The following is a 288,358-nucleotide window of genomic DNA, read 5'->3' as shown; positions in this document are numbered from 1 at the left end:
AAAATTGTGTTTATTTCCAATTATGTTCTGTTCAGTCTATAAAAGGATATTGATGTCTAAGCATTCTGCTACCTTTTCTCTTTAGTCTATTGCCTATATGACCAATTGGAAATTGAACTAAAGAACTTCTCAAGTTACTCATGGATATCCCTTGAACCATTTTCTAAGCCATAAAGATTGGCCATAGCATGAGCCACTAATTAAATAATTAGTTCTCTTAACATATGGGATGTATGATATCTTGTATTTCTAAAATGATTTTCCCATGATCCTTCATAAAAGATGAAGACATTCAGTGAGATCTTCTCCCTTTTGGAATAATGGCGCCAAAATGTGATCCTATGAGTAATAATGCTCAGGGAGAGCTGGGTTGCTGTGATGGCTTCTGTGTTGGAACATAATAGTTTTCTGTCATGGACACCTAATTGCTTCTCCAAATGGCTATCCTATTATTTTTCATACTCTAGCAGTGCTGGTGAGTTGCATTTTGACCAATAATTTGCTTTTATAAAGAATCCCACTTATCTGACCTTAGAAGCTGGTCTCCATTGTAGTGGTTTGCAAAATTTGTGGGATAGATTTTTTAAAATGTGTTTTTCTCATATTCTCAGAAATGCCAATCCGGTTTCATTAATATAAATACTTGACTTCCCAGAGCTGTATCTTCTCTGATTGCCAGGCCTTGTCTATGCAGAAGAAATGGATGCAGCCTAATTTGCTAGTCAGGCAACACTGCTCTTGAGGGATAAGGACAGCCATTTACAGCTCTTGCAGAGTTTCTTTAGGCAACACCATGAGCTGGGCCTCAGACTCTGTTACCCATGTTGCTCTGCTAGTTGAGAAATGCACATTATTGTCACAGTGGAACTCTTTTTCAGAATTGTGAGAAGTATTTCTTAACGTGACAACCAACTGCATTGTTTGATTTTTACCTTTGTTTCAAAATACCAATGTCTGGAATTTTAAGAGATAAATGGATTAATTTTTAAGGATTTTAGATGCCTATCTCACGCAAACCCTGGTGGATTACTCTCACTTCAATGAATAGCAACAACATTCAAAAATAATTGGTGGCTGTAAATTGGAGATCAGTAAGGAGAATATTGTAATGGTGGAGGAGTGAGTTATAAGGACCTGAAGTAGGATATAGGAGTAAGAAAGAATTATCAGAACTTGATGACAGATTGAATGGGAAGGACAAGGGATAGGAGGTGTGCAAACTGATTTTGGAGTTTTGACTGGGAAAAAGTTACTAATACCAAAAAGGATGTCTGGAGGAGGAACTGATTTACTAAAAGAAATTTAATGATTTCAATTTGGAATATTTTGGTATGAAGAACTGAAACATCTAGGGAAAGCTATCTGACTGGCAACTCAAGACACGGGCTGTGGAGTTCGGGTTAAAATTGTTGTAAAATTTGGGATTATATTCATAGAATTGATCATTGAAACCACAGGTACCGATGAGGTTACTAAGAGATAGGATGTAGGCAGTGTGCCAGAAAGAACATACACACAGCCTTCGTGGATTTCCTCATTTAATGCAGGCAAAGAAAAAGAATAAGAAAAGAGGCCTAGAATTGGGGAAAGGGAAGGGTATTTAAAATGGCCACAAGTAGGCTCATTTGTAAGGAAAATATCACCCGGGTACCGGGGGAGTCTTAACTTTGAAAAAAGGACAGGTCTTCCTTTAAAACAAGAGTGAATATAGACCATAAAGAAAAAAAATGTTTCGAGCTAGAGAGTGGAGGCATTAGGAAGCTAGAATTGAAGGTAACTTCTCAATTAAAGTAGGTGAAGTTATCAGCTGACTCTGAAGTAAGAGCAAGTTGATCAGAGTTGAAAAGTTTGCAGTACCTGTGGGGAACTCCAAAGGCAGCTGTAGAAGCATAAAAGGATTATCTAAGACTGGAAGGGTCTAGGATGAATTTGTATTGGAATAAGATAGCATTGTCTTATGGATTTCCTTCCATTAGTATTGGAATAATCCTTTCTATGCACCAAATTTCCACTTTATCTAATATTTATTGGACAGTAAGGAGAAAAAGTTAATTTGGACCTCAATATTATGCAAGTTCAGAAATATTCTACCTAAGTGGCCAGAAAATGTGTTCTTAACATGACTGTTTGTTGATCAACCATATTTCCTTTAGACTAGTGAAGATTTCACATCATATTACCGACTTGGGCTAGAATCTTTTTTCAATAGATGTATTTCTGGGATCTGACAACTGAAACTTGCTTCCCATTTATTTAGTATTTTATCATCCCTGAGAGATATGTAAGTATCAAAGTTTGTCTCAACCTGGGTAAAATCTGAACTCATTGTGTAGCTCACATCTGTCTGCAAGTGAATCTTACCGTGTGGCTACAGACAAAAACAGTATTTGTAAAGGGAAGAATTTTTTTTATTTTGTTTAATGGGAAAGAATCCCAGCCAGTGGATAAATATGTGTTTGGCTCCCCCTTCTGTACAGAGTGAAAATGAACATCATAGGAAGTAACTGGTAAACCATTTAATCCTTTCACTTTAAAAACTTGCACCTTCTTTATTAAGCTTGGCTAATTTTTAGATCATTTGTGAATGTTTACATTCGTTCACTCAGGAGATGTTTATTATGTCTCAGGAACTGTGCTAGTGAGGATTTTTAAGTTATGTGGTAAAGACAGAAACAGTATCAGGTTGAACTTCATTCAGCTTTAGGCTTTGAGTTTCCTTTAACTGAATTTTGAAAAAGCAAGCAAATAATGGTGGGAAAAGTAATATTAGTTTACTTTTTTTTTTTAAAGGAACATGTTCTTTTTCGCTATGATTCCAGAGAGGGTTGCTATTTTTAAGTGTTCTATTAATGGTGTGCCCACTTAAAAATAAATTACTGGAATCAAAGCTAGAGGTTTTGGATCTGACACTCTTGATTTTGCACGTGTATTAGTTTTGATTATGTCAAGAGAGACAATAAGGCATTTGTGTGGATTGGCAATTGGCTGTTTGCTCTAACAAGTCAGCTGAATATCATGTAACAAATGAGAGAATATGATAATATTTTAGAACAAATAAAAGGAATATTATTTAATTAATTAAAAATCATTCAGCAAAGTACTTATCTCGTCAGCATAATCATTTGCCGTCATTTATGTTTGGTATTGTACTAGATGCAGTGGAAATTTGGAGAACATTTTTTTTTTTTGACAAGGAAGATTCACCCTGAGCTAACCTCTTTTGCCAATCTTCCTCTTTTTGCTTAAGGAAGATTTGCCCAGAACTAACATCTGTGCCAATCTTCCTCTATTTTGTATGTGGGTCATCACCCCAGCATGGCTGCTGACGAGTGGTATAGGTGGGCCCCCAGGAACCCGGGCCACTGAAGCAGAGTGTGCCTAACTTAACCAGTAGGTCACGGGGCCGGGCCCCTGGAGAATATTTTTTAAGTGGAGGTGATTCTTTTATGTGAAAAATGTTTGCAAACAATCAAGAACATGAACAAACATATAGTTCTAATAACAAATGTATGAACAAAGTTATTTACATACTTGTTGAATGATGCCAAAGAAAAAGAAAAGACTAAGCATTGCTTCAGAAGTCAGCTGGGATAAAAATTCCCAAATGAAATATTTATATGCTTGGTTATAGCACCACTTACCAAAGTCGTTAAAATGCCTTTCTGTTGTATGTCTAAGTCTGCTTTGGTGCACAGGGAAAGGTACCTATGGACAGCTTGATACAGTACATGTGCTTTATGGACACCACCAAATTTAATAGCATTTTCACTTAGGATAGCATGAAACAACACAATTATCTCTAAAAAATCATGCATCATAGTAACAATAAATTCTGTATGTATTAAAAATATTACAGTCCACATAGCTCTAAGAATGACAAAATTTAAAAACCCCAGTAGACCTTTAAGAGAGCCTCCAGTTGTCTTACTAATTAATTATTTGCTACTGGAAACAAGTGGAACTTTAGTGTCAGGTGGTTACTGATATAAAAACAAGATCCAAACTGTTGTAGCAGACTTAATATGTTTGGAAGGTGTAGGTGATTTTTTAAAGCCTTGGAGATTTATGTGGTCATCTACACAACAGGCTAGAGGCCAGGGTCAGCCTGATATAAAGTCAGAATATTATCACCCAATGAAGTATAGTTTAAGGACATCCAAAACTCTTTCAGACCAAAACCATCCTCCCCACTCATTCCCTCTGCAAGCTAGATTTTCCACCATTAAAGTTCCACCTTTGGATTAAGACATTGGAGTCTTTAAGAAAGCAAAAATGGAAATGAAAGTATATTCTTGGAAAGGGTAAAAAAAAAAAATAACAAAACTTAGTTTAGCATTGTGACTTACAGAGAGCTTTAAAAGACTGGGGATATAAATTCTTACGGGAATAAGCAGAAATAAACAAGAGGTCGGTGAACTGACCTAAGCCAATTTGGTTGTGCACAACTTTTATGTTCTTTTTGGTATATATTAATGGCCATCACAAAAGGAAGAGTTGTGTTAAGGCTACTCCCCCATGACGTTAGTACCAGCTTAAAATAAAACAAGCCTCAGGCCGAGTTTGGCTTCACATTTAGATAGTTATTTAATAAACACTTATTGGTAAGCAGGCACTAAACATTTCATATGACTTGTCTTATTCTCTATGAAGTCTCAACTCTGTTCTTTTTAGATGCTGAGACCACCTCCTTGCATGAAAAGTTATTTTAAGGCAGAAGTGATAATATTCCAGAAACAGCACTCCTATTGTAATAGAAAGACTCAACTACCAGATATCCTCCAAACCAATGACCGGACACAGGACCATTTTGAGGTCAAATCAACAGTTTCGTAAATCCTGTTCTTGCAAAAGTCTCTAAATTATAGCCAATCTATATATGTTGAATACCACTAATTTCACCAAGGAGAGCCTGTTTTTAACGTTCATTATACTGATTAACAAACCACTGATTTCACCGGTGAAAATCCATATTTGGCATTCAGGATGTTAATTAGCAAATGTCTGGTGTGTTTCAAAGACATAGATATGGAAGCACTTGTAGTCCTCTCTGAGGTGGCCTTTCTGATGTATGTTTGCCACCCACCCCTAGACCATGAATTGTTGATTAAGTATGCAGCCTCTACATGTAACTTCAACCAACAAACACACACATTTATAGTAATGTATCTTTGCTGAGGTTTTTAAAAGCAAATTACAGACATCATAAAACAGGGAAACTATATACCGCTTATATAGTGCCGTTTAGTACACTAGAAAATGGAAGAAGCTCCTGGATTGCTGGTGGTAAGAGGAGGAAGTGAAAGCCATGACTCGAAAGGAGATACCAGAAGAGTTGGCGAATATTAAGGACACATAGTGATATTTTAACAATTTTCCATTTGAATGGCCCCATCACCAGAAGTTATGATTTTACCCCTAATAAGGGCATGGATATTTTAAATGCTTTTCAAGTTAATATATGTTCTTAATACTTCATAATACTTTATATTTACTTCATAACTTGAATCCTACACCATGTGAAGTTCACATTTATTCATGTTCAGTGGGTTTTCCCTCATGTTTCACACTGACCCTCTCCAGCCCACCCTCCACCCCCACGCTCCTGCCGTTTACCTGGCCCTGGATCACTCATGTTGAAATACTGGTAGGCAGGTTGTTATCACTCGACTTCTGATCTTGTAAGCAGCAGAGACAGCTGGTATTCAACATTCTCCTGACAATCCTGTTTTATAAAATTCCCAGTCAAGATAGCAGACTTGACACGTTTGGAAAGTTCAGGTGACTTTTTAATCTACTGGAGATTCATGTGGCTTTGGGTGGGATTCAGTCCAGTAACCGATTTCCCTTCAATAATTTTAGTAGTTTTTTTGTTTTCATTCTTGAATAAAATGCTAGTGGATTTTAAATATTAAAATTCAAATATTAAAATATGGAAAGTGAAAGAAACCAAGTTATGACTATTATAAGTAATAGAGGTTTTTATTTATTTTTTAATCTAACACGTTAATAGAGGCAATGGATAAAGCTCTTGTTGCGTGGATTTTCATGGTAAGAGTTTTAGTAAGTTTCTTGGCTTTTTTTGAAACAGTTTATTCAGTGAGGAAAAGACGACAGAGTTGTGAATCAGACCTTTTGATTACATCCATCCATAAAAAGACAGCATATTGTGTGTTTACACTAAATTCTAAAGTATAGCCAGCTTTAACAGACGTTTTTAATGAATTGACCACTAACCCAGACAGGACATGAAATCAATCTTTATTTTAGACCTTAATTAGGCACTGAAAACTGCAATTTTGGGTTCAGATTTAAGAAACAGTTATGGCAAGCCTATTACTTCTTTAGTATTTCTGTGGTTTTATATACAAGCAATCTTGATAAGTCAGATTCATTTGGAGGGGTTCCTAATATCCTTAAAAATAAAGACATGCTAAAGTCAGATTATAAAATCCTTGGTATACTTTAACATAAATTAACTATTTAACAGTTTTAATACAAAATCCCACAAAGCTATATAATTTTGTGTCTTGTAATAAATTACCGGATTTATTAAAAACAGTATAAAATTGCCTAATAGTTCATTATGAGGCAGAATGAGCCCATAATTTTTAAAGGTTTTCAATGAACATATTCTCCTTTTCAAATTGTCAGTTTATCTCCTAACTATATGTATACTCTTATTTGGAAATTATATCAAAACTCCACATTTGAGGCCTTTCTTGAATAGGAGGCTCAGACCAAATGGCCCTTCTGTTGATGGCCTTTCTGTGCAATCCCCACTTTGTCCCCTGGCCTCTGAGTGGAAGGATCTGGATTCTGGGCTATAAGTTAGAGCTCCTCCTTTGTCATTGACTTGTTAGTCACTTTTGCTCTGGATGATTCCCTCTCTGTCTCTTCTCTTTTGTACCAGCTTTTTGATGTGTAAACATACTGACAGACAAGGGAACATATCCTAAAAGTGTAGTTTAAAGGAGTTTTGCAAATCAAATACACCTGTTTAACCAATGATCGTATCAAGAAATGGAAAATTACATCAACAGCATCCCCATAGCTTTCTGTGAAGCCCCTTCCTTTCATTATTTCTCCCACGAGGGTAATCACTATCTACTCTTTCCTGTTTTTCCCCTCTTTAATTAAATTGAATCTTAAAGAATGTACTTTTTTTGTGTCTGGCTTCTTTGCTTCCATCTGTATTGCTGCAAGCAGTCATAGATCATTCCTTATTCTTGATGTGTAATATACCCTTGTATGAATATACCACAATTTATTTATCTTCTCTACTGTTAATGGGCTTTTGGGTAATTTCTATTTTTCGGATTTTACAAATAAAAATCCTCTGAACGTCCTAGCATAGGTCTTTTGAGTTGTCTGTCATTTTTTTCATGATTGGTAGGAGTTCTTTATTTATTCTTTCTGTGAGTGCTTTGTCAGATAAGTGTATTGTGAATACCTTTTTTTCCTCTGGGTTACCTTTTTACCCTCTTAATGGTTTCTTTCGATAAAGAGAAATTTGTAGATTTAATATAATCTAAATTATCGTTTTTTCCTTTTATAAGAAGTTTTAACCTTTTATAATATTTTAAAGAAATCTTTGCCTACCTCAACCAAAATCAAGAAGATATTCTCCCATGTTTCCTTCTAAAAGTTTTATTGTTTTACCTTTCACGTTTAGAGCTGCAATACTTGTGAAATTGATTTTGTGTATGGTATAAAGTAGGGGTCAAAATACATTTTTGTTGATATAGAGATTCAGTTGACTCAGCATCATTTGTTAAAAAGACCATCCTTTTCTCATTGTACTGTAGTGTTATCTTGGTTATAAATCAGGTGAATATATTTGTCTGGGTCTATTTCTGAACTCTGTATTCTGTTCCATTGGTCAGTTTGTGTATCTTTGTGCTGATAACATGTTCTCTTAATTACTGTACTTTTATGATAGATCTTGATATATGATAGTATAGGTACTCCAGCTTAGTTCTACTTTTTCAGATTGTCTTGGCTGTACTGGACCCTGCATTTCCATGTAATTTTAAAAAATCATCTGAATTTTCACATACACACAAAATAAAAGATAAATAAGAAAAAAAAACTGTTGGGATTTTGATTCGGATGGCATGAGGATGATTCTATACATTTTTATTCTTTATTTTGCCTTCATTTTCAAGGATATTTTCACTGGATATAAAATTTAGAGCTGATAGTTTTTTTTTTTTCTGATAGTTTTTTTTAAAAGAACCTTAATGTTCCACTCTTTTATGGCCTCCTAATTTCTGACTAGTGAGTTGTTAATCAGATTGTTATTCTCTTATATGCAAAGTGTCATTTTTTCTCTCGTTGCTCTCAAGATTTACTCTTTATCTTTGGTTTTCAATGGTGCAACTATTGTAACAGAAACCTTCATTCATCAAATTTGAGAATTTTGGGCCATGATATCTTCAATTAAAAGAATTTTTTTTTCTGTTACATTCTCATTCTCATGTTCATTTTGTACTATTATGTACATAGAACCATTTGCTGTCATCTAACAGGTCCCTGAGGCTCTGTTCATTTTTTTTCTCTCTATTCTTCATATTGAATAATTTCTTTTGATCTATATCTTCAAATTCATTTGCTTTTTCTTCTGTCATCTCCATTCCGCTAAGTCTATTCATTTTTTTTTAACATATTATATTTTTTCTTCTAGAATTTCCATTTGGTTTTTCTTTTATCATTTTTATTTCTCTATCTGAGACTTCCTATCTTTTTATTCAATCGTGAGCATACTTTGTTTTACTTAATTGAAGTCAGTTAAAATAGCCACTTTAACCCCTTAACTTCTCATACCAATACTTGAATCATCTCAGGGTTGCTCTTAGTTGATTTTCTTTTCTATTGACATTGTGTTCCATTTATCTGGTTTTTCATACGTCAGGCAATTTTTAATTATACCCTAGAAATTATGAAGGTTAAGTTGCTGAGATTCTGGATTCTGTTATTTTTCCCTGATGTGTGTTATTTCTTTTGTTTTAGCAGGCAATTATCGTACTGAAATTTGTGTAGGATAAAATTATTTCAGAGCTGAACAACGATATTTATCTCCAGGGACGTCTGGAAGTCTGGCACCTTACCTTGGCCAAGAAAAGGTCAGTCAGCTAACTAATGATTTATAATATGCTGCTTTAAGTTCAAAACCCCCCTGGAGGCACCCAACACTGGCTTGTTTATTGATGAATTACACCTGGCATGGTCAGTTAAACTTTAAGGCTTGGCTTTTATACGCAGAAGAACATAAAAAAGTCTGCTGGAAACTTTTGGGCAGCTTTCCAGAAACCAAGACTTATCAGAAAAATCTTGGCAATTCAATCCTGAGATGAAACTCATATTCATTTTGCAAGTATGACAGACCCTGAAGAGCTGTGCCTGGAGGTTTCACACACCCTCCTTCCTTGTTTTTTGTTTTTTACCCTCTTTCTCTTGCTGTACCATATCTTTTGCCTTTAATAAAAATCTTGCATGAGTACGCTCCGTGGAGCCTTGTAAATCCTTTCGATTATTTAACCTGTTGTACTCCATGCAAAATTGAACTGCAAACTCTGTTTCTTGGGTGGCAGCTTTAGTCTCCTTTCAGTTTGATTACTGTTGGCCAATATGCTTTCTATCTGTTCCACATGTGTAGGTAAAGTGTGAGCCAAAGATATAGGCAGGAAGAATTTGCACACCCCCTTTCTGATTCTTTTCCTTCTCAAATTTGCCTACTCTCTTCAGTGGCCATAGTTTTCTGAGCTTCAGTTTTCTGGTTCACCAGGCCATTTTCCCTCACAGCCCCACCGCCTGGATCAAGCACCATCTGCACTTGGCCTCGGCTGGAAGTTGCAAAAAATGGGAACTTTATGGAACTCCACTTTTCTAGACAAATACACTCCACTAGAGTCCATCTTCTTCTGTTTGCTCTTCAGTGCTTCAGGTAGCTGCTATTTATATTAGATCTAGATTTCATGTTTGTTTTCTGTGGAGGATTCAGTCTGGTTTGCTCTTACTCTATCATTATTGGAAGTGGAACTGCTCTCATGAGATTTTAAATACTGCCATTTTCCATAAAAGTTGTTTTAAAATGAAAAAAAAAGCTACATTTTAGTTTGTTTGGCATGCAAAATCTGTTACCAACCATGAGCTAATAGAATGTTTAGAATGAGAGCATTTCAAGGAGAGCTGACTCATTCTAAGAATAATCATAAATTCATTTTTTAAAGACCAGAATTTATCAGAAAAATTATTTTTACCAAAAAACATATTTTTTTTACCAAAAACCCACAAAAACTTCATCAGTTGTCTACTAATTGTAAATATGTGGTCTAATGATATATTTGACTCTCTCACTACAGTTGTGGCATTATTGGATAATGACAAGTAGATGCCAAGAACATCTAGAAGGAAAGAATGCTATATATAATATATGAACGTAATCTCTTCTTCCTTTTCACCATGTTAATATGCTATCTCATTTAATCCTCATACTAACCCAATGAGGTAAGTATTATATATCTATTTAACAGCTGATCAAACAGATGTTCTAGGAAGTTAAGTAATTTGCCCAAAGTCACAGTACTGAAAGACAAAGCCTGGTCTACTTGATTCCTAAGCCTGAGCTCTTAATTATCCATATGATATGATTAACCACTGTGAGTTAGTTGGTATTTACAAGGGTGTGTGTGTTTAAGTATGCTTTTAACATATTTTTCGTAAGTGATATTCCTGGCAGAGGGAAAGAGAGCATTACTGAAGGAAAATGCATTGGCAAATGTTAACACTATAAAGTTTCTTGTGCAGGCTAATACTAAATATATCAGGAAATGAATACGTTTTGTATGAAAAATACTGACAAGTTTATTTTAAACCATAATTATTCAATTTTCTTTAGTATACTTAAAATAATTATGGCCTATAGTTAGTACTCTGGAAGCCTAAATATCATATTTCATAGTATTGTAGGAAAGACTGCAAAGCAGGGATTGGCAAACTACCATCCACAGCCAACTCCTGCTCACCAGCCATTTTTGTAAATAAAGCTTTTTTTAATTTTATTGGAATGCCATCACGATCGTTTGTGCACGTATTGTCTATGACTGCTTTTGTGCCGTAATGGCAGAGGCGAGTAGTTGTAGCCAATACAGTATGGCCCCCAAACCTAAAATGTTCATTCTCTGACTCTTAGCAGAGTACATTTGCCAACGCCTATTTTAAAGGATCCTCGAGATTCTCTAATTTCTCTTTCTCTTCCATCCTCCACCTCCCCATTTTATTAAAGTACTTGAGATCCACAGAGGCCTAGTAAATAAATTAATTGTGTATCTAGGACTGGAATCCAGGTCTCTTATTTCTCCATTTAGCACTTTGAATTGTCCTGTTTTTTTTTTTTTTTCCTTTTAAGGCTCATGTTTATAGAAAGTCATGGGCCTCTGAGTGGGTTATGTTGCAGTCTTTCTCTAAATCCTTTCCCACGTGATGAATTAGGTTTAAAAGCTAGGAGAGTATTTCCTTCAGGTTTACAAACACAAATGAAATCACAGAAAAACCTGTTGTAAAAAGCTACATTTTTACCCAAATAACACACAATTCGGCAGGCTATCATTTAGAAAACCAGTGTCAGTGGGTAGAAACAATTTGTTCGCTTTATACCTGCTTATCTTAATTTACCTAACCTTCATATTTACTGAAATTTTCCGGTGTGTAATTGACCTGTCTAAAGGTCGTTGCTGGTTATCGTGCTAATTTCCAAAGCTGTCAGATTGATAGTAAAACATTTTGGAAAGTAGAAAGTCATGTATTTGAGAAGAAAAATACTGCTACAGCAGGTGTCTGTCATTCTAATGTAGTATGTGCATGAATTTGTCCTTTATGTTTCCGAGGTGTAAGATTTTATTCTTAATGTTGATTCCTTCTGAAAACCAAATCGGGATACGGACAGAAGATTTCAAGCCTACATTTTTATTTGTGTATATATTCTAAACCTTCCATCTATAGGCACAGATCATGATGATGGGATAGCAGACTCTGCTGCACAATGAAAAGCATTTTTACCGTTAAAATATTGTCTAAACATTATTCATTTTTACTTACGTATTGGAATCCTGCTAGCTTTTTAGTAGGCTCTGGAATAGTGATACTAAATTTTCAGAATATGATATTTAATTGGTGAACTTATTTTAAATGTAGATGACTGGGATCCTCCAGAGGTATACTGAATCTGAATCTTGGGGTGGGAGCAGTTAGGGATCTATATTTTTAAAAAGATCTGCAGGTGATTCTGAAGCACGTCAAAGTCCCTCTGGTAATGAGGAAACTGTTTTCATCTGACTGTCTGGAAAACTGTTCTAATCCTGACTGTCTTGTTAAATTGCAACGTGGTCTTGGACAAGTCACTTAAGTAGCAAAAACTAAAAAACAGGGAGGAAGAGCTCCTATTGAAAGTTCCTGCTTTTCTCCATAGTTGTTGGATTTCTTTAGTTTTCTCATCTGTAAAATGGGATGATAATAGTATCCACCTCAGAATTGTAAAAATTAGGATCATGCAGATGAAGTGTTTAACCTAGTGCCTGGCACATGATGGGAACTCAGAAAAAGTTAGTTTATTAGATTTTATTATTATTATAATCCTTATTAGTACCGATACCAAAATGACGTAGAGCTATAATTCAGTATAACAGACATACTATTTTTTCCTATAAAATGAAGAAAGAGCTGGCCTAGTTCACTTGCTCATTCATTCATCCATTTATTACAATAAGTAATCATTGCAGCCTGCCAGGATCCAGGCACTGAACAGCACTGAGAATACAACGTTGAATACTATGGGGTCTCTGACCTCAAGAGACTTACATCCCAGTGGAATATAGAGACCAAAAAACCAACTCAATATTCCTGTAGTTTTCCCTTTGAAGTATGATCACCTCACTAAGAAAATAAACTGACAACGCCATGGGGCACTTCTGGGATCTTGATCTTCCCTAACGAAACACACGTATTTCTCACACTCAAATACTCAGCAAGGGAGAGAAATAATGGCTCTCTTCAACAACTTGCAGTGTCTTATTGGCATCATCATAGAATTTATGTTCGCCTTGTCAAAAGACATAATAGTCAAGCGTCAAGCTGCTGCTTTCATAAGGAAGGCCACAAGTGTTTGGTGAAAAGCCATTTCACCCACTTCCCCAAAGAGGATAATCATTTCCATTAGATAGTTTTATCTCTCTTCTTGAGTAATGTGGTATATACGTATTAGACAAGTTTGCATTTTTGGAGAACTTGTTGCTGTAGGAGTAGTTTAGATAAAATGAGCTAAGAGAATTCAGTTAAGCTCCCCTCAGTCTGATGGCACTCACTGTCTTTGACTTTTAGAAGAGGTTTTATAATCCTTGTTGATATAATTTTAAAGACTTAATAAAATTGGTGTAAATAGCCGTTTCGTCATTTAAACTGTCTTCTCTTGAGAATTCCGTTGTTGCTTCTGATAAATTCCCTATAAAAGAGTATGGAGAAGTGGGAAGGAAGAAGGGAAATGTTTAAATGATCACAAATGTACATGATATCAAAGTTTACTTTATTAGAAATAACACTAAGAGCCGGCCTGATGGCATGGCAGTTAAGTTCACACGCTCTGCTTCGGTGGCCCGGGGTTTGCAGGTTCAGATCCCGGGCACAGACCGACGCATCTCTTGTCAAGCTATGCTGCGGTGGCGTCCCATATAAAGTAGAGGAAGATGGGCATGGATGTTAGCCCAGGGCCAATCTTCCTCAGCAAAAAAGAAGAGGATTGGCAATGGATGTTAGCTCAGGGCTAATCTTCCTCAAACACACACACACACACACACATAGACACACAAAGAAAGAACGCTAAAAATATTAAAAAAGAGCCAGTCAAGAGATGCTATGCATATTGTTCTAGAAACTGAAACTTATGTTTTCTACAAAGTAAATTAAATAAGAATATAGACTGAACATGCTTGCTCTTCTTATCAGATCGTTCCTCCTCAAGTTTGAATTGGAGCTATTTCTAGGGGAAAAAATAGATGTTACACACATAAAAGTCAAACAATAGATTAAAAAAATATTTCTAATGCATATGGGAAATAAAAGTTAGAAAAACCCGGTGTAAAACTAATTCAGATTGCATAACATCAGTAACAATAATAGATAAATGGGCAAAGAATATTAACAAAGAAATCAAAATGATCAGCACATTAAAAAAAAATATCACCATTAGTTATTTGAGAAATATAGATTAAAATAAAATAGCATAGGAGGCCAACTGGGTAGCAAAGCATTTAAGGTCATGTACTCCCCTTTGGTGGCCCGCGGTTCGCTGGTTCAGATCCTGGGTGCAGACCTAAGCATTGCTCATCGAGCCATGCTGAGGCAGCCTCCTACATAGAGCAACTAGAAGAATGTACAACTATGTCATACAACTATCTACTGGGGCTTTGGGGAGAAAAAAGGAAAAAAGGAGGAAGATTGGCAACAGATGTTAACTCAGGGCCTATCTTCCTCAAAAAAAAAAAAAGAGTCTTACTATCTACCATCTCATATCTATATACCTATCATTCCTTCACTTCACCTTTAAAAAAATAGCATTTTCTGTATAAAATTAGTAAAGATTTTAAAATAGCAATGTGAAACACTGATAAGGGTGTGATGATACCCTTATTCGATGCTGCTTTGTGTATAAATTACAATTTTTTAAAAATAATTTAGCAGTAAAGCATCAGTCTTAAACATGCTACACTCTTTCAATTAGTCTGGTCTCTGAGGGTTGCAAGTATAGAACACCCTTCCTTATACCCACTTAGGTCAAAAAGAAAATTATTACATCCTAGTTTCAGGATGGAAACTGCCACTGAAATTATGTTATTGGGAATCTGCCTTTTTTCATCTCTAGCTTCTGAGTTTCCTCCGTGTTAGCTTTATACCAAGGCAGGTTCTCTCCAGTGGTCAATAGAAAATTGGGCTTATATCAATCCGGGTTAGCAATCCCTAGTGAAAGGGAATGACTTTTCCACAGTAGTTCCTGGAAAATCCCAGCACTGAGTCTTGTTGCCTGAGCTGGGTCTCACATTCAGTCCTGACCAGTCAGTGCCAGCAGCCAGGAGGGCAGAATGCCCTAGCTGCCCTCGCATTGGTCCTGCGCACACCTTGGAGCCAGGGATGGAGTCGGCTCTACCCAAATCTCTTGGGATACAGGGGGGATTCTCCAAAGTGAGGTGCTGTCACCACAAGAAGTGGAAATGGAGGCCAGTCAGGAAAATCAACAGACATTTACTACACAATTTCACCCTTTAATAACGCTCCTGTGAATCAGTGTGAAGAAATAACAGGTGCAGATTTACATCAGTGTTTATTACAGCTTTAGTTATAAAGCTAAAACAGAAAACAAAAGAAAACCTTGAACAATCCTATTACTCAACAATATGGGAAATGTAAATTAAGGAATATAAAATGTATTAGCCATTAAAATTATATTTTCAAATGGTTTTTAGTGTTTATGGGGAAAGGACATTTTATAATATAAAGCCATAAAGGCAGAATATAAGATGATATATACAGTACAATCTCACCTCTGTAAAAAAATGCACGGGAATAAACTTAGGAAAATCTATTAAAATAATAATTGGATCTAAGAACTATTGGAATCCACTTATTCATAAAACAAATATTTTTAGAATCCTTATTTATGCCACGAATTTTTATTCTGAGTAATTATTGTTTCTATAATTTCCATATTTTTACATGTGTTACAATAAGCAACTGAGAGGTACACTGCATTTAGATTGAAATTCTAAAAACCTTACTTAAATCCTTATGATGTTCCAAACATCATTCTAAGGTTCTTTCAGGTACATTGTCTCATTCAGTGTGTCTCTTATGAAATCAGTTGTCAGTTCTATTTGCTTCATGAGAGTCTTGTTCTTCTATAGGAGCCATAAATGAAATCTGTTGATTGACAGAGGGACTCATTTGTTCATTCATCCAACCACCTATGAATTGTTGGAGGGATTAAAAAATAACCCCTAAAGGAATTTCTTAAAATTGGGAAGGTAAGAAAGCTTCTAAATTATCACGGGTCAGTGAACAGGTTTTTGCAGTGATTAGAATATGTTAATTATTCTTTGCTTTAAGTAAATGAAGAGCTAAACGAGTGTCTGCAATTCTGTCAAAGCCATTGTGTGTGAAGAGGTTGTGCTCATGTATAGCAGCATTGAATTACAGTCATAAAAGTCATTTACATAAGTGGTCTTTCTGCAAAATTGGAATTATTCTGTCCTATTGCTAATGTTTAAATATATTATTAATGTTAAATATACTATATATACATTAAATATATTCAGAGTTAATTTATTTTCTACATATTCATTTATGAATAATTTTCATTCCATCTGCTGGCTCAGGTGAAGTCAAAGGTTACAAAATTTCCTGGCCAAAGGATCTTCTGGCAAGAATTTGTGGCTGTCACCCCCTGAAACTTCAGCTCACGAGAGGCCCTTATTTGGGGAGGTAGTGCCTCCAAGCTTCAGAGGAGACTGCTGCAGCCAACTCCCACAGGAAAGAGATGTAGGCAGAGGTTTCCAGGTCAAATTCTGCTAGGAGAGAGCGAAGAATGACGTTCAAGACCAGTTGTAGGCAGTAATCTTGACTATATAAGGCTGACTGGGCCAGTATACACGGGTATTGGGTGATATTAAAGGGCATCAACAGACTCATGAGAAATTTTCTCTCCTTTTTATTATAACTATCTGCTTTTTTATTATGACTTAGAATTTTTGTTTTATATTTCTTGAAATAATTATTTTGGATTTAAATACATATTTTCAATGTATATCACTCCTGGGCATGCACAGAAAGGAAAATATAAGCAAAATACATTGATTAACATATTATTAAAACCTCCTTCCATTCACTGTCCAACTCTTTTGAGAGATTTGGAGTCACTGATACCTGGTTTTTCCGTACAATATCATCCTTTGTGCCATAATAGTATTAGTGATATTAGTATATGTAATTTTTAATTGTGAAATATAATACACACATACAGAAAAGAATATGTAACATACCAGTACAGTTCAACAAATAATTAAAAAAGTGACACCCTATGTCAAGAGAATATTATGAGCACCCCATAAACCCATCATGCACTCTCTTTTCCCCCTTACAGCAGCTATAATATTTTTATGATAATCATTTCCTCTCTTTTCTTTACCGTTTTACCAACTACATTTGCATCTACAAACACAAAGCTTTCTCTCTCTCCTTTCTGTATCACAGTGGTCTCTGAATTAGACCACAAGTACCTGGGGCTCATCTCCTTGAGTGATAAAGGGAGAGGAGGGGCAGTAACAAGTGGGTGGTGTTGAATATGGTTGCTATGAAGCCAAGCCCACCCAGAGTTGCTGGGGTGTTTATAATTACTTCCAGGTCACTTATTTATGTAATAGGCTCTTCCTAGACTTGAGATCAAGAGCTAGTCAGTCCATTCAATCTCCTGGTTAGGAGTTAGAGCTGCAGAGTGGAATAGGCCACAAATCTGGTCATTGATGGGGTTGTCAATGGTAACCATGGAAGACTGTGTCTATAGAGGGTCACAAAGCAGGCAACTTTGTGCTACAGAGGCCTGGGGTAGATTTTGAGCAGGCCAGAGGAGAGGCACTGCACACTTCTAACTTTCCCTACCTAATGCAAAGCAAGAAGGTGACAGATGCTGCCCGTCTGAATCCAGAGCTTAGTGTGTCCAGATAACTTAATACTCATTATAATAGCTGCCACTTATTGAATGCCAAACACCGTTCTTAGTGATTCACACACAACAGTTCACTTACTCCTCACTAAACCCTATAGGATAGGTACCATTATACAGATGAAGGAACTTCTTTTTTTTTAACAAAGAAGGAACCGAGGCTTTGAAAATTTACTTACCGTGCCGGCCCCATAGCTTAGCGGTTAAGTGCGCGTGCTCCGCTACTGGCGGCCCGGGGTTCAGATCCCGGGCGCGCACAGACGCACGGCTTCTCTGGCCATGCTGAGGCCGCATCCCACATACAGCAACTAGAAGGCTGTGCAACTGTGACATACAACTATCTACTGGGGCTTTGGGGAAAAAATAAATAAATAAAAATTAAAAAGAAAATCATTAAAAAAAAAAAGTTACTTACCAAAAATCACACAATTAGTAAATGTCTGAACTCAGATTCATGCTATGAATCCTAGGGGTGGTTTCAAAAATGCTGAAGGGACATAAATGGGTTACACTTAACAGCAGTAGGTTTTTATTTCTATCTTCATGAAAAATGAATGATTATTACACTGTAACCGAATAAATAAAATTTCCTTCAAGCTGACCTCATGCACTTTTTTTTAAGTTCTATCATGTTTCCAATATGTTTTTGTTCTTGGAAGTTGGGTTGGGGAATAGTCTGTTGAATACAGTACTCCAATTCCCACCACAACCCTCCTTATGTTGATGCCAGGGAATGGGGAATTCTGTCCTTCCAGCTGCATTTGCAATGCTTACCACTAGAGGGAGGGATGAGACCACGGAGAGCAGCAGCAAGTCAGCTACAGAACTCCTTGGCCACTTCAACCTCTTCACTGGCAGCTGCAAGTAGACTGAGCATGAAACTGGGGAGCCCTTTGTTCATAAGCGCATATGTCTTGTTATCCGAAAGGGATGATTTTGCAACCCGAGTAAAGAGAAGAGCCAAGTTGTGCAGTCTTGATGTGAAAAAGGCTAATGTGCTTAGTATCTTAGATTTGAACTTCAGCACTATTGGCATTTTAGACCAGATAATTCTTTGTTCCTGGGGGCTGTCCTGTGCATTGTAAGATGTAAGTAGCATCCCTGGCCTCTATCTACCAGACACCAGTAGCACTCTCCCTCCAACTGTGACAGTCAAAAGTGTCTCCGGACATTGCCAAATGTCCCCATGGGCAAAATTGCCCCTAACTGAGAACCACTGCCCTAGAGACCCAAAACCTCCTGAACACTTGAGGACTCAAGGATAAATAAAAGATCTCCTCTTCCTGGTGACTGGGGAATCCGGGGCTCTTCTGGGTCTGGGGTTCCATAATTCAAGGCTACGCATGGAAAGGATGAGGTTAGTCCCAGTCCCTAAATGAAGAATGGGTAAATGACAACACATATACACCAGGCAAAGTGGCTAAGGAAGCAAAAGACAGCTTGAAACTTTACAATGAAACTTATAAGAGTAAGAACTGAATCCAAACGGATGTACTAGAGACGGCGATAGGCCAGAAGGAGTTCTTAGGCTCAAGAAGCAAAGCCTCCCATGAGAGGAGACCTTTTAAGAGGTATCTGCATGGATGGGAAAGAGCTGTTACATTCTTTGAGCCAATTCACGTGCTTGTCTCCCAAACCTCCTCTTCCAGTATTTTCTGTCTCATTGCTGGTACTGTTATCCCTTATTTAGTCAGGCTGGAAACCTTGGAGTCATTCTTCCAGTCATTCTTTTCAGGAAGGAAGTGATTTAAATATGAATTTCCCTATCTATTAGAGACATCCGTGACTCATAGGACCTAGGTGACATTGAGGGTTGTAGTGAATACTCTCTGCACATTCCAGCAAGCTGGCAACAACTTCCTTACTTGCAAGCATGCTGCCCACTAACAACCCAAAAGAAGTTTAATCAAGAGGAAAGAACCAAACAAATATTATACAAGGGGAAAAAATAAACTGTTAACATACAACTTGTAGACACACAAATTCAAAGCCCCACATGTTCTGTAACACCTTATAGAGGCCCTTATGCTGCGAAGAGCTCTGTTTTTGGCAAAGGTAATATCCAGGGGTCCTCGGTCTTGACACATACAGGTCACTGGTTAGTGCTCCTGGTGGACTCAGGTCTACCGTCTGGTACATATAGCTTAGCCTAAGCTATCTGTTCAATTCTCCAGAGGCCCTTGGCAGAAAGAATAGTGCAAGGATCCATCTCACCCAGTGATGAACTCTTGTTAAAAAATATGATTTCCTATACTAAATCACTAGAAATCATTAGACTGCCACTTTCAAGGGCATCTGACTTGAACACAGTTGCACTGTTTACTGGAGTGGGTATTGTGGGAGATCAAAATTGGCCACCTCAAAATATATCTCTTTGCCTTGATTATTTTCTCTGAGAGACATTTGACCTCCCCCACTAACTGCCTAAATGAATTTAACTCTGGGTATGGCTAGACTGGGAGGGTCCTTGCTAAACCCATTCTTATCAAAGTTCTGTTTGCCAAACATTTACATTTAAAAGGGAAATCTCCACTTGTAAAGGTATCTCCCTCTCTGTACCAGGAAGAAGGGAGAGATGACCTTATCTCCAGAAACTCTTAAATCTGCGTACTCTTGTTTACTGTGATTTCTGGTAATCTCCCATAGCTGTCTTCTCCCCCTCCCCCAACATCCTCCTTTGTCTTTACCTAAATCTATTTAAGAAGAGAACATCTGCCATTTTGTTGAGAAAACTCTGTTTCCCTGGTTTCTCCCATGTATACATGTTATAAAGCTTTGTTTGATTTTCTTCTGCTATTCGGTCTCATGTCAATTTAATTTGTAGCCCAGTCAGAAAGGACCCAGAGTGGGTAGAGGAAAGTCTTCCTCCTCTTCAGTATCATAGTAAGCAGGACTCAATAAACGTTTCTTAATTGACTATATGAAGAAATGAATGAGTAAATGCATGGCTACACCCAGAACATAGAATATTCTAGTATTAACATTTTTCCTCAAACATGGAAACACTTCTACTTTTTTGAGTACTTGCTTTTGCACTGGGAAGCAAAGGAATTTTAATCAGAGGATGGTGTTGGTACCTGCCTAGATTCCTTTTATCAGCTGAAGCACCCATCCTATAGGGGCTGTTAGTGTTAACCACTAACAACTCAAAGCTTCCCCTTTCTCTTTACATGGAATTGCCCTAGGTCAAGTGGCAGCCAGGAGCCAACTCACCTACCTTGGAGGCTGTACTTTCTCAGCCTTGGCCAATGACTAACTGACATAGAAATCCAAAGGTCAGCCCCCTTGCCTCAAAGTGAGTCAAATCTGTGGTGTAATTCACGTTCCAGAGCTTCTCCATGGGATCAGACTAAAGCTATTGCTCAGCTGAGACTACATCCCTGTTGAGCTTTATTTTTCCTGCCTTATTCCTCTTCCTTCACTCTCCTTCTGAGAACACTCCCTCAATATATCATTTGAACAAGAATCGTCATCTCTGGTTCTTCTTCTAGGGAACCTGACCTAAGGCAATCATTGATTGGGTACTCAGAGCAACCAGCACCACATGTCAACATTGATACCTTTGCCAAACTTTTAACAAAAAAAGAGATGGCACTGCATCCCAGTCACAATAACTCTTCTCCAGTTGTATTGAAGTCACCACCCTCATCTTAATTTAAACTTTCATTTAAACTGAGTGTTATCAGTATAAGTCCTTGGAGGAAAACAACACAATGTTAAGATTTTAGGATTGGGATTTGTAGAATGGTAGAATGTTGTAGCCTGAAAAGATCTTAGAAATCATATTGCTTAACTTCTTAATTTACGGATGAGTTGACTGTGGCCCAAAGACATGATTTGCTTAAGGTGATACAGTTAATGAGCGGCAAAGCTAGGACAGAATCACATTTCCAATCTTCCATTCTTATGCTTTCTCCAAATCTCTCTGCTTCTTGTTAGTAACTGTGCTTACATGAGGGAATCTTATAAGTTGAGTGCTACGCAGGTATAGGGGAGGAAAAACTATTCCTCTATCCTCTAGGTCTTTCTGGGTGGCCTAATTAAATTGACATGAGACAGAATAACAGGAGAAAATAAAATAAAGTTTAATAACATGTATACATGGGAGAAACCCAGGAAAACTGAGTAACTCGCCAAAATGGCTGAAGCTACCACCTTAAATACCATCTTCAGCTAAAGACAAAGGAGGATGTTGGGGGTAGTGGTTTGAAACTTCAAAAGGGAGGAAGGCAATTTACATGGAGATGGAAAAGCAAATGTTTGGTAAACAAGAATGTGCTGGGACATCTATAGACAATGGGACCAGAAAGAGATCTTTTGATAAAATGGCCCTTGCTAGATGCCTTCTTGTCTACCACACCTAGAATTATCTGTGGTGATACCTCCTTCCTAGGACAGGCCCTTCTATCTTAAATTCTTTTAGGCAATTAGGGGGAAGGTCAAAGTTTCTTTCAGAGTCTTTTGTTCTTAAAAATAATCAAGCCAAATAGACACATTTTGGGGTACCCAATTTTGATCCCCCACACAAGGAAGTTGGAAGAAATGCCTTAAGCTCTCAACATCCATGAAATATTATTTTAAATAAATTTTAAGAACAATGTGACTGTAGAATGATTACTACATAGATCTTGATATATTTAATCTTCTATAAAAATATACTGAATTTTCTTGCTAGAGATAAATAAATTAGTAAGACAAGATCCTATCTTCAAGCAGTTTTGTAGAGGAGACTATCAAGTAAACACTGGGACTACACTAATGTTATAAGCGAGCTGTGGAGCCAGAGAGAGAGGCAGTGATTAATGTCATCTGACAGAACCAGGGAAAGCTTCCCAGAGGAGATAACATGCGAGATGGTTCTTGAAGAGTAAGTAAAATTTTGATGAGAGAAGAGAGAAGGATATTATAGTTAAAAACAATAGAATGCGCAACAGCACACAGATAGGAAAGTTTGGGGCATGGAAAGCCCTCCCATGTGGCTGAAGAAGGGACTTCTCTGGAGGAGGGGCTAGGAGCTTGACTGGGTGGGATTACTGTGAAGGGTCTGGTTTTGTTTTGTCTCCTAATAATAGTGTTTTGTCTCCTAATTATAATGCCTTTCCACTCCTTTCTCCAATTTTCACCTCCCTATATGTTGTTTTATTCATCTTTAGTTCTTATGGGGTATGGCACCATGCTGAACGCTTCGTAATACGCACTTAAATCAAATTAGAGAAGAGAGAGAGGAGAAGAAACCTGTAGCTTTCATCTTCATCCCCTTTCTTGGGCATTAAAGAAGAGAAATAAGATACAAAATTGGGAGATAAAACTACAGCTTCAACAAAAAGATTCAACTGTCAATCCCTTAAGTAATGAAGAAAAGAAACTAATATAGTGAGCATCTACTACTGCTACTAAATATGTTAAGCACTTTAGAATTGTCTCTTTTAATTCCCACAAATTACTCCATGAGATATATAGCTGTAATTGTCTCAAGTATAAAGATAAGAAACCTCAGGCTCAGGAATTCAGTCATGTGGCCAAGTTTAGACACCACCTTGACGTGGAAGCTCTGTCTGGAGAATTCTGTCTGTACTTCCCAGGAAACACAAACTGTGCACACGAGGGGCTAGAAGCACAGCATCTGAGAGTCAGGCTCTGGAATCTTGGGGATTCTCTTTGTAAAAGAAATCCTTGAGAAAAAAAAGAGAAGGAGAGGAAGGCAAGATAGAGAGAGTAATAGAGATAGGAAAGAGAGAATGTTAAAAAGTGACAATAAAGATATGCTTTAAAAGCCTTGGATTGATTATCAAGTATTATTCTCTCCTCCAAGATACTTAAATATATGAATGTTACGTCTCTCAAGAATGGGAAAAAACTCTCAGGAAAATAGGAGTTAGTTTAAAATATATGTATTTTAAAAATATATTTATATATTTTGATCTTTGTTTCACATAGGCTTGAATTATGAAGTGAAACTCAACAAAAACAAGACCTTGAAAGGAATGGTCACAACTTTTGGTAACAATGTAAATGCCTTTTAAGAATTCACCATCTAAAATGCTTTAAAAATATTCCCAATAAAATATTTACATTTCAAATCTGTTGAAATCTTTTATTTCTCTTAAATATATTGAATTATTTTGAAATGCTCTCATCCATATGTATAATAATGATAAACAATTTATTTCCTAAAACATTATTTTTTCCCCTGTGGATTAGCATTGCTAAGTTAGACTTGGCTCTGGAATGCAATGGGAAATGTTAGATTTCAGACATTCAGAGGAAATTTTCTTCCCACACATGGTGGATAAACATATATTATACTATTTACATATATTGTATTTCCTCTCTTTCCCACTTGAGAAAATGAATCCTGTAAATTGTGTTTATACTGTTAGCAATGGAGACTTTGTTTAGTGAACCTTATAGAGCATCAGGTGTTTTTCTCCTTGGGTCCTTAAACTGAAACTTAGTTGTCCCATGTCACATCTGTTCACATCAATCACGTTACATTATTTTATTTACAATGTATTCTTCAAGGTGATATGATTGATGTGACTAAATGTGATGGATCAAAAAGGTCTGTCAGGCACTACAGAAAATTTCAGAATCTCAGGCCTTCAGGCGAAGGAATCTCTGTTTATGCATAATTTGGTTTAGAGTTAAATTTAGGAGGGCAACACAGTTCACCAGATTAAGAATTCTTGACAGTAATTCTTGACAAACTACTTTCTGATGATAAGGAAAAAGTATGAGTAATATGCTAGGGCAGAGTTAAGGGTAGGGAGTCAATGCCCTGTTGTAAATAAGATAAATCCAGGAAGGAATCCATGTGGAAAGAGGTTTGCAATTGGAAGACTCAGTTTTGAATCCTCGCTTCTCATGTTCCAGTTACACGACCTTGGAAAAATCACTTTAATTTTCTGAACCACAGTTTCTCATCTGTATCGTCTATCACACAGAATGCTGTGAGAATGACCGGAGAGAATATATCCAACAGAAGGTTATAAATGACAAAGTATTATAACAAGAACCCACAGTTTTGTTGAGGGCTTGCACTGAGTAGGAATCAAATTATTTTAGGGGCCGGCCCGGTGGCGCAAGCGGTTGGGTGCGCGCGCTCCGCTGCGGCGGCCCGGGGTTCGCTGGTTCGGATCCCGGGCGCGCACCGACGCACTGCTTGGCAGGCCATGCTGTGGCGGCGTCCCATATAAAGTGGAGGAAGATGGGCACAGATGTTAGCCCAGGGCCGTCTTCCTCAGCAAAAAAAGAGGAGGATTGGCGGATGTTAGCACAGGGCTGATCTCCTCACAAAAAAAAAAAAAAATTATTTTAAAACACACAGAGACAGAATAACAGTTAAAATAATTAGTTCCTTGATGCCCAGGAGCACGTCAAATTGTAGAAGGAAGTGAAGTGGTGGGTGGGGTAAAATGCCCCATGTCCAGAATCCTCGTACATCTACTAGCTACTTTTCTGTTTTGATCATCCATACACTCAAGTAGTTGTCAAAAGTCTGAGTGGTCATTCTTGTTGAAAATATTCTCTTGTCAGCTGATATATTCTCCACTTGTATTTTCACCAGAGTTTTACTGTCATTATAAACCTTAAACTTGGAAAGCTGTATCAATGTTATTAGAACTCTTGGAGTGGGATTATGGTTTGGAATTTTGTCCTTCCTACGTTCCATTCTCGCCAAAGACATCTGTTCAGAGTCTATCAGTGACTTTGGGTTCTTCCCTGATTTGTTTTCATAGGTGACCTGCTGTAAAATAACTTTTAAGTTTTCTAGCTATCTGTAACTGTAATTTTTTACAGCTAATTGTGTCTGTCAGAAACATCAGACACATAGTCCTGAGCAGAATCAAGAGCTGCCTCATTAACCAGAAGTTGGGGCGGGAAAAGAGAGGTAGGGACTCAAGAGTCAATTATAGGGATAAGAACCCTCACCATGGAATCAAAATCCCTGGACTTGGCAAAGAGGGGTAGCTTTCTACTAAGGTCAAGTGTAGTTAAAATTGCCCTTCTTTTTTTCAGCTTTAACCTTGGCAATGACATTTAAGCTCTCTGTGCTTCAGTCTTCTCACAGATAAAATCTTCACATCTGCAGCTAGATTTCTGTATTTTGAGCCGGCAAACTGACTCCACTACAACTCAAATGTGTAAAGAAAAAGTAGCTTTAAGTCTCCTAGCTCATGAGAACAAAATACATAAACCAATTTTAGCCCAAATCAGCTTGAAACAGTAGAGTCCAATAATTTAATTTTTCTTGTTAGGTGACTCAGTTTACCTTGCATTACTCAGGTTCTTTGGGATTCTGCTCCCCTTCTGGGTTCCTTCCAAGATGGCAGCTTTTGGGTGGGGATGGGGTTATTGGACCTCAGGACATTGAGAGAACAGAGGGAAACAGGCTCTCCTTGGTTTCAGTCTGGTCCTTAGGAGTGCACTGGCTGGTTTGTTTCATTTCTGGGCTGTGTCCATTGCTGAACTCCATGGTTGTCAATTATGGCAATGAGCTTGTTCTCTCTTGATCTTCAGCTCCATGAGGATCTGGCGTTCTCTCCACATTGACTCAGTCCCACCTTGGCAATCCTTAGTGCTGTCTAAACTTCTAAACCCCAGCCCAAGTGTTCTGTTCTTCCGCCTCCAGCTCTGAGAACCCTCATCCTTACCACAGCAGTCCCCTGACAAGCTCCCAGCTAGAATCCAGAGATGCTGTCACGTTTACCTGGTGTGGTTCTGCCTCTGGTTCTGAGAAGTCAGTCTCCTTTTAAAGCTCCCTGCTTTTGGAGTTTACCCAAGTTACTTGCCTTCTCTGGAAGGAAGATTGGAAAAGGTAGATCAGGGTCCACATGTTTCACATCCCGCACTTCCTTTCTCCTTCTCTCTTCTCTACTTTCTTCTCCCCTTCACCTACACCAGAGGGAAGGGCTTTCCTTTTCCTGCCTCTATATCTTATTCTCCTTCTACAATGGGACTGCAAGACATCCTAGCCATTATAAGTAGAAGGAATATTTATCTACTTTATGAGAGAAATCTTATGATCTGGTCTATCAGATTGAAAGGTTTGAGTTACTAAGTGTACACCTAATGTTTGTTAGATCAGTATTCACTACTTGCATTATGTTGACCATTTAAACAAAAATGAGCTGAGTCATACAGTAAAATATGAGCACCTTCTCTTTCCCACACAAACTTTGTTCCCTTCTATTAATTATTTTGCTGTATTGTTTTTCTTAGATTTCTAGGTACTTCTTTGTAATTCAACTATGCATTGGTCTGAGTCTCATCAAGAAAAAAGAAACCACTTCCAGTATTTATAACAAAGGGAATTTAATGCGTGGAATTGAAATGTAGGCAGAAGTTGAGAAGCTGAAAGAGGGCAGTGAAATAAATAAAAAATTTAGCAACAGCAGAAAGCTACCAGCACCTCTAGGCTAAAGAGAAAAAAAAGGAAGGTGATATTGCTGTACCCTAGGGTCTGAAACTGTGGCTTTCATGTCCAGGGAGAGCTGGAATCAAAAAGGAAACACCAATATTGCTTAAAAAGTCATCCAAGATAAAGAAGGAAGGGAATAAATAATCTGATTTTCCTTCCCTTTCTCTCCTCTAAACTTTCACCAGTGGCTTCAGTCATAAGCTTGCTGCTGTGGTCTGAATGTTTGTGTCTCCCCAACACTCAGATGTGAAATCCTAATGCGCTATGTGATGGTATTAGGAAGTCGGGCCTTTGGGAGGTGATTAGGTCATGAGAGAGGAGCCCTCATGAGTGCGATTAATCCTTTTATAAAAGGGGTCCGAGAGAGTTCCCTTGTCTCTTTTGTCATGTGATGATAGTGCGAGGAGTCTGTGACCCAAAGAGGGCCCTCACTCAACCATGCTGGCACCCTGATCTCGGACTTCCAGCCTCCAAAACTGTGAGAAATAAATGTTTGTTGTTTGTAAGCCACCCAGTCTGTGGTATCTCACTATAGCAGCCCAAACAGACTATGACACAAGCTACCACGGAAGCCTGAGAAAGTAAGTCTCCAAGGGCCGTCCGTCCTGAAACACAGAGTAGAGCAGGGGAATGGCAAAGAATGCATCTGAGGGCAAGCAGGGCCAGGAATGGCACAAACCACTGTTCTGAAATTCCTCTCAGGATTCTCAGAGGCACTAGGGGCTCTAGCCATTTCATCTTTTGGAAGCAGTCTCTCCTGGAGGTTTCTGAGGTCTCTGACCAGCTCTAACTGGATTGGAAATCTTCTAGGCTTGGCTCACAGCAGTGATCCTGGGATCGCCCTTCACCTGAGGATTCCATTTGTCTCTCACTTTGTAACCACAGGCCCATTTAGAGCCAGTTTGAACAGACCCCATCTCTTATCAACAGAGTGATTAAGAAGTTGTCTTTCAGAAAATTTGCAAAAGTCACATAGCCAGATCATGTGCAGAACAAGAAATATTGACCTGAGTTAATCACGAAACCAAGGATTCTCCTCCCCACAAAACCAAAGTACCGGGACATGACTGGAACTTAAAAGTCAGACTCTTATCAGAAGCGAGGGGTCCGTCATTCAGGAAGATCCAGTGTTAAAATTCCTTTCCCCCTTACCATAAATGTTTAGATCCTTACCATAAATGCTTGAAGCCCACCAATCAAAACTTGCCCTGCCACCATTTCTGTGTGCCAGCCTAAACTCTTAAACTCTCCCTAACTCTTAAATTTTGCCCCAAATCCTGAATCAAGGAGACAGATCTGAGGACACACACCTCCTGTCTCCCTGCAGATCGATCTCACAGAATAAAGCTGATTTCTTTACCCAAAAGCTGATGCTGTAATTAATTGGCTTTTTTATGCTCATTGGGCAAGAGAACCCCAATTTTGTGCAGTAACAACTTGAGCTGAATTTTCTATTTCCCATAACCTATATCTTTGTCTTTCTATGTTTATCTCATTTCAACTGTGGAAATATATTTTCCAGTAGCTTCCTGAGAAATGGTACCCAGGAAGTGTATTTCGAGGCATTTGATACTGGAAAATATCTAAATATCTTTATTCTATCCTCATGCCCGATTGATAGTTTGGCTATGTATGGAATTCTAGGTAATAATTCCATACATACTATGTTATATTCTAAGTCATAATTTTTCCTTAGAAATATGAAGGCATTATTCCATTGCCTTCTATCTCTCACTGGCTATTGAGAATTCTAAAGCCATTCTTTTTCTTGTGTTTTATTTTGATTTTTGAAATAGGTAATATATGCATAGTACAAAATTCAGAGGCAACAAAATGCAAACTCAGAAAAGAAAAGTAAATCTTCCTCACATTCTTTTCTCTCCAGTTAACTGGTTTTCCACCCTCAGAGTTGCAAGCACTATTAACAGCTTCTTATAATATCCAACTTCTGAAGATATTCTATGTACATGTATATCTATATCTACATATCAATTATATCAAAATAAATCCTCTTGCACAGATTGTGTGTGTTATGTGTTTTAGGCATTGCACTCAGCAAGAAGCAGAAGTCTTTTGCTAAGATATTGGTTAAAAGAGAAACACTAGGCTTTAATATAACCATTCATGTTAACCTAGGTCATGTATTCATTGATACGTCATTCAGTCTATTCCATACATCATCAGCATTATAGATCATATCAACAGAAGCAATTGTTCCATTTTTTTCAAAATGTTATTTTTTTACTATACAGAGAAGAGTTATCTATGGATACATAGCCCTTTACACATTCTTGGTTTCATACTTTTGAACCTGCCTTCTCTTCCTGGTATGTCTTCACTCCCTTCAGCATCAAGTAAGAAATCTCTACCTCTCATATTTGTTCTATCCCATGTATTCTTCTCGGTTTAACTTCTCTCATGGTTTGAAATATATATTCAATATTCCTCCCTTTTTCTGGCACAGAGCTCCTAAAATTCTTGGGATTTCTTGAGAAGACAGCCATCAAGATGTCTTTTATTATATTAATGAGGTGGCTTTTGGAATGCACCTAACCATGGGAGCTGGTTGCCAGTGGAGTCAACCATGTGATTAGAGGATTGGAACTTTCAGTCATACCCCTCTGATCTCTGGGGAGGGGAGAGAGGCTGGAGGTTGAATCAGTTACTGAAAACCAATGATTTAATCAATCATGCCTAGGTAATAAAGACTCTATAAAAACCCAAAGGGACAGAGTTCGAAGAGCTTCACGTTTGGTGAACACATGGAAATTTGGAGAGAGTAAAGAGTGGCACGGTTGGAGAGGGCATGGAAGCTCCACTCTCTCTTCCCATACCTCGCCCTATGCATCTGTTCCATCTGGCTGTTCTTGAGTTATATCCTTTCACAATAAATCACTGATCTAGTTAGAAAAATGTTTCTCTGAGTTCTGTGAGCTGTTCCAGCAAATTAATTGAACCCAAGGAGGGGGTTGTTGAAACCTCAATCTATAGCTGGCTGGTCAGAAGCACAGGTGATAGATAAGGTGATAAGCAAGGTAACTTGCAATTGGTGTCTGAAGTGAGGGTGAGGAAGACAGTCTTGTAGGACTGAGCCCTTAACCTGTGGAATCTGATGCTTTCTCCAGGTAGATAGTGCCAGAATTGAGTTGAATTATAGGACACCCGGCTGGTGTCGGAGAATTGTTGGTGGTCTGGGGAAAAAACCCACAGGATGGAATTGTCAGAACTTTTACTTGGGTTGACTATCTCTCTAGCAGCTTCCTGAAAGGGTGGGTGAAGCTACTCACCCTTAAATTCTTACTTGACCAGGCAAAAAGTTTACCTTCCTACTTGAATAGGTGTAGGATTTTCCTTCAAAATTTAAAGACATTGCTCCATTATTGATATTTAGAATTCTAAACTCATTCTTACTTTTAGTGTTTTGTATGTGATCAGATTTTATTCTTGAGAAGCTGTTACGATCTTTTTCTCCAGTGTTGTGAAATTTCAAGTGATGTACCTTGATGGGGGCCTATTTTCCTCCATTCTGTTGGACAGTGTACGAAAACTTTTAATCTAGAAACTCTTCCTTCAGCTCTGGGGACTTTTCTTGAATTATTTCATTGTTAATTTCTTCCTATCTGCTTCCTCTTTTCTCACTTAAATGCCAGTGTTTTCAGATTTTGGACCCTCTGGGTTAGTCTTCTATTTTTTAAAAAATCTTTTCTTCATCTATTTATTTTTTTGTTCCACTTTCTGGGGATGGCTTCAATATTACATTTCAGTTCTTTTGATGAGTTTTCCATTTTTACTATTATATTTCTCATTCTCAGGGCTCTTTTTGTTGTCTGAATATTTGTTTATAATAGAATCCTGTCTTGTTTTTGTGTCTGCAATATTGTCTCTTTTCTCTCAAAGGAGATTTATGATAGTAAAGTATTTTGGGGAAGGAAGTTTTTTTTCTCTCTGTTTGCTATAAGCTGTTTTATGCTTTTTAACTATTTTAGGTCTTTCCTATTAGAGGCGTTTCCTATTAGAGGTTTTCCCCTGATGCTTAGTCAAGACAAATAAAGAGTGATAAGTTAAAAAGCTGATTGGAAACTCTGAGCACATGAATGGGGTTTGTAGACTCTCTAAGTCTATAAATGTTAAGAGATTATTCCAAGGGATTAGACCTAAAGAATTGTGGGAGGAGCTACAGAAGTGGGCTGGAAGGGAGTCTTGGAAGTGAAGGACTGGTGGATCAGAGGAGAAGTCACTAGCAAGGTCTTCTTCAGGCACTGAGGGGGGTGGAGAAGTTGGGATTTCTAGGGGAGTCTAAGAAACCATGCGTGTCCAGCCACCAGAGTGAGAATACAAACAGGAGCTCAAGGAGAGGCCTGTAGGAAACTATTACCTCAGTGCTGTCTCTGCAGGTTTGCCACCAGGTGTTTGGTGATGGGCCTGGAAATGCTGTTTGTCACCAGGGCCTATAGTTAGGAAGAGGTGCTAGACATGGAATTGAGGAGAAGGAGAGATGAGCAGGAAACTACCAGGAACTCTGTACTTTTCAGCATGATGTTTAACTGTGGGGTTCTCTAGAGTAATGACCACTTCTTCACTTTCATCCCCAAATTTCATGCAAATTTTTCTCTTGGTCAGTTCTAACTCAGAACCACACAGAAAAGGGTAAACGTAGTTCCCAGCTTAGCCAAGTTGGCAATAGAACAATATGGCATAAGGACTGTGTGTAATTGTAGGACGATCTGTCTGAGAAGTTTGTTCTCTCTTTTTGGGCTGGTCCAGACTCTACCCATTTCTGGCACAAAGGGTGACTATCTAACTGTCTGTGTGTGGTTACTAAGGGAGGAGGAAGCTAAAGGGGTGGCTTCAGCCTTGAGTATGCAAATATCCATGTAATGTCTTTGTTTTGAGTATACATTTCCTGCCACAACACTGATTTCCAAGTCTAGAGTCTTCTGTTTGTTTCTTCAGAGAATATATCCCCAGATGTCTCCAAGTTGTAGATAGGGATTATCTCCATTACTAGTGGTATCTGTGATTGCCAATTCCTTAGCATTTGGGCAATACTGTGACTTAAACCTCTCTTGGCTTTTAGCTTCCCCTTCTGCTAGTTTAAGATTAATTTTTCTCAAGTCTGCTGAATCGTTTCCTGCTTATCTATTCACTTTCTAGTTTATAAAATTTTATAGCTGTTATCTTTGCATCTATTCTCCCTTTTGTAAGTTTATGCTCTTAAAAATCCTTTATTACCATTTTAGTGTGGTTTAAAGAAGAAATAGAAATAGATGCATATGTTCCATGTGCCATCTTTGACTGGGAGTTCACACAAATTTATTTTATCATTTTGGAAATAAAAGTGATTACATTAAAAATTCACATGGCCCATGGTGGGAGTATTCAGACAGGAGGTGGCTTGAGCACAGATCCTGGATTTTTTCTCACCCCCTATTCTGCGTATGGATTAAGAAAACAACTGTATCTGCAAGCTGACCAAGTCAAGAAGATGCATCTGAGGCCACAGTTTGTACTAGAATCTCATTTATTTCTTCATTCAAAAAGTACACTTTGAGCAACTATAACATTTTAGGCACTGTTTTAGGTGATAAGGATATAGCAATAACAAACAGAAAAATCCCTGCTCTTATAGAATTTCTAGTAGAAGGAGACAGATAATAAGAAAAATAAGATGATTACTACAAAGAAAAATAAAGCAGGTAAGAGGACAAAGGAATGGGTTTGTGCTATTTTACGTAGAATGAACAGGAAAGGCCTCTCTGGGAGGTCACATTTGATCAGAAATCTGAAAGAATTAAGACAAGTGGGGAAAGGGAGTTCCAAGCAGGTGGATCGGGGTTGTGGGACATGAGGAGGTTAGATTGCTTCAAAGAGTCTCTCAGGTAAATTATGTTGGTGAGGCTGTGACTGTTGGTGGGTTTGAGGGCGGAGGTTTCTTAACAGGATCACTGACAGTCTTGTCAGTTCCTTCTTTAGTCACACATGTGCCCTCAGAGGAAGAGGGTTGTCCAGAGCATGAGAATTCAGGTAAAAGAATTCATTCTCCTCGGTGCCGGGAAAGAGCTGAGGAAGCAACAGCAGAAAAGATGGTCTATGTCTCTTCAAGTCTTATTGTGCAGTCCAGTATTTCACGAGGCAGTTCAAGCAAGTCTGTGAATTCTCTTGAGGAGGGCTGTGCTTTCCAATGGCCTATGGACCTAGAAGGAAACAAGCTGAACTCAGCAATCTTGGAAATGAACCACTGGGCTGATTTGTTTACTGTCCTGTGGTTGGAAGAGGGCTGTTGTTGCATCTGGTGAAACCAAAGAGCAAATATGCCCTTTTCTCTGCCTAAGAGGAAAGGTGAAGAGCTAATACAAAAAAAAGAAACCTGGCTCATCAGAAAAGATGAACAAACCAATCAACTGCTAAACCTTCTATCACTTGCTAGTTTGTTGCTATTGGAAGGAGCCTAACAGACTGAACAGCCAAAGGAGCTCAAATATGAGTGAAGGGAAAGTGCTAACTACTTAAGCAGATTCACTAACCAGAAAGGTGAAGATCAAGGTAAAACTTAATGGCTGTCGTTGGACTAAAAGTGATGGAAGAGGCGGAATTAACCTTTAAAAAGAAAGCGATGAAGACTTCAGGGGCAAAATGATAGCACAAAAAAAGACTTTCCAGAATTAAGAATCATGATTAAAAAAAAAAAATCTCATTGGATTAACTGAAAAAAAGAATGGTCCCAGCTGAGACATACATTATTAGTTTGGACATTAAGTGAAAAAATAAGCCATAAAAAAAAAAAAAAAGAAAAATACAGAACGAGATAGAAATCATGAGGCAAAGAGAAGAGACTTGAAGGACAGTTTCAGTAGTCAGAACACAATAAAATTGGAGTTCAAGAAAGAGAAAAAAGAATAAACAGAGAAGTAACAAAGAGAAAATAAAATAAAATTTCCTCTGCTGATGAAAGTCTACAGATTTACAAGGTTCACTGTATCTCAGACAGAATTCATTGAAAAGGGCATGACTTGATCATATTTCTGCATTACAAGAATAAAGGAAGCTCTTTCCAGAAAGAAAAAAAACAGATTAACAACTAGTATCAGACTTCTCATCTGTAGTATGAGAAACTATCACCCAGCACATAATGACAACAGTCTATTGAGAGGAGAGAAATGCCATAGAAGAAGTCATTCTCCAGTTTAGCCATTAACCTGTGGCAGCAAACGAAGAGCATTTTGAACTTACAAGGATTCAGAAAGATAACAGTTATATACCCAGTCTAATAACAAAAATACTTTAGGAAATATTCTAGCAAATGACAAACGAATTATAAGAGAACTTTCAAATTTGAAAGAGAAAAGAGGTGAGAAAGGAATGGGAAGCAGTGAATCTCATGTAGAAAGTTACAAATCTTAAGGAATGAGTATTATTGCTTAGGAATTTGTAATACAATCATGAAGTAAAGATTTTTGAAACAGAAGAGGCAAATTGTAAGAGGAATTCCAATAATAGCCTGGAATCCAAAAGTTTAAAGTGCGTTAGAAAAAAACAAAGTTGTGGATAGAGTGGGATACCGAGTAGGTGAGTAAAATATGCTAAAAGTTTTACTCAGAGGGCTGGTTGAACCGTGTGAATATAAAATAATTCTAAAATTTTCATCTTGTTATGGAGGAAGTAGCCAAGTAAGGAAACTTTGTGGAAGAGATAACTGATATTTTATTTTAAACTAATAATAGAGAAATATAGTTTAATTATGTTTGTTAGGAATAGGAAGGTAAAAAGTAGTAGAACTGGTAAATATAATAGACCTTATCAGTTAAGAAAGAAGAAAAAAGGGAATGAAAAGATAAATGCCTATGTCAGTCAAAGGAAAGGAAAGGAAATTAGGGAAAAAATAGTTCAATATGAACATAAAATAAGGCAAAGTTATAAAAAATGATCAGTTAAAATTTATATCAGTTCTCACAAAAGACACAGAATTGTCAGCTTGGGTGAAAAAAAAATCTAGCTAATCATATTTAAAACAAAGTAGAAGGGAAAAATTAAAAATAAAGAACCAGACAAAATTATACCAGGCAAATGAAAAAGCAAAAGAAAGCAGATGTGTAGGCCAGCCCCGTGGCTTAGCGGTTAAGTGCGTGCGCTCTGCTGCTGGCAGCCCCGGGTTCGGATCCCGGGCGCGCACTGCCGCACTGCTTCTCCGGCCATACTGAGGCCACGTCCCACATACAGCAACTAGAAGGATGTGCAGCTATGACATACAACTATCTACTGGGCAAAAGATAGTTGGGGGAAAAAAATAAATAAATAAAATTAAAAAAAAAAAAAGAAAGCAGATGTGGCAAAATTAAGACAAGACCAGTGAAAATTCTAGGCCAAAGCATTAAATTATGTAATGATAAAGCAAAAAAAAATGTGTGCACTGAATATTATCAATGAAATGTACAAAGAAAAAACCAGAAATAACATGAATATAATTTTAAAAATGAAGTGTTACTTGACAGAACAAGATGGACACAGACTATTTAAATAATATAAGAAAGAAGCTCTCTTTGACAGATTTATTCATAGAACCTTTTACTCAACAGGGACTACACATTCTCTCATGTCCATGGGACATTTGTAAAGATTGATCATATACTTCATCAAAAAAGAAGACAAAATATATTTTCAAAATAGAGATTTTTATAGACCACATTCTCTAATTACAACTGTAAAATGCTTAGCTACTTTTAAATCAATGAAACTCTCCAAAATATCCATTTGATAAAAAAGGAACTCAAAATACCAATCACCAATCATATAAAAATTACTGGAAGAGAGTACACTTCATACCAACCCCATGGGGATCAACTAAAGCTGATAAAGTTATAAAATATTTTTAAATATATAAATATGAAATATCAGCTAAAGTTATAAAATATTTTTATTCTTATTAAAAAAAAAAAAGTGTCTTAGTTTGTGTTCCCCCAAAGTAGAGCCTAAGACAAGGTCTTGGTGGCAAAGAGTTTACTTGACAGAAAATAAGAGAGTGGCAGTGTGGAGAGCAAGATGAGGAAAGAGGAAGAGAGGTAGATATAAGTAAGACATGTGATCGTGGTTGCTGTCATGGATGGGCCTCAAGTCCACGGTGATCTCCTGAAAGGCATGCAGACAGCACCCTTCTCTTCCCTGCAATTGTCCACAGGAAAAGAATAGTTTTATTTAAAACTCAAGTGGAAGAATAAATAACCAGGAGTAAACAAAAAAAAAATATGAAAAAGAACAATGATGGAGACATTGCTTTACTAGATATTACACATTTCTATAAAGCCACTGTAACCAAATCAGTAAGGTATTGGCACGAGAAGAAATATCTAGTAAGTGTAACAGATAAAGCATTCAGAAATAGATACAAGGATATACAGAAAATTAATATATTACAATAGTGGTATATCAATTAATTAGGTAAAGGATTATTTATTTAATAAATGATGTTAACATAACCGGTTAATCATCTGGAAAAAACAAAAACAAAAACAAAACAGGATCTCCCTCTCATCCTGTATATAAAACTGAATCCAGGGTTGGCCCCATGGCTTGGTGGTTAAGTGTGCGCGCTCCGCTACCGGCGGCCTGGGTTCGGATCCCAGGCATGCACCGACGCAACACTTCTCCGGCCATGCTGAGGCCGCGTCCCACACACAGCAACTAGAAGGATGTGCAACTATAACATACAACTATCTACTGGGGCTTTGGGGAAAAAAAAGGAGGAAGATGGGCACAGATGTTAGCTCACGGCCGGTCTTCCTCAGCAAAAAGAGGAGGATTGTCATGGATGTTAGCTCAGAGCTGATCTTCTTCACACACACACACAAAAAAAGTATTGTTACTCTATACCACTGTGGAAAAAAATTTTATCAACTAGAGTATAGTGTTTATGTACAATTTCTTTTGCCTTTAGTCTTACAGACTCCACATACTTCCAAAGTTATTAGGTCAGCAAATTTTTCCCTCATCATCTACGCTTATTTTTTAATTTGTGTTTGTTTGTTTATCATATTATTTCAGATCTGCACTTACATGGGATCGATGTTTGGAGAATTTCAGTCAAAAGTTGGGTGATTTCTGTACAGTTCTACGACTTGTAAAAAATAGAGATACTTTCCATTTGGGGTTAGTCTGCTTGCTGAAACTGTTATATCACAAAGAGAAAAATAGTGTAAGTCCTCAAGCTGTAGACATCAGCCAAAAAAGTTTCATTGTCCCTTTATTCTATCTCAACCACAGCTACAAGCAATATCCAGATATTACCTGCACTGCTCCTGCCCTCTGCTTGAAGGTGGGATTCTTTAATATTCCAAGTGGTTTGGAGTTCCAGAGGTAGGAGTGAATGACAAAGGGCTTGCTCAACACCTACAGCAGAGCCGCCACCAGCAGGACTGGGTTAATGTCAGAAAGGGTGAAGGTGTTCCAACCCCTTTTATTACTTTCCTCAGGGAAGAAATTGTGGGCCCATGGTGAGACCCACTCATAATCCTCATACCTCATCTGGAGCACAGAGGGCAAGTTTCTCCCTATCCTTCATAGAAACAGAAAAACAAGACTGATACTTAAACAAAGGTGCTGTGAGCTGAGGATTTACATGCAGGAAACTCTCTTCTCCAGCAGAGATAGCAGCCTATATTCTAGGAAAGGGCTGTGGATCCTATCAGTTCTTTGAGTAAGAGCAACAGACAAAAATCATAGTTCGTTAATCTCACCTATTTTCCATGCAGAGGAAAAAAGTCATTACATGATGGTGGCAGATATTTCAAGTTCCCCAAATGAGATTTTTCTGAAGGTCTCCCATAAGGCATTCATCTCTCTTCACTAAAAATGTCACTCATAAAAAACCTACAAAATATTTTCGGAGTTAACTAAATAGCTTTGTGGATGAACTCATCCACACGTTGAAAAGTTTTTGGGTTTTGAATTCCACATTTAGGGAGTCCTGTGGAACAACGCAGTAGGATAGTTGGGAAATCAACCTAATCTAGGTGGTTGTGGGAACATCTTCTTAGAATGTTACGAATGCTCTCACCATTCTCAAAATTGTCCCTTAAGTATAGTATTTGGAAGTGACTTAGGTTGTTCCATGAGAAAGTCGTTTTCTAGGCAATTCCCTATGGAAGCGGCAATTTTATTTCAACAGCTACAGAGATGATTCTGGTAAATCCTCAGTACAGATCATCCCCAGGAGAATTGTCTTTTGAGATGATGAAGGAGAGGTTGCTCCATAGCTATCCCATCAGGATTGTTACCACCGGTGACCATTGGATATATTTGTCCACAGATTGACCCTTTTAGTGCCTTGCCGAGACCAATCCACATTTCTGTTACATGCATTGCTCTGGAAAGTGACCATGAATTTTAACTGATATCTGTGTCCCCAGGGTTCACAGCCCTCAGCCCTTTTATGCCCCTAGAGCAACAATGAAGAAATCTGATACAACTTCCTCGGGAGCAACCTAGATTCAACGATAAGATTTATATCTATTAGTGTTGCCAAATATATACAGTACATATTAAATACATTACAATATGTAATATATAATTATCTATCTATCAATCTATTTATCACCACTCTCTGCAGACAGCTTCCATCCTTCTGTATCATACATGGGCAGAAACTAAGTGTTCCTAAAAGCCTTTAGTCAAATTTTCTCTTTATAAGTCTGAAACACCCTGACACACTATATTTTTCTCTCACTTAAGAAAAAATGCAGAAAAAAAGTGACTTTGCTATTTTTTTCTCAAATAAGTCACACTAAGATTTATGTGTGCATTACTCAGTAGTGGGAACAATGGCAGCTCTAGCCAGCAAGCAAGTGAGTAGATGGATTGGGGTAGAACATAAACGAAATACAGTACAAAGTATATTATTTGTATTATTGAGAATAGGATTATTTTGAAATTCATGTTGTGAAAATTGATTTCCTTATATATGCTTTGTTATTAATTATGAAATAATTTTTTCTATTTGGGCAAGTACCAGTAATATAATGTTCTATAGTTTATAGATTAAATATAAGCTTTAAGTAAAGAGATAGCATAATAGAGAGGTTGAGAAGGCGGGATCTGGAACTGGACTGTCTGGTTTTGAATACAGCACCACTATCTACCAGCTGGTGTTGTGTGACCTTAAGCATATTATTTACATTTTTCCTGTCTCAGTTTCCTCTTTGGAAAAAATAAGGAAAAACCTAGTTCTACATCATAGAGTTGTAGTGAGCATATAAAATTAATTAACACAATCGGCTGTTTAGAACAAAGCCTGGCACAGAGTCAGCCTTCAATAAATGTTAGTTATGTATTATTAGGGTCTTATCGTGTCACAATCTGTTTTAATTTGTGTAGTTATATACTTTGGTTTTAAATATCTTCTCATAAACTATTCGATACTTGTAACCAAATGGAAGCTGCAGAATATATTAGCTTCCTAATCATCTGGTTTATTATGTTATAGCTCACACCAAAACTTGGAAGAAATTGAAAAATAAGACTAATTTTTTAGAAATTACAGATTAAATATCTACCACTTAGTGAAGCAAAAATCCGTAATCTATGTTATAATCCATATGAAGCTGGACCTCATTGCTCTCACTTGGAAATCAACCTGAATGTGGTGTGTAATTGGAAAACAAACACACATACAAAAAACATAATACAACATTCCTAAAAATTTGGAAAACAACTTAATTTACCAATGTCTCCCAAAAAAACACTAAAGAGGTGTTTCAGTCAGAACATACAATAAATTTCTTTAAATCCTCTTTTTCACCTGTCTTCCTAGGGTCCTGTGCCACATCGTAGAGCAGATCACCCTAAACTCTCATCCTCAGAACATCCCCTCAAGCCAGCTTGCATTGATTCTTACCTTTCTTGCTCTCTTTTCCTTTATTTTTTTCTTTTCTGTAATTTTCTTCTGCAAACAACTCTTTGTCATTTCCAATTTAAAGCAATCTAATTAGCTCAAACTCCTTTCAATTCTTCCCTCACTTGGTACCTTGATCTGCACAAGACCCAGGAATTTAAGAGGCAAAAGAGAATTATTCATAGTGAGCAGGTAAAGAAAAAGACTATGAAAATATTTAAATATTTTTTCTGCAACAAATGGAGTTGTTAATCAGGAAAAAAATCAGAATATATGGTAATTAATACAGATATATACTTATATAAATATTTAGTATTTATTTTTCAACCCTTGCTATGCTTACTATTCAATTGGAAAAATAAATATAGAAAAATAGCTATAATTACAAATCATGGCCTCTTTAGACATATGGTAAGCTTTGTAAGACAAGTCTACCTTTAGAAAGAAAATGAAGATCAATTGATTCTAGTCAAAAGTAATGACATATTACACCTTAAAGGAGTTACACATTAGAGGTAGGTATATTAAATACGTGTTTTGGGTAGTGTCCTTTGTTTCTAAAAGTTGACAAAAATAATATTAAAATTCTGTTTTATCAGTATATTTAGTTGAACTATGCGTTTTGAATCTCTGAATTATTTTTGAATCTCTGATCATTTTATTCCTTATTTTATTTAAACAAAAACGAGAGAATGGAGAACTTAATGCCTTATTTGTCAAGTGATTTTTTAAATTCAGTGAGGAAGAATTTCTGCTAATTTGAAACATTCTCTTGGAACATGAAAGAGAAGTGGAGGGTCAGAATAGCAATACCGAATAGCACCCAGTTCAGTAAATCTCACTTACTTTCCAGATTCTCTGATATGGCTTATTGCTGATCCGTCCTTTCATCATGAGAAAGTAGAATCAGGAGTGGATAAGGTGATACACCATTTAGTTATTACCAAGGGATAAAATGTTTGATTGCTTTATATTACTGTCTAATCACACCCCAAAATGAGTTTTTAGAGTAGGAATAATTTTTGAAATATGCTACAGATGGTGTAATCATTTGAAAAACGTCTGAAATTTAAAAGAAGATAAATCAATAGTTGAAAATATTCTTCAAATAAAATATTCTTCAACTAGTGTAAAAAATCTAAGGATTTCATCTTTAGGATGAAACTGATACTTCTTTTGGCTCATGTTTACAAACAGCTTATTGAAGGGCCAAGTAAAGGTCTCTCTGAGCATTCACTTGAATATTTAGAAGAAAGTTATGAGCTATGTTGTTATTCTCTACCACAGGGAGGCATTTTTCTGAAATACACTGATCCTCTGAAATAAAAATGTACACAATCAATAGCAACAGTCTTTGAACCTGAGCCTAGCATCTGACTGCTGCAGATTATTACATTTTTCTCTTATTCAAAGCCTTAACAGCTACATATCACAAAAAATCTGTCTTGACTTTTCGCCTTAGAAAATAGTTTAAAGTAGATCTAAGTATTAGACCTTTGGGAAAAAATGAATCACTCAGTTTTTCCCTGCATAACTTATTGTTTCTACCACAAATGCATATTAACAGTTTCTCATAGTGAGTATAAGTAGTGCTTTATGTTTAACTGTGAGAGAAGTTGGCCCAGAAAAAAACTAATGTTGTTGCATGAGAGGGTAAGTTCTCATTCAAATACTATTGTAAAATCCCAGCGACTTAGAGAAAAGGGGTGACAATACGCAGGATACAGGTAAATGCAATCATATTTATGCTTCTCTTCTTCTATTGGCTGCTTTTTGCACTCATACCGAATTATTCTTTTGTAATATTTAATGGAAAGGGAAGCAAAGAGTTCAACATTAGGTGGAGAGAGGCAATTGTAAGTTCTCAACTGCCAAGATTAATTATATGTAGAAAGTAAACATCAGAAAGCCAAACAGCAAGACACTGAATTAACAGGGGGCAGAATCCTGGTTGTCATCTACTCTTTACCCACAGGCCCTTGAGACTGTCTGCTCTGTTCCGAAAATGTGTGGTGAAGTAGCTGATGACACGTAGTTTCTTCACTGGGATTCTAATCCTTCCTTTAGGTCCAGCTATTGCTGCTGAAAATGAGATCGTTAGCCTTAAAAAAAATTTATCCTGAGGAAGCTCTGTCTTGATATCAAAACTTAGGACCAGACTTTTGGTTGATGTAGGTTAAACAACAAGCAACAGAAGAACGTGTAAAATACACTTTTTTCATTGGTTTACTAACCTGGAAAGTAATATATTTCCAGATCACTGGCTATTGGACAAGACAGAGAATTTTAAAGATATTATCATAGATACTATGAATTATTAACATCCTTCCCCAACCTAAGCTAAGAAAAAATAATGAAGTATTGATAGAATAAATTAATTATGTGACATTAGGTAGAACAGTGTATGTTTGCACTTACTGTGACTGAATTTGAAGGAACACATTTTCTTTTACCTTATGCTTTTTTTTCTTTTCTTTCTTTCATTTCTTCTTCTTTTTTTTTAACATTCGAATCCAGTGAGTTCAGCTATTTTTTCACAACTGGGTTTTTCTGGGCGTCTTGACTCTTCAGTTAGAAAGTGGATAACACTGTACTTTGTCTGTCTTAAAAGCACGTTTTTCTATCCACGTGCCCTGCCTTGTGGCTGCTTTAATGCAGGCACTTACAATACCATTCTTATCGTTTTTTCCCTTATGTCTACTGCGGGCAGTAGAAGGTGTGATGAGTATTAACGACAATCATTGCCATGTTCTACGTCTTGACATTTGAAGGAAGGCCTAGACAGGATTCAGAGAGAACTACACAGGAAGCCAGCCTGACACCTAGGACACATATTAAAGGTATTGAGATATTGGATTCTATCACTATCTTTGTTATCTGCAAAATGTAAAAGTGCTAGGTTTATCATAATTTTATTCATACCCTTCCGTGCCCTTTAAAAAAAAAAAACAAATTGGTTGAGGAAGCAAAACTCAGTGACAACATTTCATATTTTACTGCTAATTAAAATTATCAGGGCTTATTTAGTTTTCTTTGTACAAGTAAAAATATTACTGTAGACTTTTTATTAGAGATATTTTGTTTGAGTAAGCAAATCCATAAATATTATTGAGTCAAGGATGATTAGCTAAAGTTGGCTGGCTGCCAAGAAAACTCATAGGCCAGCACAGAATTTACTACAGTCTGGCAGTAGGATCTGACACAGTGTTTCAAGCTTTTAAAATTTTTAATATTTTTGTCAATGTGCCCCAGTTGAAAAACCAGAAATTCACTCAAAGTAGATCAAGTAAAAATGTTATATATCTGCAGGCTACAGGGGAATATCATGGAAAGTTCAGGATGTGAGGCCAAACCTCAAGAACTGAAAAGTCAAGTAATTTTTTAGTTCTCTCTCTTTGTCTTTATTTCCCTTTGCGTATTTTTTCTATTTTCCTCTTTGTAGATTGATCCTCTCTGTTTATCTTCTCTCTTTTTGCTTATATTGTTGAAGCCACTTTATTCATTTAGAAAGAGAAATATAACTCCCAAAGGCCAGTGCCCTTTTCCCCAGTAGGCAAGCTTCAAGGGAAACCAAATTGTTAAAGGGTAGTTTGGTGAGCATGGAATTAGAGCAGGTGAATGAGGTCTGTCTATGTAGCTTTCCAACAGCAGCCATTTCTTTGAAATGGTACCCCTCTCAGAGCCCTTGTTGAAATGATGGGCTTTCGTGGTCATGTTTGTGCTGTGTGATCCCATGAAGGGTAGACAATATGTACGTAGACCTAATCATTCAGAGTCTCAGTGTTTAGAATTTGATTTTTTTAATTTTATTTATTTAATTTTTTAATTTTTTGTTTATTGCAGTAACATTGGTTTATAACATTGTATAAATTTCAGGTGTACATCGTTATACTTCTATTTCTGCATAGATTACATCATGTTCACCACCCAAATACTAATTACAACCCATCACCACACACATGTGCCACATTATCCCTTTTGCCTTCCTCCTGCCCCCCTTCCCCTCTGGTAACCACCAATCCAATCTCTGTCTCTATGTCTTTGTTTGTTGTTGTTATTATCTACTACTTAATGAGGGAAATCATACGGTATTTGACCTTCTCCCTCTGACTTATTTCACTTTGCATAATACCCTCAATGTCCATCCATGTTGTCACAAATGGCTGGATTTCATCGTTTCTTATGGCTAAGCAGTATTCCATTGTGTATATATACCACATCTTCTTTATCCATTCGTCCCTTGATGGGCACTTAGGTTGCTTCCAAGTCTTGACTATTGTGAATGACACTGCAATGAACACAGGGGTGCATATATCTTTACATATTGGTGTTTTCAAGTTCTTTGGATAAATACCCAGCAGTGGAATAGCTGGATCATATGGTAGTTCTATCCTTCTGATATGAGTATTGCTACCCCAGTTTTCTTTTCACTGCCATTGGTGTGGAGTATCTTTTTCCATCCCTTCTCAGTGTTTAGAATTTGAACCGAGGGACACTGACATGAAGTCAGTTTGAAAACTGTGCATCCTGGATTCTCCTTGTGAAGTCAGTGCCAGAGCTGGCTCCTTGGAGAGCCTGAGCAGCCAGCGAGCAGAAGTTGTAGGGAAGAAGAGAAGAAGTAAATGTTCATCTGTGAGAGGGAAATGGAGCAAATACATAAATGTGAGTAGAGACAAGGACCTTTGTGGCCCTAGAGTGAGCAAGACAGGCTGGAGTAATGAGCAGACTTTGAAACTTGGCTTTGAGTCCTAAATTTGCTTGAAATTTCCCCATAGCCCAGCAACGTATGGTATTTTCACTTGGTCTATTTTGGGTTAATTTCTGTACTTGTAAACAAATATGCCATGTGTATATGTATATATAGATATATGTATATATGTATATATATGTATTACAGTAACACATGTACAAAATTTAGAAGTCAAATAGTAGTATATGGTTTATAATGAAAAGTAGCAGAGCTTCATTTCCTCCTCACTCCCAAATAACTTCTCTTCTGAACTTTCGACTCAAATTTTTTCTTTTAGAATTTACTTTTGTATTTCTAAAACTTTTGCTTAAATTCTGATTTCTCAATCTATAAGTTTTAGCATTATAAATTGATTTCCTACTGTGAAAGAAGAGGATTTAGCTGCCTTTTAACAATTGCCATCCATTCATTTAGTATATTATGTCACAATTTTTGGTGAAATCAACATTTAGTTTTTGCATTATTATGACTATGGCTATGTTTTATTACAAAATTTATTACAAATATGTGTACATATTGTTCACTGCTGAGTGATAAATTGTACAATAGTTACATTTCCTTTTGGAGTTAATAATCACCTCAGTTTGGGGAGGGTTCAGGTTTTGATATAACTATCATTAATTCTTCCCTAAATTCTGTAACAAAATCTAAAAAAAGCTAAAAGAAACTCTTGAAATGGTTTTAAAAATCAGAAAATCTGTCGTTTTCCTTTAGATCTTAGAAAAATCACTCTAGGGGCCCGCCATCTTCCTGCTTCAGCTGAGAGTGGTTAATTTTAGCACCTGCTCCACAGCTGTCATTCTGAGCCATCCACTCACCATCATTTAAGAAATTATTTATCTCTTTGCTGTGTTGAAGTTTATATTTTCTGCATCCATGTCTTTCACTTTCTTGCTTGACTACATCATTTTGCAAAGCACATTCTCCAGTAGCTTCCTAAGAAAGGGTTTATAGAAGGCAAAATTTTTGAGCAGTTGCTCATATGAAAAGGTCATTTTTTCTTCTTCTACAGTTAATTGATAGTTTGCATGTATACTTCAAACTTGAAAATTATTTTCCCCTCAGAATTTGTCTTCTGTTATTTTCGGGCTTCAACTATTGACTGTAGAATGGAGATATAGACATAGAGTTCTAGTGGCATCTGGTTCCTGTTCTTCTGTCTGTGACCTTTCCCCACTCCAGCCCACTGATGTGAATATATTTTTTACATTCATCATTTTGGGCATTAGTCAAGTCTTTTCTACATGGTGATTTATGTCTTTTTGTTCTGATATTTTTCTCCTTAAATCATACCTTTAATTATTGCTTCTCATTCATTTCCTTTATTCTGTTTCTGAAAATTCTGTTGGGCAAATATAGATCTCTTGGTTTGGGTCATTCAACTTTCTTCTTCTTCTTCTTTTTTTTTTTTTTGTGAGGAAGATCAGCCCTGAGCTAACATCCATGCTAATCCTCGTCTTTTTGCTGAGGAAGACTGGCTCTGAGCTAACATTTATTGCCAATCCTCCTCCTTTTTTGTCCCCAAAGCCCCAGTCGATAGTTGTACGTCATAGTTGCACATCCTTCTAGTTGCTGTATGTGGGATGTGGCCTCAGCATGGCCAGAGAAGTGGTGCGTCGGTGCGCGCCCGGGATCCAAACCCGGGCCACCAGTAGCGGAGCTCGAGCACTTAACCGCTAAGCCACCGGGCCGGCCTCAACTTTCTTATCTTCTCTTCCATGTGCAACTCTGTAACTTTGTTATAAATAAAAGGAAATATTCTTGACATTAACATTTAGAAGTTCTATGATTCTTTAAAAATTTTTGACAATTATACTTTTAATTTCCAAGAGAAATTTCTTGTTCTATGAAAGCTCCTTTATTTTTTGGCCCCAGCTAACACATTTTAGCCTTGTGAGCAACCTTGAGGCGGAAATACCCAGCTTAGTCATGTCCGGATTTTGACTTACAAAAATCATGAGATGATAAATATTTATTGTTTCAAATGCTAGGTTTTGGGTTAATTTCTTTATGCAGCAATAGATAACAAATACGACTAGTCTTTTGGTTTTCTTAATATATATATTTATTTCATGACAGAGAGGACAAGGAACAGAGCTGACTACTGCATTATTCTCTTCAGACAGGGCAAAAGGGGTATTTTATATCCATTTCTTACTAGTGCTCTTATTATATGTAGATCAAATAAGAATGAATATGAATATATTTTTTCCTTTCTGCTATTTATGAATTTCTGACTATCTTATGATATTACTTGTAACTCAGAAAGCATTTTTAAGATAGCTAGAGAGGTAATAATTAAATGTAATTTCAGTGAGTGGCTTATCTTCTCAATTTGTTGAATTATTTCAAATTAGTTTCCATGTTATCAGACTGTATATTTTTATATTGTACTGAATTAGTCAACATAAGCCTTTGAATCACAAAATCTCAAATAGTCAGTGTATTAAGAGCCCTCTCCCCCAACCACCACCACTCAAGTGATACCTGCTGTAGTTAAGACCAGGACTGACATGAACTCTATTTTACCTTGAAATGCATGTTCATTGAATAAGCTATGGTCAGGGATGAAATTAGTGAATAAAGTGGGAGGCCTGTACACAGTGTTCCTTCTTTTTAATAAAAATCTCTTGCCATTTGGCCAGAAACTAGAGAGGTGTGATGCCTTGTAAGAGAAGTGCTATTGTAAAGAAGAAAAAGCACCATGATGGAAATCAGATACAGGCAACATAGTCAATGCCAAATTGTAAAAGAAATAATTTTTAAATCATGTTTGAAAATGCGGGTGGGGGAGAGTAGATACATGGCCGTTACTGAATAACAGCTCAGAGCCAGGCACTATGCTAGTTGCTTATGTGCAGTCTCACTCCCCACGACAGCCCTGTGACTTAGGCATTGTTACCCTCCTTTCACAGGTTAGGAAACTCACTTGTTAATGTCAGGAAATTAATGAACAACTAACACAGATTTATCGAACTCCAGAGCCAATGTTCTTTCTCTATGCCATCCTCTTCGTGATACAATTGGGGAATTCTATTTCATATTCCTCAACATTACTATTGATTTCATAAATATTTAGCATCTCTCACATGCTAGGGTTTGTCCTAGGCACTATAGATACAAAAAAGGAGTTTTGCCTCTGGAAGCTGACAGTCTATATGTTGTTGATTTTGAAACAACAAATTATTTTTACCAATTTGTTATACAGTTATTAAGAAGATTGTCATTGATGCCATTTATTTTAGTGACTGTTTTGCTTTTCCGAATATGTGAGTCCAGTCTCATAACTTCAGATATACTCCATGCAATAAAATGGGGCTCAAGATTCCTGTCATATCATTCAGAAAATATTGAATTAAATAGCAAATCAAACAAACAATAAAGGGTCACACCCATAGAGTAAACAAAGTAAATTAGACATAAAATTTTATGAATGCTCCTTTGTCATTCCAAAAAATAGCAAATGTCTTTAAGATTAACATTATTTATCCAAGTAATCTCAACTATGTGCACTTGGCACAAATTCTGAAGACATTACGGGTTTCTGATTTGTCACTTTGGAAAAGCACACCAAACAGACCACAAAAGAATAGTGCAGTCTCTGATGAATGCTGGAACGTTACTGTGTTATTTTGAGAAGTGAGAGCCAGTCATGAACTTTGTGTAGGTGTTTGGGGTTCAAAACTTGATGTGTAACTGACTGGTGTAATACACTTTGGCATGGAGATAATTTTTCTGGAAAAACGTAGTAGTGTTTTCACCAAGAGAAAAGACTTCAGGGTGCAATAAATGCACTCTGTTCTCTTCTGATAATTTCACAACCTATTGTAGAATGCGTAGTAAATGGCTTTCGCTGGAAAAGGAAAAAAAATCTTGGCATTATCATCACTTTTTGAGAAAGAGTTTCAAAATTGTTTAGAAAACTGGCCTTACTTCAAAGGGTTCACTTAAACTAGTTCCTGCATCTTGTCTGAAGAATCAGCAACTTGGTTTGTTTTCATAGCTCCAATATTCATCTGGCTTTTTCTTGTAACATGGCAGGCAGGTGGCTGGATTGACTTGTCAATGAAAACAGCTAAAGGTTTCTGATAAAGTATATTTAATAAAATTTTCTTAAATGCATCAATGAACTGATAGTAAAATAAGAAAGTTTCAGGTCAATTATCCAAATGAAGTCAGGAACTCAGAAAGGTAAGTGGAGAAACGGAACTGGCTTCTTCCCTAACCAGATTTCTCCATGTCCCCACAGGGTATTGGAACAGGAAACAAAGCCCAAGACTTGTCCAAGATATGGAGTCTGATAGGAGGACACTCCTCCTTCATAAAACTGGGATAGCAAATTACCAAATGTGTAATGATGAGCTAGCATTAAACTTTCCCTCCCCACCTCACTCCCCAGAAGATAATAAGGAAAATCAACTTTCTTGAACTTAAGTGCTGCACAGAGAAGGGTAAAAAGCTATAACTGAGAATCTGAACCACAATCTGACCCTCAGGCTCAATGTCAACTAGAGGTCCAATATAGTAAGAAAGGGAAATAAAGGGGATATGGACTGGAAAAAAGAAACAAAGATGTCATTATTTGTGGATGTTATGAATAGTAAAAAATTTATAGATAAATTACTAAAATTAAGACGGGATTTTAGTAAGGTTACTGGATACAAAATTAATATGCAAAAGGCAGTTGCAATTCTATATGACTTAATAGTTTTGTTTGCAATGGCAAAAAAAAATGGAAGCAACTCAAATGTCAATCAAGAGTAAATTGAGCAAAAAATGTGGTATAGGCAAAAAATGGAGTAGTATACAGTGGTGAAAAATTAGTGGCAGCAACACATCCTCATGGATCATCTCACAAACGTATATATGAGCAAATGGAGCAAGCCATAGAAGACTATATACAGTAGAGTTCATTACATACAGTCAAAAAGAGGCAACACTCAACAACCTGTTGGTTAGATAAAACCTTTGATGGTGCAAAGATAAAGAAAAGCAAGACAATGATTACCATAAAAGTAGAGATACTAAATACGGCTTTGGTAGGAGAAATTCTAAACTTCACTTTGGCATTGAATTTCACTGAAATTGCTTTGAGAATCCCATCTTAGATAAACATGATGTAGATTCTGGTCCTATAGAGGACCTGAATTTTACATGTTATCTTTTTACATCCTTACTTGTAGTCATTTCACAATTTAAAATATACATTTTAAATATAATTAAAAAAAATAATATATGTGTATAGTTTAAAAGGGCAAATAGTACAAGGCTTCTAATCAATAAACACTAATGCTCAGTCCTCTCTCTCCCATCCTTGAGATGGGATTTCCTTGAGAGACAAGCAATTTAAATACTTAATTTTTTCTTGTCTTATTTACCTCCATATTTTAAAATATAATATTTATACTGCTATTTCTTGATTTTTTTCAACTTTAAGTGTATATTGACTTCCTGATATGGAAGACAAATATGTAGCACTCTAGTAATATATATATTCCCCACCTCATCTGCTTATATGGTTATATCACAATTTTTAGTTAAATCTATAACCATTGTTTCTGTTTTTGTGACATGGGAAATACTGTTCAATGTCAAGCCACATAGGATGTTGTGATTATAATTACTTTTCTGTGCAATGCTTTGTTTTTCCAGGAGTCAATGCTTGCTTGATTTGTTGTTGTGGTTGTGGTTGTTGTTAGCTTTGTTTTTCTATATTCCTATCACTAATTCTCTCAAAACTCTCCAAGATAACTGCAAGCAAGATATCTCAATGTGGTCAAACACGTCAGTTAATTTCTCATTTCCGTTTTTATTTTCAGTTAATTTCTCATTTTATTTTTATTTTATTTTGTATTCCAAGACACCTTTGCCTTTGATTCCAATTTGGCCGTTCTTTAGGTCTGCCATTCTTGTTTTTTTTCCCTAGCTTTATTGAGATATAATTGACATATAACATTGTGTAAGTTTAAAGTGTACAGCATGTTCTTTAGTACACTTACATGTTGCAAAATGATTACCACCATAGTGTTACCCAATGCCTCCATCACGTCACACAATTACCGTTTCTCTTTCTTTTTTCTTTTTCTTTTTTGGTGAGGAAGATTAGCCCTGAGCTAATACCTGCTGCCAATCCTCCTCTTTTTGCTGAGGAAGACTGGCCCTGAGCTAACATCTGTGCCAATCTTCCTCCATTTTATATGTGGGACACCACCACAGCATGGCTTGATAAGCAGTGTGTAGATCCACATCTGGGATCCGAACCTGTGACCCCCGGCCGTCAGAGTGGAGCATGTGAACTTGACCACTATGCCACCAGGCTGGCCCCACCATTTCTCTTTTTTGATGAGAACATTTAAGACCTACTCTTTCAGCAACTTTCAAGTATTATTAACTATAATCACCACACTGTACATTAGATCCCCAGAATTTATTCATCTTATAACTGAAGTTTGTACCATTTGATCCACCTCTCCCCATTTCTCCCACCCCCCCAGTCCTTGGTAACCACCACTCTCCTCTGTTTCCATGAGTTCAGCTTTTTTAGGTTCTACACCCTGTAAGTGAAACCATACAGTATTTGCCTTTCTCCGTCTGACTTATTTCACTTGGCACAATACCTTCAAGGTCCATACATGTTGTTGCAAAAGGCAGAATTTCCTTCTTTCTCATGGCTGAATAATATTCCATTGTATATATACACCATATATTTATCCATTCATCTGCTGACGGACGCTTAGGTTGTTTCCATCTCTTGGCTACTGCAAATAATACTGCAGTGAACATGGGAATGCAGATATCTCTTCAAGATCCTGTCTTCAACTCCTTTGGTTATATACCCAGAAGTGGGATTGCTGGATCATATGGTAGTTTTATTTTTGATTTTTTGAGGAACCTCCATATTGTTTTCCTTAGTGGCTGAACCAATTTACATTGCCACCAACAGTGAACAAGGGATCCCTTTTCCCACATCCTCACCAACACTTGTTATCTCTTGTCTTTTTGATGATAGCTGTTCTAACAGGTGTGAGATAATATCTCATTGTGGTTTTGATTTGCATTTACCTGATGATTAGTGACATTGATCACCTTTTCATGTACCTGTTGGCCTCTCGTATGTCTTCTTTGGGAAAATGTCTATACAGTTCTTCCCATTTTTTAAGTTGTTCTTTTGCTATTGAGTTTTATGAGTTCTTATATATTTTGGATATTATCCCCATATCAGATATATGATTTGCAAATATTTTCTCCCATTCTGTAGGTTGTCTTTTCATTTTGCTGATGTTTTCTTTTGATGTGCAGAAGCTTTTCAGTTTGAGGTACTTCCACTTTTTAGTTTTGCTTTTGATGTCATATCCAAAAAATCATTGCCAATATGTTGTCAAAGAGCTTTTCTCTTATGTTTTCTCCTAGTTGTTTTATGGTTTCAGTTCTTATATTTCAATCCTAAATCCATTTTGATTTAATTTTTGTGAATGGTGTTAAGATAGGGGTCCAATTTCATTCTTTTGCATGTGATTATCCAGTTTTCCCAACACCATTTATTGAAAAGCCTATCCTTTCCCAACTGAGTAATCTTAGCTCCCTTGTCAAATATTAGTTGACCATAGTGTGAGGGCTTATTTCTGGGCTCTTGGTTCTTTTTGTTACATTGGTCTATGTGGTCTATTTTTATGCTGGTACCATATTGTTTTGATTACTAGCTTTGTAGCATAGCTTGAAATCAGGAAGTGTGATGCTTCTACCTTTGTTCTTTTTTCTCAGGACTGCTTTGGCTATTTGGGGTCTTTTGTGCAAAATATTAGGATTACTTTACCTATTTCTGTGAAAAATGCCATGGGAGTTTTGATAGTAATTGCATTGAATCTATGCATGGCTTTGGATGGTATGGAAATTTTAATTCTTCTGATCCATGAACATGGGATATCTTTTCATTTGCTTGTGTCTTCTTCAGTTTCTTTCATCAAAGTCTTGTAGTTTTCAGTGTACAGATCTTTCACCTCCTTGGTTAAACTTATTCTGAAGTATTTTATTGTTTTTGATGCTATTGTGAATGGGATTGTTTTCTTTATTCCTTTTTCAGATATTTCCTTGCTAATGTATAGAAATGCAACTGATTTCTGTATGTTGGTTTTGTATCCTGCAAATTTACTGAATTTGTGTATTAGTTTTAACAGTTTTTTGGTGGAGTCTTTAGGATTTTCTCTATATAAGATCATATCATCTGCAAACAAAGACAATTTTACTTCTTTTTTTCCAATTTGGAAGCCTTCTATTTCGTTTCCTTGCTTGATTGCTCTGGCTAGGATTTCCAGTACTATGTTTTATAGGAGTGGTGAGAATAGACACTGGAGCACCGTGATGCAGGCCAGTTACAAAAGACAGGGCAGCTGCGGGGGACCTGGCAGTCAGAGTGCCCTCTCATGTCTGCATTCTTACCCAGACATGTGTACTGCAGTGGATGCTGATGACAGGTGTCAGGCTGGCAGTGTGCAAGTGCACAGCTGGAAGGGCTAGGCCCAAGTGTGTGTATGGTGGTAGTAGTCAGCTGCAGGGGGCTAGGCTGTCATCTTACAGTAGGGCAGCTGTAGAGGCCTGGGCTGGCTGCCATTGTGGTTCTTGGGCTCTGGTGGGGGTGGGGGGAGGGAGAAGAGGAGAGACTCAGTTGGTTGGTATCAATGAATGCGATTACCTGTGGGGCAAAAGCTGGTGAAAACTGCAGGGGGTCCACAGCAGGTGTGCTGGCTATTGTTTCTTTCAGCAGTGAAATCTGCTGTGTTCGTCTGCAGAGCAAGTCACTGTGAACCTTGGTCTCTCCCACTGCATGTCTGCCATTGGTCACCCCTGCTTCTCTTCCTTGTCCCTAGCCATCTCTATAGTCTCTATATGTCTCAGCTTTGCAGGTCTGGGTGGGGTGAAACCTAAACAGGACCTTCATGTGGTGCCCCTAAAGGCTGGGGAAGCTGATTGCTCACCCTGCTTTTCCTTTCCTGGTGAGGGGAACTCTTTCTAGCTGGGAAGTTTCCTCGTTGTGCTGCGCGATGCCAGCTTGGAGGATGGGATGCAAAATGAAGCTGTCTTCCTTCTCTTCTTGTGCAGTTATCCTCAGGTTTTCTTCTGTGTCACTGTGTTGCTAAGTTGGACTCCAGAGCACTCCTAGAGCTGTTTTTTGTTTTGTTTTGTTTGTTTGTTTGTTTTGTGAGAAAGACTGGCTCTGAGCTAACATCCATTGCCAGTGCTCTTTTTGCTGAGCAAGATTAGCCCTGAGCTAACATCTGTGCCCATCTTCCTCCATTTTGTATATGGGATGCCGCCACAGCATGGCCTGATGAGTGGTGCATAGGTCTGCGCCTGGGATCTGAACCCATGAACCCTGGGCCGCTGAAGCAGAGCACACGAACTTAACCACTACACCACAGGGCCAGCCCTCCCACAGCTGTTTTTGTTCACGGATAGCTGTGTAATTATTGATCTTTGTCGGAGTTCAGAGGCTGGGGTCTCACTCCAGTCTATCAGTTCTGCCTTTCAGATATTTCTCTTTGCCATCATTCAGATCATTCCTTGACTCTCTTCTGTGTTCATTTACTCACCCATTCAACAAATATTCTAGAAAGCTATGTACCCTGCAATATTATGGACACTGGAGTTATATCCATGAAAAAAAGATGAAGTCTCTGCATCTATAGAGCTAAAACTCTAATGAGAGAAGAATAACATAGAAAAAATGTAGTAAGATGTTAAACTGGAAGTTTCTACCGAGACACCAAGATATAATAGAGATGACATTTCAAAGTGAAGTAAAAAATCAATATTAAAATTTTCAAAGGAAGGAGTTGAAAAGTTTTTGCATGATTCTTTAACTGCTCAGGAAATAATCAGACACTATGAAGATCGAAGAGAACTTTGTGAAGAATGACTGGGACAGGGTATTTAGTTTATTTATTTATTTAGTTTAGTTTAGTTTTTTAACATAAGGTAGTCAGTAAAGATCTCTCTTCACTGATCTCTATTTGCTTTATTGATGTTTTGGCAGAGAAAAAGGAAGTGACAGTGTCAGCTATATGAGTATCTGAAAGGAAAAGCATTCTAGCCAGAGGGAATCAAAACATCAAAGGCTTTGATGTAAGAGAATGCTTAATGTGTTTTAGGAATAACAAGGAAGTCTGTAAGTATCGAGTGGCTAGGGGAGGATGGAGGAAGATTAGATGGAGATGAAATCAGAGAGAGAGCAGATGGTGTCTTGACCTGGGATGGTATCACTGAATGTAATGTGGGTACAGTATATGACTGAAGGAAAGGAGTCAAGAATGATTTCAAAATTTTAGGCTGAGCAACTGGAAATGAGGTTGGGTCATTTACCGATCTAGAAGAGACTCAGGAAGGAAGAGGAGGCAGGGTATTTTGAAAAGTTGGATTTGGAAATGTTAAAATGTGAGAGTCCTATTGTCTATCCAGATGGAAATGTTCAATAGGCAGTTGTATATAAGAATCTGCAGTACAGGTGAAATGTTAGGGCTGGAGATAAATGTTAGGGAATCATCATGGTATACTTGATATTTAAAGTCATGGAACCTTAAGTCTTTGTAGGATGTAGCCTCCTGAGTTTGATGAGCTATGTCTTCTGACTCATTTCACTCTCCTAAACAAATAAAGTTTCTCTCTTGAGTTAGTTTGCTCTTGTCATCTCAGTAAACCCATGCCTACGTAGCTTGCACACCAAAGGCTTTTTCTCTGGTATATCTACCTGTATCTGATGAAGTCTGATTTCAGGCTACATCCTCACTTACACTCAGAGGACCCACAGACTTATGGAAAATTCTACATAAACCATAAGTATTCTTCCTAAAATGTGCTTCCTTATATAGAATGAGGTGAGACTTCAAGTTATGAAGAACTGTCAGCCTATGTCTGAGTAGGTAAACTCTCATCTATAGTCTCAACACTTGAACAAACCAAATTCTATGTTATTTCCTCTCAACATTCTCTTTGTCCTTATGGGGTTATGTCTTTTGTATTTCTTTATTGTCATTTTAGTGGGGTTTCTGGATAGAGCACAAATAAATGCATATGTTCAAGTTGCCATACTTAACAGGCCAAATAACTTTTACATCATACAAACCCAGTAAAATCTTTCTTATAGGGTGTTTCTAGCTATAACAAATGTATATTGTACGGGTGACTTTGATTAATAGTAAAATAAATTTCTTGAAATGATTAAAAAAAGGCTTTAAAAATTACTGTGCTTACTGTTGGTAGTCTAAGAGTACTTTTGACATTTTACCATAATTTTATAATTTACTAGAATTTTGTATTATTGGGTTATGCTAGTAATTTTTTATATCTGTATTAGAAAAAAAGATTACTCAAATTTTTACAGAAAAACTCATCACCAAATTCCATAAAATAGATTATTTCTTCCAATTCAAATGTTATTTTAATGCCTTGCTATCTTTAAAATGCATTATCCTAATGTTCATAGTTAGTGTCAACAGAAAAAGTACCAGGGAAATGAAAGAATATGATCAATTTTATTCTTGAGAGACTTGTATCAATAAATTTGAAAACTGCCACTAAAAATATTAAATATTACAGAATACAAAGGCTATTTTAAATCTATATATATGAAAAAACTGTTCTTGAAAACAAATTTCAAAAGTAATAAAGAGACAAATACAGGCAGCTGAAGAATTTAAATTAGACTATTACAGCTTTACTTAGATAATGAAAGTATTATACATCAAGATTAAAGGAAAATCAACAAAACTACTATCCTTTTATGGACAAATAATTGATGAACTGAAAGGTCTCCCCAAACATAGATTCTTAGAACTGGAGGGAATCATTCAAGATGATATGTAGCATCTTGTCTAATTATTTGTACACATCTCCCTTACACGTCACACATCTCTCTTACTAGATTGTGAGCCATTGAGGACAGTAGACTCGTCTTACCTAAATTATTGTTCACCGGTCCTAGCATAGCATGTAGCCAAGGACCTAGCACAGAGTCAATGTCTTATATATGTCTGATTATTTGATGGCGAGTGAGTGAGAGATGATCAGCGACTCTGCAAGAAGAAACAGAATACATTTGCTTCAACTCCTTTCTCCCTCTGATTTTTAGCCTCAGCCTACATGCAGGATGCATGCATTCTGTTCTGCTCTCTGCCTGTCTCTGTGGGGTGGCCTGCTATTTTACAGCTATGCAAGTGACTGGGTGGGTAAAGGCTAATTTAGTGGTGAAATAGTAGCAAGCCTGTTGTGCCGTATACATATTCTTCAATTAAACTTTTAATGAAGTTGATATTTTATCTCCAGCTGTCTGACTCGTATGTTTACCTCTCAGCTAGTTTTGACCTTAGGTGGGAAAGAGGCATGCTATTATTGGGACCCTATGCACTACCAGCTTTTAAAAAGCCATTCTGTTTATAAAATGAAAGTACAAATACACATTAATAAAAATCATAGTGTCATAGGACTTATAACAAAAGGTAAGCACCTCTGCCTCATTGCTGCCCAACCCCATCACCCAGAGGTTTCAACTTCTCAGAGGAAACCATATTCAAATGTTTGTTTTTAACTGCCTTGATAGTTTTCTTATTAATTCAATATAATACAACTACGCCATTATTTACCAATTATCAACTTTAGATATACTCCATTGTCTTTCTTCTATAGTGCATGAGGATTTAGTGTACTTATACCATCCTTGGACTAAGATTTTATGTCCAGCACATATATATTAATATCACAATTGTGGTAGAAGAAATTTTCATGCATAATTGTGATATATATATGTATTGCCTAGTACATAAGCATGCATTGCACATTCTAGACACGTAATAAATATACATTAGGTGAATGTATATAATTTTATGTTCAAACTTTTCCACTTAAAATGTGAATATTTACCCTTTTATTAAACATTCATAGGAAATATATTTTTTTAGATGGCTGACATTAACAGTGTATAGCTGCACCATAATTTATTTAACCTTCAACTTATTATAAAATATTTAGGAGGTTTTCCAATTTTTTAAAGTTACAAATAACCTGTCTGTAGACCTCTTTATAATAAATCCATCAACTGCATCTCTGATCCTTGGAGTAGATTCCTAGAAATGGAATTACTAAGTCTAAAGTTCTTGGTACATATTGCCACTTTCCAAGATCTTGCTTATTGGCACTCCTAATAACATTGTAAAAGAGTAATCATTTCATCGCATATTATTCAGCCCTAAATATATGTATGCTCTAAGACTTTGCTAATTTTGTAAATTTAAAATGGTTACCTTGTTTTAGCTTACAGTATTTTTGGTTATCAATGTGGCTGAAGATTTCTTCATATGTCTAGTATTCATTATTACATAACATTTTAATTTCCTCAATTTAATATTTGACTATATCACTAATTTGAATTTATTTGCTGAGGAAGATTTGTCCTGAGCTAACATCTGTGGCAAATCTTCCTCTATTTTGTATGTGGGTCGCTACTGCAGCATGGCCACTGACCAGTGGTGTAGGTCTGTGCCTGGGAACCCAACCAACCCAGACCACCGAAGTGTAGTGTGCTGAACTTAACCACTAGGCCACCAGGGCTGGATCTAATTTGAATTTTTTAATATTTCAGAGAAGTATTTTATAATTTAATTCATTTCTGTTTTAGCATTATTGGTTATTCTTTACATTTTTAAAAAATCCCAAAAGAAAGCAATTTTAAGGATTACCAACTGTATTAAAAGTTCACAGTGAAGTAAAAATTAGCTGTATGGCTACTTATATTTATTTTGCCTTTCAATATACATTGTGGGTCATGGAATTTCAATAAAACTTTTTGTCATTGAAGTCTGTGTGATAGTCATTACATATTTCTGCCATCTTGAGGTGAGATGGTTTTTATAAATTAGAAGGCCAGTGGCAATATTTATTGTACTAATGTATTTGATGCTTTAAGATCATTGTTTTCATCTTGTTCTCTCTTTCCCTTGGTTTATCCCATTTACTTTTTGCCATTTGACTGGTGTCACGTGTGATGTTTGTATATTGTGTGATTAAAAAAATTCCTCTAGTAATCTATGATCAGGAGAAGTCAGCAGAGAAGATAGCAAGTCTTTTCCATTGGATTACCAACAAAGTTCCACGTGGGAGCAACTGATTGGCTCAGGCTGTGTCACCTGCCTGTGTTTGCTGGTGTGGGGTTGAGAGAGGAAGAATCTTCCTAATATGGCTTCAGAAATGAGAGGCACATAAAACTAATACAATGTTATGTGTCAATTATATCTCAATTAAAAAAGGAAAAAAATTTAAAAAAAAGAAATGAGAGGCACCATTAGATATTTCCCTAAAACTTGTGACAGCGTAGGATCCCGGGTAGTAAAAATATATATATATGAATTACATTATCGTTGCTAAAAAATTTTCAATGGAGCCACTATTTGCAGGATAAAGTTTTATACTTGTGATATAATGTATAATCTTGGCCTCTAATAATCTAGACAACCCTATGTTTTTGAGAATTAACTACACAATGATTCCTTAAACCTGTTTCCCAACTGAACACTCGGGCTAATTAGGGAATGTATACGCCTTGAAATTTATTACTAGTGTCAAGTCGGGTGCCAATTGATATCTTTTTATAACTATTCTGGTTTGAGCTTTCAGTTACACTATATAAACACACCAGCTAAGGGTTGTTTGAATTATTTCAAATAGTGTTTAGTATAACAAAAAGCACCTTAGAAGTATGGAATAGCTCTTCATTATTACTGGTGATATAAAACTATAAATAGTGCTATATAGTAATAAGTTGCATTTTGTTTGGCTTTGAATTTCATTATTTCTTTCTCTCAGGATCATATGTTTATCTCAAAGAAATACTTTTATTGACAGAATGGTATCCCTACAGCACAACTGGATGACCTCATTTTTATTCTATTAGCTTAACATTTCTTGGTTTTAAACATGTCTATGAATATGAAATTATACGCCAACCACCAAAACCAAGTAAAAGCAAAGAAATATTATGAATAACCAAATAAATTATATAAATTGGGTATCTTTTTAGTATACCCTAAAATAATTTTTAAAAATAAGTAGTTATAGGTATGTGAGAAGATGAGAGATCAATGTCAAAGGTGAAAGCTTGTGACTTATAGGTAGAATCTGGTTACTTGAATAGGTACAAAAATATTCAGCCAGTCAGCCAGTCATGGGAGTTTAAATTGAGTTCTCACTCAGCTGTATCTATGGATGATCAATTTCTTTTCTAGAATATATGGTGCTGTTTGCCACAGTGGTGGGTACTGTAGACTGGCTCTCTCATCTTCAAATCCCCACTCCTTCTCCTGTGCTCTCCTGTTCTGTAAAGGCAGTAGTTCCATCAGTGACATTTTTAGACTCCCTTGCAGCTAGTGTTCTGGATATGAATTAAGTTCTGCAAATTAACTACATTTGCACAATTTGGAAGGTAGACATTTTATGCTTTTTCTTGGGACTGACTACATCTGGATCCCTACATAAAAGGTAAATAAACTTCTTCTCTTGCTTAAGCTACTATTTTTTGCCCTTCTCTTTCTTTTACAGTGGCTTATATTGTAACCCAAACTAATATAAAATATAAGTGAACTTTGAAGTTTGGGCCTAAGTCTGAAAATGACTGCATGTTACTCTATTAGCAGGTATCATGTAGTTTAATGAGGGAGCAAATGTCATATGTTTATAGGAATAAGACTTGGAATAGCTTATCTACAATTCTTACATAAAAGACTTCTGGTTATGGGCTGGTAATATGCCCTCAAATCATAGAGCTGGGTAAAGTACTTAAAAACTGTGTTAAAGTCAAGTCTTCAAAAGAAAGATTCAGTTACACTTGATGGAGGTGAATGTATTATAACCTTACTTTCAGAAGAGTGAGATTCTTGTCTTGCTGGCATCTTGTTAAAAGCAGGATTGATAAGACAGGGATAGGACAATAGCTTAGAGGCCAATTTGAAAAGTTCCTTAGGCCAAGTTAGGTAGAATTAGTAAATGAACTCTGCAGATAAGGAAAGATAGATACCGACACTAATGAAAATTCTTTTTCCAGACATTGGAGCAAACCCTCGATGCCAAGCACTTATATTTTGGGTAAATGGTCAAACTCTATATCAGACTTTTAGAGGTATTTTTCATCAGTAAGTCTTTGGTTTTCAAATCTGATGACACTATCCCTCTGGGAAAAAACAAAGACCATTCTAAAACGGGGGATCTCAAAGATAAAAAAGGCTTTAATTAGGGATGTTGGAGGTTCATACCCTAATTTCACTCTGATTTATAGCTAGGGGGGAAAAAGCCAATTTCAACACTTTGAAAATTTGACATGCCTTTACTATCTTATTGGATCATAAAATTGGACCTGGCCAAGTTCTATGAAAATATTTAATTCACAGTTGCAGAAAGGGGCAACAATGATAATAATATTCAATAGTGACTGAACACTTTCCCCAAATTCAAGGTCTTTGTTAGTCTTTTACATGTGTTATCTCACTGCAAGTCCACGAGGCTCAAGCGCCTTCTATGCTCAGCCTAGTTTTTGTTTTTAATTAAAGCAAACACATAAAAACCATGTTTAAGGTTATTGCCCCAGCTACTGTGGCCATATCTGTTTGGAACAAAAATCAGTGCCTTGGCAAAAGTCTAACATGTACAGAACAGATGTAAGAAAGATCAGCAGTTTATGCCATCATGGGAAACTCATTCTATTAGGAACACCATGTATTGGATAATGGGATAACATTTAATCAACCCAGTCAGATTCTGCAGCAAATAGCATTCCCTTGGCAACAGACTCTGAGAATGTAAGATTTGTATGCAGTAGATTTATTGGTGTGTGCTCTTGGGAATAACATCTAGTAGAAGGGTGGGAAGCACAATTAGGAATAAGGATAGAGTTGTTCCAGTTGAGGCAAGAAGGATGGCCTGTTAGATACCACATTGGCCAGTCATCAGTCATGGGCCTCCCTCAGGGAGGGAGCATAACTTTGTGCACGGCTGCTTCCTTCTTCCAGGGCAATGCCTGAAGAGGGACTCAGCTGTGAAATGTCAGCAGCCAACACTCCAGGAGCTGGGGGCATGAGTCCTGAGTCCTGAGTCCTGAGTTCCCTTGGTCCTGAAGGGAAATCTGGCCTGTGTACCACGGCATCCTCTACAGAGTCTTAGGGAGTTTTGAATGCAGGAGGCACTGACGGAAAAGATGATCAGTAGAAGCAGAGATAATGAAGAGACAAACTGGGTCATGAAAATGGTAGGGCTATTACAGTATTAACAACAAGGTAATTGGATGCCACAAGTTTTTGGATATCGAGAGGCTTTTGTATCTTCAACAATGATAAATAATATTTCAAGTCTTCATAAATGCTAACTGCGTAATCGCTGAGGCAACTGTATTTTTGCTACTTGTTTCTTGCAGACTGAAAAAGCAAACCTAAAAAACATAGATCTTAGGGATTCAACTTTGAAGTGCATCTTTTTTTAATAACATTGTTTTATACTTCCTCACTGACATTTATACATTTTATCTATTAACTATTATTATTATTTTTTGCTTGAGGAAATTTGGCCCTGAGCTAACATCTGTGCCAATCTTCCTCTATTTTGTATGTGGGTTGCCACCACAGCATGGCTTGATGACTGGCGTAGGTCCACGCCTGGGATCCAAACCCATGAACCCCAGGCCGCCGAAGCAGAGAGCACCAAACTTAACCACTGTGCCACCAGGCCAGCCCCCTGAAGTGCATCTTATTTAAAGATATTTTATAAGGACATGTGCAGAAACCTTCTTTGGAAAATATTAAAGACTTTTGGAGAGATTAAGAATTTTGCTTACTTAAAGTTCAAAATTATTATATCTTCCTGTTGAATTAAACAATTTTTTAAAATTATGAAGTGACATGCTATATCCCTAACATCCTTTTTCTTAAATTTTATTTTTGCTGACATGAATATAGCTTCAACAGCTTTCTTTTGGATAATATTCACCTGGTTTATCTTTCTCTATCTTTTTAGTTCTAATTTTTCTATGTTTTTAAGGTTTTGATAAATAGCATATGGTTTGCTATTTTAAAATCCAATCCGACAGTTCTTTTAAGTGTAGGGTTGAGTCATTTAAATTTATCAGTGTTTTGGACTTTTTCTATCATTTACCTTTGTACATTTTAATTTTTCCTATTTTTTTATGTTTCTGTTTTCTTTCTTGACCGTTTTTTGAATTTATTGGGGCTTTTTGTTTTTCTATCCTTACATATTTTCCCTCCATTTTTTTTTTCTATTGCGAGGAAGACTAGCCCCAAGCTAACATCTGCTACCAATCTTCCTCTTTTTTGCTGAGGAAGATTGGCCCTGGGCTAACATCCATGCGCATCTTCCTCTACTTTGTATGGAACTCCTGCACAGCATGGCTTGACAAGCAATGCATCAGTCGGCTCCTAGGATCCAAACCTGTGAACTTGGGCCACCAAAGCGGACCACGTGAACTTAACTACTACGCCACCGGGCCGGCCCCATCCAGTTTTTGAATTTAAATTCTCTATTTCCAATCTTCTAGTGATTACATTTGAAATTTTACCACACCTACCTAACCAAGTTTAATATCTTAAACTCCCTGTAGAAAAATACAAGGATCGCAGAATACTTCAACTTATCATTCCACTTCCTACTTATGCATGTTTGTTTACAGTATTTCAGTACAATGCATTTTTACTTTCAAAAATTAGAATATTACAGATCATTATTTTATGCAGACATTATTTATTGAGATTTACTTAAATGCTTTACCCCCTTTTTGGCTGTCTTTCCTTCTTGCATCTCAGTTATGAAGGTTATTTTTCTTCTTCCTAAGGTCTATCGTTTAGAACAGTGGTTCTCCACGTGTGCAGTTCAAATCACCCCCACCCCCTAGAAGGCATTTAGAAACGTGGGAACACTTTGTCATCACAATGATTTGCTGGCATTTGCTGGCATTTGTAGTGTAAGCTAGGAACACCGAACATCTTGAAATACACACAGGACAATTTCCCACATAAAAATAATTGTTCTGGTTCCTTTATGACTTTCAGTGGTCCTGCTGGACATTCATGTAGATGAAAAAGCTCTTGATAAGTATCTTAGTCTAGCAACTAATTCCATTTATATAAAAATAATATTTGGCAGAGTTTTAATACACTGAATTTTCCAGGAATACAAAAGCCATGTAAATCAAGAAAAGCATATTTTATTTTGTTCTGAATTTTACCAATAAGAGTTTACCATTTCAGAAAATCACATCACTAATGGCTGTATTAATCCTGGTGTTTGAGTTGGCAATACAACTCACCTGTGTTAGTCTGAAAATGCAGCTGTCACATTGTTGGTGATTCTGTGCACGTGCACAAGCACGCACACACACATACACGCACATATACATATTGGATTTTATAGCTTTGCCCACAAATAAAGCTACAAGTATGCCTACTCTGTTAGTATGTTTTTTCCTTAATGTAGTAGTGAGAAAATCACAACTAAGCATACATTTTACCAAAAAACATGCTGCTGGAGCTAGAAAAGATATATCATACTTTTACTCCTGAAAGTAACAGCATAGAGATTAAAGGAGTCATTGATCCTGGCCAACAGGTGAAGCGTACCAGATCTTGTTGGACCAGGGGAGTAAAATATAAGGCTGGTTAAGCGAGAATTTATTGACATTGAACCACTCATCAGTGGCTTGGGTTCGACTATTCTGTAGACACCAGGATCTGATCCTCATACTCTTCTGGGTTGGCTCCCTGCAGCTTGGACATGACCATGGTCTGGGGAATTATTAGACTGGAAACCAGATGAGGGACAATGATTTTCCATTGCAGCTTCCTGTACAGTGATCTTTATATACTATATCTCATGGTGTCCCTCTGGAATCCAGTTGTATCCTACTACTAGCAGGATAAATGTCTAACCCCTTAAACGTGCCAAATATGACTCTTTCAGATGTGTCCCATTTACTTCTCTAGCGTCCTCACCTCCTCCTTCTACCTCTACCAACTCAAGCACCGGAAAATGCTACACTCTCTCAGGTCCCTATCCTTTGAGTGTCCAATTTGTTGTCTTTGCTTCTTTCCTTGAATCTTCTTTCGGGTTAAAAGGTGATTCTGGGTTTCCACAGCACCCACCTGGTGCATTTCTCTAGCATAAAACTTAAATGCACTGCGTTGCAATCGCTGATTTCTTTTTGTTTCTGTTAGATTAAGAGGATGTCCTCTTCATAGTTCCTAGCAAGGTGCTTGGTAAAGGGTAGGAGTCAACAGATGTTAGCTGATAGAGGAAAACAGCACTGCAACATTTTAATACTATTCACTCAATGAAAACTTTTCAGGCTAATTTCAGTTTCACTTCTTTCTTTTCTTGACCCCCTTCTCTCCGTACTTTTTTCCCTCCCACCTACAACCCCGAGGCTGTGGGGAGCTGGCGCACCTGTACCTTCCTCTAGGAGCCTGGGCCGGTCGCCAAGCGGCAATCCCTCCCGCCCAGGACGACACGTCAACGTGCTGGCGTCACGCGTAGCGCTGACGCCCGCCGTCGGGCCCACCCGTCAGAGCCTCCCAGGATCTCTTTTTTGCTGTTAGTCGAGGGACATTGAGCTCTGTTGGTACCGACGGCAGGCAACGACGAGTACCAAAGGCCGGACCTCGCGGACCCTGCTTTGTCAAAGTAAGGTGACTTATTGTCCTGAAAGACGTGTGGGTAGCCGCGGGTCCGCCCCCAGCGCTGGCCGCGGTCTCCCGGGGAACGGCGCTGTGCGCGGGCCGGGTGGGGGGGGGGGCGCGTGCGCAGTGCGCCGCGTTTGCTCGGACCCGTAGTAATGGGCTTGGGAATTTGATTCTGACAGAGGATGGCCCGTTTCTCCGGCGGCGATGAGGCGACGCTGCAGGAGATGCTGAGGCAGCTGTTCCAGAGCGTGAAGGAGAAAATCAGGGGTGCTCCCTCCCTGGAGTGCGCGGAGGAGATCCTCTTACATCTGGAGGAAACTGATGAAAATTTTCACAAGTAAAATTGCTTTTCATGTGTTAAGCAGACAAACCAGCTGATCCAGAAAAGGTCAAAGGGCAGTTAGATAAAGAAAGTTCATTTGTTTGTTGTTAAAATAGCGCCCAAGTTGGAGATTCATTTTTTCGTTTATTTACCCTAACGCTGAATTGATTTTTATTCTTTACTTACTTTACAAAGCTTCTGCCTTCCCTGTGTTTTTACTGACACAACCAACACAATCCTAATTCTTTATTTTTTCTTCTGGGCAACATAATAACATTAATTGCAAATTATTGTTATTCATTTAAGATTAGTTGTATTATTTCAAAGGATTCCTGTCACTATACCTAAAAGCATTGAGTTCCCGAGATCCCTGTTCCTTTGCTGATGTAATATTTCAGTGGCTGCAACAGTTATCCATTCTGAGCACTGCAGGAATAGTGAAGTGAGATTATTAACTTCCAGTGGAATAGCCTAAATTCCTATAAAGGGATAAGGCACATATTCAAATGTCTGTGACACCTATCAGGAATGTAAGTGCTGTAGAAGAGGTACAGAGTGCTCTTGGTTTGGGAGTAGTAGAGATAGGAAGTTTAATGAGAGAGGTACCATTTGAGGTAAATCTTCAAGGATGTGTTTCCTTAGAGACCTGTATTTTTCTTTGGATTTGATTCATATAATTTAAATTAAGCCTTTCCATTGAAAGTTTACCTCCGAGTGCCTCAGTTTATTATTAGTAGTAGTGGTATTTTTAATTCCGTGGTTGCTTTTATTTTGATCTTACGTAGAGGACATTTAAGTTTTTTCTTGTTACCTTACCTTGACTGACTCTTGGATGCCATGAAGTTCTATTTGTCTAGAACGCCTATCCATTTCATACATGGGCGTCAGAGAGTCCTGAGCCCTTTAATATTCTATGAAAAAGTTTGAGTTCACTTGCAGTTTTATGGGGAGAGCGTTTACAGGTTTCACCAGATTCTCAAGGGAGTTTTAAAACGTGGAAGGAATTCAATAATATAGAGTTTCTAATTTAATTATTATTTCTGGTTATACATATGATTTGTTTTGTATTTCCATAATCTTCTTGTTTATTTCTTCATTGAATCCACTACTAATAGCTGATATTGGATGATAATACTCTTTATTTTGGAGATACCAGAGACTAGCTTTTATTGGTTAGTTGTTGATTTATTACTTAAACAGTGACATATAGAAAAACTATAGCTTTCTCAGATTCATTCATTTGGTCATTAATGTTTTGTATACTCACATAATACTGATTGACCTCACACACATCTACATCAAGCATTAAATATGGGGTTTCATTTCTGGTTTTTATTTCACATGCAAACAGTTGTTTAAAATATTTGTAAATTACTGAGTTTTTGCTAGGATCATATTCTGAGAATTTGTCCATTTCAGCTAGATTTTCAAATAATTTGTGTTAAGTTTTTCATTAATATCCTATTACCTTTTTAATATTTCCAGTATCTGTAGTTATGTCCCCCTTTTTATTCTTGATTTTTATTTGTGTTGTCCCTCTTTTGTTCTTTATCTGTTTTGCTAGAGGTTTATTAATTTTATTAGTCTTTTCAAGAAACCAGCTATTAGCTTTGTTTTTCCTTTCTATTATTTGTTTTATTTTATGGTTCTTTAATTTCTGCTATTTGCTTTTTTTTCTTCCTGGGAAACCTTTAAAACTTTTGTGATGAGTGCTTAGCTCATTAATTTGCAGCTTTTCTTCTTTTTTTAAATGTAAACGTTTAAGGCTACACATTTGCCTATAAGGATTGCTTTACCTGTGTCAATTTTTAAACGCTTTTCAAGTTAAAGTTGGATCATTGTGGTTCCTTTCAGCAGTCTAATAACTGTTTTAATAATGTAATTTACTCTTTTTCAACAGTTCATTAGTTAGATTAAATGCCTGCTGATTAACTTGCATAGTTAATATTTACTATTTATTAAAGAGATTTACTTGTGGCCTACCTAAAAAAACCCAGGCACAATCAAATTATAACTAGTTTGTAATGTTAAAAGTAAGATTTATAATCCTAAAAGTAATTTGTAGTCTTAAAAGTATAGATAGTAAAATTCATGTATTAGCTTCACTAGCCTGAGGTCTGTGTCTTAGGAGAAAGTACTCCTTATGTAGGAGAGGAAAAGAGGAAGAGATGCTTGTCTTTGGTATTTTTATAGAATCTTACAATCTCTGAGTTGAATGAGATCTTAAAGGTCATTTAATCCAGGTACTCATATTTTCACGTCTTTTTTTCACTGACCTAACTCTCCTTGAACACTAAATGTTCTTAAGTCACTTAGGTATATATTGCCTCCCAAAGTGTTTCATACTTCAGAATTATCTCTCATTCCATCTTCACTATCAGAATATTGGTTCCTTAAATCCACATGATGTTGTCCTGGTATTAGCAAGAAAAATAATCTTACTAAACAGACTTATAGGGGAAACTGGTGTCTCTAGGCTATTGGCATTTTTGTAAGAAGATGGTTTTTAAAATGATTGAGTCCATAAATGATGGAATTGCAAGTGGTATAATACATTCACATGGGGGGAAATGCAGTCATTTAGGGAGGAACCATAGTGGAGGCAGTACAGCCCTATCTGGGGATTTGCCCCACAGGGCGGCTGCCCTAGACTTTCTCTGCTTTCCATAACTTCTTCTGTTTTTCTACCTGAAACTGTACACATTCTCTAAAACATGCAAGCTTTCCCCTTTTTCTCTGAAAAGTGGCGGCAAGGATTTGAGGCCTGAGAGAGACCGGTAGGGAAGAGGACATTGCTTTCATTATGTATGTATGTGTTATGTAAATTTTTACACTTAGACTGGCCCTTTATAAAACCAACAGCCTTAGTGTTCAATCTTGGCTACACTAGAATCAGTTGAGGGCTGTTTAAAAAAATACTGATGATGGGCCTTACCATAAATAAATTAAAATTTCCTAAGGGGCTTGGCAGAGGGGGAGTGATAAAGGTGGGGCCTTGTTGTTTTTGAAAGAGCTCTCTAGGTGATTCTAATATGCAACCAGGGTTGAGAACCAGAGTTAGAGCATACTTAACTTGCATTTCAGTGAGAATTATATTATAGTTTGTTTTTTTTTTAAATACTTAACCAACCCTAATGATTGTAATAGTCTCTAACACAGGGTCTCATGTTTTTAGCCCTCTAATCTGATATATTTTTGGTTTGATACAGAAGTTACACAATAATATTTATTGAATTGGGTTTATTCTTTGTTTTACAGAAGAATCTACCAGTGACTTTTTAAATTAGTGAACTCTAGTGTGTGTAAGTGGTAACTTCAGGGAAACGTCCATTATGTTAAGTGCTATCCCTGTATAGAGAAATTGCTAAGAATGGTATGCGTGTTTCCATAATTAATGAATACATTTCTAGTAACTGTTTATCATGACTCGGAAGTTTATTCTTTGACCTGAAAGGTTGTTGGTGATGTAAAATGCTCATTTTCTTTTATGTAGCCTTTTATATACTAATATGCTATATAAAGTTAAGTTTGTTATATAATAACTCCTATGATTCTGAAATATCTGTTTTAAGAATTCTACATATCAGCGTTATAATTCATAACTTACACTAATAAAATATCTTTAAAACATATCATCACTGATAAATTTTTCTATATATGCTTGAAAAAGTTCTTGCTTGTTTAAATAACTAAGAAACTTGTACTAGAGTTTTTATGTCCTTATGTTGTAATAGTAATCTCTATATCTGTGTATATTTTGATATAAACATTTTAAACATGTCAGAAGTTCATCATGGAAAAAATCATTAAATTTTCGTGCAAAATCTAGGTAATAAAGCTGGAGAAAAAAGAATGGAAAAAAGTGAATGTTCTTTTACTCAACTTCATAAAATTTTCCTATGTGACTGTGAAAAATTTCATATTCATCAGTGGTAGAGCAAAATGATCAGGCAAATTGTTGTGTATTTTAATTGAGCTGCTTCTGAAATGTGGTGAAGTCACATTTTTCTTTCTTTCTAAGAACTGTCCTCTTAGGTTTTAATGTCCCTCTTGGAGGAATATTTGGAAGAAGGTGTTTTGCATTCATTTGGTAATAGTGTCATTGAAACCAAATTTTTTTCTCACTAAATTACTTTTAAGGTAACAGATAAGGTTAGTCATATATATGTATAGTATATTTGGTGATAAAAGTGTCAAGGTATAAAAAATAGTATATATAATAAACAATAGTTTTCATATTAGGATTATCATCTCCACTAAGTAGTAGGAAACTGAAATTTAGCAAGGTCAGATGTTTTGTCTAAGGTTGCAAGATTGATCAATGTAAGATTTAGAACTTAAACCTGAAGTAAACTGATTCATAGATTTCTAAAAGTATAAAAATTTTAAATCTGTTTATTCATTGTATATATCATATCCTTTAAAAAACTATGACAAACTCTGTTATTAGAAAATTTAAAAAAGAACAATGAATATTAATAAATTTCAGTTAAAATATAAATAAATAGAAGTCATATTTATTGTAGTCCATGACAGTCAAAGATGTATTATTCCTGTAATATTATATTCTTAGTCTTTCCAGCACAGGTAGATATGTTAATTCTGAAAATGTTAACACAGAAATAAGGTAGTTGTGGAGAACACACATCTTTTTTGGCTCTTCAGATCTCATTATGCACATCTGCCAACTATATCTCAGAGCCAGCTGTGTGTGTGGAGGCAGTATAGGGACTGTCAAATGTTAAAAAATGAAGAATATCTTTGAAGGATTCTCTTGAAACCTTAATCTTTGAGTTCTTCTTTTTGCCTGTGTAAGTTTTCACTATTTTGTATAGAATATGCAAAGATTTGGTTTATAATTAGAAATATACAAACTAGAAAAAAAGATTTAAAAGGGATGAGAAGTTTGCTTGTATAAGGGAAGATCTTTAAGTAATATAAGGCAATGATGAATTACCAGAAGAAGCAAAAACTGCTTAGATGATGATTAGGGGCTGTTTTCTATACATATGATTCAGTAAGTTTGGGTTTTGTTTGGAGTATTTCTAAAAATTAGTGTTTGTTATTTTGATCAAATATTGCAAGACATTAAGTTTACAAAATAACTTTGTCTTCCTTTTCTGCTGTTCTTAATAGATACCTACTAAAGCTTAGAAGTTGCTAGCTAAACATCGAGTATAAATATTAAACATTTAAAAGTAAATTCAATGAATAACTTAAAATAAATTTTTAAGTAAATTATACTTTTAAATTTAATATGCTAATTATAATTTTGAGAAAATACAATTTAATAGATTTACCTACCTAAATGAAAGAAATTTAAATAGTATACAAATTGGTAAAAATATGAGTATTATATGTATTTATTTCCCTTCCCAATCTCAATTTACCACTAATACAGAACATCTCTTTTATTACTTGAACATTTTTGGAATTTTTACATCTCTGGGGGAGCGTGGGGTTGTGGGAATGACATGGATTTTGGAGTAAGGTGGACCTGAATTAGTAGCTTGTGAATTGGACAAGGCTCTTTAACTTTTCCATCTATGTCCTCATCTATTTTATCTGTCTCATATTGTAAATAAAACAATAAAATGCTTAGCACAGAGTCTAGCACACGGTAGTCATTTGAAAGTCCATCCTTGGTTATATAGGAATAAGCATGGTTGGTGGTTTGTTTGTCCAGAATATTGAGTGTGACCTCATTTAAATGGAGATGCCCTGATAAAGGGCCTTGATTGATTAGGTATTTAAATTCCAGGCCAAGGAAGTTGTATTTTAAAGATAATAGGCAGCCAGTAATTAGTTTTAAATACAACAAATATTTATTGAGACGCGTACGTGATGTGCTGTGAGGTATTGGTATGAGTAAAATGTCTCTAACGCGGAAGTAAATCAGTGATTTTTGAGGACCAATATGACTGCAGCGTTCAGGGTAAACACGAGAGGAAAGAGAGTGAAGGTAGGAAGACAAGAAGCTGCTGCAGTAGTCTCTGCCTGAGGTGATGTGGTTTTGCACTGATTGACGGAAATGAAGAAAAGGAAGTGATGAAGCCAAGGGATGTGTAGGAGATGTTAACAAGTGTTGGTGACTGGACGGAGATGATAGAGTGGGTGGGCGTGGGGTGCTGAAGATGGAGAAGGTAAAGAGTATTCTGTGGTCTCAGTCTGGGAGTCCTGAAAAATAATGTTAGTGCCAGAAATGTGGTGGGTAGTGGGGAAGAGGGGAGTTCTTTTTGCTCTGCCCTTTCTTTCCTTTTATCCCTTCTTTTTTCTTTACAGAGGGGAATGTAGGGAGAATGAGAGACCATGTATGGGAGGTTAGTTATAGCATAATGCTACCTGAAATTATTAATAGGCATTTAATCAACAAGGAGCTAACCGCTAAAACAAATATGTGAAAAGGATAAGCAAGTTCAGACTGACAGCCACTGACATTGTAGGAAAGGAAGAGATAAACCCTTCCCCAGTGCTATATTTCAGTCCAACAAGTATTGTACAGGGTATTGAAGATGATACGCTGATAAGTGCATTTGTCCTGTTCTCAAGGATATAAAGAATATAAAAATCTGGGTTTAGATGTGATCAGGAGCCAAGCAGAAGATAAAGCAGGTCACTTGACTACCCAGAAGACAGAATATTTTAAGTGCTATTAGGGAGGGGCAAAGTGCTATTGGGGCTTGGGAGAGAAAGAATGTCAAGTTTTGGGGAACCAGGAAAGGCTATATCATGAGGTAGCATTTTAGGTTGTAAAAGATGATCCTACTTAAGGAGAGGTGGTGGTAAAGCACTAAATAGGTGAAATAATATCATCAAAGGTGTTGGGAAAAGAAACCATGGAGAGTGCTGGGCGTGTGTAAAGCGTAGTAATGAGACGTAAATCTGGTAGGATAAATTGGGATCTCAGAGAGTTTTAAATGTCAATGGCAAAGTGTCTCTTAAATTTAATAATAATGATAGTAATAATAGCTGCCACTTAGTGATTGTTAAATTTATGCCAGGCTCTGTGTTAGGTGCAGGGCATATGTTATCTAGACTATTTATAATGATTTCCAAGAGAAATGCTGTCCGCATTTTATAGGTGGAAAAAACTGAAGCCTAGAGAGGATATGTAATTTGGGCGTTACACAGCTAATCAGTGGGGGAGCCAAAATTAAAAACTAATTCTATGTGATTCCTAAAACTAAGGCAGGACCTGCTTATTCTGTTATTGCGTTGATGCTTGGTCTTTTAATCAAAAAAGTCAGTTAATACAGAGGATCATAAAGTGATTCCTACATATTTTAAATATTTGTATACAAAGCAACTAAATGTACGTTTATTCATTAATATTTTGAGTTAATACTGCTTGTTTGAGTAGGAATCTGCTGATCGGATTCTAAGAACCTTAGGCTAGTTTAAAAGCTGTCTGAATACAGAATCTGTCTAGATCAGTGGTTCTCAAATTACGGTCCTGGGACCGGCAGCCTTGGCATTGGCATTGGCATCAGCATCAGCCTCACCTGGGAACTTGTTAGAAATGCAGATTCTTGGCCCCACTGTATGCCTACTGAATCAAAGCTCTGAGAGTGGGGTCCAGCAATCTGTGTTTTAACAAGCCCTTCAGGTGATTCTGATCCATATTATAGTTTGAGAACCGCTGATTTATAGGATGACCTAAGATGGCTCTTGCAATTGTTTAGCTAAAGGTTACAAAGATGTGAACATTAATCTGGTGGCAGTGGGAAGGGAAAGAGAAGTTGTGGAGGAAGAATTTATAGAATTATAGAATTTGTTACTTAATTAGATAAGAGCTATAATGGAGAAGATTGTAGTTAAAGCCGAGGCTATACACAGGTATCTGGTTGAAGGATGGTACCATTAACAAAGAAATATGTTAGGAGAGAAAGTGGTTTGTAATGGGTGGGTAGCATGATAGATTTGGTTTTGGTTATGCTGACTGATATGGTGAAAGGACATAAAGTAGCCTTGTCCATCAGGCAGTTACATACAGGTCTGGCATTCTGGAGAGATGTTTTGACAAAAGAAAGAGCTAAAGAAATCACCTGTTTGTATTGAATTTGAAGTTGAAGCTATGGGAGTGGAGAATACATTTGCTGCACTCTTTCTTTTTAATCTTACAGTTTACAATTATAAAGTTTAAGTTTCTTGTCTATTGCCTACTTAATTTAAAGTAGTGGGATGAAGTATACATGATCATTGCCAAGTTACGGATGAGAAACCTGAGACTTGCCCAGGGTCGCACAACTAGAATAGTAGAGGTCGCACTCAGGTCTTTTTGACTCTTAGCCTCTACTTTTGGTATAATACCACATGGCTTTATGTCACATATCTCTACCTGACTTTTGAGGCCTGCACTGTCTATGGCAGGCCTGCCACTTACACTACTGAAGCAGCCGTGGGGATTCCAGGAAGCAGCGTGTTAGGAGTTACAGAGAAATGGGCAGGGCAGGAAATCCCAATCAAAAGCAGTTAAAATTAAAAATGAAATCCTTTGACTACCTGGGTAAGGTGGCTGTTCTGTAGAGGGTATTCAATCATTTAATAAATATTGGACTGAAGATCATATGCTGGATACCACGATGGACTCATAATTATGGGAAGAAAATTATTTAGGCTTACCTTGATCTTCTGTACTGCATATATGCGAGACTGTTATACAGCGATATATTCAAACTGAAATTCTTGAACATAGTGGCATTTACAAAAATGGCCCATCCTAAATTATCTTTGTAATGTCAGAGACCACAAAAACTTTAACCTTTCCAAATCGTGATATAAATTATAATCATTGCTCTTTATTTTCAGTAAACATGTTTCATAAAATAATTATCCACTTTTGGAACTCTTGCCTTCTCATATTTGCTGTATTGTCTGAATTTGCGAACTAATTTTAATGTTAACATTAACCTAACAGTACGAAGACAAATGTACAATGGATTGACATGTCTGAGATACTTCTCTCTGTAAACATAGTCAGACAAGAGCTGATTAGGTGAAATTTAGGTCAGTTACCACTTTCAAAATGTACACAAAAACTCTTCTGATGATGGAGCTTAACCTTTTCCTATTTATTCTGTCATAATTACTATTATTCTAGTCTGGTTTTCCTCATCAGCTTGAATAATTATGAAAATCTTTAACAACTGCTTTCCCCACCGTTAACCATCACACGTTAAAGATAGAAGCATAAAAAAGAAATATGAAAAGACTCCTAATCCATTAAAGGTTGGGTTGATCCCAAAATTTACTTCTGACTCCCTGTCATCTTTAAATAATGATCTTTGACTAGTATCCCACAAAAAACCCAACAAAATTCTAGATTAGCTTGACGATTTGGGCTGAATAAATAATTTAATTCCAGCTTAAGGTAAGAAGTCTGAATATGTTACATATCTTTCTGTGCTAACATTTTTTAGGGGTATGGTTAATAAGTGAGTTCATGATATTTACTGCATTTATTCTTTTAAATATTTGTTTCAGCTATGAATTTGTGAAATACCTTAGACAGCATATATGCAACACTTTGGGGTCTATGATTGAAGAAGAAATGGAAAAATGGACGTCTGATCAGAATCAGGGTGAGGAATCTGGCTATGACACAGTTGTGCAGCAAGTTACTAAAAGAACTCAGGAATCTAAAGAGTGAGTATGCCCACAGTAATATTTTAAAGTAAATTTTCTCTCAACAGGGTTCCTTGAAAGCACCCCTAACTCATGCTCCCCACTGTCTGTTTCCTTCATAGCAGCCAGAATGATTGTTTAAAACAGTGAGTCAGGTGGTGCCACTCTTCCACTCAACACTCTCTGAAGGCTTCTCATCTCATTCAAAGTAAAATCCAGAGATCCTCCTGTAGCCTAGCAGGCCCACCATGAGCCTTCTCCTCCTCTCCTACCTCATTTCTTATCATATTCCCTCTCACACTGCTCTAGCCACACCAGTCTTGTGCTTTCTCAATCACACCAGGCAAAGCCCTCCCTCAGGGATTTGCACTCATGTTGCTTCTGTTACCTAGAGTGCCTTTTCCCTAAATATTTGCTTGATTTTCTCCTTCACTTTTTTAAATAACTATTTTTAGAGCAATTTAGGTTCACAGCAAAATTGAGCAGAAGATATAGAGATTTCCCATATACCTCTGCTCCTACACGTAGGTGGACTTCCCCATTATCAACATTCTCCACCAGAGTAATATGTTTGTTTCAACTGAGGAACCAACATTGACACATCATTATTACCCAGAGTTCATACTTTATATTAGGGCTTACTCTTGGTGTTGTGCATTCTCTGGGTTTGGACAAATTTACAGTGACATATATCCACCATTATAGTATCATACAGAGTAGTTTCACTGCCCTAAAAATCCTCTGTGCTCTGCTTATTCATCCTTCCCTCTCCCAGCCTCTGGCAACCACTGATCCTTTTACTGTGTCTGTATTTTTGTCTTTTCCAGAATATCATATAGTTGGAATCATACAGTATGTAGCCTTTCAGATTGGCTTCTTTCACTTAATACAATGCATTTAAGTTTCCTCCAAGTCTTTTCATGGCTTGATAGCTCATTTCTTTTCAGCGCTGAGGAATATTCCATTGTTTGGATATACCAAGCATCTCAGTTGCTTCCAAGTTTTGTCACTTATGAATTAAACTGCTATAAACTTCATGTGCAGGTTTTTGTGTGGACTTATGTTTTCAACTCCTTTGGGTAAATACTAAGAAGTATGATTGCTGGATCATATGGTAAGGGTATGTTTAGTTTTGTAAGAAACTGTCAAATTGTCTTCCAAAGTCACTGTACCATTTTGCATTCCCACCAACAATATATGAAAGTTCTTGTGGCTCCACTTGCTTGTCAGCATTTGTTGTTGTCACTGTTCCAGATTTTGGCCATTCTAAGAGATGTGTAGTGATATCTCATTGTTCTTTTAGTTTGCATTTCCCTGATGACATATGATGAGGAGCATCTTTTCATATGCTTATTTGTCATCTGTATATCTTCTTTGGTGAGGTGTCTGTTGAGGTTTTTGGCCCATTTTTTAATCAAGTTGTTTTCTTGTTGTTGAGTTTTAAGAGTTTTTTTGTATATTTTAGATAACAGTCCCTTATCAGATATGTCTTTGCAAATATTTCCTCCCAGTTTGTGTCTTGTCTTTTCATTCTCTTGGCAGTGTCTTTCACAGAGCAGAAATTTTTAATTTTAATGAAGTCCAGCTTATCAATTATTTACTTCATGGATTATACCTTTGGTGTCGTATCTAAAAATTCATCATCAAACCCAAGGTCATCTAGATTTTCTCGCATATTATCTTCTCAGATAATATAGATATTGTGTTTTATATTTAGGTCTCTGACCCATTCTGAGTTAATTTTTGTGAAGGGTATAAGGTGTGTGTCTAGATTCATTTTTTTGCATGTGTATGTCCAGTTGTTCCAGCACCATTTATTGAGAAGACTATCTTTGTTCCATTGTATTGCCTTTGCTCGTTTGTCAAAGATCAGTTAACTATATTTAAGGGTATTTCTGGGTTCTCTATTCTGTTCCATGGATCTATTTGTCTATTCTTTTGCCAATACCGTACTTTCTTGATTAGTGTAGCTTTATAGTAAGTCTTGAAGTCAGGTAGCATCAGTTCTCTAACTTTGTTCTTCTCCTTCAATATTGTGTTGGCTATTCTCATTTTTTGCCTCTTCTTATAAACTTTAGAATCAGTTTGTTGATATCTACAAAATAACTTCCTGGGATTTTGATTGGGTTTGCACTGAACTTATAGATCAAATTGAGAAGAACTGACATCTTGACAATATTAGGTCTTTCTAATCCATGAACATGGAATATCTCTCCATTTATTTAGTTCTTTGATTTCTTTCAACAGAGTTTTATAGTTTTCCTTATATAGATCTTATATATATTTTGTTAGATTTATACCTAAAAATTTCATTGTTTTTGGTACTAATGTAAATGGTATTATGTTTTTAATTCCAAATTATACTTGTTCATTGCTAGTATATAGGAAAGTGATTGACTTAGGTATCAATCAACTTTGTATCCTGCAACCTTGCTATAATCATTTATTAGTTCTAGGAGTTTTTTTGTCAGTTTTTTCAGATTTTCTGTATAGAAGATTATGTCATTTGTGAACAAAGACAGTTTTATTTCTTCTTTCCTCATTTGTTTACCTTGTACTACGTTTTCTTGTCTTATTGCATTAGCTAGGACTTCCAGTAGGATGTTGAAAAGCAGTGGTGAGAGGGGACATCCTTGCCTTGTTCCTGATACTCCTTCACTTCTTTTTAGATCTCAGTTGAATGTCTCCTTATCAGAGAGGCCTTCCCTGACCTCTCTATATAAAACAGTAGCCTTTCCCTGTTACTTTCTCTCCCTTAGCTTGCTTTATTTTTCTTCTTAACTCTTTTTGTCACTGATTAATAAAGGATAATGTATGTGTTTGCTTATTTTTATCATTTTTTTAGTCTATTTCTGTGTCCTTAGTGCCTCAGAAATGCCTGGTACATCTTGGGTACTTGATAGGTATTTGTTAGTTGCATTAATGACTTTGTCTCTTGCCAATATAATCAATTTTATATTATCAATGTTTGATAATTCTGACTTTAGCAATAAATTATTTTCTCTTTTCTTCTCCCTCCTTCTATACTAATGATATATTTAATAAGTAACTACTGTACGTTAAATGTTAGATCTTGGGGCTAAACAGATGAATAGGGTGCCTCCTACCTTCCAATAATCTGTAGTGTTTTTGGGAATTGATCTTACACTGAAAAAGATACTTGAAATAGTTTCAATACAGTATGGTAAGTGCTGTGACATAGGCAAAAGATCACATGGAAATGTAGAGGAAGAGTATATTAGTTAGAATACACATTAAACAGCTATAACAAATAGACACCAAAATATAGAGGCTCAAAGAAGGCAATTTTTTTTCTCTTACATAACAGTTCACAAGTACGTGAGAGCAGGGTGGGTAGGTGGATCTGCCCAATGAGTTCATCCAGGGATCCCAGATTCCTTTTATTTTATTATTCCATCACATCCTAGGGCACGGGCTAGCAAACTTTTTCTGTAAAGGGCTATACAATAAGTATTTTAGGCTTAGCAAACTGTTGTAGTATGAAAATAGCCATAGGCAATATGTAAATGAAAGAGCACGCATATGTTCCAAGAAAACTTTGTTTACAAAAACCGGTGATAGGTTAGTTTAGGTCCAGAGTACACATTTTGCCAAACCCTGTCCTTGGGTATTACCTTCAACTGCATAGTTAGAGCAGCCCCACTAACTCCATAACTGTTTCAACCTGGCCAAGCAAAAGGAGAGTGGAGGGCAAGGTTCTTTATCGACTCACTTTTTATTGGCTAAAACTTGGTCATATGCCCATACTTATCTACAGGGGAGACAATACCTAGCTGATGACCATGGGCCCACAGTGATAACTTTGGGGAGGGGTTTTAACCTAATACTACATGGAAGAGGAGGAGGATGGATACTGGGGATGATAAATAAACTCTCTAAAAAAGGTAAGTTGGTCACTTAGGAGCACAGTTTTTATCAAATTAAACTCCACAGAACTTTAAGATATCGGTGCTGGAAAATACCTTAGAAATCATTTGTTCTAAGCCCCTCATTTTACAGACCCAGAGAAGCAAATTAAGTGACTTGTCCCGAGTGGTACAGTTGTTGGATACTGGAGTCCAGTGTGGAGGCTGTCTGTCTCTTAGTTCCCTTTTGGGGGCACTTTTCGGTGTATATTGCCCTGTAAGAATTCTCATATTGTTCTTTGTACGGTTGCTTGTGTTCTTGACTTCCTACTAATCCACTATAGATTCCTAAGGAGAGGAACTGTGTTGTATATACGTATCTGACCTTCAACCTTTTATAAATGCTCTCCATGTATATTTTTCATTGTTTGCCTACCTTTCTATCCTGACAGAAGATGGGGAACAATATAGATGCCTCAAAAACCTTGTTTTTTGACTAAAGAGGTCATGAGGCTAAAAGTTGGCCAGGTGAAGGGAAACCGAGTGGATGCTATAGATATTAGGGAGCCACTCTGGGTTCTTGAGAGTGGAACAACATGACAAAATGCCTAACTCTCACTCAAAAAACAATTTAATGGGGCTGGCTCAGTGGCGTAGTGGTTAAGTTCGTGGCCCAGGGTTCGCAGGTTCGGATCCCGGGCACAGACCTACGCACTGCTCATCAAGCCATGCTGTGGCGGCATCCCATGTACAAAATACAGGAAGATGGGCACAGATATTAGTTCAGGGCTAATCTTCCTCAGCAAAAATAGGGTTGGCAACAGATGTTAGCTTGGGGCTGATCTTCTTTACCAAAAAAAAAATTTAATATATAGTAGTAACTGAGATGAAAGAAGGTTTGAAGTTTCCTTCTCATATTTAAGCTCAGCTACTTGGAGATTCCTCATTTTAATTATCTTTCAATCCTTGCCATATGATTGATGTTTGAAGGTCTGTTTTTTTTCCCCCAGCATGAAGTGTGACACAGCAGGAGACTTTAGGGCTATAAAGGGTGGGATGGGCAAGTAGAGTAGGTTTCTAGAGTCTCTGTAATTCATGCTTCTTAGTGTAGCTCTAATTTTTGGCTTCTAATTCTTAGGGGAGCTAGCAAATTAGTGTAATCTGATGTTAAAAATTGCTTCCTGGGGGCCAGTCTGGTGGCATAGTGGTTAAGTTCACGTGCTCCACTTCAGTGGCCCAGGGTTTGTGGGTTCGGTTCCCTGGCACAGACCTACATACCGCTCATCAAGCCAGGCTGTGGCGGTATCACACATACAAAATAGAGGAAGATGGGCACCAATGTTAGCTCAGGGCAAATCTTCCTCAAACGAAAAGAGGAAGATTGGCAGCAAATGTTAGCTCAGGGCCAATCTTACTCACCAAAAAAAAAAAAAAAAAAAAAGGAAAAAAATTGCTTTCTGAAGCTAGATGGCAATGATTTTTTTAGGCTTATAAAAATTTTACATAATTTTTATGCACAGTAAAATATTTTTAATTTGGATCCCACAAATTTATTTTTGGTGATGATTTGAACACATGACATTTGCTTTGTTAATTTTAGTCTCTGGACTTGGAAGTATGTGATTCTCTGGGTACCTTTAGCATTTGGGTTCTTTCCATGCTGGGCCATCCTGGTTGCTTCCTACTGCAGTTTGAAGGTGGGCGTTGAAGCTTAGAATATAGCTCATTTTTCCAGTATTAGAAAACTTGGAATATATACCTGAGCTTATAATATTTTAAATATTTCAAATTTTAAAGCATTAAATTTGACTTATTTTTAAATAGTCAAACTTTTCTTTGTGACTTTGGACGGGACTTCTTTCCCTTTGTGACAACTGATTGTACTATTTGAATAAATATATTGTTGAACAAAGTGACAATGTACAGCTATAAATAAATTTACCAAGTTCAAACCACTAATATATATTAAATAAAAGCCATAGAGATCAAGATTTCTTATTTGTTGATTTGGAGAAAAAAACAAACAAACGAGTCATCTCCGTCTTTGGATAATATTGTAATTCCTAGTAGTCTATTTTTTGTAGTATTATTAAACTTATTCTAAAAAGAGTACTAAAACACTTTATTAGTCAGAAAATGAAAGCATTTTAATGCTAAGAGCAAAGTTTTATATGAGACTGTTAGGAAATTACTTTTTATCTCTGGGTAAACCATTTAATTTTCTTGTGTTTCAGTTTATCCATGTGTAAAATTAATACAGTAATCATTAACTCACAAAGATTTTAAATGTCTTAATGAGTGTTTGCCTTCCACTTTGTGAATCATGGGTGAAAGATTTTAAATTGTACAGAGTATTATTTTCTTCTAATTTTTATTTCTTTTATGATTCATCAGAAATTACTTAGGGCTAATGTGGCAACAGTACATGTATCAACAACATTTTTACTGTAATAATTACAAATTACTTTCCTAATTAAACATTTTGATATTTATTTTGAGGTTTGCCATGGAAGAGTTCGATTGTGGAAGCTATCATATATGACTCTTATATAAGTGAAGTACTTACCATGTGCATTTTCTTTGTTAATTGATGTGGTTTTTATTTACTACCTGTTAGAGCTTTTTCTTATTTTGATTTCTTGGAGTATGAAAGAATCTTCTCAGTGGAGTCCATATTCTATCCTATATCTGGTTTTCCATGGCTTTTTCAAAACTGCAGTGGCTACTATTAAGTTCTTCATTTAATTTTTGATCTTGTTGGTATAGCTCTCTAGTTTCTTTTTGTTTTAATTTTAAAAATTATCATTCTTATTTCTTCCTGTGGCCAGTTTGCCAATATTTCTTGCAGAAGAATTCATGTCAGTGGTTTCAAAAATTCATGTTTTCTAGAGGAAACATGTAAAATGAAACTTATAGATTTTTTTTATGACTTTTAATTACCCTTACTCTTACTCTGTAAATCACTAAGATTGACTTTTATATTCCTTCATTAAATCACCATATTGTAAGCTTTAAGGGGACAGGACTTTATATTGTTCACATGGCTGTGCCTAACTGCAAAGGGGTCTGGGGAGTGTGGTTTAGTCCTATGCCCAGCTATAGTCCAGTTACTGTGGAAGGAGACAGCAGCTTTTGGTAGATAGCTATTGACTGCTACCAGGGCATTGCTATAGTGCCCTGTTTCTTGCTGCTCAGAAAGTGTAGAGGAGGAAGCTGGGCCTTCTGGCTCAGTTATCCTGTATGTACTTTGCCAATTAGTCTGATGAGTGTCTAGGATTCCTTCTTGCTCTTTATATCCCTTTACTTTCAACTTGGATCTTCCCTGGACTCTTTCTCACCTCCGTAGCAGTTCTTTTCTGTATGTATTTCCCCTTGTATTGTTCCTGATTTCAATGTTGTTTCAATATTTTTATATAGTCTCATAATTTCTGAGGCTTTAAAAATATACATGTATATAACTATACGTATTATATTAAATTTATTTATAGTTGTATATTATATAAATTATATATTGTTAGATAATATGATTAAATATTTAATATGTTGAAAATCATATATATAAATTACATATATTTAATGATATATAATTTATATAATATGTAATTTAAAATATATTTTAAAATTTCTTTAAACTTTAAAATCTCCATCTACTATTTCTAGCCAAATCTACCAGCATGATTTTATTGCTTTTGTGAGAGAGAGTACCTTACCTATTCTTCCTTTGATTTGTGCAGTTACAGTGACCATTAACTTGAAATATAAAGAAAGTTTCTGTGCTTATTTTCCTAATGTATTTCCATTATTATAATGATAAACAATAAATATATGTATCATGCTTTATATTTACAAAGAACTTTGAGGTATATATTCTCATTTATTTCTTGCTACAGTCATGTGAAATAGGTTAGCCAGATTGTATTCTTTTTATCTCGTTTTATAGTTGAGGAAAATGAGACATTTATGATGACAAAGCTAGTGGGTAATTAGGATTCTAATCCAAGTTTTCTGAATCGAAATTTAGTACTTTATTTACCATGTTTATGTAAATCTCTATGCCCTTTTGTTTTAAATATAGAAATTTCAGTGGTCAAGGTCACATTCCTCATTTGTAAAATAAAGGGTAGACTAGATTATTTTTATGGTTTCATCTAGCTCTAAAATTCTATTTCTTGGGTTTTTGGGGATCTCAATCTAATATTAATATGGATGCGTGGGAGTTTGCACATAAGAAAAGGAGAAATTTATTATAAGTTCTTTTTGAGATTCTTAGACCCATAGAACTGAAAGGAATTTTAGAAGTTATCCAGTTCAAACTCCTAGCAATTTTAGGAATCTCTTTCCTAACATCCCTGACAGTGCGTTCTCTAGCCTCTGTTTGAAAGGACCCACTAACAGCTTAGCTGTTATTTAGCTCTCAGTTTTGGCTACGTATGCCTATAGATATAAAATATAAGCAGGGGAGAAGGGAAGGAAAGAAAAGAGAGGAAAGGAGGGTAGAGAACGAGATACAAATAAAACAAGGAATAAAAGTGACATGTAAACAAGCTGTGTTTTGGTAGTATGATATTAACAGTTGACTTGGTTGCTAATTACTGGAATCTATGACATTGGAACATCTTGCCTTAGATTCTGTTAATTTTACTACCTTGGTCCATGTAGCCAGATGAAAAATCCTGGGAAATAACACACATTTTGGATTTCCTATTAACTTTTATTCCTGTTGTGTAAATTCTGTTGTGCCCTTTGTTCTTTAAGAAAAGATGACTTTTTTTTCTTTAGAATTGCATTCTTAAAGGACTTTACAGAAAAAATAATCAGATAGTTTAATTTAGTTGAATGTTTTAATTTGTTCTAATAGTCTTTCTCTTACTAAGACTGCTTTGAATTTAAAGATACAAAGAAATGGTGCATTCCCTGAAGAACATCATGATGGTAGTGGTGGAATCTATGATTAACAAGTTTGAAGAAGATGACATGCGAAGTCAAGAAAGGCAGAAAAAAATGCAAAAGGAGAAAAGCAGTAGCTACTGCACAGACAATTGCTCTGACAGTGACTCATCATTCAATCAGGTGTGTTGTTTAGTTTTGCATTCATGTCTTGAAATAGTGTTTAATAATGACTAGCTTCAATACGTGCTTTATTAGCTAGATTTTTTTTCTGTTTTCTAGTTTTAAGATTCAGAAGAAAAATAAACAATAAAATAACAATATTAAAGATTTAATCCATGAGATAACCTCTTCTAGAATTATATGTTCAGTGAATGATTACATTATATGTGAGACAATTCTTAATGAGGGAAGGAAATAAACTATTGGATTTCTGATTTAAAAAAATAGTAACACTTGAAAGAAATTTTTTTAAGCTTTAGTTAAATAAAACATCTTATTCCCAATTAATCCTTAATAATCAAAGTTTAACTACATTATAGATGAGATAGGGAGATAAAACATTTCCCTTAGTTATCTTCTTGAGATGAAGGTTGCTGCAAATTGTTAGTTTTAACACATTAACATTTAAAACATTAAGCCCTTTTTTTGATGTCAAGAGATTCGAGGTTTTACATTTTCTCTTTCCAGGTTATTGGAATCCTTGTCATTTGGCTAAAGCAGAGCTAAGAGAAAGATAGGCCAATGGCTAGCTTAGTCCTAGTAGAGGACAAAAGATACCAGTGCATGCACCATGAACTTCCACACAGAAACTTTCAGGCCAAATGTAGTCTGTTTGACCTTTGTGTGAATCCTACCTGATATTTTTAGTGCAACATCTCACCTAATTAGCTCTAACACAAGGACGTAACTATACATAGATCCTAACCTTATACCAAAAAGACATTTGAGGAGTTGGGTGAAACATGAAAAAACTGTGTATTTGGTCACAGTTGAGGCCGCATTTTTGAAGGAAAAACTGCTTTGGAAGCAGTCAAAGTAGAACTTAAAAGATGCTCTGCTACCATTGCATCGTTTAGCAGGAGATATTGTGCTGAGTTTTGAATTTTACAAGTCAAGTTGATTACCTGATGTGACGGAGGAGGCGACAAAATAGTGAATTTTTTTCATGTGTAGCCCTTATTCATTCCTTGTTGATGGACACTTTGGAAGAAGCTGAGGTTTTAATTTATTGCAATCAGATGACTTATTCAATAGCTTACTGAACTATGTTTTCAGATCAAGGTCTTTCTGGAATTAAAAGGCAAAAAACCCCCAACTTTAGGACTCTGGGGCTCAAAAGATTTTACTTTCTTACTTATTTGATGAACCATCTGTATATATTGAAATTGAACCACAAGAGAAAAAAAATGGAGCATTGTTAATTTGTTCTAAGTATTCAGATCTAAATAGGATTGATTGAGTAGCTGGCAGTTCCGTTGCTAACGCCAAATGCTAAATTATTTCCACTCATAGAATCATAGATTTTTGAAGAAATTCAAAGCTTTGGTAGAAATAGGATCATACTTTCAGAGGATATTCTTATTTTTTAATTTTGTTTTGTTTTGATTTTGGGGAAGGATCACGCTTTAAGTTTATATGGCTTCCTTTGGGATGTCCACAGGGTGTATCTGCATTTTCAAGTGCCTGCCTTGGGAGTATGACTTTATTTCGGAAGAGACTAACTGAGTTGAAAGTGAACTATGCCCACCAACAAGGCGTGGGATCCCTGGACTTTTGGAAAGAAGCGTGTGAATGCCAGAATTATCCCTAAAGCTCTTTCAGTGTGGCCCAGCTCTAGGGGATGTTTGGATATGCTTTTGTTTAGTGAAAAGAGACTCTCTCACATGTAACTCACCAAAGAGAGGCTGAATTAGTATTAGTATGTTCAGAATTGAAAGGGTCTTTGAAAGTATATCAGTCATTCATTCTATTAAACACTGATGTTGTTAATGATGCCTTCAAAATTGATAAGTTACTTGCTCTGGGCTTAAAAAAATCTGTCTGAATCGTTTTATGAATAAGATTGAATAAACAATTTTGATGTTGCTATTTTGATACTAGTAGAACGCTTATTTTGTGAATAGAATAAGCTTTATTTCATTATCATTATTTACAAAGTTGCAATCTGATTATATATGATTTCTGATCCATTATTGAAAAACTTTGGACCTTGCTGTCCATGGAGACTATTAGTGTAAGTTTGAGGATATTAAAAATAAAGTTGAGAGATTGCTTTTTACTGTAGTTGTGAGCAGAGCACTGAAAGGATTTGGTATTGTGATTAAACCTGGAAAAAGTCTCTGCAAAACAGTGCTGAAAGATAGAAATAATAATACTAGCTATCTGTTATTGAGACTTCTGCCATATATTGGTTCCTCTGCTTGGCTTTATATTCGTTATAGGTGTTACTAGCCCACTTTACAGAAGCAAAGTGAGGCTTGCAATAATAGGTAAGTAATTTACCCAAACTTGTATTGCTAGTTAGGAGTGCACTGTGAATTTAAGCCTGGTCTCTCTCGCTCCGAAGTCTCTTCTCTTTATTCTGTGCTACAGTACTTGGAGCCTTCTTGGGTTCAAATCTGGTTTCACCACTTACTGGCTCTGTGACCTTGGACAAATGTCTTTACTTCCCTGTGCTGTAGTGTTTTTCATTTGTAAGACGGGAATGATATTACCACTTACCTCATCGGGCTGTTGAGAAGATTAACTGAGTTAATGTATATGAGGTCCTTAGAACAGTTGCCGCTGCTCCATACATGTTAGCTTTCATTGTTGCTGTCTCTTAAAGGGTGTTCTGAAATGGATGTCATTCAGAGACATACTCAAAGGGAAAATTTCTCAGCTGTGGTCCCTTATGGTTTCTAACTGAGCTTCTCTGGGTTTCTAACTATTTTTCTACTGCTAGGAGATTAGAGGATTACCTCTAATTATATTATGCTTTCAAAATTCATATCCTTTCCTCTTGCAGTTTTTCTGTCTTCCTCTTTTTGACAGTGTTCAGTGTAGTATAGCACAGGCATTATGCTGTGTTATAGTCTGCCAACTTTTATTATGTTCCAAGACAAACCCATGGTGTGCACTTTAAACGGAGAAGGTGAGTTTAGAATATCAGTCACCTATTGCTCTTGCGTGACGTGAACCTATTTAATGCATTTACTGTTTCTTTGCTTTCAAGGCAACCTCTCCTTGAAATCCATCTTTTGGTACCTATGGTAGGCAGAATAATGGCCCCCTTGAAGCTATGTCTTAATGGCCAGAACCTGTGAACCTGGTACCTCACATGGTCCAAGAGACTTTGTTAATGTGATTAAATTAAGGATCTTCAGATGACGAAAGTATCCTGAATTATCCGCGTGAGCCAAATGTTGTCACAAGGGTCTGTATGAGAGAAACTCGGGAGGTTCAGTCGGAGAAGGTGCTGGGCAGCCTGAAGTCGAGGTCAAGTGATGTGATTGTTGGCTTTGAAGGTGGAGGGAAGCTCATGAGCCAAGGAATCGCAGGTGGTCTCTAGAAGCTGGAAAAGGCAAGGAAATGGATTCTCCCCTAGCGCCTCCAGAAGAAGCAAAACCCTGCCAATGTATTTAGACTTCTGACCTCCAGAACTGTAAGATAATAAATTTGTGTTGTTTTAAGTCACTAAGTTTATGGTAGTTTATTACAGCAGCCATAGGAAACTAATATAGTGCTACTGTCCTCACCAGTCACCTGTCTTCTCCACCCTCCACACAAAGGCCAGGGTTTGTCTTTCCTGTATTTTAATTCCTGAAAAGAAGATACTGTACCTTCAACTTTGTGTTTGAATTACCTCTTGGGAACATTCTGGGAACAATCTAAAGTCTATCCTGTTGCTAGGCTTTGAATTCCTCCAGTAAGGATTTTCTTGAGCAGCTTTCTTCCTGTATTGGGTGCGTGGCCTTTCCCCTGTCTCTCAAGGTGTGTGCTTTCAACTCCCCGAGTTTATGTGTTGCCCTGACGACTCAAATCTTAATCAGAGTATCTTGAGTTCAACCCATTTTCCGGCCTCGCCTAAGATCTTCAAAGCTTTTACAATGCTCTTTTTTGGTGAGGAATTCTACTTTTGAAGATTTCATATTACTACTGAGGGATTACAAGACTCTCATCTCTCTTTCAGCAATGTCAGCCAGAACACTAGGATAACCACGGGCCAAACTCTACTTCAGAAGTTCCCCCATCTGCAGATACCCTCAATTCATAAGATTTTGATTATTCTTATTATTTGTCTTATAAGCAGAGAAAGATAGGTTTAAAGATTTTTTAAAATCTTCAAAATGTAGAAGTGAAAGGGAAAGGTAGCTGAGATTAGAAGACATGAACATAGGAGTATTAATAGTGCAGCTGCCTAGAGTTAGACCTGAGACAGGTGGATTGTTTGGGAGAAGAACTGGGTAGGTGCGGGTGTGAGATTTTTTTTTTGCTCGCTTGTTTAATAGTAATCTCTTGAGACAGTTTAAAACCAGAAAAACTGATTTCTTTGATTAACAGTGCTAATATTCTTCTTTATGAATACCTAAAGTTTCTTTATACTTTAAAATATTAATAGATTTTTGTCATTACCTCTCCATGGTATCACTTTTAAAGTAAAGTATAGAAGTTGTTAAAATATGATGAAAACATCTAAGAAATTAAGAAAAACTGAGTTTATTATTTGAAAATGTTTCTGAAACTTTGTTTTTGTTTTGAATTACTAACTTTGTTCTGTATTTAGGGCTTAATGAAGGGTGGGTGCATACTTTAAAAAGTTTTAGATGGGGCCGGCCCTGTGGCTTAGCGGTTAAGTGTGTGCACTCCGCTGCCGGCGGCCCGGATTCGGATCCCGGGTGCGCACCGACGCACCGCTCCTCCGGCCATGCTGAGGCTGTCCCACATACAGCAACTAGAAGGATGTGCAACTATGACATACAGCTATCTACTGGGGCTTTGGGGGAAAAATAAATAAATAAAATCTTTAAAAAAAAAAAGTTTTAGATGCACTCAAATTTGAAAATGCTATTCTACATGAAGCTAATTCATTCTGAATCTTGGAATCAAACCAGTCTGAAATAAACTCTGGCTCTGCCTTTGATGAGCTGTGGACCTTGGCTCCTTAACCTCTCTCAATGCCTCAGTTTTCTCATCTGCTATAGTGGAGATAGTAACAGAATCTACCTTTTGGGGTTGCTTTGTGGATTTAATGATTTAATGTATGTAAAGCATTTTGAACAATATTTGGCACATACTAAGCATTTATATAAGTGTTTACTGTTATCGTTGTCATCATCATTGAGTGGTGTTTCTTTTCTTTCCTTTTTCTTTTAAGAATAGGAAAGAAACCATTGTACAGTTAGACATATTAAAGCCTGAAGTATCATTAAGTTGAATATTTATGTGTTTCTCTTATTTTCTGTAGCCATATTGTTTGAATAATAGTAATAGTTGTCTTTCTTTGACTGGTTATATTTCAATTGTTTATACCATTTATAAACCAAACATTTAAAATATAGAATTTTATGGTAAATTAATTTTGAGGGTGGTTTGATTTTCTTTTCTCTAATTTAAAGTGTAGTCATTGAATAATGTGAATATTCTTTAATATATGTTGTAATAAAGTAATTGAGTATGATATCTCTGTGGAAGAAAAAATTATAGAGTGCATCTTAGGTTTGCATTCTTTAGGTAAATTGCCTCTGACGGAAGTGTATCCAAATCTTATTTTAGCATTTAATACCTTTAATTAGGATTCATATGATCAGACTTAGAGGACCAAATACATCTTAGACTATCAACCTATTCTATTTCTTGCTCTTTTCAGCTTAGACTTTGCTCAGAAATTATTTGCTTAGTTTATACTTCACATATGTAAATATGTTTTAAAAGAACTTTCCTTTTGGAAGTATTTATCTGGATTGATATCACCAACAGATCTATCTTGTGTTGCTTTACAAATCAAGTTGGCAGATACTGCTCCCCTCCTTAAGAATTTTCAATCTGAGAAATGTTTAGAACAGCTAACAAATCTGTATTCAATGGAACACATTATCTACATACTCTAGTTAAATAAGCTCTTATAATTAGTTGTTATGGCAATTCTTGTTCATCCACTGATACACAATAACACAAAAAGAGACCTTCAATATAGGTAATGTTTAAGACAGGTATTAGACTCATTCTGATTTCTAGGGTAATTCAAATTATTGCTTAAATAACATTTTTAAAAAGTAGTTTGTACTATGTTTAAGAAGATAATTAAAGGAATCTTATAGGGTAGTAAGTAGATTAATAAAGGTACTCGACTCAAGTGACTCTTAAAGGCTATGCTTTTCTAATATACATTATAACCTGGGAGAAAAGGCAAACATGGTAGAATTGAGGGACTTCAACTCTTTGGATGTATATTCATCCAACAGGTGTATAATGGGCATATGCTATGTGCAATATCTTGTGTCAGGCATTGCAGAACTGCAAAGATGATTCAGATATGCATTATTTCTTCAAGAAGCTTACTTGAGATAGTAAAGGGATAGGATATGTACATAAATAACAATTGTAAGGTAGACATAATGTATCATGGGAATTCCAAAGAGGAGACCTTATAACTAAGAATATCAAAGAGCTATAGAGGGAAGTATTTCAGACAAGGGAATAGACAAAAGCTCTGAATCAACAAAGACTATGTTGTCATATCTGGAATCGTGTAAGTAGTTTATGTGAAGGGTTAGAACAAGAGTTTCTGGGGAGTAAATTGGAAGGGTGGATTAAGGCTAGATTATGGCATAAAGGCAAGGATTATGTCTTAATCATTATTTGTAGTTTCTTGCTATAACATCATTGTGCCTGGTACAAAGCAGCTGTCTGACACGTAGTAGATGCCAGATAAATATTTGAGGAGTAAATGACTGCATTCAAAAGCTAAGTTGGATTGTATTTTGTAAGTTAAGGGAAATCATTTTAGGTTTTTGAAGAGAAAAGTATGTGTCAGGGAGATTGACCTGACAGTTGTATGCAGAAGGGCATGAGATGGGGAGAAAGTGCATGTAGGGAGATAAGTTAGAAGGCTATCATTGTGGTTGAAGAAGGAAGTAAGGGGCCTGAACTGAGGAGGCTTTGTAGGATTAAATACAGCTGTGGTCTCAAGCCAAGGTGGCTTGAAGATGATGCTGTCATTAACCATGCCTGGGATTAGGGAGGAAGTTCAGGTGTGGAGAAAAATAAGGTGAGTTCTTTTTTTTTTTTTAAGGTATGTTGAATTTGAGATATTAGTAAGATTCCCTAGTGGTGTAACAAGTAGTTGAAAATGAGGGATTCATTTGGTAGAAAGGTTGCGGATAACACAGTGCGTGTCATCTGTGCAGAGGTGTTACTACTGAAGCCGTCTAAATAGGTGAAACTTTAGGAAACACATTTTCAGAGGGCCAGTAGAAACAAAAGGGTGGGTCAGAAAAGCAGGTACCAAACCATAGTGCACTGGGTAGGAACTTAAGAGGGGATGAATTTCAAGACAGGCGTGATGGTTAGTTAGCTGTAATGAAAGCTAGAAGGAAGTCAAGGAGATGAGACTAAGAAAAGATCTTTGGATTTGGTGGTTAACAGTTCACCACAGAATAATATTGAGGGGAGGAGGAGGGAAGTTGAGGGATCACCATGTTGATTAGCCTTGATCATTTTTGTGAAATGAAAGGCAAAGACATTTTCAGAGAGTAAGGGTTGCTTCCTGGGGTATTGTACGTAAGGAGACTAGAAAATGAATTCTTAGTCATGGGGAGCATTGAAGCAAATGAATCTTGTTAAGAACAAAGTATTACCTTTTTTATTGACTGCTATTTGACATAATATTGGTTATCTCACCAAACATGAACTCCCCATAGTTGGGAACGTTCAATGTCTGGCTCCCCATTTATTAGGGCTGTAAAACATGCTTCTCTATTGGAAAAGAAGCTGAATTAGAATGGAAATCTATGGAAAAAATGACATATTTTTAGATTGCTCGATCTTGAATAGGCAGTTGGTAGGTGGAGTCAGCTTATATTTTCTCATAGAAAATTTCCTGAGAAACATGGAATTTACTTCAAATTTTTAAATTTTAATAATGATGAAACAAAAGATTTTACAATTATTTTCCCACTTAATTCTTACAATGATGCCTACAAGACAGACACATTCAAATATTACTTACATTTACTGTTAGTAGTTATCATTCATAAATTTTAGTGTGTTAACTTCAGTATAATGAAAACTCAAAATTAAAGCTCTATTATTTAATATATAGTACTTTTAATTTTAAAAAGTAGCATGTACAGACTTTTCAGCAGTTGAACTGTATATTTTTAGAAAGGAGTAAAACTCAGGACACCTTTAAGCCTTTTTAAAAAAATTTATGTTCGACAATATGAAATATCAGGCTATTTTGGATTTGTTATGGAGTGGCTCTATGCGCCCTGTATTGTTAGGGACAGTGTAACACGGTGCAAAGACTGGCTTTGGAGTCAGTCTTGTATTAAACAAATGTATCTTGAGTGCCTACCCTGTGTCAGACACTGTTTCAGGTACTGAGGATACTGTAGTGGAAAAGAGCCAAGTCTCAGTGATGAGAGGGCAGCCACGCAAATCTCTGGAGGAGGAGCATTGCCACACAGGAGGAATGGCAACGGCAAAGCTTCTTAGGCTGGAGTGAACATGGCATCTTCCAGGGATGGAAGAAAGGCCAGTGTGACTGAAGCCTGGGCAGCAGAGGGAAGAATGTGTGAGAGAGGGTTAGAGAGAGAAGCAGGGACCAGGTCATGAAGTAAAACTTTTCTATTTCATTCTGAGTAAAGTGGGAAGTCTTTTGCGGGGCTGAAGGAAGGGAGATGAAGGGATGTGATTTACAGTTTTGAGAAGCTCCGTCTGACTATGAACGGAGAATGGATGGTGAGGTGAAGCAGGATGGAATAAGAGTAGCAGCAGAGAGACCAGTTGGGATAGGTGAAGTAGTCTAGACTAGAGTTGATAGCCCCTTGGCCTGCGGTTTTAGCAGAGAAAGGGTAGTGGGTAGTTGGAGCTAAGATATGTGAAACTTAAGGTGTCTTGCAGGACTTAATGCTATTGTATGTAGGAAATGAGGGAAAGTGAGGCGTCAAAATTGACTCCTACTTTTGACCTAAGTCAAAATCTGAATGGATGGTAGTGTCATTTACCAAGATGGGCGAGTTTGAGGGAGGAGCATGTTTGAAATAATCACGGATTCTGTTTTGGACAAGTTTAACATGCTGATTAGACATCCAAGTGGAAATGTTGAGAGGGTAATTATATATGTAACTTTGGTGGTGAAGTGACAAATTTGAGTCATCATGATATACTTAAAGGGCTGGATGAGAACATGTCAGGAGAGGGTATAGATGGTGAAGAGAAGAGGCTCTAATGTGGATGGAATCTGAGGTCTAACAGCTGGGTGACTTGGAGAAGTTATTTAACCTCTTGGTTTTCATATTTCTCATATTTCATAGAGCCATTGTGAATTGAGATAGTATAGGGCTTGTTACATAATAGATAATAAATGGCAACTATTATTATTATGTTGGTTATTATTAGATGATTACTTTAGGTATTATTCATAATTAAATGGCCTTTGGCCAGAAAAAATCCCTTTCCTTTTCCAAAATAGCTTATGGATCTACTACAAACTTTTTTCTAGATGGAAGTTTTTACTTCATGGAATTTTTCACCAAAGAGGAGGCATGGAGAAAGGCTAAGGAAAAGGACAGGAAAGAAAAGGAAGAAAAAATCTCAAGCAGCATTATAGCTATGCCTGGATACTATTAGTGCTTTCTTGTTTGTTTTATCTTTCTGTTTCATACAGCTCACATTTCTGGGTACAAAACATTTTGGCTTTACAACTTTTGAGTCTTGTAGTGTTCTAATGCAATTGCTTAGCAAATAATAACAGTTTTCATATACATGAAGGTACACTGTTCTACTGGGACATTCAGTTTCCATTTAAATGCCTTGGGAAACAAAAATTCTAAATTTGCTGCCAAATCAAAATAGGTCAGCCCCTTTTCTTGTTCAGAATGCATTTTGTGTTTGGACTTATATTAAGAAATCATTTATAGCAATACTTCTAGAAGTCTACCAAATAAATGAATGTTCTGTCAATTGTGTTACAGAGCTACAAATTTTGTCAAGGAAAATTACAATTGATTTTAGACCAGTTGGATCCTGGGCAACCTAAAGAGGTAAGTTTAAAGGATAGCTGTCAAGTTCAGTCAGATATAAACATGTATTTATAATATATTGGATTATGACCAGTAGCAGCTGGACTATTTATCTTGAAGATAGGCCTTTATTATTATGGCAATCCTAGACTGACAGCTCTCCTAGACTTCCCAGTCTTGAAATGAAAGGTCACAGAGTAAGGGAGGCTCTCCTTCAAGACTTGTCATGGTTTCTAAGAGGAAATTTTTATTTCTAGTTTCCATTTTGAAGTGATGAAGTTATGAGCAGTTGTCCTCCAAACTGTTCCTTCACTGTTGCTTTGTATGTAATATTTTAGTGATTTCTTTGAAGAAAAAGGAAATCTTCATTTAATGCTCTATTTCTGGAAAATGTGAGCAACTTTGATACATATGTCCATTTATTAGAAAAAGATTTTTTTTTTTTTTTGTGAGGAAGATCAGCCCTGAGCTAACATCTGCCAATCCTCCTCTTTTTTTGCTGAGGAAGACTGGCCCTGGGCTAACATCCATGCCCATCTTCCTCTACTTTATATGGGGCTCTGCCACAACATGGCTTGACAAGTGGTGGGTCTGTGTGCGCCCAGGATCCGAACCGGTGAACCCCGGGCCACCACAGCGGAGTGCCCGCACTTAACAGCTACGCCACTCAGCCGGCCCCTAGAAAAAGAATTTTAAAGAAGCAATTTTATTGAATTGTGTCTGTTTATATTTTAAAAGATTGTATAAATTACTGTTTATGAAGTCTTCTTTCAAAGTCAGTCTGAAATAGAAAATATGATAGGATTTTTGAAGTACCTAAGACTTGTGTATATCTTGCCCTTTGGTCTCAATTTTTGAAATTGTTTTTCTTCAATTTTTCATTTCCAACTAGATGAATAATTATGATATACTCCCACTGATTTTCTAAAATATCAGAGAAGAATTTTTTTCCTCTCCGCATTTTGTGGTCTGATTTATTTTTAGGTTCTTAGTAAAGATAACATTGCAAAAGATATTGGAAATGGGACTTTACTTTTATATGACAATATTATTGTCTTCAGTTCAGGTGGATCCTTTGGAAATCTGTACTTGTTCAGAAACCTTTATTCTTCTTTTGCAAGTAATAAATTCTTAATGGGATTTTATCCTAAAAATTAACTGAAAAGGAGAAATTAATGTTTTTAAACTTTCTCCATAGTCCCCCTAATCCCTATCACAATTAAAGTGGTATTTAGGAGTTCTTTTATATGGATTTATAGATACTTTTAAATACATGTGTATTCTTTCTTTTTCACCTAAAACTTGACACCCTGATTCAGAGTGTCTGGTTTCCCTGAGATCTTAGCTCTTATCTCTGACTCTTTACCTTTCTTTCTTTTAATATCACTTATTACTTAATAAACTTATTTAATAAGCTTCAGTTATTTCATCTGGGGAACCAGATTTTGGGGAACAGGTTGGAATCCCTGTGTTGTTTGTCATTAGTTGGAGAGTGGGTGGGGGGAAGCTTTGCTCCCTTCATAGTTGGAGCAGAGCTGTTCCCCACTGCTGTCCCTTGGGTCATACTGTCTTGAATGAATTCTGATTGGATTTTGAGAAGAACAACTCAAAAGTAAGCTTTCTGTGAAAATACAGAAGTTCAATTTTGCATGATACTGCTGAATGACTTTTTTTCCCTACCTCAGTGGTTCGAAGAAAATATGGTGTAGCAGCAAAAACAAGTTCAAATTAATTGTTTTGTGAGAATTGTTCATATTTCCTGAAATGGGAATTCTTCACTAGGGGCATATCTAGGCAGCATTTTAAAATTAAAGCCCTCACACTGTAGGACCACCAGTGCGGTGTACTCAAGTAGGGAAAGTGTGGGAGAAGGACCCTGGAAAACCTTGCCCCGGTGATTCAAATTCAGGCACCATCCTTCCTCCTTTTCCACTTAGACATGTGACCTGGAATCTCCTAACACTCTTGGTGTTTTAATTTTTGCTTTACATAAAATAACGATCTATTTTTTTCTCTGCTTAACACATAGTTTAAAAAATGAGTTCTCAAGAATTGTTTCATAAAAGGGCATCTGATTCTCATCAGTTGGCTCTTGAAAACAATTATCTAGACTCTGCCTTTCATTGTTTCTTAAATATTTGGAGACTTGGTATTCTAGTGGCTGGGTATTAATAAAAATCTTCTTTTAACAAATTATAGGTCAGATATGAAGCCTTGCAAATGTTATGTTCAGCTCCACCATCTGATGTACTGAACTGTGAAAACTGGACCACTCTCTGTGAGAAACTGACAGTGTGTCTTTCAGATCCTGATCCCGTGTTTAGTGTAAGAAAACGCTTACAGAAATATTAAAAATAAATTGTTTTCCTACTATTCCAGAAACAAATGGAATATGATGGTTTTCTTTAATAGTAGCTCAAATATTCATGAAATTTCAATTCCACCTTTTGAATTATCAAGATTTTCTTTAATGGAATCAATTTGTTTCACAATTAGACTCAAAGTATGATCGATATCATAGTCATTGCCAAATAATAGTAGACTATGTTACCTTGTGCATTTTGTTTATCTTGTGAAGCAATATCCAAGTATTTGTGGCATTGTTTTTGAATTAAGAAATATATTTTAAAAGAATATTTAAAGTGTTTTTGAAAGAATTCATGATATATGAAAATCTGAGCTAACATTGTTAGAGTTTATTCTAAAGTTCATAAGCATTTCCCTTATGCATTTAAGTGTTTATTTAGAGATTGCTTAACTGCTTAAAAAGAGAAGTTAGAAAACTAAAGCTAAGAGTTTAGAAAATAATTGAGATGAATCAGAAACAAAATATAGAAAATTCCAAAAATTGTAAAATTGTGAAGTCAGTAGAGAAAGTGATTTTATGTAAAAAATGATTTGCATTTGACTTCTCAGGAACACTTATTATATGATGAAAAGATTATATTAAAAAGTGTAGTAATTCTATCGATAACATCTATGATGTGAATTTAAAAAAAAATCCTGACTGCATCCCTGTATCACGTTTAAATGCAAATTAGGTTTTTTAGAAGGTCTATCTTTTTCTTCATAATTGGTATGTTAATGAAGGAAAATTTGGCTTTAAAATTGATAAGGTGTTTTATACAGAATTATTTAAGACATTAGTACAAGAGGTAAATTTTGCTAACTGTTCAACAAGCATGCATTGAATATCTACAACGTGTGCATTATTCTAGTTTAGATGCAGGGAACACAGTGAGTAAGACAGAAGTCTTTGCCTTCATAGAACTTACATTCTATTAGAGGAGATAGACAGTAAACAATTATAAACAAAAATCTCATTACATTTGTCTGTTTAAAATCGCACATTTCCATCAATGAAGATATAATGGCTTGGAAACACAAGTGGTTTTTTATTTTTATAAGGGGGAAAAGGTGTTTATAATTACCTAATACCTGGATGCAGTTCAACCTTACTAACACCAGAGGGTGATGCAGACTTCTGTAAAAACTCCACATTCCAACAACTTCAAAGGGGAAAAAGATATTTCAGGGTCACCTTTAACATTTCAAGGCTCTCTAACAGGAAATACAATTGTAAATTTCCCTGTATTTTTCCCTTACTTAACAAAGACAGAATAGTAGTCTAATAGGTTTCCTTTCATTATTTAAAAAATTATATAACTTTATAAACTTAGTAAAGATGTAATGGGTCAATATAAGTGGCTTTATTTAACCGTTATAGATTATTGTGCAGCAAGAGTCTGTCAATCTTAACTTAATAAAATTGCAAGAAGTTGTATAGAGAGGAAATGGTAATAGAACATTTTTGAGTAGAAAAGAAGGCATGGCGTTCTTTTCATTTTGAATTTATGCTTGATCCACGTTCTTGAGTTTGATTCTGCTTCCTCATTTCCTACTCACAAGGACTCTTACGTGTAACTGAGTGAAGCCTGTAGTGTTTGAAAGTGTGACAGATACTTATCAACTGCTGCAGCTGTAAAAATAGACTCCCTGAAGTATTTAATATCCTGTGTTCAGTAGGAATCTCTTGGGATTATTAGAAGATATTTTTAGTCATTTGGGTAACCATTTTTTATGTGTATTCTCCTAATATTTGAAATAGGCAAGATTATTAGTTTTTTTCCACAGAGTAGAACATTTGAGGGACTTTTAGGTTGTTTTTATTAATGGGAAGTTGAATTTCACCGTTAGGGTTAATTTCATCACAATATTAAAGTTGGTATAATTAAAATAATAGTAATAGGTATCATTTCTAAGGACCTACTAGTCCCAAGTACTGTTCTAACTATATATATTGTCTCCTCTTATTCATTTATCTTGTGATAGTTTCTACTTTAAGTGTTAATAATGTAAAATTTTGAAAAGATGTAATCTTTTTCTTGGGAATAGGCAAAATTATTAGAGTCCTAAATGTCTAATTACTGAAACTACCAATGTAAGCAATTAAAGAAATAAAAAAGGTTGGATTTGGAAAGGAGTGGGTTTTTTTTTTTTTAACCTTTAGTATTCCTATTGTTCCCTTGTTTGACGCCTTTACATTGTACCTTCCTCTATCAAACCTCACCCTCTCCATGTCTGTATCTACTGTTACCAGATTTTACAACAGTATACTGCTCTCTTAGATTTACTATTAGTTTTGGTCAGTTTTACTTTTTGCTCACAAACACAAGAATGTGATGTTTTTATAGGTACATTCCTACTCAAGTTTCTGAATGCTTTATTTTGTGTTCGTTTTCTAAGCTTTTCACTATGTGAGAAATGATTCTTTTTCATCTATACACCATTTTTGTAAGAATCTTGGACTTAAATCTTGTTGTTTCGTTTCCATAGGACCGGATTTTAAAATTCTATGCACAGACATTTACACTTTCACCATTACATATGACCAAGGAAATTTATATAAGCTTGGGTATGTTTATTAATTCATTTTTTAAAATGTTTTTTCTTTTATTTGTACTTAAGAAAAATGGATAGGAAATCACTTTTTTCAGAAAGTACTATATATGAATGGTATAATAATCTTATTTTCTTACTTTTTCTTTTCAGCTAAATATTTAGAGTTATACTTTCTTTCTAGAGAAAATCATATTCCTACTCTTTCAACTGGTATAGACATAACTAATCCTAATGTGATTCGCTTACTTAAAAAGGTATTCATTTGCTATAATATGCTTTTATTTTTATTTAAATAGTTTTATATTTAAGAATTCTAATTTTTTGAGAACTATTATGCACTGCTTTGTAGGTTCGTCTCCTAAATGATTATCAGAAAGAGGTTCCATCTTTCTGGATTCGTCACCCTGAGAAGTAAGTCCCGTAATTTATGCCATCATAAAATATAGAAGTGTTATTGGCCCACCTGCATTTCAAATACCAAGAGTGGAGACAGTCTTAATTGATTTACATGATTGGGAAGGGATTAACGTTTATTTTTTAGCTTTTCATGTTTTGACCTTAGCTATGTGAATGGCTCTACGCAGGTACCGTTTTCCACCATTTATTTCTCACAACAAGGTAAAAGGAGGGTGTGGTAGCCTCAGATTCTTTCATTGGTTTTTGGAACTTTGGACAAGTTCCTTAAATGTTCTTTAAACTTTTTCCTTTCGGTTCTAAAAGTTTTTTCATAAGGTTGTAAGAGCAACTGTGAATCTAAAAAGGAGAATTAAATTTGTTGAAGTAGAAAGAACATGTTTTTAAAGCAGAAAAAATTAGTGTGAATCGCACCTCTGCCGTTTATTGAAATATAAAAAAACAGTTGTTTCTAAAAATTATCACTTTATCATTCCATAAATATAAAATATATCGCCAGTATTATATATATATTTATATATTTTAGCATTTGTTTTTCCTAAAATCACTTCTTTCCCAAACTTGAAGGTATATGGAAGAAATTGTGGAAAGTACTTTGTCCTTATTATCAGCTAAACATGATCAAAGCCATCTTGTCTTACAAAAGATTTTGGACCCAATCTTCTTTCTTGCATTGGTTGATACCAAGGCTGTGTGGTTCAAAAAGTGGATGGTAAGGAAAAATGGAGTGTGCTTTTTATACCTTTCAGTGCATTGCTATGTTGTTTCAAAGAATAGCTAATTTTTGAGTGTTTACTGTGTGTTAAGAGTTCTAATTGCTTTTACATGTGTTAACTCATTTAATTCTTATATCAGTCTATGAGATAGGTGGTATTATTGCCCTATTTTACTGATGTAGCAAGTGAGGCATAGAGAAGTTACGCAACTTGCTCAAGATTATTTAGCTGGCAAGTAACAGAGCCAGGATAGGATTGTAAATGGTAATTTTACTACCATTACATCTATTAAATTGAATGACCTAGCCCAAATCTGGTTTTCTTTAGTTTAAAACCTTCAGATTTTTTAAGCAGATTAGTAGAACATAAGGGTTGAATGCACATTTGTCTCTGGCTTAGGAGATAAGTCTGAAAATATCCCTTCATTTGCCTCCTCCTGAACCTGCAGTTTGGAAAATGTATTTAATACCTGAATTTTTTTAATGCCTGATTTCCTATGCAGCTCGCCATGTCCTGGAACTGAAACTGATACTGGCTCAAGACAAGGTTGACATGAGGGAAGCCATATTGTAGAAAAGAAACCCTATTGTAACTTTGAATGATCTCAGACTAACTGACCCAGGTGGATAAGCACCCTCCAGGAGATCTAACTGCTCTGTAAATTTTACAACCCCTGCTTGTGCATATACCTCCCAGCTGCGATAAGTTGATAGCTTTGTTCTCTTGGGTTCCTTAGGAATGTGATGACCCCCAAACAGAGAGTCTATGCTGATAGCCATCATCAAAGACAACTAAAAGATCAGGGTATAGGGCATTGCTCCGGTCTCCAATGCATATCCAGTAAAACCAAAGACTACCAGTCACTAAGAACAGATGTATGCCCCCACCCACAGACCATCCCCCTATATGACTGGCCTATAATCTTTGTTCTGTAAGATGGTTCTTTGAGACATGAGTTGGCCATCTTCCCTCTTGCTAGCAAGCTGTAATAAAAAGTCCTTTCTTTCCTATCACTTTGCCTCTTGACTATTGGCATGTCTTGTGGCGAGCAGAAGACCCGCCCTTGGGAGGTAACAAAACTAATGTTAAGAGTAAAGAGGTCCTAATGCTGTTCTCTGTTCATCTGCTATGCAATAAGAGTGGTCTGTGTCTGGCAGTACTAGTAGCTGTGTTGGCTTGTGTTCTCACATCTTTGTCCCTCTCAACCTGTCTACTGGACACTATGTATTTATCGTAGTGGATAAGGGAGGCACTGGGGCCATGACTTGCCACGCAAAATACAACATGTTCATTTACTTCTCTGCACAATTTGGACATTATCTGGCTGATGGCTTTTTTTGCCTTTTGTTATCTAAACTGCAATTAACCAAAACAGAATTCTGTTGAGTGCTTAGCCCTTACTTGACCTATATGGTATGTGTTTAATAAATGTTTACTCAATTTAATTAATTTAACTTGAGCTCTTTATTCCTCACATGTGACATTTGATCTTTTTCTTAATTTTTTCTTGATTATCAAATTACACTATTACTATAGAAAATATGCAAAATAAGTAAAAGCATAAACAAAATTAAATTTCTCTAATTCTATAACACAAGGATAACAATTATTACGATTTTGTTTTGTGTAGTTATATTTATTATGTATGCTTTAAAATTTATCTGTTTAGGTCTTTTTTAATGAAAATTATATTTTACTAACTGTTTATAATTAGTTAACTTTTTTCACTTAACATTTTTATTGTCAATATTTGATTCTTAAGAATATGAGGCAGATCACAGGAAAACTAATCTAACCAATAGAAAATGATTAAAAAATCAGCTCCCCAAGTGTGTTGTAGTATTAATGAAAATTTATCACGTTCTTCTACGCTCATCCAAGGCAGAGGTTGGCAAACTTTTTATGTAAAGTGCCGGACGGTAAATATTTTTGGCTTTGTGGGCTGTACTGTCTCTCTTACAACTACTCAACTCTCTGTTGTAGCCCCAAAGCATCCATAGATAATGTATAAATGAATGGACATGACTGTGTTCCAGTGAAACTGTGTATACCAAGTTAGGTGGCAGCTGAATTTGGCCTGAAAGCTATAGTTGGTGACTGGTCTACAGGATGCACTATGAGGAATTCTTTTCAGAACATATTGTATATCAACATATTTCTCTTACTAAAGCTGAGAAAAGGATTAATCGTTTTTAAAAACATTTGAAGCTACAAGTGTTAAAACATACAGGGTTTTCATTAACTCTCAGTTAACCAGATCTCCATTTAATTAAACTCTCTTTCCCAGAATTCTGATAGTTTTTACTGAATACTATTCTGTTTAATAATTTTTATTCTTAAGTAAAATGAAGAAATTACATTCAACACTAATGATATCTAACATAATTTAAGTAATATTTATGTATATTTTCCCCTTGCTTTGTACAATGCATAAAAAGCTCATTTTAATCTCAACTATATTTAGCTATAAGGAGAGAATTAAAGTTTTTTTTTGGCACTATGAATCATTTTAAGAATATGATTGGCAGAGAATGATTAAAATACTGTCCCTTTAGAGCATTTCAACCTTGGCAGATTTCTACATATATAGACAGTACAGTCTCCTCATTTTGAGGGTTATCATCCCCCCTCTGCCCCCTTTTTTGTATCTGTCCTTTAGACTCTGTCATATACTGGTAGTCAGAAACATGTCTTTTGGTGGTGCTTTTAAAATAGCTTAGCGTAGAACCTGGACACAATTGAGGGATAGAATGTTCTTCTACTGGTCTGTCAATGAATGATCCAGTTTTTTGATATAATTTGCATTCTTGTGATTGCTATGCTCAAAATCCATTGTACATAGAAAAACCTGTTTTGCACTGATTACAATAATTTAAAACTAAGTTATTGTGTAATTTATGATATTGGAATGATGCAGGAAAAATAGACTTTGAATGATATAGATTGAATATTAATACCATTTTTCTCCAAATTTTAGCATGCATATTATAGCCGAACTGCAGTACTAAGACTTCTTGAAAAGAAATATAAGTCTCTGGTAAGTCTGCATTTCTGTTCTTATGTTGAGTAATAATATCACAGAAAGATATATGATGTAATAACTTGAAATGTGCAAAGTTGATTGATAATTAATATTGGATAATGAAGCAATCCTCCGTTTATGTGACTTTTAACTACCATTCTGTGAAATATAAAAAGAGAAAAGCAGGAACTTAAAATACGGTCAGGATAACAATTAGAAAATATGTAACTACATAGTAAATTGGGCTGCTAACAAGCTAGTTTGAGATAAGCCATATTTTTAATTATTATCGTATAATTTAATTCAGATCAGGTATTTGTAAGGGAGTTGGTTCTATAAAATATACTCAAGCTTTTGACTGAAAGTTGCATGAAAAAACTCAGAATGATAAATGCTTTTGCATTTGCAAAAATTGATTCAAGTTACACCAAATATAAACTAATACTGTAAAATATCTTTGCAAAAATTTCTACATTTATTGCTATTAGTAGAACAATATGTAAGTAGAAAAAAATTTCTACTATTGCTATTAGTAGAACTGAAAAATTGAAAAGAAATCAGCAAGTCTAATAAATAATAGACAAACATAAAAAACATGAAATTTATTAAAATATTTAAAAATACTAATATGACTTTGAGCTGATAAATATGGTTTATGTAGTTAGATAGACTCTTGAGTTTAGAATTCAGGTGAAGGCAAAGATTCCTGGAATTGTGCATTTTTGGGTGAGTGCAATACAGCATAAAATGAAAGGAGAACAATAATTGTTTTGTGTAAGAGAATTGAGCTTTGGAAAGAGAAGAGAGGGGTATTGAATGATAGGATGGGAATTTATTTGTAGAGGTAATAGGTGCTTAAAAATCTTTAGAGAAACTGAATTGAAATAAAGTCTTTCCACATTTCATTTCTCTCCCATTTCTATCTTAGATGATTGTTGTTGCCATATGAGCATGGACTGATCTTGTTAGAATAGAGAAAGGGGACAAAACAAAGAACAGAAGGACTTTTTTCCCTCATAGTTTGACATACAAATAAGAACTCACTGTTGCTATCACAGAGGCCCCAGTGAAAGTATTTCAAATATGTTTCTTATAGATTAATTCTTAAAATCTGTTCCTCAGTTGAAAAGCTAGTTATACTACAATCAGTTTTTAGCCTGCAAATATTGACTTTATTATAAACAACATCAGTATTTTGTCAACTTGGTCAAATATTTTATTTCGTGTACATAACAGGTCAAACTTGCATGAGTTTCAACTTAAACCTCATTTTCTCTTAAAGCTTTTCTAAATTTACAAAATATCAAAAGATTATTTATGGTATATATTTTTTAAAAGTAAACTTGGCCCAACTTTTGAGAAGAAACATTGGGAGAAATGGATGCAAGATGTATTTGTCCCCATTTTCTTTTCAGAATTTGAGGATCGGATTTTGTGCATCTATGGTGGGAACTTTGGACCACTCCGTGGGTTTGTCTTTTGTTCTATAAGAGATCCCTGCATAAGGACTTTAGTCATAGCAGCCTGTTTAACACTATGACCTGTTAAGGCATTTCCTCTAACTTCTCATCAGTGCTGTCTGATAACAGTTTCTGCAACAATAGAATGTCTGCATTGTCCAGTAGGGTAGCCACTAGCTATATGTTTCCACTGAAAATTTGAGATGTGATTAGGGAAACTGAGAAACAATTTTTAATTTTCTTTAGTTTAAAATGAATATGTAGTTAGTGGCTATTCTGTGCAATTCTGTCTGTGACATTTATGACATTTTCGGTAGGTAGCATTAGGCAACAAATAATTATGTAGGTGCTGTCAATTTTTTAAAGAGATATCTGAGGAAGTTGAGAGCTTTGTTTCCATAGCATTGCAAAGTCGTGAACTAGTTGAAAAACATTTTGGCTCTCAGCATAAATATTTAACCTTTCATTTTTAACAATTTGAATCTTTGCCCAATCTACTTTTAAGAGAATGGCTTTTGATATGGTTTTATGTAGTGCATTTCCTATTTTCTTGCCCTATCAAAGTCATTTTAAAACATATTGACAGATAAGTTATTTAAATTCTCCGCTGGTTTTTCCTGCCATACTATTTTTTAACGTTTTTTTTCTTTCCTGTCTTAGTGGTTAACAATTAAGTGAACTGGCTGGTATATATTTGATACTGCAGGAGAATAAGTATCAAAATCCTGGATTTTATAGCAAATTTGTCTATCTTCTTGAGGTTTAGGAAAATCATTCTTTATTACCTCAACTTGACTCTTTAAACTAGGTTTTAAATTTACTTGCTATAGATCTACGTTCTGTTCCTGCAATTTAAAGAGTTTATTATATAATGTAATTGTTCGTCTCCTGAGATTGTACCTTTTCACGTGATTGTTACCTCTTCTCAAATAAAAGGTAACACGTTTAAGAATCAAGGGGAAGGAGTAGAAGGAACAGAAATGAGTGTATGTGGGTGGTGAAGATAAAGCTGGTTAGAGATGAGTGCAGGGAGAATGGGTTTCTGAAGGTTTGAATGGAAGTGAACTAAAGAGTCTTTGAGACAGATTGTCTTGGAGATAGTGTTTTGAGTTCTCAGTTAAAGAAGCTGATTATTCTTTGCTCTTTTGTCTCCTAATTCATTAGAGCTTTTCTTAGGTATATTTATTTTGTCATGTCAAAAGATCTCCATAACGCAATCATTAAGTCATTTTGTTGTTGTTGCTGTTTACCAAGGTATGTGCAAGAATTAGGATTGTAAGAGTAAGTTCATTTAGGAGGTAGGAGCTCTATCATGAGGGAGATGCAGCTTAGACAAACTCAAGACAAACATGAAACAGATCACTACGCTTTTGGACAAAAGTGTGTGTTTATGAATAGTGTGTCAGGTTCTGACCAAGGGGAAGCTAGGAGGGGATGTATGATCAATGACATGACAATCATTGACTCCCCTCTTTCATGAATTGACAAGTTGAGGAGTGTCCTCATGTAATTTTTGTAGGAGTACCCAGGCAATTTGACCAGTTGCCTTTGTGTGAATTTGTTACTGGTAGCCAGTAATCTCGGGGCTGGCTAGGACTGGAGGGACTGGATTAGAGACTTAGACTGTGCCTCCTCCTGTTTCCTATGGAACACTCCTTTATATACTCACTAGATGCAAGATAAACCAAAACAAAACAGGAATTAAGACTCCCTATAAAAGGCAAGAAAAGCTAAAAAAAGCACAGAAGAATAAGCAGGTTAATAGCAAACATATTTACCAAATGATGCCACTCTAAAACAAAAGGCTACTTTGTACAAAGACCTGTTTCATTACAAATTTTAATGATAACAAAATAAATTTAGCAATGAGAGCTCAACGTAGCAAGTCAGAGCTCAGATTGTTGTTGAGACAGACTAATGCAGTGGCAGATCTGAAGGAATATTAGAGTTTGGGACTCAGAGGGGCCCAGTGGACACTCTTCTTTGTCTGAGGATCCCGTGGAATGCTGCCAAGGGAGTCTTCAAAGTAATCTTCTTGGAAGCTCCAGGATTGTCAAGGATTAAGACCACTTATCTGAAACAATGCATAAAGCTGAATTTATTGCTTACTTACGTTAGACAAAACAGATTGTTAATCGTATAGGGTTGGGGAAAGCTTGGAACTCAGGGATTGATAGGTTTTCAGAGATGAGAGTGAATTCATGCCAACTGCAGAAGGATGGCAACTCAGGTGAGATTGTTACAGACTGACTGGCTTTTACAGATATTTCCTGGAGTGGGTCTGTTGTTATTGGCTGATTTTCAGTAGCAAGGGGGCCAACGCTGATTGTTGATTGGTTTTCAGAAGTATGTTCATTGAGATCTGTTGACATATATTGATTTATAAGGTTTTAAACTTGCTCTGCTGGATACCTATAGTTATACAGATTTGTCATTTATTTATTAAGTAGATTTAAATCTGGTTCTGGTGTTTATTTTCTATAGAACAATTACTCTTGTCTGTGGATTATGGGGAATTTTTATTCTTAAATAGGTATTATCCTGGAAAAGAGAGGGGGTGTGGTTAAGATAGTGGCAGGAAAATATTTCAGGGCAGTGGACTAGCATGTTTAAAGGCTCGGATTGGAAAAGACATAGTACATTTGGAAAATGCATATATTTTATGTGACTGGACATAGATTGCTAAGAGAAATGTGAATTGGTATTAGGGAAACTTCCTGAAGATCAGTTCCCTGAAAGCTAATATTAAGTGGATGATGTTTTTTGAAAAGTTCTTGGGTGCTTTAAATTGAGCCTGTGTCAGTTAACTTCAGTTTGTTTCATTCATGCATGGGGCAGGGCATAATTCCAACAAGTAGAAAAGACCTATTTAAGGGAACTCTTCAACCCCTTCCCTTTTGCAAATAAAAATGTTGAGTTTGTTGTAAATGTCGGTTTTGAGTGTGTTTCAAATTTAACTGGTATGTGTTGATAGATTGGTGAGATTTTTTAGTGAATTTGCTTTTGATGAATTAGTCGTTTGACTGGTGATATGTTGAATTGGCTTTTGGTGACTGATTTTTACGCAGGTAGATGTATATCTTTATGTGTTTGTGTATGTGTGTGTAGCTGGGGAGTGGGGCATCTGGAGGATAAGAGGAATAAGACTAATATCAGAGCATAAAGAGTTTTTATAATATATAAAATTTAGGAGATTGGCCTTTATTCTGGAAGTGTGGTGAGCCACTGATAGTTTTTAAGTACCGAAGTAATATGATCATATTAAGGCTTTGGAAAATTTGGAAACTGGGTTGAAGGTGCTAGGTGGAGATAGGAGAGGAGCATTGAAACAAAAAGATTAAGAGGCTTTGCAGTAATCCAAGCAAAAGATGATGGAAGCATGAATTAAGCATATGATGGTGTGAAATGGGATAAATTTACCAGATTTATGTGAGTATCAGATTTGGAACGGTAGGAGTACCATATATTTTTTTTTTTTGTAAAGAAGATCAGCCCTGAGCTAACATCCATGTCAATCCTCCTCTTTTTTTGCTGAGGAAGACCAGCCCTGAGCTAACATCTATTGCCAATCCTCCTCCTTTTTTTTCCCCTTTTTCTCCCCAAGGCCCCAGTAGATAGTTGTATGTCATAGTTGCACATCCTTCTAGTTGCTGTATGTGGGACGTGGCCACAGCACGGCCAGACAAGCGGTACGTAGGTACTCGCCGGGATCCGAACCCCGGGCCGCCAGTAGCGGAGCACGTGCACTTAACCGCTAAGCCACGGGGCCGGCCCGAAGTACGATATTTAGGAGTACCGTATTTAGGATGTGGAATTTAGAGGACTTGGCTTTTTGAATGGGGGGGTGGGTGAGGACTTACTCAGTTGAGTGCCTAATGTCATTCATTGAGATCAGTAACATAGGAGTAAGAAAATAGGAAAGTTGGGAAAGGTAATGACTTTAGATTTTGGTAGATTTGGTCATAGAAAGTTTGAGATCCAGATTTCCAGGAGGCAGTTACATATTATTGATCTGGATCTCTAAAGTTTGATTTAGATAAGACATATAGATATGAGGGGGGGTCCCCAGATTTGATGACTGGCTGAGAGGACTCAGAAGACTCAGCATATAGTTGTGCTCCCAGCTATGATTCCTTGCACAGAAAGGATACAAAGCAAAATTGGCCTAGGGAAAGGCGCATTGGGTGAAGTCTGGAGGGTACCAAGCATAAGCTTCCAAGTCTTTTTCCCACTGGAGTCACACAAGACTTCACTTAATTCCTCTAGCATCAAATTGTGACAGGTCATATGAAATGTTATCTACTAGGGAAGCTCATTAGAGACTCAGTGACCCCCTCCCTTTTTTTAATTGGGGGTTGATCACTTAGGCACCCTCTGGGTAGCATGTACCAGTATTCCACACTCGCAGAAGGAAAGCAGATGTTCAGCATAATCCACATTATTTGTACAGTTTAGGTCCAGCGAACCCCTCTTCTCAGTTCTTGAAGTGGTGGGAATTCTCCTGAAATCCAAGTTCCCAGATGCTAGTCAAGGCCCAACCTTGTAAGCAGGCCTTTCCAATAATAGAAGTCCTGCCACGTTAACTCTTTTCTGCATGAAACCGAGGCCATAAGAATGAATGAGACTGGGAACTCCATCAATTCCTTGACACCACAATTATGAACTTGCCTCTATCCACACACCCTTCCTCTTTTTTTCCTGTCTAAAGCTTAATCCTTCCTTCCACTTAGGTCCTGGCTGCTCCTGCTCTTGGACACGTGTTTTTCTGTCAACTGTCATCTTTCCCTCCTGCATAGTCAAACTCTTCCTCTCTCCTGGCTTCCTCCAATAACATTTAAGCATGACCATGTCCTTCCAACCTGAAAAAGAATTCATTCTTGACTCTAAGTCTATGTTTTGCTCTGTTTTTTTCTCTTCTTCACAGCCAGACTTCCTGAAAATGAGAATTACACTGGCTGCCTTTACTTTTTCAGTTCTATTCCTTTTCACTGTAGTCTGATTTTATTCCCCAAACTTGCCTGAAACTGATCTTTTCAAGGTCACCAAAAACCTCCTTATTAATAAATCTAGCAATTATCACTCCTTATCTCACTGGTGGCTTCTATTTTATTTGAGAATTAGAATGAGAGGGTATCTACAGGAAGTAAGTGTGTGCAGAGGAAGGGGGAGAAGACTTGAAATCTCTGCTTGTGGAGAATGGGGAAGGAGGTAGAATGGAGACCCATTGGAGAGTCACTGGGTACAGTAGAAGTTGGAGATCGTTTTTTATTGTGACTGTTTGAATTATGAGATTTTTCTTTCAGGTTTCAGCAATTCTGGTATCTGGGATGGTAATGAAGGCTTGATCCACTTCCTATATTGCTGGCTAGGTAGGAAGAAAAGACTCTAAGGCAAGGGAACTGGGGATGTTGGCAAGAGTTTTTAAAGTCATGGCCAGAGTTTTTGCATCTTTCACTATAAAATGTAAAGTACGTGTCTCTTTTCGACCATTGACACCAACATCATAGCAATGTTTGTTGGTCCACAAATATTTGTAGTGTTTCCCAGAATGATGCCATAGTTATAGTGTTACCAGGGAGACTGAACGTCAGTGGCCTGGAAAGGTACTATTCTAAATGTTTTTCTTAAATGTTTTCCCAGCCTATTTTTATGGCCTTGACAAACTTCTTTTAATACATGGACTTGTGGGCTGTGAACTTCTGGAATTAATAAGTTACTATTTTAATAGATAACTGCAGCAGTTCAGCAGTGTGTTCAGTACTTTGAATTGTGTGAAACCATGAAAGCCGATGAGATTTTGGGACATTCAAAGCCTTGTGGTAAGTATTTTTTTCTGTTACATACTTTCAAAAATGGTAAATTTTATTAATAAAAATAGCTTAGTAACAGCTTATTTTAAAATATTTGTTAATAGTGTGGTAAATTAGGTTACTTTTGCTAATGTGGAAAATATTTTCCACAAGTTTAAGATACAACATAATGATGACTTTTTGTAACAGATCTACATTTGAAATTACTGTATCATTATACTGATTCTTACCATGTGCAATGCTTCAGATTGTACAAGGGTATATGTCCTGGTCTGTTACACTGCGATAGTGTGCTGTTCATTCTTTCCCCTTCTAGTGTATCAGTCGTTTATACATTTTAGTTGGAGGAAAATTTTTATAAAGTACTGTTTTATTATTGGACACCACTCCCCACCTTGTGATTCCTCTCTGCTTATCCTCAGTCTGAGCTAAAATATCCTAGATGATTCATGATCTGGCCCTATTCTCTTTATCCAGTCTCATGTCTAGTTATTGATTAAAGTGACTCTTCTCTTAGGTTCTTCTGCATACCAATGCCTATCGACCTTTGTTATTCCTACTCCTACTGCCCCTATCTATAATCCCCTATACCAATATATATCTTACTTGTTGTGAAAGAATAAACTTTATTGTAAATTTTTCAAGAAGTCTTCTCTGCCTATTCTGAATTTTTATTGCCCTTTTGCTTACATCACACAACTTTCCATGTGAATTTGATATCTTTTATCATTCTGTTATTTTATGTTACTTCTCTAACCAAATAGTAAGTTCTTTGAGAATATGAAGATATCCTATAATTTTCTTTATCCCTGGGTAAATTCTTTATCTAACTCAAGCAAGAAAAATGGTCAAAGACCAATAACAGGTTTCAAAGGTAAATTTTGTAGTGGAGGAGACAGTACAGAAACCAGAACTAGTCTTCAAGAGAAAGAAAAGGAAAAGGATTCATAAGTTTGTGTAAGTTATGTCATTTGTAAGTTCATAGATTTTTCTAATTTCTAATGTTAAAACCTTATATCTAGCTTTTTTTTGCCCTACCACTCTGCCAGCTCTTCATGGCTTTGGTTTCTTCCGCATCTAGTGAAGACCTCGGGGGACTTCACTGTATTCTTTTGACATTTCTTTCAGAATTCTTGCTCTTTTCTCTTTCAGTTTTCTGCCTGCAGTTCCTCAGCTTTAGATCGTTTCAGTCTTCCATCTTCTCTGGTCCTCAGGAAACTGAGCAGAGAGCATCTGTGATGTAAATCGATAGCGCACATATGTGTTTCTCTAACATTAGCTACTCTTTTTGTGTTGCTTTGGAATCCTCTTAGCTGTTCTTTCTCCAATGTTCCATCTATTGCAAGCCCTCACCAGTTTCATTAAGCCCTCTGCCCTGACCCTGCCCACTTTTCTCCCAAGAGGAGACCTCGCATCCTACTTGACTGAGAATAAATGGAACTTTCCAGATATGAATTCTGCAAATTTTCCTGTGTCTTTGCATACGAATGCATGTGTGTATGCCCTTATCAATATCCCCATTCTCTAGGCTACAGTGAGGGGGTATCCTTCTGTTCCAGATTGATCTGTTTGTCTGTTCTTGATTCTGTTCTCATCTGCTGTTTTTTGTTTTGGAACCAGGACATTGCTCCACTTGTTATTGGGTCTCCCTTTCTGTCGGTACCTTCCCCTGCATCCTCTAAACCTACTCATGTATCTTTCCTATGAAAAACTGAGCAAGTTCATATATACCTCACTTCTCTGCTTCCCTTCAGAGAAAAGCTCATCTAAGTATCTGCGTACCCCTAGGCCCTATTTCTTTACCTCCTCTTCACTTTTCAACCACGGAAATGAGTCTTCTGTCTCTACTGCTCCATGACCTTTCCCTTATCAACCTGCACTCTTTCTTGTCCTCATCTTATAGGAGTTGCCTCTGACCCTTTCTTCTTCTTCCTGGTACCATTCTTTCTTGTGTTTCCTCATTCTTGTCTAATAAATTTTCCTTAGTCACTTGAAAGGCTCTTTTCTTTATATGTTTGTACTTTATATGTTTTGCCCTTTGCTCTTCTCTCACCTTAGTCTACGTGTTCTCTATTGGGGAAGCCCATTCACTCTGATGGTTTCAAATATTATATATTTATATGGATATGGTGACTCTGAAATGTTTAAGTTCATACCTCTTTCCTGAATTCTATACCCATGTACTCATATCATACTTGGCATATAGATCTGGTTGCTACTTAGGTACTTCAATATTAAAATATCAAGAACTGAAATCACTTTCTTTTTCTAGACCTGTTTTTTGTTTTTTCCTTTAGAATTACTTAAATAGAAAAAACTACTATGTATATAGATATATGAGTTAGAAACTTAAGAATTTTCTTATTCTTTGGTCCACATGTAATCCTGTCTAAGGCATATTGATTTCATTTCCTTAAACGTTTATTTTTATCTGTCTGCTCTTCTCCGTTCTGTTGGCTGATGCTTTTGTTCACGATTTTTTTTTTTAATAATTTTATTTATTTATTTATTTTTCCCCCAAAGCCCCAGTAGATAGTTGTATGTCATAGCTACACATCCTTCTAGTTGCTGTATGTGGGACGCGGCCTCAGCATGGCCGGAGAAGCGGTGCGTCGGTGTGCGCCCGGGATCTGAACCCCGGGCCGCCAGCAGCGGAGCGCACACACTCAACCGCTAAGCCACGGGGCCGGCCCTCATGATTTTTTTAATAAGTCTTATTTCAAGCCTTGACCTTCTTCCATCCACCTTTTACGCTGTCATCAGTTTTCCATGTGCATATTTGACCGTTACTTTCCTGCTTAAAACCCTGTGTCATCCCAATTACATCCACAATAAAGCCCACATTCCTTCTGCAGCTAAGGCCTCTGTGATCTGCCCCTGCTGCCCTGCAGCCTCTTGTCTCTCCTGCTTGTTCTCCCCCTGCCCTGGTCATAGCAGACTATTTGCCATACTGTGGATTGGAAGCCCAGTTTCATGCTTTTTATTGGTTTTTGATACCAGCAAATAGTTCAGGGTCTTGTGTAAAACAGGTACTCAGTAGATCTTGAATGTACAGATGAATGAGTGAATGAATTACATATATTGAAAGGTGTCTATATATTAGAGATTCTAATTTGATTTGCTAACATAGTTATAAATATGTTCTTTTGTAGTATTGACTTTTAATTGATAGAATTAAACAGCGACTAATGTTTTCTATTGCCTTTCTCCCTCCCTTGACTTACTCTTGAAGTCCCTCTTGATGACAGATAACTGACAATCTTATGGTATTTGTTTTAGAATGAACACTGTATGCATGTTACACTTTTCTGGTTTGTTAAATTTTGTAATGAATGCTTTCCCCCAGAGATTTAGCTGTTATAGGATCTTAGGAAACAGTAAAAATAATAATAATAATAATTTTTTTTTAAATTTACAGCAACAGTGTTTCCATTATAGACAGCAACCTTGTTTAACGTTCAAGAAGGGAATGAAGACAGGTACTGTAAAATACAATGGCATTAAAATAAATGTAATTGTTTGCTTTTCTTTAAGGGAACAAACAGAAAACTTTCTACTACTCAGGACAAGAATTACAATATATTTATTTCATTCACTCACTGTGCCTTTTAGGAAGATTATTGATCTACACACAAGGAAGAAAACTATTTCCTATAAAGCTGAAGAATAGAAAAGGTACGAGCAATTAGGAGAAATGAATATGTTCAGATATGGTAAGATTTATATGCTACAGATTATTAAAATTTGGAGATTTTGCATGTCTCTTCTAGGGTACTTAGTGGCATACCTTTTAGTCTCTTGTGGCTTTTACACCTTGAAGTGTTACCTTTTTTTCTTTTTTAGTATGCACTTTTTCCTACTATTTCTATTCATCCAGCCTTTCATGCTTTCCTTATTTCTCTCTGCCTTTCAAAATCCTAGACTGAAGGATCCAGTTCTGGATTGAGAACCAGAAGACCTCATTTAAGTTCTGGTTCTCCTATAAACTAGCTATAACTTTTTGGGCAAATCATTTAACCGTTATTTCAGTTTCTTTACCTGTAAAAAAGGATAATGGTATCAGTGATGCTGGGCTCGTAGAATTTTGTGATGATCATAGAGATGAGGTTTGAGAATACTGTTTTATAACCGCAAAATGCTGTACCATTTGGTATGTTACTATGTTATTGTTACCCTAAGTCTCATTTTTAAAGTTTTCCCCATCAAACTTCAGCACGTGCCGTTAGTTATCTCCCTTACCTGCCTTAAGACTTTAAGTGTAGGTGGCCTGCCCTGTGGCATATCAGTTAAGTGCACGCGCTCCGCTGCGATGGCCTGGGGCCCGGATCCCGGGTGCGCACCGATGCACCTCTTGTCATGCCATGCTGTGGCAGCATCCCATATAAAGTGGAGGAAGGTGGGCACAGATGTTAGCCCAGGGCCAGTATTCCTCAGCAAAAAGAGGAGGATTGGCGTGGATGTTAGCTCAGGGCTGATCTTCCTCACACACACACACAAAATCTTTAAGTCTGTACTAGAAATACAGTATAGAGAGATCAACAAACTTTTTCTGTAAAGTGCCAGATAGTAAGTATTTTGGGTTTTGTGGGCCACATACTATCTCTGTTGCATATTATGTGTGTGTGTGTGTGTGCCTGTGTGTGTGTATGTGCTCATGTGCAAAAAAGAGTTATCACAGCCGACCTGAGACTGCTATCCCTAGAAAGACCTGCTTGCAAGGTTGGACCTTGGCTGGCACCTGGGAACTTGGATTTCTCAGTATTCCCAGAACTGATGAGACTGGCTCACTGTGCCTAAACTGTTTGTGCACACAGTGTGATTTATGCTGAGTACCCGCTTTCCTTCTGGGAGTCTGGAATCCTGGTGTGTGCTAGATGCTTACGTGATCAGCCCTCAATAAAAACTGAGTCTCTAATGAGTTTCCTCGGTACACAACGTTTCACACGTTGTCACAGCTGGTTGCTGGAAGAATTGAGTGTAATCTTCGTGGCTGCACTGGGAGAGGACCCTTGGATACTCGTTATCTGGTTTGCTTCGGCTTCACCCTGTGCAGTTTCTCCCTTTGGTTTTGCTTTGTATCCTTTTGTTACCATAAATCATAGCTGGGAGTACAACTATACATTGAATCCTGTGAGTCCTCCTAGTGAGTCATTCAATCTTGGCATGGTTTTGGGGACCCCTGACATATTTGACACACCTTTTAAAAATGTAAAAAAAAAAATTCTTAGCTTGCAAGCCTTACAAAATTATGCCATAATGACTATAGTTTGCCAATCCTGTTATGGAGTATCTTCATTTTGAACACTTTTTTTCTACTGTTTTCTGGTTATTTTACTTAAATCTTTTCTCCTCAATTAGGCTGATTGTGAGCTCCTTGAGAAAAGAAACTGTTTTATTTACTTCTCTTGTATTTCCCATGATAGCGTAATTCAGGCATAATGCATACTCAGGAGAGCACTGACTTTCAAGAAAAAAGCTGCCATTTTACAGGATGTTGTTGAACTTTACAGAAATAGAAAGATGAATATATACTTGTGATGTTATTGAAGATATTCCACTGAAGTTTATGTCTATCATCTGTAATTTAGCACTTTATATTGACATCTAACATGTACATCTTGGCGTATCAAATGTCACAGATCATCTCAAAATGCATAGTTGAGAGATCTCTTCTACTGTATTAGCACAGGTGAACGTTTACCTTAAGTTTCACATGTGCTTTCACAAGCATCTTGATGTGAAGAGTCTACAGCAGGGGTTGCTAAACTATAGCCCATGGGCCAGATTGGGTCTACTGTTCTGTATGGCTTGTGAGCTAAGAATAGTTTTCATATTCTTAAATTATTGAAAAAATTAAAAGAAGAATATTTTGTGACACACGAACTATATAAAATTCAAATTTTGATGCACAAAAAGTCTTATTGGAAAACAGCCACACGTTCATTTGCGTATTGTCCGTGGCTGCCTTAGCGCTACATCAGAATTGAGTATTTGTGACAGAAGTTGTTTGGCCACAAACCTAAAGTGTTTGCTATTTGGTCCAAAAAAAGTTTGCTGACCCCTGCTCTACAGTGCTATATAGATAAGTCAGCTGGACCAACACATTAAGCTGAATTTTATTGCTACTAATTGAATAAACTTAAACAGTCCTGATCAGATTCACAGATCTTCCTATGGTGGGTTTATATTAAGTGACTGGTTCAAAATAAATGGTAAAACTGTACCTTCACGTAGCACCCGCTGTATCACGGGCCTTGCCGTCTTTTACCTAATTTGTTGCCTAATTTGTTCTTCTGGAGCCTTCTGTCTTATCTCCCTGATTATGCCATAGTCTCTGTGAAAACTCAGAATAGGAGGATGGAGTCTCAGTGAAATTTTTCTAAGTTGTAAGAGTGTGCTAGAAAATAATCTTTTTTCCTTTTTCCTTTTTGAAGGTTCTATATCCCTTACAGATCTTCTGGTTCTGTTTACCCAGCTTATCTATTACTCACCAAGTTGTCCAAGGATGACATCAGCAGCACATTTAGGTAATTCTGCTTCTATTTTAAATAGAGAAATAGAATATTTAAATATTTTTAGGTATTTTCTATCATCTAGATGTTTTGAGTGACTGACCTAGTTTAGTAAAGAGGTTTCATAAGATGCAGTATTATTCATAACAAATTACATTGGTCCTGGAAGTAAACCATGAAATTTAATTTTGTTCATTGATGTTTTAAGATGTTCCTAATCTACTACATTTTTATTTAGAATCAATCTTGCTGAGAATATTAATGTTGTTCTTTATTGAGATCAAGATGCTCTTAAGAAATGATATTAAGGGAAGTTTGATTGATAGGTACTAATGTGTTCTTTCTTGCTATTTTTTATCCTTTATACTTTCCTGGCTGTTTTGATCAGCTTGCTTATTTCAGCTCATATCCAGAACTTCAGGATCTTCTCTTATGAAAGGATAAAGAAAAAAAACTGCATATTTTCCAGTAAAATGCCTTTTAGTCTTTAGCTATTGACTGGCTTATAAAAAGTATTTTAAAATATTAACATTTAAAGGATAACATTTTTTTTCTTTTAATATCAATGAAAGTTTCCAAAGTAAAACACTTTAATAACAAAATATCTCCATAATCTATAGACTCACAGTATTCTAAACCTGGAAGTTACTCTAGAAATGCTGGCACAGATTCTGAGAGGGACTCAAGTGAATCAAAGAAAAAAATAGTTTGGGCCGTATATTAGTGCTATAATACATCTATCAACTGGTAGGTTTTGTCTGTGCAATTATAATAGCTTATTCGTCCTAACAATAGCTCTCTGACTTCTTTCTACCTTTACAGCATTTACATGTATAAAGTACTAGGTTAAGTCCCCCTGCTATATGTTCCTACAACAGATTGTGCTTCCTTTAAGATAAAAATTTTCCTTCTTTGTTATAATTACTTGTTAATGTCTTGGTTTACCATCTAGTGAACTGTTTTGTGGTCTGTCTTACTTCTATCTACAGTGCCTAGCACAGTGACTGGCACATAGTAGGCCCTCAAAAATAGTAGCTAATTGGATGAACGAATGACCATATGCTCATCAATAGTATCTCTCATTGCAAACAGGGTTTCTCACCTGGACCTGGTTGAAAAAGATCACTTACCTTTCCTTTTGTGTTTTCTTTTTGTCAAGTATTAACTTGAAGTCGGTGTGTTCGTAGAGTATAGAATATTGTAATATAAATTAAGAACTTTGGTGTTACTTTAGTATTGTATCCTACTAGGGCAGCCTTACACAGCTAACTTTTAGTTCCTTAGTTTCTTCACACAAAACACTATTTTGTGGGTATAGTAGGAGATCAAATAATCTGAAAATACATTAATTTATAAAACTACAAATATCATACTTATTTTAGTGACTATTCCCTGTGTTATATTTATGTGTATTTGTGTTTTCCTATATATATTTTAAAAGAAAATTTTAAAAATACTCATTCATTTCACTGGTTTTATGGTAACGCAAGGAGTATAGTCGTTTCCAAAAAGTTTCTCTTCTTCTCTGCCTTCTTTTTGGCCATTTTGTCTTAATGACTCTAATTTTCTACCTGGCTCAACACCTGAATACATTTTTTAAGAAAAAGAATAAGTCATTAAGAAAAAGAATAAGGGAATACAAGTAAGTGTTTGCTGGAGAAAAGTTGTAAGTTTGCTTCAAACCTCATCCTCACTGTCAAGCAATGATTTAATGTCAAACATCGTATGTTGTTGTCTTTGCCATTCATATTTGTTATTTATTCACTTCTTATTAACTTGAAGATATGTTAAGCTAATGGATAACCACTTAAGCTTCAGGTTATAGTTTGGTAATACATCATCCTTTAGGCATTGAGTTGTGTGATTTTTTTAAACTATTTAACCTTGATGTTGAACTTTTTGGAACAGCAATAGCTAACCTATAAATAAAAAACATATTAAGTACTTAATGTTTAAAGTTTTAAATTTTAGAACTACTTTTTGTTTATCAGAGAATTACTCCCCTGCAAGTATGGTGACTGAAGTTCTACGGATACTCTGTGATCAAAAAGAATGTGCGATTGAATGCTTATATAACAGCACTGTGATTGAGGCACTTCTACAGCCTATTCATAGTTTAATCAAAGGAACTAAGGTTGGTATTTGCTAGAAAGAAAGTCTCTTGATTGGGTGTTAGTGAATATTCAATGGGACTTTATTTCTAAATTTGATATATTTGAACTAGTATACCATCTTCCACATGTGAATGTATTTTATGCTGACAGATTTTTATTTATTAAATCATAGTTTATGCAATCAGTTGATTGATTAGTCATAAGGTAGGGGAAAAAGTACATATAACACGGTAAAATTTTTTCTGGTCAGGCTTAGACCTGCCGATTGTAAAGACTGAGAATCATTGTTCTATTAAGCTCTTTTTCTTGCAAATCCAATAAATCTTGTGACTGTTTTGTTATTTGTTTTAATGACAATTTTATAGCCTTTGGAGATATGATTATTTGTCTGAAGAGCCAGCTCTGTTTTATATGAAGAAGAGCTAGTATTACTTTAGGAAAAAAGCTTATAGACATCCCAATTCTGAACATATGTATGTCTCTTCACAGTTTATACAGTATATTTCCTTACATTATATAATTTAATCCTCACAACTGAGGCTGAAAGGAGTGATCTGCTCAAGGTCAGACATTGAACAGGTGGCCAAGTTGGCACCACTACTGGTACTGCCGTCTGTCTAGTATATCCCTCCACTTCTATGACTTAAGCTTCTGGGGAATGACTGAAAGCTTATCAGTAGGCTAAAGGTTTTTGCCTTTCCATGTCTGTGTTTTGTAGTGTTTTTATTGGTTTCCTCTCCTTCCTACGCCCACCCCTCGGTGCACTGGGCAACTGCTTACCATACTTATATTCATTATTCATTGCTCATTCAGAAAACATTAAGCTTTTACATCAATGTGGTACAAAGTATGGAATTCTGGGAAATTAAGGGGATATAATAAATTATTTTGATGATCTTACAGTCAACCTTGGGAAAACAAAATAAGCAGAAAAGAAACAGAATTTATAATGCAGCTTAATATAATAGAATGCCATAATATAAATAATATTGTGAAATATAGACCATATGCTAGAGCTTGAGAAATGTGCTCTTGGATTTTGTACTCTAGTTATTATTTGTACTTTGCTTTCATGTATCTGCAACTTTTTATTTTCTTTTGTCATCTTTCCTGTACCCGTAAATGTGTCTCAGTCTGTCTCATAGCTGGGATGGGAGGAGCTCTTGGTTGTCCAATGCACATTTTTAGCTACCACCTAACATCTGATCTTTTTAATGATAAACTTTTAATTATGGAAGGCTGCCATTGTTGTCTTAGCTCCCTCTCTTCCCAGTCATTTTTCAAATCATAGCATTATGGTCTTGCCTCCATCACATCACGAATGCTGCTTTAATTGCTGTTATCCATAACTTCTAAACATCTAACTAGTGACCGATTTTCAGACCATTATTTACCTGATTGTTAAACGCAGTAGACAACTTCTGAAGTTTTTACTTGGCTTTTCTAAAATCACTCTATTTTTTTCCCCTCCATTTCTAACCATTCTGTAACCTCTGAGGGCTCCCCTTCCAGGTCCCTACTGTCTTCAGTGATTCAGAACCTGGTTCACTTTCTTTTCTCTCAGTACACTTTTCCTGGATGGTCTCTTCCAGTCCCGTGGGTGAGATGTAGAGTTAACTTCTCAATTTAGAGCTCTTCAGCTTCAGATTTGTCTTGAGCTGCCTGCTGACCGCCTTTTCGAGTTATTCCATGAGCAAGTCAAACTCAACATTTTCAGAACAGTAGTATTTTTCTGCCACTGCCCCACTTCCTCAAGCTTGCTCTCATTTCCCCGTGTGCTGAGTAGGACTGCTGTAAATCTGGACTGCTTCCTCATTCTCTTCATGCAATTTGTAATGAAGACCTATAGATTTGTTTTCCTATGTATCTCTAAAATCCATGTATTTCTCTTAATCCCCACTACTACTGCTTTCGTTTAAGCCCTGATAATTCCTTGCTTGGAATATTGAAATAATTTCCTTGTTTTTTTTTCCAGTCTTTCACCTTTCTAGCCTATCCTCTGTATTGCCACTAAGGCTGTAACAATACTTTCCTGCTTGTTGCTTGCTAGATTTCAAACTTTTAAACTAGATTTTTGCCAAGTTTTCTGTTTTCTTGTGTCCTACCTATTTTCTCCCCTATATATTCCAGTTATAACAGATCATTTGCATTTTCTAAACAAGTTTGATATTTCCCTATATTTGCATACTTTTCCTTCACCCTGGAAAGTCTTAAACTTGGTCTACATGAAAAATTCCTCTCTTCAGACCATAGTTTATCTCTGAAATTTTCTCCCAATTCTCCCTAGCAAAGTTAGATGTTTCTTTTTCTATATTCCCATGTTATGTACTTGTGTAATGTAGCTATATTATGCTGGAATTATTCTTGAGAGTAAGGAACAGCCCTCTGGCAAGTAATAGACATTCAGTATGTAACTTAAGACATTCAGCCTCACCCATTGAGCCACAACTATATCATCATCTCTGCTGGGTACTTGAAATATAGAAGTGACTGAGATGTTCATTGCTTTTAAGGAGCCTACTCTAATAGGAAAGGCAGACTATTAAATAAAAATATTGAAAATGAGGAGCAGAAAGTTAAAAAAAAGTTGTGTGTGTATGTATGAAGGAAGGAAAGTATTCTAGGCAGAGAAGTTGTTTTAAGAATGATATTTAGCATGAAAGTAATATTCTGTCTAATATTATAATGTCTAATATAATTAGGAATTCTTCAGGTGAGTATACCTGACTCATTATTAGTTAAGCTAACCCACTGAATTTATTAGAATGTATTGGTTGCAATGTATAGATATTCAAATTTATTATCGAGAATATGTGCGTTGGCATCCATGCAGGTACAGGTAAATAAATAGGCCCCAGAAAAAAAGCAGGGACTTTAGTAAACTTAGGCTTCTAGATGGGCTCCAGCATTAACATGACTCTCTAGTTTTTAGTATTTTCTTTGTACTAATTTGCTATACACTAGCAAAGATATTTTTAGTACTTCCATTTAAAATCAAAAGTAAGGAAATATGATTGGTCTAGCCTATGTTTTCTCAATAGGTGACATCATTGGCTATTGGTTGGCCATGAATTGGCTGTCTTTAGTCAGACCTACAACTCATGACCTGTTCAGTTGTAGGAAGGGATGGTATCCCTTAGAAAGGATGGTGGTGTGTTAGGTACCATGTGTAATAAAATTAGATTGGGTTTACAAGAACCCAGTGAGTGAGAAGTAAAGGGCAAAGTGGAAATAGAGGAGCTACTCCATTTGTCAACCAGAATTTATATAAAACTGTAATAGAAGCAGCAATTCTCCCAGCTGTCTTAATAAAAAATAACTGGTTTGGGTAAAAATTCTGTATGTATTTGCCTCACCAACCGTGCTGGTAACAATATAATCTAATGACACGTTTAATGCAGACATATTATTTAACAACCAAACAATCACTAACTTTCATTTTGTTGTGATAATATAACTTTATTAGACTGCACTGCCACCCTAGAATTTTAGTCTGTGATATGTTAGCATGTCATAAAATTGTTATATTTTTAATGTATAGGCTGTTCCAAATTACTCTGAAACAGCTTTGATTCATATAGCTGATATTTTGGCAAGAATTGCATCTGTAGAAGAAGGACTTAACTTACTTCTTTATGGAGAAATTATGAACTCTTCTGAAGAAAAAAGGTATGTATCTATATTTTAAATAATTTGTGGAATTTTTAGCATACAGTAGTCCCCCCTTATCTGCGGGGGATACGTTCCAAGACCCCCAGTGGATACCTGAAACCACAGATAGTACTGAACCTTACATGTACTATATTTTTTCCTATACATACATACCTATGATAAAGTTTAATTTATAAATTAGGCTCAGTAGGAGACTAATGGTGCTTTGGGGCCATTATTAAGTAAAATAAGGGTTACTTGACTATAAGCACTGCGATACAGTGACAGTATCTGATAACCGAGACAGCTGAGTGACTAATGGGTGGTATACAGCGTGGATACACTGGACAAAGGGATGATTCATGTCCCGCGTGGGATGGAGTGGAACAGCACGAGATATTGTCACGCTATGCAGAATGGTGCAACACTCTAAAATATGTTTATTTCTGGAATTTTTCACTTAATATTTTCAGACCGAGGTTGACTGTAGGTAACTGAAACCACAGAAGGCAAAACCGTGGATCAGGGGGGACTACTGTATTCTCTCAGTCTGATTCAAAGTTTCCAAGATGTCATGCTATATGTTAATAATGAAAATCTGGATAATTATTCTAGATATAGTTAGGTTTCCTGACCATCCCCTAATGACATATTAGATGATCTTCAGAAAGTTGAAGGAGTGACCAACATTACGGACTATGCAGGCAGAGTAGGCCTTGATGTCTATAATTTCAAAATAAGAATAGGAGGAGTCACTCTAGATGGGATCTTTTTGCTCCCTCAGACTTTTCTTTTTCTAACTTCTTAAGCCACATGTGATTTTTTCAAGTAAAACCGTACAAAGATGCACAAAGGAAAAGCTAACTACTTTCTCTATCCTTACTCAGTTCCATCTCCTGGCTTAACCATTGGTAACATTTTGATTCTGCTTCTAGACCTTCTCTGCACTTATAACAATGCATGAAACATATATTCATATTCACAGAATTTTTATTTCTGATTTACAAAAATGGTATCATATATATTACTCTGCAATTTTCTTTTTATGTGTAACCGTGAGCATTTTCCTAGGTGAATACAGAATGAGACATCATTTTTAATAGCTCCATATACTTTTTGACTTGACTTTACCATAATTTATTCAGACTTTTCCCCTGTTAATGGATATCATATGTGTAGGATTTTGCGTCCATAAATTATACCGCAATAAGTGTTCTTTTCTTTATCCTGTTGTTGTGATGGATTACATTAATTGATTTTTGAGTATTGAACCATACTTGCATACCTAGAATAAATCTCACTTGGTTGTGGTATATAATTCTCTTATGCATTATTGGATTTGATTTGTTAATATTTGTTGAGGATTTTTGCATATATATTCATGAGAGATATCAGTCTGTATTTTTTGTGTTATCTTTGGCTGGCCTCATAATGAGTTAGAAGTATTCCTTCTGCTTCTGTCTTCTTGAAGAGATTGTAGAGAATTGGTACAATGTCTTCCTTAAATGTTTGGTGGAATTCACCAGTGAACCTATTTGGGCCTGGTGTTCTCTGTTTTGGCAAACTGATAACTATTGACTCAATTTCTTTAATGGATATGGGCTTATTCAGATGGTTTATTTCCTCTTGCCTGAGTTTTGGCAGATTGTATCTTTTAAGGAATTGGTCCAGTTATCTAGGTTAGCAAATTTGTGGGCATAGATTGTTCATAATATTCATTTATTACCCTTTTAATGTCCATGGGATCAGTAGTGATGAGCCCTTTTTCATTTCTGATAGTATTAATAACTTGTGTCTTGTTTTCCTTTAACCTGGCTAGAGGCTTATCAATTTTATTGATCTTTTAAAAAGATTAGTTTTTTTTCTCTCTGTTGATTTCTTGTTTCTCATTTCACTGATTTCTTTTTTTTTTTTTAATAAGCTCAACTTCCTTATTTTTTTAATTTATTTTATTTATTTTTATTTTTTCCCCCAAAGCCCCAGTAGATAGTTGTATGTTATAGCTGCACACCTTTCTAGTTGCTGTATGTGGGACGCGGCCTCAGCATGGCCAGAGAAGCGGTGCGTGGGTGCGCGCCTGGGATCTGAACCCGGGCCGCCAGCAGCAGAGCGCGAGCACTTAACCGCTAAGCCACGGGGCCGGCCCTCATTTCACTGATTTCTGTTCTAGTTTTTATTTTCTGCTTTCTTTGAAATTAGTTTGTACTTTTTCTAGTTTTCTATGGTGGAAGCTTAGATGATTGATTTTTAGGTCTGTCTTCTTTCTAATATATGCATTCAATGCTATAAATTTCCCTTTAAGCACTTCTTTGGCTGCATCCCACAAATTTTGATAAGTTGTATTTTCATTTTCATTTAGTTCAAAATAGTTTTACACTTCTCAGGAGACTATTTTGGACCTATGTTTTATTTATGGATCTGATAGCATATTTTGTATGATTTATATTCTTTTCAATATAAGGTGTATTTTATGGCCCAGAATATGGTCTATCTTAGTGAATGGTCTCTGTGAGTTTGAGAGAAATGTGTATTCCAGTGTTGTTGGGTGAAGTAGTCTATAGATGTAAATTATATCCAGTTGGTTGATGGTGTTGTTTAGTTCAGCTATGTCGTTCCTGACTATCTTCATTCTGGATCTGTCAATTACTGACAGAGGGGTGTTAATCTCGCACTATATTAGTCAATTTATATCTATTTCTCCTTTCAGTTCTATCAGTTTTTGCTTCACGTATTTTGATGCTGTGAGGCACTTACACACTAAGGATTGTTAAGTCTTCTTGGAAAATTGACCCCTTTATTATGTAATACCCTTCTTTGATGATTTTTCTTGCTGTGAAGTCTGCTCTGTCTGAAATTAATATAGCTACTCCAGCCTTCTTTTGGTTATCGGCATGATGTGTCTTTCTCCATCCCTTTACTTTTAATCTATCTTTGTCCTTATATTTAAAGTGGGCTTCTGTAGACAACATAAACTTGGATCTTGTTTTTTTAATCTACTCTGATAGTCTCTCTTATAATTGATATATTTAGATTGTTGACATTTAGAGTAAATATAGTTGGATTAATATCTACCATATTTGTTACTGTTTTCTATTTGTTGCCCTCATTCTTTCCCTTTTTTGTTTCCACTCTTTTTCTGCCTTCTGTTATTTATTTATTTTTTCCATCATATGTGTGTTTTAATCTGTTTACATCTGGGAACATTTTGTCTTTCTGATAATAGTCATACAGGACAAAGGTCTTTACATGGCTCGCTGTTTAATCTCACAGCAGCTAAGGAGGAGGCCTCTGTGGTCATCTCTATTATATAGAGGGAGACTTTGAGGCTTGGATTTCCTTAACTTTAATTTAGTATAAAGAGGGTGACTTCTTTTTTTCTTATTATTTTCTTTATTTTTGACCTATTTCACACTGATTAAAATTTTTTTCTTTTTTCTCCTTACGAATGTAACACATACTCCTGACAATGAACAGGAAGGAGGAAGGTAGCAATAGTGACTAAGTTGAGAGGCAGTGTGGAGTGAGGTTAGGCTCTTGAGCTCTGGTTCAGACCACTTGGGTTCACATCCCAGCTCCACCACGCAGTCATTACACTTCTCCATGCCTGAGTTTGCTCACCTGTGAATTAGGGACAATCAACACTACCTGCCTCCCAGTGCTGTTGAAACTTTAAACAGCACCTTACACATGGTAGCTTAAGGGTTAGCTTTTAGTGTGCACACACATGCCTTATAAACAGTGGACTGGGTGCTGTGCGTGATGTTTTCTTCAAGTACCTAACAAGTTTTGTAGAAGGTAAGCCCTCTGAACTCCCACCTGTCTCAGGCAGAGTAAATATTTTCATACTTGGTTGGTAGCTTGGCAGGGTGGAGACTGAAGACGTAATCACATTGTCTTCCTGCCTCCACCATTGGCAAGTCCGATGTCTGAGTTTCTTCTTTTTCAGGAGCTTTTTTTTGCCTCTGAAAGTTTCTAGGACCTGATGTTTCATGAGGGTGTGACTTGCTCTAGGCCTTTTTTTCTTTTCATAGGCATTAGCTGGGCAATTTTAGGCTGAAGACTTGCATCTTTTGACACAGAGGACTTTGCTTCTGTTGTGTGTTGGATCACTTCTCGGCTTCTGCATTCTCTTTCTGGTGCGCCTGTGAATTGGGTATTGAATTTCCATGAGTGATCCTCTGGGTCCCTTAGCTTTTCCCTTGTAGTTCTGCTTTTCAGTCTCTTTGCTTTGCACATAGAGGATGTTCTTGAATTTATTTTGACAATCATTTTTATTTTCTAAGAGCTCTTGTCCTTCCGTGGTTTGGTATTTTTCAAACTTGTCAAATGGGCTGGATTTGGTGAGTACATGCCTGGTTTCCAGATCCTGTGACCCAGTGTGGGAGGGGTCCTCCTGGTCCAGAATGCTGACTCCAGAGTCTCTGGCTCCCTGTCTAGTCTGGCACCACATGGCTGTCCTCAGCTGCACCTGGCTTCCAGCTCCGAGCTTCTCAGGCTTACCCTCTCCAGAACAGCTCCATCCAGTACAGCTTTATGCAATGATGGAATGTTCTAGATCTGCACTGTTCAGTAAGGTTGCCACTAGCTACTTGTTGCTGTTGAGCACTTGAAATATGGCTAGGGAGGCCGAACTGAGTTGTACATTTTATTTGATTTAAATTAAAAAAAAACTAAGTGTGGCTAGTGGCAATGGTATTCACCACTCTAGAAAGTAAACTTCCAGTCTTCTTCCTGGATGGGGAAGGGGCTATAGGCTGGGAGACCTTAGACCACTCCTGCTGTTTTCAGCCCCACTTTCCTCCTGCCCTTGGCTGCCCTGGTGCCTCAGACCTCTGGGCTTGGGCTGTGCTTTGCTGCTGCTGAGTTCTGCAGTGCCACTTCTGGGCTGCTCCTCAGTTATCACGTATCTTGCTGCTGCTTTCCATCTTTTAAGTCACTGCTGACATCTTTTGGCTATTCTTGTTTCTTCTCTTTTTTTTAATTGTGGGTTTACATCTCTTTATTTCTTGATCCCTGTTTATCTGGGACTTGAGGGGAGGGCTCTTGCGGGGAGGGCTCTGAGATAATCTGCCATGAGTAATTGGCTTTCTTGGTTTTCTGTTCTTGCTTAATGGCTGTGAAATCTTTCCAAATCTCTCTGAGCCCACTAGTTAGCTGTTCTCTTCTATTTCCAGAGTTTTCCTCTTTCCTCTCTGATCAGCTTTTCTGTGTAATTTGATCTTTTCATGTTGCTGGTTCTGTCAACATTTAAGACAAAATAGATGTAGATGAGGGCTCCTCCATTTAATTTTTTGTAAGTTGGAGAGTTTCCAGCTAGGCCTTTCCTGAACAGGATTCTGATTGGCAGCTCTGTGTGGACCAGTGTGGCGAGTTGATGGGCAGATTTTCTCTGAGAACAAGTGAATTGCCGAGAGTTTTCTATCATATTGAGGACGTTCCAGATGCCAGAATAAAGAAAGGTTTTATTTTGGGTGCTCACTTCTGCCTCTGGAGAAGCCTTCACTTGCCCTAAATATTTTTTCAGAGTTTTGCCCTGGGATAAAACTGCTCATGCTCCTGAGGTGAGTGTGAGTTGGGGTAGTGGCAGGTCACAGACCCCTCCCTACTGTGGGCCCCACTGCCCTTGCCCACTCTGAGCCCAAAACCCTACCATGGGCTCTCCTCCTCTGTGGCCCAAGCAGGGCATTTACACCATGGGATTCTCTGCCTGTGTCATCTGGAGCTGCTCTTTCCCTGTCTGCCCTTCTCCCAGAAATCTTTAAAACCTCTCTCTCTTCCCATTCTTACCACTATTCAAGGGTTTCCCTTTTGTGCAACTGTACTGTTATTTTACTGGGTTCTCAGGAGCAGTGGGAGGCAGATGTGTGTGGATACCTGTATCCTCCTTCTCTGGTTTTAATTGAGCATTTTATATGATTCCATTTTTTTCTTTTCTCTTAGCATACCAATTATACTTCTCTTTTTCACTCTTTTTAGTGGTTGCCCTTAAGTTTGTAATATTTACAACCAAATTAGTTGTAATTACTGGCATTAAGTCCTCTTTCAAATAACGCTACACCACTTAACGGGTAGTGCAAGAACCTTATAACATTATTCCCAGTTCCTCCCTCTTGTGTCTCATAACATTGCCGTCATTCATTTCACTTTTCCTTAAACTATAATCACCAAATACTTTTTTGCAACTATTATTTTGGACAACTTATCTATTAGGTCAATTAGTAATAGGAAAAGTAAAAGATTTTATGTGTTCTTCATAAGTATCTTATATACTAGCTTTTTAAAATTTCAGTAGATAGTCCTAAAATAGTATTGCTGGGTCAGAGGGACATGTATATTTTACATTTCATAGATACTGCCAGATTATTTTCCAGGGTTGTAGGATTTTACCTTCTTGCTGGCAGTGTATGAGAAGCATGAAGAGTGCCCTTTTCATAGTCTTGTCAGGATTACATAATAAGTTCGACAATGTTTCGGCAACCTAATGGGTGAAAGATCTTGTTTTGATCCATATTGACCTGACTCTTGTTGAGTTTTAGCATCTCATTGCTCATATGGAGATATGGTTATTGGCTATTTTCATTTCCTGATAGTAATGATCCTTTCCATATCATTTGTCCGTTTTTTAGTTTGCTTTTTTTCATCATCTCAGAGTTATATAGGTACACAGTAAACTTGCAAGGCTTATTGTAAAATGCAGCAGTTTCTTCCTTGTTCTCCAGAGGCAACTACTTTCAACTGCTTTAGATGTTTCCTTTAGAGTTGACTTCTATATCTTTAAACCATTTGCTTATAATACTTCTTGATTTTTAGTTTAAGGCATTATACATTGATTTATTATGATTTATCTCTCTTTCCTCATCCTCTACCAAATATACACACCTGGCCCCCTCCATCCGCCATCAGTGTGATAAATGGTGAACAATAGCCTTAGTTAGAGTCATACTGTATCCACTTTATGAACAATCTTTGGAGCCCAGCCATGTGATTACTTTCTTTCCTTTTACAACTTGTTTTCTCTGGAGTTAATAATTTTCTTTCTTTTCTTTGTTGGCATAATTGTTAATGTACTTAACTTTCACTGCATTGCTAAATCATCAACATGGTCTTTTGTAAATAATTAAGTCTTCTTTCAGTATATTCAAATACTAAACAAATTCTATCAATTTAATTTTATTAAAGACTTTGTTTTTAGCTTTCTGGCCTATATTGTTCAGGACTGGTTGCTGCTTAGGTCTGATACATAGCTTTTATTCTGGTAGCAACCTTTTTCATCATTATGGGGTGGCTTTATTTTTTTCTCCTCTTTCTGGAAGCTTTTCAGTGTTCTCTTGGCTATTACTGTTCTCGAATTTTATGTTTCTTGATTAAGTTCTACTTTTATCTACTTGATGGACATTTTTAATCCGAAGATTTATGTCTTTCAATTTAGGGAAAATAGTTGAATTCTTTTTTTCTTCTCTTAAACTCTTTTTATTTGGATTTGGACTTTGTTCTACTTTCTATGCCTCCTTTCTTTTTTTTTTTTTCTTTTTTTACTCTCTAGGAAATTTCCTCATCTTTATTTTCCAGCTCTTCTATTGAAAATTGAGGTTTTCATTTCTTAAGTTGTATTATTTTTTTTTAGAAGGGCACATTCTTGCTCTAGCATCCTATTCTTGTTTCATGAGTATAAGTTCTTTTACCTCTATGAAGGTAATGAAGTTTTCATTTCTCATTTTCTTTTTTCCTTTCAAATTGATTTTTGTATTTGTGGCCTTAGTCTCTCTTTAAATTAGAGATTTCTTCAAATATTTAAAAGTCAGTAAAAAGCTGCTTGAAAACTTCAGGAAAGTGGGACTTGTCACTTGTGGCCTTTGCTGTAGGGGAAGCTTGCCATGGTGTTGTTGGGGAACCTCTAATGTCAGTAACTTTAGTCTTTTTTGTTCTGGTCAGATTCCATAGAGAAGGCTCTTAGCTGTCTGAAGAGAGTATAAGCCTAGCCGGAGAAGACAAGTGGATGGAAAACGTGATGGGTCTCAAGCTTTACGATATAAACTTTGATTTAACCCTGTGGGACCCTCTACATTCTTGATCTCTGCCTACCTTCCAAGAGGAAGGGGCGACATAGAATGTGGAAGGGAATCTGGAGGTCAAACTCATTCTTAAACTGACTTTCAGGCAACCGTTTTGTTTTCAATTCCACTTTTACCCCCAACTCCAGAGATATTTGGTGTTACCAACTTCAGTTTTTTGAGAGGTTCTATGAAATAATTGTGTTGATTCTGTTTTCTACACTGCCCAATGATTTGGTTTTTCCAGGTCCTGAATTACTCCTTGTTGTTCTGCTTTCTAGGTTCCAAAACTTTGTTACTATCACAAAGTGACACACTATCCTTTCTTTTCTTCTTGTTCTAGATGACTATAAAAGCCTTCTGAAAATTCTGTTTACTTTTGCGTCTTAGTATTTTAGGAGGAAGCAGATGTCAATGTATGTGTTCAATATGCCATATTTAACTGAAAGTCTTTTTCTTATCTATATATAACAATTCTTTTTTAAAATTAGGAAGACTCTTTGTCATGAATTCTAAGGTTTCTTTTTATTGTCCATCACTTCCCAATTTAAGTTTTTTTCCTGCTCTATAGACATCATTTAATTGTATGTAGTCAGGTTTTTCCCCATCATTGTCTTTGTGATTTCTAGTCTCTTTTTTTTTAAAGAAAGTCTCCTTCACATTGAAGTTAAACAAATAAGACATAAAATGTCAGAAAGAATTTCTTCTGAATCCTCACTGTGTAGTAGTTAAGAGTTTCTGATTAATTATATTAGCAAAAGACTGGAATATTCTCAAGTGTCCAATAACAAGAGGCTAATTGATTAAATTATGTTCACACAAAGGACCACTTAGCAGCTGTAAAAAGGGAATGAGGACTTTTTTATGTACCGTGATGGAGTTATATTCAGGAGATACTAAATGAAAAAACAAACAAAACACAGAAGAATGTTTATAGAATGCTACCTATTACGTAGTAGAAGGTAATATGAATAAATCATATTTGTTTATATTTTTCAAAAGGGAATGAAGAAAGGATAAACTGAAAAATAAGGCAAATAGTTTTAGAGGAAGGGAGAAAAAAATGTGGATAGGGAGATATGGATTGAGACATCTGGGGTTATACCTTGGTTGTACCTAGATTTGACTTTGGAACGATGTAGCTGTTTTACATACTAAATGTAAAATAAAGTTAAATAAAAAAAAGCCAAATTTAAAACAAATCAAATTAATGGAAAGAAATGAATTTAACCACCAAATAGTCATGTTAGTGACATACCCATGCAGAGAAAAGAATTACTTCAAATGACCTAAATTGATTGAACATTTACAGTGCGATATATTCTAAGGTCAAAAAAAATGATCAAAGTAATCTTAAACTGCATTCAATATATTTTGGAACTATTATGCACATATTCTGAGATGAAGCAAATAACAATTAGCATCATAAAGAGCTAAGATTTTAACATGAGGAAAAAATAAAAGTATAAAATTAAAGAAATTAGACTTGAATTTCAAATTCATAATGGATATGTAAATATAAACTTATTTTTCTTAAAAAATTGCACTGGAAAGGCCTAGAAGTAATGACAACCCCTTAGCAATGAACTAGCACCCAGATTGTGGTCTCATAATATCTTATTTCTCTCCAAGAAGAGGCAGGGATCCTTGAAGAAATAGCTGTTTCTGGGTTTGGCTAGGAAGTGTGCAGGGTGATGCTGGGATATTTTACCATTCTAGACAGTAAGGAAGTTATGTAAGACTAATGGGATAGTGTCAAAAGTACCTCTAAGCTACCGGAAGGATCCTCCTACTAGTTTAACGTGGGCAATTTGAGGACCAAGAAAATAATGACTGTGATGAATTGAAGTACATATAAAATATATAAAAATACATGATTTTAAAAAGATACTAAAATTAAAAAAAAAAAAAAGACCTTGTCGATTACCTATTGATGTTGCGAGGGCACCAACTCATTACTCTGCAAATTGATAAAAAAAGATTCACGCATTTTTTCTAACCTTTCCTGTACAACTACTTTTTTAATATAACTATGAAGTTACTGAGGAAAAAGTTCTTCCTAGAAAAATTTTAGCTAATAAACACAAAATAAATAATTAGAAAATCACCATTTGGTAACCCCTAAAGAAATAATGGATTTAGGAAATGATCATGAATTGATGCTAAAACCTTTAGGTGGAAGCCTGGTGGAGAGGACTTCCTATGGAAAGTTCAGGCTGATACCATCTGACCAATTGGTTTTTAGCACCACTAAAATTGGGTCAACCAGCTATGCTCCTCATGATATGATTCAATAGGAGGTATACAGCAGCAACCACCTCTGAAGATATTTTGCCAAGAAAAAACAGAAATCGAACTTAAATCTAATTGTCTCTAGATCTAATTATCACTTGATAGGACATATGGGAAACTAAAGGAACACATTAAATGACACCGTGGTGAAGCAATTATCCAAATAAAGAATGGATGGGAAGAATCATTGGGAGAAACTCTGTTTTTCCAACAAATCAATGCTGTGTGGAAAAGGAAAAGAGGGCCCTAAATATGCACTTCATGGGCCTAAATAACCACAACAGCCTAATGCAGTCTATGGGCCTTGTTTGAATTCTGATTTGAATAAACCTATTATAAAAAGACAACCTTCAGAGAACCCGGAGAATTTTGAAGTGGGCTATCAGATGATAATAAGAAACTGTAATGAATTTTGTTAGATGGGGTATTAGCATGTAACATAGAAACCTTTATCACTTAGAGATGTACACTGGATAAAATAACATGATGTCTGGGATTTATCATATTATGCTCCAGTAGAGGGGGAGGGGGAGGTCAGGGAATAGATAGAACAAGACGGGCAAAATGTCCTAATTGTTGAAGATGGGTGAGGGGTACGTGGAGAGTCAGTACCCTATGCTATCTAGTGCCTGCTATTTCTTTTGTGTTTGTGTGTGTGTGAGGAAGTTCAGCCCTGAGCTAACATCCATGCCGATCCTTCTCTTTTTGGTAAGAAAGACAGTCCCTGGGCTAACATCTGTGCCCATCTTCCTCCACTTTATGTGGGACGCTGCCACAGCATGGCCTGACAAGTGGTGTGTCGGTGCGCGCCCAGGATCCGAAACTGGGCCGCCAGCAGCGGAGCGCGCCCACTTAAGCGCTGTGTCATGCGGCTGGCCCCTACTGCCTGCTATTTTTGTTTTGTTTTTTTTTAAAGCCAGAATGAAAAGTGTGCTGTTCTGGAGCCAGATGGCTTGGGTTTGAGTGCTGGCTCCACCTCCTGTTAGCTATGTGATATTGTTCAAGTCATTTATCTTCTGTAAGCCTTAACTGTATTTTCTCATCTGTAAAAATTGAAGAATAATATGCCTACTTCATAGGTTTATTGTAAGGACTAAATGAGTTAATACATTTAAAATACTTACAACAGTGCCTGGCACATTATAAACATTGACTATGTCCTTTCTTATCTATTATTATTATTACTATTAGTGTGTCCCAGTCTTTGAGATAGGAGAGCTAAGTCCTGTTAATGGAATGGGGAGTGTGTAACAAGTGCTAGGAATGGAGAACTCAGATTTATGTTTTCACTCTAGAATCAAGTGAAGTTATGTATGGCCCTAGACCCATGGTGTCTATAACCTTTTAAATGTATAGTTTTGTTGTTTTTTTAGTCCATATATTCTTTCCTCTTTTCTACTGAAACTACTCTCATTATTAGACATCTGCACATGGGTGGGATCAGGAATATTGACATGTCAGAGAAAAGCTAGAGGAGGACAAAAAGGAAGCCAACCAAGTGATGAGTTTGTGGTAAGGCCAGCCTTTTTGGTAGTGCTTTATGAAATCATGATTCATAACCTTGGAATCACTTTTAGCTTTCATCTTTTAGTCCAACAGGTGCACATATAATTGCCCAGTTTTCGAAAAAACTTCTAGATGAAGATATTTCTATTTTTTCTGGATCGGAAATGTTGCCCATGGTTAAAGGAGCTTTCATTTCTGTGTGTCGTCAAATATATGGTACCTGTGAAGGCTTGCAGGTGTTAATTCCTTATAGTTTGCATGAATCTATAGCAAAGGCATGGAAGAAGGTAAGCATTCTTAAGTTTCTTTTTTCCTCCCTGCAAATCTTTATTTCAAATATGGTCACTATTGTAGTATCATACTGCAGTTAAAATATTTTACTGGAGCAAGTATGACTTCTTAGCATCGCAATACTCTAGGGGACATAATGGTTTCTAATTTGGCACAAGATGACTTCAGTACCACCTTTCCCAGAAGGAGAAAGTTCTAGGATCTAACTGGGTGCTATCAAGTCTTGTCTTCTGGTAGGAGAGACTTTAGATAAATTATCTTTGTGTAGATTGACATACTTCTTTGGAAGTTTAAACTTGAATGTGAGCAATTTTTACAGAGATCTGGGTTTTTGTTATGGACACTGGAAATCATAATGTAGCAATAGTCAAATATAGTATATATTAGTGGACTAAGTCTTTTTTCCCCATTTATATGCTTTATTTATGAAACACTTTGCATGATATTTAAGAACCAAATAATTTAAATTTTGAAGGTAATTTAATTACATTAAGAATAAAATATAAAAATGTAGCATGAGATCTTATGAGTAATGCTATCAGTAAAAAATATATATATATAATGTAAATTAATTATTATATTTTAGACAAGTTTGCTATCAGAAAGAATTCCTACTCCGGTAGTGGGTTCAGATTCTGTTTCTTCGGTAAGCCAGGAATTCCAAAACATGTAAGTACAATTGATTTAAGCTCATCTGTTTTTTTAGGTTTGCTGAAATAATTTTAAAATGAGAATGTAATAGAATACTGTAGCAAAATGATTTTACGGGAAGGTAAATATATACATATAGGATCAATGAAAATTATACCTAGGAGGAACATTAGAGATCATATAATACTTATACCTTTAAAAAAAATCGAGCAATATTTTACTTGCTTCATCCTCTATTTACATTTTGGGTTAGGAAACTTGACGTGTTGTAGTGTTTCCAGAAAACTTGGAGCATTACCAAATACTAAAATTGGAAAGCTAACTAGGGAGTTCACTAGAAGGAAAGTGTTTTCAAATGCCAATGAAGTCCATTTATATTTAAATTATGACTTTTCAAAATGTGTGGGAGTGCATTTTAATTAGATTTTGGCTTTGGAAAATTATTTAAATCAGTATTTATACCAATTTTTAATTTAGATGTCTCCATGTTTCTTCACAAATATCAATAAGATATGGAGTCAGATTAATGGGGAAAATATGTGTATTTTTTAAATTAAGATCTAGTGACAAATGTTCCTAGAGTCTCTTCTTAATTGAGTGTTGGCATAGTCCAAAAAGGTAATTAGAGAGAACTTTAAGTGATATTTTTAGTTAAGAGAAATTAAAAAAACAAAATTTCTTTTTAGGTACCCGTAGTTTCAACTTAAAAAAACAAACGAAACCAAACAGCCAGTCAAACAAAAAGCCTTTTGCATTTCCTTAACAGTATAATGGTTCAACAAATAGTTAATTCTCTAAAATGAGCTATAATTTTTTTCTGAAATAGTTGTCAAACTTAAATCAACTGCCTTTTTTTTTTTTTTGCATGAAGGGTTGAGAACAAACATTTCTGCAGTTCATTTTTGAGATAGTTTTTAGATGTTTTCTTTGAGATCTTCTATGATTTGTCTGTCGTTTTTCATTTTCATTCATGCATTCATTTTCTCCTCATTCATTCTGATATTTATTGGACCAAATGTTTTGCTGAGTCCTGAGGATACCCGTACACCTTAGAGAGCTTATTGTGTAGTGTAGAATACAAATAAGTAAGCACAATGTGGAAACAGTATGCTAAATTTATATGACAAGGGTCATGCAGAGTCCATTGGAGCTGACTTGTGGGGGAAATCTTTCCAGAAGTTGTCATTAAACTAAGTTAAAATGAATACATGGGTATCAACTGTCTAAAAAGGGAAAAAACATTATTCCAGGTGGGAGAAATAGTGTGGTCAATAGGCTAAAAGTGAGAGGGAACATAATGAATGTATTTGACACACGTTTTACTGTTGGTAATATGTTTAGATTCTGATGTTAGAGTGTGAAGGAACTAATAAATTATATGCCACCCTTTCTTTCCTGAGTTGTGAACCAATTAAGAGATAAAGAAGTCAAGCAAATCAAAGCACTGAATAACATAGGCTCCCTAGGATTGACGTGAAGAATTAGACAGATTTACCCTTCCATCACAACCAGCCTTGGACAGCCAGAGGCTTCCCTCAAAGGCGGAGCTTCAGAGATCAAACTTAGCTACATAGTAGAACAGAGCAGAGTGTGTGGATTGCAAAGAGGAAGTCGACTGGGGGAGAGGCATTGCTTAGCTCAGCATGCTTAGGTCATCCTCCAAATCTCCTGAGTCCCTTCTTCTTCTATGGGGAAGAAAAGTGAGTAGGTGGAGAAAAGCAAACAGTTTTGAACTGGGGAATGTGCTCCATGTGGAAACTTGATGCCAGGGGAAAATGAAGTTCCCTCAACATCTGATATTAATATCTTAGAAAAGATTTAATAGAGTTTTTGATAAGATAGAATTGTTGATTTCATTTTTGTCGTCAAAATTAAATTATCTCATAGTAAGAGTTGAGTATCTTTTCTCTTTTACATTAATTGAAAAGTTGGTATGAGATGAGCATTATTTGTTTCTTTAATCCATGAAATATTTGGAATACATTTTTAAATTTCCAAACAGTTGTTTTTACTACTGTCTTATTTTACTATTGACTTCTAATCAATTTATATTCTTTTCAGAGAACATAGATTGCATGATATCTATCCTTTTAGGTTGGTTGAGATTTTGTGATATAGTACAGGGTCACTTAAAACGAAAAGTTGTCTTTGCTTGGAAAGACGATTCTGTGTTCTTCGTTGGAAGCAGATATTGTTATTCAAATTTTCAAAAACTCCACCAATATTTTGCCTGCTTGATGTATACTCATTCACTATAAAAGTAGATTTGTCCATTTCTCTTTGTAATTCTGGAGATTTGTTTTATGTATTTATATTCTCTGATGGTCTAGTGTGGAGATTTGGTGCTCTGTGTACCATGGCCCTGGTTTGTTCCCCAGGCAGGGAACCACCCCACCCCACCCATCTGTGTGTCGGTTGTCATACTGTGGCAGCTGCGTACTTCTGTGATGCTGGAAGCTATGCTACTGGAACTTCAAATACCAACAGAGTCACGCATGGGGGAGGTTTCAGTGGAGCTTCCAGACTAAAGCAGACTAGGAAGGCCACCCACCTCCGGAAAAAATTGGCCATGAAAACTCTATTAATAGCAGCAAAGCATTGTCTGATATAGCGCTGGAAGATGAGGGGATGGTACAAAAAGATCGGGCAGGGTTCTGCTCTGCTGTACACACAGTCGCTAGGAGTCTGAATCGATTTGATGGCACTAACAATAAATTTGCTTTTTATGCTATTAGGAACATAAACATTCACTGTTATTTCTTGGTAATTTTTTCCTTTTAATATTAAATATAGTGTCTCATATTATTACTGTTTTACTTTGCTTTAAATTTTATATTTTGTGGTATTAATACTGGTAAATCTACTTTGCTTTAGTTAGTATTTGCATAGTATGTTAGTTAAGAACATGTTTGCAGATAACTCAGTGAGGCTTTCTTTTTCTCATTTAACAAGAAGTATCATGGTAGACTGTCCAGGCATTGGCTTGTTCATGCTGTTTGAGACCCAGCCTCCTTTTTCCTTGTTCTGCATCATCATTGTTTGCTTTTTGCCCTCAAGGTTGCACAATGGTTAGCAGACCTCTATACCTCACAGCTGCCTTCTCAGAGGAAAAAGGTGGTAGAGCCAAATGATTTCTTTTCATGGTGGCTTCTCTTTTGTTCAGGAAAGGAATCTCTCTCATTACATTTTTTTTGTGAACATCTTGTTGAATTTCATATGGCCGCCTCTCACTGGATGGGAGTTGGTGAAAAAGGAGTTGTAGATGGAGATTGGGTCAACCAATCAGTTTTATCTGTTAACACGTAGTATTTTTTTTCATCCCTTTATTTTTTACCATTTGGAGTAGTAAATTTTGTATTTTTATCCAATCTGACAGTCTTTATTTTTTCATTAGGTGAGTTTAAGTTTTTTACATTTTTGCAATACTGATATATTAGGGGCTCATTGTTCTTATTTTATATTTTCTGTTTACATTCAAATAGAATAGAATTTGCTTTTCTCCTTTATCTTATCTTAGATCAATAAAATTTTTTATTCTTATTTTTCCCTTGGTTTTGATTTTATTAGTCAAGTTTATGTTTTTTTAAGTGGTTATTCCTAAGTTCTGAATATATATTTAACTGTACGTTTTTCCTAAGAAAGTATAAAGTAATTGGGTATTCATATCATGTTTTGAAAAGCAGCACGGGTTTTAGCACACTTTTACCAGTCATTGATCCTCTAAACACTCCATAACTATTAATGTTATACTTATCTAGAATTTTGGATTTATCATTTTAATCACCTAACATTTCTTCTCACAGATATTACATTTGTTGACATGGTTACTATTTTTTATGTCATTTGTTGAAACTTGTAACCCGTTCTTTCTGATAGGCTCACTTTTTTTCCTAATGAAGTATATTTTTAAATTTCCCAAAATAGTTATCCTTTAATTATTCTTTAAGAGTTTAAGGGTGGTAAACCATCCATATCTTTCTATGTCTAAAAATGGCTATTCTCCCTTCAACCCACACAAACCACCCCTCCCCCCACTGCCCTACCCCCCACCAGCATGCTTGTATGTGTGTGGCCATACTCCCTCCTTCCCTCTCTTCCCCTCCTTTTTCTCTTTCTCTCTCTCTCACACACACACACACGTGCACACACACACACACACACACACACTCCTTCTGTCTCTATTTCTCTCTCTCAAATGGTAGTTTATCTGGGTATAAAAGTTTTGATAGACAAATACTTCTCGTTAGTATTTGAAGCTATTACTCCATTGTCTTTTGGAATAGGTAGTAACTAATAACTCTGTTAGTATAATCACCTTTCTTTTATAGGCCATATCTTTTCTCTCTCATAGCTTTTAATTTCTTTTTTTAGATGTTTGCTGTTTCTGTGTGATTTAAGTTGATCCTGCTTGGTACTTTGGATCTATAGTCTCAACTGGTGTCTTTTCTCAAATCTAGAAAATTTTCAGTGTTATCTTTTCAAATATTTCTTCCATTCTCTTCTCTTGGAGCTTCTATTAGATGTATGTTGAGACCTTTCAGTCTATGTTCTATGTCTCATCTGTTTTCTCAAACATTTATTTCTTATTTATCTACCATGTAATTCAATAATTTTTTGACTGGCCTAGAATTTATCCCATCTGCTTTAAGTGGCTATGTTTTTATATTTCCAGGATTTCCAATGGCTCTTTTTAAAAAATCTACCTGTTTTCATTTCATTTCTGCTTTTGGCTTCACAGTTTTATGAAAGTTTTTTAAAACTTTCCTTTAAGCATCATAAATAAAATTATTTTAAAGTCATTATTTCTGAAAATTCAGCTGGAATGGATTCATTTGTGAATGTTGATTCTGCTGGCTCTTAGCTTTAGGTATCTTTTGAAGTTTGCCAGTCCACTTTTAAATGTCTTTTTTTCCTTCCCTACTTTCATCTCTCCCTCCCTCCCTCCTTTATTTCTCCCAATTTCTATCTCTATGTTCATTTCATTCCTCTCTATACAGCAGTTTTATGGTTTTTATTTTTTACCTCCATGTTTTAAATAAATATAGTATTGGCATTTTGAGGCTCCTGTCAGCAATGGTGGGGATACTATAGATATAATTAAAAACTAGACAATGAATTGGTCATCTGCTCATCTCTAGAAATGAGGCTTTATCTGTATCCTCCTTTCTCCCTAGGCTATGGCTCGTCAAAAGGCCCAGTTTTAGGCAGTTTATTTATATGTATATATATCAATGTATTTTGTTTATTATAATATTTTCTTTACATATATAAATTATAAATTTTAATTTTATTTACATATTCTTTTTACTAATCTCACTCGATCATACGTCTTAAGCAGTGAGCCTAGCACTGGTCTTGCGTCCCGTACATAACTCTTTTATTCTTGTAAATCCTATTGGAGCCAAATGTGGTTTCCATTGCCTGCATTTGCCTCAAAACTAGAGTCTCATTCACTTCTTTGTGCCTCTGTTCTCTTTATCCATGGTGATATTTATTTTGTATTTGGACATGGTTATATCTTTTGGTCATTGCAGTGTGACTGACACAGAGGAATATGTGTCAAAACATATAATGATCATTTCTTTTTTGATCATAAAAGTCCTGGATTTCAAATCTCTCTTATAATCAGTTCTAAAGCAGACTTCTGAACCTTCCATAGGGGGGAAAAGGGCATACTTTTCCATACTCACAGTTTCACTGTATGTAAACATTTGATTTTGACCTATTTTAATATCCACAGTTTCTTTCTCTTACTTCTGGTACTTCCGAATGAAGTGCTCATATCCATTCCTGTGTTTCCAGATTTCTAGCCCTGACTCTTCTATTAACTGTGTGTCTTCTGAATGTTTGAAGTTTTTTCTCTGGAGAATGTTACTGGCCTTCCTTTTAGAAGTGTTCTGAGAAAAAAATGTCATTCTCCAAAAGTTAAATTAAAAACCTATGAAAATATATGCCTGATATGCTTTATAAAGTCTGAAGACAAAATACTCTATAATGAAAAGGAAGTATAGAAATAATGGTGAGTTGGGGCTTGGGGAATCCAGGCACAGCAGAATTATAATGGGAAAACAATGAAATTAAGGCATGGATGAGAGAACTGAGGTGTAATAAAAATGTTGACATATGCGGTTACTGTTTGATTCATTCAGTGAAGGAAAATTATTGGGATAGAAGATACAAGAATAAGAGAACTCACTATAAGGAAACCATACTTTTTATCCTATTTTTAAACATTTATTGAGTACTTAGCAACCAATGTGCACTCTGTAAATTTAACTAGCATTAAGCTGAAATATTTTCTTTTCAGTTTTGAGTATAATAAAGAAATTCATACCTTTCTTTTACCTGTTTCAGTTTGGCTTGGGAAGAGAATTTGTTAGATGATTTACTAAATTTTGCTGCAACCCCCAAAGGACTACTACTTCTTCAAAGAACAGGTGCCATCAATGAATGTGTGACATTTATGTTCAACCAATATGCAAAAAAATTACAGGTATGAATTTCCATCTGCCACAGGCAAAAGGAGTTTTTGTTGCTGTAAAAGCCATTATGAACATCATTCTGTTTTCTGTGCATGAAGAGGTTATTAAATCTCAATTAAAAAGCCATATAGCATTGTAATATTTAACTTGATATTTTTTTCCAGAAAGCATTTGAGAGTTGATGTCGGTGTCTGTGGCTATGTTTACAGGATGGCAAACAACCAGATGGAATCGAAAAATTCAGTTAATCAGCCAGATGTTTCTATAAATATGATGTCAAACATCTGGATATAATAAAACTAGGTGAAACTCCAGGAAAAAACCTATTGGGTCTAAATGTACATGTCAGTGAAAGTTTAGGCCTCATATTTTAAAAGAAACAAAAATATTTGTAGACAGATTTTATTCTTGCTGCTGTTAAATAAAACTTACAATACAATTGAGCCTTTTCTCAGACAAGGGTCGTTGAGGAATATTCAGCTTTTTACTGTCATAGTAAATATCCCTAGACTTCTGGGCTTCCTAGGATCATAGTATGCTTTTAAAAGTGTTTTCTTTGTCTCAGCAGCTGTTGTTTCTTGATGTTATTAGGTTGCCTGATTGTGAATATAATGTTTGTTCTTCCTTACTCTTCAATTCTAATTTCCTGCTTTTGTTTAAGCCTATAAAAAACCAAATAATTAATGTTTTAGAGTTGCTTTTGCCTATGAAGAATAAGTAGTACTTGAGAGAGGGCCCTGACCATCCCTTCATAAATAGAACATCTAAACATTAGTTCATGAGTTTATGATACTAGGTTTGTATGTGCAGATGTGCGTTTTTGTTTTTATTTAAACGGACCTTGAGTAGAGAGGATTGAGTTATTTATATGTCTCGGTTCATGGCATCCTGTCCTCATCTGTCCGTGGAAGTTTTCTCTGTTGATTAATTTTATTCCCTGTCCTTCCTGGTGTGCAGTTTCATTTCACCTTGTATGTGTCCCCCTTCCCCAGGCTTCCATACCAATGTATTTGATATGTGTAATACCCTTGGATATGTACACTTCTTGTAGAATATTGTCTTCGTCCGTTTGGTCTATTATAACAAAATACCACAGACTGAGTGGCTTATAAGTAGAAATTTATTGCTCACAGTTCTGGAGGCTGGAAGTCCAAGATCAAGATGCCAGCGTGGTCAGGTGAGGGCCCGCTTCCGGTTCACGGACTTTTCATTGTATCCTCACATGGCAGAAGGGACCAGGGAGCTCTCTGGGATCTTGTTATAAGAGCACTAATCCCGTTCATGAGGACTCTCCACCTTCGTGACCTAATGACCTCGCAAAGGCCCTGCTTACTACCATCACCTTTGGGGGTTAGGATTTCAACGTGAATTTTGGGGGAACATGAACATTCAGACTATAGGAAAAAGAGAAGTTTTTCAGGCTTTCTAAGTTTACATAAATGAAATTGTGTTGTTTTAATTTGAATTTCTCTGCTGGTGAGTTTGAATCTCTCCTTGTGTACTGCTTAACCATTTGGGTTCTATTTTTGAAAATATTCAAGCAATTCAAAGACGTTTTTATTTCTCATTAGATGCTTGAGACTATGCAGACACAGCTTTTACTCTTGTGATAATACACCTAGGAGTACATTTTTCCTATTCATAAATTTTATAACAATCTAGTCTTCCTTTGTACCACACTGGTGGTAATTTATAGAAGATATTGTTCCCTGAACCTCAGTAACTTACAGCCCTATAATTTAGTACAGTTCTTTAATGACGCTTTAGGCTGTTCAAGACATTGTCTGAAAGTTTAGATTCTCAGTTATCTTTTAATAAAGCAAGTAGGCCATTTCCTTAATTATGCTGAAGAGAAAGTGGAGACCCAGACTTCTCTGAAAGTTAGCGTAAATTTGGTAAGCCCTTATGGCTACTCATATCTAAATCAGCAGGGTCAATGGGGGTGATTGATTGATGAGTAAGGTGTTTTCTCAGTCGTTATGGAGGAAGGCAAGTGGGAAAAGGATAGACATTTATCTTGCTGTACTTCTGTGTCATCTAACTGCAGAACTAATGGATGATAAATTAAGGAAAATGGAAAATATGAGTAAAAAATGGAAAAAGAAGGCAAATATAAAGACATGAGCAGCAGAACATTGAAGAAGTAAACCCTAATTCTTTCCCTAATTCATCTCTACTTTTTTTGCCCTTAAAACTGAATGTACAGGTTATATTTTAAAATTTGATTAAAACAGATCCTTTTAATGAAACATTGAAAAAATATAAGTTCTGAATGGTTAGCTCTGTTTGGAAGTTAACCATTTATAAGCCAACCTGATCTTAGCCAAAGTCTGAAAAGGAGGAACATTGTAGAATGTCTTTGTTATTGTCTTATTCTGATTTCTGCTAAGAGAGAGATTCACTTCTGTACTTTACCATGAGTGCATGTATGATACTTTCTTTGTGAAATAGCAAATTATTTATTTAATATTTTCTACAACATTGTTTACAAACCTGTATATTAATGATGAAGATGCTGTGTATGTGTATGTGTTGGTGTGTGTGTGTGTGTGTGTGTATATATATATATATATTTATATAAATAAAACTCCCTTCCTTAGGAAGAAAAAATCACATTTCCTCTATAACTTATTGTCATTTTTAAGAGGATACCATTGTTCTTTTTAAAGTTGTTTCATTATTTAAAAGGCCAGTTAAATTGGCAATCAGTACAGATTTATTAATGAGGAAATTTATTGAAGAACTAACCTAAAGAATAAAATACTAAATAGAATTTAGAGTTGGAAGGAATCTTACTCTTCATCTGGTCAAAGACCCTTATTTTATGTATGAAGAGACTTAGACCTAGAGAGATAAGTGACTTGTTCAAGGTCAAAAAGCAACTTAGTTTTAGGGCTGGCACCAGAATAGATCTGAAATAAGATTGTTAAAAATATTACATTAGTGTTAACTCATGATTATTATAGTTTCTGAGTTTGTTTTTGCTGCTCTTGTTATCTTTACTTGAAAGAATATCTAGTATACTAATAAAAAAAATCAGCAACTGTGTGTGTAACATGTAAATAAAATATTCGCATGCTATGTTTTCCTGCTTCTCAGTGTCATTCCTTATGTATGTTGTTAGATCAGCAGGCATAAAAAGTTTGGCTATGGAGTTTTGGTTACACAAGTAGCATCAACAGCAGCAGGCGCAATAGCCCTACAAAGTTCAGGTAAGTTTTTTTCTTTTAATTAGAATTATACTTATTTTACATAAAATGAGCAAGCCAATGGGAAATTTAGCTGACATGATTAAATAAATATAAGGATATTTACTTGAAAGTTCTTTTTCTAAAGTTAGGCCTTAGACAGAAGAAAGATATGGGGTTTTCTTTTTATCTTTTCTATTCCATGAAATCCCACTGGGAATTTTTTTTTCCTGTGAAGATACATACAACTTTCTTCTTTCCTCAGAACAGTGGCACATAATGAACCAAACTGAGAAATACTTGATACTTTAAGAAGCCTTCCTCACCTTATAAATGAAAGGATATCAACCTCTCTCTTGGTGCAGTTGTGACTGATAGGATTTCTTAATACTCAGTGTCAGTGGCTAATATGTGCATCAGAATTTACGATCATAATGATTATCACACATACCTGCCATTTCCTTGTTTCCTTTCGTCTTCTTCCTTTCCTGAAAGCTCCCTCTCACCACTTAGCTTTCACCACTGTCTTTGCAGTCGGCATGTATTGTCTAATATGGGTTGGATTTTTAAGAAGTTTAAACACTGGAAATTTATTATATCCTATCTTAAGGTTATCTGAACTCTGAACCAGAGACAAGATGTAATCTCTAATAGAGATGCTATGATTATATTTTTCAAAGCTCATAGTTGCTGAATCATCATCACTATTGATTGTCTTCTTAAATGAAAATATTTTTTTATGTTGTATCTTAAACATTTTTGGCTCAACTAATTTGGACTACTTGTATTAAGAAACATATTTCTTGCCAGTAGTCATCCTAAGCTGAATGATTTATTTTTTCTTCTACTTAGAGTAAAATTTAATTTATTGTAGTAGTCAGGGCACGTTAATGGAAGCATTGGAGACTAGATTTAACCTGATTTCCCTGTTGGTCAAGTCATTAAGTTTGAGTTTCATAGTATCAAACTTTTCACGAGAGGGTCACAGGACAAAGGAAGGAAGACTAACACTGCTTGAGTTCCTATGACGTCTTGGGTGCTATATTAGGAACTCTACACATCATCCCATTTATACTTCATGACAACCCTTGAATGTAGCACTGTTATTTCAGTTTTCAAATGGAGGAACTGATGCTCTAAGAAGTCAAGAGATTTGTCTAAGAATGTACAACTAATAAGCTGGCTGATTTTTCATTTGAACTCTGATATTCTTGATTTCAGAGCCTATACTTTTTCTGTTATACCAGAGGACTCTTTCTGCTCTAATGTAGTTATTATGAACTTACTGATTTTATGATTAGATATTCTTTTACATTTTTTCATATGATTTGATTCTTCATAAAGGAATTTAATGGTAAGGCTTACTAATCATTTTCATTTAGATATATAGTATCTGACTCGTAAGAATCTAAAGACTGAATTGAGCCAAAAGTTGTGTGAAGTGGAGAATTGTTCTAAGCATATGAAATTACAAAAAATAATAGTTATATTAGAATAAGGGAACACACTATACTCTTTAGATGCCTACCCTGCCTCTTGATACCTCCTTCTACACACACACACACTCACACACACCACCTTTCGGGCTGCCTTTCACTGTTAGCTCATTTGCAGAGTAAGGTGTATACCTTATTTTTCAGAAAAACCTGCTCAGAGAAGTTATTGACCAAAAGATAAATGCTGGGACTCCAAACTCAGTCCTCGAGGGAAATAGTCGTTCAGAATTTAGTCATTATAGTTTTATGATAATGAAGTATCATAAAGGTATATTAACAGTAGCAAATATAATTTCTACCAAGGTTAGAGGTTATTTCTTATACAAAATACAAGCGTCTGTCTTTTATCATTGTGGACCAGTCTTGTCAGAGGCATAATTATATCTTTCTTCCATAATCTAGAAAGATAGTGTGATGTAAATATATAAATATGATGTAAAATAATTCTTCTTAGGGTTTATTAATGCACTTATAACTGAATTATGGGCCAATCTGGAATGTGGAAGAGATGATGTTCGAGTGACTCATCCCAGATCTACTCCCGTGGATCCTATTGACCGAAGCTGTCAAAAGGTAAGGGTTGACTTGATTATCTACTAATGTACAGATTTTATGTATGTCTCTCAGAAATTACTTCATCCAGACTTTATCTATATTCAGTTACAACCAGCAGCCTTTCCTAAGTTTTCTTTTCCTCATTTTTTTCATTTCTGAATTTTTTTGTTTTCAAAATAAATTTAGTGAATGATAGAAATCCCAGTGTTCCCTAGGAATTATGTTTTACAAGGATTTTTTATTTCACATTATTTTTACTATAATTTTTATCCCTTAATAAAATGTAATATACACCAGCCATGTTATAAAAAAAAACAAAAAAAACCCTTGAAACTAAAACCAGCCAACTAACACAAAAAAAGTAAGGATGTTTTTTGCCCTTGGGTCATGAATCTAATAGAAGATTGTCAGGATTATTTGAAGGAGGGTGGGCAGAGAGAAGATGCTGTCATTTAGAGTAATATGGCAAAAAAATTTCTGAAGCACCCACACAATGTTCTATTACAATTCAATGGCTTTTATATGTTTACTATGTTCTCCAAATTTCACTAAAATGAAATGATGATTCCTGATGTGGCTTTATGGTAGCCTGGGAAATTTTTATTCAAAGGGTGTTACAAAATTATCAAAAAAAAAAAATCAGTAGTTCTGCTTTCTGTAATGGTGGAATGGTTCATGCCAGTAGAAAACACTTACAAAGTCAGAAAAAATAACTTAAAAATCAACTGGTTAAAGGTACTGGAATGGCTAAACGTAGGCAAAAAAATAGAGGGGATTCAATATGTAGATGAAGAGAATGGTACTACTTGAAATTCCAGATTGAACAAATTTTTGCCTGAGGGCAAGTACCAGTTGGTGCTCCAGAGATAGAAATCCATACTCAACAAGCTTGCAAGTCAAGGTTTAGGGCTACACAGCAGCTGGAGAATCAAAAGAGAGAGGTACCTAGGGGGTACTTACCTCTGTATATATTTTGTATAAATATGTGGCTATCCCCTGAACTATGCACTTGAACTTAACAGAGATACTAGATGCTCCTACCACAGGGGTCAGAGTTTAGAGTTTGAGTTCAGCCACGTTAACTGCTTAACTAAAATCAGCACTCTTTGGGGCATATAACAGAATCCAGCGTCTCTACAATATATCCTTCACAATGTATGAAATACAATCCGAAGTTACTAGACATATGAAAAATAAGGGAAATGTGATTCAAACTCCAGAAAAAGGCAAATAATAGAGATTGACTGTGAAATGATGTTGGAATTATTTGTCAAGAATTTTAAAGCAGTTATTAAAAGAGAACGTAAAGGTAAATATGCTTGTAATGATGAACAAATTAGAAGTTATAGTAGAGAAATAGAAGCTATAAAAGAATCAGAAATTCTAGAACTAAAATATTATCTGAAATAATTTTCTAGATGGGCTTAACAGAAGATTTAAAGATGAAAAATAAATAGTCAATGAACTTGGAATAGATCAATGGAAATTATACAATCTGAAGAGCAGAGAGAAAAAAAATTAGGAAACACTTTGGTGATCTGTTAGACCTTATCAAAAGGTTTAACATATATGTGATTGGAGTACCAGAAATAGAAGAGAGAGAATTGGACAGAAAAATATTTGCATACATAATAGCTGAAAATCTCCAAATTTCTTGAAAGATGTAAATTTATAGATCAAGAAACTAAATGAATCCCAAAGAAGGATATTCAAACAATTAAAATACAAAAGAAACAACAGTAAGGCTCATTATAGACATACAAACTGCTAAAAGTGAAAGAGAAAGAGGAAATCTTGAAAGAAGCTGTAGAAAATCATACATTACCTACAGGGGAACAGCAGATGAGTTTGCTCATATCTCGTTAGAAACAGTGGAAGCCAGAAGACAATGGGGCATCTTTAATGTGCTGTAAGCGGAAAACTAAAGTCAAACTAGATTTCTATATCCAGCAAAAATATTCTTCAAGAATAAAAGTGAAATTTTAAAATAAAGGCTAAGAAAATATTTTACAACAGACTTGCATTTCAAATAATACTAAAAGAATTTCTTCAGATTGAAGGAAAATGATACCAAATGGGTATTTGGGTTTTTAGGATTAAAAGAGGAAATTGCAAATAGGTGAGTAAGTATAAAAGCCTATTTTTCTCTGAATTTCTTGTAAATACATGAGACTCTTTAAAAGAAAGCTATGACGTAGTGAGATTATTTTATCGTTAGAGGTAATATATATGAGAGCTATACCGTACAGGACAAGCAAACAGTATAATGGTATACAAATCTATATGATTACAAGGTTCTTACATTTTATATAAAGTGGCATAATATTCTTAATCCCTACAAGATATTTCTAATTCAAATTTAAGGTTACAGGAATTTTATTCAACTTCTTTGACTTTGAATTAGAAATGTCAGTATAAACTGATTAACTCTTCTTTTAAAAAAATTGTACATTCTTCTAAACTATGTACTGAAAGATCTAGAAATAACTCATAGGAGTAAACATTCTTAGTGCCTAGTGCCTAAACATTCTTAGTAATCCTAAATATTATTCCCTAGGGATTTTGTTTTCTTTGGGGATTTTCTTTTCTTTTATTTTAAATTGTAGAAAACAATAACGTGGCTTCAATATAAAATGAGATACATTAACAAAGTTACTCTCAGTGCAGTCCCCTCTTCCCTCTTCCCTCTCTCTATAGCTGTGCTTTGCAATATGATAGAAAATAGCCCCATATAGCTATGTAAATTTAAATTAAAACTAAAGTTAACAATTCAGCCTCTCAATTACATTCATCATATCTTAAGTGCTTAATAGCCAAATGTAGCTAGTGACTATCATATTGCACAGTTCAGATTACATGACATCATCACCACAGAATGTTCTGTTGGATAGCCACGACTGTGGAGGAATATTGTGATTTGTAATGAATAGTCTTAGCCTGGAAAGAAGAAAACATAAATTAGTTCTGCTACCAACATTCTGATTGTGTCTTTGGCCAAGTCACTTCACTTCTCTCAAGTTTTCTCATGTATTCAATGAGAGATTGAATTAACTGTTCTTTATAATTTTCTTACTGTTCTAATTTTAGTGAAAATTCTCATTTTGTTTGATTCTCAAATTTTCTGAGTTTAATGGAAAATTTTAAATGACCGGCAGAAAACTTAATAGTTACAAATAAGTGCAATTAATACAGTACAAACCCAACATATAAATATCAGCAAAATATAAGGCTTCTAGAGATGGGTAGAGTTAATTGGAAAACCTTCTAGAAAAAATGTTGTGTGGCAAACTTTTAAAAGCTTATGAAGTGGGATAATGAGTAAGTGGGAGGGATGTTAGTAGGGATGAATTAGTGGGAGGATGCAGTAGGGATGAGTAAGGAGGAGCGTGTTAGTAGGATAAGAAAGGTTCGTACATGTGGCAGTCACTTCAAGGAGACCACAGGCAGATTTGATTGACTGAAGTGGTGACTTCATGCTGAGGAAAAGTGGGAAAAGAGACTTTCGAGACTGTGAAGAGAACAAAAGTGTCAATTAGTAAAGTGCGTTGAAAGTCCCGCTAAGGAGCTTTGATGTGTGGTGACGGGCAGCCATTGCAAGCTTCTGCGCAGGGGATCCAAAGAATGAAATGTACCCGAGAAAAACATTCAGGTTGCTTTTAGTAAGATGGAATGAGAGTGGGAGCTTAAAAATTTCATGGGGAGATTAACTTGGTAAAATTGCACCAGAAAAGGAGCTGGTTTTGGTAAGAAAAGCATGGCTTTTAAAAATTAACTATAATTAGGTTAGTTGGATTTCCAATAAATGCAGTTAAAAGGTAAAGTTAGCCTTGTGACCTGAGTGCAAGAATATATAGAATTTATCTTGCTCCAGAGCCCCTACATATTATTCTTTTATGTTTTCTTTTTTTTTAAAGATTTTATTTATTTATTTTTTCCCCCAAAGCCCCAGTAGATAGTTGTATGTCATAGCTGCACATCCTTCTAGTTGCTGTACGTGGGATGCGGCCTCAGCATGGCCGGAGAAGTGGTCCGTCGGTGCGCGCCCGGGATCCGAACCCGGGCTGCCAGCAGCGGAGCGCGCACACTTAACCGCTAAGCCACGGGGCCAGCCCTCTTTTATGTTTTCTTACACGTCAAATAAAACAATGCAAACGAGAAAGATGGATCATTTCATCTTTTTCTCAGAATCAAACTTTTCAGGAGATACATGATATGTTAAAATATTTTCCAGCTCTCATGTATGTTCTGTTACAATTGTTATTATGTGTGTCTGCACATAGATTGTTGACGTCAACTATTTTGTACTTATCATATATGTATGTTTCCACATTTATGTGGATTAAGTTAATTTAAAAAATTAACCCTAGCGGTCATACTGCTATAAAACCTTACATTAATGGCTCTTCCGTGGATGTAGTTGGAAAAATTGATCCATTTAAATGACTGTTTTCTTTCCCACCTCCCAGTCTTTTCTAGCACTGGTGAACTTGTTATCTTATCCTGCTGTTTATGAGCTGGTAGGCAATCAAGATCTTCCTAATAAAGCAGAATATTCTCTTCGTGAAGTCCCAACGTGTGTCATTGTAAGTCATTTTCTTTTAGTTTTTCCCTTTTATAAATGCTACTTTTTGAGATTTGTAGTAAAAATGCAATTTGACAGGGAAAAAAGGAACAATATTTAATGGCATTTAAAGGCTGACTCGATTTATTTATCCTTGGAATATCAGTTTCTGAATTATCTGTGAATGGAATCTTTGATCCAGGCCACCTAACAGTCAGAACACCTGTTGGAATACACAGTTAACGCTCCCCAACCAGCAAAGAGATTTGGCATAAATAAAAGTATGTGTGTGAATGATTTTTAGATGATTTACGTTATTAGTCACGCCAATGCTGCTCTTTCATTAGCTAGGATAATTAGGAATAACCTGTATCCAAGGAGTCTAAAACCTTTTCTGCTGATATTTTAATGAACTACATATTACTGCCCCATGAGGGCAGTATATACATATTTATTTAATTTGAGATTTATTTCATATTCATACTGCCAGAGGAGTAACTTGTTTTCATCAGAGATGGTTAATTCCTCATCTTTGGGTAAGTTTATGAATTAAACACATATAAATATGTGTTAGTAAAGAATTATTTTATTAATACTAAAATTCTGTTATTAATCATTACTTTTTATTTTCTGGTCACTTTGTCCTGTGTGTTACTGTTTTTTTACATGGTTTTGCCCTTTTGAATACCTTTAATTCTTGTTAACCCCAAACATTTTAATTTTTTACGCTTTTTCTACTTTGGGAAATTTTTGATAATTTGTATGAATGAAATATAAAGATAGGTGCTCTTATCAATAAACTTTCAATTTATAGTCTTTTCCTTGAAGTGTTCCTATTTTGTCTTGTGCTTACTTGTATCTTGGCACTGAAGTAGTTTTATAACTAGCCATTTATGTGCCTGTCTTCCCTACTGCACTGTGAGTGCCTGAGAGCAAGTAGGATATCTTAGTCATCCTTAGCATCTAACACATAGTAGATGCCCAGTGAATGGTTTTTGAGAATATTCTTAATATTATTGCCTTTATTGAAGTCAATTATGGGAAACAAGTACACATGAGTTGCATTATTTAATCTAGAACAATGGCTTGGATGTTTGTTCTCTTAAGTGTTCATGGTATCTACAGTGCATATTCAAAGATATCTTTCCACTTAGGGAAGAATTTGTCTTCTATTTAGTCTTAAAACACTTAACTGCAAACAGTTTTGTTATTCCGCCTCTCCCAATGACGTCACATTCTTCTGTAAAAGAATCACTGCTTCCTATCATAATTTAAACATGTATAAACTCTCTTATTATAACAAACAAATAACAATTCCCTTGACCTATGTCTTCTTTTAGCTACCATCCTGCTGTTTTCTTCTTTGTTTCCCCCCTGAAAAGCTTCCGGAAACAATTGCCTATACTTGAAGTCTCTGCTTTCTCTTCTGTCAACTCTGGAAGCCACTGTAATCTGATGTCTTGCTCGATTACCTAACTGAAATTGTTCTGCCAAAAGTCATCAATAAATATATAATTCCCTAATCCAATGGAACCTCCCCCTTCCTTTAATTTAATTTACTACCTTGCAGCATTTGGCACCGTCGATCTGCTCCTCCTTATTGTCACTCTCTTCTATGACGATGGCACTACTTTTGGTTCTCTTCCAGCTTCTCTGGTCTCTCCTGCATAGCCTTTGTGGATTTCTCTGTCTGTCTTATGTCCTCCAGATTGATCTCATCCAATTCCATGGCTTCAGTTGTACTGACAACTCTCTGACCTATATCACTCACTTGACTGCCAGATTTCTACCAGATAATGAACATCTGGAAAACTCATAGGCATCTTAGTCTTACCATGTCTAGAACTGAATACAGTCATGGGCTACGAAGCAATGTTTTGGTCAATGATGGACCGCATATATGACAGTGGTCCCATAAGATTAGTACCAGAGATCCTAGGTGTGTAGTAGGCTATGCCATCTAGGTTTGTGTAAGCACAGTCTATGATTTTCACACGACAAATTTGCCTAAAGATGCATTTCTCAGAACGTTAATTAATTGTTAAGTGATGCGTGACTGTAAAATGTTTTCTCTATCCTAAATCAATTCCATTTCCTATTTTGCTATCTCAGCATATGGCACCGTCATCCATGCAGTTGAATAAGCTGGAAACCTGGAAGTCATTGTTGACTCCTCTTCTCTAGATGCAATTAATCACCACTTCCAGATTTTTACCTTTGTAATAACATGATCTTGTGTACTTTTTCTATTCCTGTTAAGACCACCTTAGCTCAGACCCTTGTTTCTTGTCTAGACTACTTCAGTGAGATCCTAACTGCTCTTTTTCTTCCAGTCTCAACCTATAATTTATCCTCACATTAATTTATCCTCAGAGTGGCCCTTTAAAAGTGAAAACCAGATGCAGTCATTCTGTTGTCTAAAGTCTTGACTGCCTCCATGTGTATTCCATATTCCTTTGCATGGCATGCAGCTTCTCCTTGTTTCTCACAGCCCCTTTTTCTCTTCTCACTTTCCACTCTACAAGCTCCAGAGGCTTTGGACAAGTTTCTTTCTTTCTCTGGAGTCTGGAAGGTACATAACCTTGCCTTTTGGCTAGATAGCACCTCCTCATTCTTTAGGACTTATTCATGCTTTACTCCTTCTGTGGCATCTTCTCTGCCCTTCCTCTCTGGCCACCTTTCTAGCAGATTCCTCTTAATGTATTTTCATAGTACCTTGCCCATGAATAAAGCATATGTCAATTATTTTATAATTATTTTTGGATTTATTTGTCTCTCCTAATAGACTGTAAGATCCATGAGGAGAGGAACTGTATTTTGTCTTTTGCCTTGAAAGTCTAGCAAGTTGGGTTTTTTTGGTTTGTTTTTGCTACTATGAGCATAGTAGGTTCTCAGTAACCTGGTTTTATTTCTTCTTACTGGCTAGACTTTTAATGAGTTAGATCCTTCTTAGGCTTTATTCAAAAGGATTTAGTTCAATAGCTTTTTATTTTCTCTGGGAGTCCAATGGCAGAAACCCTAGGAAGTTATACTGAGGAGACGTGTGTGTGTGTGTTTGTGTGTATTTGAGTGCACACAGGCACGTATGGGTGGGCTTTCTTTACTTTCTTTTGTGGACATTTTCAAATTCACATTAAAAAAAGAGTATAGTGAACTCCCATATACCCATCACTAAACTTCAGCTTTTATCAACCTTCTGTCCGTCTTCTTCCATCTGTTCCCCCACTATATTCCCAGTTTCCTCTCCTTTACTCTTGCTTTTTTTGGGGGGTGGGGGGTGGGGATTATAATGCATATTTTGGGCATAATGTCAGTTTATCTGTAAGTAATTTAGTATGCATCTCTAACTGATAAGGACATTTTTGGAGTTTTTTGGTTTGAATTAGCACCCTGTAAACCATTGTGGCTTTGTCGTATCTAAAATATTAGCTATAATCTTTTAATATTATCTATTATGTAGTCTATATAGAAGTTTCCTTTGTTGTCTCAAAGATGTCTTTTTTTGCAGTTGGTCAAGTCGTGATCCAAACAAGGCTCACATGTTGTGTTCAGTCATTATGTCTTTTAAGTTTCTCTTATTCTAAAACAGTTCTCCGTCTCTTTTTTGTTTCCATGCTATTGATTTATTAGAGCACCTGGGTTATTTGCTCTGGGTTGCATTGATTCATTGTTTTTTAGGAGCTATAAAATGGTGATTGTAGTTCTGTCGTTGTTTTTTATTTAACTGGAATTATTTAATAAAGGAAACCCTGAAATACAGTTCTTTCAGGAATGGCTTGACACTCTCTATTTATAAATTTTCATAGTAATGAATTGGTGTTCTAATAATCTCCAAAAGGGGTATTTTATTATTATTATCATTGTGAACTTCTAGCTTTTACGTGTCTATGTTTCAAACCAATGCACTCATTATTGCTTTTGATGATTAAGATGTTCCTTCTTTGGGTACTGAGTCCTTTTGACATGTACTTATTAGTGTTTGATATTTTCCTTCTTGCTTTCTCGTAAGATCTTCCAGTCTCCATTGTATACATTTTTTCACTCAGGTCTGGAATGAGCCGTCTTCAGAGTCCTTGCTCCTTTTAGTAGGAAGTGGTATTTGAAACTATAACCTGGGCACTAGGAATGTTTCACTGTCTAGGATTGTCACTATTTCTAGTCCTTTCAGTAGACAGCCAAGGGGAATAAGTTTTGTGGGTTTTTTTTAAGGAGAAAAATTAATCATGACCCCATATTGATAATTTTTCTTACTTGTTTTTAGTTATTTCTTTTCTTTTACTGAAAAGCTTGGTTCCTAATGACATGAACAAAATTACTTATTTGGTTTATCATACAGTGTACATATAATAGTTTCAAAATAAAATAAGATTAGTGAATGCATATTGACATTTCTTTTCAGTTAGTTTTGTCCTTAGAATATATGCCACCAGGTATGTACAATCAAAATATTGTGTTTAAAAGTCGCTTGAAGTAAGTAAATGTCTACTCTGCCTGGTTATGTCACTAACTTGACAGACAGGTTTGTTTCAGAATATTTTAAATTTAGAGAGGGTGTCTTACTTTTTTCTTTTTCTTTTGTCTTTTAAAGTATAGAAAAATATTACATGATTCCAATATATAACAAGGTATATTCACAGAATGTGCTTATGTAATAATCCTCCCTTTTCTGTCTCCATTTATATATTTTGATCTTCAATATAATAGCCACCAGCCACAGGTAGCTATTTAAATTTAAATTAATTGTAATTAAAGTTGGAATTTCATATACTTTAAGTACTATCAACATTTCAAGTTTAAGTGCCCACTAGCCATATGTGGCTTAGTGGCTACCACATTAGATAGTTCAGCTAGAGGACATTTCCATCATCGCAGAAAGTTCTATTCTGTAGCACTGCTCTGTAGCTAACAATTTTTGTTAGTTTTTCATTTATCCTTCTATTGTCCCTTTAAAAAGTGTATATACATTTTCTTTCCCCCAAGATTTCTTAAGCAAAGGTAGTATGATATAAACACTGTCCTGCCCTTTGCATTTTTTTTAATTCTATACCTTGAGATTACTCCATAGCAGTATGTAGAGCTCTTCCTCATCCTTTTTTACAGTTGCGTAGTACTCTATTGTGTGGACATGCTGGTTGGAGTTTATTCATCCATTCGTTTATTGGTGGACACTTGGATTCTTTAAGTTTTTTGCTATTATAAATTATGCCAAAATTAATAGCTTTGGTTTATACATATTTACCAGTGTGTCTATATTTTTTTTTTTTCTATTGCTGAATGACAAATTGCTACAAACTTAGCAAATTAAAGCCAAGCCCATTTATAAGCTCACAGTTTTGCAGGTCAGAAGTCCAGTACTATTTGCCTGGGTTTTCTGCTCAGAGTATTACAAGGCCAAAATCAAGGTGTCAGCCAGGCTAAGTGCTTGTCTGGAGGCTCTGGGGAAAAAATCCATTTCCAAATGCATTCTTACTTTTGGCAGAATTCAGTTTCTTGCAGTTGCAGGACTGAAGTGCCTGGTTTCCTGCTGGCTGTCAGCCAGGGGCTGCTCTCAAGGCTTTGTCCTGTGGCTTTCTCTGTTTCAACAATGTTAAACCTCCCTCGTGTCATGTCCCTCTCATGCTTTAAATCTCTCTGACTTCTGCTGTGACCAGCAGAGAAAATTCTTTGCTTGTAAGTGGCTCATGTGATGGGATCAGGGCCTCCTTGATAATCTCTTTTAAAATCAACTAATTAAGGACTTTAATTACATCTGCAGAAATCTCTTCACAGCAGTACCTGCTTTAGTGTTTAAGGCCTGAGGGTGTTGGGGCCATCTTAGAACTCTGCCTGCCGCAGTATCTTTGGATTAGATTTCTAGAAGTGGGATCACTGGGTTGAAAGGTAAATTCATACATAATTTTGGTGTATATTGCTAGATTTCCATCCACAAAGAGTAATTCTTCTGCATTCCTATCAATAAGATATTCTAGTGCCTGTTTCCTGGCAGGCTCAGTAAGAAGACTATGTGATCAGAGGTTTAGATATTTGTCTGACAGGAGAGAAGTGTTACTTTATATTTTTCTCATTAGAACAGAACATCTTTTCATATGTTTAATGGCCATTGACTTTTTTTCTTCTCTTAATGGTTTTTCAGTTTATTTTTGTTATTTTTTTATGTTCTTTTTCTTCTCAATTTTAAGGAATTCTTTATGTTTCAGGGATATTAGACCTTGACTTTTCATGGTTTGTATTGAGTATCTGCCAAAACTCTAGGGCCTGCAAACAACCCTTAAGTTGTACTTTAGTAAATTAAAGGTGAATGACACAAAATATTCTTTCCCTCTAACACGTACAATTTTCTATTGCTTTTTGGTTTCTGTCACTTAACTTTCGGTTATATAAGTGATGTATTTAGGTAGGATCCCTTTGGTTATAGAAGAAACTCAATTCGAATCAGTTTCGGCAAAAGAGGAAATTTATAGATTTACATAAGGAAATTTATTGACTTACAACTTCTGGGTCTAAAAAACAGCTACAACTTTTTCTGAGTCACAGGATAAGAGAAAGCTAAGACATTTGGATGCCAGTACAAGGGACGGGAGTAATTTGTGTTCTTAGCAAGAGGTGGTGGCTGATTATGGTTCCCTCAGCATAACTGATGAGTATGAATTATGAATTAATCCAAGGGAAAACTCTAGTCAGAGATGACTAAAAGTGATGAATGGACTGCCTTGGGAATCTGTGAGTTCCTCATCCTGAGTTATTCTTGGTGGAGATATTGTAAATCAGATCCAGGAACCTATTGGATTGTTGGAATATGTGATCTTTAAGTTCTTTTTCAACCTTGAGAATTTATGTTTGCAGTACTTAGTGTAATGCCTGGCACATAGTAGATGGTCAATATATGCTAAATAAGATGTTTGTGGACTTTAGTATGCCACAGCTGCTAAAAAAAAAAAAAAGGGACAAATAGAAATAGAACTTTGAATACAGTCAGGTCCACATGTGTGTGTGTGTGTGCGCGCGCGCGTGTGTTATTCCCACCCCCCACTCCCCAGTCTTTTCCTATTATTGCTCTTGCTCTCCATCTTGGCTTTATTGAAAGGCATGCATAATATAGTGGTTAAAAGTTTAGCATAGTGGTTAAGAGCTTGTATTCTGAAGCTACACTGCCTGGATTAGATTCCTGTTTCTGCCTCTTACAAGCTGTGTGACCTTGGACAAGTTAGACCTTAGTTTTCTCTTCTGTTACAAGAGGATAGTAATGTTCTTATCTCAGGGTTGTTGTGAGAATTAAATGAAATATAAAAGTTTAAGTCATTGCTTGGCAGATAATAAGTGCTATATAATTGTTTGCTATAATTATCATTGGTATTTTCTTCTTCTCCAAATGATGTTCTCTATAGGAGAGGGCACGGGACTGCTACTCTATATTGACATATTCACCATCTCCCCTTGTAGTAGTTTCCTAAGGCTGCCACAACAAATTACCACAAAGTAGGTGGCTTAAAACAGCAAAAATTTATTCTCTTACAGTTCTGGAATGTGTGAAATCAAGGTATCAGCAGGGCCACATTCTGTCCAAAGGCTCCAGGGGAGAATCCTTCCTTGCCTCTTCCAGCTTCTGGTGGTTCCAGGCATTTCATGGCTTGTTGCTGCATAACCCCGGTTTCTGCATTTGTCTTCACATGACCTTCTCCTCTTTTCTGTCTTAAGTCTCCCTTTACCTTTCTCTTATAAGGACACATCATTAGATTTAGGGCTCACTTGAATAATCCAGGATGATCTTATCTCAGGGCCCTTAATTTAATTACCTCTGCAAAGACCCTTTTTCCAAAGAGAGTAACATCATAGGTTCTAGGGACTAGGATGTGGACATATCTTTTGGCAGGCGTCACCATTTAACTCACTACACCACCAAACAGGAGATGGCCTTTTCTTCTACCTCCCTGCTGTAGACTGACTGTTTGTATACCCCTCAAATTCATGTGTTGAAACCTAATCCCCAATGTGATGTTTGGAGGTGGGGCTTTTAGGAGGTGATCAGTGCCTTATAAAAAGAGACCCCAGAGAAATCCTTCGTCCCTTCTGCCATGTGAGGACACAGCAAAAACTTGACCATGTATGAACTAGAAAGTGAATCCTAATCAGACACAAAATCTTCTGGCGCCTTGATCTTGAACTTCCCGGCCTCTAGAACTGTGAGAAATAAAATTTCTGTTGTTTATAAGCCACCCAGTCTATAGTATTCTGTTATAGCAGCCTGAGTGGACTAAGACACTCCCCACTCTGAAAAATCCCAAGGAAGGATCTTAACAGGCTGAGTTTTATTTATGAATGTTCATGGGCTAACCAATCACAAGCCACTCCTAGTAGTGCAGGTACAAGAATGTTTGCATTCTGATTGACCTATCCCTCACCTTTCACTTGGCCCTTTCTTAAGTAAAAGGGGTCAGATAGCACAACACGGCCATTGGGGGCAATTGTAAACAGAATAGGCACTCAAACATGTATCTATTTTTTTTTTGTGAGGAAGATCAGCCCTGAGCTAACACCCATGCTAATCCTTCTCTGTTTGCTGAGGAAGACCGGCTCTGAGCTACATGTATCTATTTTTATAGTATGGATATTCCTTTGTTTTTCCAGTCTTGGTCTCATTCTGGCCTACCAGTTTATTGATCATATTCTCAAGCTGGACAGCATCCTTTAAAAAGACAGGGTTTCAGACACCTTTTTGTGAGTCCCAAGCCTTGCTTGTACTAGATTGTTGCTGGGAAGCTGCTGCTTGACTCAGGAAACTGATTGACTTATTGACACACATTGCAGTGCTTAGAAACTGAAGTTCTCTGTAAAGCAGGCTTCCTGGGAGTTTCGTTTTCTTTCCTAAATGGTGATCCATCAATGTAATCCTCTTTGAAGAAGAAATTACTTACCATAACATATGTTCTCCCAAATTGCAATCATTGATAGATCGCTGCAATCTACTCTTCCATTAAGCTTGTTGGTGATACGTTCTCTGTTTCTTTTATTCTTACAGTATCTAGTATTTAGGTTCAGAGCTAAAACTTTAGAGTCGTGAGGTGTCACCAGCTATCAAATAGTCTGAGCTTAGTATTATATTCAGATAGCTGTGGAAATTCAGTCACCTATGCTTGTATCCTACTGATGAAGAGAAATCTATAGTAATTCTTTCAGAAACTACCATGCGTAGAACTAATTGACAGTCTCTCTCCTCTCAGGTAAGAGAAAGCTAATGATGTATAATCAATTCTAGATTAATCTGTGAAGAATAACTATGGTAAAAACAGTGATAATAATAGATCATTTCTTAAAAATTATGATATTAAGCAGCAAAGATATCTACCTATTTGAAGAACTATATAGCAAACAAGTTTATCCATATGTCTATTGCAAAGACTACTTAAGAGTATCCAGGTGCCTAGGCAAGTCGAGGAGAGCTGTGTGGCTCTGTCACTGTAGCTAAATCAAGACTGGAGAAATTAGGAAAGAGAGAGAGGGAGTGAGCAGTGGGACAATCATTGAGAATATGAATGTGAAGCTGGGAATATGAATGAGTTGCTCACCTCATGTTCTGTCATAATCCTTGAAACAAGGAGTGCCTAGCTAAGAAGCAGACAACGATGGCAGATGATTTTAAGATACCAATCTTTTTATTTTTCATTGCTAGGCGGTTTATTTAATATTTGCTGACTGTAAACTCTTATGCTAGTAGTAGTCACACATTTTTACAAGATATCTATAGAATAGTAAATGCACTCCTAAGTGTTTGGTATAAACTTTTACTAGGCACGTTCATGCAAAACCCAGTTTATACTGTTTTGATAAGTATTTTTCAAATGTGATTTTGAGAGATCCATTATTTCCTCCTCCTTCCTCATTCCACTGCCTCTTACTTATTTGATGGTAGGACGTTTGTGCTATCATCCACATAGACCTCAGCAAACGTTATGTGACTTGACTCCCTAGCAAAACCTTCCTTATTTTGCCCTATCCATAGAAATATCTTGAATTTAACCTCACTGGAGGATAGCAAGTCTCTTGGTCAGGAAAATGAGCAATGAGAGAGACCAGTGTTAGTCTATGAATAAATTTCTTAGTCCTGAACCCAAAGATATACACAAAAGCAGGGCGTTTTAGAAAGAAAAGCTTTTAGAGAGTGCTCAAATTTGTGTGGCGGGCTTAAATTGTCAGTGCTTGGCGTAACTGGTGGCACCTAAGTCATTAGGTTTTCTCTGCCCTTGCATCGTGATTTTTAAGCCTGGCTGCACATTGCAACAACTTAGGGAGCTTTTAAAAGGATATTGATGCCAGAATCGTATCTCCAGGGATAGTGACTTAACTGTTCTGGGATAGAGCCTGGACATATATCTCTCTCTATATATACATTTTTTAAAGTTCCCTAGATGATTCCGATGTTCAGCTAGGGTTGGAAACCACTGATTTATGTGAACAGAGAATATTTATTAAGAAAATCTCAAATAGTGACTAGATAAAACTATTCATATCCACTGTTCATGCTTCACATTCATAGATTTCATATTTGTCTTTCAAAGTAGTTTACATTTTTTAGCAGCTTCATCAGTATTTAACTGGCTGCATAAGCTGCTCATGAAGGACCAAAGTGGGGTATAAATTAGTGATTCTCCCCTTGGGCTAAACATTAGATGATTCATCTCAGGAACTTTTACAAATCTTAATGCCCAGGCCATACCCAGACCAATTAATTCAAAATCTCTGGGAGTGAGACTCAGGCATTAGTAATTTTCTTTCTTTTTTTTTTTTTACAGCTCCCTAGATGATTCAAATGTAAAGCCAAATTTGAGAACGACAAATCTAAATAAATCTTTGTTGATTTGGTTTTCTTTACATGGTGTCAGTCAAGCATAGTCTCACTCTAAATCTTTCTTTTTCAGGATCTTATTGATAGACTTATAATTCTTAATTCTGAAGCTAAGATTCGTTCTTTATTCAACTATGAACAATCACACATCTTTGGTCTGAGGTAAGGTGCTAAATTTTACTTGAGATATCTTTTCTATGTTGCAGAAACAGTGAAGCATATGTTTATACTTTCAAAAAGTATTTAAATAAGCTAATTTTTAAAGTATGTTTAAAGGTAATTTGTCTTCCTGTAACATTACAGACAAAATAAAATAAATGATAGCCATTGGGTTTTTATATTATGGCCCTTGTCTACATTTAGTTTCTGTATTATTATAGTATCTTCCACTTTTGCTGGATTTACTAGAGGCGTTTTGCAGACTAGTCAGTTTACTCCATAGTCAACCGGAGTTCCCTTGGGTCCGTGTTTGGTTGGTCTTCTGCCATAATATAGTCTTGGAAGAGGCCTAGAAATGAATGAATTGTCTTGAGGCCCAGATTTTGCTACTTGATGTTAATCATTACTCTTTGACTTCAGTTTTCCCAACGTTTAAATCTTTCTGGTTGAGTTTCTATTCTTTAACATTTTGTTTAGCATGTTCAAATGCAGGGAAATAGGTAGAGGTGTTTGGGCTACAGAGACTCAAAATTCTTAATCGTATCGTCCTATTTAGACATATAACTTGCTTCCCTATCTATAAATTACTACTTTTAAAAGCAGCTGAATTGGGCCGGCCCCGTGGCTTAGCGGTTAAGTGGGCGCGCTCCGCTGCTGGCGGCCCGGGTTCAGATCCCGGGCGTGCACCGATGCACAGCTTCTGCGGCCATGCTGAGGTCATGTCCCACATACAGCAACTAGAAGGATGTGCAGCTATGACGTACAATTATCTACTGGGGCTTTGGGGGGAAAAATAAATAAATAAAATTATAAAAGCAGCTGAATTAAAGAAAATTCCCATTTTCATGGGGTGGGATTTTTTCACCCCCTTTCTACTAGCAAAGTAACTTTTTTAGGCTTGAGGGGAGGGGGTCAGCAAGAATGTTCTACCTAAGAAATAAAGCAATTACTTTTCTAAAATTTGCCTTCTCTGGTGGTGTTATATATTGTAGATCTTAGACTCAAACTTTTTTTTTTTTTTTACCATTCATTAGTTGCAGAGCTTCATTTTTGGACTTTCTAGTTCAAAGAAGGTGGAAAAATGCTGCAGCTGTTATAACTCTGAATAGTGTCCCCTTTATCTCAAAATGTATTTGCACATTAAATTTTAACTTTCCGTGTATAGCATCAGCTACATCATCTAGCAAACAGTGATGAGGAATACGAGGAAAAATCCATTCAGTAGATCCTCCTTTTGCATAGCAAGTACATTTCTGAGTTTTGTAGTTATAGAATATAGATTTTGGCCTCTTGTTATTGATACATTGAGTGAATTTCTTTTTTTCTGTATGTTTTCTTTTGTAGAAGAGTATTTTTCTCTAGTGTTCTTCTGGCAAAAAATTTAACAATAGGATTTTAAGTCATGTAAAAAGCAATCTAGGAAGTAAAATGCTCCTGGGAATAAAACATAAATTTGCATAGTGTATGTTTTCTCATAATATCCAAATGGAGTCGTTCTGTCCTACGCTAGAAAATTTGCCATCCCCTTGTTCATACATATAGTAGAGTTGTGAAATGTAGTGGTTAGCAAATGTAGTGGTTAGGGACTCTGGGGTCAGAGTCCCTGCTCTTTACTAGTTGTATGATGTGGCATGTCAATTACCCATCTGTAAAATGGAGGATAATTACATTATTTTCCTCAGAGTTATTGCGAGAATTACATGTGAAAAATTAAAAGGGCATATAACAGTGCCTGGCACATAGCAAGCGTAAAACGTAAAAATGTTAGTAAGAGATGTCATAGTAGTGGTACTTCAAGTGTTTCTTTATATCTACTTGCTCTATACTGTTTTTGTATCTTACTGGGAAATAAATTTTGTCTTCATTTTTTCAGCATCCCAGTAGTCTCCCACATGCCGCCAAGTAATTTGCTATGTTTACAACATCAGCATTCAGACAAGGAGAATGACAAAATCACTTTCTGAGGAAAAGTTTGTGTTTTATTTTATTTACCTTTTAACAAGTTTTTCTTTGACAAGAAATTTATTTCATTGTGTTTTGAAGTTCATTCTCATAGTAATATTTAATTCAGTTGTATTTTTAAGTTACACATTTGAAGTTAGATAATTTACTTCCATTTTTCTGCTAATTTCAGTCTAGCATTGGTCATTGAGGTCCAATGGTGATAATTTAGATCATAGCTTTGTATTATATAAATCTTATGCTTCTGTGTGTTTTGAATTCTTACGTGTATCTTTTTCTTTCACTCCCACAGTGTTTTTGTTTGTTCCTAATTGTACCATCATTGCACCATTCTCTTCAGTAGATCATCTCATTAATGTGTTTCGCTTCTACATTTAGCTTTGCTTGTTCCATTCACTTTATTTTTTCTCTGCTTCGAAAATCTAAGAGTAGCATATGAGTTAAGTTTGATACAACGTATTTAAATTTACCAAAGCACTTCAATGAGGCTAATATAGGACCTAATGAAATGTGGATTTTTCACTTTTCAACAGCATGACATTCTATTTAAATTTCTGAATTTTTATTTGCCGAGACCTACTTACAAATCTTATATTATAAATGACTAATATATGAGAAGGTTGCTCTTTTGACTAGCCCTCCTATCCTCCTTGTTTCCACTTCCAACGTATTCTTTTCTACTATTGGTATCAGCGTGCAGACATGCCTTCACATGTCCCATCATACAAATAAACAAACAAAACACACTCTAAAAGAAACTTCCCTTGACCTCACATCTCTCTACAGCCACTGTCCTAATTCTCTGCCTCTCACCACAGCAAAATGCAGACTCTCCCCACTTGCTCACCTCTGCTTACTCCTCAGCCCACTTCGATTTGACATTGACTCTATAACTCTGTCAGAACTGCACATCCTGCCCTTCTCAAGGTCACGTGTACCTTCTGTGCTGGCGAATCTAGAGGATTCTTCTTTTTTTAATTCTCATCTTACTGTAACTATCAGTAGCGTTTGATATAGTGGACTATTTCTTTCTGTGTAAAAGTTCTCTTCACTTCTGTGACACCACACACTCCTATGGCTGATGTTTCTCCTCTTTTACATTCTTTAAGCAACCTCTGAATGTTGTAATACTCAGGACTTGGTCTTGGGCCCACTTATTTTCTGTATACTCTGCCCCTAGTTCATCCACTTATACCTTTGCCTTTGTCTATATGCCAATGGATGCCCCAATTTATATCCCAGCCTAAATCACTATTCTGAGCTACCAGACTCATATATACAACTCCCTCTTAACTTTCAATTCCTACGTTACTCAGACATCACAAACTTAACATGTCTAAAACTAAACTCTTGGATCTACTCCCATAAAAACAAATTAAATTTTTTGTTTCCATTTCATTAAGTGGCCCAACCATCTATTCAGTTGCTCAATCTTGAGAGTCATCTTAACTTTTTTTCTTTGCTTTTCAAACAATTTATCTTTATTATAAAGAAACTAACCAATGCAGGAAACTAAATATAATAAATTAAGTAAAATCCCTCCTCATTCTGAAAGTAACATTGTTAACATTGAGGAAAATCATTCTAGACATCTTTCTATGCATATACAGACAGAAGAATAGATAGATAGAAATAAATTCTTTTATAAAAGTGGAATCATAATATAGTTTCCATTTTAAATTTGAACTGAATTTTATAGAAAAGAGAAAGAAACCCTGGTGACACAGAAAGAATTGCTGAATCTCAAATAACTTTTTTCACTCCTGGGGTTATTATTTCCCCAGAGATTCGTCTAAGGTTAAGAGAAAAGATTATGTAAAACATTTCAAGTGATTTGAGCATTATATTTCACTTTTAGACGGTACTGATCAACTCTCTACTATGAAAGATGAGGACATTAATACTCTCATTGGCCTTCCACCTTCCTTCTATCCACCTGTGTTAGCAGAGTGTTTTACTGCCATTCTCTAACCTGCCTTCATGAGTCAGAGACCCTATTTTCCTCTCTACCCAGGAGGGAGATTAAGTTAATCTGGGTTTCTTGGTGTAGTGACATAAAATATGCAGTACTTTTTATATATGACTACAGAATAAGATTTATAATTTTTTAGCTTACTCTTCTCTATTTACTCAGCCAGTATTTACTGAGCACTTATTACGCTCTGTGCTAGATGTGGGGGATGTAATGATGAGCGAATAAGATGTGGTGCTCATTCTCTTTAACCTCACTACCTGGTAAGGGATCGAATATTAAGATAATGAAAAAAAAAAGGGAAGTAATTAATGCAATAAAGAAGCACATCCTTATAAAGCTCTCCACCTTCCCATTTTAAATAACTAGCAATTCCAGACTCCTTTATGTGGCTTTCCAGGAGCTCCATAATATAGCTCCACCTTTCCTGTGTATGGAATTTATGGTGATGCATACATGGAAGTATTTAGAATGTTAGTAGAAATGTGTTGATTCAGTGTATTCAAGGAAGAAATACTAGGAAAAAGTGGCAGGGTAAAGAGAAGGGGCTTGTGACTGACTGCAAGCATGAGGCGAACCAAGAGCATGCTTGGAATTCCTTCAAGTGGAGATGAATGCCAAGACTAAGCTGCACAGAACCATTCTGGGTGCCCTGGACAAGTGCCCCCTGCTCACGTTCATGCTATGATGATAATACTTAAAAAGTGACATACGAAGTATGTAGTAGTTAATAACAGAATTTTCATTCTGCTGGTGGTGAGATTTGATCTGAGTTATTAGCAAACTCCTGGGGGATCCACCATATTCAAAATACACTCCAAAACAAGTGAAAAGATTAGTCCCAAATTTCAGAGATTGTTTTATTCCTTCAAGTAGTTCAAATAAACATTCACATTAAGGAGACACTGATTTTTATTTCCAGAAATGAATTGAAATTCAGAGATGTTTGGTTTGATTTTTAAAATAAATTTCTATATACCATGCATTAAAAACATGAACTCTTAGAGGAAGATGGGCATGGATGTTAGCCCAGGGCCAGTCTCCCTCAGCAAAAAGAGGAGGATTGGCAGATGTTAGCCCAGGGCTGATCTTCCGCACAAAAACAAAACAAAACAAAACATGAACTCTTTTAAACTTATAAGTGTTATAATGGATATTAACTTGGCATTACCCTACCTCAAGTGCCACAGTCTCTGATATGAAATTCTAAAATTCAGAAAAAAATTTTAAAAGCTAAAATAGTTTTACAAACCTATTTTCTGTCCATATGTAATCTTACCTGAAATGATGTGAAACTCTTTATAGTCTTTAGTTAGCCTGCCGAATTTGAATATCAGTATCTTTTGCCGAAGAAATATTAATGTGCTTGATTATGAGGCATTGCTCCAGACTCTGCATGCATTATATTTTCTTATTAAATGTATAAAAATTCTAAATTTTTGGTCCTAAGGTTTACAGATAAGAAAGGATAGACCTTGACATCATGACTTTGCAATTCTTAAATCATTTAGGAGTAAGGGCAGGGGACACTAGGGGAAAGAGACATTGTATCATATGGTTTTTCAAAATCGAGCTTTGCAATGATATACAATGCCCATTTCTGCACTAGACTGGGAGGCTCCCTTTGCATCTGAGGCAAAATAATGTCTGTATCTTTCTTGTTGATAGTTGGGCCTAAGGCTCAGCTGCAGAGCTCTTAGCATCCTGGTTCCCAGAGAGCATAGTGGGATCTCCTCAAGTTAGCACTAACAGGGAACCTCACAGGGGGCCCACAGCGTGGTTGGTGTGAGCTGCTGTGCCTCATATCCTGACCACATTGATAAAAACAATCTGGCCACAGACCGTTCTTTTGACTATAACTAGGTTATGCTTATTGGTGCATATGCAAAGCTATATTAATGTCTCCTGGAGAGCATCAACAATTTATGCAGCTGTGTGTAGTGTTATGGTGATAAATTGGATGTCTGCGAGTTATTTGGGGTTATAGAATGAAACATGTTAAGAGCGTTTTTTTCCAATGCATAAGAAGTCCTCTATTAGTATATTTATATTTTATAATATATATAAAACATATAACTATACCATAAAACTTATAGGGTCAATATAAAATTAATATTAATGTTATATTCTTTTGTGTGTGTGTGAGGAAGATTAGCCCTGACCTAACATCCATTGCCAATCCTCCTCTTTTTGCTGAGGAAGATTGGCCCTGGACTAACATCCGTGCCCATCTTCTTCTACTTTATATGGGACACCGCCACAGCATGGCTTGATGAGCAGTGCATCGGTGCACGCCCGGGATCTGAACCTGCGAACCCTGGGCCGCCTCAGCGGAGCGAGTGAACTTAACCACTATGTCACCAGCAGACCCCGATGTTATATTCTTAATGTGTATATAACAATACATTGTTATTTATTAAGAGCAGTAACCAAGTAGAGTCTTAATGTTTAGCAAGAAATCCTGCAAGTCTTAGGAGTCTGGTGACTCTCCTTAATGTTTGTTTGCCCTGACATTCTGACTGAGTATACTTTAATTTTTGGCCCCCTCAGAACACTTCCATTTTTGTAGGTCAATAATGTCAGTTTCCTGTGGTTAAGCCTAAACCCTTTAGCCAGGAAGAATTTTATTTCAGGTTTCTCACATAAACAAGATAAACTCATTTGGTCTGTCAAATTGGCATTTAAATTTTTAAGTAACTTCTTTACCCAAAATATTTTTATGACAAAAATTAAATCATATTGATTCAGTTTCATTACATTAGAGATAAAATTTAATAAGGTAAAAAGAATTCTTTTTAAAAAGACAATTTAGAGCTTAGAAAACAAATAATACTTGTTTTTGTTTTATGTATTTGAGCAAAAGCAAAGGACTGAGTGCAAGTCCAGGTTCTGTGCCTTAAATTTACTTTCCACTTCAGCACGGAGTCTGTATTTATCTTTTTTGGCAGAACAGCTAGAGAAGATATTAGTTTGTGGTCTGTGTGACATCTACCAAACACTATTTTCTATTTATTTTTATTAGAGTAATAAGTGTACGTAGTTAAAAAACCAAATAGTATGGGAAAGCTTTTAAGAATGAAGAGGACTCCTCTGCCCATCCTTCCCCACTCCCAAGTCCCACTGCTCAGAGGCTGCCCCTTTCAGCTCCTTGAATTGTTTCTTGGTATTCATCTCCAGATTTTTAAATAACATGCTTATACTACAACCATGTCTTGATTTTTAAACTTCAGATTTTATCTTTTGTCTTCAGAGATTTAGAAGCTTAGGATTTAGATTTCCTCTGCCCTCCCTCTCTCTCTGCTGTATAGTTTTATCACAATCTTGATTAAATCACCATTGAAAGTTTACCTTATTATAGCTATATAAATATTATTCATTTATGGGCCAAGTAGTCTGCTATGACTATATTTCCTTTTTCCTACTTTATTTTTCCTGAAGTTAATAATTGCGTGATTTTTTCCATTTGCTCCATTTTCTGTGTATCTGCTAATGTATACCTAGACTATCCTAAAAAATACACTGCTACGTCTGCTGCTGCATAACACTTGCACAGTGCTCGTTATGTCCCAGGTACTGGTCTTAGTTTTACATTTAAGTCTAATTTCAGAATAACCCTATGAAATAGGTACTCTTCTTATCTCCATTTTCACAAATGACTCATCTGAGCCACAGAGAAGTTAAGCCCATTTGCTTAAGGTGACACCGCTAATGACTAGGGAAGCTGGTTATTGAATCCAGATAGCCTGGTTTCAGAGAATGTAATGCCTGACCTATACATTATACTGCTTTACAACATAAATGCCTTACAATCATTCTTTCCAATTATATTTTATAATTTCAAGGTTTTCACATTCTTGAGGGCAGGGACCATGTGCTATTCATACTTGTGAAAGCATAAACTCTCAATAAGCTAAAAGACTTTGGGTAATCTATTGTCATTTTTTCTTGTATCACATACTTTGGTTTCATTTTGTACTGGAGGATCTTTTGGCCCTATGTCTCAGCCTCCCTGGGATTTCTCTTCATCATCATCTTGGGAATTGCCTTGTTTCTCTTCTGAGTTGGATCCTCTTTTACCTGGGATCCAATTTTCTGTTTCTTGGTTACTCCCTTATTTTCATGGAGATACTTTCTCAGTAAGAAAGGATTGTGGGAGGAAGTTTTTGAGACAGATATGGGATGAAAACTTCCACAATATAATTTTGGGAACTACAAAACAGATGGATAAGTTGTAACTGATTTAGTAGGCCAGGGAAAACTAAAACCCACGCTGATAGTGGGGGAGGCCCAGTAGCAGCTTTTTATGTATCAGAAGATTCTTGAAGTACTAGGAATTAGAGGCACCACTGAGAATGGAGATGAAAGTGGAGGGTTAGGTGAAAGTATAAGATGATAGGATTAGTTGAAATTATAAGATTCAGGTATGCCCTCACATTCCCTCCACTCCTACCCCACTCAGCTTGGGTGACTATTCTTCCCCTACTTTGGTAGAACATTGGAGGTTTACCTTCAGGAAATCGTGAATCAGAGACAAGTGCAGCTGAGAGGAGGAGTACTGTGCTGAAAAAAGTTGTGTTATTCTCTGAGAATTCAAGAGATATATTATAATCCTATTTCCTTTCCTCTTCAAATTTATTTTTCTCAGCATTAATAAGGCATCACTTTTCCATTTGCTTAGTTTTTTCTATATACCTAGCAGTAATGTATCTCAAGATTGTTCCCATAAAAATATAATAACTAATAATAATAATAATGTCAAATGCTTACAACAGTGCTTACTGCATGCCAGATATTATTCTAAGCACTTTAAATATTTTGAGTCATTTAAAGTTCAGCACATTAAAGCTCCGAACAGCGATCACAATAACATTCTTCCACTAGCACGGTATAATTTCCCTCCCGCGAACAAAAATGCTCTTACTCTCTTCCCTAGCAGGGAGATCTAGAGTCTCTTCAGTGTTAGCATAAATCTCTAGGTGACTTTCATTCTTTGTCGGTTCACTTACAATCACTTATTCACATCCTTTAACCTGCAGACTAAATTACAAGTCAACACCCTATGTAAAATAGCAAGGGAAAGAGATGGAAGAAAAAGGAAATTGGTTAATATATAAATGTTTGCTTAACAGAGCAAAGTTGAAAATTTGGTTAGCTAGTATAGTCCTTGTCTCTACAAGTGGACATGAGGATTTAGTTGATTATTTATAACTTCTTTCCCCTACTACCCATTCTATTTTTCCTTGATTCTCAACCAGCCTGAGCTGGTTAGGATCCGTTATCTAGTGGGGCAACCCAAGCTTCATTCTGTGGTTCTTGAGCCGTTAGTGGTGCTCTCTGTATTGGGTTGCATTAGTATTCCATTAACTTTTACTGCTAGATATGCCAGTATCAGGAGGGGCTACAGAGTATTCCCTGGATGCTAGACTTTACTTTCCTCTGCCTCTATTGCACAGCAAAGTTTTCTTTTTCTTGGTGATTATTGTCAATCCTTTCAACTTACAGAGTTACCTTATTTTGCTTATTAGTCCAGGGGTTTGAGGAGCCTCAAAAGGTTAGAGGAAAGTTTATTTTCCATTCTGGTAGAAATAGAGAAATATTCTCTTTTGGAATGAGATCTGAAAACCACCATTCCCCTGCATGCCCCACCTCAAGGAATTGAGAGGTCAGAAAACCAAAGAAAATTATCATTTCCCCTTCCATCCCTTAGCTCCTAGATCCATGTTATAGTTGTAAGAGAAATAGCCCCATAGATTGGTTGCTGGCTCAGAGTATCTTATAGGACAGCACCTCAGTATTGCAAGGTATTGTGTCCTACGTGATGTCATAGTGAGTTTTCAACATGCCATTCCACCGATATCTAAGATTAGCTACTTCTGGGACATTATAAGACCCAGTGAATATTGTGGATGTTTGCTTGATGCTTTACTTTTGTTGTTAAATTAGTTTCTTGGTCAGAAGTGGTGTTTTATGGATACTGTGACCTTTAATAAGGCATCAGTAAGTACACAATTGGTGAGAAGTGTTTGGTAGAGAAGCATAGTGGTCATGGAGGTCAAATTTCATACCTGAAGTAAGAAGGCATTTAATGTAATTAGGCTGCCACCAGGTAGTTGGTTGGTCTCTCAGGTTATATGCTATGTCTTGAGTCCAGTGTTGGTCTCTACCTATGGCAATTTGGGCATCAGTGGTAACTGTAGCCAGATCATCTGTGATCAGGGAATTCATGTTGTTTAAATCATGGATGCTCCCTATGTAAATTTAGCTACCAATCTGGTATTTTGCATTATATGATTTTCCAAAACATAAACATAAAGTTATATGTACACAGAACTCCACTATCAAGAGCAAGTATCATTTGTAAGAAGATTAAACTGTCCCGGAGGACACAATATATGAACATGTGGCTCACACATTCACAATACATACCTATGGCTCATGGGAAACTTTCTCTAGGTGGCCAAGGGAGAAGAAAAAATTAAATCGAGTTCATAGATGATACTGTGTGATATGCTATCACCTGCTAGAGTTGGACTACTATAGCTTTATAGCTTTTCAAAGAGGGAAAATCTTGAAGTACCATATCTACTTATTTACTGTGTTTAGAAGGAGATATGATTCAAAATACTGATTTTATAGACTTACGGAACCTGGTGAATGGTTGGGCTGGATGGTCAGGGGCTCAGAGTGAAAAAGACTAGAGGATTGGTTTAAGAAGATTGGTGGAAAAGGTATATATGTGGTCCTCTGAGAATATATCCAGTTTGAAAGAATATTTTTGATTCCTATGAATGCTCTTGAAAGGAATCCCTCCTCCTCCAAAGGAGGGAAAATAATCCCTCTGGTTGATAGGTCAGCCTCTTTACTCAGCTACCCTAGTGCTTACTCAAATGGGCTTATGAACAAACTGGCCATGATGGCGGAGGCTAGAGATTATGTTTATCAAATGATAATAAAACAAGAATATTTACGTAACAAAGAGAACATGGATTTACTCCAAAATCTTAGGAGCCCTTTTGTGAATCTTGTATTGCACCTTGCCAGAAGCTCCATAAAGGATCTAATCAACCACTAAAACTTTGACCAACATTAAATCTGCTGGATTAAAGGCTCAAGTGATAGATTATCTTGACTTGGAGCCTGCTTGAGTTTTAGATCTTAGTCTAGCCCCTGGGTCACGCAAAGTTGATAGAGTTATGGGTTCCTTGATGAGTAGTTCAGAGCAGCACACCCAAATAAGGTAGATGTTGTTTCCAAAATTCAAAGAGGCTAAAATCATGCATTATCTCACTGTCTTGGTGGTAAATAGTATGTATAAGATTTAGTAATGTATCGTGCATGTTATATATGATATCTTGACATTCTAGACCACTAGAACTCAGAAACTTCACTGAGATGGCAATGAAATGTCTCACTCTCTGGCACACATGTGTTTTACTAAAACATCTAGAGTACCAGCTACTTCCTGCCTGCCTAGGTCCAGTTAGCATTATGTTATAAGTAGAGTAGTTTTTTATGATGACCTGAGGGATAGTAGGACAATCAAGGCTGTCTTGGACTAAGTTTTGATAAAGTGATAAAGGTGTATTATTGTCCATGTCAGGTGAAAGCAGACTGCTTGTGGTATTCACGTCAGCAGTATCTTACCAGTTACAGAGGCTTTGTTCATTCACCCTTGTAAAGAGACTTTATCTTGATGATGTCTTTTGTTACATATAATAAATAGATACACTAAGGCTTAGGGAAAGATGAGAACACTGGGCAGACTGAGCAATTCTTGCAACTTCCGATGTATATGGGAAGTTTGTTCACTGAAGCTCAGAGTCTGTATTTAATATTTCAGAGGGTTTTGATATCAATAATAAAAACATGGCTGGCTTTCCACTATTGTGACAAGACTGTTGAGAAAATCCTGAGACTCTCATCAATATCTTGTGCTAATTTTTTTTTTTTTCAAATGCAGTTTATAAATTGTGACCATTTTATTTAAGTAATATGTTTTAGGGTTGTCTGTGTTGCTTCACAGAAGGTTTAATTTGCTTATTGCGACAAGGGAAGAGAAAATCTAATGATGGTAAGGTTTTGGTGAAAGTTATGTCTAGAGATTATACTTGTGTGTAGCATGAAATGTCTAATAGAGATAGGGACTTAGCCTTCAGTGCCGGAAGTGAGGTGAGGCAGGTCTTATTGGATGTCATTGATAAACCTGACTCAACTGAGGCCATAGATTTGACTGAATATCACCACAGATATGCAAATGCTTTCACAGAGTTACTAAAGGGGCCCGGATCCCTCCCACCTTTAAATAGTCATCTATCATGACTCCAAAAGCTTTGCTGTGAGCAAACAAACTTTTATGTCTTCACCACCTTCAAACAGCAGCACGATATCCTTGGGGTGCTGCACTGGGCTCCTGGGAGCCATAAGACTATAATAGTGTGGGCAATGTTTGCACACTACTTAACAGTGTATGGAATAGGGAATAAACGACAGCTAAGATCTCTGATTACTGTCTTTTGGTGTACAGAAACTTCTCTTATTTTGATAAAAATAACCTAATAAGGCCTCACCTAAGAAGGTTTGTGTCTGGGGTTGGGAAAGTCAATCTACTTCTGACTGTATCTTGAGAGAGAAAGACACATAACATACACACAAACACTTCTGAAATTTGCCTATGTAACTTACTATTGATATCTTTCTATAAACTTAAATTATTCTTTTAATATTTTATCTCTGCCCATAAAAAAACTGACAATGTACCATTAAAACTTTTATCGAGTTTACCTATGAATTTGGATACACCTTAGATAATTGTTGACTTTCTTTGGAATACTTCTTGATATAATCAGCTTGTTTTATACGTGAAATAATCAGCAGTTTTTTTCATAACTTTGAGAACTTTGGATTGAGGCCAACAGAAATTAAACTTCACAATTTGTTGCTTATAAGCCTGATAATATGTAAGTTTTGAGACATGTTCTTATGGTCATTTTTATAGATTAGTGGATATAAAATAATCTGCACACTTCTATTCACTTGGTAAACCTAGCCATAATATTATGATTAGGCTAACAAATAAGTGCCTTACTCAAGTGGGTTTTGCTTCCATGTTTATTCTAGCTGCTAGCTTATACAAATATGCTGGTATAATTAATGAGCCATTAAAATCTGTTTATTCGATGGTTACATAATTAAGTAGTAAATGGCATTAGTTGTTACTGAGTCTTACAAGAATCTTTATGCATAATCATTAAAGTATGCATTCTTTTATTAGTATTCAGAATTTGTTCCTTTGTTGCATACAAGTTTATACTTACGGGTATAATGTTATACTTTTTACCATTACTCACCCTAGCATAACGCTTATTTTTTTTATGAACTATTAAAAACGTGAATATTGCATAAAATATAAACATACCGCTTAACAAACAGTTGTAAAATAAATGTCCACATAATCTCAATCACGTAAACAAAGAAAACTTACTATTCTGACTTTTATGGTATTTACTTCTTTGGTTTACTTTATATTTTTACTGGCTAGTTATATATTCCTAAACAATATATTTTAATCTTGCTGCTCTTTGAGCTTTATATTAATGGTGGCATAGACTGTATATTCTGTCACATCTTACCTTTTCTGTGTAGCATTATGTTTCTAAGATTAATGTTGAATGTATTTCAGTTAGTTTCTTTTCATCACTGTATATTATTCCATGGTATAAATATACCGTGTTTTGTTGATATATTATGCTGGTAGTGGACATTTGGGTTATTTCCAGTTTTTCAGTTTTGGCTATTATAAACAACTCTATTATATGTAGAACGTTAGCTTCATATCTCTTTGTATACATATGTAAATAATTCTTTAATGTGTTAAAAACAGCTAAATGAATATGTAAAGGTCTGTTTCTGAACTCCTATTCTGTTCAGTTGGATATTTGTTCATCCTTGTACAAATATCACGTTGTTTTAATTACTGTAGCTTTGTAATAAGTTACAATAACTGATAGAGTGATTCTTCCCACTTTGTTCTTTTTCAAAAATATCTTGGCTACTTTTAGTCCTTTTCTTTCCATATAAATTTTAGAATCAGCTTGTCACACACACCAGCCCACTGGGATTTAATTATTATTGGATTGAATCTATAGATCAATAGTGAGTGAACTGACATCTTTACTCTACTGAGTTTTTCAATCCGTAAACATGGTATATATCTCCAGTTAATTTAAGTGTGCTTTAATTACTCTAATTAAAATGTTGTTTTTTCCCTAGAGGTCTTATATATCTTTTGTGAATTTAATTTTGGTAGCCTTACATTACGTTCCCCAGTATGTGCGACAGTATATGGCAGTGTCAGCCAGTGCTTCAGAGCGTGGACTCTGGATCCATGTTGCCACAGCGGTCTTAGGCAAGATTCTTTTTTTTTTTTTTTTTTTAAGATTTTATTTATTTATTTATTTTCCCCCCAAAGCCCCAGTAGATAGTTGCATGTCATAGCTGCACATCCCTCTAGTTGCTGTGTGTGGGATGTGGCCCCAGCATGGCTGGACAAGCGGTGCACGCCCGGGATCCGAACCCCGGCCGCCAGGAGCGGAGCGCGCGGACTCAACCGCTAAGCCACGGGGCTGGCCCCTTAGGCAAGATTCTTAACCTCTCTGTGCCTCTCTCCTCATATGTGAAATGAGGACAGTAACTATACCTTCCTCACAGAGTTATTGTGAGACCAAATATGTTACTCTTCTCCCAAATTTAGAACATGGTAAGCACCTGATAAATAGAGATAAATGTCTGAGATTGTGTAGGTATACAAATTATTCATTCATTTCATTTTTCTCTTTTTAAAAAAAGTTTCTTTGAAGTTATTAGTGGAGGCATTTTGTTAAGCCTTATAAAAATCTTAAATTTTTGATGAAATCATTGCATAATGTATATTTAAATTAAATCATAACTGAATTGGAGAAGAATGCACATCTTTATAACATTTAGCATTCTCATCCAGGTAGGTGCTGTGTCTCTCTTGAAATTTTTTACATTCTTCAATATTACAGTGTAGCTGTCTTCATATAGGTCCTGTGTGTTTCTTATTGTTATCTTCTATGTTATATTTTTTGGTATTAATGAGATTTCTTCTTCCATGTTAATGTTTTAATTGCTTATTACTGGTATGTTATAAGTAAACTCTTTTTTGTATTTTGTTACTGGTCACCCTACGTAATTCTCATATTCATATATATATATGAATTTTTTCCTGCTAGTTTCTAGTTGTCTCCAGGTCAACTAAATGGCAACATCATACTTTTAGTTGCTTAGGTGTAAACCTTGGAGTTTCTATTATTTTTCTATTGGTATGTAACAAATTACCACAGACTTTGTGGCTTAAAACAACACACATTTATTTTCTCAGTTTCTGTCTAGGTACACCTTAGCTAGGTCCTTGGTTCACAGTCTCACAAGGCTACAGTCAAGTGTGACACAGTGTGGGCTGGGGCTGTGGCCTCATTTGAAGCTCAATTAGGGAAAGATCTGTTTCCAAACTCACAGAGGTTGTTGGCAGAATATAGTTCTTCATGGTTTTAGGGCTCAGTGTCTTGTTTTTTTGCTGCCTAGAGACTAAAGGCCCTTGCAGGTTGTCAGTTGAGGCTGCACTCAACTTCTAGAGGCCATCTATAGTTCCTTGCCACGTGGTTTTCCCCAACGTGGCTGCTTGCTTCTTCCAAGCCAGGAGAGGAGAGAGACTCTAGCAAGAAGGGCACAGAGTCTTGTGTAATGTAATCATGTAATCACATACAGGTAATCATTTCCATCCTATCACCTTTAACATACTCTGATTAGAGGCAAGTCACAGGTCTTGCCTACATTCAAGGGAAGGGAATCACACAAGAGCAGGAGTACCAGGAGGCTGGGGATTGTGGGGGCCACCCTAAAAGTCTATCCAACACAGAGTCATTCTTTCAATCAACAGATCCTCTACTGGCAATACCCTGTTTAAAGCCACTACTTCATCTAAATTATTGCTATAGCTTTTTTAAAACTGGTATCTCTACTTCTGCCCCTGCCTAATTTCAGCCAGAGTGATCCCATTAAAGCACAAATAAGATCAACTGAATCCTGTACTCATAAGATTTTTCATATCATCAGGATGAAACCATACTTCAGTGGTTTCTCATGTCATTAAAGAAAAATCCGGAGTTATCATAATGGCCTTACAGAGTCCTGTGTGATCTGGACCCCTAACATTACTTTGACCTCATCTCCTAATACTTCTCTCTTGCTTATTCCACTTCAGCTACATTGGCCCCCTGACTGTTCTTCACGCATGCCGGACATGCTCTCACCTTAGGTCCTTTGCTGAAGTTGTTTGCTCTGCCCGGAACACTTTACCCCCGGAGAGCTCCATGGCTTGCTTCCTCTTTTCTTTTAGGTGTTTAGTGAAGTGTCATCTTCTTGGTGAGGTCTTTCTTAACCACCTGATTTAAAATTGCATACGGTGATCCATCTCCACTGCCCCCTTGTTAGATTTCCTTATTCATTTCCCTGCTTTAGTTGTCTCCATGCTCTGTTTTGTTTTGTTTTTTGACTTTTTGTTTTGTTCATTGTCTGTTCCTCTCCTCTGGTATTTTGCGTTCCATAAAGACTGGGACTTTTGTGCATGTGTGTTCAGTGATGTATTCTTAGCACTTAAAACAGTGGTAGGCACTTAGTAGGTATTCAACCAATATTCCTTAAGATTAAGTAAATTGAATTTTATGTCATGGGGAGTAGTTTCTAAATAAACAGTTTTATCATCTTCTAATAATGAACATTATTATCTCTTTTTAGATAGCATGGCTATTTTTTTCTCATCGTTTTTGCATTGACTTAAACTTAACAATGTTAAATAATGGACAGTTTTGCTTTCCTCATGACCTTAATGAGAATGCTTTTCCTGTTTATGCTTTTAGCTCTTGCACTGAGATAAATTTGTTTTTTAAATCAAATTTTAAAAGTAACCTTTCTTTAATTTACTTAGAATTTTTTGGAGGACAGGGAATAGAGAGGGGATGTTGAATCTTAAATCAAGTAGCTTTTAAGCATCTGGTCAGATGATTATATGGCTCTTTTCTATTATATATTGATGTCATGAATTACATCAGGAGATGTTTTAATAATAAACCATGCTTTTCTTCCTGGAATGAACTGTACTTGGTCACCGTAAGCTATTCTTTTAATTTACTGCTGGATCAAATTTGCTAAGCTTTATGTTATTCCTAGTACTTGTAAGATCTTTAAAAGGCTTACATCATTTGGTAAAGTTTCTATTTACTCATTCTCTGATGAGGAGAATTCGGTCCAGGTGTGGATTTGTTTTCCGAGTTGCTTCAGTTCACCTTGAATCATCTCAATGTCCATCTAGATCCCATAAACCCCTTCTTTCAAATCATAAACTAGAGGACAGTGAGCATCATTTTCATTACCTGGTCGCTGATTTAGTAGCCCACGGAAAGTAGAAAGGTCACTAGGTTCTCCCTTCATAATTTAAAGCTTTATTACTTAGTTGGTGACAACTTGATCCTTCCTAGTTTTCTAACAAAATGTCTAGAGTCATTCTTGACATCTTTGTTCTTTTGTCTCCACATATTCAGTCAATCAGGAAATTCTCTCTGCTTTTGACATAATTTTAAATTCCACTATATGTTTGAGTCTATGTCTGGAGTTTCTTTTGTTTATTCCTGTGTCATTACTATACTTTTAAAATTATTACAGCTTTGTACTGTGTTTTAATATCTGATGGTGTTAGCTCTCCTCCCAGTGTTGTTCAATTGTTCTGCTGGTATTGAATCTTGCTGTGGGTATGTCTGAGGACAGCCTGATTTCCTCCCCTTAGTGACTTGATCTTTTTCCTTGGATACCCCAGTGGTTCCTTCTTTTTATTTAAGTCTAATAGCTTTACTAGGCTCTGTCTCAGCGTTGACTCTTTTGGTTCAGTTTACCCTGGGATATGCTGTACACTTTACATACTTAAATCATGGCTGCTGTTCCCTCAGAATTTGTTGACTAACATCTTTAAAAGTGTATCCTGTTGGGTTATTTCTGTTTTCTCTTCAAGAAATCAATAATTCAAACTCTTTATTTCCATTATATTTTCCAGTTTCATTCTTTTCCCTATACCATTTATTGTGCTTTTAGCAAATCTGCTCTTTTTTTTTTTTTTTTTTTTTTTTTTGCTGTTTCCAATTGTGCTTTAATTTTGATGACAGTTTTATTCTTCTGCTTCTTTCCTTAGCTCTTCCAGCTCATGTTTTATCTTTTCTGGTTGATTTACTGTTTCTTCCTGTGCTTATCCAGCTCTATTTTGTGCAGAGAGCTTCATGGAGACCATTGCTTTAATAAACTTTTTTTTATTGAGATATAATTGACATATAACATTGTGTAAGTTGTACAACGTGTTGATTTGGTACATTTGTATAACTCTTTTAATTCATGGAAAATTATTTGGTCATAGTTTTCAAGTGCTTAAAGGCAACTCTGTGTGTGTGTGTGTGTGTGTGTGTGTGTTTGCCATCTGTTCATCCTGTTATTTTCCTCCATTTTCTTGGAGCACCTTTGTATGCATCCTGTGGTATTTCTTTTTGGAGAGATGTGGATTTTTTATGTTATCAGCTATTTGTAGGAGGCTCATGTTGAAGAGAAATTAGGGTCATGTTCCTGGGTAGCTAGAATCTTTCAATGGGCCCAAGTTGTCTTGAGGGAGTGTTTTTGTCCCCTCTTCGTGTTGTCTCTGCTGACCTTACTGTGAAGCTAGTCAGTTTTATTTATTAATAATTGTCTCTGTAACCTATAACCAATAATTAATAATTGATTTGACTGTGACTCCTTGTTCCACCATACTCCTTCTACTGCAAGACTTATAGTAGAACCGGGAATCCTCCTGCTGCTCTCCTGTGTATTCCATTTCCACTATTGCAGACAGAGGATTAGGTTTTTCATCTGAGTATAATCATGTGTTGCTTAACAATGGGGATACGTTCTGAAAATGCGTGATTAGGCAATTTGCCATCGGGCGAACATCATAGAATGGACTTGCACAAACTTAAATGGTATAGCCTACTACATATCTAGGCTCTATAGTACTAATCATATGGGACTACCATTGTCATTGACCGAAACATCATTATGTAGCACATGACTGTATACTCCTCATTTTTGAAAAATTTGCTGTTTTTACTTAGAAATTTATTCTTTTTCTTTTCTTTTGAAAAATTTATTTTGCTTTTTTTCCACATTGTGGGCAGTCATGACATCCTTTCTCAATTTCTTTTCCCCTCTAGCAGTATTTGCCCTATTTTGAGTGCCCTTCAACTCATTTTGTGGCTAAAAGTTTTTATGATATGGTATTTGCCTCTCCCCTCGATCCTTGGGATTATTTCTAGGATGAGAAAGGGGAAATGCTAACTTAAACTTCTGATTTTAAGATGGTAGCGTAAGTATTCTTTCATTTTGGTTCCATTGCACTTTATCTAGCAAAAATGTTTTTACTTTTATAAACTAAGTACAGAATATTTCTCTAAATTGGTAATAGTAGATTTTTTCCTTAGTTTAATATGCATTTGCTTATTTTAACAAGATTCTAGGGAGTGATATTGAATTACCATTTTTGACTCTTAAAGGCATCCACCAAACATTTTTTCTCTCTTTTTATGGATGCTATTGAGTAGGTAAAACATGTAATTGCACCAAAATTCAGAAACTATAAAAGATATACAATGAGAAGTCTGTTCCCTTCCAGTGTCTCAGATCCTCCCCCGCAGAGCTAACAGTTCTTACCAATTTCTTTTTTGTCCTTGGAGAGAGATCTACGTAAAAACAAATACATATTTGTGTGTATATTTAAATGTTTCTCCATTTTTATTGAAATACTACCACTGTACACAACATTTTGTGCTTCTCCTTTTTCACTTAACATACCTTGGAGATAGTTCTGTATCAACACATATATAACTGCTCTGTTGTAACATCTGCATGGTATACCACTATAAAAATGTACTGCAAACATTTAAACCTCTTTCTATGGGTGGACACTGGAAAAAATTTTTTTGCTATTAATACCACTGTGAAACATCTTTGTATGTAGGCCATTGTGCTTATGTTTGAATGTATCTCTAAGATAAATCAGTAGATGTGTAATCAGAAGGTTGGTTTCTTCTTGGATCTTCTGTTTCCCTAAATGCCACCTTTCAGTGAAAACTTCCCTAACCACTCAATCTACCATAGGCACCCAGTGTCTCCTTCACATTATCTTTTTTATATACTTTTTTGTCATAGAATTTGTAAACATATAAAAAAGTAGAACGAGCAGTAGCATAATGAACCTTCCGTGTACCCATCACTCATCAATTATCAATATTTTCCAATCTTGTTTCATCTCTTGCCCCCTCCTGTATACATTTTTTTCTTAAGTACTTTAAAGCAAATTCCAGCTATAATGCCATTTTGCCTGTGAATAATTCAGTATGTATCTCTAACAGGTAAGGACCTAAAAAAAAAAAGCATTACCACTGTGCCATTGCTACATCTAACAAAATTAACACTATTTCCTTGATCTCATCTAGTACCTATCCCATATTTTCCTGTGAGACTCAAAAACTTTTTGCACTTTTACAGTTTTTGCTTGAAGCATGATCAGAACAAAATCTTCACATTTACTTGATATTTTTCCTTTAATTTATAACTTCCTCTATTCCCTCTTTTTTAATGCAGTTTTTTTCCTAAAGAAATAATATATGTAATAATGTGTAGGATTCTCCAAGTTCTGGATTTGATTGGTTCCTCCTTGTGGCGTCTTTTAACATATTTCTCTGATCCTTGTATTTCCTGTGAACTGATAGTGAGATATCTAGGATTGGTTGCAGGTTCAATTTTCCTGGTGAGAATATCATCGATGGTGCAGTGTACATCCTCCTGCATCACAATAGGAGCCACATAACTTATACTTGTCTCTCTTTTGGTAATGTTAAGATGGATCAGTGTGTTTAGATGTTCTCAGCTTTATCTGATGATTATAAAGTTAGCCATTGACCTTTCACGTAATGAACATTTCTTGAATTGGTAGTAAATTGATTCTGTCATTTTTTCTGTAATTAAGTGCTGAATAAAACGTGGTACCAATTTGCAGTTTTTATAGAATTGCTAATGTACCCTAATTAATTTTTAATTTAAGTAGCAGTTGAGAAGAAAATTTGCTATTCCTGGATTTAGAGAATTTTTGAAAATCTAGGTTAGAAATTACCCATGGTAGTTAAATAATATTTCAATAAGAAAAACTTTTGAAGTCAATTACTATTCAAAATGATTAAAAATATATTTGAAATAACTACATGATCTTTCTTATAAAATTTGTATTTTCATGTGTGGATATTTGAGACACCAAGAAAGTTTCTAAACTTCTACGATAGATTTTACAAAGTCTGCTTTTATTGTTCTTCTTTATATAGGTTATTAAGTGTGGTATGCTGTGATCTAGACACTCTGCTCCTGCTAGAGGCCCGGTATCGAGTATCTGAAATGCTACTAAATGCTCAAGAAGAAAATATCTTAGAGACTTCTGAGAGCCACAGGTGAAAACAAACAAACAAACAAAACCCTATTAAGACATGGTAATAACAACAATTTTCTTTAAAGATGCTCTGTTAAGACAGTAATTTTCTGTATAGTTTATTTAATGTTTCTCCACTATCTGAATTCAATAGATTTAAATAACAGAGTAAAAAGCAATTAAAGCATAAATGTCACAGAAAAATGGTGATAGAAGTTCTTGGAGGGGGCTTGCAGAGTATTGCTTTCTAAGTTTTTGCTTAATTTAGGTTTTTGTTTTTAGTTAAGCCCTAACTTTATTAATGGTTCCATGAAGTTGTATCACTTTTAAATTCAGGCTGCATGTATAAGATGACGCATTAAAGAAAATGTTTGATTTTTGTGCCCCTTGTAGAGGTGCTCTTTACTCCATTCTCTTAATTATGATAGTTCATAGTCATAAATTCTGATTATTGCAAAACGAGGTTGTGATAGTATCTTGATAATTTTTTTCTATTAACATATCACACTTGCCATCACCTCTTTGGCTGGCATTTATTGAATACACACTCAATAGCTGGCATTGTTTTCGTGTCTATAATTTAAAAAAAAAATGTGCCTCGATCCTGGCTAGGTCTTGGAAAATTATGAAAGACCAGACACATTACTGGATACTCTCGATTTGATATAGAAGGGTAGTATTAACAGCTGCAGGAAGTGTGGAGTCTGCTCAAAAGCAACGTTTAGATTTTGAATTTAAGGCACTGGTCTAGCACTTAAGGGAACCTTGGCTAAAACATGTGATAAAGGCATTATGGAAATAATGCATGTCTTAATCCCATTTCTTTAAATGCAGTACTATTTGTCAAGGAAATATTCATTTATTAATCTCATTCATCTCATGTCAATTGTATCTGCATCATTTCTTTGCTCTCTTTTAGAGAAAACCATAAGATAAAAAGTGTATTTAGCCCTTTTTAAGTGATACATTGATAACCTATTTTCCAGACTTTTCTATAGAAATTTTTCTGCCTTTTTTCTTTACATTCCACTGACTTGATTTTAAAATTAAATCATATTCAATTAAGGAGATAACAAAATTGATATATTTATTTTTTAGGGATTTTATAATTGATGGCTTATCGGTAGAAAGAAATCACGTTCTTGTTAGAATAAATCTTATTGGTGGGCCAATGGAACGGATTTTGCCTCCAAGGATACTAGAGAAGGTGAGTGAGGTGAAGAGGAAGGGGGAATGTTTTCTGACATATTTTGAAGCAAGGTAGCCAACTCAGATGACATTAACAACAGCTCCAAATGTCTACATCACAGAGTTGAACTTTTGTTATTAGAAAAACATTAGGATGCAAGTAAACACGTGCAAACGAACATAATATTCTTCATGGCAAGGGGTCATGAGTGAGAGTTTCTGTTGTAGAGTAGGGCACTGTTTTATTAAAAAGTTGTCATTTTTCTTGTTTCTTTGAATTTTTTATTTTTGTTATCTTTCTCTTTCATGATACCTAATTTTTACTATATGATTATATTATGTTTGTATTTAATTGGCAATATTGAGTACCTCTCCTCCATCAGTATTCATAAAGTTTGATGTTCTATTAAAGGATAGTTTTTTATTGCTGGTGTTAAGTACATCTTTGCTTTGACTGTCACTCTGAGAAAGATGAGATAGAAATGATTTACAGCATGAGAGAAACAGTTTTGTGAGCGACTTAGGAGATACAGGTTTCTTTTGAAGACTATAATTTTCCTTTCATAAAAAAAAAAATATTAATGCCATCATTACCAGTCCTAGTAGCTAGGACTGGTAACAAGCTACCATACATTTGTCTTCGGTGCTTATTCAATGTTGTTTCTATTACATTTCATTATAGTTATTCTCAGAGCACTGAATTGTAATATCATAGCTTTTGGTTAGTTAGACTACAACTCTAGAATTTATGGAAAAAAAGCCAATTTAAATTTATGATACTTCAGAAAGCCTTAAAATTCCATATTATTTTAAACTACTTCCTAAAGTCATCTGTCTTACTTCTTTTTTAGGGTGATGATCCATATCCTTGGCCAATGTTTTCATCATATCCTGTACCAAACTGCTATCTGTCAGAAGTTACAAGAAATGCTGATCTAAAACAAGGTAAAATATTTACCATCAAATGCTATGTTATTTTAATTCTTTTGTTGTTATAATTTGAAAAGAGAATGTATTATGAAGGGAGATTAATACAATTTTTCATTCGGCTTGCATACATGGACACATTTATGCCTATTTCTATGTAAGTTTTTATTTTTTCACATTTCTTAGTAAATTAATATTTGTATGATGCTGAATAGTTTTTATTAGAAGCTTATTTTGGTTTAAAAAAGAATTAATTATTTTTGATGAATGAATTCTTGACACATAGAACTTTATTGAACAGAGTAATATTTTTTAGTATCTGTGTGCCATACTTTAAGTCCTTTGTGCTCAAGACTTGAAAAATAAATATAATATATGTTATATAAATATAATAAAAATTCAAGTATCCAACTTAGAAGAGTTCATGAACTTTTAGAGAATACATTCAAAGAATTAGATAATTATATGGTAGCACAGTGTGATAGGAGCTAAATAGCCCAATGTGTATCCTGATAGGATAGCACATAAGCAGGACACCCTTCTGAAGAAAATTATGTTTAAAGCAAGGCATGAAGTATAAGTATATGTTTTCTGGGTAATAGAAGAGCATTTTTGACAGAGTAAACAGCAGAGAGGCTAGAAGGAGCAAATTATATTCAGAACTATGAGTAGTTCAAGGATGTCTGAGATTTGGAATATGAAGGCACCAGAGATAAACCTAGACAGGTAAGCCAAGTTTAGCCATAAGGCCAGTGTAGCTCAAGTTCTGGTGTTTAGACTTTATCACAGGAGCAATGAAAATTTAGTTTCTAGTGTAGAGAATTCTAAGATGAAATATGAAGATATATGATCACACTATTCATCAGTTTGAGAAGTTAAATCTTATATCAACATGATCTTTATAACACCATCAAACTTGCTTTGGAAAGAAATAACAGATATAAGATTCATTCCACGTAGGTTAGATTCTATGGAGTGATTGTTGAAAAACAAAAAAATTTCTTCTATGTGAGACTTCATATGCCATTTACCTTTCCCTACATTTATTTGCTTTAAAACAATTAATAGAGGCCATCAGTTGATATACATTGTTTTTTGGGGCCGGCCCCGTGGCTTAGCGGTTAAGTGCACGTGCTCTGCTACTGGCGACCCGGGTTTGGATCCCAGGCATGCACCTACGCACTGCTTGTCCGGCCATGATGAGGCGGCGTCCCACATACAGCAACTAGAAAGATGTGCAACTATGACACACAACTATCTACCGGGGCTTTGGGGAGAAAAAGGGGAAAAAAAAAGGAGGATTGGCAATAGATGTTAGCTCAGGGCTGGTCTTCCTCAGCAAAAAGAGGAGGATGGGCACGGATGTTAGCTCAGGGCTGATCTCCCTCACACACACAAAAGAAGGTATACATTGTTTTCGTTTCTATTCAGTGTTTGAATATACTTTATATATCTCACAATTGCATAGAAACAGAAATTCTTTTTTTTTTTTTTCTATCTACCTAGAGGTTAGGGAAAGAGAAAGAAAGAGCATGAGGGAGCTTTTAAAATTTTTAATATTTGTCTTGATAATGCACTTTAAAAATTTTGCCTTTGTGTTTTCCTTTCATGTGACCTAATCTATTGCTTTCAGAGACATGGGAGTGCGGTCTCTTCTTTTCAAGAAGAGACTTAAGAGAATGATATTTTGGACTCTTTTCCCACTGGCTCACGTCTCTCATTGAACTCAGACCTTTCTCAGTCTGTTACTCTCATGTTTTCCTATCCTACTTTCTGTCTTTTTAATCAGAGTTTTTATGTTTTGTCATTCTTGTTTTAGACTTCAACATTTATTTGCCCACTCATTCCTTTAATTGACATGTTTCTCGAGTGCTGATTTTCAGGTGCCTCACTAGGTATTGGAGATACAATGATGTATAGGACATGGTCCCTTCTCGATGCCTCCACCCTTTTCCTGATCTCTCTTCCTGGTTACGGTATAGCATTGGTATCTTTGCTAAGTTTCACTTGGAAACAAATATTTCTTTATTAGTTTTTTGAACAACAAATTCATTCATTATCAGTTTTATGTGATTGCCACATTTAATAATTTGTTTCTTCAAAATAGTTCGATAAAAAAATGTGCCTTATTTTAAACTGAACAAGGCAGACAGAAATCAAGAAGTAAGATTAAATGGACACTTCTCTGAGAAGAGAAAAATATATAATCAATTTCTAGGAATCGGTGCTCAGAGGAGTATAGTATTTCTCTCTGTTCTACTCTTTTGATTTGGAATAGGGAGTAATAATAGCTTCTCTGTCTAGCCCTGACGGTAAGTGCAGAGTGGTTGTTATGCTTGGGTGGGCCCGTAATGCCAGCGGTCAGGGTGTCTATTTACTTTCCTAGTCTCCTAGTGACTATTTTTAAGTCTTCTCTCTCACCAAAGCTTCCTCACCTCTTCCCCATCCTTCCTGTCAGATAACTGTTTCCTATTTTACTGACCAAATAACAACAGTCAGAAAAGAGCTTCCATGTGCTTCTGATATGTATCAACTCACCTAGCTGCATCTGTGCCAATTTAGAATTTCTATTATTACTGTGAATTAACTGCCAGTGTTAACAAAGACCAACTTCTCCATTTATTTCTGCATGACATTCCATTCTCTTTCTTCTCAAAGATATTGCTTCTACCAGTTCTCTGTTTATCTTTGTTTTGTTTCTTGGGGTTTGGGGGGAGGATCTCCACTGTAGCTTTTCCATAAGCCAACAAGCATGCTGTTAATTCTTCCATATTTAAAATATCTTCTTTTGAACCCACTTTCCCCTCACTACGGTAAAATTCCGTGAAGGATTGTCTAATCTTGGTATTCCAGTTACTCTCCTTCCATTCTGTCTTGAACCTACTTGAAAGTTAAGCATGCTTTCGCTGCTACCATTCCATCGTGATTAAATCTACTGGTCACATCTCAGTCCTCATCCTACTAGGCCTACCTTTATCACTTAACATGTTTGAGCCTTCCCTCTGTTTTGAAACACTTTCTTCACTTGGCTTTCAGAAAATACATTATCTTATTTTTCTCCTGCATTTCTGGCAAATTCTTCTTTGTCTCCTTTGTTGGATCTTTCACATCTCTCCAACGTCTAAACTTTGGAGTGCCCTAGGGCTCAGTTCTCAGTTATCTTCTTTTTTTCTAGCTGTACTTACTCTCGGAAGGATCTCATCTAGTCTCATGACTAAAATACTGTGCAATATGCTGATTGCTCTCAGATTTATGTCTTTAACTCCTATCTCTAACTGTCCACCTGACACTCAGCTGGGAAGGTTAATAAGCATATCAAACTTAACAAGTCTGAGATAAACTTCTGATACTCCATCAAAATCCATTCCTTTGGTGTTCTTCCTCATTTCAGAAATGGCAACTTTGTGCTTCCACTTCTTTAGGCAATAAACCTGAAGGCATTCTTTGACTCCTCTGTCTTCATACCCCATGTCTAATCTGTCAGCAAATGCTCTTGACTCTGCATATCTGAAATAAAGCCACTTTCACTCATACACCACCCTTCTCTCTCACTGTATTAGTGCAGTAACCTGCCAGGTGTTCAGTGTGTTCTCATCACCGCAGCCAGTGTCATGCTGTTGAAATGTGAGTTGGATCATGACTCCTCTAGTTGAAACTCTCCAATGGCTTCTCTACCAGGCCCAACACATTTGTGACTTCCTTCCTGTCACATGCTCTGTTTTGTAGTTTAGTACAATTTCAAGCCTCTTTATTTAATTCCATATTTTCCCACCACATTGGACAGCAATTCTATTGTCTTTCTGTTTGTCCCTAAAACACAAGTGTTTGAATAAGTTATTATTTTCCTTTTAACGGCAGTACCTAATACTTGCTAATAACAGTGGTCCTGACATTTCTGTGGTTCTTGATAAGCAGGAGAGAATGACCTAGGCACCAGTAGATAGCCCAGGAGTACCTCAGGAAGAGATTTTACATAGATACATTCTGAATTGAAAATGAGTCAAACATATGTCATTCTGATATTGCTAATGTGTCACTGATCCTCTACTCGTATTAGAATGGCAGAAAATGGGAGAGAAAGTCAGAGCATGTCTGGCTTTCCATTGTACCTAAGAGAGTACAGTGATGCTGTTTCTGTGAACTCAGAAAAATGGAGTCAAATACATTTCTAACAGGTATAAAGATAGGTTGAAAGTAATGTTTCTGGTTAAACAGTTCAATAAATTAAGCATTGTGCACTTTTAAAAATACTGTGTTTAAGCTAGTAATACTTTAAGACACAAATAGCTATTTTAAAGCCAAGAGTTTATGTACTTGCCATTTTGCTTTTTTGATTTGGAAGTAATGATTCACTGATTCTGATCGGTGTTATTTTAGTCGTCATTTGCACTGTGAAATTTTGGGATATCATTTCACCGTTGTGGAAGAAAAATCACTTCAGTTTTGTGCACATGATGATATTCTCCTCATTTGTCTCCCGGCTTCTAGATTTATCCTCCTTGCTACAGTTAGCATCTCTTCATCTGTTAAATTGCCTCTTGTTAGCTCATTGGCATCAGTGTTAGCTATTAGTGGATTTATCTTCCTCTGTAAATAAGAATCTTGAGACATGATCTTGTCAGTTATTTTTCTTTGTGCACATTTTTAGGGTCACCATATTAAAATGTAAAAGCCATTTAAAAGCTACTGATTAATATTATCTATGTATGTATGTATATATGTACATAAGTGTGTAAGCATGTATAAGTATACACTTTTATGTACGTACATGTGCCTATATGTATTTCACATAATGTGAGCACATATAAATCATTTTACACATGTGAAAAAATTCTCTTCTGTGTGGTAGAAATAACTTCTACTCAGAATATCATCTCTCTGTTATCTGCAAGTTTAGATAAAGTAGGAAGAAATGAGTCAGTGCAGTCACTTATTGTTACCTGTGCAGAAGATCAGAAAGAAGGAAGGGGAATGGGAAAAGGGAGAGTTGGGCAATGGTTAAAAGCAAGTACTGGTTAGCATGTCAGGAGCTGTTAGGTGAACTACTGGAGACTGACTCATATGCCCATCCTGTGTGAAACAGGAAGACTGTGAGAGAGCAATCTGTTTTGCTTTGTTTTGTTTTTATTTCCCTAAGCTACAATTAGATCTCCCAGGATTTATCGTTTCACCCCTAACTGGCCAGTCTGCTCTACTATGTTTGACTTTGGTGTGTTCAGGATGGGGACTCCTTTCTCTAGAGAGGAAGGGAAATCCGGCACTTCCATACTGAGAGATAAAAATGGCTTGAGGGATTGGATGGCATACTCTCGTTATCGGAAGCATCAGAGAGCCGTATCTCAATAAAATGAGAAATTTGCTCCCCTTCCCTTTCTAGCATCCTGCATTCATTTTATTTTTTTTTATTATTTTTATAATGTTTATTCAGGCTAAATTATAAAATAATCAGCAATCTAGATTGTATCTGTATCCTATACGCCTTGCTACTGTGGAATTCCTATCTTTATCAAGAACCATTTGGATCTGTATTTACCCAGTTGGGGCTGGTATCTTCAAAATGGAGAGTAAGTTTTATTTTTGTCATTGCATGTGTGTTTCTAGCACTCCTCACAGGACCAACAGAGTGGCAGAAGCACAGTCACAGGCAACCAGGCCGCTTGATTGCCTTTCTTTATCTTAGAAATTCAATGGCTCCTCATTGAAAGCCTCAAGCATATTAGTAACTCCTGACACAAGTGAACTTCTCATGTTCCTAGGAACTCCTCAGTAGTCACTCTTGACTCATACATCCCTCCAGAGGCCCTTCCTGAGAGTTTACCTCCTTGGGGCTTTCTAAGAAGTGAAGAGAGTGACAGCTGATATGAGCCACCTATATAAACAAATGTGTTACTTTCCCATTCTTTCATCTCCCTTGCCCTTCACTTCATCTCATGTCCTTTCTTTTTATATAGTAATTACCCTACATATTCTGTGTCAACCATATGGGTTGTTTTTTACTTTTTAAAAACAGTTTTATTGAGATATAATTAACATATCATACGAATCACCCATTTAAAGTGTACAATTCAATGGTTTTTAGTATGTTCACAGGTGTATGAAACCATGACCACAGACAGTTTTAGAATATTTTCATCACCTCAAAAAGAAACCCGGTAACCCCTTCCCCCTTCCCCTCACTCAGTCCTAAGCAACCACTAATTTACTTTTTGTCTCTAGAGATTTCTTTAGTCTGGACTTTCATATGAACGGAATAATATGGTCTATGGTGTTTTGTGACTGGTTTCTTTCCCTTAGCATAATATTTTCAAGGTTCATCCATAAAGTTTATCTATGTTGTAGCACGTGTAAGTACATCATTCCTTTTTATGGTCAAATAATATTCTGTTGTATGGATATACCATAATTTATTTATACGTTTGTCTAATGATGGACACTTGGATGGTTTCTACCTTTTGGCTATTATAAATAATGCTACTATAATCATTCATATATGAGTTTCTGCATGAACATATTTTCATTTCTCTGTAGTGTATATGTTGAGTGGAATTGCTGAGTTATATGATAATTCTATGTTTAATAGTTTGAAGAACTGCCTTACTGTTTTCTAAATCAGCTGCACCATTTTGCGTTTCTACCAGCAGTGTATGAACAGAGTTCTGATTTGACCACATCATCATCATTTATTGTGATCTGATTTTTGATTCTAGCCATCCTGGTAGATAGGAAGTGTTATCTCATTGTGGTTTTGATTTGCATTTCCCTAATGACTAATAATGTTGAGCATTTCTTCATGTTCTTATCGGCCATTTTTGTGTCTCCCTTGGAAAAATGACTATTCACATCCTTTGCCCATTTTTTAATTGAGTTATTTGTATTTTCATTATTGAGTTGTAAGAGTTCTTTTTATTCTAGATGTAAGTCGCTTATCAGATATACGATTAGGTAACATCTTTCACATCTTAAAATACATTAAGGTTATGCCTCTGGCCCTTTCCTCTTGATGTTCCCTTTGCCTGGAGTACTAATTCCTACTCTTCTTATGGATAGTTCCTTCTAAACCTTTTGAGCTTGTCTGAATGTTACTTCTTCAGATGTCTCTCCAGCTTATCTAAAATATACTTCTTCCCTTGCTTATCTCTCTCTGGCGCCCTGTTTATTTCTCTAACAGCATTTATACCTTACTATGTGCTTCTGTACTTATTTGTTCACTGTCTGCTGGCCTAGAATGTAACCTCCGTGAGATAAAGATGCTGTCTGCCTTAGGTAGTAGGCAATAATATTATTGAATGAATGGATGAATTAATATTAGATTTCTTCTCCCTTTATTTTTCTCATCATTAAACTCTATCTTTCAAACCTTTGTCAGTGGACTTTAGGAATTCCTTCTATGCTAATCCGAAGTAAATTTAGAAACTTAGTTACTCACACCTGGAATAACCTCTGATCTGACTCATTTTTTAGAGCATGAATAGCTTTGCAATTAGAAGCTCCTTGAGCTAGACCTCTGTATATGTCATTCATGAAGTAGACACCTTTATTATAGTTATTTTATCATTTACAAAGTTGTACTTTACGTTTTTATAGCACATAAAAGGTATGCATTGTTAGCATTACATCTCATTTTTTCACAATTGAAAAAAACCAAAAAAATGCGCAGCCTTTATTCTGTGATTACTTCAAATTTAATCTTTTATAGCTTCAGTATCTTAACTTTACTGCTTCCTGTACTGCATTTCTACTTATCTGATAGGAAATTGATTTTCTGCCTGACAAAACGTTCTCTTTCAAATACTGTGAAAGAGAGTAAATTCCATGGTGATAATCATTCCCTTTAATGGAATGCACCAAAAATATTAAAATCTTTATAGTCAAGTTGTTCAGATATGTTTAATTGGATATTTTTAGATGACATTTTTCCTGTATGAGAAAACATCATTTTAAAGTTCATAATATGTGAGATATAAATATCTCTATAATATAATCTTTTTTTTTGCCTCAACATGAAGTAGTGTTTCTTTCTACAAATTAAATGAGAAAAGGAGGGAGGATGTCATACACAATTGAAGTGAATTCCAGGTAGAACTTGCTTTTCTGTTTGTAAATTTTCAGCTCTGAATGAAATCAGTATAAAATATATGTTGAATCATTAGGTTCTATGTGTTGATCAAATGGCTGTGAGGGCCGTATTACATTCTTAGGTGAAGACTGTGAATCTAAGCCACTGTGTTAAATCTACATTATTTGCATAGATTTGGTACTTTATAAAAGCACAAGTGAAAATGCAAACCATTGGCAATATTTATGTACTAATCTGTTGGGGGTTGGAAAAGCCTTTTTTGATAGGTATTATTATATATGTTTATTTTGAACATTTTGTAGTTGTAGACTACTGTTTATAGAAGAGTTAATCATTGCAATATATTGTGGTCAATAAGGAAACAAAGTTTCTAAATTATAGATGGAGCTGAACCAGAGTACTGTACTTTCTGTCTCCAGAGTTATGCGCTGATTACTGAATGAGAAATAAAGTTCATGGGTTTTGTAGTTACATTCTTGTGATGCCAACATATTTTATCCTAGCTCTCAAGACATGCTGATATTATTTTAAATTGTTTGCATTAAAAGATGTTGAAAATTAGCCTTTTCAACTACAAATACTGTTATTTTGCCATTGGAACGATATCCTTATTTTAACAAGACAGTTCTCATTAATCTGTATTGATTTTGTTTAATAAATTTTCATGTCCTTACTGAGTTTAATTCTTTATTCACTGATGCTACTTGATGAGATTTTGATGGTTTCTGTCTATTTAGACATTAAGTCCATGCCCGTGTTCTTGTGAATTATCTTCATGTATTTTTAATTTACAATTGGGATGACAATCCATTATACAGTCCTAATAGTAGAGATTCAAAATCGGAATACTATCTACATAGTATGGAGAAATAAACTTTTTAAGAGAAGAAAGGGGAGAAAAAGATGACCTATAAGGGCAACCACATTTTAATGAAAGAATGAAGATTGCCCAATTAACAAATGAGTAGACTGATTGCCTTCATTGCTAGTCTGATAAATTATGTAAGATTTAGGATTACCACTCCACCTTCAATCAACTAAAAATAGAATTCCCTAGGAGAAGCTGTGCAAGTGCTTTGAAAAATAGTGTGGTACTATATAAAATGTAATACAACATGATGGATATTGTCGTTTGTTCTGATTTTAAAAGCCTTTTCTGTCTTACACATATAGTCAATCTGTAAATATTTTTGATGATGAATTCTTGCTTTTATCAAATACTTATCTAGGCATGTATGTGGAGTCAGACATTTTCTCCTTCTTTTTTCTTTCCTTATTGCTTCTAACCTTGGAATTAAGATTTATTTTCTGCAGATAAAAGTAAATGACTTGTATTTGACATCATCCTGTTAACTGAGGAGACTGGGAGTGTGAGATTATGGTTTCTTTCCAATGCAGTAAATCTTGAGCTGCAGCTGTTGAGATACTTATTTTAAAAATCAGAATAAGTATTTTCTTTTGAATAGTAAAACTTCTTATTTCCATGTACTTTCTACTTTCATGTTGAAACAAGCATATCTGTAGCAACCAAGGGAAATAGATCACCTGCTAGTTTAGATGCAGGTGATAAGGGAAAACTAATTCCTCATTTTTTGAGACCTCGTCACTAATTTCTCCTATAGTAAGTGCTTAATTATCACATACTAAGCAAAAGTGATAATTCCAAAATGAGGAATAATCTGTATAAAATATAGATGTCATGTGTTAAGAACACAGAGTTGTTCAAACAAAATAAACATGTATAAGAATCTAGATACTCTCAAATTTAGAGAGTACAGAGAACTAACAGGGAATTTAGGCATCTTTCCAACTGCTTCTTAGAGACCACTCCAAAGTCCCCCCTTGTTTATTATGATAAGAGTTAACTGAAATGACTGTGTTAACCTACATGGAAGAAGAGAAGACGATAAGCAAAAACACAAATGGAAAGCAAATATTCCACAGATAAGCTGCAGGATAATAGAAGGGTGACTGTCTAAATTAAGCCTAGGAATCTGTTGCTAGTTAATGAAATCTTCCGTTTATCTTGTTTCTTTTGCAGCATCTGTTATGATATTCTGTGTAAAGTAGGCATTCAGAATTACTGACTGACATCCTAGGAAAGAAGTACTAAAAGTTTTCTGTGTAAATAGCAGATTTTCTTTGCATTTATATTGAGCTTACATTTTTCCTCCCCTTGAAATTGAGGTTCTTTTTTTTATGTTATAATAATCTTATAATCAATATAATCATTTTTTTCTATATAATAATCTTTTGAGAAACAGATTACACAATATCCTCAGGTATGAAAAGACTGTAGTGTTTACCATAAAGAATTTCGGAATGAAATATTGTCAGCTATGATTGGTGAATTTTGTAAACATGAAACTTGATATTTCCTTTTTTTCTCCATTTTCCTCAATGGTAGCAAGAAATGAGTTTAAAATAGATATTTTACTTTCTCTCCCAGTTTTTCATGGTTGCCTATAAATCATAGTGGTCGAAGGAGCACTGAGAGGAGGAGCATATCCTTCTCTATCTTACTTACTGGATACAACAAACCTTTCTTGGAAAACAAAATAGTAGTTCTCCATGATGACTTCATCATAGCTAGATGTATAATCGATATTCTGAAACCTAATTTATTGTATGATACTATGTCTAAAAATAATACTGTATGTTTAGAAGTATGTGAAAATGATTGCTATTAAAAATAAAGTGTGAGTTAAGAAAAGGATTATTCAATCAATATACAGAATGTAGACCTGGGTTCTTCCTGGTGAAATAGATAAATTGTTTTTTTCATTTAACCCTAAAAAGTGAATATTTGTTTCATTACAGGAAACTGGATTGTACCCAGAAAGCAACCAGAATCTCATATGAAGATATATTAATGAGAATTTTTTTTTGGTGGAAGTATTCTTAATTTATTTTTTATTGTAGTAACATTGGTTTGTAACGTTGTATAAATTTCAGGCATACATCATTATACTTCTGTTTCTGCATTGATTACATCATGTTCACCACCCAAATACTAATTACAATCCATCACCACACACATGTGCCTAATCATCCCTTTTGCCGTCCTCTCTCCCCTCCTCCCCTCTGGTAACCACCAATCCATTAATGAGAATTTTAAAAACGTATACTTTAAAACACTTTAATATAGTGATTAGGGTTCTTGCAAGTGAATCATTTTATTCATACTTTTAATTTAGTGAGTTCTAACATAGACTTTATACCAAGTTATGAGCCATAACTGCTCATATTTTAGTGACACTAGTATGCTCAGAAGCTTTTAGTCACTTAAGTAACTTTCAATTAGACACACATTTATATACACATATCTGTAGATAACCAATTTTTATATACAACAAAATGCCCATTTTAAGAATACAGTTTGAATTTTGACAAATATCTATGCCCACATAACCACCACCAAAATCAAAATATAGAACATTTTCATGACCCACAAAAGTTCCTTTTTGTTCCTTGCAGTCAACTTCTCTCCACCACCAGCTGCCAACAATCACTGATATTTTTCTATTACTGTACATTAGGATTTCTCAGCCTCAGAACTATGTATTAACATTTTGGGCTGGGTAATTGCTTGTTGTCAGAGGGTGCTGTCCTGTGCATTATAGGATTTTTAGCAGCATCCCTGATCTCTATACACTGGATACCAGTAGAACTCTCTTTGTACCCACTACTCCCATTGTGACATCCAGAAATGTCTGTAGACATTGCTTAAATATCCCCTACAGGGCAAAACCTAGTCCCTTTGAGAACCAAATTAGTTTTTCCTATTCTAGTGTTTCATACAAATAGAATCATATAGGATACTTTCTTTGTGCCTCGTTTCTTTCTCTTGGCATGATGGTTTTGAGATCCATCCAGTTTGTTACATGTACCGTTCACTTGTTTCTTTTTACTGAGTGGGAATCCAGTATTGATAAACTACAACTTGGTTAAACATCCACGTTTTCATTCTTATTTTCTTTAAATCTTTAAAAATAGCAGCTTTAAAATCTTTGCTAATTGTATCACCTCCGTCCTTTCTGAGTCTTTCTATTAATTGATTTATCTACTAGTTATGAGTCACATTTTTGCATTTTCTCATGTTAATTATTTTTTTTACATTGAATAATGGACATTATTAATTTTACGTGGCTGGGTGCTGGATTTTGTTTTCTTTAAAGAATAGGGACATTTTTTGGCATGCCATCAAGTTCCTCGTGGATCACTTTGATCTTTCAAGGCTTTCATTTTTGTATTAGAGTAGTTATAGAATTGCCTTTACTTTATGGCTAATTTAACTCTATTACTAAGGTGTGACTTTTCTGGCACCTCCGTGGAATACCCTGGTAATTAAGGGGGACTCTTCACTCTGTTTGGAACTTAGACTCTTCTAGCCCTGTGTACATACTCTGTTGCCCAGCCTTGTGGAGTTTCACTCTTCACCTGCACAGCTGATGAATTTGCAACCAGCTTATACAGATGTCTGGAGTTCTTCCTCTGCTCTTCCTTTCCAATACTCTGATCCACAAATTTTAACCTCCTCGGTGTCTCTACTATTTGACTTCTGTCTCTTCAACTCAGCAAGACCTCCATGACATCCCCCTTCCTGCACAGTGATCTTGAAAATGCCTTCATGAAAAAAACTGCACCAGTTGTAAAGCTCACCTCAATAGGTTCCCTTTTCTCAGACATGACAGTCCTGCACTGTCTATTGGCCAATGTCTGAAAACAGTATTTGATATATTTTATCCAGTTTTCTAGTTGTTTACAGCAGGAGGGCAAGTCTATTCCCAGTTCCTCCATCATGACTAGAGTAAAACTTGTTTTTTAATTTTTTTGTGTGATTATAAACATAGAATTTGAGGTTTCCCCAAATTCCTATGTATCATTCATATTTGTTCTACTCACATAATCACTAATTTAGAGTTATTGTGTTCTGATGGTCCCATTCCTAAGATTCCATTTCCCTGTGTCTCATTCTCCCTGTCCAAGGGCCTTTGCTGGAGTAACACTATTGGCCTCTCTCTGGATTTCCTCACTTATTCTGCACAAAGTTAGGTAGGAAGCATGTTGAGTAGGTGAATTTGGGAGAAGGAATGGAAAATCTTGGATTAGCCTACTTGTAGGCTGTCCTTTCAAGTTAGCCTATCTTTAGGTCATATTCACACCTTTTCTAACAAGTGCGGTCAGGAAAGGACTTTGTTGTGTCTCATTGTTTGTGATTGAGTAGGTTTATTCAGTTCAGGGGAGACATTTGGAAGCCCATGTGGCAGCAGATCCAAGAAATGGTGCCTAATTTACCTGTTTTGGTACTAACACAGATATTTTGAACTCCATTTATCTGTTCCTATCTGCTTCTTAGTTGGCCCTAAATTTAGAGGGGGAAATAAAGAAAGTATCATTCCCCTCAAACTCAATAATATCACAGATATACGTGTTTTTCAGTTAACATTATATGAAATCACTAGATATTTTTAACTGTGAAGAATGCAAATTGAAAAGCTCACACTCGCATTGAAGGCTGGGGGAAACCATAACCACAAATATGTAAAGGATTCAAAGCTGCCTCTCTAGGAGTCTTGTAGCCTCTCTGTCTCCAGCTCAGCATTTCTTTATTACCTCAAATCCTATTTCCAGGTATCCACATTGGACCCTTCAGTCCACCAACCAATAGATTCAGATGCATACCTGCTACTTCAGTGCTGTTTACAGTCATAGTGCCTTGTGCTCTTTTCCTTAGAATGAGATGATGAAAAAGTGAAACAATAGCAAATGTGAAAGGAGAGAAGAGAGCAAAAGGAAGAGTGTGGAGCAGGAGGGAAGAGGGGCAGGATAGCATAGGATTTTTAAATAGCAGGTAATTTATGAAAGAGCTACATGGACATCCATGGTTATAAGAGACAGGGCTACACATGGATAGAAAAGATGACATAGAGAGGGAAACAAAGATGAAAAACAGCTGCGTTTGTCTTTGTGATCATGTGCCACTAGTGATTCTTATTAGGCTCTAGGTGGTGTGTTCTTGTGAAATAACTTGGGAAATTCTAAATGGAAACTAAAAATTCCATTTTAATGCTGTTGAATTAAGTCTTTTGCCTAATTTATATCAAGATACATTTAACATTAAAACTTTGTTATTAATAACATAATTTTCAAGAAAATCATTTCTTGAAAATTTTCAAGAAAAATATTTCTTGAGTTTAGATTAAAGGTTTTGAGAGTTTTTATTAAAAAGAATCATTTTCTCCTTTGATTTACTCTATTTAATTTTTCTGTAGTTATTACTTCTGATAGAGGCTATTTATGAAATGTTACAGGATTATTCTGGCCGTAATATTCAAAGAGAATATATTAGATTAGTACTAAATATCAGAATTACACATTCTTTTTGGTTTATGTGTATTTATGTGAGTATGTGTATATTTGTTATCTTTATTCGAATACTCATGTGTTTGTATGAAAGAGTATTTCTGTAGCTTTGATACGAGGAGGTTTTTTGTAACCTAAATGTCAAATAGCAAAATACTTAAGTTATTATTTATATGTTTAATCATACAATTTTATATATGATAGCCATGAGGACTGTGAGGATACAAGCTTCTTATTTAGGGCTAAATAAAACCAATTTAGATCGTAGGAATGATATGTATATCTTGATTACACTATTATAATCTGTGTGTATGTGTGTACACACATATACAGACATAAACACACATACATTTGCATTGACATGTCAGTTTCATGAGGGCAAGTGACCTTATCTGTCTTGATTGTTATAGCCACATGAGAGGAACTCCATACATATTTATTGAATGTATTTTTACAATGATTAGATGGAAAAATAAAATTAAAATAGCTTGGTATGGTGGAAAGATTAATTTTTAAAACCTGTAAGAATAAGGACTTTATTATAATTTTATTCATCTTAAGAAAAAGGTGAAGAGTTGGTTGAAACCCTTTCTAGCATGAGGTTGACCACTGGTGTCTTCCTGGTGGTATTTATCATCCGAAGTAGAGATTAGGTGGAGGTATTTTGTAGTATTAGTGTTCTGAGACCACATCTGTGGGCAGAAGCAATCAGGCCTTTGAACCTATATTTTCAAAAGTTTCTTGTTCCCTTTGATCTCCAACATCACTTTCAAGAAAAGTGGTAAGAAGAATGAATTCATGTGACTACCTACCCCCCTCACCATGCTCTTATGGAAAATAAGAGAACATCTTTGCTTCTTTTACTCCCCCTTGAATTTTTACCTATGTGTGTTAGAAAATACCATATATGCCTGTATGTATACATACTTGTATATCCTTTTTTAATGACACCTAAATCTTCATTTAATATATTATTTATAGACATTTTCAATACAAAATCTCATGGGAATAAAATTAAAATGGAAGATGGAAAAATCTCATGGGAATAAAATTAAAATGAAAAAACAAAACTAAAATTGGATGGAAGTCACCAAGTATTCATGAAATTGCTTACAAAGAAAAGTTATATTTTAGCCGTAAATACGCTTTCAGTACCATTCATTTTTAGTATAATTTTTTTCAAGGAAAGGAAATAAATGATTGACTAGCGATTTTCTACGCTTATGCTTTCTTTCTGCTTTTAAATGAATAAAATTGTGCCTGAATGTACATGAAGAATAAATAATGTTCATGTAAATCTATGTAGTGAACTCTTAAGGTCCACACTGTCTATTAAATCAAATACTCAGTAATGAGTCATGTTCATATAAGAAAAAGAGTATTCGGGCCGGCTCCGTGGCTTGGCGGTTGAGTGCGCGCGCTCTGATGCTGGCGGCCCGGGTTCGGATCCCGGGCGCGCCCCGAGGCATCACATCTCCGTCCAACCCGAGGCTGAGTCCCACGTACAGCAACTAGAAGGATGTGAACCTACGACATACAACTGTCTACTGGGGCTTTGGGGGGAAAAAACGAATTAAAAAAAAAAAAAAAAGAAAAAGAGTATTCAAGAATTATGGTTATAAATCAATAATCTATTTTTAGGAGCTTTTAATAAATGTGGTAGAAAGCAACTGATGGTGTAAGATGTAATTATAGAAAAATGTCTATTTTCCTTTGAAAGCCATATATATTCTATACTTTTTCTGGAATTTATAACTGTTTACATACTTAACAGTAATACTTATTTTTCAGTGTACCTAGCATGTCTTATTATAATAATATAACATGCTATCTTTCTTCTTAGACAATGATCTTGGCAAACTTTTGTTACACTTTAAAATGTCTGATAAACAAACTGAGTGGATAGAAAACTGCCGAAGACAATTTTGCAAACTGATGAAGGCCAAACCCGATCTAATCAGTGGAGGTGGTGAGTATGTTGTTTAATTTTTGTGGATTTTTTGTGTGAAAATTTTATTAATAGAAGCTGTGTTTCCTGAAGATTAGTACTGGCATGTCTAGAATACATAATACTAATTCCAGAAATCCATTGACTTCTGATTAACTTATGATCCTGAAGAACAAAAATTAAAGTCTGAGAAACTACTAAGGTTTTTTTGAACTAAGAGGTCTTGGTAAGCAGACATGGAACACTGATCTACCTTTGGCTGGGTAACAGGTTGCTTGGTTTCACTCGCTTTCACCTGAATATACTAGACTGCTATAATTTTGGCAACCTTATTGAACTTTTTATTGACAGATATTTTGAAACTCTGCCACATCCAGCCAAATAAATTTAACTCCTAAGGAAATTTTGTTTTGAGGGAATAGCTATGTTTTTATTTATTTTTTTTGTGAGGAAGATCAGCCCTGTGCTAACATCTGCCAATCCTCCTCTTTTTTTGCTGAGGAAGACTGGCCCTGGGCTAACATCCGTGGCCATCTTCCTCCACTTTATATGGGACGCCACCACAGCGTGGCTTGCCAAGCAGTGCGTCGGTGCGCACCCGGGATCCCAACCCACGAACCCCGGGCCGCCGCAGTGGAGCACGCACAGTTCACCTCTTGCGCCACCGGGCCGGCCGCAGCTATGTTTTGTAAACCAGCTAACAAGCTGTTTTATGTTCAGATGTTTATATATGCATTTGTTTCCTAAAAATCATCATTTTTTAAAAATTTTTTATTTATTGCAGTAACATTGGTTTATAACATTGTAAAAATTTCAGGTGTACATCATTATACTTCTATTTCTGCATAGATTACATCATGTTCACCACCAAAATACTAATTACAACCCATCACCACACACATGCACCGAATTATCCCTTTCACCCTCCTCCCTCCCCACTTCCCCTCTGGTAAAGACCAATCCAATCTCTGTCCCTATGTGTTTGTTTATTGTTGTTATTATCTACTACTTAATGAAGGAAATCATACGGTATTTGACCTTCTCCCTCTGACTTATTGCACTTTGCATAATACCCTCAATGTCCATCCATATTGTCACAAATGGCTGGATTTCATCGTTTCTTATGGCTGAGTAGTATTCCATTGTGTATATATACCACATCTTCTTTATCCATTCGTCCCTTGATGGGCACCTAGGTTGCTTCCAAGTCTTGGCTATTGTGAATAATGCTGCAATGAACACAGGGGTGCATGTACCGTTACAAATTGGTGTTTTCAAGTTCTTTGGATAAATACCCAACAGTGGAATAGCTGGATCATATGGTAGTTCTATCCTTGATTTTTTGAGGAATCTCCATACTGTTTTCCATAGTGGCAGCACCAGTTTGCACTCCCACCAGCAGTGTATGAGAGTTCCCTTCTCTCTACATCCTCTCCAACACTTGTTGTTTCCTGTCTTGTTAATTATAGCCATTCTGACAGGCGTGAGGTGATATCTCATTGTAGTTTTGATTTGCATTTCCCTGATAGTTAATGATTTTGAACATCTTTTCATGTGTCTGTTGGCCATCTGTATATCTTCTTTGGAGAAATGTCTGTTCAGGTCTTTTGCCCATTTTTTAATTGGGTTGTTAGATTTTTGTTGTTGAGATGCATGAATTCTTTATATATTTTGGAGATTAAGCACTTATCAGATGTATGGTTTGCAAATATCTTCTCCCAATTGTTAGGTTGTATTTTCGTTTTGTTGATGGTTTCCTTTGCTGTGCAGAAGCTTTTTAGTTTGATGTAGTCCCATTTGTGTATTTTTTCTATTGTTTCTCTTGTCTGGTCAGACGTGGTGGTTGAAAATATGTTGCTAAGACCGAGGTCAAAGAGCATACTGCCTATGTTTTCTTCTAGAAGTTTCATCATTTCAGGTCTTACGTTCAAGTCTTTAATCCATTTTGAGTTAATTTTTGTGTATGGTGTAAGGTAAGGGTCTACTTTCATTTTTTTGCGTATGGCTATCCAGTTTTCCCAACACTATTTGTTGAAGAGACTTTCTTTTCTCCATTGTATGTTCTTGGCTCCTTTGTCGAAGATTAGCTGTCCATAGATGTGTGGGTTTATTTCTGGGCTTTTGATTCTATTCCATTGATCTGTGTGTCTGTTTTTGTGCCAGTACCATGCTGTTTTGGTTACTATTGCTTTATAGTATATTTTGAAATCAGGGAGTGTGATACCTCCAGCTTTGTTCTTTTTTCTCAGGATTCCTTTAGGTATTCGGAGTCTTTTGTTGTTCCATATAAATTTTAGGATTCTTTGTTCTATTTCTGTGAAAAATGTTGTTGGAACTTTGATAGGGATTGCATTGAATCTATAGATTGCTTTAGGAAGTATGGACATCTTAACTATGTTAATTCTTCCAATGCAAGAGCACGAAATATCTTTCCATTTCTTTGTGTCTTCTTCAATTTCTTTCAGCAATGTTTTATAGTTTTCGGTGTACAGATTTTTCACCTCTTTGGTTAAGTTTATTCCTAGGTATTTTATTCTTTTTGTTGCAATTGTAAATGGGATTGTATTCTTAATTTCTCTTTCTGCTACTTCATTGTTAGTATTCTGCTACTTCATAGTTAGTTGCATAGAAATGCAACTGATTATTATATGTTGATTTTGTATCCTGCAACTTTACCGTATTTGTTTATTACTTCTAAAAGTTTTTTGGTGGATTCTTTAGGGTTTTCTATATATAAAATCATGTCATCCGCAAATAGCGACGGTTTCACTTCTTCCTTTACAATTTGGATCCATTTTATTTCTTTTTCTTGCCTGATTGCTCTGGCTAGGACTTCCAGTACTATGTTAAATAGGAGTGGTCAGAATGGGCATCCTTGTCTGGTTCCTGTTCTTAGAGGGATAGCTTTCAGTTTTTCACCATTGAGGATGATATTAGCTGTGGGTTTCTCATATATGGCCTTTATTATGTTGAGGTACTTTCCTCCTATACCCATTTTATTCAGAGTTTTTATCATAAATGGATGCTGTATCTTGTCAAATGCTTTCTCTGCATCTATTGAGATGATCATGTGATTTTTATTCTTCATTTTATTAATGTGGTGTATTATTTTGGTTGATTTGCGAATGTTGAACCATCCCTGCATACCTGGAATAAATCCCACTTGATCATGGTGTATAATCTTTTTAATGTATTCTTGTATGCGATTTGCTAGTATTTTGTTGAGGATTTTCGCATCGATGTTCATCAGTGATATTGGCCTGTAATTTTCTTTTTTGTGTTGTCCTTGTCTGGTTTTGGTATCAAAGTAATGTCGGCTTCATGGAATGAGTTAGGGATCTTCCCCCCATCCTCAATTTTTTGGAAGAGTTTGAGAAAGATAGGTGTTAAGTCCTCTTTGAATGTTTGGTAAAGTTCACCAGGGAAGCCATCTGGTCCTGGACTTTTATTTTTGGGGAGGTTTTTGATTACTGTTTCAATCTCCTTACTGGTGATTGGTCTATTCAAATTCTCTACTTCTTGATCCAGTTTTGGAAGGTTGTATGATTCTAAGAATTTATCCATTTCTTCCAGATTGTCGAATAGGTTGGCATATAGCTTTTCATAGTATTCTCTTATAATCTTTTGTATTTCTGAGGTGTCTGTTGTAATTTCTCCTCTTTCATTTCTGATTTTACTTATTTGTGCCTTCTCTCTGTTTTTCTTGATGAGTCTAGCTAAAGGTTTGTCAATTTTGTTTATCTTTTCAAAGAACCAGCTCTTGGTTTATTAATTTCTTCTATTTTTTTTTTAGTCTCTATTTCATTTATTTCTGTTTTTATTTTTATTATTTCCCTTCTTCTACTGATTTTGGGCTTTTCTTATTCTTCTTTTTCCAATTTCTTTAGGTGCATTGTTAGATTGTTTATTTGAGATTTTTCTTGCTTGTTGAGATAGGCCTGTATTGCTATAAACTTCCCTCTTAGAACCACTTTTGCTGTATCCCATAAATTCTGGCATGTCGTATTTTCATTTTCATTTGTCTCCAGTTATTTTTTGATTTCTCCTTTGATTTCTTCATTGACCCAATCTTTGTTCAGTAGCATTTTGTTTAATCTCCACATATTTGTGGCTTTTCTGATTTTCTTTCTATAGTTGATTTCTAGTTTCATACTGTGGTGGTCAGAAAAGGTGCTTGGTATTATTTCAATCTTCTCAAATTTATGGAGTCTTGTTTTGTGGCCTAATATGTGATCAATCCTGGTGAATGTTCCATGTGCATTTGAAAAGAATGTGTATTCTTCGGTTTTTGGATGGAATGCTCTGTATATATCTACTAGGTCCATCTGTTCTAGTGTGTCATTTAAGGCCAATGTTTCCTTACTGATCTTCTGTTCAGATGATCTATCCGTTGGTATAAGTGGAGTGTTAAAGTCTCCTACTATTATTGTGTTACTGTCTATTTCTGTTTTTATGTCTGTTAATAATTACTTTATATATTTAGGTGCACCTACATTGGGTGCATAGATATTTACAAGTGTTATCTGCTCTTGTTGGATTGTTCCCTTGATCATTATGTAGTGCCCTTCTTTGTCTCTTTTTACAGTTTTTGTTTTAAAGTCTATTTTGTCTGATATGAGTATTGCTACCCCAGCTTTCTTTTCATTGCCATTTGCATGGAGTATTTTTTTCCATCCCTTCACTTTCAGTTTGTGAGTGTCTTTAGGTCTGAAGTGTGTCTCTTGTATGGAGCATATATATGGGTCTTGTTGTTTTATCCAATCAGCCACCCTATGCCTTTTAATTGAAGCATTTAGTCCATTAACATTTAATGTAGCTATTGATAAGTATGTACTTTTTGCCATTTTTTACCTTTTTTTTCCTCAGTGTTTTAGTAGTCCTTCTCTGTTCCTTTCTCCTTCTGTACAGAATTGGTGGTCTCTTTAGTTACACCGCTGTCTGAAAGCTCTACTCTTTAACTCCCCTCCTCCCTCATTTTATGTTTTTGATATTATATCTAACCTCTTTTTTGTGCATTTGTATCCATTGCCCTCTTATCATGGAAATAGATAATTTTTCCTATTTGTGCTCTTCCTTTTTCCCCTTAAATCAATCCCTTTAACATTTCTTGTAGCACTGGTTTCTTGGTGACAAACTCCTTTAATTTTAGCTTGTCTGGGAAATTTTTGATCTCTCCTTCCATTTTGAATGATAACCTTGCTGGGTAGAGTGTTCTTGGCTTTAAGTTTTTTCCTTTTAGCTCTTTAAATATATCGTGCCATTCTCTTCTAGCCTTTAAGGTTGCTGCTGAGAAGTCAGGTGATAGCCTGATGGGGTTTCCTTTGTATGTAACTTGTCTTTCTCTTGTGGCTTTTAGGATTCTCTCTTTATCTTTAATTCTGGACATTTTGATTATGATGTGTCTTGGTGTGGGTCTCTTTGGGTTTATCTTGTTTGGGGCTCTCTGTGCCTCCTGTACCTGGATGTCTGTTTCCTTCCTTAGGTTAGGGAAGTTTTCATCTATTATTTCTTGAAATAGATCCTCTGCCCCTTTGTCTCACTCTTCTCCTTCCGGGACATATGTAACATGGATGTTAGTGCGTTTGATGTTGTCCCAGAGGTCCCTTAGACTGTCCTCACTCTTTTTAATTCTTTTCTTTTTTACCTGTTCAGCTTGGGTAATTTCTTCTAGTCTTTCTTCCAGCTCACAGATCCGTTCTTCTGTATCCTCTACTCTGCTTTTGAGTCCCTCTAGTGAACTTTTCATTTCCAGTATTGTATTCTTCCTTTCTGATTGATTCTTTTTTATATCTTCCATTTCTTTGTTGACATTCTCACTGAGTTCATCTATTCTTCTCCCCAGATCAGTGAGCATCCTTAAGACTCTTTGTTTGAACTCTCTGTTGGGTAGATTGCTCATTTCTGTTTCACTTAGTTCCTTTTCTGGGGTTTTGTCCTGTTCCCTTACTTGGAATGTATTCCTTTGCCTCCTCATTTTGCCTCTTTCCCTGTGCTTGTGTCTACGTATTAGGTAGGTCAGCTACGTCTCCTGCTCTTGGATAGCTGACCTTATATAAGTGATTCCTTAGGAGGCCTGCAGTGTGCTTGCCTCAGTTCTCAATGTTCCAGGGGTGACCCCTATGTGGACTATATGTGTCCTTCTGTTGTGGCCTGTTTGCTCTCCCTGTAGGCGCCTAGGGAGGCTGAGTCATGCTCCTGGCCAGCTGTTGTAATGTTCAGCTGGTTATAGTTGTTGTGGGCCCTTCAGTCTCTTTATCAGGTGTGAGGAGCCCCAGCACAGTTGGCTGCAAGTTCTAATACCACATTTGTGTTGCAGTATTTCTTTTAAGTGAGTAGGCCCCCAGCATGGCAGGTTGTTAGGCTCAGGGGCTTACAAATGCTATAAGCCCCCAGCCTTTAGGTCTCTTGTCAGCTCTCTTAGGATTGCAGCTGGGTGGGGCTGGCCTCAGGCACAGGAGCACCCAATTGTTTCAGGCTTTGGAAGCGGGGTCAAACCCCCTATGTGTGTCTTTGAGAAACACAAGTCTTCTGCAGCTGACAAGCCCTGCCACCCATACGTCCACACACACAATCAACACAGTCCTGCCCCGTGTGCGCGCCCTGACCTCCTGAAGTGGACCCTGTCTCTCCATGGCAGGAGCCCCACACACTCCACCACTGCCCCACACTCTCCACCCGCTCCTTGTGCACGCCCTGCCCCACTGAAGTGGGCTCAGTTGCCAGGCTGCAGAGAATCCGGTCACCAATCTATGCAGGCCCACAAGTTGCCCGAGGGCTTGTTGTTGGGTGGGGCCAGTCCCTAGTGTGGGTTGCCTGCCCTGGCTGAGCTGGATTAAATTGGTGCTCTAGTGCGTGGGGCAGAGCCTGGGCTAGCAGGCCCCGGGGAGAACTGCAATGACGTCTGTGTCAGCACGCCCACACCAGGCCACAACAATGGCCGCCGCCAATGTCCCAGTCCCTGGAGAGGTCTCACCTCTCACTACAATGCACTCAGAGCCTATCAGGTGAGTCTCTTTTCACCAAATCACTGTGCACCTTTTTTTCTGCTGATTTTAATTCACTTTCTGAATTGGGTGAGTTTGCATGTGGGCCCTTTAAGAGCCGGTTTTAATTTCTTTGTGAAGCAGCATTTCTAGGGGTACTCCCAAATGTTTTAATAGCAGCAAAGTCAGATATTATGCCACTCGTCTTGATTGTGCTGGGTCCACAAAATGCCCACAGTGCAGGCGCTCCCCGGCTCAGGGCCCCACACCTCCAGGGAGGGCTGTGGACCTGTGGGCTGCTCCCAGGTGGCCGTGAGGCACTGCGGCTTGTGAAGGCAGTGTTTTTTTCTCTCCAGAATGGAGTTTGTGCCTCTTCCACCTTGATTAGGATTGTCCTTTTGCAGGAGTTCCTCCTATCCAGTTTTCAGTTCTCTCTCAGGGGTAATTTTTCCATGAGTAGTTGTAAATTGGCTGTGTCTGTGGGAGGAGGTGAGTTCAGAGTCTGCCTATGCCACCATCTTGACTTTCCTCCTTGATATCTATAACTTAAAAGTAATTGTGTACTTTATCAGCCATGCTTTTTGTTTTTCATTTTTCTATTATTTGTTATAAAATTAAAAGTGAGAAATAAAAATAAGTTTATATTTTGTTAGTTGGAGAAATTATATTTTCAGAGAAGAGTGATATTTATCTATGACATATTTATATATTTAAAATATTTGTCTATTTATCTAAAGGTAAATATTTATATATATCTAAAAATATATATATTTCTTAATCAAACATTCTCCAAAATTTTAGTGTAAAATGAGCAAACTGTTTTACCCCTAAATGTTTATAAAATATTGTAATTATTTATTTATCATTGGTTGCACAGTGGAGAATATTTAAAATAGATTATCAGTGGGTTTTACACATACCAGAAGGTACAGAACAAATTGAGAAATCAGCAGCTTGGTATAATGTTCAGTTAAACATGTAGTTCCTGAGTTTCTCTAATGGGGAAAGTGATAAGACAAAGAAAATCACCTGTTCAGCCATTATCCATGACTCTGAAACACGATAAACAAGTATAACAGTAACATTAAAACTGTTTTCTATTTGGAATCTTGGGGTACTTCCCACGAGTCTTGACCTCAATTATCTATTATGCTGATATAGTGCCCACCATTAGATTGTAAGCTACTTTATTATAATTTTATTTATTTATTTTTTCCCCCCCAAAGCCCCAGTAGATAGTTGTATGTCATAGCTGCACATCCTTCTAGTTGCTGTATGTGGGACATGGCCTCAGCATGGCCGGACAAGCAGTGCGTCGGTGCGCGCCCAGGATCTGAACCTGGGCCGCCAGCAGCAGAGCGCGCGTACTTAACCTCTAAGCCACGGGGCCGGCCCTAAGCTACTTTAAAAAATAGATTTAGACTTCTGCCTGGCATGATGTAGTGGCTTACACAAAACTCAGTTACTCTTCATATTGACTTTATAAGATAGTCTACATTTGATGGATAAGGAAACTGAGACCTGGAAATGATAGGTAACTAGCCCAGTTCACAGTGGCAGAGCCAAGATGTGAACCCAGGCAGCCTGACACCAAAATCCATGCTCTGTATCACTTTGCTGTACTACCTCTTTGCACCTGCTCTTTAGTGCCTAATGTTTTGCACATCAGAGGCAAACAACATTTATCGAAAAAACACGGGTAAGCATAATACTGGTTTAGATAGATTATGATAAAATGTTTAACATCTCCAGTATCTCATAACATACTTATTTCCTGTCAACTAAGATGAACTAATTTTAGAGGTAAGCTCAATGAAGAAATATTAAACCAATTTATGCTTTTGTGAGGCAGGCATACTTCTTTATGTATGTGTGTATGTGTACACACATGTACAGTCTGGCTCTGTAATCTGGTTCAACTCGGGTCTTAACTGTCTACAGTTATCAAGAACAAAACGTTTTTCAATTATCATCACCTATTCTCCAGTTTCTCCCTAAAAATCTCTGTATAAGGTTCTGTAATACATAATAAATACTGTGTACATTCATTAATATTTTTTCATAATTATGAGTGAATGAATTAATCTTAATTTCTCTGTAAATTATGTGGTCTGAATCCAAAAGGAACTAGACAAAAAGGAATTCAATTGACAAGGACTTATTAAGAACCTACTTGTTGACTTCCTGTTCTGCTCCCTGCTATGGGCAGCTACTCTCCTTTGTGGTAATGGTCAGGGAGGGGAGAGAGGAAGAACCACCCATCAATACTCTTCCCAAATTGATTTAAACTCAGGCCATCTACACAGCTACCAGGAGAGAGAATTTCCAACTTTCTTAGACTTGGGCTCCTGGTATTTCTGGAGTTTTCCTTCCAAGCTTTCAGTTTATAAGAACAAGTGAGACAATGTGGATGTATGATTACATGATATTCCTACACTCACTTGTAATGAGTCGCTGGGAGAAGTGATAGGTTATATGACCCAAAGCTCACAGGCTCAAGTTAATCTTTTAAAACGTTAAGTCAGATTCTTCCTTTTCATGACCTTATTTTTGTCTGTGTGTCTCTCCTCCACCCCACCCCATCCTCAACTATATCCCAGACCTTTTCCCTAAGATAGAGCTAACTAGGACATGTTTGCTAAACCTCTAATTAATTTCCCTCGTTTTTATGTGTTGATTTCATTCAGCATTGAGAGATAACATAGTTAGACACTCTACTCTACTAGATTGAATTTCAAATATGTTCATAGGCTACCTCTTTTTATTCATTAAAATAGAAATCATTCTACAGTTCTGCTTTTTTTCTTATTGTCAAGATGATCTCTGTAGGTCTGATTGACCTCTAGTTTCTCGTGAATTTACTAAACTAGCCTCTTGATGTCTATCCATCCTAAACGGTAGATTCCATAATCAAGTGCATATTCAATATTTCCTAACTTTTTACATCTGTTTTTCTAAAGTCACCTCCCTACAAAAAGAAGCCTCTGTATTTGTCATATTATCTTCTAATCAATATTTCCCATTAATCTTTTATTTGTGACCTAAGTATATAATTTTAAATATATTCTAAGTTTGTCCTTCCTATATTTGTTCACTAATATTGATAACGTAGTTCATAACCAGAATTCTGGTGTAGGATTCATATAATTTGAGTTGGTCACTAGATAACATGTACAACATGTCTGATAGACAATATTGGAAACTGTGGTATACTTTGTAACTATCTATAATACGTTTTGTGTAACTGTAAGCTTCAGATGCCCAAATGATCACAACTTGGACTTTAAGAGCTTTTCCTTTACTCTGGCCTCTTTGTCCTTTTAAACTTTTTCTTCTGTATGCCTCTGAAAGAATCCTGGTTTAGTCACAACAATGAGGTTGTCCAGACTCACTTTTCCTGCTCTTAAACATAGAGACCAATGGATTCTGGCTCCTTTTAGTGGAGAACAGTGTTGGGGCAAAATTGAGCTCCAACGATCAAGTTAGGTGGCTCCACATAACTACTTCCAGATAACAAGAGGACATGAGCCAAGTCTTCATAAAAAAGTGTATTTTTGTTATTTCTGATTTACTTCTGGCTATATTTTAGTTTCTTTTTATTTTGCTCTGAGCGTTTAATTCAGGCTTTCCTTTTGATCTACCATTTGTTTACATTTCGATGCTGCCCCCCATATTTTAGATTTTATTTGTATGAAATACCGTGGAGAATATCAAAGTATATTCTTCCTCTGACATCCTCTTTTTCTGATTGCCGTCACTAGCATGTACCCAGTTTTGGAACCAGCTATTGTTGTGATGGCAATGCCAAGACAGAAAGCAGAGTCAATATCTAAGTATTCCTGAATGATCTGCCTTCAGGTTTTCCTCAGCAGAAAACCCATGTCCCCTTTTAATACACAAAGATTATAAATTTTGGTTTTATAGTCTACTAATGACATAGTCCTACCCCAAGGAATGAATGTAATTAAAAGAAGGCTCATAATTTAAAATCCTTTATAGAAATTTCAGGTCTGTCATTTAAAATTAAAAAATCCACCTAAGACAAAGCAATATTCTATAGTTTACTTTCTGGATAGTAATATCCTAGAGTTAATTTGTTTTTACAGTTAAGAAGTGTTTCATGACATGAATTAATTTCCTTGAGTTATAGATAATGGAATTTTCAGTGACTTGATGATGAGTGAGGTGGTTGGTCGCACTGAGATAAATAGCCACTCTAGTAATTATGCAGTTCAGCTACACTTAACGTTGGGTTAGAGAGATGAGCCAATGAGATTGTAGCCACAGGTTCAACACCATATGTAGATCAGTTTATAGCATTATTCCATGACTATCGCCTAGCCATCAAAATATTTGGAAATACATGGTGCTGTTCATAAGGTTAGCTGGGCAAAGTGAATATATTGGAATCACTAGAAATCTAGAACCTTCTCCAGGTAGTTCAGTGATGTCATTTTTGCATATGAAGTCTAGAATTACTTTATCTGTAAGCCTCTAATATATTGATCTAATAACATAATTTCATATTTCAAGATCAGTACATGCTGGAAAATAGTGTGCTTTGCAAAGTCTGCAATTAGTCTGGTGACTCATAAGTTTCAAATCATATTGTGTTTAGCTTCTTCACAGATGTGATGAAGAATTTTCTCAATTCACTGAAATGTGTTTCACTGTCTGTCTGATGGCTAAGCATGATTTCGGGCATAGGATTCAAAGAATTGCTTAGCAGTATGCTGTGACTTCTCCCCTTAACTCAAGCACTTTACTTAAATGCATAACATTAACAAACATATGGTTGTGCTAAAATGAGATTTAATTATAGTGAGAGAATTTGTGTCTCTGCATGTGAAGATAGAACCAGTCTAAACAACTATAAGTTTAAATAGTCTACAATACTGGTGTCCTTTCTGATCCTCAACCACTGCATTCTCATACTTTTTAATAGTCTTATTTGAATTTGAAATCAGAATATGAATAGAGTTCAATGAATAAAAATTTTCATTTTTATCTTAAGCCATTAAAATATTGTGAGATGTAGCTTGTCAGAGCTACAATTATTGGAAAGAGTATGTTATTCCTGTTTCATTTTAAATTTTTCACATGTTGAACAGTAATTTTCCTTCATGAATTATATGCTTAAAATGCACTTGGATGTGGAAAAGGGTCCATTCAGTTAATATAGTTCATAGTCAATATCTTAAATGTAACTAGGGCACAATTTTAAAAGGTGCCTAAAGCTTACTTACTCTATGTATAAGCATATCAGTCTATAGAAATATTTCTTTCCAGCAAAATAATCCTGGATTTCATATTAATTCTAATCCACCTAGTTATGTCCATTTTGAGGTAATATATGCAAACACTGTGGCATTATCTATATGGGATTATCAATCCAGGCCAGAAAAGAATCATTTGTCCTTTCTAAGACAGACAGAGGAAGCTTACTTTTTTTTTAATGACTCAGTCTCTACTATTCCATTGATAGAAAGACATCTTTTCAACATTTTTTAAAATTAAAAAACTTTATTTTTTAGAGCATTTTTAGATTCATAGCAAAATTGAGTGGAAAGTACGGAGAGTTCCCATATATATCCTGTCCCTACACATGTACAACCTCCTCCACTATCAACATCTCCCACCAGACTGGTACACTTATTATAATCGACGAACCTGCATTGACACATCATCATCATCCAAAGTTCATAGTTTACATTAGGGTTCACTCTTGGTGTTGTACAGTCTATGAATTTTGACAAATGTATAATGACTTGTATCCACCATTATAGTATCGTGCAGAAGAGTTTCACTGCTGTAAAAATCCTGTACTCTGCCTATCATGCTTTCCTCCCAACAACCCCTGGCAAGCTTACTTTTGATCAGGTTGCCTTGAACAGATACCATCAGTTGGAAAGTTAATAAAACACATAAAATGTCCTGGTTTTGAAAGGAACATGAGCTATGCATTGATCTTGATCTTGGAGTTCATGTAATTTTCTTTTCTGTATGTGTGTATAATGATGACAGGATATTATAGCCTAATTAATGATAATTTTCTTTCTGTATTAAAATCATTTAGCAAATTCTGAAGTAATCCTTAGAGAATCTAAAGATAACACATGCTTGCTTTCCAGTTTTACATTGAATAGGTTCTCAGTGAAGCTATTAAAATTTAATTTACATCAGAAACATTGTTATGAATATTAAAATGTTATGTGTTTTGAATTGGACCCCTTAAGAGCGTAACTGTGAAGAAGTTCAGATGACTTTTATCTGCTAGTCTGTGATTTAGAGATGCATCATCACGTATTATTCTTGACCTTTAATGTCCTAATTATTCTCTTGTTTATTACAGCTTTAGTAGAGTTACTTGAAAAATTTGTGCTTCATCTCTCGGAAAGCCCATCTGAATGCTACTTCCCCTCAGTGGAATATACAGGTACATTTTAAACATTTTGAATTTTGAAAAGTCCTCGGTGTGCAAATAGATAATATTTCATAGAGATGTGTTATTAGATTACAAATATGCCCAAGGTTTCTCATCCTAAAAATCTCTCACTTGGTGCCGTAGACATTCCAGATATCTTTCAGTCTCTTCTGTGCAAATGTCTGGGTTTCCTTATAATTTTCTAACTCCTTTTTGAGATCTTTTTTCCTGTCTACCGTTAAAAGTTGTTTTTCCTTAAGGCAACGTCTTCCACTCTTCTGATTTTATCCACTATCCTCTAATGATCTCATCTGCTCGTACTATTTTACCTACCTTATATATTGATGACTTCTAAATTCACATCTTCTACTCACAGATTTACTGTTAAGCTTCATTCTCATATTTCCAGCTGCTTAATAGGTAAACATCACTTGGATGTGCTACAGAAATCCTCAAACTCGAAATGCCCAACAGCAACCTCACCCCATCATACCATGTTGGTATTCACCCTCCTCCTACATTGTCTATTTTGGTGGGCAGTACAATCATCTACTGTCTATCTAAGCCAGAAACCGAGGAATGATCAACAAGTGAGTCCACATTTCCCTTCCAGTCACCAAACCATGTTAATTCTATGTTCTTGATATATCTCAAGTTTACTTATATTGATCTCTGCTCTTCTTTCTGTTAGTTCAGGCCACTATTACTTCTTGCCTAGGGTGTTAGAGCACCCTCTTTTCCTGGTGTCTCTAATTGTAGTCTGATTTCTTTTTAAAGGTGTTCTTCATGCTGCTCTCAGAGTGCCAATCTGACCCACTCATTCCTCTACCCATTAGCTCAGCACTGACCACTACATAAAAGCCTAAGCTTCTTACTGTGATACCCAAGGTCTTACATTATTCTTCCTGTTTCTTCCTCTCTAGCATCATCCCTTTCTCTCCATGCTTCATGTTTGTTTTTCAGGAACACTACCTATTAGCACTGCCAATTCCCCACCCCCATACACGTTCATTTACACAGCAAATGGATATCGTCCTCTACTATGTAATAGAACTTTTCTAAGCATTTGAACACAGCAGTGACAGAAGACCAAAATTCTTGCCTTCATAGAGTTTACCATCTGGTGGGAAAACAGACAATAAATAAGTAAGTAAAAGATTAAGTATGTCAAATGGTATGATAGCAAATGAGAGATACATAGCAGGGAAGGGGCTAGGGAGTGCTAGTTGGGAATGAGGATTATAATATTAAATAGTGTTCAGACTAGCGGAAGTGGGAGGAAGATATATAGATATTTTCAGGGGAAGAGAATTCCAGCAAATGACCAGGAAGGAGACTAATATGGCTGAAATAGAGTAAGGGGGAAGAATTGTTGGTGTTGAAGTCAGAGAGGAGAGGAAGATATATAAGTTTTGAAAGTCATTTCATTTCTTATGGCTGAGTAGTATTCCATTGTGTAAATATACCACATCTTCTTTATCCATTCGTCCCTTGGTGGGCACTTAGGTTGCTTCCAAGTCTTGGCTATTGTGAATAACACTGCAATGAACAAAGGGGTGCATGTTTCTTTACACATTGGTGTTTTCACGTTCTTTGGGTAAATACCCGGCAGTGGAATAGCTGGATCGTATGGTAGTTCTATCCTTAATTTTTTGAGGAATCTCCATATTATTTTCCATAGTGGCTGCACCAGTTTGCACTCCCACCAGCTGTGTATGAGAAGTAGTATATATACACAATGGAACACTATTCAGCCATAAGAAACGATGAAATCCAGCCATTTGTGACAACATGGATGGACATTGAGGGTATTATGCAAAGTGAAATAAGTCAGAGGGAGAAGGTCAAATACTGTATGATCTCACTCATTAATTAGTAGATAATAACAACAACAAACAACCACATAGAGACAGAGATTGGATTGGTGGTTACCAGGGGGGAAGGGGGGAGGGAGCAGGGTGAAAGAGATAATTAGGCACATGTGTGTGGTGATGGATTGTAATTAGTATTTGGGTGGTGAACACAAGAACACGATGTAATCCATGCAGAAATAGAAGTATAATGATGTACACCTGAAATTTATACAACGTTATAAACCAATGTTACTGCAATAAACAATAAATAAATAAATAAATAAATAAATAAATAAAATAAAAAGAAAGTCATCTCAGGTTCTTGAACATAGGAATGATGTGCTCTGATTTACATTTTTAAAAGATCTTGATGGCTGTTGTATTGAGAAAAGACTGAAGGAGGACAAAAGGCTAAAGCAGGGAGACCAGTGGGAGGCTATTGAAAAGATCCAGATGAAAAATGGTAATGGCTTGCATGAGGATGTCAGTGGAGATGGGTGGATTCTGGGTATATTTTGAAGATAGGGCCAACAGAATTGGGTAAGAGATTGAATATGGGGTGTGAGAGAAAGGGAGGAATCAAAGAAGACTCTAAGTCATTAATCTGAGCCACTAGAAGGGTGGGGATTATTTTACACTGAGATGGAGAAGAATGGGAGAGGAATAGATTTGAGAAAGGAGATTAGGAGCTTGCTTTTAAGTTAATATTTTAAATGCTTATTACACATTTAAGTAGATATGCTTCTTATATACTGGATATTTGAGTCTGGAATTTAGGGGAAAGGTGTAGGCTGGAAATATAAGTTACTAAATCATCAGCTTAGTATATAAAGCCAATACGTATCTCTGTCATGTCTTTCTCCTATTCTGACTTAATGTGTAATTCTTCACGTGATGGTAAACTCCTATGGGGTAGTTTCCGTGTCTTACCTATCATATCCTCTATGCCTAGAAAAACAGTGTCAATAAATGTTTGACAAATAAAAGACAGAATGGATAAAAGAATGAAGGAGGAGGTCTTTATATACTGTGTCAATCAGTTTATCTTAATTTTAATATCAATAGAGTAAACCATTTAAGATTTCTGAGCAGAAGCTTTACTTGATTTGTCTATTTTAGGAAGATTATTTTAGTACCTGTGTGAAGGATGAAGTAGAGTGCAGAACCGAAATTTGTTAAAAGTGAATATCCATTACTTGGGGGTCAGTAGATGAAGAGACAGTGAAGAAGGCAGGGAGGTAGCACAGGCTCATGATAATAGATCATCATGGATATTGCTACTCTTCCTCGTAAGGATGACATAACTTCTCTGTTGCTGAAGAAACCGTCATTCAAATATGTGTTATTTATTCAAGTTAGACACTGTGTATCATATCTCCATAAAAAGAAAAATTTTTAAAAAGTGTTTCCAGTCTGGCCCAGCCTATTTTTCTAGCCCTGTTACCCACCACTGCCCAAACACATCGTATGCATTCACATCACTAACTCTTTGGTCCTACGTTTCCTTCTGGATAAACTTTTCCCTCCCTCTGATGCCCATGTGATAATGTCCAACTCAACTGTAAAGTTGCAGCTAGAATGTCACCTTCCTTCTTATCTGAAGCAGAAGTCCCTCCTCTGTGCTTCTATTGCATTCACTTTAAACTAACATTTTGATATTTATTATATTGTGTATGGCTAGTTTAAATTATTCCATTCGATCTCAAACTCCTTTGTTTCTTTACTATAGCATTTGATATATTTTTATTGAATTAAATATACTGTTACATAAGCACCTATATTCATTCAAATACATTTGTACAACAATTCTAAATATATTGATATTTACAAATACACATCTGAACATATTCCTAATTATTTACACATAGTGACATCTAATGCAGATTTGGGAAAGGGAAAAGAGAACGTAAGAAAGTGAAACAAATGAGAGGAAAATATAAGGTGGCATGTATCTGGAGTTTAAGTAAGGGTCATTGATACCTATTGAGCACTTCTTGTGAGTTTTATGTGAGACTCTTGATGTGCATTATGTCATTCAACCCTACAACTCCTCTCTGAAGTAGGTATAATTATCACGTTTAAAATCAGGAAACTGAAATACAGAGGAAAGAAAACAGAAATTGTGAAGAGAATTTTGAAGAAAACCATTTGTGAAGAAAATTCTAACTTTATGAATGAACCTAAAAATGTATATGAAAAACATACAGGGATTAATGATCAAGTCTATGAGTAAGAGAGGAAATAAGTCAGAAGTGGTCATCATGGAGATTTGCATGGCCGGAGTGGCTGTCTCTCCAGTCTTCGGTATAATCTCCAATATCTAAGCTCTCCTTGGCGCATTATTCTGTTGGGTCATATTTCTGTAAATAATCTAAAATTAACATTATGTTGTATACGTTATCTAAATATTCAACAAGACTTCTCAGTGTGCACGCACTCTACTGCCCTCTGTCGTATTTCTAAATTATGCTGAGGGAGATCTCAGATGTTGGCTTTGTTGAATATGTTATGTAGGCAGATAAACGCAGAATGTGAATTTAAATTCTTGAAAGACTTCAGCTGAACAACTGTCCACTAGAGTTTTAAAGTACAGCCAAAAATAAAGTGGCTTCCTGTTGATTGATTGCTTAATATTTATTATTATAATATGGTAAGCTTGTTGCTAGTATTGTCTTTTTCTATGGCTTTAGATATCCTCATTCTTTATCATTTATTTTTTTGGCTGGTGGAACAATGGTTTGCTATTATAAAATTTTACTCTATTTACTTTAAATAAACAAAAACCATGTTTTGATATAAAAGATGTATCAAAGCAAATGCTAGATAGATATATTCAATGTTTTTTCATGTTTCTTGAAATGAGAAATTGTATTTTTAAAAATGACAGCTCGCTAAACCCTAAGGTAGCTGAAATTAGAATAACAATCATCCATCTGTTGTTAGCTCCCTCGGGATTTCAATCCATTATAAAATTTGCAAATTTAGAAAAATCAAATTAGTTTCTCTGTTTATCCCCTTAAAGAAAGAGGAACGAACAAACAAAGTTCTGCACATTTGCAGTTTGTAAATCCATACAGGTATCTTTCCAAATCTTAACAGACGTTACCTTTTTGTCGGCTCAATTCCGTGGAACGAGTTGGGGATTTTTTTCTACTGTACTTGCTTATTTGAAATAATAAATTAAGTAGTCCTTTCAGATTAGTAGATATTTTAATTTTATTCATCTTCTCTTTATGTTGCTCATCAAACGGTTGGAAAAAATATCAGAAAGTTTTCATTGTTTCACCTTTTGACTATTAAAATAGTTTTGAACTTAATATATGCAGTTAAGCACCTTTTATACTTTCTTTGGGTATTCAGCAAATATGCTTTTTTCTATCTTACATTTATGGAGCATGTTTGTGAGTATGCTTGATAGTTGCAAGGAGGTATATAGTATGAATGACCCTGTCCTCAAGGAGGGGAAATAGGGCATACACCTAAAATGACGAATGAAGTCAATTGCATATAGTAAGATAGAAAATAAGGAAATGAAGGAAAACTGACATTTTTCAGCTGGCTGCTTTGTTTCAGGCAATGTGCTAGGGCTTTTAAGGATGCTATTTGAATTGGGTTATTGTCAAATGAGAGGTATTGTTGTAAGTGCCACAGGTATTCAGTGGAAAGAGTGATCCCTGTTGACAAGTGCCATCTTGGAAGACAAGAGGAGGCGGCAATAATAGACCAGGAGGAGTGGCACCAGCACTGCCTCCTGGGCTATCACAGCTGAAAGAAAGCCAGAGGGGAAGAGTCTTGCAGGCAAGGGTAATTGCATAATCAAAGACATAAAAAGAGAAATGCTTTTTCCCAAGTAATGCTGACTATACCAATTAGGAGACTGTGACTCTTATAGTAGCTTGGTCGCAAGGAATTGAATTTTATGTTAGGAAGAATTAAATAAAATGGATAGATACAGCTACATGTTAAAAAGAAGCAACAGAACCTGCAGACTGATTTTGGGAAAGGAAGGAAGGAGGTGGGAGAAAGTGTGACCAGTTGAGTTCTTTGGATGGTGTGAGTTCTCTGACTTGACAACAGACCCCACAGGGCTTGAGAAGAGTGGGTAAACAGCTTAGCAGTGACTGCTTCTCCAACCACAGATTTTTCTTCTAGTGGAGAAATTCTTTGCTCCTCTGAAAATTTATTTTTTTCTGCATCATTAACCAAGTGCCATGCAGAATAGATTTAATTTCTTCTACCGCTGTTCTATGTGCTAGCTTTGCAAACCAAAGATAGAACAGAATGCGTTACCAGAGTGAGTGATTTCAGTTAATATTAAGTAAATTTTTTCAACTCCTTTTGTTCTATTTTAATTAAAATGATTGGTTATTTCAAATAGTTAATTTAATATTAATGCTGAGATTGAATTAGGCGTTGTTAAGTAAGGTATGTATGATGCTACAGGTGTCGTTGTGTGGTTGACTTTTTTATCAACAACTTATTTCGTTATGGTTTTCATAGTAATTCCAGGGAGTGGGAGTTATATCATCTATTTGTTACTTGATTTCAATATACAGAAAATATTTTTAAGTCTATGTCTGTTTCCATCTCCACTTTGCTTCATTTGGTATGTAAAGCACAGTTTCTTTTTTTGTTGTTCATTGGATGTGTTCATTCATTTATTCATTCATCTACTCGTTCATACACCCAGTGTTTATTAAGCACCTATTATGTATCTCACACACTATTGTACACATTTCAATAAGTCACTGGTTACCAGTGATGCATCAGAGTCCCCTGAAGACATTTATTTTTATCATTGAATATTACTTACTCATTTTGCCCCATCAATTTTGTTTTGTTTCTGAAGATTTTAATTCCTGCTTCATAAGTTATATTTAGTTCAGGTTGTGTGTAACAAAAGATTATTTCACTGAAATTTGTAGTCTAAGATCCATTACTACTTGTCAGGTTGTCATGTTCCATATCAAATACAAGTTTTAAACTGAAGCTTCTCCTTTAATGTATACCCGTAAACCATTTTCTGACTTCATTCCTGCTTCAGGAAACTTTCTATTTCTTATGTTTTTTTTTTTCCAATGGGATTTTATTCCTGCTAAAGTTACCTATGTCTATTTCATATTAGTGATTTTTTAAGGTGGATGTTTGATGTTTGTTTTGGTATGTTTAATACCTCCATATATCCTCATCTAAAAGCCTTTTTGAAGATTTACCTTCTTTGAAGTGAAATTTGTGTAGTAGAGTATCATTGTCTAATTGTAAGTGTATCTAAACTTTTATTCCTTTAAGTGTGATCTCAACTTCAGTGCACAAGAAATAAGCTGTGGAAGTCTTTAAAAATACAAATGACTGGACATTCACCCTCAGCAATTTGATCAATAGCCTGGAGTGGTCTGTTATAAAACTCTCCTCAGATGATTTTGATGTACAGCCATAATTGGGAATCATTACGTGTTGAAAGGTGCAGAGTAAGGTTTTTGCTCTGAAGATACAGAATCATAAGCTTTTAGAGAGGGAATAGACCTGGGAAATTATTTGCACAACCCCAGAAAAGTTAAAGGACTCGTCCCAGGCCAGACAGCTAGACCACTCTGGAAGAACTCTTTCCTTCCACGAGGAAGAACTAAGAACCTGAACCTCATATAACATTCAGGGTCATAGTCCCTTTGAGCAACTTCTCTCACCTTGGTCCTTAACTTTTATTCCATTCTTCACTGATATGGAGGTCAGTATCTTCTGGTAGAAGCCACTCTGATCTATAGAATACATGATGTCGGGAATACCCATTCTTAGCACCCTTGGCCCACTGCACACTCCTCCTCTACTGTTAAGGTATCTATCTATATTATATTTTCCTGAAGGGAAACATTTGTATTATTACAAGCACACAGATCCATATATTAATGAAGATAAATATTTCTCATGTTTAATAATCCACTTTTGTATGTACTAGAAATTTAAGTGTTATCCTATAATCTAACTTAAAATTATTCTGGCAATAGTTTATAAAAATCAATCTTGTCATTATATCACATTATGACAGTTTATAGGAGGTAGGTCTATTCCTTGGCTATGGGAATATATAAAGTCAGAATGTTTGTGTTATTGAAACCATTTAAATTTTGCAAAATTAGCCAATGTCGCCCACACTACATCACTAAAGTTTTACATTATTTAAACTTTGGGAACTAAAATATATTAATCATAAAATATAGGATCACCAGGAACAGATTCATGTTCTGAAACAAAAAGAACTTCCTGGTCACTATCTAAACAAATTTAACCTGATTGTCTTGTAGTGGACATTGGTAAAGCTGTGTTTAAATCATGGTTGAATTGAAAAAAAGTGCTGTTATAGCTAAGAACTTGAAATTATATTGAAGATATGAATGACAATTAATAGTTTTAAAAATTGGCCATTATTTTGTGAGAGTGAGAATAATTTGTGATATATATGTTTTGGGTAACAAGTGATGGAAACTCAAATCAAACTTTCTTTTTTTTGTCTAAGCAGAAAAAGACAAAATCGTTGGCTCATATAAATAGGGTAAAGCTGTTCTTAGCAATCTATCTCCTTTCTCTGTCTCTCCCTCTTCTTATATGTTGGATTTATTCCTCCCTACTGGAGACCTAGGGCACCTCATAGCCCCGTGATTAGTAGCAGGGAAAATTCCATCTTCACTCCAGTTTGAAAAATCTGGAGAAGACATTGAATAGTCTCCCTTGCTTAATCTGTGATGCTAGTGGTGTGGAACTGGTATCCTTCTTCCCTAAGGATAGAAGGGACATCTATTAGCACAGTAAAAGTTATAAATAGCAAGGAATTCTAAGCTATATAAACTATAGCTTACCTGCTGTCATTATAGGCAAAATATAACAATATAGCTAATATTACGTTCCAATCTAAATCAGTAAAACTCAGATGTAGCTTATCAAGAGATTAACTGAGTACTTATGTTGATTTTTGCTTCTTTAAGAAAATTACCACTCTAGTTAGGTGACCAGCCAGTCTAGTTTGCCTGGGACTGTGAGGAGTTCCTGGGGCAGGAGACTTTCAGTGCTAAAACCATGGAAGTCGTAGGCAAACTAGAAGTAAGGTACCTTAACGCTAAGAGTGCTGAAAGATGAATTATTGCTGGTCCAAAGAGGAGATGTTTGATAACAGTGATGTTTAATTTGTTGTTCCCTCTCTCTGCAGATCTCAAGTGTACCCATATTTTAAGGTTCAGTTTAAGTGCCACTTCTTCCTAATCTCTCCCTCTTCTGAATTCACGTAACACTTTATCTGTACCATTCTTTTTCCACTTAGCACTTTAGAACATCTTTATCAGAGTTATCTATATACGAATTTTATCTCTGACACTACATGGGAAGTTCTTTTAGGGCATGATGTATGATTTATCTTTTATCCCCCATAGCTTCTAGCATGGTGTTCCACGCTTACTTTATCAAAAAGGATTTATAAAAAGGAGTGAATGAGTCCATGAGTTAAGTAGATTATATTGATAGTATGAGATGTACCACTGTGTAATGGTAGGGGAAAAAAAACTACTGAAATGGAATTCAGAACCCCTAACCTCTCTACCACTAGACAACTATGTGATTTTGGACAGTTCCCTTAATTGCATGTGTGTGTGTGCATATGCGTGTGTGTGTGTATATGCACACTACAGTTTCTTCAGCAAAAAGATGGAAAGATTCAGCTACACTCTTAATACTGTATAGTGATGCTTTTGACTATTCACTGTTAGCTTGGTCATCCAGCGTTCTCAAGGACTAATCCAAACTTCCACCCTCCCCTGTAGTCCTCTGTACTGTACAACCCCTTCTTCACTTTCGTAGATGATCACCAATTCCTACTTCATAAAGAAAATCCGTCTGCAGGAAGAAACTTGTTCACTCCACCCTTGTCCATTGTTATACATTATAAGTAGAATACTATTTATTCCTTCCTGACACTCATGTTTGAATCTTTAAGAAGTACACAGCCAAACTTATATATATTTGTAAATCAAAATCTTACATATGCATTGCTTGATGAAAGTACAATATTCTAGACCATTTTGGGTTTAACAGCTTTTGTGTTCTGAGAACCAAGTGAAAACAGAATGCTTCAGAACTACAATGTTTTGTTTTGTATTTAATATGCTTTTAACTGCTTTCTATAGGAGAAAAGTTATTTATAAAAAGTTTCCTGTTAATTTCTTTGAAACTATAATTGACAGCTCTTAAAAGAACAAATTCATCAGTGTTTTCAGAATTCGCATTAAAATATGTAAAAATATGGCTTTCATCAATTTTCAATTAAAATGTGATTATTATGCAGAATTTTATACATTTTTATAACCCAGTTTTCCATCGTTTCCAGCTACTGATGCAAATGTGAAGAAGGAAAGTGTTTCATCTGTGCGGCAGCTTGGCATTAAAATGACTGTCAGGTATATCACAGGGAAATATCTCCCCTGCGCATTTCTAAATTTGTTTTGTCTACCTGATATGTGCTTAATAGTATTTAATTTAACAGCCAACTATTTTGTACATTTTAAATGCAGAGTTTATCACTCAGAAAATAACTTTGTTTCGGGGATATTGGCACCTGATTAAATTACCTCTGTGAGTGAATCAGTTACAGTTCATTATTATTTCAGAGGCTAATTACAGTGTATTTAAGCCTCTGCGACTATCAGGTTTTTTCCAAAAATAACATTGTAAAAATCAGCACATTGGTAGCACAGTCATACCATTTTCTGAATTATGATTAGTTTTAATTGTCAAGCTATGGTGATGAGTGCAAAAGTACCTTAAGAATAGATGCAGAAGTTAAAATGAATAAAGCAATTATAGTAGTTTGAATTTTTAGTAGTCAAATTGTAATTTTCAGAAGAAATGGACAAGCTAAACAGCAGACTGAGAGTTAAGGACTAAGTCCTTGAACCTCCCCTCCCCTTCTTGCTTATTAAATAGGAATCTTGACAGTCTCATTCTGAAGGGTCATCTTCAGAATCAAATATAAAAAAGATACATGTCAAAGCTGTTTAAAAAGACTGAGTGTTTTTATAAATTCATAGCATTATAATGAAAAGAATGATAGTAATTCTAGCTCACCCACCTATACCACATAGAGCGTATAACTCATTGATTATGCTTTGTGACCCATGCATGCCTTTTATTTTGTAATGCCTTATTTCTATTCTGAAATGGAATTTATAGATAGTGTAAGAGGCTAGTCACATATTTTCCTAATTCAATCTAGTATCTTATTGGTAAGAAGTAAATGGAAAGTGATTTATAATGAAATGTTTGCATACAACTATAGTATAAGACATAGCTGGCGCCCACATAGAATCATGACTGTGGCAGCTACAAATAGAGACTGATTTTATTTTGGTGCTTCAAATACTACCAGAGTGTTGCCATTGGCAAAGTGACTTTCCAAAATGGTGAACGAGTCTTAGCAAGGCTTCATACAAAACAAAAGTAACATCTTTCCCTGATTTACACATGGTTGCATTCAGTGTATAATAAAAATATAGGAAAAATATTTTATGATTTTATATGAAACAGAATTAGTTTCAGATAATTAGAAATAGCTTTTCCATCCATGCAAATAAGAGGCAGGACATTTGCAAATTGTCATTGTGCAGGACTGTCCCACGTCTAACCTCCTGGCCCTCACTCACTCACCAAATATCAGTAGTGCCCCCAGTTACTATAAAAACTGAAAAATCCCCATAATTTCCAAAGTGGCCCCTGGAGGAAGTGCCACCCTTGTTTAGGACCATTGGACTAGGTAGATGAACTCTACAGTCGCTTCTAAACTTAACATTCTGTCAATCTAACCTGTCAATATTCCATGTTTTAGATTAAGTTCAGGAAAAAATGCTCGTATTCTACTACTCATCTGCGGTAGTTACCTTTGGTTCTCTCCTTACTGTTTCATTTTCCTTTAAAGTTATCAGTATTTACCAGATGAATACTGCTAATCCAAATGTGTCATAATTATCAGGAACATATACCAAGTGTTAACCTTTCCTAGGTGCTCTGAATAGCATAGTTATGCTAAAAGTAGAAATTTGAGAACTTAAAACCTTGAGATCTCAAGAGGACCACACTTTGATGGATTTCAAAAAATAAATTTGCAAGCAGGGCCTGATGTTTTTCATTTTGTGTGTTTTGTGGGTTTTTAATGTAGGTATGGCAAGTCCCTCAATCTGTTAAAAGACGGTGCAGAGAATGATCTCAGCTTGGTCTTAAAGCACTGTGAGAGATTCCTGAAACAGCAGCAGGCGCCCGTGAAGGCTTCTCTTCGTATCCTTTTTGAGTGGATTCGCAGTAGTTGACCTTTCCTCACATATTTTTCATAATTCTTTGATGGAATACTTTAACACATTTATAATATAATAGTTTAATAATAGTGATTTATTTGTTATGATACATCTTTATAGTATTTTATTCTTTATTTTAAATATGCATTTTATTGAATAGTAATTAATTCAGTTTATTCATTGACTCTTAAACTGAGTAAAGTTATTAAAATATATTTTCAGACATTGAAAGTTTGAAAAATAGGGTTGCGAATCTAGAATAAGAATACTCTAGATTTAATGACTCTAGAATAAGGATAAAATATCTATTTTATTTGAATTGGTTATCTTTCAGAAATAGGGTTTAACTTGTAGGAAAAAAAGCATTCAGACCATTTGCATTACTGAATTCTAAAAATGTGTGGACTTTCCTACTTGATTATGCTAGTAATTTAGCAGATAACCTGAACTAGAGAAAGGATAGTACTATTTTGTTAATGACTTGAACAGATGTGTTTCCAGAGAGCAGATAGTTTTTCCTCCAGTTCTAGTGCCATTGGCCTTCACTGGACATGTAAGCAAATAGTACATTAAAATAGTTACTATGTAAGTAATTTTTTTACTAATAAAGTTTAACATCAATAGCTTATAAATTGTTTGAAGACAAAATGAGAAGTAAGTATCATTAATATCTCTTTCCTGATAGAGATCCTGGAAATGAATATTTATGGAGTTCTTATATTTCGTCTTGTAAGATAAAATATTGTAAAAGTTCCTTAACTGTGGTTTTCAGTCTGCCTGCAGGGGAGTTATGCTGGCCACGACTGGTTTGTGTCTTCTTTGTTCATGATAATGTTGGGAAATAAAGAGAAAACATTCCGATTTCTTCAGCAGTTCTCCAGGCTTCTGACCTCTGCTTTCCTTTGGTTGCCAAGACTACATATTTCTGTAAGACGTTTTAGTCTGTTTTTAAAGAGATGTTTTAAACTTTAAGCCAAATCCTATTTCAATTAATTGGGATCTTATTATTTTATTTGTAGAGGACTCCGTAATCATTTATATTCATTTTATAACCTGAATGCTTTTTGACTGATTCTCTTTGAAGATCTAGATTTGACATTTTCTCAGATACTCAGTGTCCTACCTAATAATGGTAACTGAGTGAAAGATTAATAATAATAGATGCATTATTAAATTTTAAACTCGTCATTTAGTAAACTATAAAATTAGGTAAAAAGAGAACTATGGAATGGATATTTTTATTTGTTGCTTTGTTAGAATCTCTCAGTTAAATTACATTTAAGAAAATAATTTATTAAGTCGAAATTGTAACCATATTCTATAGAGAAAAAAAACCTCATTTTATTAAGATTTTGGAAGTCTATGATAAGTTTTGATTAAGGTTTTATAGCATGTTTTAAAAAATTTTACTTTTCCCATGAGATCTCAGAGTTTAGAGGTAATTGCATCCCTCAATGTATTAATGTTTCTATACTTTGTTTTATTTATTTAATACCATTTAAGATCTCCAACTTGGGGAAACTGTCTACTATATAAGCTGTGCTAATGCTTCCCAAAGTTTTTCCATGACATGTTGCACGTGGACAATGGAATCACGTGGCACCTAAGGATAAGTTATGGGGGCTGGAGAGTATCTACAGTTTGTGCCACATAATGATGTTTCGGTCAACAGTGGACCTATATACGACGGTGGTCCCATAAGATTAGTATCATATAGCCTGGGTGTGTATTAGGCTATACCATCTAGGTTTGTGTAAGTACCTCTATGAAGTTTGTACAGCAGCGAAACCACCGAACAACGCATTTCTCAGAACGGATCCCCGTCGTTAAGAGATGCATGACTATATATGGAGTTAAATGAAAACATTTGTTACATGTTTTTACCATATATACTTATGATAAGGATAACAAATGCAAAGCATCAGTGAATATATATATATATATTTTTTTGTGTGTGTGTGTGTGTGAGGAAGATCAGCCCTGAGCTAACATCTATGCTAATCCTCCTTTTTTTGCTGAGGAAGACCAGCTCTGAGCTAACATCTATTGGCAATCCTCCTCCTTTTTTCCCCAAAGCCCCAGTAGATAGTTGTACGTTGTAGTTGCACATCCTTCTAGTTGCTGTATGTGGGACGCGGCCGCAGCATGGCTGGAGAAGAGGGGCGTCAGTGCGCGCCCAGGATCCAAACCCCCCAGGCCGCCAGTAGCGGAGCACGCACTTAGCTGCTAAGCCACGGGGCCGGCCCTCAATGAATATATTAAATATTGAAATTTTATAATTTTATGCTTGAAATAGCTGTATGAATTTCCTGAGTAAGACTTACCAGCTCTTCTACTTCACCATAATGAGAAATTTGTTCACATGAACAGGTGGAAGCAAATAAAAAAGAGTATGTTCTAGTTTTTCTTCAATCAATGAACCTATTTTCCTTCTGTTAACCAGAATTTGAAAAATTCGTTAAAGTGTACATGAATATTTTTAAAATCTTAGATTTTCCACTCTCTCACTTACAAATGAAATGTTGAAATTGCTTTTGATAATGAGTATGGATTTTGAGTCCAATCACACATTTTCATGTCAAATATTTTAAAATGATACCTACATTCTACTAGTCTTAACTATTTTACTTTAGTGTTCAGATTGTGACACTGTCAAACATCATCAGTGAACTATTTTTAATCATAATTTTATAAAGTTGCATTTCTGCTTTGACTCTATAAACTTTTTCATAACACATTATTTTTAACAACGGCAGTGATGTTGTGTTCTAATAGCATTTCTTCCCATGAAACTGAAATCAGGCAGGACTCTGGCAGCTTGGATTGTATTACATTTACCACTTTGAAGCATCATTTAATATGGAATATAGATCTGTGAATGGAATGGAGTGACACGTTACTCATGGTTTTTAGAACGAGCTTTTGATCTAAAGCCTTGACACTTTTTTGTTGGTGCAGCTGTGTCATCAATGAAGACTTATGCAGTGCCTTCCACGGTATCATTTTTTTTTCAAGTATGAATATACCAAGTTGAATATTCATAGTTTGTTTTAATGTTTCTTTGTGAAATAAGTAACATTCTGCTGAGATTCCTCTTCAAGGACTCTATCCAGAGTTAGCTAAGTGTAGTTACTAACGTTTGTACAGTCACCACTCCACAGTATAAATGTTTTTGGTTTAGTAATCTTTTGGATTGGTGTTTTCTGTATGACACTTGACTTGTTAGCACATTCAGTAATAGTCTTAATATATTATTTAACTGTGGTCCCTTTCCTATTTTGTTTGTTCCATGGTCTCATACATGGCACTGACAGTTTCTATGCAGATTGGTTAAATAAGCAAGTCTACAGTTGTGGTGATGCTTTAGCTATTAGCACAAACTTGTCCATCTTCACTAGCTCAATCTCACGTTATTGTCATCAGCCTCAAAAAAGCTTCCACCTGTTCCCCACTCTCACATCCCCCAAGCTCATTACCCTGTTCCATTTTTTTCTTTTGTTCCATAACATACCTCAATACCTAATGTGCTGCTTAATTTATGTATTTATTAATGATTTATACACTGAAATGTAGGCTTAATGAGGGCGGCATGTTCTGTTTGTTCAAATGATGTGTCCAATGATGTGTCCCAAACTATGGCCCATAGTAATTTACTCAATAAATATGTGTCAAGTGTGAATTAATAATTTAAATAGAAATATGTAAGAGACATTAGCTTTTATTACTTTAAAAATGTATTTAAAAATATTATATTCTCTGCATTCTTAAAATTGTTGTAGACAAATTACATCAAAAAGGTTTAAAAAATTGGCCCAGGATAATCAATTTAGGAAATAATGAAACATTAATTTGAAGTTCTCAAAATTTTATAAACTATGACTATCTACTCAAGTGAGATAAAAATATCTTGAAAAATTTATCCTTTGAAGCCATTTAGAGCAGAAGAACCCTTTAATGTATTGATTTTATTATCTTCCATTATTGTTTGTTCTTAAGAAAAAAATCTTCCTAAATGATAAAACAGTCATTCTTTATGGAATTTTATCAAGAATCAAGAGTTTGGCTAATTGTTAACATCAAAGCTGTTACCAAAAGGATAGGTTAAGAAAGATCAAGAAATCAATTCTTTCCATGTAGAAATACCTAATCTCAAATAATAATTACAATAAAAGTAGCAATCATATATGCCTTCTCTATTAATAAAAACATGAAAAAGGAGAACAAATTAAATTGAAATAAAAACTGAAGTATTTTACATTCACATACACACAAAACTCCACTGATGATAAATCAGGCTGAAGTAATACTCAGATGAACTAGTATAGTTCAACAGGAAGGTCGTGGAATATATATTTTATATATATATATACACACACACACGTACTCATACACACAGAGTCCTCTCTTACTCCTCATAAAATAATAATTACCTAACACGGAAAGGTTAGAGTTAAAAATTCTAATAGCATTCGAATATACATTTAGATATAAATTTTCCACCCATCCATATGTCATGGCACACTTATACCCCACTTGCAGGGCATTAGCAATAGTAAGCCATGTGACCAATCACTTGTAGGAAAGAGGACTAGTGTCAAAACCCCTTCCTTTTCTTCTATGTGACTTTAAATTTTATTCATATTTGAAGATTCCATTGTTCCCATGTTCTTTTTTTTCCCCCCCAGAAGAGAAAGACTTATGTGTTAGAATTATGGAATCAAAGTTTTAAAAAATATCTTCAGAGTTTTCTCTTCACCCCTCTGCGTGATGCACATGCTGTACAGAATCTTTGCGACATCACCCATAAAGCATGGCCATCCTCTGTCCACAGATCCCCAGAGTGGAGGACTGCATGGGACTGAGTTGGATCAATTTGGATTGGTTTGGAGAGTTTTTCTTTCTAATAGTCTTTCTGTTTAATTCCCGTGGCACCATAGAGCTAATGTTACTTAGTATCAGGAGTAAAATGACTCATTAGAACTACTTCCACTATATTGGAAGAAAAACCCTAAAAAACACTATTTTTTTTAAGCACATATCTTTCATTTTTAATCATTAAAGTAAAATACTCTGAAAGAGTATAAAGTTCTTTCTTCACATTATGCCACTTTCTAGTATACCTCAAGCCAAAAGTTTTTGCTGATAATTTTTTTCACAATTTTAGCATAGTTTATATTTTAGTTTACATGTTACTTAGATGATATATTAAATGCTGTTATCCTGCATGTGTTCTGCTTAATCCTGTATTGTGGATTTTATTTAGAGTTATCTTTATTAAGAGTTACCATCCTTTCAGAGACCTGTGACTAAGCAAAATACATCAAACCCCTATAAGTATAACAAACATAATTGAAAGTTTGATTCAGAAGACTCTTTGTTGTGTGTATGTGGCTCAGAGCTGTCATTATTGATCTGGTTTTATGAACACCATTTACTATAAATTAGAGTTATGAAATGGCAATGAATAGACTGTTAATAAAACTTTTATTATGAGTTTACTGTGATCACAATGTGCAATCATTAGTATCTTGTCTTGTCATTCAGTCAGTAATTTGTTGAGCAGCTACTCTATGCAAGGCTTGGTGTTAGGAGCTGTGTCACCAACAAGTATGGCATAATTTCTCCCACCAGAGTATAATCTATAACAGTAGAAAAACTCTTGCCGTATCGTTGGGAATCCATTACATAGTAATGGCTCTTTTTTTTTTTTGAGAATGTAATTGGTTAGTCTATTGTCTCTATCTCTTAACAAGCCCACTCTAAATATGTTGTTTTCAATGCAATGTAGAAAAGATACTGCATAAGAATTATCTCCTATACATACAGTTCTTACACTACTATTATACATATATTCAGAAAACTATTACCTAAGTTTGCCATGAAAATTAAAATATTATATAGGCATAAGTTGATTTGTTTTGCTTTTATTTATGTTTGTTAGGTTCATTAATTCTACTCTACAAATAGTCATTAGTGAAACACATTGTATATTTCACAAAAGAAGATAAAGGATACTAATTTACTAATTCTCACTCAATTCGTATTGTTATTTTAACTACTTGATAGAGTTTTTTGCCCTTTTTTCCTAGACATCCATCTGAAGTTGCCTACATGATGTCCATTTAATATGCTATGTATGTCTTTAGTCATCAATACATAGAATTAATTTTTTGTGTATGTACTCTAAGGTATCTCCCTAAGAACCTATCATAAAATATATATTTCTATAAATATATATTTCTGCAATGTGAAATGGTAGATCATCATTTATGATGACACAGAAAAACCACTGATAAATCAACTCACTGATTTCAGACATTTTCATATATTACTCAAGCCTAAATCCTTAAAAGCAGCTAAGCAATAAAGTTTGAAAGAAATCTTCCTTATTTTAACTCGTATGTAATTGTTATATGTGAGTTTGATTTGTTTTAATTTAAAAGTATTAACTTTCTTCTATTAAAAAGATTTAAAAATAAGAGTCGCCTGGTAAAGGGAAGAACATAAAATGCCTTTCTGAAAGTTTCTTAATAATATATTCTTCAGATCTAATCTGAGTATCAATTTTTATTATAAGTCTATAGGATATAATTGCTAGTCATAGTTTTCTTAACAAAAAATTACATCTTCGACTTTATTCTTTGTTAAAAAAAAGTTATTGTGGTTAGATGTTGGATTTATGGTAACACTCTTCAAAACATTATAGAGCATTCATGATGATAAATTGTACCTGAGAGCAAAATTGAAAAAATAACCAACTTTATGAAGAAATTGCTGAAAAATGCAAGTAGATAAATATGTGTGGCTATATATCCACATATATAATATATGAATAGACATATAAATAAATGTAAAATATAAAAGTAAATATAAATTATATATATATCATGTAGTTGGCCTGAGAACTTTGGAAATGCGTTATGCTTTTTTCCCCCCAGTTTTAGAGATGAATTTCTTATGGAGGTCCCAATTTCACTTATTAGTAACTTAAGCTCAGATTTGGGTTAACATTAACTTAGAAAAAAGAGACAAGGCAAATATTTCTAAGAGCTGACAAACTAAAACTTTTGAAGTTATACAATCATTGACCAAAGCCAAGGATGGTAAGCATATTGAAGTACCCTTAGTATTAAAATGTAAAGCATTTACTACTCATGTACTCACTCATACATTTATTTATTCTTTCATGTAACACCCGTCCCCATCGTTCCACAGGGATTGAAGTTGCCAAAATTACAAAGTGTTAACTTTATTCCTGTGTCTTGGAATACTGCCTTTATTGAGATTTATGCTTTCTGCAGTGTTAAACATTCTGACTTTTTAATTTACATAATTATAATATTTGCAGTAACTTGCTATGCCACCACATTAATTTTGAAGTAACAATTCAAAGCAGAAGGTTTCGATAAGTTTGTTTGATTATTTTAAATTAGCTGCAGATTCATTAATTCTCAATTTCTCTCTTTTATGCAGAGGTACCTACCTAATGACACTATAAAATCTGGCATCCATCCGATATATTTTTGCAGTGCTCACTACATTGAAATGCTACTGAAGGCGGAGGTGCCACTTGTGTTTTCAGCCTTTCACATGTCTGGTTTTGTACCATCGCAGGTAATTTGTAAGGGAGTAGTATTCTTCAACTCCCAGATCTCAATGTCTTTAAAGAAAATTACGTTCTCTTCAAATTTAGGAAATACATTATATTAATCATTTTTGTAAGTATTCATATCTTTGTGTTTAAATCACTAACTTGGGTTTTTTTCCCCTAGATCTATTATAATATATAGGTTTACTTTATAGTAGATCCCTGGCATTCACAAATTTCAAATTCAGTTTCAGCTGTTCAAGGGCAAAAACATTCTGAAAACCTATGTCACGTAGGCTTTTTATTGGAGATGATAATATCTGCTTCATAAGGCTAATGTAAGGATTAAGTGAGGTAACTGAGGGCGAGTTCTTACCAACACTGAGTGTCTGGTGTGTGAGATACTGTGTCTTATCTAACAAGAAAGCCCAGCTCTCTGTTTCTGATGTCGGGATCTGGGAAGGTTTAAGGATTTTTCTAGGGCCTGGAGTTGTGCATGTGGTCACATGCAGTAGCCACAGATGTCCCCCTCCCTCTGCATAGCCAGTCCTTCATTGGTGGAGGTGTGGATTTTTTCTTCACTATGTTATGATCAGGCTAAAATTAACATTTTAGAACTTAAAGCTTTTTCTGTTTATAAAATTAAATCTTTAGGTCAGAATCCCAGAAGGTAGAAATACTTAATCAAAAGATATGAACAGTGTTAAGACTCTTGACACACATTATCAAATCGCTTTGATTTTACTCTTCTAACAGAAATGAAGAGAGTAACTATTCTTCAGGTCTGGATATTTGGCTTTTTCAAAACTAATCGCTAAATTAATAGGTGAAAATTGTTTCTCTTTTTAAAATTTCGTGGGTTGTTTTGAACATTAACAAAGTTGATTATAATTCCATAGCTTAGTTAACAAGTTGAATTTTCTTAATTGCCCACCTGTCTTAGTGTGTTTCTTATTGATTAGTACATATTTAAAATAAACCCCACTATCCAAATCTCTTCAATTTCTGAGTTATATATTTTACATATTTACTATTGTAATTTATTGACTATTTACTAATTTATGATTGTATTTTTATTTTACTATCATATGTTACTTATTGTAACTTTATATGATGTCTTAATGCTGAATAAGAGTAAGCCTATCATTTACTTTCTAACTTGCCCGAAAAAGTTAATTTAGCTATTTCTACCTATTGGTTCCTTTATGTGTACTTTAAGGTGATTTTGCCTAGTTCAAAATGGACGTTTTTGAATTTGGATGAAATTTAGATTGCTGTTATGTTAAACTGTAAATTACTTTGAGGAAAATTGTCCTTACTCTACTTAACCTTCCTATCTAGGAACATAGTATGTTTTTTCCATTTATTTTCTTTATATTATATTTTACTAAAGTCTTATAGTTTTTTTTCCATATAGATGTGGTACATTTCATGTTACAGATATTTCTATTTAGTGTGGCTTGAGATCTCTTTTTCAATTTTATTTTTTCTTTGGTTATTGTTATTAATTAGTAAAGTCATTAGCTTTTTTATATTCATTAGTTTATACATTTTTTTCCAGAATTGTGTTAATTTTTTTCCTCCAACTTTCTAACATATATTATTTATGCTTCATTTTTTATTAAAGGATTAATTTTTCCAGAATAATTCTAAATAGTAATGGCTTACTTTTTTAGATTTGAATTATGGGGAATTTATCCAGCATTTCACCATTAAGTAGTAACTATTTATTGGAGAGAATTATTCCTTATCATGCTATAGAAGAATCCTTCTAGTCCATGTGAAGTATTGAATTTTGTTTCCTTTCTTTTAATCAAATTAGAATGTTGAATTTTGTCAGGTTCCTGTATGGTTAAGATTGTCTTGATCTTGAGGCTTATTTGGTCTGTCTACGTGACATTGACAGATTTCTTAATAGTAAACTATCCTTGCATTCCTTTGGATTTGTCCTACTAGAAATCTTTTCCTCTTAATTAGACAGTAGTTCTACTTACTTTGAGGAGCACTTATGTCATTTATTGCATTTACTTGTGGCAAGTTACTCCACTTGTTGAGTTATAAATTTTCTGAAGTTAATAAGGAGTCTAAATATAGCAAGGAATTGAACGTAGTAGAAGGGAATACTCTTCCTCAGCTAATTCTAGCTCTTACTGTGTATGTACCTAAAACACTTCTGGGAATTTTGAATAACAAATGTTTAATTCTGATTAGAAGTAGTTACTTAAATATTTACTATAAGCTCCATAATCCATTCTTTGTATTACTGTAAAAATCCAAGCCAGGGAGCAATATGTTCCTCAGAGTTCCTTTTTGCCATTCTAAGCTTGATTAATACAATGTATATTGTCTAATACTTCCAATTGTTTATTGGTTCTTAACATATATCCTTTAATTTAAAAATGGACTACCAAAGACTGTGGGGAAAACTTGCAGTACCTCGGGCCCCACTATATCAATTTGGTATCTTTTTTATCAATTTGTCATCCCTTTATCAATTTGATCTATCTTTATCAATTTGAAACTGCATACATATAGCAGATTTATCCAATAAATGTATGTAAATTGGGGTCGGCCTGGTGGCCTAGCGGTTAAGCGCACACGCTCCTCTTCAGCAGCCCAGGGTTCGCAGGCTTGGATCCCGGGCGTGCACTGATGCACTGCTTGTCAAGCCATGCTATGGTGACGTCGCATATAAAGTAGAGGAAGATGGGCATGGACGTTAGCCCAGGGCCAATCTTCCTCAGCAAAAAAAAAGAGGAGGATTGGCTTTGGATGTTAGCTCAGGGCTAATCTTCCTCACAAAACAACAAAACATAGCATTATTTCTGATCAGTAATATTATTATGTTTCTTAAATCATCTAATGTGAAAATGCCTTTTAATGGCTTCCTATGTGAACTAATCATTTTGTGCCTTAAGAAGTACACATAATTGCTTGGTTGATATTATTTGCCATTTTATTGCTAATTATAAAATATGAAAACAACTCTTAAGTAACTAAATAGGTGCATGTGGTTAAGTAATTATTTAGATACAAATTTTGTATTTCAAAGCTTGTTCACTTTGATCTAATTAGGAACAGTGCTTTTTGAAGTTGTGTATTTATAGACACTAAGGGATTGGTTGATTAATGAAGGATTTGTGGCTAGGTTGCTAAATAAAATACACAGATCTCTAGAGTAAAAACAAACTCAACTAGAATACAAAAAAGTTTAAGTGTAGTTAGAAATATATATTTCTTGATTAGAAGAGTAACTGAGATTGGAAAGAAAACAGAAATTTGAATACACATTCTTCTTTCTTTTTAAATGAACAGAAAATCAAATGTTCTAATTAGCTTTTTGACCAATTTTATCCCCTGTTAAAAAGCTTTCCTTATTGTATTTTATTAACTCTCCTGGCTTAAGAAGTACTGTGTATCTTTAGTGATTTATCTCCTGTAATTCCTTGGGGTCATCATTTTGCATATCATTGATTATTATATTGTACTGTGTCAGCAAATGGGTTAATGTGGATAATCTTCTGAATATACTCTAGAAAAATCTCCTGGTTTTTCTCATTTGCTGTTTTTTTCCCCAACTGTGAAGGCAGGATTAAAGAAAACGATTTTAGCATTTCATATTTTGTGACTCAGTGCTTTTTGAAACACACAAATGCAAAGCAGAATGTCAAGACTAGAAAGGCCCCTTGTTTAGAGTCATATCCATAAATATGTATGTCCCAGGCTTTCCCTCTCATGCGGCTAATGTTGCTACTTGAAATGATACCTTCTCCTTCCCTGTGCCCCGTCTTTACTTGTCACATACTTATCTTTGAACGTCTGTCCAAGTGGAAACTTTTGGGATCATCTACAAGTACATGATACTATTTCTATACCACTCGTCTAGTAGAAATCTATATCTTGCTTTGTGGGATAGTTATTTGTGTCCTTTCCCCCTCTCTTGCTAGTTAAATTTCCTTAAAGGTATGTGTGCCTGACTTGTCTTCAGGTCCTTTGAGTGTCTGACATATTGTCTTGCCTAGAAGTGCAACAAAAGTACCTTTTATTTACTGCAACTCTTTGCAGGGTAAGAAGTATGTTTCCAGATCTTATTTCATTTATAATTTTAACTTCTTCATGTGACAGATGGAGAAATTCAGGATCAGTGAAGTGAATTGACTTATGAAGTTCACCCTGATAGCAAGGACTTCACTTAAAACCACATCTTTTGATTTTGAAATTAGTTTGCTTACTGTCTTTACTAATAATCTTTCTATGGTGAGAGCAAATAAAATAAAGCCAGAAGAGTTCTAAAAATAGTGTCTCTGAATCATAAAACTTGATCACTTAGATCATACCGATTTTAGCTTAATCGGGTATCCATACGTAATTGTTCTAACTAACCTTTTTTTTTACTTAATTCTTATGGAATTCTTTGAAAATTATTTTTTAAATCTAGATACACGTGAGAATAATTTACCTCAGATAAAATAATTATGTTTATCTCAATGTTGCATGTTAATATCCTTTGGCATAAGCTTAAGTATGGTTGAAGAGCAAAATTTCCTAGGAAGGTGATGGTACATTTTGATGCATATTGTGCAAGTGATTTTTCTTACCTATAAGCCTTAAAAGCCATTTAAATGTTTTAAAGTGTAATTAGGTCTCAAGAACATTGGTTAACTGTAAAAACAAACATAATTAGTTTCACTTTCTTTGTAAACCATTTCATAAACAACTAATATTTTTTTTCAAGGAATATCAGGACTCAACTGCTTGGTTTTGAAAATACAGTTCATTTTTAAGACTTATAACAGGGAGTTTCTAGCAAAATCACATGTACGTTTAACTTTAATCCAGCAGTCTCATTTATAGAAATCTATCCCAGAGATATACCATGACATAAATTTGAAAATGCGTACACACAAATATGTTTTTATAGCACCATTTATAGTATCAAAAGACTAGAAACAATGCAAGTGTCTGTGAATAGGGGCTTAGTTGAATAAACTATGATTTATCCACAGTGGAGTGCTGCGCAGTTGTAAAAATGAGTGCAAAATATCTCTGTATATTGCCATGGAATGATATATGGGATCTTTTGTTAAGTGAGAAAAAGGTGGGGGAAAAAAACAGTGTTTAGTATGTTACCATTTATTTAAGAAAGAGTGGGGATACAAGTATGTGTACAAATGTGTTTATATTAAAAACATGAAAGAATGTCCCATATTTTTTTAAATGATTGCTTTTAGGGATAGGGAAGGAATGAGTTGAAGAGCCAGGGAATATACTTTGCTTTGTATTTTTACTTTGGGATCATTTAAATATTTTCTATAATAATATAAATAAACAAAATAAATTCTGTTTATCAAATTGAACCAAATGAACCTACTAGTACCCACTTGGTGGTATAACCTCATGAGAAGCACTTTAAAACATAGTATTTGACTGTATGTGCCTCGTGATACGTCATCTAAAGACAAAAAGAACAACAACAACACTACTGCTTTAAGTAATCATATTGCTTGTGGTGTTATTCTGAGATTATTTTTGTCTTATGTGACAAATGAAATGAAGAATTATGTTGATGCCATTGATAACTGAGATTTTCAATGTTTTAAAATAAGCACAGATAAAACTTAGAGCAACTTATGGTGTATTTTATCTTAAAAATTTTAAGGAGAAGGAACCTGTAGAGGAAATTGGACTTGAGACATATCAACCAATGAAAATACTGAAGCTGTGATGGATCTGGGTCATGTACTGTTTTCTTCCTTTTATATATTTTTTTAAAATTCCATAATAAAAAACATTAAAGAAAAAAGTTCATGTCTGTTTGGACACATGCTATTTCCTTTGTCTTGTTAGAATTCCAGCCTGTCAGCTGATTTGCAGACCATTTCATTTTATAAAGTTAGAGAAGTTATTTGCTCAAGTTATTTTGACTCATAGTTCAGCACTTTTCCAGGGGAATAGTGTTTTAGAATTCTATTACAATTTAATAATTCTGAAGTACCTTGCGCATATAATAATAGCAAACACAATTTCTGCCAAGAGAAGAGGGTCATATATTTAAAAAGTGTACGTCTCCCCTTTAGGTGTAAGTTCTATGAGAGTAGGGACTAAATGTCTTTTGTTCACTTAAAAATTATAATAATGCTTGTTGTATATTAGGTACTCGATATATATTTGTTAAATGAATAATAAACATTTGTACCTTTGTTATAGAATAACATTTATATTATTATATTAGCACTTTATATATTTTCAAAGTACTTTTCGTTATCTTTCACTTTCCCTCTGCTAAATTTCTCATACGTGGAAAAGACAGGTATTATCTCCATTTAATGGAGGAAAAATAGACAATGTGTAGAAAACAATGCTTGAATGTATGCAAATGCCAGAAAATTGCAACTGCATTAGAAACTATGTATAATAGAATTAATTGCAGATTCTGGGGTGACTTTCTTTAACCGATAAGGCTAAAACTGGAAGGATAAATGAGTATCTCCCTCCATACATTTTAACTTCAGGTATTTTTGTTTGAACCATGTGAAGTTGCTGGGTTTCAAGGTCAAAATGAGTCCGTGATCAGCAGTTTCACACAGTTCAACCTATAGAACAGTAAGGCCTGCTAGAAAGAACATGGACAGAAGCTGTGACCCCTTCCTCCTTGTCTACTTGCTAGTCATCCCTGAAACTGACAACTGAATGGAAACTGCAGGGATCATTTGTATTAATTTCCATTCTTCAGTTGTTTCTCCCTCATTCAACCAGAGACTCTTATTTTTGTTAACACAGCCTGAGCATACGTTGATTGGCATTAATAGCTGTAGCAAAGAACAGAGACAGAGAGAACCCTGGCAGCAGTACATTAAGGGAATTGAAAGTATTGCCTCTAGTCAAGTAGGAGCAGGAGGTGTCTTCTCCCTGGTCCAGTAGAAGCACAGTATGTGGATATTTTGTGGGCAATGGAGTTTGATAATGAACTCTGTATGCCAACCTGTCCTCTAAGTCGAGGTCTGGGAGAAGAATCCTGTTAGTGCCAAGTGAACAGTGAAGTTGGAACCAAAGGAAATTAAATATACCCTGCCAGTTGACAAATATTAGACATTCATAGATATATTCTAATTCAGTATTTTTAACTCATGGTCTCTAAAAAGATTTTGGAGCATAATAGAAGGGTAACATAATATTTGTAAAGGAAGATCTTATACCTAGGAATAGAATTACAGTAAAAAACAGAAGAAAATATGATAGTTGGCATTATCAATGATAAAACAGGAAATATGACCAGAAAATGAGATGAAAAGATATACCCATAATGGCCAAAATCAACACATTAGTGGTTGGCATGAGTAATAATATATGGAAAACAAGAATTCAGTGATACCATCTGGTATGGGCTGAATTGTGTTCCCCCAAAGTTCATATGATGAAGTTCTAACCCCCAGTACCTCAGAATGTGACTATTTGGAGACAGGATCTTTAAAGGGGTAATTAAGTTAAAATGAGGTCATTAGGGTGGGCCCTAATCCAATATGGCTGGTGTCCTTATAAGAAGAAATTTGGACCCAGACATGTACAGAGGGAAGATGATGTGAAGACTTAGGGAGAAGACTGCCGTCTATAAGCCAAGGCAAGAGGCCTCAGAAGAAACCAACCCTGCCAACACGATCTTGCGCTGCTCAGAATTGTGAAAAGATAGATTTCTGTTATTTCTGTGGTACTTTGTTATGGCAGCCCTAGCAAGCGAATATACCATGTTAAAGGCAGTTAAAAGTGGAATCAGCATCCCATAAAATTGAATCAGGGATATAAAAACCAATTTTAGAAACTATTCAATAATATATTTTTAAAAGGACAAAATAATAGAGCGAAAAAGGAAAATTTGTGTATCTGTATCTTCTGTAACAAATTGAGATAAGCCACCATATCTGTTCCCATTCCCTTCTCTCCACCCCTCCAAAACATAAAACTATAGAAGAGAGGTTCAATAAAGGAAATCTTTCCTCAGTGGTAATTTGTAAATCATAAATGAAAATTAGAATTTTGGAAAGTAATTAATTGTCTTAGTTTCCTAGGACTGCAGTATCAAAGTACTAAGAACTAGACAGCTTAAAACAAAAATTTATCATCTCATAGTTGTGGAGGCCAGAATTTCAGAATCAAAGTGTTGGCAAGGCTATGTTCCCTCTGAAGGCATTAGGGAAAGAACTGTCTGATGCCTCTTTACTAACTTTTAGTAGCCTTAGATGGATGTGGGCTTGTACATGCATCACTCCAATCCTCCATTCTCCGTGTGTTACTTGTCAGCATTTTCCCTCCATCTGTGTCTGTCTCTCTGTCCAAATTTCCTCTTTGTTTATATAAGGACACCAGTCATTTTGGAATAAGGCCCACCCTAATGACCTCATTTTAACTTGATTACCTCTGTAAAGACCCTATTTCCAAATAATGTCACATTCACAAGTACTAGGGTTTAGGACTTCGACATATTTTTTGGAGAGAGACAGAATTCCACCAATAATGTTAATGTACCAGAGTGTTAACGATGTTAATCTCTGTGTCATTGTTACTGTTTTTTTTCCCTTAAACTTTTCTGTTTTTTCCACAGTGGACATGTATTGCTTTTATAATCTGAACAAATGTTATTCAAAAAGTAAGATAAATGATTTTTGTAAAAGTCTAATTTTTGAATTAGTCTGTACATTAGCTTCCAGTTTTTATATTACATAATTCTGTTTGGTTTAAATTGTTTTCTGATTCAGCAAGATTCCATTTGCATTAATGTAACATTTAGCAATCTGTCACCTGCATAATTATACATCTGTGATTATAGGTAGGATAGAAAAAATTTCCATCTTTGAATTAAAATAGTCTCTTAGCATTTGTTAGTTGTAGAGAGCGGCCTAGTGTTATGGGTAAGAGGAGGACCATATGAATAAAGGCATTTAGCAATAGGTATATGAGCAGTATGAACACCATCGGTTACCCCTAAGTCTTGAGTCCCAAGGCCATAAAAGTTTTCTCAGGCATTAAGCAAATAGGTGAAGCATCCTTGTTAGGCTTGTATACAGAATGTCTGTTTTGATTAAATGCTAATAAGCTCTTCATTGGTTTTGTGTGAGTTATTGGTTACTGCTTTTTAAAAGTCAAATATGGTTTTATAAGCTTTCTAATGAACTGACTCCTTTTTGTGCTAGATTTGCCTGCAATGGATAACTCAGTGTTTTTGGAACTATTTAGACTGGATAGAAATCTGCCATTATATTGCTACTTGTGTTTTCCTTGGTCCTGATTATCAAGTGTATATCTGTATAGCTATATTCAAACATCTGCAACAAGACATTCTACAGCACACTCAGATTCAAGATCTGCAGGTTTTCCTAAAAGTAAGTATTTTTATATGGGTGGGAGGGGGGATGTTTGCTAAGAGTTAATACCTAACTTTGATGAGGTGCTTAATGTCAGACACTTTTCTAGACACTCATCCAATCCTAAAAACAACATTGATAGGTAGGTAGTATTCTCATCCTCATTTTAGAGATGAGGGAACTGGGGCACCGAGTTAAGTAAGTCACCTGAGATTATACAGCTAGAGAGTGGTGGGGCTGGGATATGAAGTTAAGCTGTCTGGGTGCAAAACTTGGCTTTTAACCAGTATGCTATGCCAAAAAATGTATTTTTTTCAATATTCCTATCTCTTATTTGGTCAATAAAAGTTCAAGTTACTATGTTAATACAGAGATTTGATACTTTTCAAAAACATTGAATGTAATTTCCTATACCTTCATATTCTATATTTTTCTAAACTTCTATTTTTATAAAAGGTTTCCATGAAAGATTATTCTATCATTACACTCTTTTTAAAAAGTCACTACCATATATAAGTTAATATTTTAAAACAAGATATGTATTTGTTTACTTTCTCACTCACGGTAATGAGATTTTTGAAGCTCTGGACTTTCAGAAATGCATATAAATACATCCCTGTGTGCAATCCTCGATGGAAATCCAACTCTATTTGTTTTAAGTTAAAATCTTTCCTTGAATTTGAAGTATGTTTCCCTCCCCCTGCTACCCTCACCATCCCACAGGCACACGTCTACATGCATACACCAACATTTGTCATTTGCTAGATTTTCGCTAGGTCAACGAATAATTTCTATGTAAATTAAGTTTATCTTTATTCTTTACCATTAGATACTTGTCAGAGCTATTTTCCATGTCATGATGATTTTCTATAAATAAATGTCATTAATCATGTAAGATTAGCAAACTATCAAGCATTTTTATTTCATAAATACTGACCTTAAAAGGTCTCAAACTTCCTACATATATCACTAGAATTATGATTCTAGAAACATTCTTAATGAAAAAGTATATCAAGACAATGGTTGTACATCAAGAAGGAAAACTTAGGTAGAAAAAGAAAAATGATCTACAAGAGGTAATTTGGAGAACAGGGAAGGGTAAGCAAATGGGAATTAGGACAAAATGAGGGTTCCTTTTCGGTAATGGACATTTTCATCAGCTACGGTGGGCAGTTATAGGGATTTCAGAGTCTGAAATCTTCTTGAACTCTTGTATTTGAATATCCCCTAACCTGTAATTTTCTAACTTCTTATCCCACTTTAGTATCTCTTACAGTGTTTGTCACTAGCTCAAACTACTTTATATAGATTTTTGTCAATCTTCCCCGGTATAATGGTAAGCCCCACAGGGACTGTGATTTTGTCTGTCTCATTTCCTAAGGTATTTTCCGTGCCTCAACATTACCTGTCACGTAGTAGGTGGTCAATAAATACTTGTTCATAGAATAAACAAAGAATGTAAATAAATATAAAGAGAAAGATGAATGAACTTAGTTCTATTCACATTGAATAACAAACATTACTCAATTCTTCAAATGATTGTCACTTATCTTCCTTCCGCCAGAAGGGTGTCTTTATATTTCATCGTCTTTAAGTCTGATTAACTTTGGTGATTATTGCAGTTTCATCTCTTTCTTCACTACTGCATGGAGAAGTTGTAATAGGGTTTGCAAATGGTGACCTCTTTAAATGCATCCCAAACTCTGTTGTGCTCTGGGCATAATGCTATCAATTTAAAACTAAAGAATTTTTAAATGAGAGGGGAAAAGTTTATGTTTACTACCTAAGTCCTATTTAAATTACTAAATTTTTAATTGGATTGGTATAAATCCAAACTAAGAACATGTTGGCAAAGAATTAATTTTAGCACTTATCCTGGAACTAACCTTACTTCTTATTCTTACTCCTGCCGTTTGCATTCATGAGGGATCAGGAAAAATGCCTTTCTAATACCATGACTTCACTTTATCCATTGTTTTATTTTCAGCAGGTAGGTCTCAAGGTCACTGATCTCTCTTGGTGGGCAGTTGTTTTTCTTGTGAGATAAATGCCAGTGCAGTTTATTTAAATATGCATTTATACAGCCCTCTAACTACTCCATTAAGCCCTGTTATAATCTCTTGTTTGCAAGGTGTATAAACACATACACATTATTTTTGCTTATTCACATATTAACCAATACTGAAATTTTGATTAATGAAGTGATTTTGATTCCTACTTCCCTCAGAAGATCCCCCAAGTCAGAAATAAGTGTATGATTTAAAAATTCTTCATTCAACTATACTTACAGGGATTAAACCTTGGAAATTGTTTTATACTTTCGGATCTGAAATCTCAGACTTGTACAAAGAGTGAAAAAAACATCGATAATTCTCCATTTAACTACATAAAACAGCCATAATAATATTGTTACATAGATACATGTTATTCCCTGACTCTACATATTTAATAATGATTGCTTTTGAGAGGAGAGAGGAGATAAAGTAGAACAGGGGACTTTTACTTTTTATTGTAGATATTTATATATATTTATTTGGGCTTTTTTAAGATTTTTGAAGAATGAGCCCATACTACTTTTATAATACTCTTTTTTAAAAGGAGGATATTGAATCATTATATAAAAACAGAACAAGTATCTAACTGTTGTAAATAAGTTTAAATAATTAGGCACAATTGAATTAGTTTCCAAAATATTGAAAACCCACAAACATGTTTTCAACTGCTATCAGTTATCCTGAGAAACTTCATATAATGAGATGGTTCCAGAAGATTGAAAATATGCAATTCTTTTCCTGGTTTAAGTTTCATGTATTGACAGAAAGTGACATGATAGAAGCATTGCTTTAGGAGTAAATATTTGTCTGAAGCAGGCAGTATAGAGAAAATAGCAACTTATTTTCATTTTAACATATATTCATTTTGGTTTAGGCTCAGGATTTTAAATCAGGTAATTGACAGTCGATACTCATTGCCTATACTCCTGATACCCCACTGGACAATTCTTCGTGGTCAATATATTACAAAAACAAGTTGGAATTTCTTAGACCAGAAGGTGGTGAACACTACTACTATTTTGGTTTACTACAGCCCAGGTTTACTAAAAAAAAAAAAACAAAACCAGATTTATTTTTCCTTTTTGGATTAAAACACTAAAATATTAGATGAGATGAATGCCGTGGGTATAAATTGATATCAGCAAGGTCTTGACTGAGTTTTTCACAATATCCTTGTAGACACAACAAAAATGTGGGTTGGGTAATAGAGCGGCTAAGTGTCTCACTCCCACAGTGTGCTGATTGATGGATTGGTGCTGAGCTAGAAGGCGACTTCTGAAGGTATGCTGAAGGGCTTAGTCTTTGGACTTAGCGTCCTGAACATTTTTATCTGTGACAGATGATGGTTCAGAAAATCTGAAGGCATGAAACTTTGAGAAAAACATCATCCAACAAATACTCTCAAATATCTCAACGAGCTTGAAAGTCTAAAGTTTTGTTTTGTTTTGGTGGAGCCATCTCTCTATCTCTGTCTCTCTCACACACACACACACACACACACACACACACACACACAACACACACACGCACACACAAGCAAGCAGGTTTAGAGAATGTTAGTTTAATAGTAATTCAGAAGACCCTCTCTTTTCGCCGACCAGCTGTATTGCATTCCTTTCCAGCATGCTAATAGGCCAGCAGTGATCTTGGTTTTAGTTTGTGAATTCAACCTGGGGACAAACTTCACTGAAATGTCAGGCTAGGAAAAGATTGCCTTCCAGTGAAAATCAGGCTGTGAAGGCTCAAAATACTTAATTAAAATGCTTCAACTAAATCTTGCATATTATGGCAAAATCAATTTATAATTACGAAGAAATCAGATCAATTTCGACCCAATCAGTAAATTGTCAAGAGAGATTTTTGTTGTTGTTGCTATTGCAGCTGTTGATATCAGAGCATGTTGACAGGGTAAGAAATGGAGATCAGACTGAGAAAAAAACAATTGAATACTAAGCTTTTAAAGACAAAAGTATACATAATTAAAAATAATTCATCTGAGGGAACAGATAAAACTTGTTCAGTATTATGTCAACTGTGATTTGCAGATATGTTTTCTGCATTGTCCTTAACATCATTTGAGTCCACCCGAATTCAAATTCTGGCTCTATCACTCCGACTGTGTAAGCCTTGGGCACGTTGCTTAACCTCTCTATGCCTCAGCTTCCTCATCTGTATAATAGGGTGTGAAATAATACTATCACCTAGAGTTCTCAAAGAATTAAATGAGATGACATCTGTAAAAAACCTCCAGAACATTATCTGGCACATAACAAGTGCTTAAAAAAAAGTTAGCAGTTATTTGAGTTTCTATGTCATAGTCTCATCCTTCTCTTGTTCTTTACTTAAGAAAAAGATGTGCAGAGAACACAGCAAAGGAAACAGAGTTTTCTCCTGACTCCATAGCTAGATTATATACTTTTGTTCACATTTTTTCTCCAGCCCCTGAGACCCCTTATTGTATTATATCATAGGAATACCTGGCATATACTTCAGATCTATGTCAGGAACATTCTCTTATGTTGTCAAGGCCTGTTGCCTGATTTACCCAGCCACGACTGAATCTTCTCTCTAGTCATCACATATGTCCATATATCCTTCAGCTGAGTTAAAATCTTCAAGAACCACACACTGTATCCTAAATATTTAAAAACTTCGTATTCTATCCAGAACCACACACACTATCTAAACTTCACTGAGCCTAAGGGTCATTAGGGTGCTTATTAAAATTGATATGTCTGCACTTCTCCCCAGACATACTAAAACTGAATTTTCATGAATAAAATCTAAGTTGTCAGATTTTACTATAAAATCTCATGTAGATTAAAATCTTTACAATATGGAAAAATGTTACCTTTGGAGCTTGAATCCAGAATGCCAACACCAGGGATTCGAAAGTTTTGGGGCTATTGGTCCAGGAACTTCAGATTTTACCAAGTACCCCAGGAGGAACGTCCTGGAAGAAACAGTACTTGCAGGTTGTGTTTCTACCACTTTGATCCAGAAAGAAGATCCTTTTTCACATGATAGTCAGACAACACAAATGGTCATGTTAGCAAGGGTAAAGAGCAGAGCTGTGTTCACAAAACCTCTTCTCTCACGTGACTCTTACTATATAATTTGCTACTTCCTATGTGAGATTTAACATTAACGCAAATTCTTTAAGTGACCTCGGTGTACAGTAAGTTCTATACCTGTTGTGGTAAACTTTTATTTTATATGCCTCCTGGTGATTATTAATAAGAATCAACCCTTTATTCCAATTTAACCCAAAGTGACTTATGTTACTTTTTTCCCCTCTATATTTTATAAAGAGCTATTATATCTTTTTTTATCACCTTTCAAATGTGTTAATAATTAAATATATTTGGGAAGGGAGTATATCAAAAAATACCTAAATTTGGTCCTGAAATCATAAAACTGAGGCATGTCATGTTAGCATACTTAATCTTTTTGTGGTTTATATCTATTTACCACCCTAAAAGGTCTTATCTTCAATTCAGATTCCAAATTTACAGGGCTTGCAGTAGCTCTAAAAACATTTTTGCTGGAAATTATTTTCAGAAACTTTAACTGATACAAATAATGTTTGAAAGTATAGGTATAGCTTGATTTCCATAATAGGCATATTCCTGAGATATTGCAAGAAAACGTGGTACTATCTGCATATGTTAAGTGAATCGTCCTGTTATGTTCTTGGTAAGGAGTTGAATGAAGAGTAGAGACAGGAGTCAACTGCACTGTGATCAAGAAAATCTATCTCGAGGGCTGGCCCTGTAGTGTAGTGGTTAAGTTCCGTGTGCTCCACTTTGGAGGCCCTGATTTGTGGGTTCAGATCCCACCTTGCTGTTGTGGCGACCCACGTGTAGAATAGAGGATGTTAGCTCAGGGCTAGTCTCCCTCAGCAAAAAAAAAAAAAAAACTATTTCTTTCAGAGACCATCATTTCAGAGACCATCAGTTAATAAAAACATGTTCTTGTCATTATTATTATGACCACCACTAACACCTTGAGTGCTTTTTGAATGCCACGCACTGGGGAAAGGGATTTACAGGTATTGTCCATTCACTCATTGACTTATTCAACTGTTGTGAAACAGCTGTGTCCCAGGCACTGTAGTCACAAGACAGGCCATGTCCCTGCCCACACTGACTTTACATTCTACTGGTAGATAAGTAATATGTGAGTAAATATATAATATTTCAGGTATTGATAGATCTTATTATAAAGAAATCAAACATAGTAAGGGAGTCAGAAAGCAAGTCAGAGGTGCTATGTAGATCGAGTCCAGTGAAGGCTACTCTGAGGGGTAAGCAGAGACCTGAATGAAGCAAAGGAAAAAGCAATGCAAAGGCTTCTGAGAAAATTGTTCTAAATGAGAAGCAAGGCAAGTGCAAAAGCTCGGAGGTATGAATAAGCTTTTCCCACTTAGAAAGTGTCGAAATGACCACTGGCTAGAACAAGGTGTGAGGGAGTAAGAATGGTAAGAGATGAGACGGGAGCCAGATCACCAAAGGCTTTATAGCACATGGGAAGGAGTTCAGACAGCACAACCTGATGCTGTTATTGTCTGCATTTTATGCATGAGAAGCTGAGGCTTTTAGAGAATCAGTGAACTTTCCCAGGTTCGTTCATCTAGTAACTAACACAGAAGTGTCTGAACCCTTTTTTGGTCTGACTCCAAATCCTGTGATGCTTCTAATATATCAAATTGTCTTTCATTGGCTAGTCTGGTTACCTTTTTAAAAAAACAAAAAAATCCTAAATTCAGTGGACCTTCTAATTAAATGTTCTCAAAAGTAAAAGGAAACCAGTAGATACATGTTTGAAACTGGATTTTATATACAAAGGAGAGAGGGAAGCTGTGTATTTGCCACGTCATATAATATTAAATAGACAGGCAACATTTTGGTTTAGAATGGTAATATTTAATGCTTTTTGATGATTCAACATTTGAAACTCAGAATTAATGAAGAGAGCAAATCATTGAAGGCACACTGGTTGGAAAGCCATGAGGTACAAAAAAGAAAATGAGATATGCTCAAAATGAACTTCCTAACCAAAACATAAACCACTGCAGTAGTAACCTCTTAAAAAAAACTTTTCTAGAACAAATAGTGCACTGTTTATGTAAAATGGGATAGTGTTACCTTATATAATTACATATGTCTGCCTATTTAAAGAATAAGGGAATTTATATGTTTATACAGAGTCCAAAATACTTAGGTCTATAAATGAAATGATAATAAAGCAGTATTCTGAGGAAACGCTCTGTTATAACTTAAATGATAAGTTGGCAGTCTAACTGGTCATAATTACAGGGAAAAGTTATCCACTAAAAAGGCCATTAGAGAACATTTAGGATAAATTAAAAAATATTCCACTTTGAAGACAGAAAGTGGAATTCAGAGAGTCTCAACTTTTATTCGGAGCTAAAATTACCTACAAATTTTAAATAATGAGCTACATCATTTACAAACATTCCTTTTTAAATGAATATTTAATTTTTCTCTTATGAAAGAAGACTTTAATAGCCCTATTTGCCATTTTTATGAGTGTCTCTTCAGTATAGTTATCAGGGTATTTTCTCTTTATTTTAAAATTAATGTCCAAAATGGAAGCTATAATTTCAAAAACTACATTCTAAGGAAAAAATATATTTAAATCGAGTAATAGCTATGGCTCTCCATGGGTAGTTTTTATTTTTAAATTAAAGTGGAACAATAATTAAAAGATGTTAAAATAGATTTTGCTTATTTTTGCCCAGAAAAGAATTATTAGAGCTATTATTCAAATGCTGTCATCTCCTGTTGTAGTTCACATTTAATGAACAATGAGCATTCTTTTAAAAATCATGAATATATACTAAAACAATTTTTCTGGCATTGGGTTTTTATTATCTGGTTAGAATAACGTTACTATAATTCCTCTCCATCTTAGGTGTAGTTTTTGTGAAGAGGTGATAAATGCCAAATCACAGGTAATTTAGATGAAGAGAATAGATAAATTCATAATAGTTCCATGACGACAACACTAAATGTTTGAAGTGAATTCTTGAACAGTAAGATTGGTCTTACTTTGATCCTATTTTTTCCCCAAAGAGCAAAGTGAAATATTTTTGATAGGAGAGAAATTTACAAAGACCTAGTATTTCTGCTATTCATAAGATGAACACCTTCCCTTTGATTCAGTTGCTTATCCATAAAACTAGAGACATGATATATACCTCAGCTGTTAATATTTTAGGACAAGGACCTGTCTCATTCATCTTTGTGTCTTCAGCATATAACCAAGAACGTTACATACAGTAAGAGAATGAACAGATTAATGAATAAAGAAATGAAAGAATGGATGAGATAATGTCACAATTATTTTAAAATGAAGAGTAGAGTACAAATTTTTATGTTGGGAAGTATTAGCTCTAGCCTTAATGGTGTAATGTTATGTATATAACTTAGCATCATTTCGTTTCTTTAGCTATAATATCAGCCTTGTAGATCAGTAATAATAATTTTTTTAAAGTACGAACTAACTTTTCCCCCAAACTACCCAGATTTTAGATGATACACGGCAAAAGAAGTGTAATGTTCTCCCAAGTGATTTGCAAGCTGTGAACTATTGCTGACTTGTAAGTGACGAGTGACTTTAGGGCCTTTAAAAACAACCATTCTTATTGAGAATTGGGTGATGTTTTCCTAGCTACCCTACATTAATGTCTCTCATCTATAAACTGATTGTCTCTAACACAATATCTGATATAGGATAATATATTACTGTTTATTCTTTTGAATTACTTTTGTTTGTTATTAATTTTTGCCTTTAACTGTAATCTCTAGAAAGGCATGAATTGTTCAAAATTTTTTATAACTTTCAAAACTCCTAACATAATACTATTACATTGAATCAAGGATAATTTTCCTTCTGCAGAATTTTGTTTGTTTGTTTCTTACTCTGAAGAGTAAGTACTACATGGCTAGTATTTGGAGATGCTAAAAGGAATAGTCATAAAATTCCCTGAAAGTCTCTAAGATTCTAAATGGATGTCCCTACTGTTTTTATTCTCGAGTGCCTCATTTGGGATACTAACCATTAAATTCGAAATTAGTACAGACATGCATAGTACCAACATTATGAACTGCAGACTGCTGATGGTTTTATGAACAAGAGCTGTAGAATATGTATTCCCTGCAATATGATACTATCCTTTGATAGATAAGCTTTAGAGTCTTTACTAATTACAAATGTGAATAATCATTCTATAATTAAGACTCTATTATATCCAAACTATTAGGAAGATTTCATTATCTAAGAGTTTGTTTTCTATTTTGTTAGCTGTAAAGCATTTTTGGTTTTGAAAACAGACAACCTTGTTTCATTGGGACATGATTTCTTGCTATCATATACATACACAGCCTACTAAATAAAAAGCAATTGTACATTTACTAGCAACATAAAACCGTCTATAGCTGAAAAAAATGATACATCAATTATTTAAAATTCATTAACTTAGAATTACGTGCCTTTACCCAAGTGAATGAATTTCTCTGTATATTTTTTGACAGGAAGAAGCACTGCATGGGTTTCGAGTGAGTGATTACTTTGAATACATGGAAATTTTGGAACAAAACTACCGACCAGTGCTGCTGAGAGACATGCAGAACATTAGAGTGCAAAACACATAGATCATGGAGCGCACAGTTTAATTTTATGTCATATTTATTTTTAAAGGAAACAATGATTGATTATTTTCCATCTGTGTCCATAACAACATATGCTTTGTGAATACACGTATTGTAAGCCAATACTGAGAGTTTTTGAACATAATATATTCAAGTAGGTATTAGCTCAATTGATCACGTGAAGCGAATTCATTTTTATGTTTGTTATTTTGTAAGGTTGTTTTAGAGTTAGATTTAACTTACTTATAGTTCTTAATGTTTAACAGCTAGTCCCAACCTACATCGCCCCCTTCACCAGGTGATTAAAATGTTTTTTCCAATGAGTTTGGAAAGAAGCAGCAATTTTGTAAATAATTGTTTGACTAGCCAGAGAGAGTCTTTAGAGACAAGGAAGAGACAACTGTTTTCTTCATTTTTTTATGTCTACATGTGTAAAGGAAAACAGACAGAACCACAACTGGTTATTTTACATGTGGAGAACAAATGACATTTATCATGACAAGTGGTAGGAAAACTATGTCCTCAGACATAATTGTTTTTCTAAGAATTGCTTTTGATACCTATATCAATTTATAATTTTTCATGTGAAATGTAGTGTCTACATGGTTCATTTAAAAGATAGATTGGTTATTTCATCCTGATGAGCATTTGACTCTCATTTGTTATACATTTTCTTTAGCGATCGATTTGATTTGTAGTGAACTTGGAAACATTAAGGAGATTTCTAAATTATTTTAAATGACTAACACTATATTTTATTTTGTTTAAATAGAAGTCTTTGCTTCAATGAGATTAATACAGTATGTGAGGATCTATTTTCATATATTATAACTGTCACATTTAGTATATGAAAGACAATATGCAAAAATATTAAATTGTTAATTGTTCAGTCAGCAATTTCAGCAAGTCTTTTAAATTATAGGTAGAGGTCCTTTTGTACTCATTGCTTATACTGAAACATAAATCAGCCATTAAAACCATCCTGAAGCATTTTTCCTTTTCAGCCAGAAATGGCTCATCCACAAACTCATTTTTCCTTTTAGTATGATGAAACAACTGGTACCATGCAGTTTTCAATTTTGTGATATTTAGGCTAGTGCAATATCAACCTTCAGAATCAGGTTTTATGCTGTTAATGCGAACAATAGCTTCTCAGTAATGGTGTTGCTAAAGGGCATTGAAAAAGTTGAGAAAAGAAAATTGAGCAAATTAATTTGACATATTGCTCACTGTAGCTCTGGCTGATGTGAGTTAAATAAGGGAGTCCTAGGTGACACAAAACACCAAGCTTTGTCTACTTTCAAACTTAATTTTGAAAAGCTGTTCCACAGAACCTGTAATACATGTTTATGGTTCCATTTATTCCCATTCTGTTCCTGAGTTATTGTTATTGGTCCTAAGAAACTTGCAGCTTTATTTCTTTTTAAAAGCTCTTACATGGTAATTGGAAATACAAATGGAGAAGGAACTATAACTTAATTTTAAAATATTCATTGGTGATTTGGATTGGAAACTGAAGTCAGATCTAGATACTAACAATTACATTTTGGAAAAATGACTTCAGCTGGAGTCAGGCAGCTTTCATTTTCATTTGATAAATGTCCTATGAACAATGACCTAGCAATTTGTTTGGTGAAATAAAATGTAAAATATGGTAGTTCGTGTAGCTACCATTGTGAATTTTTGTACCAATTTTTAAGAATACTCTTTAGAATAGAAATAAATTCAGCACAGTCTTGCCTTCCCATTTTGTTTTTAATTATTTAAAGTATAAGTCCTTAAGACAGACTTTATTTCTGATTTGTGAATGGGTACTTTGTACATTTTACAGGATTCATTGTAATAAACTATATTTTATGATACAATGTAAACAAATTTGTTAAAAACTTAAGTGCCCGTAAATCTTCAAATATCTGTTTTCAAAACTTCATCTTTGTAGTTATGCCCCCTCAGGATATATAAGCATCTAAAGAATCTGTGAAGGTAAAGTAAGTCTCAGAAATTCATCTGAACTTCCTAACAGGATTCTACCTAAATTTATGATTATTAAATTATGGTGTGCTCTAGTTTGATTTTTCAATTCCAGATGTTAAAGAAACTTCTTTGGTCACTCATTAAACAGACATGTTTCGAGGGTTACACATATAATGAAATATTTAATATTCAGGATAAGATAAATGAGATACAGCACCTCCACTCAAAGAGTCCACAGTCTTGATGGGGAGATGAATAATTTTAAAACTATGAAAATGCAGTTATAAAGATAACAAGTGAGAATTGACCTCTGGATTTGATGACCTTCATAAGAGCAGTTTTGATGGAGTAGTGTGGGCAGAAGTTTGGTTGGAGTGGGTTTCAATGACACTGAGAGGAGAGATTTTGGAAACTGCTGTTTCTAGGAGTATTGTTGTACAGGAAAGAAGAGGCATGGGATCAAAAGCGTTTAAGATGGGAAAATGAGAGGCCAGCCTGGTGGCGTAGTGGTTAAGTTCACACACTCTGCTTCAGCGGCCTGGGGTTCATGGGTTCAGATCTCGGGCATGAACCTACATACCACTCATCAAGCCATGCTGTGATGGCGTCCCACATACAAAAATACAGGAAGATTGGCCCAGATGTTAGTTTTTCCTCAAGCAACAATCATCCTCAAGCAAACAGGAAGATTGGCAACAGATGTTAGCCCAGGGCAACTCTTCCTCACCAAAAAAAAAAAAAGAAAAACTGATGGGAAAATGAACCTAAAACTAAAATTTTCAAGGATTAGTCTAGAAAGAAAGAAGAGGAAATCTGAGATGCAAAAATAAATAGAAATCAAAGACAATGGTACACATTGTTATTTTAACATAATGTCTATTTGTAAATTTAAAAAAATCTAATTTTTGAAGCCTTTGGTAAGGCAAACATTTCTTACTGCAAAATCACAAATCAGAAAAGAAAAAATTTATAATTTTTATAGACTTCTTCAAAATTTACAAAGGAGAAAAAAACCTCTTCAAGACAGTCTCAAATAATGGATAAGTCACAGACTAGGAGAATAGATTTACAAAACTTATCTGGTAAAAGACCTTATATTCACATTATAAAAAGATTTTTAACCACTCAATAATAAGAAAACAACCTAATAATAAAATAGGCAAAATATTTGAACAAACACTTCACCAAAGAAGATACACAGATGACAACTCAACACAAAAGAACATGCTCATCATCATTAGTTATTAGGGAAATGCAAATTAAAACCACAGGAGATACACACTCACTGAAATGTCTATAACTAAAATACACAAAACAAAAATACCTGGTTGCAAAAGCTAGCAAGGAGGCAGAGCAACTGGAATTCATACATTTCTTGTAGGAATGGAAAGTGCAACAGCAATTTTGGAAGTTTGGCTTTTTTTTTTAATTAAGTTAAACACACACTTAACCATGTGACTCAGCAATAGCCCTTCTAGGTATTTCCTCAAAAGAAATAAAATATATGTCCACACAAAGACTTATACATGAATAATAATTATAGCTTTATTCGTAGTAGCCTCAAACTGGAAATAACAACAACCTCAACTGGTGAGTGGATAAACAAATGTGGTTTAGCCATAAAGCGGAATACAACTCAACATTAAAAAGTTGCCACCTACAGATGCACACAAAATCATCAATGAATCTGGAAAGTATTATACTAAGTAAAATAAGCCAGACACAAAAGGATACATGCTTTGTAGGATTCGATTTGTATGATATTCTAGAAAAGGCAAATCTGTAGTGACAGAATATTAGTGGTTTCTAGGAACTGAGGGGGGATGATGAAGAAAGGGGATTTTCTGCATAGAGGCAGAGAGGACATTTATTTATATCATGATTGTAGTGATGGCTACATGACTATTTTTTAAACTACTTTGAAATGTATGCTTAAAATGGGTGAATTGTGTTGTATTTAAATTTTACTTCAATGAAGCTGACTTTATTAAAAAAGAGTGCGCACTACAAAGAGAAATTGACAAATCCATCATAACAGAAGAGTTCCAACATTAGCAATTTTATTAGCTGTAGGTTACTTGTGGATGCCTTAATCAAACTGAGAAAGATCCTTTCAATTCCTATTTTGATGAGAGTTTTAGGAATAGAATTTCCATTGGAAAATGATTTTGTCAAATGCTTTATATCAAAGTAATAAGAGTTTTCCTTTTTTTTTGGTCTGTCAACATGGTGACTTACCAACATTTTCAAATGCTAAATCAACCTTGCATTCCTAAGATTAACTCTACTTTGTCATAATATTTTATCATTTTTACATATTGTCAGATTTGATTTGTTAAAATTTTGTTAGTAGTTTCTATGTCTGTGTTCATGATCTGTAGTTTTCTTTTTCTGACTTTGACATCAGGTAATGCTGGCTTCATAAAATGAATTGAGAAATATTCATCTATTTTCTAGAAGTTTGTGTATAAATGGTATTATTTTTTTCCCCTTAAATATCTGGTAGAATTTCCCAGTGAAGCCTGGAATTTTCTTTGTGATAAGATTTTTAACAAAAAATTCAATTTCTCTAATAGATATATGGGTATTCAAATTATCTATTCTTAAGTGAACTTTGGTAGTCTGTTTCAAGAAATTTGTCTATTTCCTCGAATTGTCAAATTTATTGGCATCAAGTTGTTCATAATAGTACCTCGTTACCCTTTTTAGTATGTGTAGAATTTGTAGTGATATCACCCCTCTCATTTTTGGTATCGTTCTTTTGTCTCTCTTCTTTTTTCCCTGATCAGTCTGGCTAGAAGTTTAAGAATGTTATTGATGTTCTCAAAGAACTAGCTTTTAGTTTCATCAATGTTTTTCTATTTTTCTGTTTTCTATTCCATTGATTTCCACATGGAACTTTATTATTTCCTTTCTTCTACTTAATTTCAGTTTCACTTGCTCTGGTTTTTCTGATTTCAAAAATCATTTATTTGAGACCCTTCTTCTTTTTTGGTATAGGTGTTTAGTGCTATAAAATTCCCGCCACATACTGCCTTAGCTGCATCCATAAATTTTGATGTGTTGTTTATACATTTTCATTTAATTAGAAATACTTTATAATTTACCTTTTGACTTCTGTTTTACCTGTGGGTTGTTTAGAAGTGTGTAATTTAGTTTCCAAATATTTTGAGATTTACCAGGTATTCTTCTGTTATCGACTTTCTCGTGTAATCTCATTGTGGTCAGGACATTCTTTATATGATTTTAATACTTTTAAATTTATTGAAACTTATTTTATGTCCCAGAATATTATCTACCTTGTAAATGCTTCATGTACATTTAAAACAAATATATATTTTGCTGTTTTAGTGTGCAGTGGTCTGTGAATTTTAATTAGATCAAATTGTTCGATACTGTTGTTTGTATGTCTTTACTGATATCTCTGGCTACTTGTTTTAGCAATTGTGAGAGTAATGCTGAAATTAACTGTAATTGTGGATTTGTCTGTTTCTCCTTTCAGTTCTATCAGTTTTAGCTTCATGCATTTTGAAGCTCAATCATTAAGTGTATAAACTTTTATGATTGTTATATCCTTTTGATGAATTGGCTGCTTTATCCTTGTGAAATGACTGTGTTTACATCTAGTAATATTCTTTGCTCTGAAATCTACTATGTTTAATATTAATGAGGCCATGCCAGGTTTTTGTTTTTTTCTTTAGGATTTGCATGATCTTTTTCCGTTATTTTACTGTTATCCTTATGTATTTTTGTATTTAAAGTGATTTTAGTGTAGGCAACATAGAATTAAGTCTAGCTTCCCCCGCCCCCTACATCTGGCAAAGCATGTCTTGTAATTAGGAAGTTTCGCAACATTTACAGTTCATGTAATTATTGATATGTTTGGGTATACATTTTCTATTTACATTTATCGTCTTTCTATTGGTTTTCATTTGTCTCAACTATTTTTATTCCCTTTCTTATTCTGCCTTCTTTTGGATTAATTGAATGTTGTAGTTGATTCTTTATTATGTCCTTCATTGGTTTATCAGATGTATTTCTTTTTCTTTATGTTAGTGTTGCTTTCAGGTTTTGCTATACATTTTTAGTTATCACAGTCTACCTTCAAGGAATATTATACCACTTCACATTTAATATAAAAACTTTACAACCATTAACCCCCAAACTTGACTGGATCACTCTAATCCAAAAGATTCTTTCCTTCCTCTTAAATTACAAAAGGTTTCTTAACAGCCCTCTGGTAAAAAATTGTATAGTCTTATACGCTATTCCTTCTATTATTATTTTGAATGGCTTTTTAACTTTCGCTGTTATTTAATGCGAGCATTTTTGTTCAACAAACGTGTCATTAGTAAACACTTTTCTTTAGGAATGTCATCTCTCCCAAATTAAGGGTAATTTTCTTAAGGACAGAGGAAAGTTGATTCATTACTATCTCCCGGAAATTCTAGCCTAGTGCTAGGCACAGAGCAGAGTATCAGACTTCTTGCTGAATGAAATATCAAAATTATTTTTGAATTATCACATCGATACAGAAGAAACAGAGTTTGAGACATTAGACCAAATTTCCCCCTCAGCTCCCTTAGTAGGTATAGCAGGAAAGGAATAACTTATGTTCTTGGTACAAATATGTTTTCTACTCATTCTTTACTGTGGAATGTATTTTTAATAGAAATAATAGTTCACTAAATTCTATTTAGCAAAGGTAGTAACTAAAATGTGTATGTGTAAGAATTTTTCTTCTGTGTGTGTGTGAGTATACTATTGCATATGGGCATTATTTTGGCTATAACATGCATCTGATAGGCTTGTGTGACCTAGCCTGGGAATCTAACAATGATTTAGAAACTAGACTACACCTTTTTGAAATAAATCAGGTGTTCAAATGTGTGCTTATCTTGTAGTATTTATAAAAACTGACAGATCAATTTGGTGTTTGAATCTGTATAGTCTCTCTTCCTAGAAACCATCAGGGAAACAGACAGTTATATGTCCTAAATGATGTAGTTTTGAAGGCAGAAGACTTCAACATCTGATGTGTCAAGATCTCTCCTAGCACAATAATGCTGAATATTTCTAAACTTGTTCTTGCTAAATCTAGCCTTACTATTCCTTTATTATATAAGATAGTTTAGACATGGGCTGATTACAGCCTGTTTTTGTAAATAAAGTTTTATTGGAACACAATGCTCACTTGTTTATGTATTATCTATTGCTTTTGTGCTACAATGGCAGAGTTGAATGGTTGTGACATAGACCGTATGGCCTGCAAAACCTAAAATATTTATTATCTAGCCCTTTCCAGGAAACCTTTGCTAACTCTGGTTTAGAGTAGTAATAATACGTATAACTCCAAATCCACTTTAGATAGGATAACCTTTCTGGAAATACAGAGGAAGCTAATTCAAAACCTTTCTTTCACCAATGATGAAGCTGTGACTCAGAAAGTGAAGAGGGAGTCTCAAGATCATGTGGAGGGGAAATATAATGCAGTGGTAAAATGAGAGCTCAGGAGACAGACTGCTTGAATTTAGATCCCAGTTCTGTCATCATCAAGTTATTTAATTCCTTGTGCCTCAGTTTACTTGTTGGTAAAATGAGCATAATGGTAGTACCTACCTCATAGGATTATGATGTAAAGCATGTGTTTATAACAACTCCTTAGTAAGCATTCAATAAATATAGCTGCTATTATTTGCTATTGTGTGGCTAATTGGTGTAGCACAGCCTGGAACCCAGCTCTTCTGACCTGAAGTTCAATCCTCTTTTAACTGTATTATTTATTCATTCATTTAGTCACTCAATATATCTTGATTAAATTCCTGCTGTGGATCAGGCACTCTCTTAGGTATAGTTCTAATCCTTTCCCTCATTCAGACTTTTCCAGGAGTAACAGATTATATTTTCCTATTTATATTTTCCTTATTAGTTATAAAATAGAAAAGAAATAAAAGTCCCATACCATCCAAGTTTAGACATATTTTTGTAGTTTATCCAATTTTCGCACGTTTCCTTCCTGTTTTGAAAGGTTTATTTTTTTATATTCTAGATTTAACGATAATGGTCAATATGTAATGGATTATCAATGTATTTTGTATTTTTTTATATTCTCTAGTGATAAATAAAACAAATGTTTCCTTTTTGTTTTGAGGAAGATTGGCCCTGAGCTAACATCTGTTGCCAATCCTTTTTTCTCCCCAAAGCCCCAGTAGACAGTTGGTATGTCATAGTTGTACATCCTTTTAGTTGCTCTATGTGGGACGCCACCTCAGCATGGCTTGATGAGCAATGCGTAGGTCTGTGCCCAGGATCTGAACCCACGAACCCCGGGCCACTGAAGCGGAGCATGCGAACTTAACCACTATGCCACTGGGCCAGCCCCTAAATGTTTCCTTTTATGGGACATAAAATTTTACTCACATGTTCTTTGTAGCAAAATTGACTTACCTACATTTTCTTTTCAGCAGAATATTGAGAGAGTTATTACTTAGGTAGGTACGAATGTATTTACTTATCTGATGAGTTTAGATAGAGTCAGGGCAGTTAGCCACACATAAACCCTGAATTTTCAGCACAAGCAATATTTTAGCTTTTAAAACCAGTTGACTTCTTTGGCACATTTCCCACCCCATATTTTACTCTTAGCAATAGGCCACTGTGAAATGCTAAGCACCATGGAAATAATTGGACTGTCATGTTTGCTAATAGAGTGCATTTGAGATACATTGGGGAAGACAGTTATTAAAATGTTGGCTGTTAAAGTTTGATCATCTAATCCAGGATTTAAGCTTTGATCTGCTATCATCAGAATATGTGGCAGCTGTTCTTTATGGAATAACACGTATATTTAGCCTTTTCCTAAAATGCTCAAGTTCATCTTGTTTAGAGCATCTCTAAAATATAATCCTTTCTATCACAACATGAAATATAATTAACTACGGCTTCATTGGAAATCATCAGATAATGGAAACCAAAATAACTTTTTTGGTCAAATGATCTCCGTATTATGTCCATCATTGCCTATGTGTTTCTTTTAATTTTCCTCAGAGCAATTTTTCAAATTAATATTTTGCTTACTATCAAATTATTTAGAATTGAAAAAAAGCATTCATTAGAATGTATGATAGGTACAGCAGAGACTGGTTCATGTTCCCCAGTCCCTTTCCTCTTCCTGGGCTAAGTATACGCAGGGCATTTAATCAGCTTAACCAATGTGAAGTGAGCAGTCCAAGGCATAAAGAGCAGCTGTGCCTTCTCTATGAGCTTTGTTTTCTCTTTTCTGGTGCTCCCGGAGCCTGGATGCTTGAATTTGTGAAGAGCAAAAGCTCCCTACCAACCCACAATGGACTGAGAGCTGAGGAAGAAGTCAACCTTGCATTAAGTGACTGAAATCATGTGGTGGTTTATTATCGTATTTAGCATTAAATACCCTGTCAGCTTCTTTGAGTTCCCCCATTTCTGCTGTGCTTTCTGAATAATTTTTGATGTGCCTGGATGGGCATGTTCTTAATTTCATAGTGTTTAATTAGATTTGTAATGGCAAAATAACCAATAACCATTGTATAGATAAGAGAGATAAAGTGACCTTTACTTGAGCCAAGCTGGGGATTATAACCCAGGAAGGCAGTTTCCACAAAGGAAGAAAGCGTTCTGGGGAAGCATCATTTTCAGTACAGTTTTATGCCTTTTTAGAACAAAGAACATACATTAAACACACCCAGAATACGTATTCCTCAAAGTTTCAAAGCGGTATTCAGTTGCAAATTAACAGGTCAACACGACCCTGATGTCCAGGAAAGGGAATTGATCTTCAGGAGAGCTAATACAGGTGTTACTGATACTGGTGGCTGTAGGAGGGGAAGTAGGCATTCTTATCTTAAAAGTGCATTCTTCTACTTTGAGATAATGTGTAATGCATTCTTTACTTTAGCGGTTAAAGCAGATGTACAATGTATGATTGGTCCTAAGTGAGGTTTCTTTAGTTCAAGCTGAATCAGTTTTGAACCAGAATAGCTAATCCATACACCTCAATATGTGAAAATCTCTTGTCAGGTTTCATATTGAGAATCTAAGTGTACTGTTTAGCACAGATGCAATTAAGATAGTTTCATCATACCCTTCATTAATATTTTTACCAATTAGTAAACAGTTTTGTGGACATAATAGATACTATTTGACTAGCAGATGCGTGTACAATCAAGGAAACCTTGTTTCTGTATGAAGGCCGGGACACCTAAAGATAGCTATTGGGGTATCGGTCTCATCAGTGAACTCAAATCCGATCACAATAATGTATTTTGAATATTAGTCTATATGATAATTTTTTAGCACATATCACCTAATTCTACTTTCTTCATTTTGACACTTAGAGTCATTTGTACACTGAAAATTATTCCCAAGCTATTGTATACAATGAATGTAAAACTGCTGACAGGAAAATTAACAGGAACGAGAAAAGGCACTTGATTGTGCAAATGAAAGAGGATTTCAGTTGGGCTAAGGATTGGCAGGAGGACAACAGTAACACATACCCGGGTAAGATAAGGTTAGACTAAGTTCCTGAGATATCTAGCCAAGGAGGTAGACATTTATCAGGAGTGAGGAGGCCGTATCGAACAGGAGCAGATGCAGCATATCTAGTGCGGGTTCTCTTGGACTCTGAGTCAATAACAAGGGAAGCTTATCTGCTAGCAAATCTGCAAAGTGAGGTGCAAAATTTTAAAAAGTTCGATTTCTTTTGTTACTATTATTTTATTCTTGGAGCTTATTATTCAGAAAGAGCTTGCTCAAACTATTCATGTTCCTCTGGTTGCAGAAATGTTTACAAACTCCACATCAAGGCTACATCCCCATCCTGGGGAAGAAAGCTGAATCAGGGCTCAGGCTTATTTAAGCAGTATCTCAGCCTTGGGCTCACCAGGTTTAAAGAAAGCCCAATTCTCACCCAAAGAGCTAAAAGCAAAAAACAGAGGAAATAGAAGTGACAGGCCTAGCCGAGTACACAGAGTATGCCAAATATCATCGCTGAAAAGACAGAATAACTCCAAGGAAAATTATCAAAAATACTCTGCACTTTTGCATAGTATTGTTTTCAAAGTACCTATATGCACATTTCATCTTTATAACAACTCTACCACCCAAGTGTAACCTCTCTGAACATTCAGATATGTATATTTCTTTCCAACATTTCTCATGCTCTGAAATGTAATCTTTATACCTGGACAAAATTATCATATTGTGTAGATCATTTTAAACTTTTTCTTTATTTTTATTAATAGTACAATATAAGCAGTGATCAATATTTAAATTCATAAACTTGCTGTATATGGAAATTATATTTATTTACCTTCCATATGGTAGGGTCACTTGAGAACAAAATAAATTGCAAACTGATGAGTATTTGAGAGTCTACTCTAATACATCAAATGTAAGACAATTAGTCTCTACCTTCAAGGAGCTTATAGTATGACAGAGAGTGATAAGACCTGTACAACAAAAAAGACAAGAGTGCAAGTTCATATTTTGTGAATCCTGAGCGGTATCAAGAGCAACTGGTGATAGGAAGATTCAGAGGAAGGAGGCATTACCTTGAGCTGAGTGATCATGGGAGGAGCAGGACTTTCATCCAGAAGGGGCAGGAATAAAGCAAGACAGCGGGAGGCACACAGGGAACACACAGGATGGAGTGGTAGAAGGCCTATTGAGAACAGCCTGAGCCCAGTGAGACCACAGGAGCAACGAGAAGTTTGAGTAAACCCCTCTGGCTAGAGTGGAAGTTTTGTTTAAGGGAAAATACTATAAGATAAGCTTGATTGGCCAAATAATTCAGACTCTCTCCTGTAGAGAGAGAGTAATATAAGTAATGAGAGAGTAATTATGAGTAATACTGATTTTCTGCAGAAGAGTTAACATGATGCAGTAATTAATCTCGAAAATTAAATACCTTTAAATATGCCAGTAACTAATTTTAGGTCTATTGCTTTATTTAAAATTCTCTTTAAAGAATTTCTAACTTAGAAATCACTTTTTATTTATTCAATCAATTTTTTTGTGTGTGTGTGAGGAAGATCAGCCCTGAGCTAACATCCATGCCAATCCTCCTCTTTTTACTGAGGAAGATTGGCCCTGAGCTAACATCCACGCCCATCTCCCACCACTTTATGTAGGACACCGCCACAGCATGGCCTGCCAAGCGGTGCGTCGGTGCGCGCCCGGGATCCGAACATGGGCTGCCAGCAGTGGAGCATGCGCACTTAACCGATACGCCACGGGCCAGCCCCTATTCAACCAATTTTATTAAATAAATATATTAATCAATTATGAATGAAATGCTATGCTCAAAACAATTTTTTTAAAACAAAATTTTCTTTTCCTTATTCTTTTATTATATACTGTATACGTCATAGTATTTACCAATAGTACACATCTCTAGAACTTTTTTAGCTGTGGTTTATGCTAATAAGGAGCATCTTTCAAAAAGACTTCATGCAGGATTTTTTTTTTTTGTTTCTCCTTAAATAGTATTTGAAATGCAATTCTGTAAGAGACATGAAGGCAAAGAGGTTTGCCTTCAGAATAAAAGGACAAATAAAACTTTTAGCAATTCTAGAACAAGAATCTATTCAAGAATTAGAATGAACACTGGTAAATTTTTCTAATCAAGTAATTATTTCCAGCTGTGTTTCTTAAGGAATATTAAGTAATTAAGTTTATAGTCCTTAATGAGAGCAAAGCTAAAATAAAGCACTATACAGAATCCTCTTGACTGTTATAAAATAGCTGTAGAGAGTAGATTTGAGGATGTAACCTTGAAAGGCCACCTTCCGTACTATTTTTATTTTGTGAGAGGGTCTAGATAATAGGTTTAATGCTCTTTTAAAATGCTATATTGCAGCAGCACTGGCCCTGGACGAAGCTGTTGCTTAGAAAATCTGTAATCAGTACCTCTTCTCTATCTCCCGCCCACCTCTTCATTTGCCATTAATTTTCCTTAGGGAACCAACAGCTTTGATCCTTTCTGTTCTCCTTCCAAGACACCCCTGTTCTACATTCCACAGTCTAGAGCTTTACTAACTTTAATCTCCTTTCAAATTTAATCATATCACATAGTGCAGTGAAGAATACTAGGACAGAATGTCAATAGGCAGGTATTTTAGTCTTGGTTCCATGAACAACTAACCTGAATGTTCACGGGCCTCATTTCTGTCGGTGTAAAACAAGGGTACTGACCAACATGACTTCTTGGGATCATCCTAGTCTAACTTTTAGTTCTAATATTTTGTGTCATCTTACTGAAGCTTAATTCACAGTGAGGCACAGATGGCCGATCAAAGTTTCAGGTGATCCCCTTCCTAGATTCCACTGGCATTTTCAAAATAAGCTTCTTAAATGAGATTATAAAACAGCAAGAGCTGTGGCAATACTAGGCACTAAAATATGAATTGCCCTTGTATTTCTCATTATAAGGACTCTTGGTGAGAGTTGTAAGTAATGTGGAATACTGATGGAGATGATATATTTCTTGTGCAGTGAGTGGAAACAACTTATTGTATAAACACACACATATATATCTCAGTTTAAATAAGAAAACATTATTTTAAGATAATTCGTGAGAATATGGTAGTCCTGAGGAACTCTTTTCCTACAGATATATCACTAAAACAAGTCTGAACTCTTTTTGAATCTGATCTATTATTGTAATTAACCAGCACTTACTGGGTATTTGACACTTCAAAAATGATACCCAGGTATTAATAGAGAAAGACTGTCTTAAAACACTTTGCCTTTGGATATAAACAACAGTGAAAAAATGCTGCCTATTAGAATCCCTTGTATTCAGAATCCATTGTGAATGAAATGCTATTATGTAGTTTCATCTTATTCCCATTGTCCCTAATTTCAGTTTAAACAAAATCTCTAATCAACAATAAAACCATTTTTAGCACAGAGGTAGGGAGGGGAGCTAATTCTTTACTTGAACGCTGCAAGGTAAGATTTGAAACCATTACAGTAACTTTGGCAGTAAATTGAGTTTTAAGGATATTAAGTGTCCAGGAAAATAGTAGGAAAGGCCATCTGTTTAACTTCCTTTTTTTCTCACTTGATGGCAAAATTGCTAGTGCAGATAAAGTTGGAGAATTAAGAGAAACTATAGTGCTTTGATTCATAAAATTTGTATTGAACAGTGTTTAATGGAAAGCAATATTAATTATCGGTAATAATTCATCCTTTTAAAATATTGAACATTTGAAATTTATTGAGAGAAGTGTAAAATTTTGTACTTTAAAAGAAAGAAAACCTCTAGAGCAATACTTTTATGTATAGTTGGCTGAGAAGCAGTGTTGGAAAACAATCTGGCAACACCTATTAAAATTAAAAATACATATATATACCTTTAGACCTAGCAATCCCTCTGCTAGGAATTGATTCCCACATATATAAAGGCACCCATATGAAAAACATTGGTATAAGGATATTTATGGCAGCATTGTTCCTAACGATGAAAAACGGGAAACAAAGTAGACGCCCACCAATAGAAGGGCTGACTAAATCATGGTACATCCACACATTGTACCAATAAAGCGAATGACTTTGAGCTCTGTCAGTTAACCTGAAGGATTTCCATGAAGTACTCTTGAATGCAAAAAATAAGATACACAAAAATACATGCGTGAGCCTATTTTTGGTTAAACAAAACCTGTATGTGTATATGTGTGTGTGTGTATGTAAACTGTTATATGAGCACAAAGAAAAATATGGAAAAATACAAACTAGACTGTTAGCATGATGGTGGTGGAGGGTGCAGGGATTCTGATATGCCTGGAAGGGAAAACAAACAAACAAAAAATGATGAAAAAGAAAAAAGAGTCTCTAGCAGTGGAATAAAAAAAGTCAAGAAGCAAAATTTACAGCATCATCTCTTATTTTTTGGCTCAAATTTCTCTATCACAGAAATTCTCGCAACTTTTTAAGCCGTAAAAGTTCCTGTTTTGACTGATCAATGTTAAACCACTGAGAATTATCAGAAGATCAGCGTGGCTTGACAAATGTTAACCTTTGGAACATGGCAAAGAGGTTAGACAAGTGAGGCAAACCAAGGCAATGAGGGGTTTGAGGTCAAAATAACATGGTATGACTAAAAAGAAATCAGACTATTTTCAGATGAATAAGCCAGTCTAATAAATTTATATTCATAATATTATACATGATTGCTTTCCAAGAGCAAAAAAAAATTGTGATGCTAAAACAGTTCTAGTGATTAACAAAATAGTATAGTTAGCATGCTATTCAAACGGAAAACTTGTACACACCTTGAGTAGACAATGGTAATGATGACTATTTCGTTTACCTTAGAGGACCATTCATTTCCGGAAATCTGGGTCATCTTGTCAGGCCACTAGAGTTCTTTGTGCGTAAGATTCCCTACGCAGTTTGAAGAGACAATAAAGGAAAGACTAAAACTGAGGATCATATGTGCAAATATCAGGATTAAGGATCTCGGGTAATAAAGTTTGACCAAGACCAGGGCAGAGCACTCTACAAAGCTCAAGTTTCAGTAGACTCTCAAGGACCTGTGGCCATTCAGCACCCAAGGTAGTTGTTATTCAGTAAGTCTAAACATGCAAGACAGGGGTATGTCACAAACACATCCTCAGCCTGGTCTTTGAGGAATGTGACATAACTTCCGAAAAGAATAGCGCTACTTTGGGTGGAACAAAAGAGTTTCATCACTTAGAAATCCAATTATCTAAGGTAATTGAATCAGTGTCACACAGAGAGAAATTTCTCTGTTGGGGTGGAAGGGGTTATAGCTCCCAGGGGATGAGTTGGAGAAGGATGGTAGCATCTACAACACTGGATATTAGGAACAACTGGAGAGGAGTCATAAACTACTATTGCAGTAATGGCTGAGGCTGGGGAGTAGAAGGTTAGGAGCAATAGTGAATTGATATTCAGGGTTGAGACAGTTTGAACCCTTGGAAAATGTTGTTGCTGGGGATTTTCTCCTTGTGATTTTTCCAGTCTCATTGGGGGAGTGGGTATAGTTGAAATTTCTCTAACCGTGGGTCTGGAGCTGAGTGCTTCCAGGATTGCAATTCAAGCCATTGATTTTTTTCATGGCTGGTGGATAATAGAAGTAATCTTTCTGCATTCATTTATTAACTTGTTCAACAAATGTGTATTAAGCTTATCTGCTGGCAGATTTTTACTTTGTACACGTATGAACCAAGCAGGTAGACTGACCAGGCATTTACTCCCTGGCCCCCCACCCAGGGGGGGCCTAAGTATAATTATTAGGGATAATAATTATCCCTAAGTATAATGTTCCATATTTTCAGAAAGTACTCAACATTGATTTCTGCCCCAGTTCCCTAACCTACCCTCCATACATAGTGACTGTACCAGGACTAGCTTTTGTGTCGGATCAATCTTTCTCTGTGTCTATTAAGATTTACCTCCACCTCTGGCTTATTTCTCAATGTAGTCTCTTCTTTCCATCTTGCAGAAATGGAAGATCATTTCTGACCAAAGATCATGATTCATTTGGTTTTTTGATCTTTGGTTTATGATCTTTGGTTTTTTGATATTCCCAATCCAGCCACAAAGCTGTTATGGATTAAATATATTTTTTACCCATGTGCTATTATTTTGATGGGATTTGGAAGGAGGAATGATAAACATGACAGGAAGGTATCTCACATTGTAACAGAACAGCTGGTAGTCAAGTGTAGAGAGGGGCAGGAGTGGAGGTGAGGAGATTAAATGAAGTTACTTCAGTAGTCTAAGCCAAAAGATTTTGCTTCTGTTTTTTATTTGAAATCAGTTTTTCTTTTAATATGTCAAAGAAAAATTGGAATTAGTAAAAGTAAAACAGTAAAAAAATTACAAAGAGTAATTTAATAATTTACCAAAACCTTAACAGTGAGTCTTTATTTCAGAATTTTTATTGTTGGATTTATCATGTATTTTTTTAATGGAATCATCTGTCCTCCTCAGTTGAAAATGTTATTGCTGATGCTATACTTTTAATAGCATATTAAATATTTTAAATATATTCTTAATGTCTGAGCTTATGTAATTATCTCAAACATCTACTTTGACAGGAATTTCTTTGGCATTACATAAGTGTCTACAATCACACAAGACAGACTCATATTTGTAAAATTAACAGAAAAAAAATTTGTTTTCAATAAAGATTCACCAACCAACAAAATTTAAAGGGCAAGGAACAAGTAAGCTGAAAATTTCAGAACTTGAGCCTGAAAATATGGAAACTCAGTTAGGGCCCAGCTGGAAACACAGTCAAAGGCTTCCTATTCAATCAGAACCTGAACCCTACCTACAACGGCCGCTTGTAAAAGCATGTGCCTACATCTTTTGGCTATTTAGTCCGATTTCATTATACTCATAGGTGTTTGAAGAAAGAACAGAAAAGCCCAAACTAATGAGTTTTTGTTGAGTTGTAAATCTGCACAATGGCCAAAAGCTAGTGCTATGTTGTTTTCTGTAGTGGCACAGACCACTTCTCCTCTGGGCAGTCACTGCTTGAAATAATTACTGACATTAATGATGCAAGCTCCTGAATTTAATAGATCTAGGTTTATGCTGTCATCCATCACTGTGCAAACATCTTCTATCTTCTCTGCTATTACTAAAAATTTCCTTAAATGTTTGAAGATATTTTACTGACCCAGTGATGCATTTTAACTACAAGAAACCACCAAGCAAAAATTCCACCTCTCTGAGTCTTATGTATATTATGGTAATTCTATTCTATAATTTTTTTTTGCCAAAACTTGAGAACAATGGTTGCTAATAAGCTCCACACAACACATCATCTTAGTCTCTCATGTGTCATATGATCTTATAACACAATAAATTGTTACCACTTAATAAAGGCCTTGGTTCAATAAAGATTTTTCTAGTCTTCTTAAAAGGGAGACTTTTACATAACTTTGTTATATAACTTTGTTTAGGATTTTACTGCCATACTTTTGTGTTGCTCATGTATAAATAAGATGGATTTTCCTGAACTCAGTAGGAAAATGTTGGCCAGGAGATGCTCCCAGCTCCATGGCTCTAGAGCTCCCTCTTCTGTGGGTATTCTGAAGTGTTAAAAATAGGATCTTCCTGAGACGTGTCTCCTCTATACTCCTTCACCATTTTTATCTGTACTGTGCCTTTTCTTGGCCAAGTCGTCCCTGTCTTGCTCAATTTAGATTCTGAGTAAATTCTCCTATTTGTAGGGCTTTGTCTTGGAGGAGAGCTTTGGTTGGCTAATTTCAAAAGTTCCCATGGCCCACATCCCCCCAGGGGAATTTTGTGTTCCCCTCACTCTTATGCATGAGCTCTGCTGTAGATTTGTCTGCTCTTCTTGTATTGGCCTGCTGAGCTTCCTATGTTGAGCAAGGACTCTGCTTACGAGAAGACCTGTTGACAATTCAGTTTCTGGGATTCTGAAGTCTTTTTGCTTTACTTTTGCTTCTTTTGGGGCACTTTGCCAATACCACACATGTCTTGTTGCAGTTTGGCTGTGCCTGCTTGTATTTTGGAGTCTGTGGTGGGTGATAACTTATTTAGTTTGTTGCAGCCTTTGTCTGTAGATTTTTTTTCTTTTCCTTCTTATTTACTTTGATTTTGTGGGGGCTTGGGAATTTACCCAACTAGACTGCCCACTGCAACTTCAGTCTTGTTCCAACTTCCCTTTTTATTTCTTCTTGACTCTATTCTGCTAAATCGTATTTTTCTAGGAATTTCGTCCATTCTATGTTTTATTTCATTTTGTTGAGAAATATAACACACATACAGAAGAGTGCAGAAAATGTACAGCTTGTGAATTTTCACAAAGGGAAACTCCATGTAACCACAACCTAGCTCAACAAATAGAACTACATAGTATTTTCTAATTTTCTTTTGACTTCCTCTTTGACCCTTGAGTTAATTAGAAGTGGGCTATTTAATTTCCAAATATATGGGGATTTTCCAGATATATTACGGTTATTAATTTCCAGTTTAATTCCATTATGATCAGAGAATATCTTTTATATGATATCAATCATTTCAAATCTGTTAAGCCTTTTTAGGGCCTAATATATGGATTATTTGGTGATAGTTTCATGTACACTTTAAGATTCTGATATATTCTGATTTTGCTGGGAGGAGTATCCTATAAATATTAATTAGGTCAAGTTGGGTCATAGTCTTGTTCAGGTTTTCTATATACTAACTGATTTTCTGTCTACTTTTTCTATAAATTGCAGAGAGTGATAAAATCTACAGCTATACTTGTAGATTGACTATTTCTGCTTTTAATTCTATCAGTTTTTGCTTCATGCATTTTGAAGCTCTGTTCTTAGATGTGTACACATTTAGAGTTTTTAAGTGTTCTTGGTGAATTAGCCCCATTATTTGTATGTAATATCCCACTTTATCCTAGTAACATTTTTTGTTCTCAAGTTTACCTTGTCTTTTATTAATATAAATATATCGGCTGCCTTTTGATTAGTGTTTGTAGGATGTATCTTATTCTATCATTTCACTTTTCACCTATATATGTCTTTGCATTTAATGTGGGTTTCTTGTAGACAGCATGTAGGTGAGTTTTGCTTTTTTATCCAATTTTTCTTTTAATTGGTCTTCAGACCAATTGCTTTTGATCCTATCTTTCTTTCAATTGATGTTTAGATCTTTCATATTTAATGTAATTATTGATATAATTAGATGAAAACCTATCACCTTGCTAGTTTTTTCTATCTTCTGTTTTGTTCTGACTTACCACATCTTCTGCCTACTTTTGGTTAATTGAATATTTTTCATGCTTCATTTTATCTCCACCATTGTCACTTTATTAGTTACATATATGTAACAATACATTATACATAGTTATATGTACATATATAACTATATAACTATAACTATATATAATGTGATAATATATATATCTTTTATCTTTAATTAATCACAACCTACCTTCCAATAATATTATACTGCTTCATATAGTATAAAAATGTTACAACTGTATATTCCCAATTCCTCCCATCCTTTTTACAATATTGTCATTTATTTTACTACATTGCTACTACTTTTGCAATAGGTAGTCAAGTACTGTTTTTGGTCTTCCTGCTAGAAGTCTGGAGTTTAATTACCCCCTCTGCTATATAATTTCACAACTGTGCTCACATCTAGGGCCAAGTGTTGGGATGACAGAGAGAGGAAGAAAGCAATGGGGGTTGGCCCAACCCTTGGAACCGTGGGTTCACCAACTGGAGAGAGAGTTTCTCACTATCAAATTTTGTTTCCTGTGGGTTATCCTTACCAGTCATTGCTACCACCACCACCATCGCCATGGAAGTGCCTAGGGGCTGGGGTGCGAGACAACTGAGAGATGCAAGAGGAAACAAAAGGAATGCTGTGCTCTCTCTGAGCATTAGAAGTTCCCTTTTTACCTCCTTGAGCCATTACTAGAGGGATTCTCTGACTGGTGCCCATTTTGGGGGTCACCAGTGCTTTGCGTTCAGGTCAGGGGATGTTGAAAGAACAAAATGTCAAACTTATTGCCAATTCAGTGGCACTTTTAATTTTGGTCTTCTTCTGCATTCTTCCTCTGATATTTAATTTTCTGTGTCTTCAAACAGCTGTTCTACACATTCTGTCAAGGTTTTATAGCTGTATTTATTGAGGAAGACAGGGTGGAATGTGCTTATTTCATTTTACTCCAAAACTGGAATGCTATATTGTGGTTTTAATTTGTATTTCTCGGTTACTACTGAGGTTGGAAACCTTTTCATATATTTACTGGCTGTTTGGATATTTTCGTTTGTAAAATGTCTGTTAAAGTCTCTTGCTCTTTTTGTGTTTACAATTGGGTTGCCTATCTTCTTTTTATTGATTTATAGAATTATTTTGCTCTAAAGTGACGTTTTTGTCATTTATCAAGTGCTATATATGTTTGAGATCTGTTCCTGGGCTCCCTATTTGATTCCTCTTGTATATTTGTTCATTCTCGCACCAATACCTAATCTAATCTAATTATTATACTTTAATAAGCTTGATAAAGAGTAGTGCAACTCATTTTACCTCACTTGGTTCTTCTTCAAGAGTTTCTTAGATATTTTTAGTTCTTTGCATTTACACACAAATTTCAAGATCAACTTATCAATTCCTATCCTAGCCCCTAAATGAAAATCTGAGAAGGTTTTGTTTGGCATTGCATTGAATGGATAGATCAAGTTGGGGAGAATTGACATCTTCATAATTTTGAATCTTCAAATTCCTCCATTTCTTTAAGATTTATTTATTTATTTATTTATTTTTGTGAGGAAGATCAGCCCTGAGCTAACATCCATGCCAATCCTCCTCTTTTTGCTGAGGAAGACTGGCCTCGGCTAACATCTGTGCCTATCTTCCTCCGCTTTTTATGGGACACCACCACAGCATGACCTGACAAGCAGTGCCTCGGTGCACACCTGGGATCCCAACCAGGCTGCCAGCAGCTGGAGCGCGCACTTAACTGCTAGGCCACGGGGCCGGCCCCTTATTTATTCTTTTTTTAATCTCAATAGTTTATATAGTTTTATGCATCAAGATTGCACACAACTTTTGATATACTTATTTCTAGTTATTTAAAATTTTTATGCTACCCGAAATATTTTTTTAAAATTTAATTTTTGTTTGCTGCTGGTATGTAGAAATGGAAATGTTTTGTGCAACGCAATCGTCTATCCAGCAATCTATTCTAGTTATTTATCTCTGTAGTCTTTTGGATTTCCTTTTTACACAATCACCTCTGATATGATTAGAGCTGAAATTTCATTTTTAACTTTCCAATCTTCACACTTTTTATTTATTTTCTTCCGATATTCTAGCTAGGACGTCTAGTACAATCTGGTAGAGCATCTAGTATAACGCTGAATAAAACATGCAATAGTGGAGATACTTGTCTTGCTGCAAATCATAAGAGGAACTCCTTTAACCTTTCACTATTTATATAATATTTACAGTAGAATTTTATAGATACATTTTTCAGATTAAAGAAGTTCAATTTTTCCTCTGGTTTGCAATGTTTTTTCAAAACCAGGAATGTAGGTTTAATTTTCTCAAATTCTTCTTTTTCGTCAATTGATATAAATACATGATTTTTTTCCCTAATTCTGTAAATCTGGTGAATTACATTGATTGACTTTTGAATACTAAACCATTCTTGAATACTTGGAATAAATCCTACTTGGTCATAACACATTATTCTTTCAATAAATATCTGGACTTGGTTTGCCAAAATATTCTTTGTGATTTTGCATTTATGTTTATGTGAAAGATTGATCGTGACTTTTTCTTTCTTATAATGTGCTTTTTCAATTTTGTATTAAGATTATCCTGGATTCATTAAATAAAGGAAACGGTGTCTATTTTTATCTGTTTTTGCAAAAGTATGTACAAAATTGAAATGATTTTTCCCTGAAAATTTGGTGACAATTACCTCTAAAACTGTCAGGTGTTTTCTTTCTGGGAAAATTTTTAATGACTGCTTTAATTTAAAAAATATTTATAGGACCACTGTGGGAGATCAAGATTTGGCCACCCTGAAATATATCTCTTTACCTTGATTGTTTTCTCTGAGGGACATTTGACCTCCCCTACTAACTGCCTAAAGAATTTGACATGGTGGCTCCTTCCTGGAACAGATCTTCTATCATGATGGCTATAAAGATAATGTAGGATAGAGGTTACAATAGCAAAGGCACCAAGCCTCTTTTATCAAAAAACTCTGTCTCTCTCTGACCACATTATCTATAGATGACCCCAAAAAGAATTGTCCTCCTGCCCTCTGAAGTCCCAGGCCACTACCCACCCCCAACACGCTCCTCGCCTTTAGCTGCAATACTTAAGCAAGCAGCTTAGACAGAGGGACGAGTTGCTCATTTCTGAGTTTCTCCCATGTATACATGTTATTAAACTTGGTATTATTTTCTCCTGCTAACCTGTCTTGTTAATTATTTGGCCAGCCATAAGAACCTTAAGGAAAAGGGCAGAGGGAGATACTCCCTCTTCCCCCAACACCACTCAAGCTTTTTATTGTTTCTTTTGTAAGTTGGTAAGTTATATTTTTAAGAAAATATCCATTTTATTAAATATTTAACTGTATTGGCACAAAGTTAGTAGTTTTCTCTTATTTTAAAAAAACTCTCATTTCTTTAGTTATGTCCCCTTTTGCAATCAATTGCTATTTATCTGTGCTTCTCTCTCTTCTCTTTTTTTCCAGATTTTACAAGATGTCTGTGTAGTATATATCTCTTTTCAAGGAACCAACTTTTGACTTTGTTGATGTGGGGGAAGAGGGAGAATCCCCCTCTGTCCTTTCCCTTAAAGTTCTTCTGGCTGGCCAAATAATTAACAAGACAGGTTAGCAGAAGAAAATAATACCAAGTTTAATAACATGTATACATGAGACAAACCAGGGACTGTGTTTCTCAACACAATAGCAGAAATTCTCATCTTAAATACCGTGTTCAGCTAAAGACAAAGGAGGATGTTGGGGGTGGGGGGAGTCAGTTACAGGAGATTACCACTAAAGCACAGTAAAGAGTAAGGTTATTATGCAGATTTAAGGCCTCACTTTCCACATTGATAAGTTTCTAGAAATGAGGTCATCCTCCCTCTTCCCAATACAGAGAGGAAGATAGCTTTACAAATGGAGATTTCCCTTATAAATGTAAATGTTTGTGTGGCAACTCCATGCAGGGTCATCCGGAGAATGTGGCCAGAGAGACAGAACTTCCTATAAGATGGGCTTGTTGGTGGCTTTTCTATTGTAACATCTATTTTACATTATGTTACAGCGATCAGATAGAAGATCTGTTCCAGGAAGGAGTTACTATGTCAAATTCTTTAGGCAGTTAGTGGGGGAGGTCAAATGTCCGTCAGAGAAAATAATCAAGGTAAAGAGATATATTTCACGGTGGCCAAATCTTATCTCCCACATTGATCATCCCCATTCTGTCTTTATTTTCAATTAAAAAAAATGCTGCTCTTAACTATGTTATTTCTTTCCTTCTGTTCTATTTAGATTTATTCTATTTTCATTTTATTAAGTTCTAAGTGAAGCACTTAATTTATTAATTTTCAGAATATCTTAGTTAAAGTGTACTTTTAAGGCTAAAATTTTCCTCTGCAGGTCTGCTGTCAGTGCATCTTTAGAGATTTGGTGTGTTAGTATTTCGTATCACTTACTTATAGGGATTTTTAAATTTACATTATGATAGTTTGGTTACTGAGTTTTTGTTTTGTTTTGTTTTGTTTTGTGAGGAAGATTAGCCCTGAGCTAACATCCAATGCCAATCCTCTTTTTTGCCAAGAAAGATTGGCCCTGGGCTAACATCCATGCCCATCTTCCTCTACTTTATATGGGACGCCACCACAGCATGGCTTGTCAAGTAGTGCAAAGGTGCGCGCCCGGGATCTGAACCTGGGAACTCCGGGGTGCCAAATCGGAGCACGCGCACTTAACTGCTGCACCACCAGACTGGCCCCTGGTTACTGAGTTTTTTAAAAAAGTTTTTATATTCTTTCAACTATATAGAGATTTTTAAAAACTTACTTATTGTTACCACCCAACGTGGGCCTTCTGCTCTCCGCAAGACATGCCAATAGTCAAGAGGCAAGGTGGTAGGAAAAAAAAGGACTTTATTATTACAGCTTGCTAGCAAGAGGGAAGATGGCCGACTAATGTCTGCAAAAAACCATCTTAAAGCAGCACAAATCTTATAGCAGTTATATAGGCCGGTGGGCTACAGGGGAGGGGGCTAGGAATGCTGACCCTCTGGTCCCACAGACTGGGAGTCGCCACACCAGATCCTCCAGTCCTCATTGACGATGGCTGTCAGCACAGACTCTCTGCCGGGGGGTCATCACATTCCCAAGGAACCCAAAAGAACAAAGCCATCATCTCATCGCAGCTGGGAGGCACATGAACAGGCAGGAGCAGCAAAATCAACATAGTAGTTAGATCTCCTGGAGGGTGCATATCGAGCCAGGCCAGTTTGTCAGAGGCCATTCAAAGTCACAACAGGGTTTCCTTTCTATAACGTGGCTTCCCTTATGTCAACCTTGTCTTTAGCCAGTATCATTATCTTTTTGTTATTAATCTCTACTTCTTGTCATTAGAGAATGTGATCTGCACCTGTGTGTATGTGTGTCAAATTATGCTTGTTAGTAGGTTACAAATGTATTTTTCATATCCTTATGTAGCTTCTCATGACATAGCAGTGATTTAGGGCTATGTTGAAATCACCTGCCACGATTGTGGATTTGTTCATTTCTTCCTATAATTCAATTTTTGCGTTATATATTTTGAGAGTATTTTATTTTATGCCTGCATGTTTAGAATAGTTTTATATCTTCTTGGTGAATTAAAGCTTTTAGTATTATTTAGAGACTCTAATGAAGTTTTTTTAAAGTTGTTTTTTCTGATGTCAGTAGAGCAACATCATTTGGTTCGTTTGTTCCTGATATACACTTTTCTCTTCTTTAACTTTCAACTTTTGCATATTCTATGTTTTAGACGTATCTTTTGTAATGAACATGTAGCCAGATTTTTTTTAATACAGTCTGACAGCCTGAGTTTTTTAACTTTAAATCAATGTAAATTGACAATGATGATATATTTGCACATTTTTCATCTTAAATTTTTATTTTAATTTATTCCGCTCTTCCTATGTTTGTTTTTCTACTTTCTTGCCTATTTAAAAATTAATATTTATACTTCTTTTAACAAAGCAAGAACTTTAACATTTTCTAAATGTGTCTAGTCCTTCCTTATCCTTTCCCAAATGCTCACGAATTTATATTAAACAAGGTTTTCCTTCGGGCTCTATCTCAGCCTTGAGGATAATGGCTGATCCTTTTTTTTGGCATTCCTATATTGTTTAGCATTCTCTTTGCTTCCTGCTAGCCAACCCTTTGTTACCCATTCCCCTATTATAATTAACAATTCTTTATCTCTCCCTATTCAAATTACTATGTGGTTGGATCCTGAATAATTCAATCCATAACAGGATGAAGTAAACTTAATGTGAGCTACAAGAGTATCTGAATGATACAAGAGGTGGATTTAAGTGGATAGTGTTAGTGCTCCACTCAGATCTCCCAGCACTTGGTGGGTTTTCTTTTCCAGCCAGTACCCGCAGCTCTTTTTCAGAGGACTGCTATTAGATACTGGAGTCCATAGCCTAGACAGAGCCAGAAATGCTGCAAATTGTCTCTTCTCCCTCTCTTCTTCCCCATAAATAATGTGAGTATAAAAGCTCCTGCTACCTTGCCTTGAGTCAGGAGAACTCTGAAATCTGGTAACTTTTAAAGGATTAGACTGAAAGCTACAATCTATAGTACTTTGCCTAATACCACACCCATGTTACTTCCCTAACTCTTTTACCCGTTTCTTCTGGGAATCATTTGCACAAGAATCCTCATCTCATGTTCTGCTTCTGAGGAAGCTGATTTAAGATGCTTAGTCTATCTGTTCTACTAGTTCTATTTCAGATAATGTATGTTTTTCAGATTGTAATATTTGAGATAATGGTACTCAGTACAATTTTGGCCTGGGACCTGGAGATATTGGCTTCTGTATATGGTGAAATGTATTGGGGAAGTGCAAAGGCCAGACCCTAATGTGCTTCTCCCTTAGTGAAATCGAGGACAAAGGAGGCGAGAAGCTTCAGGACAGAAGCACTAGGCTCCCCAAGACAATGGGTAATCTTTGCCATTTATCTTTCCACCAAGCATCTCCTTAGGTGAGGGCTTTTCTTTGGAATAAATGACATTGGGAGGAGGTTGTCCTTCTAGTTTCTAATCTAAGAGCCCCAGGACTTTACAGATGGAGGGGGAGAAGAGTGAGTGCCCAGACTGTCAATTCCAATGGTGGTTTTAATCAATGTCTCACCCAAATAGAATTTCTGCAGAGCCTTTGTATTATTCTCATGGACAACTTCATCAACATACAATCATTCTCCCTAATTTCTGTAATGAGAATGTAGGCATGATTCTAAACTAACAGCAGGGAGAGGTGAAAGTAAAGCTTTCTCTAGTAAAGACATTTCTCTCATCTATTTTCTCATTGTGCCACAAGCCAAACTCCACTTCAGGTTACTCTGACACTTAGTAGTTGAATCCACTTTCTATCTCTCTAAAGGTTTTTCATGGCTTTTTTTTGTTTTTTTTTTTCCTATTTCTAGATACCTTGTTTTCCTCTATTGTTTCTCTATGGTTGATTTTCCCAAAGGATCCATCATCCAGCGCTCATTTTTAAAATTCTGGCAAGAAATAAAAGCTTTGTACTTGTATTTGCCACACATTCCATAATTTAAGGGTGACATAGCAGTGACTTCATAAGTAAAAATATTATCACGCTGAAGAAAGGAAAAAATAGATCCCCTCTCCATATAAATGCCTCAAACCTCTGGTTTAGCTACTCATAACCTTTTGGGAAAGTCGGCTTTCTTTTGCTCCCAGCAAAACTCACAGTTCTGGCAAAATCAAGCAGGAAGGCAGGAGACCATGCATGAGAACCCCTGAGCAGGGGAGGAGGCAGTGCGACCTGCCCAGGTGTTTGAGGAGCGCATTCTCTGCTTTACTTTTCTGAGTTTGAATGCTGGAAGGGCAGCATTCCTGGACACCGGAAATGTGGGAGGACCAGTCACAGAAGTGCGGGCGCAACTGCCCTGGGTACTGTGCAGGCATCCTGGAGTCCTGCCCGGCTGAGCGCAGTGGACCGGAAGGAAAGATGGTTGAAAAATTATCTGTAGAGGTACCTTCTTTGTTTACACTTTGCGGTTCCTGGAGAGGAAGAATTGGACTGTGATCTGGGCAACAATTGCTGCTGCCGGTGTAATCCACACACCCCCAAAAGTGGGAGGAAAGGACGAGTAGAAGACTGTCAAATGATGCCTGGATTCTTTGTTACCTCAAGACAAAATATTCTAATAGCTGTCCAGTGTTGATTTCAGTGGACTATATTTTTACATTGCTTTTTGGAATTCTATTAGAGCAAGTTGGAAGTATAATTAGCTTTCCAACCCACCAAAGTTAAGCATTTGAGTCAAACATATTTAAATGTTCCGGGCTTCACAGAAGCTATCGATTCTGAAGTGGTGTGTTTTGATTGAATTGCTTCTTTTTTTAAACTAGATTTTCATTGTGATACAGAGGTATTAGTAGCAAACATTTGGTTTTGTATAGACTTTATTTCCACTGAAGTTCATGTCCTCACAACCTTCCCCCTCAAAACAAACAAACAAACAAACAAATCACAGTAGTTACCAACATGTTGAACACCAGGAGAGAATCAGTGATTCTTATAAGTAAAACGACTGCTTTGGGGACGTGTCTGCAGCTCTCGGAACCATTTCCAGCATGAGTCTGACTGGCATTCCCCGCTTTCGTGTCAAGTCCTGAACCAGCTATTGAAAGTCAAGGCCACTCTCCTCATGACCCTCAGCTGAGCCCTCTGGTAGGCAAGCTGGCCCTTGTTCTGCTTCGGGAACAGCCTCTAGAAAAGAGACAATGTTGAGGAAACTGAGATTGGTGATACTTGACAGTGATAGTTAGCAGGTGTGTAATCAAGGTCAAAGAACCAAGAGCAATTCCTTCTTAAGAAGAAATAGTTTTCATTTTTCTCTCGTATTCAGAAGAAACCCATCTAGCAGGTAGGACTCCCTGATTTTTTTTTTTTTTTTTTTCCTTTTTAAGGTAAGGGTTGTGCAAATCTAAATAACCCCGAAGTAACCGAGCAGTAATACATGGTAGTCAATAGTTTTAAGACTAGTGGGGGTAAAAAATGACAGCAGTCTCAAACCAGCTGGTCAGCCACGTGCTATTTTGTGAGCATCTGGGCCGTTCTTTCCAGCACACGTAGTGGCCCAAGCTTTTATCTGAAATAGATACTAAAAAATACAGTAAACTTTTACTGCACATATTTGCTCCAGATATGCCATGAATATTTAAACAAACTCAAATTTTAATTGGAGCAACAAGAAAAATCTAATGCAATTTTGCACTGAGAACTGTATGTGTGCTTCATTTGATTTTCTATTCAGAATTGATGCAGACTTCTCTCATCTGGTGTTCCACCCATTAGTAATAATAGTAACAATAAAAGGTTAATCAATTCCTACTGGGAATGGAAATTATATGTGAGAAAAAGACTGTATAATTAATAGCAATCCTTTTAAAGAACAAAGACCAAGATCAGTTCTTTAATTTACCAATTCTTTGCTCAATGTCACTTGCATTTTTCTTATTCTTTTATTTGAGCACCTCTGGGGTATTTTTTTTTAAAGATAAAGTATTTGGTATCTTCATGTAGTATCCACGTCTTGCACTGTACTCAGTGTCTAAACACATCAGAGTTTTAATAAATGTTAAATCGATACATAAGAGAATGTTTAGCTATGCCATGTTCTATAATACTTAGACTTTACAAAGGATTTATGAAGAGAAAAACCTTTATATAGGCTTAATATAATACTTTTCCTAATAATAATAATAATGTAATAATGAAACGCATTAAATTCTTAAAAGTATCACAGAGTTGTAGCAAGTGAATGTGTGGTCTTGACTGAATCTTATTTTGAACAAAACAGCTGTAAAAGATATTCTTGTAATAATTGGATAAATTTGATTAAGGACTGGGTGTTAGATAATATTAGGAACTTATTGTTAAGTGTTTTAGTTGAGATAAAGCATTTTCATTTTATGTAAGAAAATATGCTTTTATTCTAGAAGTGCACAATGAAATATTTAGAGGTGAAATGTCATGATGTATAAAATTACTTTTAAATTTTTGCCAAAAAATACATAAATTAAACATGGCAAAGTGTAAATAGTTGTTAAATTTAAGTTATGAGTATATGGCTATTTCTTATACTCTCTCTACTTTTCTATGTGTTTGAAATTTTTCATAATGAAAATTACAAAGATAAAAAAAGACAGAAAGAAAGGGAGGAAGGAAGGCAAAACATTGGCATTGTGTAATAGAAAAAGCAAAGCAATGAATATAGAATCAAGAAACCAAGATAGGGGTCATAGCTTCTACTATATATGTAATTATGGGTAAGCCATGTAATTGCTCATTTTTAAGATGGGGATAGTCTACAATGAAATACTACTACATATCCACCTGATGGTTAAAATAAAAAAGACTGCCAACATGAAGTGTTGGAACAAATGGAGCGAAGGGAACATACGTTGCTGGTAGGAGTATAAAATTGTATAACCACTTTAGAAAAACGTTCAGCATCTTCTACACATATGTGTAACTTATGGCCAAGCAACTCCACTCCCAGTTACATACAAAAGACAAAGAGTGCATGTGTCAACAAAAATATATGTACAAAATGTTCATAGTTCTATTAATAACAACAGCATCAACAGCAGAATGGATAAATATTGGTATATTTGTACAATGGAATGAAATGCAGCAATAAAAAATAATCAACTCTGGTACATGCTATAACATTATAGATGTTATATTGATAGAAAGTAGTCAGGCACAAAAACACATTTATTCCATGGTTCTATCTGTAAGAACTACAAGAACAGGCAAAACTAATCAATGATAATGGATGAAGAATAGTGGAAAGCTTGTGGGATTCTAGAAGTGTTTTATATCTTGATTTTGGCGCGGTTACCCAGGACCATATACATGTAAAAAAAAAAATCCTTCTCTTTATACACTTAAGATGAGAGTTCTTTATGTAGTTTCCTTTCTCTCTGCTATCCTTCAATTAAATAAAATAAAATATTAATATCCAAATCCCAGGAGGGAGGAGCAAATAGATAATGTGAAGTTGTTTACTAAATTATAAAACACTATACAAATTTCATATGTTATCATTTTCTAAGCTAAACTCTAAAATTTTTGCTAAAAGCAAGAGTCTAATTTTAAGTTGTGACCATTATTATTTGTACTAAGTTTGACCCGCATTTTCTGTAAATCTCATCTATTTTGGACAAAGCCTTGCCACAACCTTATTCTTAAGTTATTGTTTGCAGTGTTCCATTGGTAGTGGAAACATTGTACATTTCTATTTTCTGCCATTGTCAAGCATTCACGCAACAGTTAGTTATATCCCTAATATATACCAAACACTTTGCTAGGCACCAGTGATACAAATTTATACAGAACATTATCTCTTCTCTTGGTATCTTCACATTTTAGTCAGTAACTCAATTGCGATACACTTACTTGAGTGCCACTAGATGCTATATTTCTTTAAATGAAAGAAGCCAAAACGATTATTATACATCAAAAACAAAACAGATTTACCAAATATAATTTTCATGTACTTGTGAACTAAAGAACGAAATGCATTTTCCTTCATTTTGTTCCTACTAAACTTCTAAAAGTTAAAGATATTTTGGGTTGAATATGTTTTTTAAAATAAGTAAAAATTCTGAATTTCTGATTATTTAAAAATATATTAAATGTGATAATCATTAAAAGTATTTTTGATATTGCAAATTACTATGCAGATGATTTTTTATGGTATTAAAGCTTCCTTAGAAATGTATAAATTATATCTTATTTTATAAGATAATTATTTAAAATTCCCTACTTTCTACTGTGTATTCTCCTATTTAATCTTCCATTTCCTCAGTAGCAATCACTCAGTGAAGAAAATATTCTTTTATACTTTTAATATTCTCAGACACATTAGCTTGTTTCTTAAGGTTTGATGCCAGACTTTTAAATAGGAGATTTTAATGTTCAGACCTTCAGATGTTACTCATCAAGAATACTTGAAGGGGCTGGGCCAGTGGTGTAGTGGTTAAGTTTGTGCCCTCCACTTCGGCGGCCCGGAGTTCGCAGGTTCGGATCTTGGGTGCAGACCTACGCACTGTTTATCAAGCCATGCTGTGGCAGCATCCCACATATAAAGTAGAGGAAGATGGGCACGGATGTTAGCCCAGGGCCAATCTTCCTCAACAGAAAGAGGAGGATTGGCAACGGATGTTAGCTCAGGGCTAATCTTCCTCACACACACACACAAAAAAGAATACTTGAATAAGTACTCAGCTCCCGTGCTTCCCATCTTTCAAAGCATTAAGTACAAATTGGTCTTTGATTCAAGAAGTGTGCAAATGACACACAATATGCTGAGCAGCATGTGATCATTTGAACAAAAGATTTGAAAACAGCGAAATCCCTCTGAAACCTCTGGTGATGTTCTTATAATTCAGGCACAGAGAGCCCCCATTCTGAAAGGTAATATATCTTTTTAAACACCCAGTTTTCCAGTTCGCATCTTCCAAGGTTTCATTTCATAAGAAAATGTTAGTTGACATGATAAACAGATGCCGGAGAGCACTCATCCAATTCATGAAACATTCAGCATAAGTTTTAAGCAAAACAGAGCAAAATCACTTATTAGGAAAAAATGCACAGTCTGATAGATGACCACGATTATCAGGTAAATCGTTCCCTTCTCTTCACAAAACAATCACCCAGTGAAGATTCACTCATTATTCACAGGTTGTCAGGGAACAGGGGGTGAGGAGTGAGGGTGTGGTAATGAGTGAGCAGCATTGCCATGTCAGTTGCAGAGAAATTCTCAAGTGCCCCAAAGCTGAGTGCAGTAAGAAGTCCAGTTGAAGCCAGGTAAACACGGAGTCTGGGGCTACAAACTTGCAAAGGAACCACTGTTAACTTAGCATGTCAGTGTTACAGAGACAGACTGAACTCATGTGGAGTCATCAGAGGCCAGAAACTATTTCCTTCCAGAAGCTAAAATCTAGTTGCATTACAGATGTAAACAAAAATTCATGACAATTCTATTTTCAAAATTCTCAAGAACAAAAATAATTATAAACCCAAAGCAGTGCTGAGTAGGTTGCATGTTAAAATATTTGTCAGAGACTAAACTTTGAAATGATCATTATTCCATCTATCAGATTCTACTACAGATTATTTTGTACTCTGTAAGCATTAGAAAATCCTA

The 288,358-nt window shown here is 35.6% G+C and overlaps 1 protein-coding gene across 2 annotated transcripts; it reads left to right on the top strand.

Moving 5' to 3' along the window:
- The first annotated feature begins 65,400 nt into the window (after window positions 1-65,400).
- Window positions 65,401-262,857, top strand: TBC1D32 (TBC1 domain family member 32). 2 transcript variants are annotated; one of them, XM_014781194.2, is made up of 34 exons: window positions 65,401-65,527; window positions 65,706-65,863; window positions 75,332-75,493; window positions 84,231-84,408; window positions 94,407-94,475; window positions 96,654-96,779; window positions 99,291-99,369; window positions 99,507-99,610; window positions 99,706-99,767; window positions 100,338-100,482; window positions 103,464-103,523; window positions 110,697-110,787; window positions 114,313-114,453; window positions 117,213-117,305; window positions 119,282-119,424; window positions 122,946-123,073; window positions 134,990-135,191; window positions 135,782-135,864; window positions 142,201-142,339; window positions 145,453-145,540; window positions 147,467-147,585; window positions 152,034-152,150; window positions 163,042-163,130; window positions 184,530-184,652; window positions 185,729-185,837; window positions 186,670-186,763; window positions 203,032-203,157; window positions 216,472-216,555; window positions 226,765-226,834; window positions 228,589-228,704; window positions 229,494-229,648; window positions 236,195-236,335; window positions 245,495-245,683; window positions 255,279-262,857. In XM_014781194.2, exons 2-34 carry the CDS (start codon window positions 65,709-65,711, stop codon window positions 255,396-255,398), a joined length of 3,900 nt encoding a protein of 1,299 aa, XP_014636680.2. In that variant the 5' UTR covers window positions 65,401-65,527; window positions 65,706-65,708; the 3' UTR covers window positions 255,399-262,857. The 2 variants fall into 2 exon arrangements, with proteins under 2 accessions (XP_014636680.2, XP_087300167.1); XM_087444041.1 differs by lacking the exon at window positions 236,195-236,335.
- Window positions 262,858-288,358: the final 25,501 nt, after the last annotated feature.

The sequence above is a fragment of the Ceratotherium simum genome, chromosome 19, assembly GCF_057802395.1.
Source record: "Ceratotherium simum simum isolate JZ-2026a chromosome 19, ASM5780239v1, whole genome shotgun sequence".
Lineage (NCBI taxonomy): Eukaryota > Metazoa > Chordata > Mammalia > Perissodactyla > Rhinocerotidae > Ceratotherium > Ceratotherium simum.
This window is presented reverse-complemented; position numbering and strand designations above follow the sequence as displayed.

Bases quoted from the DNA above. Each gene is read 5' to 3' on its own strand.
- TBC1D32 (XM_014781194.2), top strand. From the start codon at position 65,709: ATGGCCCGTTTCTCCGGCGGCGATGAGGCGACGCTGCAGGAGATGCTG. The intron at 135,192-135,781 runs GTAAGCATTCTT...ATTATATTTTAG, and splicing joins TAGCAAAGGCATGGAAGAAG to ACAAGTTTGCTATCAGAAAG. The intron at 135,865-142,200 runs GTAAGTACAATT...TACCTGTTTCAG, and splicing joins AGCCAGGAATTCCAAAACAT to TTTGGCTTGGGAAGAGAATT.